General features: G+C 36.3%; 11 protein-coding genes across 28 annotated transcripts; 5 read left to right on the forward strand and 6 right to left on the reverse strand.

The window, feature by feature from the left end:
- Positions 1-1,840: 1,840 nt before the first annotated feature.
- On the forward strand, positions 1,841-14,465 carry LOC106053752 (homeotic protein proboscipedia-like). The gene is made up of 4 exons (XM_013209364.2): positions 1,841-2,084; positions 3,187-3,390; positions 11,582-11,742; positions 12,671-14,465. Exons 1-4 carry the CDS (start codon positions 2,039-2,041, stop codon positions 14,096-14,098), a joined length of 1,839 nt encoding a protein of 612 aa, XP_013064818.2. The 5' UTR covers positions 1,841-2,038; the 3' UTR covers positions 14,099-14,465.
- Positions 14,466-15,593: 1,128 nt separating this feature from the next.
- Positions 15,594-23,082, reverse strand: LOC106053754 (cancer-related nucleoside-triphosphatase homolog). 4 transcript variants are annotated; one of them, XM_013209367.2, is made up of 6 exons: positions 22,821-23,082; positions 18,036-18,198; positions 17,297-17,408; positions 16,323-16,406; positions 16,112-16,234; positions 15,594-15,845 (listed from the first exon to the last, which is right to left on the reverse strand). In XM_013209367.2, the coding sequence occupies exons 1-6, from the start codon at positions 22,885-22,887 to the stop codon at positions 15,765-15,767; spliced, it is 630 nt and encodes a 209-aa protein (XP_013064821.2). In that variant the 5' UTR covers positions 22,888-23,082; the 3' UTR covers positions 15,594-15,764. The 4 variants fall into 4 exon arrangements, with proteins under 4 accessions (XP_013064821.2, XP_055880703.1, XP_055880704.1 ...); XM_056024728.1 differs by lacking the exon at positions 22,821-23,082 and adding an exon at positions 21,347-21,371; XM_056024729.1 differs by lacking the exon at positions 22,821-23,082 and adding an exon at positions 21,307-21,355.
- Positions 23,083-23,106: 24 nt separating this feature from the next.
- On the forward strand, positions 23,107-34,511 carry LOC106053753 (leucine-rich repeat-containing protein 57-like). 2 transcript variants are annotated; one of them, XM_056024727.1, is made up of 7 exons: positions 23,107-23,399; positions 26,831-27,060; positions 28,921-29,076; positions 30,443-30,578; positions 31,453-31,721; positions 32,034-32,219; positions 32,870-34,511. In XM_056024727.1, exons 2-7 carry the CDS (start codon positions 27,049-27,051, stop codon positions 32,909-32,911), a joined length of 801 nt encoding a protein of 266 aa, XP_055880702.1. In that variant the 5' UTR covers positions 23,107-23,399; positions 26,831-27,048; the 3' UTR covers positions 32,912-34,511. The 2 variants fall into 2 exon arrangements, with proteins under 2 accessions (XP_055880702.1, XP_013064819.1); XM_013209365.2 differs by lacking the exon at positions 26,831-27,060 and having other exon boundaries at positions 23,110-23,399.
- LOC106053755 (alpha-mannosidase 2-like) lies at positions 33,754-63,408 on the reverse strand. Of its 3 annotated transcripts, none has more exons than XM_013209369.2 (23): positions 63,025-63,408; positions 61,346-61,523; positions 60,714-60,963; positions 60,388-60,540; positions 60,086-60,230; positions 58,756-58,924; positions 57,941-58,065; positions 57,513-57,686; positions 56,858-57,038; positions 55,915-56,092; positions 55,348-55,538; positions 54,632-54,808; positions 50,195-50,371; positions 49,539-49,701; positions 46,906-47,030; positions 45,723-45,819; positions 44,651-44,785; positions 43,903-44,014; positions 43,591-43,733; positions 43,052-43,196; positions 40,693-40,826; positions 38,730-39,005; positions 33,754-38,116 (listed from the first exon to the last, which is right to left on the reverse strand). In XM_013209369.2, exons 3-23 carry the CDS (start codon positions 60,882-60,884, stop codon positions 37,964-37,966), a joined length of 3,324 nt encoding a protein of 1,107 aa, XP_013064823.2. In that variant the 5' UTR covers positions 60,885-60,963; positions 61,346-61,523; positions 63,025-63,408; the 3' UTR covers positions 33,754-37,963. The 3 variants fall into 3 exon arrangements, with proteins under 3 accessions (XP_013064823.2, XP_055880701.1, XP_055880700.1); XM_056024726.1 differs by having other exon boundaries at positions 63,374-63,391; XM_056024725.1 differs by lacking the exon at positions 63,025-63,408 and adding an exon at positions 62,627-62,866.
- Positions 63,409-68,809: 5,401 nt separating this feature from the next.
- On the reverse strand, positions 68,810-73,699 carry LOC106053758 (NPC intracellular cholesterol transporter 2-like). The gene is made up of 4 exons (XM_013209373.2): positions 73,533-73,699; positions 70,938-71,042; positions 69,539-69,714; positions 68,810-68,995 (listed from the first exon to the last, which is right to left on the reverse strand). Exons 1-4 carry the CDS (start codon positions 73,609-73,611, stop codon positions 68,894-68,896), a joined length of 462 nt encoding a protein of 153 aa, XP_013064827.1. The 5' UTR covers positions 73,612-73,699; the 3' UTR covers positions 68,810-68,893.
- A 13,503-nt stretch (positions 73,700-87,202) lies between these two features.
- LOC106051934 (uncharacterized) lies at positions 87,203-187,295 on the reverse strand. 4 transcript variants are annotated; one of them, XM_056024736.1, is made up of 9 exons: positions 187,104-187,295; positions 162,515-163,018; positions 129,018-129,110; positions 127,063-127,218; positions 125,231-126,107; positions 123,475-123,717; positions 120,352-120,509; positions 117,554-117,745; positions 87,203-90,074 (listed from the first exon to the last, which is right to left on the reverse strand). In XM_056024736.1, exons 2-9 carry the CDS (start codon positions 162,791-162,793, stop codon positions 89,904-89,906), a joined length of 2,169 nt encoding a protein of 722 aa, XP_055880711.1. In that variant the 5' UTR covers positions 162,794-163,018; positions 187,104-187,295; the 3' UTR covers positions 87,203-89,903. The 4 variants fall into 4 exon arrangements, with proteins under 4 accessions (XP_055880711.1, XP_055880712.1, XP_055880713.1 ...); XM_056024737.1 differs by lacking the exon at positions 187,104-187,295 and adding an exon at positions 174,012-174,120; XM_056024738.1 differs by lacking the exon at positions 117,554-117,745.
- Positions 91,664-99,447, forward strand: LOC106059093 (uncharacterized). Its single transcript, XM_013216632.2, has 2 exons — positions 91,664-92,131; positions 97,893-99,447. The coding sequence occupies exons 1-2, from the start codon at positions 91,814-91,816 to the stop codon at positions 98,667-98,669; spliced, it is 1,095 nt and encodes a 364-aa protein (XP_013072086.2). The 5' UTR covers positions 91,664-91,813; the 3' UTR covers positions 98,670-99,447.
- On the forward strand, positions 101,552-114,463 carry LOC106051935 (uncharacterized). The gene is made up of 6 exons (XM_056024745.1): positions 101,552-101,724; positions 105,477-105,557; positions 106,638-106,843; positions 107,540-107,647; positions 108,944-109,401; positions 114,030-114,463. Exons 3-6 carry the CDS (start codon positions 106,640-106,642, stop codon positions 114,400-114,402), a joined length of 1,143 nt encoding a protein of 380 aa, XP_055880720.1. The 5' UTR covers positions 101,552-101,724; positions 105,477-105,557; positions 106,638-106,639; the 3' UTR covers positions 114,403-114,463.
- Positions 187,296-187,428: 133 nt separating the features above from the next.
- Positions 187,429-209,972, reverse strand: LOC106052262 (ribonuclease T2-like). The gene is made up of 10 exons (XM_056024748.1): positions 209,807-209,972; positions 202,698-202,753; positions 202,391-202,499; positions 200,551-200,600; positions 200,372-200,444; positions 199,575-199,642; positions 199,285-199,398; positions 194,296-194,341; positions 192,702-192,776; positions 187,429-189,622 (listed from the first exon to the last, which is right to left on the reverse strand). Exons 2-10 carry the CDS (start codon positions 202,739-202,741, stop codon positions 189,419-189,421), a joined length of 783 nt encoding a protein of 260 aa, XP_055880723.1. The 5' UTR covers positions 202,742-202,753; positions 209,807-209,972; the 3' UTR covers positions 187,429-189,418.
- A 24,086-nt stretch (positions 209,973-234,058) lies between these two features.
- On the reverse strand, positions 234,059-240,374 carry LOC106080035 (uncharacterized). Of its 4 annotated transcripts, XM_056024747.1 has the most exons (5): positions 237,010-237,221; positions 236,706-236,834; positions 236,043-236,192; positions 235,654-235,848; positions 234,059-234,587 (listed from the first exon to the last, which is right to left on the reverse strand). In XM_056024747.1, coding segments are annotated over exons 1-5 (516 nt in total). In that variant the 5' UTR covers positions 237,050-237,221; the 3' UTR covers positions 234,059-234,585. The 4 variants fall into 4 exon arrangements, 3 of the variants coding, with proteins under 3 accessions (XP_055880722.1, XP_055880721.1, XP_013096773.2); XR_008777087.1 differs by lacking the exons at positions 234,059-234,587; positions 237,010-237,221 and adding an exon at positions 240,197-240,374 and having other exon boundaries at positions 234,609-235,848; positions 236,706-236,818; XM_056024746.1 differs by lacking the exons at positions 234,059-234,587; positions 237,010-237,221 and adding an exon at positions 240,197-240,373 and having other exon boundaries at positions 234,609-235,848.
- A 35-nt stretch (positions 240,375-240,409) lies between these two features.
- LOC106080034 (uncharacterized) lies at positions 240,410-262,828 on the forward strand. 6 transcript variants are annotated; one of them, XM_056024741.1, is made up of 14 exons: positions 240,410-240,559; positions 242,318-242,450; positions 242,717-242,768; positions 243,203-243,299; positions 243,529-243,787; positions 245,724-245,873; positions 247,081-247,188; positions 247,927-248,091; positions 248,205-248,235; positions 251,468-251,586; positions 252,268-252,380; positions 258,150-258,221; positions 259,034-259,174; positions 259,736-262,828. In XM_056024741.1, the coding sequence occupies exons 2-14, from the start codon at positions 242,348-242,350 to the stop codon at positions 260,330-260,332; spliced, it is 2,007 nt and encodes a 668-aa protein (XP_055880716.1). In that variant the 5' UTR covers positions 240,410-240,559; positions 242,318-242,347; the 3' UTR covers positions 260,333-262,828. The 6 variants fall into 6 exon arrangements, with proteins under 6 accessions (XP_055880716.1, XP_055880718.1, XP_055880719.1 ...); XM_056024743.1 differs by having other exon boundaries at positions 245,724-245,870; positions 247,924-248,091; XM_056024744.1 differs by having other exon boundaries at positions 245,724-245,870.
- Positions 262,829-278,449: the final 15,621 nt, after the last annotated feature.

Raw genomic sequence — 278,449 nt, forward strand, 5'->3', positions numbered from 1 at the left:
ACTAAAATATTATGATGTCGGATTTTCAGTATCTTTTCTAGTTTACGATATCTAAACGGGACGGATGGACAGACGGACGGACGGACATTTTCCGCAAAACTAATAGCGTCTTTTCCCCTTTCGGGGGCCGCTAAAATTAGATTAGATATGACTAAACATAAATTAGAAGTGTCTTATAAAAGATTAGAAATTAGATTAGATCTGACTAAACATAAATTAGAAGTGCCTTATAAAATATTAGATGTGGCTAAACATAAATTAGAAGTGGCTGATAAAAATATAGATGTGGCTAAACATACATTAGAACTGGCTAATCAAAAATAAGATGTAGCTAAACATGACTTACTAGTGGCTAAAAAATTAGAAGAATCTAAAAATAAATTAAAAGTTGAAGGAATGGGAAAGTGGTACTAGTTTAAATAAACAGTGCTAACAGTTGTCCTTGAGGAGTGTAGGAAAGAACGTTTACACTACACGGAAGCCTCGAGTCAATAACTTCTGGTGGTCAACTTCTTGTTAAAAGGCGACGGTCTTTAGTTCACCTGGCCCCTCCCTTCCCGGTAAGCATTTAAGAAGTACAATACATGGATTGGTCGTGAAAAACAACCAGGGGCTAAAGGGTCACTCTAAAAACTGTCACCTTCGTTTGTTGTCTGGTAGATCAACACAATTCTCTTCACTTCGCTGACATATTCATGTCGCATTCAACTCTGGCTACTGACACAGTTCTCGCCCCTGAAGCAGGTGTAGACCACTCGTACTTTAAGGTGTAGATCTCTACTGACACAATTGATTCAAATATATTTTTTTTAAATTTATATTTGTAGGCCTAGGAAAACAAAGTTGGGCTGGAAGTGAGACACAATCAAATAAAATAAGACTTGGACCAAAAAGTACACAAGGAGCTTTATAATAAAGAAGAAATGAGTTCAATAGTGTGTAGGCCTCCTCTCTCTCTCTTTGTTTCCTCCCTATCGAGTTCAATAGTGTAGGCCTCCTCTCTCTCTTTGTTTCCTCCCTATCGAGTTCAATAGTGTAGGCCTCCTCTCTCTCTTTGTTTCCTCCCTATCGAGTTCAATAGTGTAGGCCTCCTCTCTCTCTTTGTTTCCTCCCTATCGAGTTCAATAGTGTAGGCCTCCTCTCTCTCTTTGTTTCCTCCCTATCGAGTTCAATAGTGTAGGCCTCCTCTCTCTCTCTTTGTTTCCTCCCTATGGAGTTCAATAGTGTAGGCCTCCTCTCTCTCTTTTTGGTTGTTTCCTCCCTCTCGAGTTCAATAGTGTAGGCCTCCTCTCTCTCTCTCTCTATCTTTGTTTGTTTATTTATCGTTTCTTCCAAAGTTATCAAGTATCACGTGCAGACACAAAAGTTTGATATCATGTGAAGACACAAAAGTTTGATATCACGTGCAGACACAAAAGTTTGATATCATATGAAGACACAAAGGTTTGATAACATGTGAAGACACAAAAGTTTGATATCATGTGAAGACACAAAAGTTTGATATCATGTGAAGACACAAAAGTTTGATATCATATGAAGACACAAAGGTTTGATAACATGTGAAGACACAAAAGTTTGATATCATGTGAAGACACAAAAGTTTGATATCATGTGCAGACGTTTGATAGTTCAACTAGGATCTATTACTTCTGTTAAAAAATAAACATTTTAAAACGAAAAGGTTGCATTTCTTTATTATCTCCCCTGCTTTGCAACAGAATTACACGGACAGCGTGCTACCTAACGGCCGGAGATGGAAGCTTGCTTTCCTTTTTAGAACTTAATGAATGGACGGGTCATACGGGACAATCTTACCTTGGTTTGTTTATAACATTCAAGTGACTTCACCAACCGTGACGGAAATAGAGGTCGAGGTGACCAGGGCCCCCCACTTTGCTCCGCCCCCTCCTTTCCACACTGTGTCCACCTGAGATAGGCAAAAGGGATATCGGAAGAGTTGGTTTCTTTCATTTACCAAAAGTGCAATTTAGAAGACGGCCAGGTGAGATGCTGATTGAGCTCCCTAAGTGATGACGTCATGATGCAACTGGACAGTCTGAGTGGTCTCTCGTCAACTACTGCAGGTGAGTAACGCCATGTGGCTGGCTCAGAGGTTGTCTGGGATGTGTGTTCTAAGTTTAGTTTCACCAGGGACTTGTTGTCATCGGACGTGTCCAGCAACAAACTTTTCATTTCTTGTGGTAATGTTACAACAAATTAGTTCATGTTCATTTTGGTGATTTAAAACCTAAAACATAATTCCGAGGGCAGTTGTCCTGTATCATAGCTACCACTATTTGATATAGTTGCGATGTTTTGTAGCTACCATTATTTGATTTAGTTGTGATGATATATTTGTTATGGTCTAATTGCGATTATCTAGATCTAGTTGTTTTTACCTAGTTGTTTTAATTTATAGTTAACCGCTTGTTTCAGTCTAGCTGTGATAATCTAGTTGTATCTAAGAGTGATATTTATTTTAGTTTCTTTGTGAGGATCTAGTTGGTCAAAGTCTACATATCGCGTAATCAGGCACATGGTAGTTCAAACCGTTTAAAAACAAATCTTTCCGATTTCCAAGACTTTCTTCTCCCTTGAGATTGAAAGCAAAGTAGGTGACACATTTTGTTTACAGTCAGAGATTAAAACCAAACAATATTTTCTAATTTATGAACTAGATCCATTGACTTACTCATCATATTTAAAAAGTTCAGTTTTACTTATATAGGCTACATGTTAAGAACTATGTATTATATATTTATGAGATCTTAAAATTAATATTTTCAAATACAGAAGTTTTCATTTAACTTAATTCTTCTACTTTTTGCTGGTACAATGTTGTGGTATCAGATCACTAATCCTACAATTACCATGCTGTTAATTTTAAAAAAAAAAATTAGATTTGTTTTCGAAAAAAAAAAAAAAAGAAACCATTAGAACGAGTCGTCTGCATATACCAGCCAAGATAAGAACTATCTCCAGACGTGAACAAATATGTATTGAACCTCATTCTTTTTGGCAGCACATAGGGGCTTAATTAGGTTAATTATAATAGACATTAAAGACGACTCACTAATTTCTGTTATTTCTTAGAAAGAAAATGTACAAAAAGTTTTAGTTACAGATATTCTTTGAATCAAGGTTGACAGTTTACATTTAACATCAATGTGACCCATTTAATTACAGGAGATGTCTCTAACAGCTCTGGCCCAACACAATCACACAGCAACAGACTGTTGGATCAGCCGAATGCGGCCTCCTTAGATTCACGCCACGCAATCCCTGGATTTACTTCTGTGATTAACTGGAGATCGGATTATCCTGTTCATCAGGCAACAGGAGTAGATGTATGCACAACTTCCGGTGACAAACAAACATCTGACGATGAAGGTAAAGGGTTAATGTATTATTTTGTTAGCTAACAAGCTAGGGACAGCTGCGGAGCTTCTCTTGGACATTAGCTCTACTAAATGTATTATTGTTTCTTTTGCACGAATTCGCGAAATGAATTGATGTCTACAGATGTAGATACGTCATTCTATTGCTCGTTTCGCAACTAGCAATGATTATGTGTGTGCAGATGAATGCTGAATGTATCGTTGGTGGTGTGTCTTCTGTTAGTGTATGTGTGTGCAGATGAATGCTGAATGTATCGTTGGTGGTGTGTGTCTTCTGTTAGTGTATGTGTGTGCAGATGAATGCTGAATGTATCGTTGGTGGTGTGTCTTCTGTTTGTGTGTTGGTGTATGTGTGTGCAGATGAATGCTGATAATCAAACGATTGTATTTCTGCTTGCGTTTCAATTTCTGTGGTTGATTAATGTGATCGTGATATAATTGACTTATCGCCCCTTTTGGTTTCCATTTTGATTTGTGGATCTCGGAAACTTGTAGAACTACAGACTATTAATAACCACAGTTCTTCTACCAAACAAAATGTTTGATTGCCTGACGTCTAACAAATCTTGTTGGTCGCCTTTCTAAATAAGGCAAGCCAGAAAATGGCATCATTTTCTACATATTGAAAAAGAGGTGGACACATTGATGGTAAACAAATGTACTTCACATTAGTGTACAACTATTAAATATCTTGAACCGTTGCCTAATAATTCTTGTTCTTAAATATGTGCATAAATATGTGCATAAAACGTGTATTCTTAGTTGTATTTCTTAAACAAAAATAATGTTTTCTGTAAACCATTAGTAGCTGGTTCACCACAAAACACATAAAAAAATGTAATCGATATACTTGCTATCATTATTTGACAACTAGCAAAGGCTTTATATGTTACTGTCATTAAAAATACAAAATGTTTATTTCCTTTTCTCATTTGTAATGGTGTTATTATACATACAGACTATACATACTACATATCTTTTCAGTATTGTTTTAGAAGTGGTGTTAAAAATGGTTAACCTTTTTTTAATCTTAAAAATAAAGAGTTCTTCATAAGACCAAAAGTAGCCGTTGCACCTGTATTTAGGAAAATAATAATATGAAATATGGGGACATTGAATTTTCAAATCTTCTAGTTTTTGAGATATAGACGTGCCAAAAGAAAGGACGAGACACACAATTAATTTTTACCAATACGGCCGCTAAAATGAATAAGAAATATTTTACAATTAAACTAGACCTATAGGCCTGTGCTTAATTCCTTTCCAAACGTCTTGTCGACAGACACAAAATGAACGTCCTATAGAAAACATTAGAATAGTTTTAAAAACTTAAATTAGATTACTTTATAGTTACAGTCATGGGCGCCCGCAGGATTTTTTGCAGGAAGGGGGGGGGGTGCAAGTTGCCACCTATGGCTCAAAGTCGTAGCTTCAACTTTTATTACAGAGAATATTAAAGAAAAGAATTGGTGCCCCCTCGCATACCTACGTGATATTAAGTTCACTGTCAACACTTGGTTCAGGAAAGTAAAAAAAAAACTAACGTGAATAAACTATTTACTGTTTATCCGTGCGGCTCTTATCAACGGTCGATCAAACAAAAAATGCAAACGCTGCCAAAACTGTCAAATAATTTACTACTGAATTGCTTCTCGTCGCGATGGACAAGCCGGCGATGAACGCTTATCTGGCAGTTCTGATGTTCTGTACGTTGCAATTCTTGGATCGTTTTAGGATGTAGACAAAACAGGTTGAACTGAACATCATTATTGCTTGAAAAGCGAGGCGTTAATGAAGAAACTAACGAATCAAGATACGGAATGTAAAGTAGTGTTCTGGAATAATACCGAATTGCAAACGTGTGGTTTTTGTTCCGTGTATCTGTCGACTGCAAAGTCCCGGCAGCACCAACTCATTACTGCCTGCCAGCAGTGTCACCTTACTCAGGATGGTCAAGTTAGTTTTATGTCGTTATGGTGACTGCTGATGTGCTGTTGAGCGGCCGCCTTAGCTAAGACGGACAGACTGCAACATCACGATACTGGTTCAATAACAGATAAATAATTGACGACAATTAAAAGGCAAATCAGAAACACTTTGAGAAGCAGGCACTGATTACACGTATTTAGATTGTCTGGTTTCACTTACAACCGTTATTTCTGACTTTTCTGTTTTAAAACGTAGTGTTTTCGTCTGGAAAGGGACGTGTTTACCTGCTATTTTATTGAGCTCTAACAATGACCGCAACTCCACAAGACGTAAATACATTTATCAAGATCACTCCTCAATCTTGTTTAAAGAAACTTTCCCATATATCAAATCGAAAGATGGCTGGCAAGGATTCGTCCTCCAAGACAAAAAAAAACAACTTTTATCATATTCTAGGCCTTTACTGAATATAATGATAACTATAATAGTGTGCAAGTGAAAACAAATCGTCACGACTAACATGCTATACAATATTGAATAGCAAGCCTATAATAAAGCGTACATGGTCGGACATGAACTACAGATTAGCCTATTCTAGTTGATTACAATAGTAGCTTATCTTTATTAACTTTATTTCAGTGGAAGCACTACATGTTAAGTTGCTTCCTAGCAGAAGTCAATTGATTTGAAGGTGTAAAAAATTGGCTAAAAGTTGGTTACTCAGAATTCAGAGGGGTGTACGTACATGGTCAGCCATCAGTTCCTGATAAGCCTAGGCTAGTCTACTACAACTGTACTTCAGTCACCAGTGGAAGCACTACTTGTTCAGTTGTTAATTAGATTTTCATTGATCTGATGGTGCAAAATAATGGCTAGAGTTTGGCTACCCAGAATCCAGGGTGGTGCAAGTGCACCCCCTTGTGGGCGCCCATGGTTACAGTCTACAGTTCATATATGTTAAATGTAGTCTCCCCCCCCCCCTTTATATTTCCTCTTGGAGATTTTTACGATAAACAATGTCAAGGGCTATCACATTTTTGTTAACTAAAACAATGTAATTGAGCTATAATGTTAACATTATGTCAATGTGTGGCAGTTGATCTTTGCATCAAATCTCATTTATTTCCGTTAGTTAGTCTTTAAAAAGGTTTTAGTTCATAGAGGTTAAGTCTAATATTTCCTTCCTAATGACATGATTTTGTGCTACACACAAGAGTCTAGAATACTCTAGAACATTTCATTCCGCAGTTAGGCCTTTAGTGCACAAACATTATCACATATTTTCCTTTAAAAAAAAAACTAGCTTATCAACACTTGATATACACCCAAAAAAACTTAGCTTTTTTCCACCATGCATGAAAATTTCTAATAACTAGATAATTACTGTGAAATTTTCAATCCGCAACCACTCTTCCATTGTTTCGTTACCTTTGCGTCATTTTTATTGCGCTCAATTGCAGAGCTCTTGGGGACTCTAGGCCTTCCTTGAAATGACACATTGACAACGTATGTAGAAAAGTCATTTGTGTCCATTCCCGAATAGCTGGACAATTGTGTCCATTGTGTGCAGGCTAACGCGGCTCAGTGCCCCGAGGGTACGTGGGAGCTACTTTCACCAACGACTCGTGGTCCGAGCTTCTAATCATGATGTATACCTGCGACACAACCTTATGCCTCCCCCCCCCCCCTCCCGAGCTAAACAATTCTTACTTTCTATGGGCAGTGTTAAGTCCGGCGTGGTTGAAAATAGCGACTTGATTTTAGTGTCTCTAGGCCACGTGAGTCTTGTGTAACACTTCCTGAGATCATTGTGTCTTTGGAATCCAAGCTTATTATTTATTTGAACTAAACGCGAGGGCCCGAGGTCTGTGTGTTAGAGCCTACCTTGTTCCCATGTGATATTTACTATATACAGGATTATCTCGTATTACACTATTGGGCTACGGGGGGGGGGGGGGGAGAGGGGAGGTCTACACAAAGCTATCTTAGAGTAAGCCTTACACCTTATATATAATACACACGATTATCTAGTTTTACTTACACTGATCAATGCGTAAAATACTAAATACTGGTATCCAAATTTAAACTATTTCAATGCTACCGCCATACTCGGTATTTTGATCCCGATCTATCATTTATTCTTCAGCTGATACTTGCAGAGGATATCCATACTCTCTTACTGTTTGGTTTTTAACATTAGATCAGTTGACTTTACTGTTCACAATGTAGGCTTACTTTAATTAGCTTGAATTTGATCTCGGTTTTATCTCTTCAAGTTGTTCATGCTTACATAAGCTGTGTTTGTTGATAACATTAAATACATTGAGCTCACCTAGAATACTGAAAATAATTTTGTAACAAACAAAACAATCACAAAATATATATAAAAAAGAGAATAACTCCTGTATACATCTTCAACAGAGCGATTATTTTACTCTTCATAACTTATGAATGTTAGATTTATAACCCAGACCGAGACAACAAAAAAATCCTGGTTAAGCGAATGCATAAATCTACTAGACTTAAAAATATTCCAATCTTTGGCCTTTAGAAGAGGGTAAGCAAAACGTTCATGAACATGAATTTATGAAACTCAAAGACGTAGAGTTTGTTCAAGATAAAAGTTTTTCTTGTTCTGAAGCCAAATTTTAATTATTTTCTTTTTATACTTGGACAAATTATAACAGTCAAACTAGAGTTTTACCCAGTCTCTGGCCAACGAGATTAGTAAGTCTTTTCTCAAACGATAAAGGCCTACATCAACTGTCAATTTTCTAGGAAAATCCTAAGAGCCGTTTTTGGAAAATCGCGTCCGTCCGGGTTTTAGGTTTAGCCCATTCCGAATGTGTGACTTGAATAGAGGTATTGTTAAAAGTTTTCAAATGTGAAATTTTACATTTCAAACTTACAAAACAGCTTCTTTTAATTCGTCACTTAATGTGGGTAAAAAAAAAATAAAAATGAAAAAAAACTTACTTGTAAACATGTCACGTGGTACACGAATGAATAATTTTCGAAAGATGTGTAATCTAGAACAAATGTATGACTTGATTGGTATACAAGCAAATAATCAACCACCCTGCCTTTAACAAAAAAAAAAAAAATTCAGTATCTATTTCAATTACAATGACCACAGGCAAACAAGTTCCCCGAAAGTGCCAGGCTGTACAACAAAGGTCATCATGATTGTTCATTGGAATTACGAATGAGTTTGAGTTTTGAGTTTAGGCACATCGGCACAATTTAGGCCATGTCGTGCCCGTAATCCTTTAAGGATAACTTTCCCTTTTCATAACAAGGGCTAAATTCTATATCATTAAAAACAAGGTCTATTCAGAGTTAAAATAGTAAAGATAGTAAAAATTTAATAATGTGATGTGCCAATGGACTTAACGAGATTGTATTGTTCATCAAAAGTTACGAAGTCCTCAGACTTATGAGCACTGATTAGCCATGACACTGATCAGCCGTCAACACTTTTCGGGACACAATACGACACGTGGTTGATTTAAAGTTCGTATATTGTATGCCGGTTAAACGTTTTCTAGAGTCAGTCCCAAAATATTAAGTTATTTACTTGGAAAATGTGTCCATGGATGTCATGTTGTTGCCGAACTGGGTGATTAAACTAGTTTTGTAGTCATGTATGAAGCCATGCAGAATTGAGCGTACAGTACATATAAGCAGATTTATACTGCAAGCATAAACTCTGCCATGAAATGTACTTTGTTAAAAATTCAAGAACAATATTGTTAATATCTATTTATACGTACAATTTTCTTTTAAAAAAGATCCGTGAGTTACAGGGTCACATCAAAACCTGGAAACATGCTCTGAACAGAATCCTGCCTTGGAATCAGTGTGTTGTCTGTTGGACACTAGTTCACTTCATTCTCAACGCCAGTCCGAACACATCCAAGGGACACCACTATAATATACTCAATACAACTTGTGGAGACTTCAAATGATGTTTATTTACAGATGGGGATGATATTCTTGTATATCTATCCATCGTTTTCATTGGCAGTCTATTCAATATTCATCTGTCCACAAGCCCTAGCCTTCTATCACGTACCCGTATTCTGCAAAGCCATTCGACTGTCTCACTGCGTCACTACTTTTACCGTCACTAAAAACAATGCACAATATATTTATTTACAAAACTAACATAATAATAATAATAATAACAACAATATAATAATAATTGTGTTTCCTTTTAACGAAACTCGACCCGGGCAGCACCAGAGAATGAATACTCATTCGTTTCTAACATAACAATAATAAGGCTTGTCTTCCAGTCCGAAGATTAATAAGGAATGCAGTATTGCCCGTGGCTACTCAGCCCCAGCAGCGACCTACATATTTTGCCACTCCAGCGCAAGCATAATCATTGTTCGGCGGTGGTCGATTAAGATTTTCTATGATTGTCTCTGTGTTAACATGTGTATATTGCGTCATTGTTTGTTGTTTATGTTTTGTGCGAAAGCAAAAGGGTTGGACGGAAATAAAAAGGAGAGTCTTCTATGTCTACTTTGAGAAACACAGTCTCCTTTATTATCATTATTATTAATTAATGTCTACAGTATGTGTTTGTTAATATCTGTGACAACAGAACAGTCTACGTCTGTCCTCTGCAGCGGATTTTCTAACATAATCTCTAAATTATACTAGGTCACTACTCTACGACGAGTTACTCTCTTTGTATCATTATACGAGTATGCGAACGACTTTTTATTTATTAACAACTGTTGGTCAAAATGAAACGCAAATTATTATTATTTTTTTTTTGGGGGGGGGGGGTGTCTTGAAAGAAGGGGGCATTATGGCTAAGTGAATTAAGCGCTTGAATTCCTAACCGATGTGTATCGTGCACTGGATTCGCGATTTTTAGACCGTATCCTGCTGTCATGACATTCTCGTTATCCAAACAGCGACAGAAGCTTGAAACGATTTCCCTATCAAGTTCCCCCCAAAAAAGAAGACCTATAAGATGAAACATGTCGGTAAGCCTAAATCATTGGCTAATTTCTCAGACTTTGGACTTGGTACATCATTCGAGCAATATTTTTGGAACTTTTTGGATAATATTTTCTTCACAATGCATTTTTTCGGAGAACAGTAGATCTGACTGAATCAATGGAGAGCTTTAGTTCTGCCTTTTGTCAACTTGTGAACTCGGATGTTGAAAAGTTGACACGTAAGTTTCAAACATTTCTTCAGAAGGCAGGAAAGGTCAAGGTTCGCACTCTGGACAACAATGCCAAGCACGAGCGCAGTCATTTTGTCTATGACAGTATGCTTAAGAATTTAAAAAAAAACACTAGATCTTCAGGAACTTTTACCAACAGGTTTCTTGAATATATAAACACTTGTTCATGAAGATTGTCACAAAACTGTATGTTATTGAGTTTCTGTGTTTAAACCACAAGCGGCTCAACAAGATAAGTTAACTGTAGGACTTTTAATTAGATCAGTTGATAATATGCAGTTGCAGTCAGGGCCGGCCTTAGATAATTGGAGGAGAATTTGGTGGCCCCAAATGAAACAGAAAAATACAAAATAAACAGCGTACAAATTATTTAAAACCTAATAGTTTTGAGTCTTGTGCGAGGTCCTACCAATCGGAGGATCTAGGCGAATGCCTAGTTTGCCCATGCCGGCCCTGTTGTAGTAAGCAGCAAAGTAAAAGTCGGACATTTTCACACTTTAAGCCAATGTCTGTCGTACGGAGGACTACTCAAAACATGTCCTCCTTTTGCCGACGTCTAGTAACCCTACCATCAACTGCAAGTCTCAGTCTAGAGCAGTAGGCCTACCTTGATTTTGATGCAACATAGTAAGAGAATCTTGCTTCGAACAAATACGTAAAACTGAAGCAAAAGAGCAACAACAAAAGAACTTGTTTTCAAATAGTCTGGTGCTCTACAAGAAAAAAAAAAAACTCCACCAGAAATCATCCAATGGTTGATCTTTTATTGTATCTTTGTTTCAAATTAGGGTCAGAATCTACTTCAGTTCAAAGTTCATTGTGATGCAACATACCTTATTTTGTTTTGAGAACTAATACAAACTTTTTTTTTCTGCATTTACTTAGAGATTAATTCACGTGGTGGCCTATTCCAGTAGTTCGTGGAACACCTAGCCAGGCCTAGCGGAACACTAGAGTTCCGAAGAACACAGTTTGGGAAACACTGCTATAAGAAATCAGATTTCATACATGCACGCAGGCTCTATTTTTATTTATCGTTTTTCAGATTACAGACCATTTACACCTCCGCCACCAAGAGAGCGACTGAGCTACACACGCTACCAGTTGGCACTGCTTAATGGAATCTATCAAGAAGTCCGATATCCCAATGGAACACAGAAACAACTGATAGCCAAGCGTGTGGGCATCACAAGAGAACAAGTGAAAGTATGTTTCTAACCTCTGACTAAATACACAGAAAGAAGCTACATTTTCTGAAACACACACACAAATCACGGCTTTTTGGTTAGGCCTATGTCTAGACAATTAAAAACCGCTCAAGTTGTAGACCTACATTTGTATAGTGTTAAAGCCAGTGGCAGTTATGCTAACATATAACTCAATACCAGTCTTTAGGTCCGAAGAAGGGTGCAGTATATCACGTAGCTATGCAGATCCATAGTGTCACATCTAACACATACTGCCAGCTAAGGTTTAATAAAATCCTCATTACGCTGCGTAAGCATGTCTTCAGCGGTACCTTTTCATGAGTCTAAAATGTAGATTCTATGTCTTGCTACGAACTTTTTCGCAACTTAGCTGTTGTCTGGTTTTCTCCATGGCAGTAAGAGCAAGATAACGCAAGATAACAAAGAACAAGGGCCGGCCTTAGGCCACTGCAGCCTATGCGGTCGCAGTGGGTCCAGCACTTTTATAGGCCTAGCGCTAATTCTAGGTGTAAAATATTAAATTAAACCATTCTAACGTTTGTATATATAATAACAGGATTTCCACTGCCTGCTGATTTTCCAGGGCCTCTTGAAAATTTCATGTAATTGCAAAATATACGAAAAAGTCCTGGAAATCTGAAAATATTAAAATCTCCTGAGACTTCATAAAAATCACATCAAAAAATAGACAAATATTTTCAATTTTGGGGTACCAATCCTACGTGCGATAAAAAAAAACGGCAAAGACTAATCCATTTGCTAATACAAAATATTAATTTTGATATAATGCTTATCCCTACCTAGACTGGGCCACTCGCAATCCGTTTCACATAGGGCCCCGCATTTGTTTGTTACTAATAGTTTTACTTTCAGTAGAACAGAAATGTTTCACAATAAACTTTACTTTTTTTTCCCCCCTCTACTAGATTTGGTTTCAAAATAGAAGAAGAAAAGATGTGGTTACAAAGAAGGTCCCCTCTAAAACTGCTAGTTCCAAGTCTGAGGTCAAGGACAATGCCAATGATGTCAAGGACAACTCACCAACTGTGGGCCTTCAATCTCCTGTTAGTGATAACAGTTCTGAGAGTTTCATTAGAACAGATGATGACCCACAGACTCTTGAACATATGGATACACACCTATGTGATACACTCAAATCACACAACACTAGTGATAGCAGAACTGAACTATCCCCTGGTAACAAGGACAACCACTCTCCGCCGAGTTCAACCTCATCAACTTCTTTAATAGTCTCCCCTGTTGTTCTTCGGAGCATGATAGTGGAGCTGAACAAGTTTAACAATGAGTACCTAAAGCTGAAAAAAAGCAAGAAAAAAAGAAAAAAATCCAAAGGGACTAAACCAGCTCTCACAACGTCTGCACCAGCTAAGTTGTCTTCCTTGCCCTCATTTTCATCTTTATCTTCTTGTCAAGCTCCACGCCTCTTTCAGAACTACGACATGCTGGCACCTCCTAATAAACTGACACCAACAGCAAATACAACATTACATGCCAGTGAAACGTCCGCTTTTCGCAATCCACGAAGCCAGTTCAGTAGCAGTCGACCCTGGGAGAATATGTCCACATCTAATTCATCTCACAGTTCTTTTCATACAACAGATTTCATGCAATCATACGGTGGTTTAGAAAACCTTCATTCTCCTTCAGAGATGTCTTCAAGCAGTATTGCTACATCATCAGTGGAGAATACTTTGTCAAAGTCTCTAACCCAAACTCATCAGCAGTTGTACAATAATGCTCAGACATCGAGTGATCTTGACCCCAACTTGAAAATGCAGCCATCTGCTATGATTCTTGATGCAAGAATGTCGTCTGCTGCCAGAAGCATAGATTATCCAACGTCTTCCAGGATGAGCCAACTCTCTACAGCGCAAAGCACTCACCCAAATCCACATTTCTCTCACTTGCTGCAGCGACATGACATTGGGTTTTCCAACATGGATAGTGAGAAATGTTTTCAGCCATCTAGCCCACACCATACTCTTTCACTGCATCCTCACCACAGCGCACACTTTGCAGCAATCAATCGTGTTTATCCTTTCCCCCTTGTGGCTGAGCCTCCGGTCATGCTATCCAACATTCGTCCCACAGAGTCTTACATGCAGCACTCATCCTGGCACCAGCTCTCAACCCCGCCACACCTGCCCTCCTCACAGCAAAGTACAGCTGGCTCACATGAGACGTACAGACCTTTACTCATCTCTTCCATCAATAACCCTTACTTCTCCTCCACTCCACTGACCTACATCTCTTCTCAGTCCTCCACATCGTCCACACCAAGATGGACTTCTCAAACTTCAGACCTGAACAACAATCACTTCACACAGCTGTGAAATATCTTCACTCAAACTGACAATGTAAATAATTGATAAAGGAAATTATATTGTGAATAGAATTTGAGTCTTTTCACACAAAACCTGTTTTAAAGATTAATACAAATTTATTTAAATGAAAAGATTTAAAGTGACTTGTTGTATGAAATAGAGCATCCAAATCTATTACATAATTTATAAGATCTTAAATTAACACTGAAAAGAAATGCATTGAAGATATGATGTCTTGAGTGCTAGACATTAAGTCCCAACTAGATCTAGTTTTTCTAGCAGCACAAGGTCTTTAAGACTTTTTTGTGATTGTACAGATAAATACTGAATGGGAGACAGGCTTTGAGTATTCTCAACACTGGTAGATAAGGGGATAGAGCAGCATCACAAATGCCCCCCCCCCCCCCCCAAACATAACATTGGCCTCCTTCAGTCGTGAAACGACTATGGTTCATCTCGAACACTTTTTCATATGGCTGTGGAGCCCTATTTTGGAGAGACACTCCCGTCCACATATATTGCATGTCAAGGTGGCCTTTGCTTTGGTGGTAGAGGAGCTGGCCATTTTCCGTGTGGCACTCCTTTCTTCAAGAATCGAGGCCCATGTTTTACTTTCTAGGTCACCGTCTCTCTCCAACTAGTGCGGTCTACGGCTATGTCTTCCCAAGGGTCAGTATCAATGTTCATTGATTTTAAATCCCTTTTTATCACATCAACCCCCCCCTCCTCCCCTTAAACAAGAAAATATAAAATAGAGGGAAGGGTTAGTACCCAAAAACATTTACACTTGACCTCCCCATCTACAGTGAACAAATAGAATATTGTGCAGATCAGGTGTATAGAAATGCCACATTTTGAGTATTAAAAAAAAATTAACATAAAAATATGTGCAACTCATTGGTATTTTTAACCTTTTCTATTGATATGTTTACCTCATTAGTGGGGCTAGAGTTTGAATCTTGATTTAGACCAGGACTTTTTAAATTGAGATTTAACTTAAGCCAGGTTGTGCTTGCTGGTCTAAAGGCAACACTAAAACCTTCTCTGAAATACCCCTCCATTGGACCAGAACACACTCAGCATGAAAGATGAGCAATAATTGCAATAATAATATATGGCTGTATAATGTGATGACTATGTTGGTGGAGCAAGGCTGGTAGAATGATCTCTTAAAGATTTTCTGTGGTAAATGATGAAGAATGCCTTATTGTTTGTTTTTGTTTGACATATTTGGAATGTTTATTCAGATTTGAATATAGTTACAACCTTGCCCAAACTTCCTCCTGGATGACAGGGGATGGCAGTGGACAGGGTTTATACTTGACCATTGAGACCAACGAATAACAGCCCAGAGTGCAAACCACATGACTGGGCAGCCATTTTTGCCATAAACAAAACGTAATTGACAAGAAACTTTTACATCTTATGTTTCATTGGAAGATTAAAGCTTTTTATTTATGTCCCTCTTAAAGTTCTGTAAAAACAGATTTTTTTCAAAAGAAACTTCTAAAAAATGTGTCTTTATTACATTTGTTTTAATACATAAAAGCATTTCATATTCAACAAATGTATTGATAAAAGCATTGCACTTCATTAGCACTTAAGTCAATAATTATGATAATACACAAAAACAAGTCCAAGAGAAACACACTATTCATTCCATTCTGTAGACACATCATGTTACTTGGCTAGCAACTACTGAATGGACCAAGGTCATGACTTCTGATAAAATGCTGTTTCGGTTTTGATGAGTAACCTAATGGAAAGGATTTTATTGCACAATCAATGATGTTTTAGAAACTAAATGATGTTTTAGAAACTAAAATACTAAGATTTTTAAACAACACATAATTATCATAAAAAAAAGAAAAAGTTAAAAAAAATATTTTTAGTTTATTTAAACAAATAAAAAAAGATATGAATATTTACAGCATAAAACTATCAGATGCATTGTTAACTTAGGATTTGTTAGCAAAAACACAAAGCTCCATAAAGTTATGTGCCTAACATAAGCTTACCAACCTGAACTACATGTGATAAAGGATTGTTCCTGAGTTCTTCCACCAGAGCTAATGGTCTTCCCTTAGGCACAGGGATTGTAGCAATTAAATACACATTTGTTTGAGACATTAATTTTTTCACAGCCTGGAAAACACAAAGTGCGTAAATAAATAGTACATTGAGAATGATATGCATTTTAAAAATAGTTTAAAAAAAATAAATCCTAACTTACTTGAATAAAACTTTGACTGAATAATTCCATCTTGCCAATTTCATCCACTAAATAGATGAGTTTTCTTTCTTCTTTTGTTTTAGTCTGTGGGTGGAAGGGAATTTTAAGAAAATGAACATTTAAAATTGTGAGCAATTTGAAATATTTTATCAAAAGCTTATTATATGGGCTCATATGAATAAGCATGATTTTTTAATGCTTAAACAAAGTGTATGTTGTTGTTTTTTTGTGGTAAAATAAAAAAAACAACAAACATCTTGAAGATAAAAACAAATGCCTATGGTATGTTAAATTGAAAAGTTATAATAAAAAAAAAACAACAGAAAAAAAAAACACACACAAAAATGCTTATTTTAATTAAAATGAACTAAAAAGTAGAAAAAAAAAAATAAAAAAAGATTTGGGTTTGTTCAGTATGAGTTTAAGAGAAGTTTACACCCAACCCAATTCTTATTGCCTAATTCTCTACACAAGGTTCATCTTCCTTACCTTACTGCATTTTTTGTTCTATATATTCTATCTTAAAAAAAATTAATTAATTACAACTAAATGATTAACTAATTCATTGATTTTTTTTATTAATTCATGTGTTGTCATCAATCATGAGCTTAAATGCAAATTTGATGGCGATTGGAAGTGTAGAAGAGGCTGAAAAATTACTTTAAAAAATCCAAGAAAGATTTTAGACAGAGAGAGTTAATATAAGTATTGTAAAAAGATTATTTAATCAAATACATCTTTATGGAACTGTTGTTTATTAATAATAATAATCTTCTTTATTATCCGTAAGGAAATTTGTTTTACATTACAAAAAACAATACAATGATTTTTTATGCTTAAAATTTTTATAGGTTACTTAGCAATGTTTTTCTCAAATAGGCGTCCAGGATAGAACACTAATTCTCTAAAGGTAACTATACAATAAAAACAAAAACAATAATAGTTCAGATTTATGACAGAGGCATAAGACTTACTGGATAATATAAGCTTGGAAGAGCAGTCAACTCAAATGATGAAATATTGACAGTGTATTGACCAACTTTGAAATTTGTTTGTCTTGAAACTGGAACATCATTGGAATTATCACTAGAAGCACACAGAAAAAAAAATACATTCACAGTCCAAAAATGTCAAGCTCTGCTGCCCTATAAAAACAAGTCATTATTAAAACATTACTGAAGTACCTGTAGTACTGAAAAATTTAAGGACCAAAATTATTGTATATATAAAAAATAGTATAATCATGTAATGCGATAATTATTGTTTTTGACTTCTCTCCCCATACCTATTTATAGAACAGTAGGACACATTAAGGAGCTATTAACAAAGAAATAACTATTATTATTCAAGGTAATATGTATACAATAAAATAATTGTATGTTATAAACTACAGATGTTCTTTAATAGCTGAAAAATATGATATTTAGAAATAAGTACACATGTGTTATTGTAATGATTTGTGTTAATTAGACATTTTGTCAACCAAATTATTGGGTTGTCCTTATTCAGGCAACCTGTCTCATGCTCAACTGAAAAAAATATTAAAAAAAATAATTCTTTGTCCTTGCATTTGAAATAAGCATCTTACAGATTTTTTAATTTTTATTTTTGTAATTGTAAATTGCATTAGAAATTAGCTGATAAAATTAATATGAAAAAGCATTTCAAATTGTACTTAACATAACTAAGCCATAAACTATGATCCACTAATACCTCACTCTGGCCAGCTGCCCTCTGTTTTTATCTGTTGTGATAACATCAAATCCTATTCTGTGACCATTAGATCGAACTTCCTCAGTGAAAAAGCCATTACACTGAAAACCTTCTTTCACCAGATTCTCATGAATCTTTTTAATCAAAGTGGTTTTACCAACACCTGAATATGAAGCAAAAATGTCTATTACATTTCAAAATAAGAACTCATTCGACTTACGTATATAAATTATTTCAAATGAGCTTTAAAGCTTTATGCCTTCATCATCACTACCTATTTCAAATTGCAGTAGTAGTATCGGACAGTTCAAACAGGCAAATATTTTTATCGAATGTTTGACTGTACAAACAAAAAAGTTGGATTTTTTTATCAATATTATAGCTAAAAATTTAACTTTTAAACCAGCTAACCCAACACTAAAACAAATCACCATATATATAATTGTATGAACACTGAACCATAATTTTCAATGACAAAAACAAAACCTAATAAAACACTCAGAAAGACACAAAGATAAAGGCAAATTTCTTGTTCACATGCTAGGACTACTTTGTACAAATACACCTTCTTTCCTACTGCTATTAGAGCATGGAATAGGTTTGCCTGAATCAGCCAGTAAAAAAACAATGACTTAGCGGCGTCACTATTCTGGAACAGGCATGATTATGAAACAGCTAGTTGAAATTAGCTAAATTCTACTTCATTTTGATTTTTTAAAGTTAAACTATTGTAACTATACTATGCATGGTCCATTTTTCTATTTTTCCACGATACATGTTTTCCTTTCACAACAGAAGATTTATTTAAACTCCAGGTTAAAATTGACAGGTGTGGAATCGTCCATTATTTTACATGTTCCAGGAGAAACCGCATATGCATGAGACACATATTTTTTGGTTTATGAATAGATCTGGAGAAACATCATTTCATAGCCATCTGCCAGGAATTGAATAAAAAAAAAAAGCCAGTTTTTTTCTTTTTAAAGATAGTCACATTTACGAAAAACTTGATGCTATTTATTTAACCTGTACTTTTAGTTTATTATTTACATAGTGATTTAGATTATCAGAATTGAAATATGAGTCTATATTAGTACCGGTATATATATAAATTTAAAAACATTTAGAGAATAATATTACATACCGGTACCATAGAATTTATGATAACCAGATGTCCAGCAAAAAGAGGACATGTCCTCTGTCCGGCAGTTATTATATAGACCCTAGTGGTCCAAAATGTAAGTTATTTTTTTTACAGTACATTTTATTTTTAATTGATTACATTTTTACCTATTTTTTTTAATTTTTTTTTTTTAAGTTTACTTTGTCTTTTTTTTTTTCTAAAATATTTTTGTTGTTTTCTTTTAAAAGTATCCTACGTGAAAGGATTTGGCATCCATTTTACCAATTACATGTCTTTTAAACCTAACCTACAATATAAATATTACCAAATGATGTGACTAATGTTTATCATTAGCGTAAAAATTATTTCCATTACGCAGATTGATATAATATGACTTCAGCTTTATCTTCAATAAAAAGATTGTTGGATCTAAGAAACATCATGACCCAGAAATTATAAATGCTGCTTTAAAGGAAATGCAAGTAAAAAGAATTTCACTAAGACATAATAGCCTCCAGAGACCCTACAGCTAAAAGCCATCATAAGACAATCACAAAACAATGGCTTTATGGTTTCTATAAAAGGCACCCTGAACTGGTTTTACGAACCCCTTTGAGTCTGGGCAAGAAGAGCTGTTATTTCAGGTACTGATGTAGAAAACGGTTCCTAGACCTTCAAGGATTAACCCTTGTCAATTAAATGATCCATCCTGCATCATTGCTGATGAAAACAGATTTACATTTGACCCAAAAAATGGAATGTTATTGCATGTAAAGGCCTACATATAACCAAAAAAAAAGAAATAAAGAGCACTGGAAAGTAAAACCTTGTAATGAAAGTCAGGGTAGTGTGACGTAAAGGAAGAAGTTCAAGTATTATACATGACTAGTAAAACAGATGCTCTATCTGATCTTAGTTCCGACATTTTTACCGTGTTGCGCAATTGTGAATTCTTAAAAAATCCTGTTCCATAATTGTGACTGACCCTCTCACAGTCGATAAGAATGTAAAATTTAAATATGCATTGCAAAACTAAAAAAAGTGTTACAAAGCATCTATTTAATTGGAAAATAGATGGGTAGTTTCTAGATATTATATCTTCTGTTAAGGGGCTGTCCATTTATGGTGGTAGACCACTTCACAAATCTAGGAAGTATAGTATCAAATGATGCATCGCTTTCGAGGGAAGTTGATAACTATCTGGCAAGGGCCAATAGTGCATTTGGACGCATCCAGGCAAGAGTTTGGCAGAATAAATTGCTCCACCTGCCTACAAAATCAATGTCTATCCAGCAGTGGTTCTCTCAACCCTACTATATGGATCTGAGATATGGGTATCATACAGAAAACAACTAAGACTACGAACGCTTTCACCAAAATGCTTGTGCTCCAACATGGACATACGACGGCAAGACAGCACTACAAACAGCAATGTCCTTGTGAACGGCGGTAGCGACAGTCTTATGGTCAGAAATTTACGCTGGGTAGGGCACAAATCTTGTATGGGGAACGAACATATACCAAAAGCAGTCTTTTTTGATGAGTTGAAAGGTCATCAACGTAACAGAGGTCTCCCATGGAAACGCTTTAAAGACCGGCTTTGGGGCCAACTTGCCTTAACTGACATGGAAGAGAGCACCTGGTTGCATGCAGCTTGAAAACAAGAAAGCTGGAGGTCACTTACAAAGGCTGCACGATACACATTTGAGACCACCGGCAGACAATGGTTATGCCTGCGCTACATGTGGCAAAATATGTATGATACTAATTTTTTGTATGTCACGGCTGGGGCTAAGTAGCCAAGGAGTTTGCATTCCTCATTAATCTTTGGACTCGAAGACAAGCCTTTTTACTATTATATCTTTCAATACCGGTACTATACTTTCATACAAAGATCTAGTTCTAAATTCTAACCATTACAGAGCTAAAAATAAAATTTAAAACTAGTAAAAAGTAGAACTACATCAGCAGATCTAGATTATTCTAGATTAATCTAGATCTAATATTTATATATATATTTAATATTAGAGTCTATATACTATCTAGTCTAGATCTATCAGCTATAGTCATGATTACCTATTTATACTATAATTTGTATAATAATAATTAAAAATTAATTACTAATAGTAATAAGTTTACTAGATTAACTCATTAAGTCTAAGCCACCCTAAGCCTAACTGAGTCTCACAGGCGGCCATATTGGATCTAAAAACACATTTGACATCAATCCTGTTCAGGTTTTACAAAACTGAAATTAAGCATGTCCTAAGAAAAGACATTGCTTTATAACTGAGTGTTTTTATGACATTTTCTTGAGTTTATTCTAAAGATAAGAGGTTCCTCTAGCGGCCAGTGGGAAAAAATTTTTTTTTTCTATTACTATGTCCTAAATATTTTAATCAGAAAAATTTTAAATTTTCAAATAACAAGGAAAATAAAAAAAGGTTTCCGTACATCTTTAGTTTTAAACCATACACTTAGAAAAGTCATTCAGTTTCCAATGTTACCAAATTTATTATGATTAAACGAGTCAATGATATTTTAAAACTTAGCACACTTTTATCAGGTACTAGAATTTCACTAAGGTCAGGATGACATTTTATCAATACTATCTGTTTTTAAAATGAGAAAAATAAAATTAGTGTACACTAAAACATGTAAAATTGAATGAATCACTTCTTTATACCTATATATCATTGCTTATTAACATAAAATATAATAAAGATATGTATTCTTGGGAGTTCTTTTGGTCAGTCGATGTCGAAGCTAAAATCTGTAAATCTAGGTATCTAAAATATTCTTTAAAATAAATATAATTAAATAGATCTAAATCTTAAATTTAAAGATTCTTTTTCTAATCTACACTATTGTTTTATAACTAGATAGATCTAGATCAAAAGTAAAGTAGCAATAATACATAAAACACTGAACCATAATCTTCAAATACAAAAACAAAATTTAATAAAATACTCTGAAAGACACAAAGATAAAGGCACATTCCTCGTCCCATATGCTAGGACAAATTTGTACAAATACTCCTTCTTCCCTAGTGCTATTAGAGCATGGAATGGGTTGCCTGAGCTAGCCAGGAAAACCAGTGACTTGGCAGAATTTAAGTCATTGGTTAATATGCATGACTAAATGCATGACGCGTAGGACGTAATCATCTTCTTATTTGAAGTAACGTCTGTATTATATAAGATAAGATAAGATCAATTTAGAAGCTTATTGTGTTGAAAACTTGAGAACCAGGAGCATTTTTCTTTTTATAGACTATTTTAAGAAAATTAGAAAAAATTGTATTTTTTTCGTAATTTACTAATGATATTTTATAATTTTAATTTCATTTTGATTTGCCACTTATAAAATGAAAATTCCTCCTTTAAAACTGTACAATTTGATATATACTTTTGTATATGTATTCACAATAGTTTTGGAAATATTCACATTAAACAAAATTTGCTTCACTTTTTTTTTTTATTTCTCTCTATAAAGTCCATAGGATATCAGGACGCCTCGGACAAACTTAAAATCACAATAACTTTTGAACCAATAATGCTAGCATAATAAATTTGGTGTTGTTGGAAAGCATTTTTCATCCTCTTTCATTCTATTACACATCTGTTGGTATAGGATAAATTTAATTTTTTTGGTGCAACTACCTGGCAATCCAGTGATCATAATATATCTAGATTTAATACTAGATCTAGTTAAGTTAGAAGAAGCCATGCCAGAAGTTATTGTTTGTTATAGATTAGATCTAGACTCTAGATCTAGATAGATTCTTGATCTATTTCTATAGATCTAGATCTATAATAAATATAATAATAATAATATAAGACCTAGTCTGATAATGATAATAGACTTATTAAAAACATATCAATATCTAATAATATATTGTTTCAGCAAAAATGAGCTTTCATTTTTATATCTACTAAGATATAAATACAAGGGGGAGTACTCTAAGGATATTATTATCATCAAAATATCGGAAAAATCAGTTTGGATACAATACACAACAGTAGCTTCAACAATTTTGCATTTATATCCTCAGTTTTACTATTACTACTGTGTCAGTGTTTGTAAAAGATAAATATCTAGAATCTATATACTTGAACGTTTGAACAATTTGTAAATGATCTAGTATTCTAGTAAATCTAGATCTCTGAAAATCTTAATGTCAAATGCTGTTATGCTGTTTCAAGACAAACGAAGAGCAACAAGACTCGGACTGGAAAGAGGTAAGCCACCGTAACTCTGGCGTAAGGTTCTTACATTCAATATTGGAGTCATTGACTAGATCTAGAATATAGATTGAAAATTCTAGATCTAGGACTATATATCTAGAATCTAGATTGATTCTAGATCTGCTCTACACTCTAGACCAGTGGTTCCCAAACTTTTTTGTCTGGTGGACCCCTTGCCATGTTTTATGGTTTTCGGTAGACCCCTGCTTAATTTATATTGCATTTTCGCAAATTCATCAACTCCATCATTTAAACAAATTCCAAATGTAGTGAATCGAAGAGTGAGGAGGTAATTAAAAGCTACATATTCGTTATAGAGGTCTATCCTTTTTTATGATAAAATATTTAGATTTAAACCAATTAAAATAGCAATATGTATTACTAGAATCATTAAACAAACTGAAAATTTTAGTATACTTTTTTGTTGTTGTTGCTGTTTCATCATTCATTGCTATGGATATTATGTTTCAATAGGAATTTTTTTGTTCGTGAAAGCTTGAACTTGGCTTGACTACATATGAATGGGGCTTGAGGTTCGACACCCCACTCGAGCAGAGTTGTTTTTACTGTCCCCCACTGGTCCATGAAAGTAGCTGTATATTAAAGCTAAAATTAAAAAAAAATTAATTTGGCTTGAGTAATATTGCAAAAGTTTTCGCATTGAGCAGTTTCTCATGTATTTATTGATCTTTCATGTCAGGCTCAAATTTTGGGTTCGCAGAACTGTTTTCATTTATTGGAGAAGGGGCAAAGGCGAGTAACTGGTGCCTAAACTAGTAAGCTTTGGGCAAGAGGAACTCATTTAGTTTTGGCTTGCAACCCACCTGACAGAAGGTAAACTGAATTCAAACCTCTGCTGCTTTGCAGCTATACCCAAACATGAAAAATAAGGAGCCTGCGACCCTTAGGCAGTATGCAGCACACAGTGCTACACCCTGTCAGAGCGTGTGACGCCGCTGATCCTAATGTGTGTATGTTGTTTGCAAAGAATTCCATAAAAAGCTTTAGCTGTTATAACTTATACCACCGATGTGTCCTTGAATTGTATTGTTGCTTTAAGCAATTCGTTCATAATATCAGATGCAGGTTTGTGTAAAACAGTTTGACAAAGAAGGAATGAATCCAGATTTTAAATAATCAACGCGGTAAAATTTCTTTTTGTTAAACATCAGCTTCATGTAGACAAAATTAAGCCATTAAAATAAGTATTAAAATCAAATACAACAATAATTTATTTAGAATAGCAGAATAAATATTGAAAGGTTTAACTAAGGTAAAATGATAAATCATATATTTGTGTATGAAATAATTACATTTAATGGGATGTGAAAATTTAATTCACGACCTACTTAGGCCTAAGTGAAATCTATTATCGTAGACCGTGGACATCTCATAGACCCCCAATTTATTTTTTCACTTTCGTAGACCCCTTGGAAGTCTTCGTAGACCCCTGGGGGTCTATATAGACCACTTTGGGAATCACTGCTCTAGACTCTAGAGTCTAGAGAGACTGAGAGAGAATCTATTGTTAGTATTATTTATATTTATTATTATACTAGATCTAATCATCTATTATCTATATTATTGATCTAGAATATAGATCTAGATTCTAGATGTCTAAAAAAGATAGACCTCTATTCTCTATTCTATAGTTATAGATCTAAAAGTAGATCTATAGATCTAGTATATATATTCTAGTATAATAGTCTATAGTCTATGTTAAGTATGTTTAGATCTAGATCATTATCATTAGAGTTTTGTTTTCGGTAACGAAAAAAATAATTTTTAAAGCACTACCAGAAAATCCAAGTACTTACATTTAGATGATCTAGATCATGCTAGATGAGGAGATTTAGACTAGATCTAGATTTTCTAAATAGTAAAATCTTGATAAGATGATAAGAATTACTGTTTAATTAAAATTAATGAATTATTCCTAGTCATAGACACAGATTTATTTTTACTGTAAATTATAGTAGGCCTGTAATAATATTAATAAAATAGAATGTTGTAGTATATTATAATTCTAAATCATAATGACATAATAATCATAGATCTATATACCAGACCAGATGATTCAGTATGATTCAGTCACTTATTACTTAGTAAGTTGATCTAGTGACAAGTGTAGAAAATAAAACCTTTAGATCTAGATTCTAGATATCGACATTTTTTCAATAGAAAATTTTCTAGATCTATCTACCCTAGTACTTGTCCTACAGAGATAAATGTGACATTAAATCATAATAATGTGACTCTCTTTATGTCATGTAGGTTTATTATTGAGTATTGTCGTATTTTGAATTTTTATTGTGCCTTTATTTACCAAAATACCATTGATACCATTTATTGATTAAGAGATCTTTTTAATTGTTGCACAGATCCACATGGAATTTCATACACAGGTTCCTTTTACGTCCTAGATGCTAATTAAGAACGATTTTTTGACAGGTTCGCAACCTAAGGACCGCCATTCGTGAAAAATTATCAAAACTTTGACTTTAATTTTCTACATATAAAGCATTTAAAAAAATGTCATGAATTTTTAAAGCAATTTTTCTTTTTCCCTAAGTCTACTTATTTTTAATATATATATGCCTTTTGCATCATTTCCACTTCCTTTTAGACAAAACCAATCCTAATAGCATTAATAAGATAGATCTACAGCCTTTTTCTTTTTTCGAGAGAGAAAGCAAGGAATATGGTACTTAGTAACACTGTCAAAAAAAAAAGGTAATCTTAATCAACACTCTATGTTGTAGAAACAAAATGGGGTTTCGAGAGAGAGAGATATACAGAGAATAAAAGAGAGAGCAGGCCGTAAACTTACACTAATTCACTGGCTAAAAAAGTATGTTAGGTTTATAGTTAAAATATGGCTGGTTTATTAAAATTAAAAAAGAAAAGGAGGTGATCCGGCCATAATAAACAATATAAAGCCTGGGAACATATCAACTGGCATCTAGCCAGTATGTACTGCTAGATACTTTGTAAAATTAAAATGTGTGCTGATTTTAACACTTCATTTCATTGGGAATGAAAGTAAACTTTGAAATACTAAGCTATGCCTAGAGTTTTCTGTTGCCATTGGTTAATGCAGGCAGACATGCCTTTATTCAATTGATTTTCCCTAGTAAATGTCAAGTACTGATTAGAGAAGGATGTACATATGGGCATTGTTGTTTTCATATTATATATAATATGAATATATATATATAATATATATATATATTATATAGATTATATATATATTCAATTTGCAAGATGCAAGACACTATCTATATCAATTAGAGTGCTATAAAATTTGTCTAACCTTAACAAAGTTGCACTTTCATCATTTTGTAATAGATCATTTTAACACACAGCCACGTATTTTATTTTATTTGTGTGAATAGCTTGCATATATCATAAATATTTTTGTGTAGGCTCCATGGGACTCACAAGATGAAGCATAAGAAAAAAAATCACTATAATTGTGTTGTGTCATCTGAGCACAAAGTGAAACAGATTGCTTAAAGTAACTTTTCTTAACAGTGGACAAAGAACTAAACAATGTACAGTTGCTAGTAGTACCCGGTACTTTCCTCTGATTCTTGGTTTCAGCTTTTCTACTGATAACGTATCTGCTGGTTCTATAAACACTATGCCTTATCATGTAAAGTGAACCATTTCTTGAGTTAGCATTTTACCTTTGATTGCAAGTTTTCGTTTCATCATTCTATGTAAATATCTGCACTTATACATAAACTAGGACTAGAGTGCAAACACATATATAGTTTCATTGAATTAAGTCAAGTCATTGAAGTTTAGACTGTTGACTGATACAATTTGACAATTTGTCTGGAAAGATTCTTGAGGCTAATAAATTATGCTTGTTTATTTATTATTTTTTTTTATAGTTTTAATTAATTAGTTTTTGAAACTTTCTTCATTCTGAAAGACATTTATTATTGTTTTTATTTTATTTCAATTTCTTCATGTTAATTCTGTGTTGTTATTATCAGTTGTACAGTAGGCCTTCATAGATTTACTTTGAAAATGAAATATTTTTAATTTGAATCAAAATTCTTTGATCTTGTTTGTTATATAGGTGCAGATAGATACATGTCTGTTGTATAGGTACAGATAGATACATGTCTGTTGTATAGATGCAGATAGATACATGTCTGTTATATAGGTGCAGATAGATACATGTCTGTTGTATAGGTGCAGATAGATACATGTCTGTTGTATAGATGCAGAAAGATACATGTCTGTTGTATAGGCGCAGATAGATACATGTCTGTTGTATAGGTGCAGATAGATACATGTCTGTTGTATAGGTGCAGATAGATACATGTCTGTTGTATAGGTGCAGATAGATACATGTCTGTTATATAGGTGCAGATAGATACATGTCTGTTGTATTGGTGCAGATAGATACATGTCTGTTGTATAGGTGCAGATAGATACATGTCTTTTGTATAGGTGCAGATAGATACATGTCTGTTGTATAGGTGCAGATAGATACATGTCTGTTTTTCAGAGCTGGTTTTTTGAGTTCCTAGAAGTGTGTATGGGAGGGAGGGGTTGCAACAAAGAATTTATCTAGAGTTGTGGGAATGATGCATGAAAGAAGAGTAGAACCTAACTCACAGTATTTGGGCTTATTGCCACCCCTGAAAGTTTTCTTTTTCTTGTTAATAATTACTTTTTACATTTTTTTTTTAAATTTTATTTTGCCAGTTTTATATTTATAAAGAATTAACATTTAAGAAAGTTTTTTTAGAAAAAATATTTTGATAACTGAAAAAGAAAGTTGTCTAAACATTTTTTTTTCATGCAAATGTATACATAATAGATACATAAAAATGTGAATTTGGTGTATTTACAAATGTTTGAAAGAACTTCAGTTACAACTCTCATTCTGATTTTAACTTTAACAGTCAATACACTGATGTTAAATACACAGTTTATAATGTGGTATATTATCACAATAATAATATAATTTTCATTTAGTTCTGATAGTGTTGTGGGCATGGCGGCAAAGTGCTAGGCTTCTGAATGAAGAGGCTCTGGGTTCAAATCTCAGTGAATATTTTTTATTTTGGGATTTTAGGACACCTTTGAGTCCACTAATGGGTGACATTGTTAGGGAAAGTAAAGGTGGTTGGTCATTGTGCTGACCTCATGACAACCTCGTTAACCATTGGCCATAGAAACAGATTACATCATCAGCTCTATAAGTATATAAGTATAAGTATAAAGAGAAGATGAAGCTTGTTTTTTTTTTTATTTTCCAGATCAATTGGGCACATAATTAAATTTTTCATTTTTTATTTTATAATTCACTTTTATCAACCTAAATTTAATTATTTCCTCTTAACTGTTTGTGAAAAAAAAACATTAACAAACAGCGGTGTGCTATTCCTTTGATGTTCCTTGTGATTTTCTATTAATGAAAGCTTCAAAAAGAAATTATTTCAATAAAAAATTATTTTCTCTGAGCACTAAAATTTTTTTCCCCTACATTTAGTCTCCAAACAAGGGACACGGGAGTAGCAGCTTTCAGGACAGTCGGCATAGCTCAGAAAGTTTAAAGAGAATCATGGGAAACTCAAACTTGAAACAGCACATAGAAACAGCTCAGAAAACTGGTGTCTGCCAGTTGCGACACATGACATTGAAAGAAGTATGTGCACTTACTAATTCTTATTATTGTCTAATTTTTTTCTTATGTTGGAAATTGGTCATTTTATGATCCTGTTTTTTTTTCTACTGTTCATTTTCAATTAAAGCCTGGCTTTTAGTTTTATGCTTAAAGTTTTTTCTACACTATTTTACTACCATATTTTGGATTTGGGGGAGGGATTAGCTGGGCTTGTTCTCTGTGTCATCTATATTTCATTTTTTTTCTTGACCTTTTGCCTCAGAATACATCTTGTAGAATAGTTTGTGTATCTCCTTGACTCCTGAAATACTTTGTGTATCTCCTTGACTCCTTAAATAGTTTGTGTATCTCCTTGACTCCTGAAATACTTTGTGTATCTCCTTGACTCCTTAAATACTTTGTGTATCTCCTTGACTCCTTAAATAGTTTGTGTATCTCCTTGACTCCTTAAATAGTTTGTGTATCTCCTTGACTCCTGAAATAGTTTGTGTATCTCCTTGACTCCTTAAATACTTTGTGTATCTCCTTGACTCCTGAAATACTTTGTGTATCTCCTTGACTCCTGAAATACTTTGTGTATCTCCTTGACTCCTGAAATAGTTTGTGTATCTCCTTGACTCCTTAAATACTTGATGTATCTCCTTGACTCCTGAAATACTTTGTGTATCTCCTTGACTCCTGAAATAGTTTGTGTATCTCCTTGACTCCTGAAATAGTTTGTGTATCTCCTTGACTCCTTAAATACTTTGTGTATCTCCTTGACTCCTGAAATACTTTGTGTATCTCCTTGACTCCTGAAATAGTTTGTGTATCTCCTTGACTCCTTAAATACTTTGTGTATCTCCTTGACTCCTGAAATACTTTGTGTATCTCCTTGACTCCTGAAATAGTTTGTGTATCTCCTTGACTCCTGAAATACTTTGTGTATTTCCTTGACTCCTGAAATAGTTTGTGTATCTCCTTGACTCCTTAAATACTTTGTGTATCTCCTTGACTCCTTAAATACTTTGTGTATCTCCTTGACTCCTTAAATCAGATTTGTGAATCTTCACAAGTCATTATTCTAAAGTTGACTTAAATTGATAAATGTATTGACTTCATCTTTTTAACTGTGAAAGCAATGACACAAAAAGTATACAGATATATATAAATAGTATTTTGATTTTTCTGCTTCATATATTTTAACAAATTTGTTCTACTTTGTATTGGACAAATAAAATAAATTGCACAAACTACTTCTAACCAAAACAAACAAATGTTGAGTACTATGATTGCACTTTTGTCTGTCCATGTTACAATAGCAGATAGCAAAAAACCCATTAAATTTAGTTTTTATGAATTGAAGTTTAATCTTGAATTTTTTTTTTCACCCTGCAAATCCTTGAAGGTTCCAGAAGAATTGCAGAAACTCTCTAAAAACTTGCGGACTGTTGACTTGTCAGACAACAAAATCACACACTTACCTCCCTGGTTCACTTCCATGACCACACTGAAAAATTTTACATTAAATAATGGAACTTTAGGTCAGTGCATTGTTATAACTTTATGAAATTCATGTTTGTTTATACTTTACTAGACCTGGATGATGATTGGAAATGAGTTCATTTAAAATTCTTTAGGCTAACGTTAGTTCTAATTGTTGTGTGATTTAATAATCTCTATAGAATTGTATTTTGATTGGAATAATTTTCTGTGCTGATATATTAGACTTCAACATACATACATGGTCTAAATTTTCACTATTAGACTTAATTTTTAGTTTTTTTGTTGTTAAAATATATTTTTTTTACTGCTATTTATGTTTGTATGAATTATTTCAATCCGATTCATTTACTACATAAATTACTAGGGACAGTATTTCAGAAGAAATTCATCTTATGTACTACACAAATTACTAGGGACAGTATTTCAGAAGAAATTCATCTTATGTACTACACAAATTACTAGGGACAGTATTTCAGAAGAAATTCATCTTATGTACTACACAAATTACTAGGGACAGTGTTTTAGAAAAATTAAGGATGTGTTTGTGTTCAAGGGAGATAACTAATTTTTTTTACATAGTTTTCTAGGTTTGGTGCAAGGACTACCTAAATGAAGAGCTTGGTCATTTAGGAAAAGTGCTAGGTTATAAACACCAAAACTTTTGGCTACACAAAATGATACATATTATTTCCTTTGCCATTTCAATGTTTTGGCTTTGACGGAATGCTTGGAACGTTTAGTTGTTTTTTTTAACCTAAATGCTCAAACAATACTCTTGAAGGTTTTTAACCAATAATATGCAGATATTATTCAGAATTTCCTATTGATGACATTCATACTAGATGTCACAATGTAAAGATGTCACAATGTAAAGAGCAGTAAAGTAATTGTGTGATTGTTTTGTCTTCACAGTTTCCCTGCCAGAGGACTTTGGTAAACTGAAGAAATTAGAAGTGCTTTGTTTGAACTCAAATTCATTGAGTTCTCTCCCCTCATCATTTCCCAACTTAACAAATCTGAAAACATTATCACTAAGTGGCAACCATTTGAAACAGTTACCCTCTGAGCTCCTCAGCCTCCCCCAGCTGGATGTGGTAGACCTGTCACAAAACTCCATCACAAAGCTGCCCCAAGACATGTCAGGTTTGCAGGCAGTTGAGCTCAATCTCAATCAGAATCAGGTAATGTTCAGTGATATTTAATAGTTTTATTGTAAGGGTGGGGGTAATGTTCAGTGATGTATGTAATGTTAGTGAGTCACTTTGTTGGATTTCTTTTAAAAACCAACATCTGAACTTTCAGTGTGTTATTTTTGTTCTTATCATTATATTTATTTTCATTGACATTTTGTCATGTACAAATTGAAATTACTTTTAATTTGCATACTGAATGATTTCTTCAGATGTTTAATTGGAGTTCTTTTTAAAATTGTACACAAACTCATGTTTAGGTCTACACCAAATTTGAACATTCAGTATTTAATGTTTCTGCAGATTACCAAGTTGCCAGAATCCATTGCCAAGTGTCCAAGACTCAAAGTTTTAAGACTGGAAGAAAACTGCTTGGAAATTTCAGCATTTACCCCAGAGATCATGAAAACTTCCAAGATCAGTTTGTTTGCTGTGGAAGGCAATATGTTTGACATGAAACTCTTTCATCAACTTGATGGCTATGATGAAGTAAGAAGAGTCTACAATTTCTAGAGATTTGGTTTTACATAGTGCAAACCATTTATTTTTGTTCATTTTGACATGTCTAGGAATCTATAGCTCCAGAGGCTAAAATAAACTCATTTCAGAAATCTTTCTTTAACAAGTATCTTTGTAGCATGAAACCAGTAGTCTGACTCAGCCAGGAAAACCAATGACTTGGTAGAATTTGAATCTGGAATTAACATCAATGACTAGAGATTACATTAGAAAACCAATGACTTGGTAGAATTTGAATCTGTAATTAACATCAATGACTAGAGATTACATTAGAAAACCAATGACTTGGTAGAATTTGAATCTGCAAATTACATTAGTTTTTTTTTTTTTAAAAGAAGTTCCTTTAATGTTGAAATAAGACTTTTTTTTCACCAAAGTTTGAAATGATTTAAAGATTGAAAAGATCTAGACTGAATCAATAGTTTTAAGATTACATTACAGTTCAGTATTTAGTTGTATATTATTAGCTTTTGTCACTGTGATATTTTTTTTCTTTTGTTTCTGGCTTTATCTTCTGATCCCTCCCTTTAGTGAGCCAGGGTTATACATTTAGTTCAGAAATCACTAGATGAGATCTTTTATTATAACATTATAATGAACTCACTCATTCATCTTCACAGTATATGGAGAGATTTACTGCAACCAAGAAAAAATTTAACTGAACTGTGAAAAGAGCTCCTGTCTCAGGAAAGTTGTGCTTCTAAGTGGACAGGTTGCAATTTGAAATAGTGCAATCCATGACACTTCAAGCAGTGTCATCCATTTTGTAAGTGTACATACACACTTGTAAGTGTACATACACCTGTCAAATATTTATTGGTATTTTCCTTGGATTATTGCTTTCTTGTCTACCACGAATTAATTTGTAAAGCTTGCATTGACTTTCAATTTGTGTTGACTCAATATTTTTTTAAAAACATTTTATCACTATACAACTGAATATTATTGTATGAACTTATTCAATTATCAAAAGATTTTTGTGATTCTGTGTAAAAATGCCAACATTTTTTTTTTCAATGCCTTTCATCTGAACATTTGATTTTATTAACTCATTACAGTATTACAAAAGGATGCAGAAGATAAAAATACATTTAATGTACTGTTTTTATCTCCCCTGCCTGTGATAGAGTTCAAAAAGTTTGGTTGTAGAGGAAGTGTCACATAAAACTGTTTTACTATTCACTCACTTTGTGGTGTTAGCCTTTAGCATAAATATATATATACATGACTCATTCCTAGCTCTAGGAAAATAATATTTTACTTATTCAGTGCTTTTAAAAAAAATTCTGAACATTTCAGTTCGATCAGAAAAGTCATACCTATATTTTGATTAAAATTGCTTCATTTACTTTAGGATTGATATTAATGCTAGTACTCCATTACTGAACAGAGATAGAAGTTAACTTACTGACTAACAGTACTAATATTCCGATTTTGTTGTTTATAAGAATGATATGTAATGAAAGTTTTTTGGTATACCAGAAACAATATGAAACAATGCATGGCTGTGAGAAATATATTTTATTAGAAATACTTCTAACAGAGGCTAGTGAGCTAGTGTAAAAAACAATTAAGAAAATGAGTCTGACCAGAAAATGTCCCTTTGGTACAGTGTGTCTACATTAACATTGTTTCATTTTAGAGCCTAGAGAGCTAGGAATTTCTTTAATTTTGGAGTCCTACATGGAAGACTTTGATTAGCAGCAAAGTTCTCAGACGACACCATTCCTGTTGTCTCTCCTTGAATTCAAACAGGGTATCCATAACAGCCTGTAGTACAGAAGCCAATCACTGCACTCTCATTCTAGAATGCAATCATGTCTACACCTCAACGCAATGCACAGTATTTTTATTTTGTAATATGATGTTACTCACTGAATTTATGCACATCTTGATGTATTGCTATTTCATTGATCTGATGTTTTCATGGTAAAACAAAGCTTTAGTTTCTCCACTCACAACTGTTTCCTTCCTACTTAATTGCTCTGATTGCAAGTTGTCATTCCAATTGTTATTTAATCAAGACAGGATTCATCATTTTAGTTGTGTAACCAAAACAATTACATTTCTTGTGGGCAAAATCCTTAAAAAAAACAACCCTCAAATACTGTCATCTGTATTATTTTACTCATGATGTATCACTAGATTTCAAATGTATTTTCACTGTAACTGGTGGAGTTGAGTATACTGAAATTTGTTTATCATCAGACATCTATTGTATTCAAGCTGATTTTTTTCTAAATAAAACATACTCTAATGGGAGTCATCTTTTTGTGTTCATTTGTTTCAACAAAAAAAAAGTTTTAAGCATGTAATGATCAATATATTAACATAAATATACATGACATAGAAATAATTGCCAATGAACAATTGAGCTAAGCACTTACTTAAAGCAGAACAAACACACACATATATTCATTCAAATAAATGTATATATATATATATATATATATATATATATATATATATATATATATATATATATATATATATATATATATATATATATCACCATTTTTATCAAAAGGTATAGAACACTAAAAAGCAAAATATAAAAATACTTTACAAAAAAAACAACTGATCCAAGGGGAAAAACTATATATCTCAATAATATAGAAATTATTTCCCTTTTTCAATAACAAAAAAAAAAAAATTGACTAATTGGTTAATTTTTTAATTGATTAATGTTTTGTTAGGTATAATAGATAATTTTTTTAACATTTCAACTTTATCCATAGAATGGGAGGGAGAAATAACATGTTCAAAATTTGTACCAGACAGACATAGTTGATAAAAACTTTGTAAAAATGGGTTGCTCTATGATCACAAAATCTTCACTGACAACTGACTTACTATAAATACCCAAAACTAATTCTAGCAAACTATAGTATTACTAAAGTAACGTTTCCCTTTCAGACCTTGTGGTCTATAGGGCAGATGATGTAAATGTCATCTGTTTCTGTGGTTAACAAGGGTGTCATGAGGCCAGCACAATGATCAACCGCCTTTACTTTTCCCCAACTAATGTCAGGTACCCATTAGAACTGGGTGGACTCAGAGGTGGCCCAAGAACCCTGAAATAGAAGGATTTGAACCCTGGACCCCGGTTCAGAAGCCAAGTGCTTTACCGCTCAGCCACAGTGCCTCCTCTAACAATCTATATTTATGTCTAATTCCATATTCAAAAGTATGTGAGTAGACACATAAGCACACCTGTTGATTATGATCTCAAATCTTGTTTTTAAATAGTCAACAATGCAAAAAAACATAACACAAACACAATAATAAAGAAGAAGCTATTGATGATCAAATGTTTTCAATCTGTTAATAGACAGAGCTGTTACAAACTGATCACTGGGATACAAAATTAATAATTTAAAATGTAGACAACAAAATGGTTTTGTTTCAATGAACCTTTTTTTATTTATATTTTTGTATGCAAGAAGAAACAAAACCAAGTTTAGTTCAAGGTTGGAGGCAGTGAAAGAGCTGACCACATTGTGCTTTTCTTCTTGAACCAAAGGGAGGCAAGTGAGTGAAAGCAATACAAGAAATAAAGCAGGTAGTATTAAAAATCTAGAGACATTTTAGCTAACATCATCAACAACTAAACAAATCTGATTCATTAAAACATTAACAAAGCTTACACAAATTCTTTTGAAAACATTTCACAAGCCTTTAAATGCATTAAAACAAGACAAAATACTGCAGTAGAAACAACAACTACAACAATGGCTGAATGATAAAAATTTTTTTATCTTGGGTATCATGATTTCTCAGTAACAGAAACAGAATGTCTTGTCACTTTGATCAGATACTTTTATGAGCTGAGAAAATATTGATCAATAAAAGCCATGAAGCATTCTTTCACTTCATAGCTAAACATTGACTAGAAAATGATAACACAATTCTGAAACCTAGTTTTGAGCTTATTAACTGAGACTAAGACTGCTTTATTGATGTATTTCTTTTCAATCAAAAACATCAACATTTTACAAAAAAGGCAGCCATTACTCTATTGCAATACCATTGTCTGACAACTTAAGAAAATGCTTACAGAATGACTCTGTTGTATGAATTATATCCAAAGATAACACCACTTTGTTTGTTGACTGAAGTTTCATCCTTTCAAAACCAACAAGAATAGAAACAAGATTGGTTTAGTTGTACAGATCTGAAAGAAGTGACTATTTCAAACAGGTCACTCCACAGATTGAACTAAACAGATGTGAAAGAAGTGACTATTTCAAACAGGTCACTCCACTGATTGAACTAAACAGATGTGAAAGAAGTGACTATTTCAAACAGGTCACTCCACTGATTGAACTAAACAGATGTGAAAGAAGTGACTATTTCAAACAGGTCACTCCACTGATTGAACTAAACAGATGTGAAAGAAGTGACTATTTCAAACAGGTCACTCCACTGATTGAACTAAACAGATGTGAAAGAAGTGACTATTTCAAACAGGTCACTCCACTGATTGAACTAAACAGATGTGAAAGAAGTGACTATTTCAAACAGGTCACTCCACTGATTGAACTAAACAGATGTGAAAGAAGTGACTATTTCAAATAGGTCACTCCATTGATTGAACTAAACAGATGTGAAAGAAGTGACTATTTCAAACAGGTCACTCCACTGATTGAACTAAACAGATGTGAAAGAAGTGACTATTTCAAACAGGTCACTCCACTGATTGAACTAAACAGATGTGAAAGAAGTGACTATTTCAAACAGGTCACTCCACTGATTGAACTAAACAGATGTGAAAGAAGTGACTATTTCAAACAGGTCACTCCACTGATTGAACTAAACAGATGTGAAAGAAGTGACTATTTCAAACAGGTCACTCCACTGATTGAACTAAACAGATGTGAAAGAAGTGACTATTTCAAACAGGTCACTCCACTGATTGAACTAAACAGATGTGAAAGAAGTGACTATTTCAAACAGGTCACTCCACTGATTGAACTAAACAGATGTGAAAGAAGTGACTATTTCAAACAGGTCACTCCACTGATTGAACTAAACAGATGTGAAAGAAGTGACTATTTCAAACAGTTCACTCTACTGATTGAAGAAAGAGAAGTGTTGTTGTTTTTTAAACCTTGTTAAAAACACACAAACATACACACACAAATATAAACATACACACACAAATGACTTAAAACTGTAGGTCTGTGCCTTTTAGGAGAATGGCTTAAAATAGCAAAATGTCAGGAAAAAAAGAATCTCATCACTGTTAAACAACCAGACATCTTATTATGATTATTCTACATATTTCAGATGTTCCTTCAGAATAGAAGATTTATTACATCCTAACCAAAACAACTTGCAAGAGATGTCGATAGGCAGGTTTTGAACCCCGGACCATCAAGATGACAGTCCTATAGAATTAAAGATTATTACCTCCTAGACCAAACATTCCACAGGACAGCAGGGGATGGCAGTGGGTAGGGTTCGATATACATACCACATGACCAGGCAGGTATCTATATACTCTCAAAGTCAAAATAATAAACTCTTCTCAAAACTCTCATTATCACATATTGCATAGTTTTATCACTTTTTAACTCCACACTAAATGCATGAAATACTCTCAATACCAGAGATTTCACATATAAATATTAAGTTAAGTACTTTCAATAACCACAATTACTACATCCCAAGCTGTCAACCCTGTACACAGAAATGTTAACCCTCTTCTACTGTTATCTAAAGGTTAACTTAATAGTTTTGATTTCCATTTCTGACAGTTTGACTTTCATCTCAGTCACATGGCTCAGTTCTTTCACTCCAGTCAATGAGGTTTCTACTGCTGTACTGACCTTCACCTCATTGAACATATTTAAATAGACTGGTTGCTGGAACAAGAATAAAATTATTGAAAATTAGCAATAATAAGAATCTGTCATGATGGCAAAGCAAAAGATATGAAATGGTTTAGGAATTGCAGGGCTTACCACACTAAACGGATTGCTTGAGGCATAGCATACTGAGACTGAGTTCCTGAAGCTTTAATTGATACCCTGAAGCCTAGCACTTTTGATTCCATGAAATCTAGCACACTTAGACTGAGAGCCTGAAACCTAACATACTTTAATTGATCCCCTGAAACTTAGTATATAATTGATTTCCTTAAAACCTAGCATACTTAAATAGGTTCTCTGAAGCCTGGCTTACTTAGACTGCAATCCTGAAAACCTAGCATACTTAAATAGGTTCTCTGAAGCCTGGCTTACTTAGACTGCAATCCTGAAAACCTAGCATACTTAAATAGGTTCTCTGAAGCCTAGCTTACTTAGACTGCAGTCCTGAAACCTAGCATACTTTAATTGATTCCCTGAAACCTAGCATACTTTAATTGATTCCCTGAAATCTAGCATACTTTAATTGATTCCCTGAAATCTAGCATACTTTAATTGATTCATCTGACAACAGCTATAGTTAGTAAGGGAGACAAATGTTAACAAATACCTGCATACTGCAGTCCATAAATATCTGTGTGAAGGAACAATCTATTCCTGTGTTATGGAGCACCAGGTAAGACTTGACTGATGTTTTGCTAAGTTCCAAAAATCTCAGTTTGACAAGGTCATAGTGACATGGCCATGGCTGACTGATTAGTCTCACAGATGATTTCACTGGTGAAGTGGGCATCATAACAGCATGGGGTGGGTTATGGAGGTGGGTAGCCAGCAGGTGAGCCAATAGTGATGGATAACAAGGAGAGGCTTTCATTGGACCTTTGGACTAAAGAAAGATAGACATAATGATACACAGAAAATAAGGATGCACATACATAATGATACACAGATATAATGATACATAGATATAATGATACACAGATATAATGATACATAGATATCATGATACACAGACAAATGATACACATTTATAATAATACACAGACAAATGATACATAGATATGATACACAGACTTAATGATATACACATAATGATACAGATATAATAATACACAGACAAATGATATACAGATATATATAGTTCGTCCATCGTGGTTCGATGATGACCACTTTGTCATCCAGGGGGCTGAGGGCTTTGCACTGGGGTTTTATGCCTCCTCATGTGGCTGGTGAGACCTATGTGAGCCCGGAATGTTCGGCTGCACACTGGGCAGGTTATTCCAGCTGGAGCTAGTGTCGTTTGTCTTGCTTTTCTTTTCTGGCGTTTTTCTTCTGCCTGCGTTGTTCGTTTTTCCTCAGCAACCTGTGCGCCAGTTTTCACAGCGTGACGCCATGATGGTCTGTCGTGTGCCTCTGTCTCCCAGGTGCCAGGGTCTATGCTGAACGCCTTCAGAGAAGCTTTGAGGGTGTCCCTGAAGCGCTTTCTTTGCCCACCTTGCGAGCGCTTTCCTTTGCTTAGTTGGCCATACAAGAGTCGTTTTGGGATGCGGTGGTCTTCCATTCTGTAGACGTGACCTGCCCATCGCAGCTGGGACTGCATTAGGATTGTGTGGATGCTTTGCAGACACGCTCTTCGAAGGACTTCTGTATCTGGTATTTTGTCTTGCCATTTGCCATTTAGTATTTTTCTCAGACATGTCATGTGGAAGCGGTTTAGTCTCTTTGCATGTTTACTGTACACTGTCCATGTTTCTGAGGCATAGAGCAATGTAGGAAGGATGACGGCTCTGTAGACCCATAGCTTGGTGTTTGTGGTGATACCACGTCTGTTCCAGACATTTGTAGACAGTCTGCCATAGGATGCACTGGCCTTGGCGATACGCAGGTCGATTTCACTATGATACACAAACAAATGATACACATTTATAATAATACACAGACAAATGATACACATTTATAATAATACACAGACAAATGATACATAGATATAATGATACACAGACAAATGATATACAGATATAATGATACAGATATAATGATACACAAACAAATGATACACATTTATAATAATACACAGACAAATGATACACATTTATAATAATACACAGACAAATGATACATAGATATAATGATACACAGACAAATGATACACAGACTTTATGATACAGAAATAATGATACAGATATAATAATACAGATATAAATGATACAGATATAATAATACACAGACAAATGATATACAGATAAAATGATACAGATAAAATGATACACAGAATAATGATACTCAGATGTAATGATATAGGATACATAATACTCAGATATGGTGATACTTAGATGTAATGATTCTCATATACTCTAATATAAAGATATGTAGATATAATGATATGCAACAATGATACACAAATGTATAAGTGAGTTGTGTATAAGTGTAGAAAGCTGATAATGTTCATATAAATATTCATATCAATTGTGAATTGCATGTAAAAAAACAAACAAACAACAGTTTAAATAAAAATTAAAGGTTTGATTTAACTGTGCTATAGACACAATGAAATAGACAAAAGAAAGTCATACCGGTACAACAAAGTCTCTTTTCTCTACCAGTAAAATAAACTTGCTGGGATTTTCTCTGTTATCATTTGGACCTTCATTAAGTCCCCTCCAGTCATCTTGCATCAACCTTCTGTCTAGAATCACTTCTAGAGAATCTAAACAGGTCAACATGGAAAACAATGGAAATGTAGAGACAAAGTGTGGGCATTAGACAAAGTGTGGGCATTAAGATTCAATAACATTCATGAACATTTGTTCAGTTAGTTGCCTTTACAATGATTTGACCAGATAGTGAACTTCTTCTTCCTGGTTCTCATTTTTATGTTGGAGCGTTCAGATGACTAGACCAATATATGAGATGAACTGTGCAGTGGTTTCCTAATCAGCCAGCTCTCCAATTAGTTTTCTTTCTATGTTAGGGGTGTTTTGGGGCCAGTGTCTTGTTTGGGTCTCTTGGTAAAGAATGCAGTTTTAAAGGACATGGTGACATTACACAAGGGAAGATTTCACTAGTTCCAATTTTGAGCTTCTGGAACACATGTTGTGTTGTCTCATTCTGTTGTGTCCAGTTCTGAGGCGAAAGATTAGGCGTTGATCTTGTTGGGATAGCTTATGATAGGCATCATCTTTCTTGTGATTGGAATGAGATCTTGTCAATGTCTCATTTATTCTATTCACCATTAGCTTCTTCATTTCTTCTGGATAGAGTGAAAAGTTCAATTGAGTGTTTGTTCTGCCACTCTTGACTAGTGGATTCTCCTTCTCATTTCCTTCTAGTTCAATATGTGCTGATATCCAATGAATAACAGTTTTTTTCTGTTGTTGGTGACCTTTATAAGTGCTGTCCTGAGTCGTTACACATATGAGGAATCAGAGTTTTTCCAAGCTTTGGAGGACTGTTTGTGCATCAGTTAGGAAGTCAATTTGACTTTGCAGGGTACTTGAGTGATTTACTATCATGGTAGCTGCTAGTGCTCTGTGGCTGTTGGAGAGCTCTTGCAATAGTTGCTGCTTCTTTTTAAGGTTCTGAGATTCCTGAATGAAATAAGTCCCTTTGAGATGGTATTTAGTGCCACTTTGTGGATTTTAGCTTTAAGTGGGTTTCCATTTTTCTCTTCTTTCATCCAGAGAGATCAGGGCAGTGGTTTCCTCCATAGCTCCTATGGGTGTTGTTTTGATTGCTCCTGTCATTATCCTTAGACCAATATTTTGAACCATGTTTATTTTCCTTAGGTTGGTTTGGGTTGCTGAACCCCATGCTGTGGCACCATATTCTAGAGTGGGTCGACTGTAACAGAATGTTGTGATTTGCTCCCCAGTCTGTTTAAATTTTTTCATAAGAGAATTATCTCTGGATGCCTTTATTCTGTGTTTTTTCTATTTGGTTTTTCCAAGTAAATCTCGGGTCATAGGTGACTAACTCCAAGCTATGTAGGACTGTTATTTTTTTTCTAAAGCTTCCGTATCTAATGTTAATTTTAATCAGGAACAATTAAGTTACTTGCAAAGTACTCCCCCCCCCCACCTCACCATTATGTAAAATATAATTTCTATAATAATAATTTTAAAAATCCCTTTTTGTGTTCAATTTTCATTCTAGACTTAAAAAAAAAAAGAAATATTAACTCATTAGTAGCCACAATAATATAGTATGAAAGTTTTATTCCAAATTATTAAGAATTTTAAGAGTTGAATGCAGTGTTTCCAAAACTTTTTCCTTAATGGAAAACTTTGCACATTCTGCGTACTTAGCAGAACACTTTTTTTAAAGAGAGATTAATTCCTTTGGTGGTCTACTAGTTAATTATTCCAGTAGTTTTTGGAACATCAATTCAGGCCTTGGGAATCACTAGGGTTCCGCAGAACAAAGTTTGGGAAACATTGGTTTAAGGAAAAGATCCATTTGACATAATGTGGACAGAAGTGTAGTTATTTTCCTGTTATTAGTTGTTTTTTCTGTTGCAAACCCTAGTGTAAGTTTAACTTCTGCTGGTTTTAACATTTCATCTTCACAATGACTCAAGAACTACAGACATGAAACACAAGATTTGTTTAGGCTAATTTATGTGTTTATGAACTTGTCTGTAACTACCAGTTCAATTTATAGTTGTGTAAATGACCAAATGACTTCTTTTCAATAGATGTCAGGAAGCCATCAGATCAGAGTGGATTCATAAATGTTCTCAAAGCACTGAAGAATAATCTTAAATATTATGTAAAAAAAAAAATGCACAAGAGATCAGGATTATAGCCTTGGATGTGTGTAATGGTTCACAGATTTATATATAAAAGTACCTCAATTTGGCAGTACTGGTGGAATAGCGAAAAAAATGAAATAAAATTGTAAGTAGCTTTTGATTTAAATTCTCATTTAAAATACCTGAAGTAAGAGAGGCAACTCCATGGGGTTCAGATGTTATTAAAGTAACTCGCTCTTGCTTCCTATCTTCTATATATGCCATTGATGTCATTGGATGAAAGTTCCCTTGAATTAAAAACTTAGCTCTGAATTGTTTTCTGTGCATCTGTTACACAAACAACAAAACAAACATCTCAATGATAGTACAATAATGCATCAACACAGCAGTTCTCAATCTTTAGACACCTGAGTGCCACTACTGGCTTAGTGTCTTTTATACACTATATATGAAAATGAATGTAATAGTATGCTAGCAGGAAACCAAGTGATAGTTAAAGACAGAAAAAATTAGCATGCTGGTATATAGGGTAAAACATCTTTCTATTACAAGGAATGTGAGCCTTGAACCATGAAAAGAACAAAATTGTTTCTTCTTTGATTTCATAAGAAATCAGAACTTGTGATTGTCAAAGATCATTTATAAAACATACAACTAATAGAAAAAATATAATCAAACCATCAAATAAAATAATTAATTCTTTTATATTAAACTATTGAACCTGATAGCCATTGAGGTCAACACAAATCGTGGAGTCCAGGTTTGAAATGTCTGTAGTTATTCTCATCATGAGTTCTTTGTTCTCAAACTCCTGAGTTGATATGTCCACCAAGTTATCCAAATGAACACCAGCTCCAACTGGACCTGGGCAAGAAATGTACTTCACAATATTTGTTCACATAGTTACATTGAGTGTACTCCATAGTTTACAAATAAGAGATTCTAATAAAGAATTGGAGATAATATAGGACTTGAACAAATAGCTTAGACATGTAATATAATTAGATCAGAAGAAGACAGTTGAACTTTATACCTGATACATTGTACAGTGAAGCAGAGTGACGCACTCCTGGAAGTTTGGTTAAAACTCTAGATAGCACAGGTCCCTTCACTACAACTATTGTAGGATAGTAAATTTCTAATTCCTTAAACAGAAGGAGCACACATTAACCAGAAATAATAAACCTTCAAAATGTTACAAGCTTAAGTTTATGTAGAACACTGGCTAATATTACAATTCAAATATGCTAGTCAAAAGTTACATTTTGAAACTTTAAATATATCAAACTTCAAGTACTATGTCTGTGGAGACTCAGAGAGATGGTTAAGGAAAGTTTTTTTAGTTTTTCTGATTTAGCTAAAATAATGAATCTCATTGACTTTAACAAGTTTTTGTCAGGTAGAGAGATATCTGAGTGTCAAGATGCTCTTGAAATGACAAAGTCCTAAGCTGCATGTGATCTGAACATATTTGCAAATGAATAGGCAATTAAAACAAAGAAAGAATTTTAAAAGGTATGAGGAAATGGAAATAACCCAAAAAATCCATTACAACTTCAACCAGATACAATAATTGAAATTTATAATGCTCGAAATTAAAAAAAAAACATCAAAAAAGAATTTGTTTAAAACTCAGTTACTAAATTATTAGAAATAAAAAAAAAGCACTGGTGTCTGAACATGAAGTTATTATATTTTAATCTAAAACCTGACATGTTCTCTATTAAAAACAGGTCAAAATCATGTCTGGAAATAAATAATTCAATAAATGTAATATCTACCTGAGCATAACCATCTGGCATAAATATATAAGCACCACTCTTGTCTTTGAATGGATTTATCCAGGAACCTGTACCATAAGTCATCATCTGTACAGATGTCTTGTGCCAGGTTTCATCAGTTTTACGTAAAATGTACTGTAGACACATCAAATATTGTCAATTACAACTGGTGTACAATGTAAAAGAAATGAGTGTACTGTAAGTACAACAAATTGTGTCAGTAACAACTAGTGTACAATGTTCAGACATTTCTTTCAGTTGTGTAATTATCATCGAGGGAATACAATGTGGGGAAACAATGGATAGAAATAGTTCAGTCTCACTATTTAGGTTATTGGTAGGTCTAACTCTCAAACTGTCCTCTCCTCATGTGTTCAAAAATAACTCTGTCCTTTGTGCCCCAGCAACTAAGTATTTGAGCTTCTTCCAGAGTACTTGGTGTGTTATAGAGAAAGCTTTTACTCTTTGTAGTTAATAATTGGATTTGAAAGATGTGTTTGCATATGAGTTGGATGTTTGAGGATGTGACTTTGTAAGATTTGAAAGATGTGTTTGCATATGAGTTGGATGTTTGAGGATGTGACTTTGTAAGATTTGAAAGATGTGTTTGCATATGAGCTGGATGTTTGAGGATGTGACTGTAAGATGTGACTGTAAGATTTGAAAGATGTGTTTGCATATGAGTTGGATGTTTGGATGTGACTTTGTAAGATTTGAAAAATGTGTTTGCATATGAGTTGGATGTTTGGATGTGACTTTGTAAGATGTGTGGTAGTAGGTAAAAAATATGCCCGGCTGATATCTAGCCAATCTTTTATTATTAGAATCAGAACTCTGTATCTTTCTATTCCTATCTTTCTCAGGATCAATAGCAATGCAGGGCCTGATACAATGTAACTTGGGGGATAAGTTCTGATCTAACTAAATGTATTTGTACCAGTCTGTGGCTAGCATTACAATAAACAACTGAGAATACAATTTAAACCAAGTCAATTAGACTTTCAAAAGCAGGTTTCTAATCGGTTATGGTTGATTCTGAGAGAATTATAAATGTAGCCACTAATGAATTTACCTGAAGTGTTCCTGAACAAGCAGAAAATGTGGCTTTAAGTAAAGTACTTTCAATATGAATTAATTCTTTCCCTGAGTGAACAGCATTATAAACAGACCTTCAAATAGACAAGTTCAAGTTTTTTTTATTCATTAAAAAAACAAACAAACAAGGTTACAAAGACAGTTTGTGTGGAAACACAAACTCAAAATCGGCCCCCGAAGTGCTCCAACCAGGCAGGTATCAATATTTTCAGAAAGAACATCAGAATTAAATTCTATCAAAGACAAATGACAAAGAAGAACGGAGAAAGAAGGTTGACAGATCTTGTGTGGTGCCCCACCAGTCCAGCAGACCAAAGGAAAAGTGAAAGTGAATGTGAAGTTAAATGCGAACCTGGCCTACCTGATGTCTTATAATGAATATCTAATTGATCTAATTGTTTTGTAAACAGTCAATCTCTTATTCAAATCCTCAAAAAAGAAAAAAACCTTTCCGTAAAAAAAATTAAAACTTCCTTTAGTTAAGTGTTCTATGGCTGTAGTGCAGGACTGCAGTTCACGCGATAATATGAAAACCTACTTATTAATTGTTGTTTTAAATTATGTCCAACTTATATGCATACTAAATATATTTTTTTCTCTTAAAAAAAAGTAAACATTATTTTTGGCTAAATGTAGTAGTTAGTAGGACAGAACTTATATAACGTAGCAATACAAATTTAAAAAAAAAGATATTTTTAAACAAAAAGTCTAAAACCATTTGCATAAATGTGTTAAAAATATGGTAGATGGTCATCTCCCCTAAAGAGCCTCCTGTGTTTGTTACTATTAATAGTGAATAGTTGTAAAAGTGGTGTATTTTTATGAAAAAACTGCTTGCATAAGTGATTTAAAAAATTAGATTTTTTTGCTTTTAGAAAAGAAAAAAGTACTTTGAATGGACTAAAATATTATGATGTCAGATTTTCAGTATCTTTTCTAGTTTACGAGATCTAAACAGGACGGACGGACAGACATTTCACACAAAACTAATGTCTTTTACCCTTTTGGGGGCCGCAAAAAACTAACAAAAAATTGTGTTTACCTAAAGATGGATGAGCTTGATTTTGTATAATAACATTCCCAAAAAAAAAATAATTCTGTCTCTATCACATAGTACAATGACAAGAGGTTTTCTATTCAGATATTCACACTATACTTACAGAAAAGATTCTATGTGAAGAACATCTCCATAGACTGTAATTGTGGCATATTCAGCTTCCTCTGTCTCCTCATGAAGCTCATACATTTGTAAAGAGAGAGCAGTGATATTGGCAATAAAGACAATCTGTGGGAGATATTGGTAATAAAGACAATCTGTAGGAGATATTGGTAATAAAGACAATCTGTAGGAGTTATTGGTAATAAAGACAATCTGTAGGAGATATTGGTAATAAAGACAATCTGTAGAAGATGGCAATAAAGACAATCTGTAGGAGTTATTGGTAATAAAGACAATCTGTAGGAGATATTGGTAATAAAGACAATCTGTAGGAGATATTGGTAATAAAGACAATCTGTAGAAGATGGCAATAAAGACAATCTGTAGGAGTTATTGGTAATAAAGACAATCTGTAGGAGATATTGGTAATAAAGACAATCTGTAGAAGATGGCAATAAAGACAATCTGTAGGAGTTATTGGTAATAAAGACAATCTGTAGGAGATATTGGTAATAAAGACAATCTGTAGGAGTTATTGGTAATAAAGACAATCTGTAGGAGTTATTGGTAATAAAGACAATCTGTAGGAGTTATTGGTAATAAAGACAATCTGTAGGAGATATTGGTAATAAAGACAATCTGTAGGAGTTATTGGTAATAAAGACAATCTGTAGGAGATATTGGCAATAAAGACAATCTGTAGGAGATATTGTCAATAAAGACAATCTGTAGGAGATGGCAATAAAGACAATCTGTAGGAGTTATTGGTAATAAAGACAATCTGTAGGAGATATTGGTAATAAAGACAATCTGTAGGAGATATTGGTAATAAAGACAATCTGTAGGAGATGGCAATAAAGACAATCTGTAGGAGATATTGATAATAAAGACAATCTGTAGGAGTTATTGGTAATAAAGACAATCTGTAGGAGTTATTGGTAATAAAGACAATCTGTAGGAGTTATTGGTAATAAAGACAATCTGTAGGAGATATTGGTAATAAAGACAATCTGTAGGAGATATTGTCAATAAAGACAATCTGTAGGAGATATTGGTAATAAAGACAATCTGTAGGAGATATTGGTAATAAAGACAATCTGTAGGAGATATTGGTAATAAAGACAATCTGTAGGAGTTATTGGTAATAAAGACAATCTGTAGGAGATATTGGTAATAAAGACAATCTGTAGGAGATATTGTCAATAAAGACAATCTGTAGGAGATATTGGTAATAAAGACAATCTGTAGGAGATATTGGTAATAAAGACAATCTATAGGAGATATTGGTAATAAAGACAATCTGTAGGAGTTATTGGTAATAAAGACAATCTGTAGGAGATATTGGTAATAAAGACAATCTGTAGGAGATATTGGTAATAAAGACAATCTGTAGGAGATATTGGTAATAAAGACAATCTGTAGGAGATATTGGTAATAAAGACAATCTGTAGGAGATATTGGTAATAAAGACAATCTGTAGGAGTTATTGGTAATAAAGACAATCTGTAGGAGATATTGGTAATAAAGACAATCTGTAGGAGTTATTGGTAATAAAGACAATCTGTAGGAGATATTGGTAATAAAGACAATCTGTAGGAGATATTGTCAATAAAGACAATCTGTAGGAGATATTGGTAATAAAGACAATCTGTAGGAGATATTGGTAATAAAGACAATCTGTAGGAGATATTGGTAATAAAGACAATCTGTAGGAGTTATTGGTAATAAAGACAATCTGTAGGAGATATTGGTAATAAAGACAATCTGTAGGAGATATTGTCAATAAAGACAATCTCTAGGAGATATTGGTAATAAAGACAATCTGTAGGAGATATTGGTAATAAAGACAATCTGTAGGAGATATTGGTAATAAAGACAATCTGTAGGAGATATTGGTAATAAAGACAATCTGTAGGAGTTATTGGTAATAAAGACAATCTGTAGGAGATATTGGTAATAAAGACAATCTGTAGGAGATATTGGTAATAAAGACAATCTGTAGGAGTTATTGGTAATAAAGACAATCTGTAGGAGATATTGGTAATAAAGACAATCTGTAGGAGATATTGTCAATAAAGACAATCTGTAGGAGATATTGGTAATAAAGACAATCTGTAGGAGATATTGGTAATAAAGACAATCTGTAGGAGATATTGGTAATAAAGACAATCTGTAGGAGTTATTGGTAATAAAGACAATCTGTAGGAGATATTGGTAATAAAGACAATCTGTAGGAGATATTGTCAATAAAGACAATCTGTAGGAGATATTGGTAATAAAGACAATCTGTAGGAGATATTGGTAATAAAGACAATCTGTAGGAGATATTGGTAATAAAGACAATCTGTAGGAGTTATTGGTAATAAAGACAATCTGTAGGAGATATTGGTAACAAAGACAATCTGTAGGAGTTATTGGTAATAAAGACAATCTGTAGGAGTTATTGGTAATAAAGACAATCTGTAGGAGATATTGGTAATAAAGACAATCTGTAGGAGTTATTGGTAATAAAGACAATCTGTAGGAGATATTGGTAATAAAGACAATACTGAATCTGTAGAAAGTGAACACATAGTAGATCTCAGTTCAAAATAAAGAAGATTTGAAGATAATTATCATAATACAAAATATTACATCAAAAAGTTTAGCTACTGGCTGCAGCTCCAATGAGAAGACTGGATTAATCTGGCTGGGAATTAATGTTCCTTGTTTTGTCTTCACAATGCATGGAGTAGAGGTTCTGATTGTAATAGGAGACACCCACTGTATTGTGAGTGGATTTACAACTAGAACAAACCTGAAACAAAAACATAGGAATATTGTCTTGGTCTTTTTAAATACTAGCTTTATTATATTGTATTTATATTTGATTATTTACAAATACGTATGAAAAGTGAATGTATCCAAGTGCTTTCCAAATTGAAATGATTTGCTTGAACCAACTAAAAAAAATCAATGAATTAAATCAATGGAAACCTATAATTCACAAGACAAACTAGATTGAACAAGTTTAAAGAGATAGTGATGTAAGACAATGATGTAAAATTTGTTTCAGTGAGTAACTGTTCATGAGTGAAGTCATAGAGTCAACTTTACTTTCAACATGAGCTCTAGGGCAAACTGAGGATTTAATTCTAAAATGTCATATAGCATCAATAAATGAATTATAATAACTCTGAATTTATAGAATATCAATTGGTGTTCTGTTCACTTCTACTTGATGAAACGTAATGGTCAACTTTAGTTGATAACACAACAGACGTACAAGTAAATAGTTTACACATTTGTACCATTTCCCTTTAAATTCACTAATCCTTAAAACTGGCACAGATGTAGGAGACTGCCAGTTTTCAACAGACAGGAGAGTGTTGGCTGTAGGAATAGAGACTTTATCCAATTTAGGGAGTAGACTGTTCAACATCAACAAGGCCAAGAGATCCTCCACTTGATTGACTGTGTTGTGTAATCTAAGACAAAAAAGGGAAACATTTTATCCCTGGACTAGTCAACAAAACATAAAACGAGTAAATTGATTAAGAATTTAGGTGTACAAAGTTGAGTTCAATGATCAAGGTTGCACAACTGAAGATCTTTAAAACTTTTAGAAAATGTTTTGATACTCAGCTATTAAAAATATTTGAAATTACATTTCTCTATTTTAATTACTTACTGTTATGAAGATACTCAATAGCCACATGGCATATTACCTTGCTTTCCAAAACAAAAATTGAAATACCAATTTAAAAAAAAACAAAAAAAAAACATTAAAAAATAATTTTAAAAAAAGACAATACCTCCATTATACAACTTTAAATCCAAAAAAATTATTTCATTACACCGCCAGAAGCACGAATGTACAACGTAACCGATTCAGCCAGCTGTCAAAACATACTTATACATTTTTTATTTATTTACTTATTGTTATTGATTATTTATTGGTATTTTCATTATATGGACATCTAGATCCAACACTAGTGCTAGACTTTTATGTTTTAGAACTCTTAAAATCTAGTCTAGATCTAGAATCTAGAAGTAATCTATATTAGATTTATGTAAAAAATATACCGTAAGTAAAGCTTAGATAATCTTTCAATAAACTTGAAGCAACTTTAAATTTACTCAGTTATCTGGAATTTCATTCAAAGCCGTTTTTTTTTTAATTATAGAAAATCAAATACCAACTAAACACTCATCAAACAAAATAAATAAATGCTGGTTTAATAATAAATTTAAGAAACTTTGCAAACAGAAAGAAAATCTATTTAAAAAATTTAAAGAAACTAAGGCAGAAAGAGTCCATAAAAAGTACCTTAAAATGAAACATCTAACCCAAAAAGTTAGCAGACAGCTGCTGAGCCAATACAAATATAAAGTAATATCTGAAGATAACAATAAAAACTTATGTTCATACATTAATTAAAAAAAAACAGAAACAACTGGAGTATCCCCAATAAAAGGCAAAGATAACCTATCACATAATGATAATGAAATTAAAGGTAACATTCTTAATAAATATTTAGCATCAGCATTCTCAGCCCCAGGAGACAGAGACATATTAATAAATTAAACCAAGTAGAAAACATAGGAGCAGAGACCTGGAGAACCACCATCACTACCATGGAAAAAAATCCAGGTATTCATCAATACCTGAGTGAGGACGATTCTTATGATCCGCTGGTCGGACAAGATCTCAAATGAGGAACTGTGGCAAACAACAAAGCAGCAGCCCATTAAAGAAGATATCCTTTAAAGACGCTGAAGATGAATAGGTCACACCCTTTGCAAGCCTGCATCCAACATAACAAGGCAAACTGGAAACCCCCAAGGAAAGAGGAAGAGGGAACGGCCCAAGAATGCATGGCATCGCGATTTGGAGGCAGATGCCAAGCAGATGGGCGAGACGTGGGGACAGTTGGAGAGACGCTGGAGGAAGCTGGTTGGTGGAGGCAGATGCCAAGCAGATGGGCAAGACGTGAGGACAGTTGGAGAGACGCTGGAGGAAGCTGGTTGGTGGAGGCAGATGCCAAGCAGATGGGCAAGACGTGAGGACAGTTGGAGAGACGCTGGAGGAAGCTGGTTGGTGGAGGCAGATGCCAAGCAGATGGGCAAGACGTGAGGACAGTTGGAGAGACGCTGGAGGAAGCTGGTTGGTGGAGGCAGATGCCAAGCAGATGGGCAAGACGTGAGGACAGTTGGAGAGACGCTGGAGGAAGCTGGTTGGTGGAGGCAGATGCCAAGCAGATGGGCAAGACGTGGGGACAGTTGGAGAGACGCTGGAGGAAGCTGGTTGGTGGAGGCAGATGCCAAGCAGATGGGCAAGACGTGGGGACAGTTGGAGAGATGCTGGAGGAAGCTGGTTGGTGGAGGCAGATGCCAAGCAGATGGGCAAGACGTGAGGACAGTTGGAGAGACGCTGGAGGAAGCTGGTTGGTGGAGGCAGATGCCAAGCAGATGGGCAAGACGTGGGGACAGTTGGAGAGACGCTGGAGGAAGCTGGTTGGTGGAGGCAGATGCCAAGCAGATGGGCAAGACGTGAGGACAGTTGGAGAGACGCTGGAGGAAGCTGGTTGGTGGAGGCAGATGCCAAGCAGATGGGCAAGACGTGAGGACAGTTGGAGAGACGCTGGAGGAAGCTGGTTGGTGGAGGCAGATGCCAAGCAGATGGGCAAGACGTGGGGACAGTTGGAGAGACGCTGGAGGAAGCTGGTTGGTGGAGGCAGATGCCAAGCAGATGGGCAAGACGTGGGGACAGTTGGAGAGACGCTGGAGGAAGCTGGTTGGTGGAGGCAGATGCCAAGCAGATGGGCAAGACGTGGGGACAGTTGGAGAGACGCTGGAGGAAGCTGGTTGGTGGAGGCAGATGCCAAGCAGATGGGCAAGACGTGGGGACAGTTGGAGAGATGCTGGAGGAAGCTGGTTGGTGGAGGCAGATGCCAAGCAGATGGGCAAGACGTGGGGACAGTTGGAGAGACGCTGGAGGAAGCTGGTTGGTGGAGGCAGATGCCAAGCAGATGGGCAAGACGTGGGGACAGTTGGAGAGATGCTGGAGGAAGCTGGTTGGTGGAGGCAGATGCCAAGCAGATGGGCAAGACGTGTGGACAGTTGGAGAGATGCTGGAGGAAGCTGGTTGGTGGAGGCAGATGCCAAGCAGATGGACAAGACGTGGGGACAGTTGGAGAGATGCTGGAGGAAGCTGGTTGGTGGAGGCAGAGATGAGATAGGAAATATAAATGTACAAGAAAAAGAGATCCAAAAACTATAAGCTAGCATAAAACCAAATAAAGCATCACTAAATCAGAGCAGGGTACTTAGGACTTGAAGGAAGCTAAAGTCACTCCCCTATAAATAAAGGAGAAAAATCTGATCCACATAACTACAGACTGGTATCACTCACCAGCATTACATGCAAAATACTAGAACACATTACATGCAGCAACATCATAAATCACTTAGATAAACATAATGTCCTCACTCCATACCAACATGGCTTCAGGAAATAAAGATCATGTGAAACTCAACTTGTAGGAATAATTGATGATTTTTCAAATGATTAGATAATAGATACAATTTTATTAGGCATTCTACAAATTTCACCAGCACAGCCTGCTTAAAAAACAACTAAAATACTTAGGCTTAATGGATCATTACATCAATGGATTCAGGGTTTTCTAATAGAAAGGATATCAAACTATAATGATAAATTGCTCCTAATCAACACCAATACTAGTAAACTCAGGTGTTTTGCAAGGAACAGTCTTAGGTCCACTACTATTTCTAATTTACATAAATGATTTACCAAATTGTATTAGTTCAGGAACAAAAGTCAGATTATTTGCAGATGATTGCATAATATATAGAACAATAAAAAAAGCAGAAAGAAGGGTGATAATGCAATGATGCCTGGTGATCACATATGCCCAACTTGCGATTGGCCTCTTTAGTCACACAAGAAGTTGCAAAGAGAAAAGATAGTCTCTCGAGACGTAAAATGCCACAGACAGAATTATCTTCTTTTTAGACGATCTTTTCCCTTTGCAACTTCTTTTTAACATCTGTAATAAATAAAATAGGAAGATAATATGACTGACTAACTACATGTTTTTTTTTTATTATTGAATAATTTCAATGATAAGGAGTTCAAATCTAGACTTAGAAAATGATGCGCACAATTTTCCTTAACATTAATTATAATTATTTAACTCTTGAATCAAATTCTCAAATTTCCGAACACATTAGTCCTTTTAAGAATGTGATAGTCCTTTCAAATCTGATGTTGCCACTAGATCTAAGTCTAGTTCTCAAGCCAAATTTACATTTATTTATATTTCACTTTGAAAAAATATAACGGTCAAACTAGAGTTTTCCCCATGTGGCCCACGAGCTAGTTATTCTTTTCTCAGCGATATACATCAACTGTTAAATTTCTAGGAAAATCATTAGAGCTGTTCTTGAGATCTGTGCATGTCCAGGTTCTATGCATAGAGGTTCCTGAAGGTTCCATGAATATCTTACTTGAATGTAGGTATTGTAAAAAAAAAAGTTAAATTTATTAAATTTTAAAACATTCTGTCATGTGGGCCAACACAATGCTAACTTCATTTAATTTCCCACTAAAAGACAAATCTATCTGGTCCCAGAGACATATTCGCCCAAATAAAATCAAAACAACTTTCACCATGATAGGAGAAGACTATTTGTAAGTGATTAAAATGATGATAAGAACTGACTTGTTGCTGTAGTCCTCCATAACTCTCTTTTTACTTGTGCCTGTGATGGCATCATGATGTTGGAACAGACCCAGAGATCTACGAGCATCAACAATAACCGGCTCCTTGGTGGAGCAAAATGACTTAGAGAATTCTGACAACTGAGCACACAGAAGAGAAAACAAGATTTCTGTTATCCTGTAATATACAAAAAAAAAGCAATGCCACTGATTTAAAATGCCATCTACTGGAAAGACTATAACTAAACTATCACAGGACATCGTGGTAAAATGCTCTGATAGTTTTAACCAAAGAATTCTAGTTGATGAAGGCTGAGATTTGATTGTTGACATTTAATGTCTTTCTTTAATCCATCCAGCACAAATGAATAAACTAGTTTGGTCAAATAGAAGTTGCTGGTCTTAAAACAATGCTAAACTTAATCTGCATCTGGGTCACTCCCCCAAATAATTGACCAAATAATGGACATAATATTTAATTTGTCAGTTGGACAAATTAGCCTTCATCCTACAAGTACAACATTCATATATTTAGGAAATGATTAGAAATTGCTCAAGAATGTTTGTTGAAACAATAAATATGTGTAAAGTAGCCTTAATCAATTTATTTATTATTATTTTTTTATTTGAATCATTATATGTAGTTTGCATGTTTTAAAGATGATCCATAAATTAGCTTATTTCAAAAAGATAAATCATATGTTAAAAAACACATACCTCAACTTTGCTTGCAAGACATATGTCATGTGTTTAAATAAAGGCCTACTAGAGTAATAGCCTGTCCAGTACTGGTCATCTCTATCATTGTAGGGAAAAAAGTCACCAGCAAGTGAAGGGAAAGAGATTCTATTTTTTTGACTTTCAATTTCTACTGCTTGAAAGTAGTCAGATAAAATTCCATACTGAATCTAGATACAATGCAATCACACAAAATTTGAGTATTAAAAAAATGTGGAAAGTCATACACTATTCTCCACCATTATCATCTAGAGTCATTAAATCTGGATGAATACATACACCCTAAAATGGAAAATATAAATCTTGCTCCACATCATTTTAAAACCAAGGCTTAGCAGCTAAAAAAACACTTAATGACTCTAGATCATAATGGTGGATAATAGTAAAGTTGATGGTTTTAAATATTATCCTAAAAAACAGTCAAGGAAAAAGTTAATTTTTAACTTTGCTATATGGAAATCTTTATAGGAAAAAGTTCATATTAACAATTTGAATTTCTAGTTAATTGTTATGTAATGAAAGAAAGCAAAAAATGAGCTGATATACCTGAATGTTCATGTCTTTATTTTTGTTCATATAATCCATCAGTTTCCCCAAGTTTCCAAACTGTTCTGTCCACTCACTCTGAGAGCTGTAACGAAAATCATCTCCATGGGGGACAAGTAGAATGTTGCTTCGATACAATGAGGCCTTTTTTTGAAACTGTTCCCACAAAGCCCATGCTCTGAAATTCAATGGACAAACCAAAAATGAATTAAAACCATAAATTTAATTCAGTGTGAGTTCTAGAAAACAACTAAATTGCATATGCACATTTAGCTACAGCACCCAGAACTATTTTTAACCAAAAAAAAACAACAACTTAACAAGCTACTTCTATCTAAAGCCTGATTACTTATAGTAATATTCCTAAAACAAACAATGCCTAACACCCTCCTACCTATATCTTACCCCCAAAACAATTTCTAACTAGAATCTCACAATAATTTCCAGTTTATTAATTGAAAAAATAAAAAAGAAAAAATATTTTTAGTTTTTATTTTCATTTCATTTAAACATTATCTTTAAAGTGTAAAAAAAAATGTAATGATAACCAGCTATAATATTCCTCCTCCCATTAGTAGTTAGGTAAAAGCAGGTAAAAAGTAAAGTATCAAATAGAACATACAAACAGAAAGCTATAGAGTAAGTAAGTATCAAATAGAACATACAAACAGAAAGCTATAGTGTAAGTACCAAATAGAACATACAAACAGAAAGCTATAGTGTAAGTACCAAATAGAACATACAAACAGAAAGTGTAAACACTATTTTCACATGATTAGTTACATACTTTTTAGTCGTTCTCAAAACTAAGTAAAAGTTAACATCTACATCTACATTCTAACATCTACATTCTTTATATTATTAAAACTCTTATTAAAAACACAGAACAAGATGATTAACTTGAGATGATAGTATTGTTTCCATTCTACTTTTGTCTTCTTACAGTTTCCTGATGTTAGTATCATCCACTGTTATCTTGGGAATAGTTTCTTTCCCTCTGAAACATTTATCTGTGTGAAAGTCAAACTGACAGCAGACATGAGGGTCAGGGCCACAAGAGTAATGAATAGAATATAAAAGAAATGGCATCATGTGACAGAAGACACCAGTGTTATCATCTGAATCTGAAATAACAAAAAATGTTTTATAACTAAAAAAAAAACAACTTAATATGTGATCAACCTACAAAATTAGGTCAACTTATATATATATATAGATATTTTTTAAGGCATGAAATAATGTTTTTCAAGTAGGTCTCTAATTGCTTTGTATTTGTCCATCTGGCACTTATATTAGTTACTAAAACTAAAAGAATGATTGATTTGAAAAGAAAACAACCAAAAGGTCCTTAACACAACAGATCAGCTTGCTGTGCAGTTTCACATTTACATTACCACAAAGTCAAGCAGAGGTGGTAAGAAAACTCGTAGCAATAGAGATGCTTTAAAAAGCTATCAGTCATCACATGGAAAGATGTAAATGAGGATGTACTTAGACAATATCCCAAGATAAGAGTTGAAATGGAATCTGAAAAACCATTGCAAAGAATTGTTTCTAAGGTATAAATAACTAAATAAAATCTAGCTTGATTTACAAACCCCAGGCCTGTCTCCAGTAAAATTCTAAGTTTTTCTGATTGGCAAAATGGCGCTTGATGGCAAAATGTATTCTCTGAATAACCATGTGGTTGATTTCAGCTCTTTTCAATAAGTAGGTCATGGTCGGTGAGTGCCCAAATGGATCCACTGACCAAGATGTATTAGTAGATATACCTACAGGGCAAAAAAGAAATTTTATTAATGAAGACTTTAATACAAAAGTAACCTGAGATTTAAATAAAATAAATAATAGTTATATAAGCCATTTTCTTATGGCATGATTTAATAATTTAATAATAATTTAATAATATATAGTTTGTCCATCGTGGTTCGATGATGACCACTTTTGTCATCCTGGGGGCTGAGGGCTTTTGTGCCTCCTCAGTTTAAAGTTATGAGCTTTGGGCTGGGAAATGTTGAAAACAAACCATGTTTATGAAGCCAAAGATGTCCTTCCATCAGCTGATCCAGCATTGATGTGTAGTGGGCCACAGCTTCATCTGTCATGACCCAACCTCCTGTGACTATCTCCAATTGACCATTGTCTATCAATCTGATCAGAGAACATAAATAATTGGATAAGAGTGAAACAAGTAAACAAGAACATTTTCAAATCAAGTATTTCAAATAAACTTTAACTAGAAATAACTTAAGAAGGACTCTAGAAAAATATAAGCATAAAAATATTGATCACTGGCTCTCTCAGAATTATTAGACAAAGTTACTGATTCATGCTTCACTTGGAAGGACATAGTCAGAATATTTTAATCTTAAATCATTTTTTGTATAATGTATTTCAGTAAAGTCGACAAGAATATCTTCTGCAGATTAACCCTTTAAAAACTAAAGGTGTTTTATGCCAATAATCAGAAATAATTTCTTAAGGTACAGAATTATGTAATCAATGAAGCAAATGAGTAATAGTTGACCAGATTCTCTTGTTACAGAAAATGATAAATTGTATAATATTGACCAAAACACAACCACATTTGGTTTAAGTATTTTTAAAACTAGTGTATTAGAGATGCACCATGACATTGACTCAGATATAACATTACATTGCCCCAAATGATTTTATGTAGCACGTCAAAAGAGTTTATTGACCAAAAAAAAAATGCTAATTAATTTTATAAAGCTTTTACTCATGGTCATCAATCGCAGATTTTACATCTCAGATCATTAGACATCTACTATAAAACAATTCCACTATAATGAAACAGGGTCTTGAGGATGAAAGTTTTACCTTTTCAACTGATCTGTTTTAGAATCTGGTAAAGAAGACCACCTCTCCAAATAAGAAACTTCAGACCAAATAAACTTTAAATCTGGGTTTTCATTCAAATGTTTGATGACATAGTCTAATGTATTCCTAGTGTAACTGTTGAAATAGCCTTCAAATGTTTCACGCCAACCTTTAAACAGACATTAAAAGAACACGAAAAAAGATTTATGTCTCAATTGACAATTTGTACTCCATAGTTACTGTAATAATAATGTTTATTTAATAGCTTAAAAAATAATAACAAACTTTAGAAAGCCATGCCTTGTGTTAAAAACTATTGGATAATAATAATAATTTTTTAAAAATCTGATCTGATCAGCAGATAAAAAAAAAAAAAAAATACTTTTTTAAAAAACAAATCCTATATTAAGCATAGTTGTATCAATCAGTTTGGATCAATCATGTATTTAAATTTGTAACAGACCTACACTAACAATTATAAATTTCTGCAATTACATTTATTTTCACCAATTGTTTTTGTTTAACGCACTTTCACGTTTTTAGCTTTCTCAACATGCTATGATCCCAAATTGAATGTCAGAAAAATGATGTGTAAAAACTTTTGACCAGACAGACATAGTGAGCTGATATAAGCTTTGTAAAAATTATAAATTAGTTCAGCAAAATAGTTCTCAAATGTGTGCAGTTGCAGCTGACATAAACAATGACATCTCAGTAGATCAGTGTGGAGTATACACTTATCATCATTTTCAACAGTCCAGAGCATTTCTTATGGAAAACAAAAGTCTCTGTAATTAAAATGCCATTCTCCAGAGTCAGGTCTTCTCAGTTCCTATCTGCTTTTATTTTATCATGTTCTGTTGAGTTCTTGTGTCTTCAGAGTTCCACTTCACAGCCTGGCCTGCTTCTTTTGTTGGCATCTTTCCTGAGAGTGAAACCAATTCATCCCCTCTTTCTCTCTAAGACTTATACTTTTATATTACATTACCACATATTCCTCAATGTTTGGGTATTTCATTTTGTATTTTTATCCGACTGATATCCTACCAGCACACTTTCATTATAGTTGTTAATCATTACAAACTGTACAAAGTTATACTTCTAGTCAACTAGGCTACTGATTATACATATGTGAAATATTGTCATTATAGTTTTTAATCATTACAAACTGTACAAAGTTATACTTCTACTCAACTAGGCTACTGATTATACATATATGTGAAATATTGTCATTATAGTTTTTAATCATTACAAACTGTACAAAGTTATACTTCTACTCAACTAGGCTTCTGACTACAATTCAAATATTGAAAAAAAAAATAATAATAACCTGGATCTTGATGTGAGTGTGGGATTATAAAAATCTGAAGTGGCTTGGAGTCATAGTTTTCCACATTGATCACTTGTATCCAGCCACTCACTGTATACACATATTGTGGATATCCAACACTGATTGAGCTCCATTCATATTCCATCTGAGGGCATTTAATAAAAATAATTATTTAAATGTTTTATAAACCAGTAACCCTCCCAAATTAATTGACTTATGCATCTGGTCTTCCTTGATTTACTCTGTAATAAATATTTTAATCAAAGTTCTTTTGATGTTAGTCAATTACGTTTACTGGGTACCTGAATATTTGATCTCTTGCGAGGAGGATGAACTTGACACTGACTTGAATTTAAATATAAAAACAAAGGATTAGATGAAGATGTTATAGCCAGGCTTGACCTTGACATATGTACACTTTCACATTCTTTGGCATAAAACTGAATGCTACCATCCTTAACCAAAACAAAAAGAAAAACAGTTTTATTTAGATGTTCAACAGCAATACAATTTATAAAAGTGTGAATTTAAAAAATAGGAAAGAGTCATTTAAATTTTCATGACACTTTATTAAACTCAAATGAAAAACTTCTTTTTGCACACCAAGATATACTATGTAAACACTAACCTTTTTTAGTCTAGGATGAAAAGAATGACCTGATCTGTGCATTTGAGAAATATTTTTCTCTAAGCTCTTGTACCCAAACCAAATTAAAACTAAATAGATGACACCAACAATGAATATCCACTTCAGAGATTTTTGATGTGTGCAACTCCGTGGCAAAATATTAACTGCCATAATTCAGAAATTTTACAGAAATGCAAGTTTATGCTCGCCAAAACACTTGTCTTGCAGAGAAATGTTTATCCTTCATTTCCTGTAAATCAAGGAAGTAATGATTAAGTTATGTGATAAGTTTTGTTTGTTTGTTTTTTGTTTAATGATCACTATAAATAGAGTTGAAAAATAGCAGAATGAAATGTTTCTTTAAAAAGTTTATCTCAACTGAAATCTAAATCATGTACATCAATGAACATCACTCTCATAGAGAAATCTTTACTTTAAAATGTATACCATTATAGTGACAATAAAGTATCCCAGCTAATGTCAGGTAACTATTGAAACTAGATGGATTAAGGAGGTTAAAGTAAAGGTACCCCTTTCAGACCTTGCTATCTACGGGAGCAGATGATGTTTCTATGACCAATAGTTAAAGAAGATGTCATGTGGCCAGCACAATAGCCAATTGCTTTACTTACCCAACAAATGTTAGGTACCCTTTGGAGTTGTGTGAACTCGGGGTTGTCCTGAAAATCGTGAAGTTCAAAATCTCAGTCATCACAAGGATTTCCACTCACTACCACTTGGTTCAGAAGCCAAGTTATTTACCACACTGCCACCATGTCTCAGGTGGATTAAGGGAAGTAACCTAAAATCCTGATTTAAAATTATTCAGTATAGATTTTTTTTATAACAGAAAAGCAAAGCCCTTAACCCACTTTTACATTTTTTATTGTCACCCTGCTTTTACACAATTTGTATACGACTTTATTACTTATGTTAATAATATATACTAATTATTTATATTTCAACCTATTTTTAGATAATTTCGCCCCCCTCCCTCTAGTATGTTGGCCGATTTGGTGGGGTCGGGAGGGAGCCATGGTATCAATCCTGCTCTTTCGAGTGGGGGGGGGGGGGGCGCGATCCAATTTATTTGTAGAAATCACAGCTTGCTAACAGAATCAATTAAATATCTATATGATTAAAACTTGTTATTGATATTTTAACCGATCTTTATATAATGTCGTTCCCCTGTTGGCCGACTGGGGGGGGGGGGAGCGAATACTTCTACTGCCCTTCTCACCTAAACCCTGTGAGTGGGGTGGGGGGGGGGGGGGGCGGTCCTACTTTTATGGAGAAATCATAGTTTGTGAACAAAATTAGTTGAATTAATATTTAATTTTATAGTATGCCGCTCCCCTTCTAGTATATTGGCCCATTTGGTGGAGTAAGGAATTGCATGTACTGTCCTCCCCGCTCTAGCCCTCTGAGTGGGGGTGGTGGGCAGTGCTATTTTTTATGGAGAAATCATAGTTTGTGAACAAAACTAGTTGAATATCTATATAATATAAAATACGTATTGATATGTGAAACCATTGTATGTCGTACCACACTCTAATCTCAAATTTTATGGTTAGTAAATATAAAATGAAAAAGGGTTGGGAGGGGCTTTACATGCAATCGCCTTTCCCCCATCGGACAAACCAATACTTTTGTATTATAGTTAAGAAATTACAAAATAAATAAAAATCTGTCACTAATATAATTTATATATGCTATAAATTAGATTCTTATATCGAGTCGCCCCACCCCTATTCTTAAATGCCAAATTTTTTATGCACTCATTAGCAGAAATTATAAAAAGGAGCGTGGATAATCATTTTCATTCTACCACCCCTCCTCTTTCCAGACAGAGTTTATGTAATTTCACATGACTTTATCATAATTGTATGTAGCATTTTAACATGTTAACTAACCACTCGAAAGTTCTGGATCTGCTAATGATGCATAGACTGACTATGAAGACTATGGTCCATGGTACTATAATGATAATCTAGATAACTCTAGATAATTCTAGATAGAATCTAGACTAGTGACTAGAGATCTAAGTATTTTGATAGAAAATCTAATGTATTGTAATTTTAGTAATGAGTAAATAACCAGTTCTACGACTATATAGTATAATATAATTCCCAATATAGTCTATATAGATATAGACTATAAGTAATCATGAAGATGATCGTCAAAAATTATTGATTCACCGAAAATTCAAAAAAAAATTTTTACTATAGAATCTAAAGTAATCTTAAATCTAGACGTAATAATTATAATAATAGCTACTAATATTCTAGTAACTAGTCTAGAGTCTACTCACTACTGTTGTCAAGACACTTATAACTTATACTATACACTACATCACTACAGTTGAGTGTGAGTGTTACACATCAGTGACATCTACTGTAATATTTTATTTAATATCTCTAGTACTACTAGTAATAACTAGTACTACTAAATTAACTAAACTACTAGTACTAGAAGTTTAGAAGTCTATTAGTATTATAAATGATAGTCTATATGATTTAGTCATTTAGTGACTAGATCTACATAGATCTTAACTCTTAACCCAGCCCCAAAAGTAGTCTAGATCTAGATCTATATCATCATTCTATATCATATATCTAGATCTATATTCTAGTAGATTTCTAGAGTTTAGTCTACGCTACTGATTTGTTTTTATTTATTTTCAATCCATTCAAGAGAATTTTACAAAACTTCAATACAAAAGAGGCTTCTATGCCAACTCTAAAATAAAACCTTAAATAATAATAATTAAAAAATTAAAAAGTAGGTAAACCAATGGTAATGCTGTAGTCTTTATAAATGGAAGCTTGTAACCTATTGGAGTGCTTTTTATCTATATCTTCTCATCGCAGGATAAACAAGACTGTCACCACTCCTGGAAATGGTAACAGTATGTACTGTCTCTCTGTCTTTCGATTATGTTTTGTAAAATGTTTTACATGCTTCGGATGTTCCTTCATAATTGAAGATAATTGACGTTCTAGTCCAAACCTCCCGCAGGCAGGACGACGGGGGATGGGAGCGGGCAGGGTTTGAACTCGGGACCATCGATAAGTCCGAACGACAGTCCAGCGCGCAAACCGAGCGACCAGGCAGCCATATATTCATGTAATTATTTTTTGTAACGTTAGGGAATTGCCGATTAAACTCTATTTTAAAAAAATTCTTATATTAGCAATCTTTTAGATTCGATGTATCTTCTATGCCAGGGGGTTGTCAACCTATGGGTCGCGACCCATTTGAGGGTCGAATGACCATTTGCGAGGAGTCGCCTAAGACCATCGGAAATTATTTTTTTTTTTTTTGGGGGGAAGGGCTATTTTTATTGGAATATATATATATATATATATATATATATATATATATATATATATATATTAGGGGTGCACCGGATAGTACTTTTTGATATCCGGCCGGAGCCGGATATGACCGGATAGTAAAATTTGATATTCGGCCGGGGCCGAGCCGGAGCCGGATACCTAAGTGTCTTGTTAATAGCTTGTGTTGCTGAACATTTTACGAAACTGTTAAATAACATACCTATATTGGTTGTTTTTTTTTTCCTTTTATATACCGTATTGTTTTAAACTCTGTTACTGATTGATTTATTCAAGCTTAACAGTATTTCTAAAAATCGGTATAGCATGAGTGTGTCTGTGTGTATGTACGATGCCACCAACTGTAAAGGATGTGTGTAGGAAGGTCAATGTAAATAATGTTAGTATATAAAAATAGTATATATTTAACTAGTTACTAATGTAAATCTCTCATAAGTAAATTGCAATCTGCCTTGTATAGTGGTCGGATGTATGTGTTCATGAATTTAAGACCAACAACCTGGTCAGATATACCTAGTGAGGTTATACATGTAGTCCTAGTGTAGTGTGTATAGTTGTTTGTGTTAACCATCACGCATTGTTTTTTCCTTGAGCATACGCACGCAATAGAGTTGGGTGTCAGTCAAAAAAGATAACACATTGGCATGGTCAGTCAAGCATGTAGATAAATTATACCCGTCCACTAGTTAGAGGTCAAAGTTGTTTTTTTTTTACGCTCCAGCATATTGTTTCTTTGTTTGCTAGATCTAACTGCGGTATTATTATTCAATTTATTTTATGCGATTTTAAAATGTACTGTAAGGTTTTCCGTTATTTATTAAGCCAAAAGAATTAAACAATGAAATTAGCTTTCTTTCTAAAGGTTTTAATACAAGGCAAAAAAAAAAATACACACACGCAAACATGCACATCTTTGTTTTATTTTATTGTGCAAAGAACGTACGTAAGAAACATTAAATACAAAGAACGTATGTTAGAAACAGCTTCCTTAATTATTACTTATTAATTATTTTATTCGTGGTTTCAGTAACTGTTACAAAAGGGAACGATAGTAAGCCTATGGATGTCAGGTGTGTAAAAGTCGTCCTAGCCTGATACACAGTGGCTAAGTACGCATCTTAAGTAAAAAAAATTAGTAATAACAGGGAGTTAATTGACTGTCACAAATTATAAAGAATATTGATATCAAATCAAGACACTTAACTGCAGGAGTAATATTCAAGTCAAGACGTTAGAAAAATATTTATTGACAGTGTAATATCCTTTGTTAGCACGTTGTGTTTTTTTCATTCTGGCTTAAAAAAATGATCAATGTCTATCAATACATTGGGTGTCAAGGACCAAAGAAATAAAGAGTAGGGGGTGTTTAGCTCTCCATTTCAAGATATAGCTCTGGTCGTGTCTTCTACAAAATAATTAGTTACTGGCTTACTGGGCTATATAATCTCGCGGTTTGTGTTCTGTGTAGCTAAAGGTCACTCGTTTAGGTGCGTGTGATCTTTAGTCCAGCTTACTAATTAAGATTTATGTTCAAGTAACTCGGCACACTTGAAAAGGTGTGGCCTCTAGCCCAACCACGTGATTAAGATTTTTCTCCAAATAAGCAAACTCTTTGTCCGGATACCCGTGTAGATGTTAGGCTTGAAGTCCAGTCCACTCCCCCCCCCCCCAATTAAGATTAGCTATTAAGTAAACAAACATAGTTCCCTCGTGTGACCTCTAGAGAGTGCTTACGTCCATCGTATCTTACTTGTGGTCACCTGTCAATCAATGAACTTAATGGGATGGACTAAACAAATAAAAGGGGGAGGGTGTTGTTCATCTGGAAATATACCTGGTTACCTTGTAGTCCAGCCCCCCCCCCTAATAAAGATGAACTACTAAATAAACAAACTCAGTTCCCTCGAAAGGTGTGACCTCTAGAGAGTGTCAATACGCTGACATTAAACTTACGTCCATCGTATTGAACTTGTGGTCACCTACCTATAAAAAAACTCAATGTGATGGACTAAACAATAAAAGGGGTGGGAGTTGTTCATCTCTACCTCTGGAGATATACCCGCACAGCTAGACAGACGTCTTGTCAGCATGACGTAGTCAAGGAATGTAGCATTTTAACATGTTAACTAACCTACTCAAAGGTCGAGACAAATTGAAAAAAGTGTCAGCCATTGCTGCTCTGTATGTAAAGCGCATTTATGATGTAAAGTTTCATTTCTATTTATAATAAGTTATTAACACGCCTTGTCTTTATAATAAACGATGTTTGGTGCATTATTCATAATGGCTCTATTTTTAAGCACATTATTTTGTTTTAATATAAACATTAATACATTCTACAACAGACATTAATGGAACGAGGTCCACTTTATGCATATTAAATATGTGTATTTTTTACTATCCGGTTTACTATCCGGTAGTGATATCCGACCGGAGCCGAATAGACCCGGATAGTAAAAAACGCCGGATATTCGGCAGAAGCCGGAGCCGGAGCGACTATCCGGTGCACCCCTAATATATATATATATATATATATATATTTGCGTGTCTCTAACGTGTTGTAACAAGCATATTTGTTCTGTAGTCGAAGATAGTAGTTACTTTTTTTTTGTATAATTGTTATTTGAAAATATTTGTTGCGGACCACATCTTCATTGTTGCAGTAAGCCTATACTTTTTCAACAACCGAAATTACTGTTCATTAAATGCGTCGTAACGCTTTTGCGGGATGAAACAAATTTATATAGAAATGATTTAATCACGTAATGAAGTAAAGTTAACACTAGCTAAATCCCATTTGCCTAAGCCGATGTGCGAAAAAGATTTTATGGTTTAGTTTAAAATTGTATTAGGGGTCGCGGGGCTAAAAAGGTTGAGAGCCGCTGCTCTGTGCCATTCTATGGCCTCATTCCTTTGCGAAGCGACTATGGATCATCTAATAGAAATCAATTGATATGAACGTCTGGTCGGAACAAAGTCGCCTACACAAAGTTTCCCAATCTCCACACAGCATATGTATCCAAAGGAACGGCAAGAGCGATATCTGCCTAAGGGTCGCCGGCTCCTAATTTCTCTTAAAGGTTGACACCCGAAACCTTTCCCATGTTTGGGTATAGATGCAAGGCAGCGGAAGTTAAAATTTAGAGTTCTCCTTCTCCTAGGTAGCCAGCCAAGGTAGCCCAGAAAGGTAAGCGAGTTGAGGAGTTCGTCTGTAATGAGTAGTGCGGAGTATAAAAAAAAACTAAAGTTCCCATTTGAGACCTTCCTTCAGGGAACAGTGCCAGGGTAAAGAAGAAGAGGCAGACAGAAAAAGCGATGGGAGGACAACATTAAAGAATGGACGGGCCTGCCATTGAGAGAGGTTCTAAACAAGGCAAAAAAAAGTGAGGAATGGAGAAAGACGGTCGACAAATCTTGCCTGGTGCCCCAACGGTCCAACAGACTAAGCGATAGGTAAAGGTAAAAAAGGTCTAAAGGGCAGATGAAGTTCGGAGTATAGGAGAATATTAATATTAGGAGTAATTTCTGGATAAGTGGAAAACGTTCTTGAAATTTGTGTCGTTGTTTCTGCATCTATTACCGAGACTTTAGTGACACTCTTTGCGAGACTTGCGTGCTAGAGGTGATACACTTTGCCGAGACTTGCGTGTTAGAGGTGATACTCTTTGCTGAGACTTGCGTGCTAGAGGTGATACACTTTGCTGAGACTTGCGTGCTAGAGGTGATACACTTTGCCGAGACTTGCGTGTTAGAGGTGGCACTCTTTGCGAGACTTGTATTTTAAATACACATGATTACCAACTTGATTCAGGAAAGGGGCGGTAAGGACGTCACCTCCATTGTATTGCAATGACAAAGAGAAAGAACAAACTTTGTGCAATTAATTTGTTTAAAAATTGAAACTTTAGATACTTGATTTTTTGAAACTTTAGAGACTATTTATTCATATTTTCAGCCTTTTCTTATAAAGATGTTAGTCCAATTTTCTTAATGTAATATAATAATGGTATAGAAAGTCAATACTTTAGAAATTATTAGTTAACATAAAATGGAAAAAAAAATTGACTCCCCCTTCTCTCTCTCTACCGTAAAGAAAAAAAGGTCTATCAGTGAAAGTGTAGAGGTGATGCGGAGAGACGTAAAAGTGGCAGCGACAGGACTAGATTTAAGTCAGCGACAGTATAGATGCCCAGGAGCAGGACCTAACCCTTAAAGGGAAAGTGGAAGCTCCACAAACTAAATAGAAGTTTGAACAATAATGTGTGATCTCTACAGGGTTTTGGACTTGAGTCCATTATTAGGAGGGTATTTAGCCGTGATTTATGTCATTCATATGATGCAGTCTCTTAGTGGTTTGTTCTCAGACAACCGTTGAAGCATTTTTCTCTGGGCCATCGCTAAATGTTCACTTTTTTTTTGGGGGGGGGGAATTCAGTCTGGTTAATAGGCACCGGTTATTTTCCCAGAAAATACTCTTCAACTATCTACAATTCAAATTGACACATTTTGATCACATTAAACAAATACAGTCACTTGAAAGTAAAAAATAACACAATAATGATCTTGATCCATTGCGTTAAGTGCAAAGTCAAACCAGCTCATCTGTTTCATTTGTCTTATTGTAAGACTACGCACGCATTCAGTATAAACTATGTTATTACGTTTTTAATCGAAGACTTGCCTTTCACAATTTAGTGCAGCCAAATGAACACTATTTGTATTAAAAATAAAACACATAGGTTAATACTTGTATACATTTATTTTTTTCGTCAGTTCTTTTAGGGAAATAATTCAATCAATAACATCTCTTGACATCAGATCTTGTTAACCTACTACTGCTCCGGAGTCAGAAATAGACATTGGGAATGTGAAACACACAAAGTTTCCAGTGGCGCCTTCAAGTTTCCACATGACTACAAGAGTAATCTGAAATAAATAGAACATGAAATTAATGTATTGAAATGTGAGATTAATGCACCAGAATATGAGATGCATTGGAATATGCGATTAATGCACCAGAATATGAGATGCATTGGAATATGCGATTAATGCACTGGAATATGAGATGCATTGGAATATGAGATTAATGCACTGGAATATGAGGCATTGGAATATGAGATTGATGCACTGGAATATGAGATGCATTGGAATATGAGATTAATGCACTGGAATATGAGATGCATTGGAATATGAGATTAATGCAAATGAAATTCAAATCAATGAATTACAATGTGAACTATAAATCTTGGGACTAAAATGTTAATATTGACAAGTAGTTAAATTTAAGATAAAGATTTTGTGTTTTAAATTAAGGAAACATATTTACAGAATATATATATATATATATATATATATATATATATATATTTACATACACATAACTTGTGTATACGAAATTGAGCATATTTGATGTATGTTATATATATATATATATCCGAGGATAATTATTTACTAGATACTTGTATTTACCTGAGGATAAGTTGGGAGAACGTCAAATGACGATGTGTACGTGTATGTTTGACCTTTGGTAATAGGACAGTTAATTCCACTGTCTCGACATCCATCTTGGTTGGGCAGAGGGAAGGGTACTGGGATATCAGCGACAATACCAAATACTTTGGAGTGAAGAATGCTTGTATCATTGGCTGAAAAGAACAGAAGAACACCTCCCATTGTATACATTGGCAGTGAAGTGGCAGTTAGATTTATTTTGGTGGACACTGGGATATTACGGTGTCCTCAAGTGCCTAAAGCTCTGATGACTTGAGAGGACCTACAAGTCATTACGTAAAGTAGAAATACTCAAATAGGGTCAAGCTTTGGTCACCTCCCTACAAAGTCAACTTTACTCCTCAACACATTGCGTTCAAAACTCCTATGTTCATTCATTTTGAAACTCACAACAGTATTGTAGTAAGTCTACGGCAGCCACTCAATGAAAGGAGTTATTAATAGACGGTGTATTAATTTACATCTGTAAACAAACAGACATGGACTTCACCAGCTATTAAGTCCCAGAGCGTCTTATTTTAAGTTCCACCAGTCCTTTTCTATCTAAATACCAGTACAGACCACCAACACACTTCCCAGTGCCGCTTCAGGTCCTCAATACAGTTCACAGATAGCACAAAGGACGGCTTTTGATCCCTGACAGCTCAGACTCCAATAACTAGCAGATCACTTCAGCCGGATCTACAACAGTCCTTCCTCTTGAATCAACTTGTCTTCTACTACTCGAGTTGAACATCAGTGCCGGCGCGGGAGTGAAGTTACAATATTAAAATAAAGCATCAGAAACATTTTAAAAACAATTAAAGACAACAACAACTGATATCTTGAATGACAATAAGTACAATAGGACTTTTAGCTGATAATCTTCTTTTCCTCTTTAAATAACCTTTATCCATTTTTAAAAGTAATTTTCTTATCAATGCTAAAAACCAGGACAATTGTAAGTTGATGAAAAAAAAAAAGTTCAAATCTATGTGCTGTAAACAAAGTTCTTTAACTAAGGCTGTACAAGACAAAACTTGCAGCTAGTTGGCAAAGGATGATACGGAGCTTTGAGTGGGGGCATTTAGATTTTTCAGAGAGAGGTCGGAAGTAATACCCGGACCCCTATCCTTTTAATCGCTCTCTCTCTCTCTCTATCTATCTATCTATCTATGTAGGGGTGGAAGTTCAAGTGAAATACTGCACTACGTAACCTACTCCTCTTTCTAAGACCTTACAGTTACCAATGACTTCTAGAGCCACTCCCCCCTCCCTCACAAACACTTACCAGCACTGAAAGTTACAGTAACAGTGACTTTATCCCCATGTTTAAATGTACAAGGCTGTTGGGGACATAGACTTAGGGAACACTTACCAGCATTGAAAGTTATAGTAACAGTGACTTTATCCCCATGTTTAAATGTACAAGGCTGTTGGGGACACGGACTCAGGGTAACAGCTGTAGCATGTCCAAGGTTATCTGTAAGAATAAAGCGAGATAGATTATGAAATGATGTAGTGTGATCAAGAGGGCACCATGAGAAAACACAATTGTTTGTTTGGGCTACTTCTATTCCCTTTGTGTACTTTAGATTAAAATTAAAATTCGGCATGTGGCCCAATTGTTTGGAACTCAGTCGGTTGTTGGAGGTGAAATAAGGAATTTAAAAACTAGCAACAAAAACAAAAACATTCTTCAAGTGGGAGAATAGTCGCTTGTAAGATAATATTCAACAGAAATTTTAGAAAAAGACCGTGTCCAAATCTTCCTCATAGCTACTATAACCTAAACTGGGTGAGTCGGTAAAGATTTAGTGCAAGTAGACTAGCGGAACTATACAGACAAGTTTCAAAGTAAAAAAAAAATGTCATTAAATTAAAGAACCAGTGTCAAGTGTGTTCGTCACATATAATTTTTTTTTTGCATGATATATATGTGAGCGTGCGACCCCAGGTCTATTTGTTATCTATTTTTATCTGTATTTCGATCTGTTTACTTTATATAGGCCAGGCTAGAATAATTTAATTTAGTGTATATTCTTCTTGCATAGGTCAGTGCTGTGTGTTTGTAGTTTCCGCTATTTATAACTTCTGCTAGTTTTAGTCTTTTTCTGTTATTTGTGTTTTACTCGTAGAGGAAAAGTAGTTTTAAAAATAGTTAACTAGCCTTAGAGTTGTTGGCACTGTTTCCATTTCTTTGTCCCTGATTAGTTCTACGTATTTTTGTCTTTAGCGCTTAGGTTATGTTAGTAATTATTTTCTAACTTCAGTCTAACTGCAAGTCTAGAAGCTGTATAGGGTCCCCATATGAGTTTAGAATAGAAATAACTTTTTATCTTCCTTTTTGTATTTTTGTAAAATTAATTTTTAAGATTCTCTTTTTTATGCTGTTTAATTTGGTATATAATGTTGTGTAGTCCGTGTCTTTAGTAATTTTCTAGATTTTATTATAGCGTACGGCTAGGTACAAATTAGGGAAATCAGTAGTCCAGTTTAGTTTTAGGTAATTAGCGTGACGTCATGCTCTCCGATATGTTCACGCTGACCAGTTATAGCTAGCTCCGGAACCACGTTGAGCCTTCTTTTGTCTTGACCAGTGGTCAGTGCTGACAGTAGTGCCTGTGTAAAGTTAATTGTGCGTAGTGTAATTTCAGCTGGGACCGCCTGCTATAATTCCTGTCGTTACGACGTTACGTCTACTGCCTAACTGTGCGTCTACTGCCTAACTGTGCGGTAGTACTGTCATTATTTCCACTGCCTAGCTGCCTTTATTAGTATATTATTGCCACAGTTAAGCTGTCTGCTGTACTGTTGTGTTTAGTGTTGGTGTTTTTAGGTGTAATCTAGTAAAGATAGTTAGACATTTGGGTTTCTTATTAGTGTTGGTAGTGGTATAGTCAGGTTGATTAGTTACTTATTTCTAAGTTTATTTAGTTGTTTCTGTAAAGTTTATCTTTTTTTTTGTATTCATCTATATTTTTATTGCTTTGTAAGTTTGTTGTGAATAAAGTGTATTTATAATTTGTTTTATAAATTTAGTTTAGTTTGTTCTTTTAGTTAGCTAGATTAGTTTAGTTTAATTTAATTGTGCTGTCTGGTTGCTTAGGCGACTCTAGCCCCTTGGTCGCAGACCGAGGTGCACAGATTGGGCCCACTCAGTAGAGCTACCACCTGCCTACTGTTATAAATGAATAAATGATGAGCAGCAGAAGAGAATAGGCCACCACACTCACGCCTGCCTGACCTGCTCACATATAAAACAAAAAATCGTGTCTTAGTTTGATCTTCCAATAAAAATTGAAACTATAAAACAGCCTCATCCTCCATCTAGTCAAAATGTAAATGTTCACATGCCGTCCAAAAGTTTGGCATAGGAAGTTAACATCTTCATTTTAAAATGAACGTCCGTAATAGATCAACTAAGCTTACCTTGAAAACTGAAACCCTAAGTCTAACCCTAACCTGAGCATATCTAGTTTACAGCTCTTTGGTCCAACGGTAGAGGGAAACATGCAGACAGATTCTCCAGACGAAAGGCAGTATAAGTAACGAGAAAATATAAGCCAGTTTGTCTCTTAATCAACTCAGAGTGAAAGGCTTGTGTCAGCCCGTAGTTGGCAGCTAAATACAAAATCAAATCAAATAAAAGACACTATAAAAGATAAAAAAAAACACATTCCTCGTTCCATATGCTAGGACAAATTAGTACAAAGCTCCTTCTTCCCTGGTGCTATTAGAGCATGGAGTGGTTTGCCTGAGCCAGCCAGGAAAACCAAATGACTTGGTAGAGTTTAAGTCATTGGTTAACATGCATGACTAAATGCATGATGCGTAGGACGTAAAAAAGTCACGTAATCATTTTCATTTTTGAAGTAACGTCTGTATTATATAATATAAGATAATGTTGCGGAAATCATAAGAAAGCTTTCAAGACACAAGCCAAGGGTTAAATGATCATAGAATTCCTTACCTCCAGGGCAGTCTTTATATACTATAGGCTCTGCTGTTGTCAAATAGCAAAACATGAAACACAAAACTAATTTGATCATTTTAATAAGAAACAAAAAAATCTGTAGACAAATCAAAATAAAATTAAAAAAAAATGCTTGTAAAGAAAAAGTGTATAATTAGCAGACAATCTATGTCTTATATACTGTGCTGGAAGTTCACTATCGGACAAGACCACAACCCCAATCATTCTTTTATCTGCCACCTGAGAAAGTGTTTAAAAAAAAAAGAAAAACTCAAGTGTGTTTAAATTTGACTCCATAAGAACTCTTATCTCCATGGAAATAGATTTTGTATTGTTGATATCAGCGTTTTCGTGTCTATTGTGGTTTGAACTGCTGCACTTGAGTGAACATAGTTCTGTTGAGATGAAAGGAGTCGAGAATGTGTGTTTTCGTATGTCTTTTTGTTGTACAATGTGTGAGTAAATGTATGGGTTCATCTTTTGATATATCGAGGGAAACTCTAACAGTCCACAGCAAAGTATTTTGACCTGTTAGCTGAAGATCTAACAGTCGACAGCAAAGTATTTTGACCTGTTAGCTGAAGATCTAACAGTCGACAGCAAAGTATTTTGACCTGTTAGCTGAAGATCTAACAAAAGATTTGTCTAATGAGGCTAATGTGCACCGATCAATTTGTTTTCTAAGTTACAGACAGTACCTCAAAAATCTTGACCCAAACCTCCAGTAGGAGTGAAGATGTCAGCGTGCAACTGGTGACCAATCAGAAGAGAATAACCACACGAAGAGTCAGCTTTACTTTTATAATACTTTTAGAATTCTAGGGGGGAAAAGTCTAGTACTGAAATAGTATACTATATACATTATGTTTGCAGAGCATTATCCCTATTGATTATATAACTGGTCTCTTATTGGTCAATTCGTGTTTATTGTTGATCTAAAGAGGTTGGCTAAAGAGGTTTTAATTCAAAGTTTTCCTTCTCCTGGGTGGGTGGCCAGCCATGACTAACGAGACCCTCCTGCCCGAAGCTTACCAAGGCGCCAGCTTCTCGCCTTCCCCCATTCTCTTGTAAGTGAAAACATCTGCCGGACTCAATATCTGAGCCACACGTGAAGTCTAGGAGTTGGACAGGTTTTAAAGGCTTTTTGAGATGCATGCCACTATGAAGCATTTTATAGGTATTGGAGTACTTATAGTTATTACCACTTCCGGCAATGACTACCTTGCGGAACCTTTTATTGGTCAGCGCATGGTCACTTTTGTGTTGTTCACACTATGAATGTAAAGCAACGTAACATCTGCAGGTTCGGATGTGCCTCTATAATAACACAGCGAAGAAACACAGATTTGAATACAATTCGTTTAAAGTTAAATATATTCAAACGCAATTCAATGAAATAGATCTAAATGCAGTGACAATTCAGATCTGATTCTCGATGCTCGCCAGTTTTGGTAAAAAAGACTCAACAACTGCCATTGAACCCCAGGATGATGGCGTTTACGAAGGAACATTCCCAATGCCACGTAACTTATACAAGAAGTTTCTACACTTTGAAATGTGTACAGAAAAAGCTTCACGACACAAGAACACTTGCATGAATTCATGTTAAAGGCTGTTAATAAAGACGTTCCACAAGAAACGGTTTTGAAGTTAATCATAAAACATGTGCCAGCGAGTATTTTGTTGATGAGAGATCTTCTTCTACCTTGCATGTGATTGTGTTAATGTAGACAGTAGAAAGAACTTTTGTGTGTCTTTTTTACCTCCTTTTCAAACGTCACGCTTCAGTCTTTTAGGAATATCAAATTGTTTCAAAAGAATGTAAAAAATTTTTTTTCAAAGTAATTCTTTTCAAACTAATTAAGGTTCTGTTTGTATTATAGAGATGTCCTATAGCCTTTAAATCTATCTAGACATAAAAGAGTCAGGTAAACCTGCTGTGCATGGATTCAAACTTGCTTTCAGTTGTCGTCGTATTATCAAACTTAGCAGGACAGATACCAACAGATGCACATCATAACATACACATTGTGGTCCCGGATAGTGATGTGACAGTGCCGTGGTAGAGATGTGGCAGTGCTATTGCAGTGTTGTGGTAGTGTTTGGCAGTCTTATTGGATTGTTAAGACAGTGATGTAGCAGTGTTGTGGTAGTGTTTGGCAGTCTTATTGGATTGTTAAGACAGTAATGTTGCAGTGTTGTGGTAGTGTTTGGCAGTCTTATTGGATTGTTAAGACAGTAATGTTGCAGTGTTGTGGTAGTGTTTGGCAGTCTTATTGGATTGTTAAGACAGTGATGTTGCAGTGTTGTGGTAGTGTTTGGCAGTCTTATGGGATTGTTAAGACAGTAATGTTGCAGTGTTGTGGTAGTATTTGGCAGTCTTATTGGATTGTTAAGACAGTAATGTTGCAGTGTTGTGGTAGTGTTTGGCAGTCTTATGGGATTGTTATGACAGTGATGTTGAAGTGTTGTGGTAGTGTTTGGCAGTCTTATGGGATTGTTAAGACAGTAATGTTGCAGTGTTGTGGTAGTGTTTGGCAGTCTTATGGGATTGTTAAGACAGTGATGTTGCAGTGTTGTGGTAGTGTTTGGCAGTCTTATGGGATTGTTATGACAGTGATGCTGCAGTGTTGTGGTAGTGTTTGGCAGTCTTATGGGATTGTTAAGACAGTAATGTTGAAGTGTTGTGGTAGTATTTGGCAGTCTTATTGGATTGTTAAGACAGTAATGTTGCAGTGTTGTGGTAGTGTTTGGCAGTCTTATTGGATTGTTAAGACAGTGATGTAGCAGTGTTGTGGTAGTGTTTGGCAGTCTTATTGGATTGTTAAGACAGTGATGTAGCAGTGTTGTGGTAGTGTTTGGCAGTCTTATTGGATTGTTAAGACAGTAATGTTGCAGTATTGTGGTAGTGTTTGGCAGTCTTATTGGATTGTTAAGACAGTGATGTAGCAGTGTTGTGGTAGTGTTTGGCAGTCTTATTGGATTGTTAAGACAGTAATGTTGCAGTGTTGTGGTAGTGTTTGGCAGTCTTATTGGATTGTTAAGACAGTGATGTTGCAGTGTTGTGGTAGTGTTTGGCAGTCTTATTGGATTGTTAAGACAGTGATGTAGCAGTGTTGTGGTAGTGTTTGGCAGTCTTATTGGATTGTTAAGACAGTAATGTTGCAGTGTTGTGGTAGTGTTTGGCAGTCTTATTGGATTGTTAAGACAGTAATGTTGCAGTGTTGTGGTAGTGTGATATGTTATGGTAGTGTTGTGGAAGGGTATAGCAATTTTGTTTCAGTGTTGTGTCAGAGTTGTTGATGTGTTGTTACAGTGTTTTGAGAGTATTTTGGCAGTGTTGTGGCAGAGTCATCACAGTGTTATGCCACTGTTGTGACTAGAGTTTGGCAGTGTTAGTTAAGTTAAGAATTCGAATTTACCGCTCAAATGCATGTTCACAATTCTATTAGAGACAAATCCAGTGAAGTTTTTTTTTCTTTTTTAGACCTTTTCAACATGCTGTCCAATGATTTTCTTTTTACATTGAGTTATAGGCAGACAGATGCATCAACGCATTTTCAGAACAATCATGTGAGAGAGCAACTCTTTTAGCTGCCTTTAAATGAAATTTAGCGAACTATATCCCTTTGTTATTCTAATAAAATCTGTGTCTTTGGTTTAGGGGTCTATCTTAGGCAAAGGTAAGCATTTTTCCCCCCTGCGAGCTTAAAAAGGACGCTATAAAAGGAAGATAAAATGTATTTATTTGAATCTGTGAAGTGGCTTGATAAGTCATTCAGAGGTTAACAAGCCACATTTTTTTATAACAACGCTACTTGTTTTTTCAAATAATCATGATTTTGTTGTAGGCCAACATATGTAGTTACATTTAGCTACGGTGAACATACAGAAATTAGTCAATTTTATTTTGCACTTTTATCTGTGGGGTGGGGTGGGGGTTATTGAGCGAATATAAACTGCCTGATTCACCCATATTTATTATATAAACCCTAATCGAGAGAGGAGTATTATTAAATTATAATGTGGCAAATGACGTATGGTATATATAGATAGTGTAGATGATTTTTTTTTTGCGTCACGAGATGAAATTGTTGTTGTTGGTATTTGTCAATGTTAGGTAAGTTTTTAACTAAACATAATGTATCCACTTATGTGGTACTTTGTAAAATGAAATCCACATTAAACCATTACATTAAACGCTCTATTGTTGTAACAGCTAGATTTAGATCTCTGCCCAATAATGTCAAGAGATCAATATTGTACAAACTATTTGAAAATATGGAAACTAGTGTTGACGAACAAACTCAACAAAGAAACTTATTTGCATTAAAAAAATAAAGACCAAAGAAAGACTAACTCTTGTTTCAATGAGATTTATACCTTAGCCTTGAATAAAGAGACATATCTAGATACCCTCCTCTTACTAAACAGTGGTAGCCTGCCGTTTTCTTATCGTCAATCGAAATGTCTTTTTTTCCCCTTCATTTGTAAAGTACTTTTAAAAGTGTTCTATTTTATCACAGATGACCTAGTTATGGACCAATTCTACAACCGATAAGAATCTGAAGTATGAAAGTATGTGTGACATAGTGCTGTGTGACAGATTTAGCCTACCCCTTTTTTAATGCATAAAGTACACAGGATAACAATGTGTTAGTTCCATTTAGAAACAATGATAATCAAATACTATATAAGTAAACAAACAAAGTATTAGAATACTTTATAAATATGAGAACATTTTGGTTCTGTCCCAGACTTTGGTTGCTAAGAGAAACACTAGATTTAGACTCCTGTATGTCAAACTCTACCGAATATTTCGTTTTTAATGAAGTTTTAAAAAATTAAAACAAAAATCCCAGGATTCGAACGGGTGGCCCCGGTTCAGATGTCAAGCGCTTTAGCGCTCAGACACCGCGCCTACTCTTTTTAATGAAAGCTATGACAAAATTAAATTTGGTGGGGAAAAAAAAGGGGGATGGGAATGTGTTTGATCCGTAGAGAGAAGAAAACAGTTCAAAGAAAACAGTTCAAAGAAAACAGTTCAAAGAAAACAGTTCAAAGAAAACATTTCAAAGAAAACATTTCAAAGAAAACAGTTCAAACAAAACAGTTCAAACAAAACAGTTCAAACAAAACAGTTCAAACAAAATCGTAAATCGAAGTAAATTGAATGTGGGAAAAATTCTTTAAATTTCTTTTCCAGGATTTTTTTTTCTAATCACCTTCAGAGGTCAAACATGCCAGAGGCGGGTCTTTTTTTTTTTGGCAAGCTTAACAGAGGTAACGAAGTACGATAGTCGCTGACACATTTGAGACCAAAAGCCAGGGGCGGACTGGCTAAATGGGCATTTGGGCAAATGCCCGGTGAGCCGGTACCTAATTGGGCCGGTAGGGCCACCAAAAAAAAAAAGCCGCATGGATGTCACTATTTACTGAATCGTCAAAGGTTGTATAATATTCGCTTATAAAAGCGGCCGTCTGAGCGTCGTGTTTAAAAGAAATCTCTTTGCATTGCTATTCTAATTTGATCTAACAAATTTTCCGAAATAATGTAATAACCTACAACCATAGGCGGCGCTACTCGTATGCTTCATCCTTTTATGGCCTGCACACTCAGCGATGAAAAATCAACAAATGTGTACAGTCATCGATGCTCAAACACAACATACAGATGTTGAGGATAGGTAGGCCTAGAATTGAATGCCCATCATAAGATATGCAATTTATGGGCCTGATTGTGTAGAAATACCTGGGCCGATTTTGACACCCAGTCCGCCCCTGCCAAAAGCTCTGGCAAAAGAGAACTTAAATAGTCCCCAGATATCGACCTTGTCTTCCTAGGTGATCCTACCGGAGCTAAATATCAGCATCGATTTATAAAAATGAATAAAGAATGCATTCCATTGAAATAAAGACAGTAACATGTATGACTAAATGTATTTTGTTATTGTTGTTAGTTAGGTGTAAAGAGTTACATTCATTGTGTATAGAGGGTAAAAAGCAAAAAATTCAAAAACACTTTTAAAAAATAATAAAGCTTATCTAAGGTAAATAGCTTAAGATTTACAACTTTATGTTCCAATTAATGTTAAAGTTATTTCTTTTTTTTTTCGATATCAAAAAAAAAAATTAATTATCAATAATTAATTTTTGTTAGGTACAATAGATAATTGTTTAAAGTTTCAACTTGATCCGAGAATGGGTGTGGGAGAAATAACGTATTCAAAATTTTTACCAGACAGACAGTGTGAGTTGATATAAGCTTTATTTAATTCCATTAAGAAACAATGTTAATCAAAAAATCTAAAAAGAAACAAAAAGTAATAGAAAATAGTTTATAAATGAGAAAATCTTGGTTCTGTCCCAGACTTTCGTTCCGAGTGTAGAGATTTCATATTCTAGTTTTTGTAGCACAGCACGTTGAACTTTGGAAAGACTTCACTGCAAAAACTTAGAGATCATTTTGTTCATGCAGTGAATCGATTTAATCGAATTTAAGTACATCCAGAACAAGAAGTCTAAAGTACACCCAGAACAAGAAGTCTAAAGTACACCCAGAACAAGAAGTCTAAACTACAGCCAGAACAAGAAGTCTAAAGTACATCCAGAACAAGAAGTCTAAACTACAGCCAGAACAAGAAGTCTAAAGTACATCCAGAACAAGAAGTCTAAAGTACATCCAGAACAAGAAGTCTAAAGTACATCCAGAACAAGAAGTCTAAACTACAGCCAGAACAAGAAGTCTAAAGTACAGCCAGAACAAGAAGTCTAAACTACAGCCAGAACAAGAAGTCTAAACTACAGCCAGAACAAGAAGTCTAAAGTACACCCAGAACAAGAAGTCTAAACTACAGCCAGAACAAGAAGTCTAAAGTACATCCAGAACAAGAAGTCTAAAGAACATCCAGAACAAGAAGTCTAAAGTACAGCCAGAACAAGAAGTCTAAACTACAGCCAGAACAAGAAGTCTAAAGTACAGCAAGAACAAGAAGTCTAAACTACAGCCAGAACAAGAAGTCTAAAGTACATCCAGAACAAGAAGTCTAAAGTACATCCAGAACAAGAAGTCTAAAGTACACCCAGAACAAGAAGTCTAAAGTACATCCAGAACAAGAAGTCTAAACTACAGCCAGAACAAGAAGTCTAAAGTACATCCAGAACAAGAAGTCTAAAGTACATCCAGAACAAGAAATCTAAACTACAGCCAGAACAAGAAGTCTAAAGTACATCCAGAACAAGAAGTCTAAAGTACAGCCAGAACAAGAAGTCTAAACTACAGCCAGAACAAGAAGTCTAAAGTACATCCAGAACAAGAAGTCTAAAGTACATCCAGAACAAAAAGTCTAAAGTACATCCAGAACAAGAAGTCTAAACTACAGCCAGAACAAGAAGTCTAAAGTACATCCAGAACAAGAAGTCTAAAGTACAGCCAGAACAAAAAGTCTAAACTACAGCCAGAACAAGAAGTCTAAAGTACATCCAGAACAAGAAGTCTAAAGTACATCCAGAACAAGAAGTCTAAAGTACATCCAGAACAAGAAGTCTAAACTACAGCCAGAACAAGAAGTCTAAAGTACATCCAGAACAAGAAGTCTAAAGTACAGCCAGAACAAGAAGTCTAAAGTACATCCAGAACAAGAAGTCTAAAGTACATCCAGAACAAGAAGTCTAAAGTACATCCAGAACAAGAAGTCTAAAGTACATCCAGAACAAGAAGTCTAAACTACAGCCAGAACAAGAAGTCTAAACTACAGCCAGAACAAGAAGTCTAAAGTACAGCCAGAACAAGAAGTCTAAACTACAGCCAGAACAAGAAGTCTAAAGTACATCCAGAACAAGAAGTCTAAACTACAGCCAGAACAAGAAGTCTAAACTACAGCCAGAACAAGAAGTCTAAACTACAGCCAGAACAAGAAGTCTAAAGTACATCCAGAACAAGAAGTCTAAACTACATCCAGAACAAGAAGTCTAAAGTACAGCCAGAACAAGAAGTCTAAACTACAGCCAGAACAAGAAGTCTAAACTACAGCCAGAACAAGAAGTCTAAAGTACAGCCAGAACAAGAAGTCTAAAGTACATCCAGAACAAGAAGTCTAAAGTACATCCAGAACAAGAAGTCTAAAGTACATCCAGAACAAGAAGTCTAAAGTACATCCAGAACAAGAAGTCTAAAGTACATCCAGAACAAGAAGTCTAAACTACAGCCAGAACAAGAAGTCTAAACTACAGCCAGAACAAGAAGTCTAAACTACAGCCAGAACAAGAAGTCTAAAGTACATCCAGAACAAGAAGTCTAAACTACAGCCAGAACAAGAAGTCTAAACTACAGCCAGAACAAGAAGTCTAAACTACAGCCAGAACAAGAAGTCTAAAGTACATCCAGAACAAGAAGTCTAAACTACAGCCAGAACAAGAAGTCTAAAGTACAGCCAGAACAAGAAGTCTAAACTACAGCCAGAACAAGAAGTCTAAAGTACATCCAGAACAAGAAGTCTAAACTACATCCAGAACAAGAAGTCTAAACTACAGCCAGAACAAGAAGTCTAAAGTACATCCAGAACAAGAAGTCTAAAGTACATCCAGAACAAGAAGTCTAAACTACAGCCAGAACAAGAAGTCTAAACTACAGCCAGAACAAGAAGTCTAAACTACATCCAGAACAAGAAGTCTAAAGTACATCCAGAACAAGAAGTCTAAAGTCTAATTCTTCTAGTTGTCTGTTTCTTTTGCATTGATCGATTGTTTTTTTCTGAATATATACTTGCATCTATTCAACCTAGTTCTTATCAAGGGAGATGCCTGTAGTTTAGTTTTAAGCGACCTTTGAATGGAAATGTCGTTATTGTTTTTGTGCTGTTGGCCTGTCAGTGAAGTTTGACTTCCAAAATACTCAAAGCTATATATATTAAAAATCCTAATCTTTTTTGATAAATAAAATTTTCAAGCTGTATTCACATAAATAAACAATATTTTCTAAACAAGGAATATAGGTTTGCCCGTTTGCGTGGTCCTTCAAAAACCTCGTTTTAAAATTAATTAAGCATCTTTATATAAATTCATATATAACTTTTTCATGGGCGTAGCCAGGATTTTTTTCGAAACCCCCCTCCCCGCCCCCCCCCCGGCGGAAAAAAGAGGGAAAAAAATTATATATATGTGTGTGTGTGTGTGTACATAATTAATCTTTATTACAGTCTGACCCTTTCAGAAGACGTTTATTGTACAATAGAATAGGTTCTTCCTGGAATTAGTGGAAAACTTGTGGACTCCCCGCCCTTGCTAGCAAGGGGGTCTGAGGGAGGTCGCAGCGCTCCCCCAGCGCGGGGCGAAGCCCCGCCGCCGAGCACTATTTCTGGCACTGAAAGCCAACAAAATGCATATTCTGAGGTATCTACAGTGCATTATCTTGCTATTAAAAAGTTTTATTTCAAAAACCTAATGTGCTATTCTTACTAACAGACCCTCTCGCGCCGTTCGGCGCATTTTCCGGCAAGCTGTTTCCGCTACTCTTATTTTGCGTAATTTTGAACATGTCCCGCAAAACCTCATGCTCTGTCACAACCCTATTAAGGGCTCGACTCCCAGTTCGGCATAAGATTTCATTGATTTAGACCCGATCTCTATGACTGACTCCTAAAATCTGTCTTAGCCATCTTTGTTGAGCCACATTTAGTGTTTTTCAATTTCCGCAGAAGACTATTCACACTTTATTAATGGGGCCCAAGCCACTGGTAGAAATTTGTAACCTTTCTTGACTACGCTCCTGGAATAACATGCCTGTATTTCGCTTTAGATTTTATATCGAAAAGGAAAGTTTTTTCGTCAAAATCATCTGTTGAGGGGTTTTAAACTAAAAAATCTCTGGAGTTTTTTTGTTTTTTTAAAATTCAAAACCCCATTTAGCTACAATCATAGAATTGGGTTACTATAGTTTGCTTTAAAATAATATTGAAGAGAGAGGTTTTCAACTCTAAACGCACTGTAGGGGAATTTTAAACTTAAAACCATCTGGAGGGGTTTTAAACTTTAAAGAAAAAGCCATCTGGAGTAGGGGGATTTAAACTCAAAAACCGCTTTGGCTACGCTCATATCATTTTGAGTGCGTAATTTGCTTTTTTTTAAATATTGAAGAGGTAGTTTTCAGCTTCAAACCCCGCTGGCAGGGGGTTTTAAACTCAAAATCCTTTTGGCTACGCTCATAGATTTTATAGTGTGTAATTTGCTTTTTTTTTTATATATTGAATAGGTACTTTTTAGCTACTGGAGGGGGGGGGGAATTTAACTCAAAACCCCTTTGGCTACGCTCATAGAATTTTGAGATTTTGAGTGTGTAATTTGCTTTTTTTTTATATTGAAGAGGGGGGGGGTTATTGTAAATTTTGGAGGAGGTTTTAAAATCAAAATCTTCCTTAACTGTGCTGTTGGAATTTGGGGATTGTTGTTTGCATTTTTTTTTGTTTTGTTTTATAGAAGAGGGGGATTTAACTGCAAAAACCCCTGGTAGAGAGTTTTAAACTCAAAACCCACTCGGCTGTGTTGTGGTAAGTGATGATTTAGTATTAAAATCTCACCTAAAATAAACAAAATGAAAGCAAAAATCAGTCACTTAATTCCGTTCCCCCTCCCCCTGCGGGGGGGGGGGGGGATTTCATTTCGGGGGGGGTCCCCTGGCTACGCCCATGACCTTTTTGAAAGAACCTTATGTTTTATATTGTACTAGTCGACCGGCGGCGTAGCATACGCCGCTATTTTTCAGGGGCGGCCATAGTCCACAGCAACCTATCCGACCGCATTGGGCCCCACACTTTCATAGGACCCCATTTATTCTATGTCTAAATTATTAAATTAAACCGTCTCATAAATTAAAACAGATTTCTCGCGGCCGCCTGATTTATTAGGAGCTCCTGGAAATCTCCAGAAATTGCAAAATATTTGAAAAAGTCATGGAAATCTCCAGAAATTATTAAAAATCTTTTGAAAACTCGTAATACAAATCTCATGAAATATATAGACAAACAAGATTACAAAGACAGTTTGTGTGGAAACACAAACTCAAAATCGGCCCCCGAAGGGGTCCACCCAGGCAGGCTTCCAAATTTTCAGAAAGAACATCCAAATGAAATTATATCAAAGACAAATGAGAGATAAGAATGGAGAAAGAAGGTTGATCTGCGGGACCGTTGGGGCACTACACAAGATCTGTTAACCTTCTTTCTCCATTCTTATCTCTCATTTGTCTTTGATATAATTTCATTTGCATGTTCTTTCTGAAAATATTGAAGCCTGCCTGGGTGGACCTTTTCGGGGGCCGATTTTGAGTTTGTGTTTCCACACAAACTGTCTTTTGTAACATTGTTTGTTTTGTTTTATAGAAGAGGGGAATTTAACTGCGAAAACCCCTGGTAGGGGGTTTTAAACTCAAGCCCCCCTGGTAGGGGGTTTTAAACTCGAACCTCCCTGGTATGGGATTTCAAACTCACCCCCCCCCCTGGTCGGGGTTTTAAACTCAAAAATCCCTTGTAGGGGGGTTTTAAACTCAAAACCTCCTTTGCTGTGCTGGGGCAAGTGATAGTTTAGTATTAAAATCTCACCTAAAATAAACAAAATAAGAGCAAAAAATCAGTCACTAAATTCCGATGCGGGGGGGGGGGGGGATTTCATTTCGGGGGAGATATAAAGATAATACTACACTCGAGAGATACTACCACGTAGGTCATGTCTCTGGTGGACTCAGATATATAGATAATACTACACTCGAGAGATATATAGATAATACTACACTCGAGAGATATATAGATAATACTACACCCGAGAGATATATAGATAATACTACACTCGAGAGATATATAGATAATACTACACTCGAGAGATATATAGATAATACTTCACTCGAGAGATATATAGATAATACTACACTCGAGAGATATATAGATAATACTACACTCGAGAGATATATAGATAATATTACACTCGAGAGATATATAGATAATACTACACTCGAGAGATATATAGATAATACTACACTCGAGAGATATATAGATAATACTACACTCGAGAGATACTACCACGTAGGCCATGTCTCTGGTGGACTCAGATATATAGATAATACTACACTCGATTGATATATGGATAATACTACACTCGAGAGATATATAGATAATACTACACTCGAGAGATATATAGATAATACTACACTCGAGAGATATATAGATAATACTACACTCGAGAGATATATAGATAATACTACACTCGAGAGATATATAGATAATACTACACTCGAGAGATATATAGATAATACTACACTCGAGAGATATATAGATAATACTACACTCGAGAGATATATAGATAATACTACACTCGAGAGATATATAGATAATACTACACTCGAGAGATATATAGATAATACTACACTCGAGAGATATATAGATAATACTACACTCGAGAGATATATAGATAATACTACACTCGAGAGATATATAGATAATACTACACTCGAGAGATGTATAGATAATACTACACTCGAGAGATATATAGATAATACTACACTCGAGAGATATATAGATAATACTACACTCGAGAGATATATAGATAATACTACACACGAGAGATATATAGATAATACTATACTCGAGAGATACTACCACGTAGGCCATGTCTCTGGTTGACTCAGATATATAGATAATACTACACTCGAGAGATATATAGATAATACTACACTCGAGAGATACTACCACGTAGGCCATGTCTCTGGTTGACTCAGATATATAGATAATACTACACTCGAGAGATATATAGATAATACTACACTCGGGAGATATATAGATAATACTACACTCAAGAGATACTACCACGTAGGCCATGTCTCTGGTGGACTCAGATATATAGATAATACTACACTCGGGAGATATATAGATAATACTACACTCAAGAGATACTACCACGTAGGCCATGTCTCTGGTGGACTCAGATATATAGATAATACTACACTCGGGAGATATATAGATAATACTACACTCAAGAGATACTACCACGTAGGCCATGTCTCTGGTTGACTCAGATATATAGATAATACTACACTCGAGAGATATATAGATAATACTACACTCGGGAGATATATAGATAATACTACACTCAAGAGATACTACCACGTAGGCCATGTCTCTGGTGGACCCAATATTTTGTTCAAATCAAAATTGTTCAATGCAACAATGTCCGTTTGTTTTGTTAACACCTAGATCTAGTGTGTATATTTGTGTACACACCACTATCTGGCAAGGAATGTGTGTCACAAAACTTGTTGGCAATTTGTTTGGACTGATTCTTCTCTTTGTATGCTTGTCATAGAACGACATGGACTGACAAGCTAGAAATGATGATATTGTATTAGACTGAATTGATGAAATACAAAACATTCAACCTATATTGAAAATTTCAGAGCTGACTAAGCATTCAAAACAAACACTTCTATTAAACATAATTTGAAAAAAATGTAATACCCACGTTGTCATTATACGGGACAGAATCAGCAAGGGCATCAGTTAAGTTTGGTAAATACTTTCATTATTTACTGGTTTATTATTGATTCTTAAACTATGATATTAGCCACCAAGAACACTAAATAACACACAACGGTTTGATTTTAAAAAAAAACAATTTTGTAGTTTATTGACTTGATCATTGACGTAGTGTAGACAGCGTTGGATGCCGCCAAAATAATAGGTAAAAAAAGCATGTACACTATACACTAGAGTTACAATAAATAAAGAACACATTGGCTAGAATATGTACAATGATTAATACTCCTACATATATTGTTTCAGTCAAGACTTGTGTACATAATCTATTACAGATCTCTTTTCGGTCATAGCCTGTTGGTTTACATACGCCTGAACTTTTAAAAGTCGCAGTGAAAAGGATGGAATGTTTGGACACAATGGTCACTTAGGTATCTTATGATCTCGATTTAGTAATCCACTATCATTATAAAACTATTTCTTTCTCTTGAATGTGACAGAAATGTGAAGTTTTCGTGATCCACCATTTCCGTGGCAGTCCTATGAATGTTTTCCTTACAGTTACTAAAAGCACAAAAGCGTCATTTTTGACAAATTTTGTTGCTGGTATGCTCCCCCGCCCCCTTTAACTGGTTTAAAATCCACTGAATTTGATTTTAAGTTATATTTTCATTAAAGCTTGTCACTCTACTTTGGTGGGGGGGGGGGGGGGAAGTAAAATGTAATGTAACATTTGTTTGCTGAAAATGAAGACAATTTTTGCAACAAAAAATGTTCACACATGCTTTAGGTGAAATGAAAACACACGGTCAAGGTCGGACTGGCTAGATAGGCATTCGGGCAAATGTCGTTGGTCCTGCACAGAATGGGGTCACCGACCCATGGACCACTTTGAATGAAAGTAAGTCTTGTTAAATGATTTCTTACTTTTCCTGTTCCTGTTGATGGCTAGTGAGAAGTACGTTCTAGAAGACATTGCTTTGGACAAGTAGCGCCGCGCACGCCTACTTTGTTGATGTGTACAGTAGATGGAGGTGTTCATGTCGCTCCTTTATTAAGTGTCATGTTGTACTCTTTGAGTCATTTCACAATCATTTCACAATCATTTCACAATCATTTCACAATCATTTCACAATCATGTCATCAAGTTTTCTATTTAGACTAATTAAGATTTCGATTGTACTGTACACGTTTCTTTTTTCTATTACATTTCCTCATGTAGCAGTCAACTGACTCAATCGTGAGTTCAGTGTTCGAGGCTTGATCAAACTTTGCGCATTATATCTAGCGACATGTAGGGATGGAGATTTAACATAGTGCACACAAGATAGGGGCCGATCTCGGCATAGTGCACACAAGATTGGGGCCGATCTCGGCATAGTGCACACAAGAAAGGGGCCGATCTCGGCATAGTGCACACAAGATAGGGGCCGATCTCGGCATAGTGCACACAAGATAGGGGCCGATCTCGACATAGTACACACAAGATAGGGGCCGATCTCGGCATAGTGCACACAAGATAGGGGCCGATCTCGGCATAGTGCACACAAGATAGGGGCCGATCTCGGCACCCAGTCCGCCCCTGTTAAAGTATGCATCATGTAAAAACAACGAATCGAAATGTATTTCAGTTTTTACTGGAGAAATGTGAACAAATAAAAAAGGAATTGGTTTAAATTTAACAAAAACAAGCAAAAAGTCACAAGACCACTATCTTATATTCCTCATTCCTACTTTTGTTTTAAATACAATAAAATACTATCATTGCCTTCCTTAAGCTCCCTTTATTAGATCTACACATATGAACACAGCGACACCGAGTATTCTCGTTTTTTTTTTTTCAAAGGCCAGTCACTCTACAATTGAGGGACAATAGGTAATTGGAGAATGTGACCATTAGTTATGGAACTTTTCCCCCAGCACATTACTTGATTAACTTGTATAATATAGATCTACTACATATGACATGATGAGATTATTTTCTTTAGCAACGTGAGAATGAACAAAGATTTATCAGCATTTTTATTATTAGTTTAAATAAAATGTCAATATTAATTATTTAATTAGGAAAGCACCTAAAGAATTTCTTGGCAATACCAAAATTTGATTGCTACAGAATTCATTTTCAAAGTAATCACAATCTGCTTTACAAAACCTACATGTTGGTATCGATTCTAGAAATAGAAAGTAAAGTAAAGTAAAGTAAAGTATTCCTTTCAGACCTTGCGATCTATGAGGCAGATGATGTTATGGCCAAAGGTTTACGAACACAGTGTCATGTGGCCAGCACAACTATCAACCGCCTTTACTTTTCCCTAACTAAAGTCAGGTGCCCATTAGAGTTGGGTGGACTCAGAGGCGCCCTAAAAATCCCGAAATTCAAAATCCCAGTCTTCACCGAGATTCCAACCCAAGACCACAGGTTCGTAACCACTCAACCACCGCGCCCCCCTAGATTCTAGAAATAAATTGAATAAAATAACAAATAACGTAGATCGATAATTCATCACACTGTTAAATGAGTTTATCGAATCGATAGTTTTGTGTTTTGCAGGATCCATTCAACATGAGCTCAGAGTCAGGTCAGATCGTTTGATACCGATGTCAAGTTTCGTCTTTAACAGGAACAGTTTGAAAACATTTCGATCCTCTATAGATTGTAGCTGGAGGCAGTAGGCAGCATAACAGGCAACATTGTTATCACAAACAAACAGGCGAAAAGCCGTTTCAAATGTCTATTTATTATCAACTTTTTTTTTGTTTGCTTTGCTTTTGTCGGCGATGCGGCACTTGGCAGTGTTTTGTCTTTGTTGCTATGGCAACGCTCTTTTACACAATCTGGCAGAAATGTTTAAAAGTGTTTCCCGTTTGGAAGGTTGGTGGCCGAGTCTTCCATCATGGGCACAACTCTGTTGGGCTTGCTGGGGTAGACACAGATGATGGCCCCCAAGATGGCCACTAAAACTGCCACGACGCTGAATCCCACGAGGCCACCACAAGCCACTGGCATCAGTCGGCTTACCTTTAGAAATAAATTAAAAAGACTGTCAGTTATTGCAGTGGGAGGAATTAAAAATAAAACTTTAGAGAATAAAGTTAGTTATCGAACAGTGGATCAGTAATGACAAGGTTAGTTATCGAAAAGTGGATCAGTAATGACAAGGTATAGTTATCGAACAGTGGATCAGTAATGACAAGGTTAGTTATCGAACAGTGGATCAGTAATGACAAGGTTAGTTATCGAACAGTGGATCAGTAATGACAAGGTTAGTTATCAAACAGTGGATCAGTAATGACAAGGTAAGTTATCGAACAGTGGATCAGTAATGACAAGGTTAGTTATCGAACAGTGGATCAGTAATGACAAGGTTAGTTATCGAATAGTGGATCAGTAATGACAAGGTTAGTTATCGAACAGTGGATCAGTAATGACAAGGTATAGTTATCGAACAGTGGATCAGTAATGACAAGGTTAGTTATCGAACAGTGGATCAGTAATGACAAGGTTAGTTATCGAACAGTGGATCAGTAATGACAAGGTTAGCTTTAGCTATGAGATTGTTAAAACTTGAGGCCTAAAATTATTTCTGGGTATCAATTTAAGAATGCACCGCATGGCTTAAACTTGTAGGTGTTTTAATTGCAACAAAAGTACAAACTTCCCTGTAGTTCAGGTTTGGTTCCCTACCCTGAGACGATAGCTCCGAGCAGGGGCGGACTGTGTGTTAACATAGTTCCGGGCATTTCTATACAATCCGGCCCTCAAATTGTATATCATATGATGGACATCCATTTCTAGGTCTACTGTCCTCAAAATCATTCTATTAAGTTAGATAATGTATACAACACTATCTTTTGAAGAAATATAATAGTTTTAGGTTGCTTTTTAATCGCTAAAAATGGGGGCCCTAAAAAGGATGAAGCCTACTAGCAGCACTGTTGACGGATGTAGACTATTACATTATTTTGGAAAAAAGTGTTAGATTAAATTAGAATTACACTGTCAAGTCTGTACAAGATTTATTTTTTTAACGCGACGCTCGGAGGCCCCCCCCCCCCACTTTTACAAGAGGATATTATAAAACATATAACAATTTAATGCGTTCTATTGCGGCATTCATGAGGCCCTTTAGGTGGTCCATTTGGGTACCGGCCCACCGGGCATTTGCCCGAATGCCCATATATCCAGTCCGACCCTGGCTCCGAGGTATTTAAAATTACTGACACTTGTCAGCTTTTCAATAACCTAGCACTAAACCTAATTCCGACCCCTCGGGGCCCTACCGCTAATCCTCATTCCGGAGCAAATCAATAAATTGGCAGATTAGTTGGACACATGATCTGACTTCAAAGTTAATCAACTGAACATGATAGGCTATATTGTACTCAACATTGAATATCTGGACTCTTCTTCAATTATCTCTGAACATGTTATAATGTATTAAAACTAGCTTATCAATAGCTGGACTCTTTTTCAATTATCTCTGAACAAAGTAATTCAAAACATTCAAAAGCTGAACATTTCTTCACCAATCTCTGAACACGATGAGCTGATCTAAACTATTTTGATGCACAAAATGAACGGAAGTTCAAACTATAAACAAAGCAAATGGCGAGCTGGTAAGCTCTGCCGCTTTTGACTTCAGACAATCTTTGCAGACAAACTATTTAAAAGATCATATAAATAATATAATCTCTTAGAAATCAATAGCACCGTGGAATCTAATTACACACGTTTCAAAGGGAACAGTCTGATGCACCATGAGCCAATCCACCAGTGCGCCTATTGGTCAGTATGGAATTGTTCTCCATCCCATCCTTCAAAACGTTTCTGAAAGTGAGATGACCAAACGCATACACAAACTGCTCAGAGCCGTGAGGATCGCTGCGCAAGACGTCAAGGACGTCATCATCCAGAGAGATTACGCCGAGGTGATAATAGCCAGCAAGGAAGCCGAGGAGCACGCCCTGAAGCTGCTGCAAGATCCGTCCGTGGTGATGGGCTTATACAACCTGAGAAACATTACAGCCAACCCAAAGACCTGGCTTGTAGACAAGATACAGACGTTCGGACGCCAGGTAAGTCTTGCGGGAGATTTAAACTAGATTATTTTCAACTCTGAAGGGACATCTGAAACATGTCAACACTTTGCAAGACTGTTTATATTTAAAAAAAACAACAACATGTTGTCTAGTGTCTGGAAGAAAATGTGTAGTCTAGTGTCTAGAAGAAAAAGTGTAGTCTAGCGTCTGGAATAAAAAGTGTAGTCTACTGTCTAGAAGAAAAAGTGTAGTCTAGTGTCTGGAAGAAAAAGTGTAGTCTACTGTCTGGAAGAAAAAGTGTAGTCTACTGTCTAGAAGAAAAAGTGTAGTCTAGTGTCTGGAAGAAAAAGTGTAATCTACTGTCTGGAAAAAAAAGTGTAGTCTACTGTCTGGAAGGAAAAGTGTAGTGTACTGTCTGGAAGAAAAAATGTAGTGTACTTTCTGGAAGAAAAAGTGTAGTCTAGTGTCTGGAATAAAAAGTGTAGTCTACTGTCTAGAAGAAAAAGTGTAGTCTACTGTCTGGAAGAAAAAGTGTAGTCTAGTGTCTGGAAGGAAAAGTGTAGTGTACGCCTGGAAGGAAAAGTGTAGTCTAGTGTCTAGAAGAAAAAGCGTAGTCTAGTGTCTGGAATAAAAAGTGTAGTCTACTGTCTAGAAGAAAAAGTGTAGTCTAGTGTCTGGAAGAAAAAGTGTAGTCTACTGTCTGGAAGAAAAAGCGTAGTCTACTGTCTGGAAGAAAAAGTGTAGTCTACTGTCTAGAAGAAAAAGTGTAGTCTAGTGTCTGGAAGAAAAAGTGTAGTCTACTGTCTGGAAGAAAAAGTGTAGTCTGGTGTCTGGAAGAAAAAGTGTAGTCTAGTGTCTGGAAGGAAAAGTGTAGTATTCGTCTGGAAGAAAAAGTGTAGTCTAGTGTCTGGAAGGAAAAGTGTAGTGTACTGTCTGGAAGAAAAAGCGTAGTCTACTGTCTGGAAGGAAAAGTGTAGTCTAGTGTCTGGAAGAAAAAGTGTAGTCTAGTGTCTGGAATAAAAAGTGTAGTCTACTGTCTAGAAGAAAAAGTGTAGTCTACTGTCTGGAAGAAAAAGTGTAGTCTAGTGTCTGGAAGAAAAAGTGTAGTGTACGTCTGGAAGGAAAAGTGTAGTCTAGTGTCTAGAAGAAAAAGCGTAGTCTAGTGTCTGGAATAAAAAGTGTAGTCTACTGTCTAGAAGAAAAAGTGTAGTCTAGTGTCTGGAAGAAAAAGTGTAGTCTACTGTCTGGAAGAAAAAGCGTAGTCTACTGTCTGGAAGAAAAAGTGTAGTCTACTGTCTAGAAGAAAAAGTGTAGTCTAGTGTCTGGAAGAAAAAGTGTAGTCTACTGTCTGGAAGAAAAAGTGTAGTCTGGTGTCTGGAAGAAAAAGTGTAGTCTAGTGTCTGGAAGGAAAAGTGTAGTATTCGTCTGGAAGAAAAAGTGTAGTCTAGTGTCTGGAAGGAAAAGTGTAGTGTACTGTCTGGAAGAAAAAGCGTAGTCTACTGTCTGGAAGGAAAAGTGTAGTCTAGTGTCTGGAAGGAAAAGTGTAGTCTAGTGTCTAGAAAATAATTTTTTTATTGTAATGAATTTTTTATTAAGGTTATCTTCTCTAAGAAAGCAAAGAGAACTAAAAAAAAGATCTTTTTTTTTTTAAAGCATTCCAACAAAAGACAGGTGGCTCATATAAAGAATGTCTTTATAAGACTACAGCTTATTAACAAGAGAAATAAAAACTTGTTTAAAAAAAAAAACATTTTCTTCTTCTTCGTTCTCATTTTACATGTCGTAGAGTTCAGACACTGGCGGATCCAGAACTTTGGAGTGGGGGAGGGCGATTTTTTTCCAAACCCTAACCCTAACGCCCAGTAAACCCTAGCCCTATGCATAAACGTGCAGCATATATATATATATATATATATATATATATATATATATATATATATATATATATATATATATATATATATATATATATATATATATATATATATATATATAATATATATGAGAAAAAAAAGCGCAGCATTTCTCAACCTTCGGCGAAAAACAAAACAACTGGGGCAGCGCTATAAGGTTCCATAGTGGGTTTCGGGGCAAAGCCCCGACGCCAAAAGCGTTTTCTTGCTTTTTTCACTGCAGAAACGCATTCTCCTGACATATACAGCTCATTATTCATAAAAAGAATTCGGGGCAAAGCTCCGACGCCAAAAGCGTTTTCTTGCATTCTTCAATGCAGAAACCCATTCTCCTGACATATACAGCTCATTGCTCATAAAAAGAATTCGGGGCGAAGCCCCGACGCCAAAAGAGTTTTCTTGCATTCTTCAATGCAGAAACGCATTCTCCTGACATATACAGCTCATCGTTCATAAAAAGAATTCGGGGCGAAGCCCCGACGCCAAAAGCGTTTTCTTGCATTCTTCAATGCAGAAACCCATTCTCCTGACATCTACAGCTCATTATTTATCAATGGAGTTCGGCAAAAGCGTTTTCTTCACTGCAGAAACGCATTCTCCTGACAACTACAGCTCATTATTCATCAGTGGGTTCCGACGCCAAAATCCTTTTCTTGCATACTTCATAGAAGAAACGCATTCTTCTGACCTAAAGCTAATTTTTCATACTATTAAAAAAGGACCATTGAAATAATGTTGTACTTGAAAAATATTCTAATATGAATTTATAGGCCCTTAATACATTGCAAATAAAACCGATTTGTTCCTTGAGAAGATAAGATACCCCACATATTTAGATTTGGCTTTGAGGATCGCCGCCGAAAAAAGAATTATTCGATAAATAATATTCAATAAAATTGAAGTATAAATTGTGAATTATAGTCTCAAATTTATTTAACTAGAAAAATTTCAGATTGAGTAAAGGTTGGGAAAAGGCGACTATGTTCCGTGTTATTTGAGTTTAGAACTTCTCAATCATGACTCTTATACTAAAAATTTCGTTTGAATTCTAACTTTCTTAAAATAATTATGATAAATTCATGTGAAATGAGAGGGGCGGTAGAGTGAAAACGATTAATCCTCGCTCCTTTAATAATTTCTGCTTAAGATTGCATTTGGCATTAAAGAATAGGGGTGGGGCGACTCAACTAATTTTGTTCACAAACTATGATTCTCCATAAAAATAGGCCCCCCCCCACTCAGAGGGCTAGAGTGGGAGGGCAGTACATGCAATCACTCTCCCCCCAACTCCACCGAATCGGCCAAGATACCAGAAGGGGATTGACATAATATAAAATTTATATATTAATTGAATTAATTTTGTACACAAACTATGATTTCTCCATAAAAGTAGTACCGCCCCTCCCCCCCACTCAAAGGGTTTAGAGGTATTCGCCCCCCTCCCCCAATCGGCAAACAGGGAACAACATAATATAAAGATCGGTTAAAATATTAATAACAAGTTTTAATCATATATATATATTTAATTGTTTCTGTTAGCAAGCTGTGATTTCTAGAAATAAATTGGACCGCCCCCCCCCCACTCGAAAGTGTATGGGTGGGGGGGGGCGGGATTGATACCATCGCCCCCTCCCGACCCCACCAAATCGGCCAACATACTAGAGGGGGGGGGCGAAATAATCTAAAAATAGGTTGAAATATAAATAATTAGTATATATTACTAACATAAGTAATAAATTCGTATACAAATTGTGTGAATTCTATACTAAAATTCGTCCGCCCCCCCTTCGGGGGGGGGGATCGGCCGAATGGGGGGGGGGGGGGCGATCGCCCCTACCGCCCCCCCCCCTGGATCCGCCAGTGAGTTCAGATCAGTAATCCTATATCTGAGATAAACTGCGCAGTGGTTTCCAGATCAGGCAGTTCTCCGTATAGTTTTTGTTCTATAGGAAGATTTTGGGGCCAGAGTCTTGTTCGGGCCTCTTGATATAGTATGCAGCTTTGAAGGACGTGCTCAGTATTCTCTGGTGATGCTCCACAAGTGCAGGTTTCGCTCGTCCCGACTTTCAGTTTCCGGAACATATGTTGTCTCATTCTGTGTGTCCGGTTCTGAGTCGAAAAATTATGCGTTGATCATGACGAGATAGCTTATAATAGGCGTCCTTTTTCTTGTGATTGAGATGTGAGCTGGTCATGTCGAGATAGCTTATAATAGGCGTCTCCTTTTTCTTGTGATTGAGATGTGAGCTGGTCATGTGGAGATAGCTTATAATAGGCGTCCTTTTTCTTGTGATTGAGATGTGAGCTGGTCATGTCGAGATAGCTTATAATAGGCGTCCTTTTTCTTGTGATTGAGATGTGAGCTGGTCCAATTCTCATTTATTCTACTCTCTATCATTTGTTCTGGGTAGAGAGGGATTTTCATTTGTTTGTTCATTCTTCCCTCTTTGGCCAGTATGTCCACTTTTTCATTGCCTTCTAGTTCAATGTGTGCTGGGATCCATCGAAGAACAAAGCATATATTAAGTGTCATTGTATTCATTAATATGGATGAATCATGTACGTACATTTGTAATAGATGTAGACGAGACTAAAGATAAAACTTCTGTACGATTAGAAATAGTTGTACTCCTTGATTTTGTTGAGCACAATTTCATGCTTTTACCTTTCTGAATGCGGAACCAATCAATTTCTGATTCCGCTATGAACCAATCACTTTCTGAATGTGCTATGAACCAATCACTTTCTGATTCCGCTATAAACCAATTACTTTCTGATTCCGCTATGAACCAATTACTTTCTGATTCCGCTATGAACCAATCAAAATTTCTGAATGCGCTATGAACCAATCACTTTCTGAATACGCTATGAACCAATCACTTTCTGAATGCACTATGAACCAATCACTTTCTGAATGCACTATGAACCAATCACTTTCTGAATGCACTATGAACCAATCACTTTCTGAATGCGCTATGAACCAATCACTTTCTGAATGCACTATGAACCAATCACTTTCTGAATGCACTATGAACCAATCACTTTCTGAATGCGCTATGAACCAATCACTTTCTGAATGCACTATGAACCAATCACTTTCTGAATGTGCTATGAACCAATCACTTTCTGAATACGCTATGAACCAATCAATTGTCTGGACCAGTTAGGCCCGGGTACGCTATTCTGCATCAACGTGGCACTCGGGTGGAAACGATTACTTGAGGAAGTGATTAGGCTAAATGAATAGCAAAACAAAACTCCGGTGGGAGTGCGAGAGCTTTCCCATTGCACGGTGTGGAGTTGAAAGAGAGCTTCCACGTCCCTGTCGATAATCCATGCGCCGTTCCTCTAGGGACCGTTACACTAATGGCGAGTCCTGCACGGTTAGCTTAGTACAACATAGGAAAATGGCAGGGGTTCCCGGTGTGCTCGGCCTTCGTCAACTCTTTTGACAATCACACGGACCAATTAGGAAACGTGTGTGGGAGGGATGGTGAAAGGGTGTTGTACGACTGGAACTCGAGCTCGAAGGTTCAAACCTCCTCAAGCCAATACTTTATTAACTTCTGTGCCAGCGAAGTGCTTATAAAAATTTTTAGTTGAGCTGCAACCTAATTCTCTACACAAAGTATAAAGGGGACCAATTCAATTTATATCATCTCATCTGTCAAGTACAAATTCTTTCCCTTGTTCGATACTAAACAAAATAATTGAATTACCAATAGTTAATATAATTAGTCAATTGTTTTGTATTGGTTTTTGTTTTGTCAGCTCCAGGAAATAATTGTGCAAAAGATTTCAACTGGATCCGTGGGTGCTGAAGAACTAACATGTACAAGCTTTTGACCAGATAATAATTTCCAATGTTTGTTTCATCTCCCAAGGTTCAATCTCGTCTGCCAGGGACAAAAAGTTTAACAACTAGCGGCTCAGCCACCAAGCTACAAACAAAATCGACCACAGAAAAATCTCAGCGACCTCAAACAACTGCAGTTGCTACTAGCGGAGCTCACGCTCAGTCCGACAAACCTGACACTTCGAAAGCTGGCTCATCAATGTCCGAATCTCAGGTGGAGAAGTCCCCAAAGCAGTCCTTCCTGATGAAAAAGCGCGCCGAATTGACCAAAGTTCAGGGGACTCCTGTCTTTGTCAGTGTTAAGACATCTACAGCTGAGGTCAAGCCCTGCGGTTGCCCGGAGACGATCTTCTATCATCATCTGCAGAACATCGGCACGGAGACGAGGCACGTCGAGTTCAAGAAAGGCGGGGTCATTAACGAGAGATACTCCTTCCGGGATATGGTTGGCAAGTACATGTGCGGCTTCCTCAACTCCGAAGGTGGCACAATCTTCTTCGGTGTCAACGACAGCGGGGTGGTCCTTGGACTGGACCTAGATCCCCAGTATGAAGCAGCGCTGAAGAGAGATATCACGTGTTCGGCTCGAATGATAGAGCCGCATGTGTCGACCAGTGAATACTCGGTGAACTTTGCCAGGGTCATGGAACGAACGGGAGACATGTCCCCCTACTTGAAGGTCCTTGAAATCTGCGTCAAACCACGTGACCCGCCTGAGAGACTGTATTCTTATAAAGACATTATCTACATGAGGAGAGATGGCAGTTTACAGAACCTTGGACATGTAGATGACTATCAGTGGTAAATCAAATGAACTTCTTACAAGCTTACATCAGACCAGGCACTCAATGGCTTACTACAAGCTTACATCAGACCAGGCAGTCAATGGCTTACTACAAGCTTACATCAGACCAGGCAGTCAATGGCTTACTACAAGCTTACATCAGACCAGGCAGCCAATGGCTTACTACAAGCTTACATCAGACCAGGCAGTAAATGGCTTAATGCAAGCTTACACCAGACCAGGCAGTCAATGGCTTACTACAAGCTTACATCAGACCAGGCACTCAATGGCTTACTACAAGCTTACATCAGACCAGGCAGTCAATGGCTTACTACAAGCTTACATCAGACCAGGCAGTCAATGGCTTACTACAAGCTTACATCAGACCAGGCAGCCAATGGCTTACTACAAGCTTACATCAGACCAGGCAGTAAATGGCTTAATGCAAGCTTACACCAGACCAGGCAGTCAATGGCTTACTACAAGCTTACATCAGACCAGGCAGTAAATGGCTTAATACAAGCTTACATCAGACCAGGCAGTAAATGGCTTAATACAAGCTTACATCAGACCAGGCAGTCAATGGCTTACTACAAGCTTACATCAGACCAGGCAGTAAATGGCTTAATGCAAGCTTACATCAGACCAGGCAGTCAATGGCTTACTACAAGCTTACATCAGACCAGGCAGTAAATGGCTTAATGCAAGCTTAAATCAGACCAGGCAGTAAATGGCTTACTACAAGCTTAAATCAGACCAGGCAGTAAATGGTTTATTACAAGCTTACATCAGACCAGGCTTATTAAACATTTACACTAGACTAAATGTAAATGGCTTAATACATGATAAGGTAATAGATGGTGCATTACAGATTACATCGGAGTGCGCAGTGATAGCTGTAAGCTACATACGTCTTACAGATTTACTCTAGACAGAACAGTTGATGCATTGGAATTTAAAAGTGCACCCAAACTTGTCAATAGAATACATTAAAACATTTTAAACATTTCTACACAAGATTCAAAATAGTTGTATTTGTATTTGGGCCTTTGTTTCACAAACTGACGTGAAGTCTTCACTTGAACTGATTGTATTTAGGGAGTATTCATTGAAAAAGATACGGGGATAGGGAACCTTTAGAAGTGAGCTGCCGACTCTAGACTTCAACAGAACAAAAACACAAAAATGTAAATCCTCATAACATTAATGTTTGGAATTATCTCTTTGATAGATGATAGACACTCAGATAGAAATGTCCATTCAACTCAACAGTAGTTTGTATTCTAAACGTAATGCTTTCTCAAACTTATATATCAACAATAAACTTGTATCTCTACATTACAATCAACTTGTATCTCTACATTACAATCAACATGTATCTCTACATTACAATCAACTTGTATCTCTACATTACAATCAACTTGTGTCTCTACATTACAATCAACTTGTATCTCTACATTACAATCAACATGTCTCTCTACATTACAATCAACATGTATCTCTACATTCAACATTTACGAAGCAGTGCTATATAAGAAAAAGGAATGCCTATTGTATACACATCATTTTGAACTCTGTGTCAATTGTCAAGTTAATTAAAAACTCCATCGCGAGCTAGAACGTAACAATAGTTCATTAATTAGAAGAAAATAAACAGAACAAAAGGGGAGATAATTAGGTTCTCAGCGGCAGGAATGGACATTATTGATTTCATGTTTACCGTTGTTTCTGATTTGTCTCTGAGTTAAAATTCCTAAGATTTTCTTTGCCGGAGTTAAATATCAAATCTATTTTGTTTTTAAAAGCAAGGCTTCTTTCCCTCCAGCTCTCCCCATGCTCTGCCAATGAACTTTTCAGGCCCTGTTTCTGGAGGGCTGTTTGGTCAGAATAATAGAACATGTAGGCGTTTTTTATTCTTATTGCACAGAAATAAACTAATAGTCATTCTCTAGCGGGGGGGGGGGGGGGGGGGTCAATGTCGTCTCCTTGACAGGGTCAAACTTGTTCAGTTGACCTAACCCTAAATAATCAACGCTATAAACATACCATACTGCACACGGTTTAGAAAACTATTGCCATCAACTGTGTCCTCCTCTTGTGGTTAGATACGAGAGACAATTACAAAACGGTAACTGCCAGGTCTGAAATATCAGTCATTTGAAACTCTTGGTATCAGAGAATGATTCACATGAACTTTTTAAATATACTCGTGTGAATACAAATATGGGTCAGTGTGGTGGAAGGGGTTGTTGAGAGTAGAGGGAAGAAAGAATTGATTCAACTTTTTGTTTGCGTCAAGCATGGAGGAATAAGGTTGCAGAGATACGAAACAATTTATAATCCATTTCTAAAGGTATACCATTTAGTATTAAACGGAAAATATACAAACGCCATACATACTTTTTAGTAGACAGAAATCGTCCCAATATATTTTATTCAAACGCCAGACATTTATAGATACTCTATTACCTCTAATGTCTGCGCTGGATGTGGCAAAGTATGTAGATCACAGCTAGGACGGCGTAGTCACGTGACATTCCTCTAGCATTACTCCTTAGTCTTCGGACTCGAGTGCAAGCCTAATTATTACCTCTTAGATTTGATTTAGCGTTAATACAAGTTCCAACAGTGCCATACAGAGACGACGGAAGCAAGTGCGAAGCAAGTGTAAATCAATGATACGTCAAATGTAAGTCAATCTTGTCTGAAGATAAATTAAATGTAAATCAATGGTAAATTAAAGGTTAATCAATGGTAAATTAAAGGTTAATCAAAGGTAAATCACGTCTGGGATAAACCCATGGCAGGGTAAACCCTAGACTATATATAAACTCACAACTAACCGACTCAGCGCTTGCACTTCCAAATGGGAATTTCCGATGTCATACCGGCACGTCTAGAGACTAACAGACAAGAAATGTAGATCTAGACTAGAGACAACAACATGAAATGTGTCAAGAAGAGACAAGCGAGAGAAAGGAAGATTCTTCACTGCCTATGTGACTAGTCACTAGATCTATACGACTACAAAGTAGAAATGAATAATTTGTCACTCTACATAGTCAAGCTTGCTTGGGTAAGACGAGACCTGATAGACAAATGCAAAGGCACATTCCTTGTTCCATAATCCATATGCTAGGACAAATGTGTACAAATACTCCTTCTTCCCTAGCGCTATTAGAGCATGGTTTGGGTTGCCTGAACCAGCCAGGAAAACTAATGACTTGATAGTCATTGGTTAATATGCATGACTAGATGCATGACGCGTAAGACGTAATCATCTTCTTTTTTTAAAGTAACGTCTGTATTATATAAGATAAGATCTAAAAATCTTAACCTTTTCTTATGCGATGTGCCATCTTAATCACTTAATCATCTTTCTAGATACATACATTGCAAAGCTAGTTCTAGATCTAGTGATCTAGATTTTAATAGGGTTAACCCTAACCCTAACCTATTATAGATCTACAAATCAAATAAGAACATAAAACTAAAATTTTATTCAACCTTGGTTAAGAATATCAATACGCATCCTTTGGTTGGGACCCCTCAACAAAAAAAAAAAAAAACAACTTAAGAAACTGGAACAGACAAAAATAGAGCAGTAGAGCAGTGAGATTTATACCAAACGTATATTCACATTTGACTACAGTAACACTTTTAGTAAAATCACCAAATTTAGTAAGTTTTTACTTCAAAGTAAAGTAGCATTTATAGGAACCATAATCCTCAAATACAAAAACAAAACCTAATAAAATACTCAGAAAGACTCAAAGATAAAGGCACATCCCTTGTTCCATATGCTAGGACAAATTTGTACAAATGCTCCTTCTTCACTAGTGCTATTAGAACAAAATGCCTAAGCCAGCCAGGAAAACCAATGAATTGGCACAATTTAAGTTATTGGTTAACATGCATGACAAGATTGACCTAGGCACACGCGCAGGACATAATCATCTTCTTTTTTTTTTTTTTTTTTGAAGTAACGTCTGTATTTTATAAGATAAGATAAGATATATAGGAAGGGCATGGTTTGCACGATGCTAAATATATTGAGTTAAACGAATGTGTAGGCAGGTTAAGGTTTGGGTAGATCTCATCTTTGCCTGTGGTCCCGTCTGGGGCATAAGCCACAAACCATATTCCCTCAAGCGTTTTGGTTCTGGGCGAGTCTCTCCAACTGTCCCCCACGTCTTGCCTATCCGCTTCCAAATCGCGGTGCCATGAATTCCTGGGTCGTCCCCTCTTCCTCTTTCCTTGGAGGTTCCAGTCTTATGTTAAATGTAGGCTTGCTGGGGGTGCTGCCTTTCAGTCTCCAGCGTCTCTTAAGGATATTTACTTCCAGGTCTATATATTCAACAATAAACTGCAAATTTGTGTCTGCAAAAAGTACATTTCATAGCTTCTAGAGCAGTGGTTCCCAAACTTTTTTGTCTTGTAGACCCCTTGGCATGTTTTCTGGTTTTCGGTAGACCCCCTACTCAACTTGCAAATTTTGCAAATTCATCAACATTATTTTTAAACAAATTTCTAACTATAGTGCGTTGAAGAGTGAAATAGTAATTTAAAACTACACATCTACGGATATAATGTTTAATATACGAATCTGTTTTTCTATGAATTAGTTTTTCTAACATTAAATATTAATTAATTAATTAATTAACATGCCTTAAGTATCATTGTAAAAGGTTTCGCAAAGAGCAGTTGCTCGTGTATTTCTTGATCTTTCATGTGTGGCTCAAATATTAAATCTGCGGAACTGTTTTCATAAACAGGAGAGGGGCAAAGGCGAGTAACTGGAGCCTAAACCAGGTCTCGTGGGTCAACCTTAAGGAAATATAAAGAGACGGTGACAATTCGCGCCATGTATCCCTGGGCCGTCCCTTTTTCTTCTTTGCTTGTGGTTTCCAGGCTAGGGCTTGCCTTATTATGCTAGATGCAGGCTGGCGAAGGGTGTGACCTATCCATCTCCAGCGTCTCTGAAGGATATCTACTTCGATAGGCTGCTGCTTTGTTCTTTGCCACAGTTCCTCATTTGAGATCTAGTCTGGCCAGCGGATTATAAGAATCTTCCTCAAGCAGGCATTGATGAATACCTGGATTTTTTCATGGTGGTGATGGTGGTTCTCCAGGTCTCTGCTCCATAAAGTAGTATTGGCTTAATAATGGTGTTAAAGAGCCTAATCTTGGTGGTGGTGCTTTTTTCCCTAGATCCCCAGGTGTTCTTAAGCTGATGGAAGGCTGCTCGAGCTTTACCATGGCACCGCGATTTGGAAGCAGATGCCAAGCAGATGGACAAGACGTGGGGACAGTTGGAAAGTCTCGGCCAGAACCGAGATGCCTGGAGAAAGCTGGTTAGTGGCCTATGCCCAGAAAGGACCACAGGCATAGATGAGATGAGATAAGATGGTGACCATTAGACAGTTTGTAGCACACAGCGCTACACCTTGTCAGACCAAGCTGTATTTCTATCTTTAAAAGAAGCTATAACTCATGCCACCGAAGCGACCTTAAACTGTATTGTCGTTTAAAGAAATTCTTTTAATAGTAACAGATGTAGGTTTTTGTAAAACGGCTGGTACAATAAATGTTTGACTTTTGCTGTTTTCCGTATTTTGCTATAAGTAAAGAAACCTTGAAAGACTCTCACAAACCAAAATCATCTCTATATGATTTCGAACAGAGAATTTGTGGGTCTATTCTGAACTTTGAGTGTTCAAAAGTTGTTCAAATCTTAATTTTTGTCAGGGTGGCATTGTCTCAGATGATCCTTCAGCGTAACTGGTCTCATATCGTCATAAAAGAGTCACTTAGGCAACTGTGTGTTTAACAAGGAAGGAATGAATCCCAATTTTAATTAATTAATGCTGTACTGTCTACATTTCTTTTTTTTTTTTTTTCTAAATATTAGTTACATGTAGACAAAATTAAGCTATTTAAATAAGTATTGAAATTGAATACAACAATGTTTCGTTTCAATAGCAGGATACATATTGAAAGGATTATTTCGGGTACAAATCATAGATTAGTGTAGGAAATAATTACATTAATGGAATGTGAAAATTACGTAACGACCTGCTTAAATGAAATCTATTACCGTAGACCCCCGTGGACATCTCATAGACCCCCAATTTATTTTTTTACTTTCGTAGACCCCTTGGAGGTCTTTGTAGACCCCTGGGGGTCTATATAGACCACTTTGGGAATCACTGCTCTAGAGTGTGCCAAATCATTAAGTCAATGTGCAAACACTTCAGGGATTAGACAGGCAGATAAACTAGGCTACAAACTTCAATACCAGTGTCTACACTAGTACACTATGATACTCTTGTTTTTCTGGGTATTAGTTGTTGTGTTCCCTACATGGGTTGCTAATAGATTGTGAATAGATTCCTTCCATTTTTCCTAATGCTACAAACCAAAATAAAGCGAAAGATGATACATTCTTATTTGCATGGGATTCCCACTTCCCAGATGGTTGATTCACGATACAAATTCTCTCCTTGAAAACAAACAACTCCATTGTCTTAAGGTCAAACTGAAACCAGACTAAAAGGATCTTGATCCTCGGAAATGAAAGAAGAAAGAAGATAAGGTGGATAGATTGAGAGAACTGAGTTGATAAGAGAGACTGTGAAAGAAAGAACGCCAAATAAGAGACGATCGAATAGAGACAACAGAGAGAGAGAGAGAGAGAGAGAGAAAATTAATTATTTTTTTTAAAATTAGCACATACTATAATGTTTCTTGTATAACCCTTTCCTCAACTCTAAAAATTCCAAATCTGGTGTTGAATGTTTCACTCTATGTGCTTTTTGATTTCCCCAGTTTACTTATCAAGTACATCTCTTGGCCAGACATGGCGGCTTGGAGATTTCATTGTGATTAAATACTTGACTCGGCCCAGCAGTAAGTACATCACTAAATATTTTATCTATTTCATAGCGTCAGCAAATACTCAAAGCAACCAATTGATTTCTTTTCATACAACATGAGTCTAGAGATAGGCCAAGAGTTTCAAACACAACACTTGAACAGTGAAGACACACAATCAATGTTTCAAAAATTTGTTTGCGAGAAAGATAAGACAAGATATTCACACAGATATTTACACAAATATTTACGAAGTTATATATATAATCATTTCATGTAAAGATTCAACTTCAAACAAAACAAACAAAAAACAACAACAACAACAAACACTTGCACACTTCTTTGGAGCACGAGAAATGCGATGATGAAATCGAAAATTTCAATAACATTTTTTGGATCTACACTTGGCGGACAGATTAAATACAGTTGTTTTTTTATCGATGGCTGCTGAAAATGAAGGTTTATGTTTAAAGAGATCGTAATAAATATTAAAGTGTAACTAGTATTAAAGTCATTTACATATTTGTGTAACTAGTATTAAAGTCATTTAAATATTTGTGTAACTAATATTAAAGTCATTTACATATTTGTGTAACTAGTATTAAAGTCATTTACATATTTGTGTAACTAATATGAAAGTCATTTACATATTTGTGTAACTAGTATTAAAGTCATTTACATATTTGTGTAACTAATATTAAAGTCATTTACATATTTCTATTTTGCCCCATTTCGTTTATATCACATGCATTTTGTAATCATTCTATATAGGTCATATCATTAATCTATATCATATTTAGTATACATCATCAGCAATACATATCGTACACGTCATATGTATCATAGTTTATGTGCATTACAAGTCATGTCAATCATATGTCATGTCAATCATATGTCATGTCAACCATATGTCATGTCAATCATATGTCATGTCAATCATATGTCAGTTCAATCATATGTCATGTCAATCATATGTCATGTTCATCATATGTCATGTTCATCATATGTCATGACCATCATATGTCATGACCATCATATGTCATGACCATCATATGTCATGTCCATCATATGTCATGACCATCATATGTCATGACCATCATATGTCATGTCCATCAGACATGAGTGAGCAGCACAAATTCGGTGTGATCATTGGTCCTTTACGTCTTGAGCAAAGCCCGGATGAAACCGCCAAAAATATCTTTCGCCTGCTGAATTGTGTAGGCATCAGATGTGTGGACACGGCTAAGATCTCAGTGAATCCTGAAGTGGGTTACGCTGTAGTCGAATTCTACCAGAAGTCTGTGGAGGATTACGCCATGAAGGTGAGCTGCTTGTCTCAACTGTACACGTGAAGCCTTGAAGACGAACATTACAACACGCCACGTCTTCCTCTTTTGTGGCGTCAAATACACATTTGGCTTTTATTTCCCTGCTAATACTTCTCAAATGTAAGTTGAGAAGTATTAGCAGGGAAATGTAAGTTGAGAAGTATTAGCAGGGAAATGTAAGTTGAGAAGTATTAGCAGGGAAATGTAAGTTGAGAAGTATTAGCAGGGAAATGTAAGTTGAGAAGTATTAGCAGGGAAATGTAAGTTGAGAAGTATTAGCAGGGAAATGTAAGTTGAGAAGTATTAGCAGGGAAATGTAAGTTGAGAAAAATTACAAGAGATAACCTCCATACAGTGTAATGTCATTCCTGTTGACCTATTTAAAAATAAAAACAGATTGAATCTAGTGAGCTTTTGAGATTTGATTGTAGAAGGTGTACCCATAAATGAGATTTGATTGGTCGCACTGTCAACAAGAAATGTTTACACATTTGTTTAAGCCCATATATTGAGAACCACTGCAAGTAAATCACTAATTCGTGCAGCTTTTTTTTATCTTTTAATAATGTCAGCACAAAAGCAAAAACTAAGAAAAGTTTAATACTATCAGACACTGGTGAGTGTATTGCCTGACCTCTGGATTTAAACCCATGCTCTTTGGAAAACCTACAGCTCGTTTATTAAATGCAGGTGCTGAAAGAAGTTCAGAGTATAATGAACTTGTACGACCTGCGTCGTCTGACAGACAAGCCACAACACCTGACAGCTGCAAGACTTAGTGGACAAGCCCCAGGCCAGGTGAAGTAGCTAATTTGTTTATGTACAACTCTAGGGACACAGTCATTGAACTAAAAGCAGCTAATTTAATTATGTACAACTCTAGGGACACAGTCATTGAACTAAAAGCAGCTAATTGAATTATGTACAACTCTAGGGACACAGTCATTGAACTAAAAGCAGCTAATTTAATTATGTACAACTCTAGGGACACAGTCATTGAACTAAAAGCAGCTAATTGAATTATGTACAACTCTAGGGACACAGTCATTAGTAAGTCATAACACTACTAGCTATCAGGATTCGATTTCAAGAAAAGTTGTGTAAAAAATGTTCCCAATGACGTAATGACTTAGTAAAGTCTCAATGTTGTTTCTTTTTTATATGAATAATTGATGCCCCACCATTCAATGGAACAAATATCTCTGGCTAAAAAGTCTTCTCTATCTGTAAATTTGAGCATGGATAAAATAACTTTATTTGCTAATCATAAGGAAGTCAGACAGGAAATAACTTCTACAGTGTAGCTTATCTCTAACATGCACGAACTCTTTTGATCCATAAGATAAAGTTAGTCCACGTTTTAAATGTATATTAAAATCAATTCCTACTTTATGTTCAAATAATAGAGTCAACTAAACAGTCAAACTTCATGTTCCAATAGTCAACTAAACAGTCAAACTTCATGTTCCAATAGTCAACTAAACAGTCAATCTTCATGCTCCAATAGTCAACTAAACAGTTTAACTTCATGTTCCAATAGTCAACTAAACAGTCAAACTTCATGTTCCAATAGTCAACTAAACAGTCAAACTTCATGTTCCAATAGTCAACTAAATATTCCTACTTTATTTTTCTTAAAAAAAAAACAGCAAAATAATTTTGCCAGTATGGGGATGGAACCCACGTTTTTTGCGATAGTTAATAGAAACAAATATAATTGCTTTTTAGTATATCAATAAAATATAAAGATATGTGTCTTTAGTACTTTGATAAAAAAAAAAAAGTCATTGATTAACATTCATGACTTGATTGGCACATGACATGCTTAGGACCTAATGATCTACTTTTGTGAAGTCACGTCTGTTATATGTAAGATAAAAGTTCTGTTGAAGACTTCAATGAACAGACTGTAGTAATGTTATAGATCGACGTTAATCTTCATGATTATGTACCTGGTATTAAAAGTATAGTCTTCGAGGCACAATGTATACGTGTGTGCATGTGTGTGTGTGTGTGTGAGTGGTTAATCTCATCTTTCTACCAAAAAAATATAATTTATCTCAGGAACCTTTGAACTAAATGCTTTAATTTCAGGAGCTGAGCTCCATCTCAGAAGCAGTACTTGGTCAGTTGGATCCATCAGCTCATAACGAGTACTCCCCGATAGAAGATGTCACGGTGGCCAAGTTAAAAGAGATCACGGAGCCACAGACCTCGAGTCAGCCCAAGGGTGAGCACGTCTTTCAGTTGCTCAGTGTCTCGGCCGAAGACTCGGACACTCAGATCAGTTTCCAGCGCCTGGAGGAGGACGAAGATGATGTCAGGACCTTGGACTGCGCCCAGACGGCCTGGGCCTGTTTTAGTCCGACGTCGGGACGCCAGGGGGCCACAAACGACGCTCAGCTGATCAAAGTGGACGCCAAGACCTCAACGCCGCAAGTGACGCCATGTTTCAACACTGGAATGAACTTTTATCTCCTTTTCCAGACTCTGTCCACGGACATTAAAAATGTTTACACTGACAGCGGAGACATTTTGACACGTAGTCCGAGGTAACTCTTTTAGATGCACTTTTAAAGATGCCTGTTAGCTAGTTTCTGTTGAGTCCTAACACTACCTCCGTGCGGTTCAGAATGTTAGAAAGCGTAGTGGAAACTAAGCACCATGATTCATGTCACAAGAGATTGATCTATCAAGTGTGATTCATGTCACAAGGGTTTGATCTATCAAGTGTGATTCATGTCACAAGAGATTGATCTATCAAGTGTGATTCATGTCACAAGAGATTGATCTATCAAGTGTGATTCATGTCACAAGAGATTGATCTATCAAGTGTGATTCATGTCACAAGAGATTGATCTATCAAGTGTGATTCATGTCACAAGAGATTGATCTATCAAGTGTGATTCATGTCACAAGAGATTGATCTATCAAGTGTGATTCATGTCACAAGGGATTGATCTATCAAGTGTGATTCATGTCACAAGGGATTGATCTATCAAGTGTGATTCATGTCACAAGAGATTGATCTATCAAGTGTGATTCATGTCACAAGAGATTGATCTATCAAGTGTGATTCATGTCACAAGAGATTGATCTATCAAGTGTGATTCATGTCACAAGAGATTGATCTATCAAGTGTGATTCATGTCACAAGAGATTGATCTATCAAGTGTGATTCATGTCACAAGAGATTGATCTATCAAGTGTGATTCATGTCACAAGAGATTGATCTATCAAGTGTGATTCATGTCACAAGAGATTGATCTATCAAGTGTGATTCATGTCACAAGGGATTGATCTATCAAGTGTGATTCATGTCACAAGAGATTGATCTATCAAGTGTGATTCATGTCACAAGAGATTGATCTATCAAGTGTGATTCATGTCACAAGAGATTGATCTATCAAGTGTGATTCATGTCACAAGAGATTGATCTATCAAGTGTGATTCATGTCACAAGAGATTGATCTATCAAGTGTGATTCATGTCACAAGGGATTGATCTATCAAGTGTGATTCATGTCACAAGGGATTGATCTATCAAGTGTGATTCATGTCACAAGAGATTGATCTATCAAGTGTGATTCATGTCACAAGGGATTGATCTATCAAGTGTGATTCATGTCACAAGGGATTGATCTATCAAGTGTGATTCATGTCACAAGGGATTGATCTATCAAGTGTGATTCATGTCACAAGGGATTGATCTATCAAGTGTGATTCATGTCACAAGAGATTGATCTATCAAGTGTGATTCATGTCACAAGGGATTGATCTATCAAGTGTGATTCATGTCACAAGAGATTGATCTATCAAGTGTGATTCATGTCACAAGAGATTGATCTATCAATTGTCATTCATGTCACAAGGGATTGATCTATCAAGTGTGATTCATGTCACAAGGGATTGATCTATCAAGTGTGATTCATGTCACAAGGGATTGATCTATCAAGTGTGATTCATGTCACAAGGGATTGATCTATCAAGTGTGATTCATGTCACAAGGGATTGATCTATCAAGTGTGATTCATGTCACAAGGGATTGATCTATCAAGTGTGATTCATGTCACAAGGGATTGATCTATCAAGTGTGATTCATGTCACAAGGGATTGATCTATCAAGTGTGATTCATGTCACAAGGGATTGATCTATCAAGTGTGATTCATGTCACAAGAGATTGATCTATCAAGTGTGATTCATGTCACAAGGGATTGATCTATCAAGTGTGATTCATGTCACAAGGGATTGATCTATCAAGTGTGATTCATGTCACAAGGGATTGATCTATCAAGTGTGATTCATGTCACAAGGGATTGATCTATCAAGTGTGATTCATGTCACAAGGGATTGATCTATCAAGTGTGATTCATGTCACAAGGGATTGATCTATCAAGTGTGATTCATGTCACAAGGGATTGATCTATCAAGTGTGATTCATGTCACAAGGGATTGATCTATCAAGTGTGATTCATGTCACAAGGGATTGATCTATCAAGTGTGATTCATGTCACAAGGGATTGATCTATCAAGTGTGATTCATGTCACAAGGGATTGATCTATCAAGTGTGATTCATGTCACAAGGGATTGATCTATCAAGTGTGATTCATGTCACAAGGGATTGATCTATCAAGTGTGATTCATGTCACAAGGGATTGATCTATCAAGTGTGATTCATGTCACAAGGGATTGATCTATCAAGTGTCATTCATGTCACAAGGGATTGATCTATCAAGTGTGATTCATGTCACAAGGGATTGATCTATCAAGTGTGATTCATGTCACAAGAGATTGATCTATCAAGTGTGATTCATGTCACAAGAGATTGATCTATCAAGTGTGATTCATGTCACAAGGGATTGATCTATCAAGTGTCATTCATGTCACAAGAGATTGATCTATCAAGTGTGATTCATGTCACAAGGGATTGATCTATCAAGTGTCATTCATGTCACAAGGGATTGATCTATCAAGTGTGATTCATGTCACAAGAGATTGATCTATCAAGTGTCATTCATGTCACAAGGGATTGATCTATCAAGTGTGATTCATGTCACAAGGGATTGATCTATCAAGTGTGATTCATGTCACAAGGGATTGATCTATCAAGTGTCATTCATGTCACAAGGGATTGATCTATCAAGTGTCATTCATGTCACAAGGGATTGATCTATCAAGTGTGATTCATGTTACAAGGGATTGATCTATCAAGTGTGATTCATGTCACAAGGGATTGATCTATCAAGTGTGATTCATGTCACAAGGGATTGATCTATCAAGTGTGATTCATGTCACAAGGGATTGATCTATCAAGTGTGATTCATGTCACAAGAGATTGATCTATCAAGTGTTACTTCCCAGAAAACCAAATAAAAAAACTGACTGGGCTAGCTTTTCTAGTGATCATGGGAAAAAAAAGTCTTTAAACTTTTCAAACATGCCACCAAACGTTCTCCAGCTTACCCAGGATAGACAAAAATGTGGTAATAAGTCAATCATCTGCAGTACTCCTATTTTTTAGTGAAACCAAAATTTGCAAATCCACTCTGAGTTGTTAGCCTTTTCTCTGCTTGGAGGTGGAAGTCGCGAATTCCATCACTATTTTAAACACAATTTCCATAAGTCAACAAGGAATGCCTAATTCAGTACTCAATTTAGCATAAGTTGCATTATTATATAAGCGGCTAAATACAACATCATTCTAGTTGACTTTTACTTTCAAACTCCATCAATCAATGTATAAGTCATTGAGACCCTAGTTTATCATACATTGTATATCATTCTAGTCACTAGCGGATCCAGAACTTTGGAGTGGGGGGGGGGCGACTTTTTTCCAAACCCTAACCCTAACGCCCAGTAAACCCTAACCCTAACGCCCAGTAAACCCTAACCCTATGCATAAACGTGCGTACAGCATATACCTTCGGCGAAAAACAAAACAACTGGGGCAGCGCTATAAGGTTCCATAGTGGGTTTCGGGGCAAAGCCCCGACGCCAAAAGCGTTTTCTTGCTTTTTTCACTGAAGAAACGCATTCTCCTGACATCTACAGCTCATTATTCAAAAAAGAATTCGGGGCGAAGCCCCAACGCCAAAAGCGTTTTCTTTCATTCTTCAATGCAGAAACGCATTCTCCTGACATATACAGCTCATTATTCATAAAAAGAATTCGGGGCGAAGCCCCGACGCCAAAAGCGTTTTCTTGCATTCTTCAATGCAGAAACCCATTCTCCTGACAACTACAGCTCATTATTCATCAGTGGGGTTCCGACGTCAAAAACCTTTTCTTGCATACTTCATAGAAGAAACGCATTCTTCTGACCTAAAGCTCATTTTTCATACTATTAAAAAAGGACCTTTCGAATAATGTTGTACTTGAAAAATATTCTAATATGAATTTATAGGCCCTTAATACATTGCAAATGAAACCGATTTGTTCCTTGAGAAGATAAGATACCCCACATATTTAGATTTGGCTTTGAGGATCGCCGCCGAAAAAAGAATTATTCGATAAATAACATTCAATAAAATTAAAGTATAAATTGTGAGTTATAGTCCCAAATTTATTTAACTAGAAAAATTTCAGATTGAGTAAAGGTTAGGAAAAGGCGACTATGTTCCTATATATATATTTAATTGTTTCTGTTAGCAAGCTGTGATTTCTACAAATAAATTGGACCGCCCCCCCCCACTCGAAAGTGTATGGGTGGGGGGGGGGGCGGGATTGATACCATCGCCCCCTCCCGACCACACCAAATCAGCCAACATACTAGAGGGGGGGGGCGAAATAATATAAAAATAGGTTGAAATATAAATAATTAGTATATATTATTAACATAAGTAATAAATTCGTATACAAATTGTGTGAATTCTATACTAAAATTCGTTCGCCCCCCCCCTTCGGGGAAGGGGTCGGCCGAGTGGGGGGGGGGGCGATCGCCCCTACCGGCCCCCCCCCGGATCCGCCAGTGATTCTAGTTGACTTTTACTTTCAAACTCCATCAATCAATGTATTAGTCATTGAGACCCTAGTTTATCATACATTGTATATCATTCTCAAATAAATCGTTATGATCAAGTGCCTTTTCAAATAAATTATGACAAACAAAGGCTGCGCGTATTGGCAAAACTCATGTTACAATCAAAGTTAAATTGTATTTTTCTTGGGTTTATTTCACAGGAATTTCCGAATCATGGTTGGAAAATACGTCTGTGCATTTCTCAACTCTGGCGGTGGCGCCATCTTCTTCGGCGTGAACCAAGAAAGGAAAATCCGAGGCCTCCTTCTAGATAACAGAATGGAAGATTATGTCCGCCTGGACATAGACAGTCAGATCAAGTTGATAAAGCCTTTGGTGCCCACGTCTGCTTACAAGGTCAACATAGTCAATATTATGGATGATACGGGTCATCTCATCCCTGACCTGAGGGTGCTGGAAGTGGAGGTACTGCCGCTGAATCCTCCAGAAATGAAATACATGTTTAAGACATCAGTCTTTGTCTGGGAACGAAACGCTATCAAAGAAATTGATCCGGCGGACATTTTCTTCTAGATTGCAAAGTCAACTTTTTTCTTTGTAATGAATAAATGATTATTGAATTACTAGGACTCAAGTTCAAAGATGTTAAGAAGTTGAACTCTTTTTTGTTTAAGATGGACATGTGCATATGTTTAGATCTATAGCTATTAGAAAGACCAATGTTTAGATCTAAAGCTAATAGAAAGACCAATGTTTAGATCTATAGATAATAGAAAGACCAATGTTCAGAGCTATAGCTAATAGAAAGACCAATGTTTAGAACTATAGCTAATAGAAAGACCAATGTTCAGAGCTAAAGCTAATAGAAAGACCAATGTTTAGATCTATAGCTAATAGAAAGACCAATGTTCAGAGCTATAGCTAATAGAAAGACCAATGTTTATATCTATAGCTAATAGATAGACCAATGTTTAGATCTATAGCTAATAGAAAAACCAATGTTCCGAGCTTTAGCTAATAGAAAGACCAATGTTTATAGCTATAGCTAATAGAAAGACCAATGTTTAGATCTATAGCTAATAGAAAAACCAATGTTCCGAGCTTTAGCTAATAGAAAGACTTATGTTTAGAGCTATAGCTAATAGAAAGACCAATGTTTAGAGCTATAGCTAATAGAAAGACCAATGTTTAGAGCTATAGCTAATAGAAAGACCAATGTTTAGATCTATAGCTAATAGAAAAACCGACGTTCCGAGCTTTAGCTAATAGAAAGACCAATGTTTAGAGCTATAGCTAATAGAAAGACCAATGTTTAGATCTATAGCTAATAGAAAGACCAATGTTTAGAGCTATATTTCAATAAAAGTGACATGTCAAGACAGGCCGTCATAGAAAGGAAGAATCTTAGCGGATACAAGGGGGGGGGGCACCTTTAAGGGCTGGGCAAACACTTGATGTGGTCACGCTAGGAAGCAATAGAGCAACAAAAAAAAAGGTTGAGTATCGATCAACAGAACATTTGTTTTTGTACTACTTAACTGACCAGGTCAGGTTGAAACTAAAAGATTGCCGATGTTACAATCACACACTGAAGCCTCCAGAAACTAAAAGATTGCTGATGTTTCAATCACACACTGAAGCCTCCAGAAAATAAAAGATTGCCGATGTTACAATCACACACTGAAGCCTCCAGAAACTAAAAGATTGCTGATGTTTCAATCACACACTGAAGCCTCCAGAAAATAAAAGATTGCCGATGTTACAATCACACACTGAAGCCTCCAGAAACTAAAAGATTGCCGATGTTACAATCACACACTGAAGCCTCCAGAAACTAAAAGATTGCCGATGTTACAATCACACACTGAAGCCTCCAGAAAATAAAAGATTGCCGATGTTACAATCACACACTGAAGCCTCCAGAAACTAAAAGATTGCCGATGTTACAATCACACACTGAAGCCTCCAGAAACTAAAAGATTGCCGATGTTACAATCACACACTGAAGCCTCCAGAAACTAAAAGATTGCCGATGTTACAATCACACACTGAAGCCTCCAGAAAATAAAAGATTGCCGATGTTACAATCACACACTGAAGCCTCCAGAAACTAAAAGATTGCCGATGTTACAATCACACACTGAAGCCTCCAGAAACTAAAAGATTGCCGATGTTACAATCACACACTGAAGCCTCCAGAAACTAAAAGATTGCCGATGTTACAATCACACACTGAAGCCTCCAGAAACTAAAAGATTGCCGATGTTACAATCACACACTGAAGCCTCCAGAAAATAAAAGATTGCCGATGTTACAATCACACACTGAAGCCTCCAGAAACTAAAAGATTGCCGATGTTACAATCACACACTGAAGCCTCCAGAAACTAAAAGATTGCCGATGTTACAATCACACACTGAAGCCTCCAGAAACTAAAAGATTGCCGATGTTACAATCACACACTGAAGCCTCCAGAAACTAAAAGATTGCCGATGTTACAATCACACACTGAAGGCTCCAGAAAATAAAAGATTGCCGATGTTACAATCACACACTGAAGCCTCCAGAAAATAAAAGATTGCCGATGTTACAATCACACACTGAAGCCTCCAGAAAATAAAAGATTGCCGATGTTACAATCACACACTGAAGCCTCCAGAAAATAAAAGATTGCCGATGTTACAATCACACACTGAAGCCTCCAGAAACTAAAAGATTGCCGATGTTACAATCACACACTGAAGCCTCCAGAAACTAAAAGATTGCCGATGTTACAATCACACACTGAAGCCTCCAGAAACTAAAAGATTGCCGATGTTACAATCACACACTGAAGCCTCCAGAAACTAAAAGATTGCCGATGTTACAATCACACACTGAAGCCTCCAGAAACTAAAAGATTGCCGATGTTACAATCACACACTGAAGCCTCCAGAAAATAAAAGATTGCCGATGTTACAATCACACACTGAAGCCTCCAGAAACTAAAAGATTGCCGATGTTACAATCACACACTGAAGCCTCCAGAAAATAAAAGATTGCCGATGTTACAATCACACACTGAAGCCCCCAGAAAACTTGGAGACGTGATTGTAATGTCAAGTTTCTATCCTCCTTTCATTATGACAAACTCTGATCCTGTTCATTGGAACAACCAACTTTGAAATACAATCCATGTCGCATTCGGTTAGCGTCCAACTAACGTTTAAGTAAGGAATATGGCTCTAATCGTGAAAACTTAGAGACAAATACATTTCTTCATCCTTATATGACTTTTTGTTTTCACCCACTGATTATCAACAAGCGCAAACACACACACACAGTTTTATAAAGATTCGGCGCAACTAGGAGGTGGAACGTTAGGGACGATCATAAATATTTGCATTAGGAGCATGCGTACTTTGTTGTGTCATTAGTACAGAAGAGTTCCTAGTACAGAAGAGATCCTTTTACAGAAGAGTTCTTATTACAGAAGAGCTCCTTTTACAGAAGAGTTCTTATTACAGAAGAGCTCCTAGTGTCAAGGGCATCAGCTTCTTAAGAGTAGATGGGCCCTGTAGAAAATTTTAACATTTGGTGCACACAGCTCTTTTTTTTAGCTAAACGCAATACTAGATTTTACTAGTTGTACATATCAAAACATTTGATCTCAGACAATACTAGATGTTCCTAGGTGTAAATAGCAAAGCATTTTATCTTAGCTAAACACAATGCTAGATGTTACCAGATGCTTATAGTAATCCACTTGACTCGAGCTGATCACGGCCGATCTGTGCCACCAGTACACTGGAAGCGGAAGATGAACAGCTGAGACTTTCCTCCCATTAAAGAAAGCACTTTCGTTACTGACAGCGGCGTTCCATTGAAGCTGCGTATGCTTCTCCCAGACCCTCCCAGTGACTGGCTCTACAACAACCTGAAGACAAAGGAAACATCTAGATCTCATTGTTTCGATCAGTAGAATACAGCAGCAACAAGAACAACATTCTCAGTTTGTATTCACTTGATTTCACTCTACAGGACAAATGTGAACAGTATCATAAAACAAACAAAATGAGAATCCTGGCAGTTTTCCCGTGCCGCCATTAGTACGAAGTTTGTTTGAGTGGCATACCATAGAGATTCCTAGAGACTTTAGTGAATATGTAGCAGTGCCTTGTGGACATGTAGCGGTGCCTTGTGGACATGTAGCAGTGGATTGTGGACATGAAGCAGTGGATTGTGTACATGAAGCAGTAGATTGTGTACATGTAACAGTGGATTGTGTACATGAAGCAGTAGATTGTGTACATGAAGCAGTAGATTGAGTACATGTAGCAGTAGATTGTGTACATGTAGCAGTAGATTGTGTACATGTAGCAGTGGATTGTGTACATGAAGCAGTAGATTGTGTACATGAAGCAGTAGATTGTGTACATGTAGCAGTGTATTGTATACATGTAGCAGTAGATTGTGTACATGTACGTTTAGTGTTGAGTTACTTTATATTGATTCCTCAACAAACTTGTAGCGAGTAACAATAGGTGTCTTTATTTTCTTTCAGACTATATGTGGTCTATAGGGCAGATGATATATAGACCATCTGTTTCTGTGGCCCACGGTTAATGAGGGTGTCATGTGACCAGCACTACGACCAACCGCTTTTACTTTTCCCGAAATAATGTCAGGTAGCCATTCGAGCTGGGTTGACTCAGAGAGACCCTAAATATCTCCAAATTAAAAATCACAGTCTTCACCAGGTTTCAAACCAGGGAACTCCTGTTTGGAAGCCAAGCACTTTACTACTCAGCCACCGCTCCTCCTGCTTTACTACTCAGCCACCGCTCCTCCTGCTTTACTACTCAGCCACCGCTCCTCCTACTTTACTACTCAGCCACCGCTCCTCCTGCTTTACTACTCAGCCACCGCTCCTCCTACTTTACTACTCAGCCACCGCTCCTCCTACTTTACTACTCAGCCACCGCTCCTCCTGCTTTACTACTCAGCCACCGCTCCTCCTGCTTTACTACTCAGCCACCGCTCCTCCTACTTTACTACTCAGCCACCGCTCCTCCTGCTTTACTACTCAGCCACCGCTCCTCCTACTTTACTACTCAGCCACCGCTCCTCCTGCTTTACTACTCAGCCACCGCTCCTCCTACTTTACTACTCAGCCACCGCTCCTCCTGCTTTACTACTCAGCCACCGCTCCTCCTGCTTTACTACTCAGCCACCACTCCTCCTGCTTTACTACTCAGCCACCGCTCCTCCTGCTTTACTACTCAGCCACCGCTCCTCCTACTTTACTACTCAGCCACCGCTCCTCCTACTTTACTACTCAGCCACCGCTCCTCCTACTTTACTACTCAGCCACCGCTCCTCCTACTTTACTACTCAGCCACCGCTCCTCCTACTTTACTACTCAGCCACCGCTCCTCCTGCTTTACTACTCAGCCACCGCTCCTCCTGCTTTACTACTCAGCCACCGCTCCTCCTACTTTACTACTCAGCCACCGCTCCTCCTGCTTTACTACTCAGCCACCGCTCCTCCTGCTTTACTACTCAGCCACCGCTCCTCCTACTTTACTACTCAGCCACCGCTCCTCCTGCTTTACTACTCAGCCACCGCTCCTCCTACTTTACTACTCAGCCACCGCTCCTCCTGCTTTACTACTCAGCCACCGCTCCTCCTGCTTTACTACTCAGCCACCGCTCCTCCTGCTTTACTACTCAGCCACCGCTCCTCCTGCTTTACTACTCAGCCACCGCTCCTCCTGCTTTACTACTCAGCCACCGCTCCTCCTGCTTTACTACTCAGCCACCGCTCCTCCTGCTTTACTAATGCTTAAAGATTACTAGCTTCAAGTTACAGATTTTCATCATTCAAGTACTTACTTCAAGTACTTACTTACTTCAAGTACTTACTTCAAGTACTTACTTCAAGTACTTACTTACTTCAAGTACTTACTTGGACTCTCGGGATGCCGTATAGTACCTTCTAAATGTTTATAAAAAGCATTGACCAGAACATAAAATACCCATACACAACATTAGGACACTGCAGACACTGAGCTGGAAGAGTGTGTTGGCCCAATACTGACTTTTAGAAGTCGCTCAGGCATGAGACAAAATGTACTATAGAGATGTGATTGTAAGAGTATGTTACAGACACAAGAGATGTGGTTGTAAGAGTATGTTACAGACACAAGAGATGTGGTTGTAAGAGTATGTTACAGACACAAGAGATGTGGTTGTAAGAGTATGTTACAGACACAAGAGACGTGGTTGTAAGAGTATGTTACAGACACAAGAGGCGTGGTTCTAAGAGTATGTTACAGACACAAGAGACGTGGTTGTAAGAGTATGTTACAGACACAAGAGGCGTGGTTGTGCAAGTGGTTGTTGAACTATGATGAAGAGATCAATATGTTCAGTTATTAGACATGAACACATGACGTTGTTGTTTTCTTAACCAACTAAACATATCTACAAAGTGTTGGCATGAACTGACCACACAGACTTGATCGTATAGCAAAAACTCACAAAGGTGTCGCCAGGTTTCTGTGATTTCTCCATTTTTAGGTGGGCGATTGAGCCTCCTACTGCATGAGGTAGTCCTGCCCATGACGTGTATCCAGTGATGCCTGACATGGCTTGAAGTCCCTGATCCACCAGGTAAAGGTCAGAAGTGAAGAGCACATCTGGACCAGATAGAACAAGATATGTTAGGAGACAAAGTTGTATACACACACAGACACATCAGTTTCTTTTAAACGCGCGTTACATCAAAACAATTTGTTTAATATTTAGGCTTGTCTAGCTAGTCACAAGAACTGGTTGCTTGGTTGGCTCTCTGTTCTGGTCTAGTCACAACATCTGGTTCATTGGTTTGGATAATGGCGCCTCCGGCGCCGATTCCCTACTGGACTTCATCGGAGGTTCATTGGTTGGCTTCATGTTCTGGGAAGGTACTGGGCTTTGTCCGGGAGGTGGGGTTGTCTGCGAAGGTCTGATTTGTGAAATCTTTTACAAAAGAATTTTTGAAAATTATTAAATTTTTACTACCTTTACTATTTTAACTGTGAATGGACCTTGGTTTTAATGGCTTAACTATATAAAATTTAGCTCTTGTGGTATGAAAGGAGAGTAACCCATGAGGGATTAAGGGCACGACATGGCCTAAATTGTGCCGATGTGCCAAAAACTCAAATTCATGTTCTAGTCTAGTGACAACAACTGGTTCATTGGTTGGCTTCATTATCTAGTCTAGTGACAACAACTGGTTCATTGGTTGGCTTCATTATCTAGTCTAGTGACAACAACTGGTTCATTGGTTGGCTTCATTATCTAGTCTAGTGACAACAACTGGTTCATTGGTTGGCTTCATTATCTAGTCTAGTGACAACAACTGGTTCATTGGTTGGCTTCATTATCTAGTCTAGTGACAACAACTGGTTCATTGGTTGGCTTCATTATCTAGTCTAGTGACAACAACTGGTTCATTGGTTGGCTTCATTATCTAGTCTAGTGACAACAACTGGTTCATTGGTTGGCTTCATTATCTAGTCTAGTGACAACAACTGGTTCATTGGTTGGCTTCATTATCTAGTCTAGTGACAACAACTGGTTCATTGGTTGGCTTCATTATCTAGTCTAGTGACAACAACTGGTTCATTGGTTGGCTTCATTATCTAGTCTAGTGACAACAACTGGTTCATTGGTTGGCTTCATTATCTAGTCTAGTGACAACAACTGGTTCATTGGTTGGCTTCATTATCTAGTCTAGTGACAACAACTGGTTCATTGGTTGGCTTCATTATCTAGTCTAGTGACAACAACTGGTTCATTGGTTGGCTTCATTATCTAGTCTAGTGACAACAACTGATTGATATTGTTATGAAGCTCCTCACTTTCCCCACAGTTTATTGATCTGTACACTGATACAAACTACACAAGTCACTAGGTCAAGTGTATTTTAAACTTGGAAAGGAAATGTCGAACAAACGGTAATGACGTCAGAAACAGATCAAGAAATCGCTTTAGAAGAGATCACGTGATAACTTGTCTAGAAGGGTCAAGGTTGTCAGCGTGAACTAGGCAGGCATGGCGTGGGATGTAGATCATCAGATTTTGTCTGTTCGATAAACGACCTACCTCTAATAGCTCAGCGTACTAGAAAACTCTGATTAGATTGTTTTCTGGCGAGAAGCTTGTTAGTATATTGAATTAAGACTGGTGGCCTAATGATGGAATACACTCAAGTGTTGAGGTCCACATCTGTATTTCATATGTTTGACTTTTGCTTTAGATTATTAGTGGCAAAGTGTTTCATTCTCGTCCCTCCTAATCAAATGAAACTAGTGAATGAACTCAGCCTTGTAAAGAGATACAAATGTTTAGATCGAGAGGTCCAGGTGGAAGAAGTCAAGTGAAATGAAAGTGTTTCATTACAGTGAAAATGAATTCGCTTTTTTTTTCTTTTTATCGAAGAGTTAAAAAGTATCAAATCGCTTTACCAAAAAAAAAAAATTATTGCTTCAATGTCAATTTAGATCTGCACGAATGATCGATTCTGAAGTTCACGGCCGTGTTATTAAATGTATTCCGAGAGAAAAGCGTGGAAGAAGAAATCGGAGATCGAACAGATGCAGGTCTTTTCAATCAACACACACACAGGGTAAAGGCAAAGACAAAAGTCAAATGTAAGTGCATTCAAGCATTTCTCTTCTTTGACAGCTGCAATGAAAGCCTCCAATACAGCTAAAATAATGTATAAGACCATATAGTTCTCTTGACCCTGTGCTGGTTGAAATGTTCATGTCCCCAGCCTGCTCATGTCTATTCAGGAAGCACATATCGGTAAATGTTCATCTCGACCACAAGGAAGACGTCCGTGTGTGTACGAGGCATGAACAAGTCTGGTCAATGAACAAGTCTGGTCAATGAACAAGTCTGGTCAATGAACAAGTCTGGTCAATGAACAAGTCTGGTCAATGAACAAGTCTGGTCAATGAACAAGTCTGGTCAATGAACAAGTCTGGTCAATGAACAAGTCTGGTCAATGAATAAGTCTGGTCAGGAAACTCTTTACCTTTTCGTGACACCTTCTTGAAAAGGCCCATAAGAAGTGTGGCGGAGATGCGTAACCCGATTGGCTGTCTATCAAGGGGCTGGAGCTCGAAGTCCAATTCTAGCTGCCGTCGTGTTTGCTGAGCGCCTAAAGAGACCACGGAAACCTTTTCCCAGCTACCCCCCCCCCCCCCCACAGCGCACTGTGCATGCTACACCATGAACTAAACAGAATCAGTTTTCAACAGAAGAAATGGGCGAACAAGAAAAAGGAACCAGAACCTTCAGAGGGCTTCCAAAGTACCGAGTACATTTCACCAGGTGGGAAGAAAAGCTCGTAACCATTGTTCCCGTCCGCTACGCCATTTCTCACGGGGTCGCAAGCTGAGGTGGCAACCTCTCACGATTAATGGCGGTACATTGTAAGAAGAATGGTTCCGTCGTGCGGCCCGGCCTCTTCGCGGCAAGGGAAAACTGATGGTGGGTTAAGGAGCCATGGCCCTACAAACAGATATCATTCAACGATTCTCCGTAGTGCTTCGTATAGTTCTCCATCACAAGAATGCAAGGAATAGTTTGTAACGTTCAGTGCCTTACCTTTGTTCAGAGTGTAGTTATAGACGTCAACGTCACTGAGAGATGAACTAGAGTTGAGATCAAAGGGCACGGGTCTTAGCAAATCTTCCATGAAGATGGTAATGGAAGCTGGCAATGAATAGCAAGTGGCGCATGCGCGAAGTGCAGAACAGGAAGTAGCGAAGTCAGTAAATGAAGTAAGACTGGGTGTTAAGTTTGGATTCCTCAGCAGTTGGGCCGGAGTTGACCACATGTTGTTATATCCTGTAAGGTAATTAACAAAGTTTTAGTGGCGTATTACCCATAATTATGTACGATATAATTATTTAGTAAGTTATGGAAAATGTAATCGCTGTAGATCGATAAGTTTATGTCACAACACAATCGTTTTTTTATTATAGAACTTGATAGTTCTCACACTTGAAGAATCACCTCAGTCAAGTACTCAAGTCACTTGTCTCAGGTGTACTCAAGTCACTTGTCTCAGGTGTACTCAAGTCACTTGTCTCAGATGTACTCAAGTCACTTGTCTCAGGTGTACTCAAGTCACTTGTCTCAGATGTACTCAAGTCACTTGTCTCAGATGTACTCAAGACACTTGTCTCAGGTGTACTCAAGTCACTTGTCTCAGATGTACTCAAGTCACGTCTCAGGTGTACTCAAGTCACTTGTCTCAGATGTACTCAAGACACTTGTCTCAGGTGTACTCAAGTCACTTGTCTCAGATGTACTCAAGTCACTTGTCTCAGGTGTACTCAAGACACTTGTCTCAGATGTACTCAAGACACTTGTCTCAGATGTACTCAAGACACTTGTCTCAGGTGTAGTCAAGTCACTTGTCTCAGGTGTAGTCAAGGAAAACGAAATGAAGTTGAATTCGTTAAAGTTGAAAAGTTGTGTTGTGAGGGCTGATGTCTGTTGTGAGGGCTGATGTCTGTTGTGAGGGCTGATGCCTGTTGTGAGGGCTGATGTCTGTTGTGAGGGCTAATGCCTGTTGTGAGGGCTGATGTCTGTTGTGAGGGCTGATGTCTGTTGTGAGGGCTGATGTCTGTTGTGAGGGCTGATGTCTGTTGTGAGGGCTGATGTCTGTTGTGAGGGCTGATGCCTGTTATGAGGGCTGATGTCTGTTGTGAGGGCTGATGCCTGTTGTGAGGGCTGATGTCTGTTGTGAGGGCTGTTGTCTGTTGTCAGGGCTGTTGTCTGTTGTGAGGGCTGATGCCTGTTGTGAGGGCTGATGCCTGTTGTGAGGGCTGATGTCTGTTGTGAGGGCTGATGTCTGTTGTGAGGGCTGATGCCTGTTGTGAGGGCTGATGTCTGTTGTGAGGGCTGATGCCTGTTATGAGGGCTGATGCCTGTTATGAGGGCTGTTGTCTGTTGTGAGGGCTGATGTCTGTGTGTTTTTATGTTCATCTTTAGAATACACGGAAGGTTTAATGCGCTATTGCTTGCTTTCTGATTGTCTGTTTGTCTATGACTAAGTGTGCTATTGGCAATCAAACTTTAAAATAGCGGAAACTGAAACAAGCCACTTTTGATCTAATGAAAGAGAACCCTTTTGTTTAAAAATAAAATATGCAAATTGTGACACCATTTTTAATACAAGTCTGATATAGTGAGCTGTATTACATGTCTGTACCAGGAAAGTGTGTACTATTTACTTACTACATGCGACTAGTCCAGTTAATCTATTTACTTAGTACCAATCACATGTGACTAGTCCAGTTAATCTATTTACTTAGTACCAATCACATGTGACTAGTCTAGTTCATCTATTTACTTTGTAAGACCATGTTGTTGTTCATATCTCTGTCATCAAGGCACGTCAGGACATTCCACAGCGGGCGAGTTCCATCCTTCCACTTCATCTGCAGAACACCAGGCACACGCAGAACTCCGATGACGCTGTCCACAGTGATATTGTATCCCAGGGCCAGCTCGCTTTGATTCCTTGTAACAACTGGACTCATGTCCCGGGACGACTTGACGCTTTCCAGAACAACCTCAGACAAGAACAGCAGGAAGTCAAATATAACGCTTCTGTACGCAGGGAGCAGATCGTCTGGGGCTCCCGTGAAATTAAGGCAACCATCTTCTCCAGGCGGACAGAATGCCTTTTGAAGGATCTCCCTCGCCTGGGATGTGATGTTCATGTCCTGGCATCTTTTCAGCACGTAGTAGATGCCACATTCTGGGACGCCCACGCCCTTTAGCTTAACGTAGTAGCTGGAACAGATGTTCTCAGCCCAGTGGTCACATATAGCCTGCAACGTCACGTTGGGCAGTGCTAGGGCCTGACCACCCAACAATGTCACATTACTAAACACTTTGTACAAGGCCGTTATCTCCAGGATAGTGAAAGACTGGTCCTTCCTCTCGCTGAGGAGAGTAGATTTAGAAGAGCTGGAGGAGCCGTTCAACCAGCTGCCGAAGAAGAAATGGCTCCAAGGCGGCTGAAACTCAGGCGGTGTCGCTGAAGAAATGCTGCCCAGAATGGAAACATTCGAGTTGTAGATAATAACGTCTTCGTCGGTGTAGATGAAGCCAAAGTGTCTGAGAAACTCAGAAGTATACTTGGGGACGTATGACCAAGCCAGCGAGTTCTCTCCCCCTGCTAGCCCTACCATCTGTAGATACCATGTGTTGATAATGGAAAGCTAGAGAGACAAAGATACAGCTTTTAGTAGACATGTTCGAATGAGCTTTAGTATAACTCAAAAGATATAAAAGGGATCTTATCTTATATTATATTTTTCAGACATCACTTCAAAAAAGAAGATTATTACTTTCTACGCATTTCATGTGTCAATCTAGTCATACGTGTTAATTAATGACTTAAACTCTGTTAAGTCGTTGGTCTTCCTGTCTGATTCAGGCAATCTATTCCATTCATTAATGGCACTAGGGAAGAAAGAGCATTTGTACGAATTTGTTCTAGCGTATGGAATAAGAAATGTGACTCTATGTTTGTGTCTTTGTGAGTATTTCAGTAGGTTTTGTTTTTCTATTTGCAAGTTATGGTTCAGTGTTTATGTATTATAGTTACTTTACTTTTTATTCTGAGGTGTCTCTAAGTTTAGTGATTTTACCAATGGTTTTACTCTAATCAAATTGGAATATTCGTTTGTTTTAAATCTCACTACTCTGTTATGTATTTGTTCCAGTTTCTTAATGTTTTCTTGAGGGATCCCAAACAGAGGATGCATATTCTATTACTGCCCTAACTAAGGTTAAATAGCATTATAGTTTTCTGTTCTTGTTTGTTTTGTAAACATTTCTTTAAATAAACCCTAATGTTTTGCTTGATTTTTAATAATTCTTATTCTAATATTAACTTAACGCAGGATATGCCTAAAACTGAGATTTATTAAAAAGCTAAGTAAAACATCACTTTTCATTTATGCCTTGGCTTTGAAATCTCAACTTCATATTTTGCATGTCACATCCAGGGAGAAAAAAAAGAAGTTTTATAATGCGTGATTGTTAATTAGTACATGTTTTATTTAAATACTCTTCGTGAAAAATAACCAGCTTTTCCGCAATGATGTTATGTCATAAGTTTTCTACTGTTTATGAAATATATTTGTAAAACTTCATTTGGAAGCAGCTCACCTGCTCGTCTGTCTGGCAAACTCTGCACTCACTGATAGTAGACTCCAGGTCAAAAGTGTACTTCCGGTTCAACCTGTAGGTCACTTCTGTCACGGCAAAAGCAACATCTTCCTTGACCTCTTGCTCTATGTAAACATACGGACCTTTCTCTATGAACTGGTCAACAAAAAATATAATACTAACAACTGGTCAGACAAAAGGATAAAACAAATTAATATAAACAAAATACTTACAAAAAAAACCAACTAATCTAAGGGAAAGAAACTCAGCATTTAAAGCTTATTTCTCAATGCTTTTTACAATCAATTTTAAATTGTTCTGTTAACTACAGTGAATAATTGTGTCAAGTTTCAACTTCATCCGAGAATGGGAAGTAGGAGAAAAAGTTTGTACACAAATTGGACCAGACAGACAGAAAGACAGACAGAAAGACAGAGTGAGTTGATAGAAGCTTTGCAAATATAACACTAACTAATGGTGAAATAGATGGGCATTTAAAAGTAAAAGCTTATTAGAAGGAGATATATACTACTAGAAATGATGAATACAAGAATAATCTATAGCTTGATCAGCTGGTCCAAAACAAAACAACAACAAAGAAGTGTGGAACTAGCATACTCTACCGATCAAAAGGATTTTTTTTTTTTGGGCAGGGAGAGTCTCCATGGTCTGCTCACCAGTCCAATCAAAGCCTTTCGTTCTAGTTGGCCTCACCAATGACGTCGCAACCTGTGGGCTGTGGAGACCAATAGCTCGTTGCCATGTTGTACAGGCCTGTGACGTGGCAACACGTTATTGGTCTAAACTGCCCATAGGTAGTGACGTTGCAGATCAACGTTCAGGCCTTCTATAATGAATGGCCTCGGTCCAATCACTGCCAGCGATGTTATAGAGTCAGGACTCGGTCCAATCACTGCCAGCGATGTTATAGAGTCAGGACTAGCCATTATTTTCTTATATTGAATTCTGCATTTTCTATCATGACTATTATATCAACAAGTCGCAGACATCATTCATTGTCTAAACACTTAGCTTCACTTTTGTAGTTTCTGAACCTCCCTCTTTCTCTCTCCATCTTTCCCTCTCTCTTTCTCTCTCTCTCTCCCTGTTTCTTTACCTTCCTACCTCCCTCTCTTTCTCTTCTCTCCCTTTTCTCTCCTCTCTCATTTCCTCTTTCTTTCCCTCTCTCTCTCCTTTCTCTCATTTCCTCTTTCTTTCCCTCTCTTCCTCTGTATCTTCCTCCCACCCTCCCTCTCTCTTTTTCTCCCCTCACTTTCTCCTCTTTCCCACCCTCTTTCTTTCTCTCCTCTTTCTATCCCACTCTCTCATCTCTCTCTCTCTCTCTCTCAATTCCTCTTTCTCTCTCTACCTCTTTATTTCCCTTTCTCTCTCCCTCTTTCTCTCTCTACCTCTTTATTTCCCTTTCTCTCTCCCTCTTTCTCTCTCCCTCTTTCCCACTCCCTCTTTCCTTCTTTCTTTCCCACTTTCTCTCTCTCACTCCCTCTCTCTCCTTTTCTGCAGTCTGAAATCTATTTCTCTGGCGTCTACAATGCTTTTGTATTTCTCCCATTAAGAAGAGCGCTGGTCAAACAAGGTGGACATTTTCATGGTGTACTTCGGGCTAGTATAAATATCAATTGGTCTAATAAGACGGAAGCAGCACTATCCGTATAAAAGAAAATTAATTAGTTACGACTAATCATTAACTCATTGTTTTTATTTATCCATGTGTTGTCCCCGAGGATTGCTCAAAGTTTCAACTTTCTCCTGGAATAAGAAGTGCGCGAAGTGAAAGAACGTGTCCAAACTTTGAAACAGACAGTCCGAGTGGAGTTATATAAGGGAGGTAAATCAATAATATTGACAGAAAACTTTTCTCTTTCTCTCTCTCTCTTTACCTCATTGCAAATGAATCGCGAAACTCAAAGAACGTAATCTTTGTTACATTTACTGACCTCTGGGATCTTTCCTTGATACAGAAATTCATTCACATTGGCCAGTGTCCAGTAATAGAGTTTGACCTTTCTATCCCATTCTGTTCCTGCAACCTAAACATAGTAGAAAAACAAGAATTTAAAAAAATACATTGTAAACAAAAGCTTTTATGAAGTGTAATGATGTAAGGGCGATAATAGACAAGAAAAACATAAAGAAATAGTTTAAAAAACAAAAAACAAAGTGTAGTTGTATCAATGTACTTGTATCAATTGGTTAGATCAGTTATGTATTTAAATGTGCAATAGATCTAGACTAACAAATAATACATCTGTGAGATTACTAATATTTTTACCAATTGTTTCTGTTGAACATATGTTCATGCTTTCAGCTTTCTCACTACACTACGATCCTATCACTTTCTCACTATGCTATGATCCTATTACTTTCTCACTACGATCCTATCACTTTCTCACTACGATCCTATTACTTTCTCACTACACTAGGATCCTATTACTTTCTCACTACGATCCTATCACTTTCTCACTACGATCCTATTACTTTCTCACTACACTAGGATCCTATTACTTTCTCACTACGATCCTATCACTTTCTCATTACACTAGGATCCTATTACTTTCTCACTACGATCCTATCACTTTCTCACTACGATCCTATTACTTTCTCACTACACTAGGATCCTATTACTTTCTCACTACGATCCTATTACTTTCTCACTACACTAGGATCCTATTACTTTCTCACTACACTACGATCCTATTACTTTCTCACTACACTAGGATCCTATTACTTTCTCACTACACTAGGATCCTATTACTTTCTCACTACACTAGGATCCTATTACTTTCTCACTGAGCTATGATCCTATTACTTTCTCACTGAGCTATGATCCTATTACTTTCTCACTACACTACGATCCTATTACTTTCTCACTACACTACGATCCTAATACTTTCTCACTACACTACGATCCTATTACTTTCTAACTACACTAGGATCCTATTACTTTCTCACTGAGCTATGATCATATTACTTTCTCACTACACTACAATCCTATTACTTTCTCACTACACTACGATCCTATCACTTTCTCACTGAGCTATGATCCTATCACTTTCTCACTACGATCCTATTACTTTCTCACTACGATCCTATTACTTTCTCACTACACTACAATCCTATTACTTTCTCACTGAGCTATGATCCTATCACTTTCTCACTGAGCTATGATCCTATCACTTTCTCACTACGATCCTATTACTTTCTCACTACGATCCTATTACTTTCTCACTACACTAGGATCCTATTATTTTCTCACTACGATCCTATTACTTTCTCACTACACTAGGATCCTATTACTTTCTCACTACGATCCTATTACTTTCTCACTACACTAGGACCCTATTACTTTCTCACTACGATCCTATTACTTTCTCACTACACTAGGATCCTATTACTTTCTCACTACGATCCTATTACTTTCTCACTACACTAGGATCCTATTACTTTCTCACTACGATCCTATCACTTTCTCACTGAGCTATGATCCTATCACTTTCTCACTACGATCCTATTAATTCTCACTACGATCCTATCACTTTCTCACTACAATCCTATTACTTTCTCACTACGATCCAATCACTTTCTCACTACGATCCTATTACTTTCTCACTATGCTATGATCCTATTACTTTCTCACTATGATCCTATTACTTTCTCACTATGATCCTATTACTTTCTCACTACGATCCTATTACTTTCTCACTATGCTATGATCCTATTACTTTCTCACTACGATCCTATCATTTTCTCACTACGATCCTATCACTTTCTCACTATGATCCTATTACTTTCTCACTACGATCCTATCACTTTCTCACTATGATCCTATCACTTTCTCACTACGATCCTATCACTTTCTCACTACGATCCTATCACTTTCTCACTACGATCCTATCACTTTCTCACTACGATCCTATCACTTTCTCACTACGATCCTATCACTTTCTCACTAGGACCCTATTACTTTCTCACTACGATCCTATCACTTTCGCACTATGCTATGATCCTATTACTTTCTCACTACGATCCTATCACTTTCTCACTGAGCTATGATCCTATCACTTTCTCACTACGATCCTATCACTTTCTCACTGAGCTATGATCCTATCACTTTCTCACTACGATCCTATCACTTTCTCACTACGATCCTATCACTTTCTCACTACGATCCTATCGCTTTCTCACTACGATCCTATCACTTTCTCACTACGATCCTATCACTTTCTCACTATGATCCTATCACTTTCTCACTATGCTATGATCCTATTACTTTCTCACTACGATCCTATCACTTTCTCACTACGATCCTATCACTTTCTCACTGAGCTATGATCCTATTACTTTCTCACTACGATCCTATCACTTTCTCACTACGATCCTATCACTTTCTAACTATGATCCTATTACTTTCTCACTACGATCCTATCACTTTCTCACTATGATCCTATCACTTTCTCACTACGATCCTATCACTTTCTCACTACGATCCTATCACTTTCTCACTACGATCCTATCACTTTCTCACTACGATCCTATCACTTTCTCACTACGATCCTATCACTTTCTCACTATGATCCTATCACTTTCGCACTACGATCCTATCACTTTCGCACTATGCTATGATCCTATCACTTTCTCACTACGATCCTATCACTTTCTCACTGAGCTATGATCCTATCACTTTCTCACTACGATCCTATCACTTTCTCACTGAGCTATGATCCTATCACTTTCTCACTACGATCCTATCACTTTCTCACTACGATCCTATCACTTTCTCACTACGATCCTATCGCTTTCTCACTACGATCCTATCACTTTTTCACTATGATCCTATCACTTTCTCACTACGATCCTATCACTTTCTCACTGAGCTATGATCCTATCACTTTCTCACTACGATCCTATCATTTTCTCACTATGATCCTATCACTTTCTCACTACGATCCTATCACTTTCTCACTACGATCCTATCACTTTCTCACTACGATCCTATCACTTTCTCACTATGATCCTATCACTTTCTCACTATGATCCTATCACTTTCTCACTACGATCCTATCACTTTCTCACTACGATCCTATCACTTTCTCACTACGATCCTATCACTTTCTCACTACGATCCTATCACTTTCTCACTATGATCCTATTACTTTCTCACTACGATCCTATCACTTTCTCACTACGATCCTATCACTTTCTCACTACGATCCTATCACTTTCTCACTGAGCTATGATCCTATTACTTTTTCACTACACTAGGATCCTATCACTTTCTCACTACGATCCTATCACTTTCTCACTACGATCCTATCACTTTCTCACTGCGCTATGATCCTTTCACTTTCTCACTATGCTATGATCCTATTACTTTCTCACTACACTAGGATCCTATCACTTTCTCACTATGATCCTATCACTTTCTCACTATGATCCTATCATTTTTTCACTATGATCCTATCACTTTCTCACTATGATCCTATCACTTTCTCACTGAGCTATGATCCTATTACTTTTTCACTACACTAGGATCCTATCACTTTCTCACTACGATCCTATCACTTTCTCACTACGATCCTATCACTTTCTCACTACGATCCTATCACTTTCTCACTGAGCTATGATCCTATTACTTTCTCACTACTCTAGGATCCTATCACTTTCTCACTATGTTATGATTTTATCACTTTCTCACTACGATCCTATCACTTTCTCACTATGATCCTATCACTTTCTCACTATGCTATGATCCTATCACTTTCTCACTATGATCCTATCACTTTCTCACTATGCTATGATCCTATCACTTTCTCACTATGATCCTATCACTTTCTCACTATGCTATGATCGTATCACTTTCTCACTATGATCCTATCACTTTCTCACTGAGCTATGATCCTATCACTTTCTCACTACGATCCTATCACTTTCTCACTACGATCCTATCACTTTCTCACTACGATCCTATCACTTTCTCACTATGCTATGATCCTATCACTTTCTCACTATGATCCTATCACTTTCTCACTATGATCCTATCACTTTCTCCATGAGCTATGATCCTATCACTTTCTCACTACGATCCTATCACTTTCTCACTACGATCCTATCACTTTCTCACTATGATCCTATTACTTTCTCACTACGCTAGGATTCTATCACTTTCTCACTACGCTATGATCCTATTACTTTCTCACTACACTACGATCCTATCACTTTCTCACTATGCTATGATCCTATTACTTTCTCACTACGCTAGGATTCTATCACTTTCTCACTACGCTATGAGATCTGGGGAGATCTATGTGTATGATACCGTAATCGTTTTTTAAAAGTATTTTTAACAAAGTGGGGAACGAATAAATGCAAATTCATGCGAACGCTAATAGACTAACCGTTCTGCTAATGAAGTACTTGTGAAAAGGGAAGATTGTATAGTTATTTAATGTAATTTTTAAACTTATTTTAAAGCGGGGACCATATAGAGGTAACTAATTCAGCTTATACTACCACTTCAGTCAAGTAAAATTTCTTTACCTTGCACAAGATACCAAACGAAATAATTTATTACCTATAATAGTTAATGTAATAATTGGTTAAATTGTGTTGTCAAGTAAAAGAAATAATTGTGCAAAATTTCAGTTCGATTGGAACTTAATCAAATGAAAATAAAGGCGTGTAGTCCAATTTTGGCAGACCACGTAGACATGCCTATGGTTGTATTTTTAGTACTCCGTGTAGGCATGTCTATGATTGTATTTTGATGACAGTCCACATAGACATGCCTATGGTTGTATTTTGTTAGCAGTCCACGTAGGCATGCCTATAATTGTATTTTGTTAGCAGTCCATGTAGGCATGCCTATAATTGTATTTTGTTAGCAGTCCATGTAGACATGCCTATAATTGTATTTTGTTAGCAGTCCATGTAGGCATGCCTATAATTGTATTTTGTTAGCAGTCCATGTAGGCATGCCTATAATTGTATTTTGTTAGCAGTCCATGTAGGCATGCCTATAATTGTATTTTGTTAGCAGTCCATGTAGGCATGCCTATAATTGTATTTTGTTAGCAGTCCATGTAGGCATGCCTATAATTGTATTTTGTTAGCAGTCCATGTAGGCATGCCTATAATTGTATTTTTTTAGCAGTGCCTATGGTTTCATGTAATATTTGCATCTGATTTTTGTCATCATTACACATGCTCTTTCCTTTCGTTCACCTTGGACACATCTGTGAACATTTTGATGTTTTCTAGTTAAGCTTTTCATTATCTTATCTTCTTATCTTATATAATACAGACGTTACTTCAAAAAAGTAGATGATTACGTCCTACGCGTCATGCATTTAGTCGTGCATATTAACCAATGACTTAAATTCTGCCAAGTCACTGGTTTTCCTGGCTAGCTCAGACAACTCATTCCATGCTCTAATAGCACTAGGGAAGAAGGAGCATTTGAACAAATTTGTCCTAGCATATGGGACGAGGAATGTGCCTTTATTATTAGAGGCATAGATGGTAAATTCAACATTTTTGAATAACCTATTGGGCTTAAGTCACTCTAAGGAAAAATCAGATGGTCGGACATGTTTGTGGAAGTTAGGTCATGTCCAGGAAATCATCAATTAAATTTTAGTCAACTAGACCGGTCAATGGCTGGAAGAGTTACCGGAACTGTACTCTGGCTTCAAAAAGTTTGTAGATTATCCTTTTCTGGGATATCATTACTCAGGGCCGGTCTTATGCCACTGCAACCTATGTGGCCGCAGTGGGCCCCGCACTTTCATAGGCCCCGCTCGAAATCTAGGTGTAAATTATTAAATTAAACCATTTTAAACTTATTATTAAAGGTTTCCTGGAATTCTCCTGAAATTGCAAAATATACGAAAAAGTCATGAAAATTTCCAGAAATTATTAAAATCTTCTGAAAATTCATGCAAATCTCCTTAAAAACAGACAAATTTGTCATTCCATTTTGCCAATCATAATCGCGATTAAAAAAACGGCAATGTCAGCTTTCATTTAATAAAATTTTAATAATAACGCGAATTTTAACCAAAACAAGAAGTTCAAATACTTAATTTACTTTAATAGTCACTGGCTATAGTTGATAATAAATCTCAAAAGCAGATCTGAATGTTTATCGACTTTTTGTTGGAAGACTACCTTCTACTGTAGATGGATCGTAAAGTTAATTTTACAGTGATGTTGTACTTAGTAAAGAATGAATAAAATGCAAAGATAAATTTATTTTCTAATACAAAATCTTTATTTTCACTTATTATCCTTATCCCTACCCAGACAGGATCCAGGGCAATCCGTTTCGCATAGGGCCCCGGCCATGTCATTACTATATACAACAAGAAGCTATGAGTTGACAGATTTAGAATTTGCTGCATGTTATGGATACCAGTAGCAAAATGTTTACATAAAATTAGGAAAAGAAAGATTAATTAAACATTAGAGAATTATGAGAAAAATTGATTTGTTAGATTCTTAATTGCGAGGTGCATTAATTTTTAAGAAGAAAAGGTCTCAGAAGATTTTGGATCGCACATGAATTTCTAGAAGACACGAAATGAGCTCTTAATATTTACAGATTTGGTTAAAGCAAAGCAAAGCCGAGCGTTTTGCTAAAGCTAGTTATATATTGCTGATTTGCCTCTATGTTAAATTGTTCTTATTTAAACTGCTAACAGTGTTCCTAAATTATTCTAAGTCTATAGGCCAGAAATAAATTAAAATTATAAATGCAAACTCCAAATGTTAACAACGAGTTAATAAGCCAAAGTTTTGTGATGCTTTGTGTTCAATCTCTTCCTCTGCTACACACTATCTATAACTGACCAAATGTGTACAAATGACCAACATTAAAGGGCTGAAACTTGTACAAGTTTTTTAAGTGGAGCTTCTGTATTAGAAGTGAATAAAAAATGGCGCACGTAAGCAAAAAGGTTAGCGACGCCTCTGGGCTAAGCGTTAATGCTGAGTTATAAACTAGACTATTGAATTTCAAACGTTTTCTTGGAGAACTCAACCCAGAGTACATTGCACAAACAAAACTTGACACAGCTTGATGATACGAAACAAACTTGTTTCATTGGGTTTCTATTTGTTACGTAATAGGGTTTGTTGGACTAGTCCGTTTCGTTTCTTTGATTAAAAAGTATTGGGCCGGAAGTGGCATTTTTCCTTATGTATCTTTGCATTTTTCAGTTCTCTCTTTAAATTAAACTGACATTATTATGCTATAATTTTAAGTGTACCTGATAGAGAAAAAAATTATGCACAAAAATACGGGTAGTTGTGATCAAACCCGATAGAGGCTATAAAAAGAAAAGACCTGAAACTAGCTCGTGAAACTACACATTTACAGTACTTTATTTGATGACTATTTTACCCAAGATCTGTGTTGACTAGCTTATTTCAAGTACCCGGCATTTTCCGATACACAATTTCATACACAAAATAATTGTTGAAAAAAATTGTAGTGATTTTAAACTTTAAATGATTACTTAAAAAGGTGTTACTCTAATCAATTTTGAATATTATTTTGTTATGAATGTCAATGTCTATTTTGTGTCTGTTCTAGTTTCTTAAATTTTTCTTGTGTAAAGGGGTCGTTTTTCTCCAAATGGGTATACCTGATTTCTCCAAGCAGCCTTTGTAAAATATTGGTCCTAAATAATTCTATGTTCATAAGCGAAAAATCGCATGGCTGCATTATGATGAATGTACGTCTTAGTTCAATATATTTTATATCACTAGGTAACTAAAAATAACTGTATAAATAGACGTAAGTTTCATTTTTTTCTGTTAGACAAAGTCATATGGCAAATTTTTGTTTATATCCTAATTCTAAATAGGAATAATAATAGAATTATACAGTAAAAATAATCACTAAGTTTTTTTTAATAGTTTTAAAAGTCTAACGGATAAGATTAAAAAGAGAGTTTGTGTTTTTGCAGATGGACACGAGCTACACTATGAGTCAGTCCATCTCTTCTAATTGTTTAGAAATGAGTGTAAAAATGTAGGCTTCGATATTTTTAGCCTGAATTTAAGAAGTTACAAACTTCAAACAACTCTTCCATAAAAATAAATTAATCCAATGCTCGAAATTTTTGTGACGGGAAAAATGATTACATTTCTTCTAATTCAACGTTAATTGTTAATTTATTATTAGTTGAAAGTTAGGCAATCTATCACTGAGTACCGGCACCTATTTTTTATTTTTACAAAAAAAAGCACTTTATATACTTTCAGCCGACATGCCGTATTATTAAAAACACCTCTATGTGAACTTCTCAATCATCTAGAGTCTTAGACAGTCATTATTTTAGACTAGATTTAAGTAGAGTCTAGACCTAGATCTAGTAGGACTATTACTATAAAAAAAAATTAAAATAATCTATTATTATAGACATCATTCGCAATTTTATTATTAGGTCTAGGCATTGAAAAGTAAATCTATTAATAAACTATAATAGATCTAAGTCTAAGTACTAACTTATTAAATAAGTCATTATAAGTAGAAGTATTATAATGAATATTGTAGGCTATAGATCTAGATTGACTAGATTATAGATAGATCTATAGATAGATCTCTAGTCTAGTAGATTAAGTATAGAGTATAGTAAACGTATTACAGTATTATTCAATCTATGTCCTATGTCTATATCTATTCTAATAATCTAATAATTAAAAAACTTAAGTCTTTATTAATATCTAGACTTTTTTCTAATAAAAACTGACTATAGGCATAGCATAGGCTAGACTCGGCAATCTAGTCTCAAGATAGAATCTATACTATTACTAGATCTATTAGATTTTTATATATAGATCTAGACTAAATTAGATTATAGATCTAAATATACTAATGGAGAGATGATATGATGTGTTAGCTAATAGCGTTGCACAAGAAACAAACCTGGGTTTTTCTAAACTCTAATACTTGGTATGTAATAGTAAAACAGCACCTACCTAAATAAATCGTAATTAGCAATCAAAAACCTATATTTATTGTAGTATATATAGGTCTGTGGTTATATTTTATATAGCCTTCGTAACTTCTTCTATAGAGAAATGACTTTTGTAATTTCTTTTACTGAAAATTGGGCTATTCGCGTCTGACACATATATAATTTTTATGTTCAGCAACAAACCCTATTGTACTGAACTCAATTCAATCCACAACTGTGTTCATTCAGACCAAATTGACAGCATGATTGGGTATTTTGTTTAGCATACTGACATTGATTTGTGCCAGTCTGGACTATTGACAGCACCATTGTCATGTCAAGACGATATAATGGTTGTCAAATAAAACTGACATCTCTGAGGTAAGACTCATTGATAAGAAATGTTTGTCACATTACATTATTTCTCTGGGATAAGATCAGCAGACAAACTGATAAGCAGACAAATTGATAAGAAGACAAACTAAAAAGCAGACAAACTGAAAAGCAGACAAACTGAAAAGCAGACAAACTGAAAAGCAGACAGAAACATAACAGACCAGTGGGCGAAGAAAAAAACAGAAAAAAAAACAACAACTAATGTATTTGTAACGGTTAGTTTTTTTTTTTTTTCTCAGCTCTAAATTCTACATTGTCATCTCTTTCTCTATTTGTTTTATTACCGTTCATGCTTTTTATTCTTCCTCTATCTATCTATCTATCTATCTATCTTTCTATCTATCTATCTATCTATCTATCTATCTATCTATCTATCTATCTATCTATCTATCTATCTATCTATCTATCTATCTATCTATCAGCCAGCCTGTCTAAATCTATGTCTGTTTGCCTATCCATATGTCCGTCTATCTATCCATCTATCTATCCATCTCTCTTTCTATTTATCTATCTATCTATCTATCTATCTATCTATCAATCTATCTATCTATCTATCTATCAGCCAGCCTGTCTAAATCTATGTCTGTTTGCCTATCCATATGTCCGTCTATCTATCCATCTATCTATCCATCTCTCTTTCTATTTATCTATCTATCTATCTATCTATCTATCTATCTATCTATCTATCTATCTATCTATCTATCTATCTATCTATCTATCAGCCAGCCTGTCTAAATCTATGTCTGTTTGCCTATCCATATGTCCGTCTATCTATCCATCTATCTATCCATCTCTCTTTCTATCTATCTATCTATCTATCTATCTATCTATCTATCTATCTTTCTATCTATCTATCTATCTATCTATCTATCTATCTATCTATCTATCAGCCAGCCTGTCTAAATCTATGTCTGTTTGCCTATCCATATGTCCGTCTATCTATCTCCTCTTTGTATTCTCTCAAACTTTGACAGTAAAAAACAAAACCCAGATCGATGTTTGGTGTCAATATTTTCAACGATTTGTGTACTAGCTTTTAACCCTAGCCGTGAGAGGAGTTCCAACAGCAGAAGTCAAAGTCAGTTCTTCTAATATTGTGTCCTCGATATATGACCTTAGATCAACATTACGTCCAACTCTGACAATCGTCATATTTCCTGGTGAACTACGTCTGCTAGAGAAATCCATGACAACACAATCAACAGGGCGATATCTCCCTACTCACAGGGAATCGATACTTGGGCGTGGCCGTCAGCGCTATCGATAAATTAGCATACATCATTTCCGTTCGGGAAATGGTGCAGAGTTCAGAGGGTTGACTTCAAAGGATTTGTTCGAAACTCACGCTGTTATTTAGTTGGTGCCTCCCCCCCCCAACTGTGACTTGGATTGTTCGAAACTCCTACCACTCCCCCCCCCCCCATGTGACTTGAATTGACAACAAAGTAGCTTGCCAGATGTCTAGAAATAGAAACAGTTTGACAATAATGTCAATATTGTTTAAAAATGTAAAACTCTTGTGTTGGTCTAGTTTCTTTAGATGTGTACAATGAATGCATAGACCTTGTACTACTTTGACTGTTCTGGTTCACTTCTAATGTTAGACATGAGTTGACATTTAATAATGTGTTTGTTGCTTGCTGAGCGTTTCTCAAATTATGGGGCCTGCCCCGCTTGTTGACAAGGGAAGGGGTGGATTTGGGGTGTCGAAGGAATTCAATATATGTTTTTAAGCGACAAAAAAGTTATATTAAAATTTTAGTTAAACCCATGTGAATCCATATTTGAATATTAATCATGTAAGATGACATATTACCAATTTTTCAGTTTCTAAATAATTTGATTAAGAGCCGCCTTTTCATTTTGTAAGTAGGATCTTTTAGAATCAGCTTCTGGTTTAGTGTCCAGTGTTTGCTGAGCACATCTAAAACACTTTCTACAAAACAAATTAAAAGCAGGATGGTTTGGTGTAGATCTCTTCTAAAATTGAAAATTGTCAGTGAAAGCTAAGGATGGACTTCACATCTCAAACCTTTAAGCGGACGTGACAGAGACATTCAAGTGTAGTGTTAGACACTTAGCATTATTAGTTTGTTTAGAGACGCACCATAATTGATGGACTTTGAACGCGACTAGTGACGTCATGACTCAGTTGGGTTAGAGACTACCTAAAGACATAAAGTTAGTTGGTGACAGGATTCCTTAGGGATAACACGTATTTATAGACAGAGACTCGACTTTCGAGTATCGGAGTACTATCTGAATTGTCTAACGGATTTTGGACTTAGAGCTTCTTCACTTGTTACTTTGTGTGAGTCTATGTTCTTGTTAGTTAGTCGCATTGAATACACCGCACAAGAAACTCAGACATCTCCAGAGTAATCGGTCGAAGTTAGACAGGCATCAATAACTACAAGACAAAAGTCTAATCACAGTAGCTTTAAAAGGACAAGGCTGAGACATTCAAGTGTAGCTTTAACACACGTGGCTGAGACATTCAAGTGTAGCTTTAAAAGGACGTGGCTGAGACATTCAAGTGTAGCTTTAAAAGGACATGGCTGGGACATTCAAGTGTAGCTTTAACACACGTGGCTTAGACATTCAAGTGTAGCTTTAAAAGGACGTGGCTGAGACATCCAAGTGTAGCTTTAAAAGGACGTGGCTGAGACATTCAAGTGTAGCTTTAAAAGGACGTGGCTTAGACATTCAAGTGTAGCTTTAAAAGGACGTGGCCGAGACATCCAAGTGTAGCTTGAAAAGGACGTGGCTTAGACATTCAAGTGTAGCTTTAAAAGGACGTGGCTGGGACATCCAAGTGTAGCTTTAAAAGGACGTGGCTGAGACATTCAAGTGTAGCTTTAAAAGGACGTGGCTGAGACATTCTAGTGTAGCTTTTAAAGGACGTGGCTGAGACATCCAAGTGTAGCTTTAAAAGGACGTGGCTTAGACATCCAAGTGTAGCTTTAAAAGGACGTGGCTGAGACATCCAAGTGTAGCTTTAAAAGGACATGGCTTAGACATTCAAGTGTAGCTTTAAAAGGACGTGGCTTAGACATTCAAGTGTAGCTTTAAAAGGACGTGGCTGAGACATTCAAGTGTAGCTTTAAAAGGACGTGGCTGAGACATTCTAGTGTAGCTTTTAAAGGACGTGGCTGAGACATCCAAGTGTAGCTTTAAAAGGACGTGGCCGAGATATCCAAGTGTAGCTTTAAAAAGACGTGGCCGAGACATTCAAGTGTAGTTTTAAAAGGACGTGGCTGAGACATTCAAGTGTAGTTTTAAAAGGACGTGGCTGAGACATTCAAGTGTAGCTTTAAAAGGACAAGGCTGAGACATCCAAGTGTAGCTTTAAAAGGACGTGGCTGGGACATTCAAGTGTAGCTTTAAAAGGACGTGGCTGAGACATCCAAGTGTAGCTTTAAAAGGACGTTGCTGAGACATCCAAGTGTAGCTTTAAAAGGACGTGGCTTAGACATTCAAGTGTAGCTTTAAAAGGACGTGGCTTAGACATTCAAGTGTAGCTTTAAAAGGACGTGGCTGGGACATTCAAGTGTAGCTTTAAAAGGACAAGGCTGAGACATCCAAGTGTAGCTTTAAAAGGACGTGGCTGAGACATTCAAGTGTAGCTTTAAAAGGACGTGGCTGAGACATTCTAGTGTAGCTTTTAAAGGACGTGGCTGAGACATCCAAGTGTAGCTTTAAAAGGACGTGGCCGAGATATCCAAGTGTAGCTTTAAAAGGACGTGGCCGAGACATTCAAGTGTAGCTTTAAAAGGACGTGGCTGAGACATTCAAGTGTAGCTTTAAAAGGACATGGCTGGGACATTCAAGTGTAGCTTTAACACACGTGGCTTAGACATTCAAGTGTAGCTTTAAAAGGACGTGGCTTAGACATTCAAGTGTAGCTTTAAAAGGACGTGGCTTAGACATCCAAGTGTAGCTTTAAAAGGACGTGGCTTAGACATTCAAGTGTAGCTTTAAAAGGACGTGGCTTAGACATTCAAGTGTAGCTTTAAAAGGACGTGGCTGAGACATTGAAGTGTAGCTTTAAAAGGACGTGGCTGAGACATTCAAGTGTAGCTTTAAAAGGACATGACTGAGACATTCAAGTGTAGCTTTAAAAGGACATGACTGAGACATTCAAGTGTAGCTTTAAAAGGACATGGTTGAGACATCCAAGTGTAGCTTTAAAAGGACGTGGCCGAGACATCCAAGTGTAGCTTTAAAAGGACGTGGCTTAGACATTCAAGTGTAGCTTTAAAAGGACGTGGCTTAGACATTCAAGTGTAGCTTTAAAAGGACGTGGCTGAGACATCCAAGTGTAGCTTTAAAAGGACATGGCTGGGACATCCAAGTGTAGCTTTAAAAGGACGTGGCTGAAACATCCCCAATTGTAGCTTTAAAAGGACGTGGCTGAAACATCCCCAAGTGTAGCTTTAAAAGGACGTGGCTGGGACATTCAAGTGTAGCTTTAAAAGGACGTGGCTGAGACATCCAAGTGTAGCTTTAAAAGGACGTGGCCGAGACATCCAAGTGTAGCTTTAAAAGGACGTGGCCGAGACATCCAAGTGTAGCTTAAAAAGGACGTGGCTTAGACATTCAAGTGTAGCTTTAAAAGGACGTGGCTGGGACATTCAAGTGTAGCTTTAAAAGGACGTGGCTTAGACATTCAAGTGTAGCTTTAAAAGGACGTGGCTTAGACATCCAAGTGTAGCTTTAAAAGGACGTGGCTGAGACATTCAAGTGTAGCTTTAAAAGGACGTGGCTGAGACATCCAAGTGTAGCTTTAAAAGGACATGGCTTAGACATTCAAGTGTAGCTTTAAAAGGACGTGGCTTAGACATCCAAGTGTAGCTTTAAAAGGACGTGGCTTAGACATCCAAGTGTAGCTTTAAAAGGACGTGGCTGAGACATCCAAGTGTAGCTTTAAAAGGACATGGCTTAGACATTCAAGTGTAGCTTTAAAAGGACGTGGCTTAGACATTCAAGTGTAGCTTTAAAAGGACGTGGCTTAGACATTCAAGTGTAGCTTTAAAAGGACGTGGCTGGGACATTCAAGTGTAGCTTTAAAAGGACAAGGCTGAGACATCCAAGTGTAGCTTTAAAAGGACATGGCTGAGACATTCAGGTATAGCATTAAAAGGACGTGGCTGGGACATTCAAGTGTAGCTTTAAAAAGACAAGGCTGAGACATCCAAGTGTAGCTTTAAAAGGACATGGCTGAGACATTAAGGTGTAGCTTTAAAAGGACGTGGCTGAGACATCCCCAAGTGTAGCTTTAAAAGGACATGGCTGAGACATCCAAGTGTAGCTTAAAAAGGACATGGCTGAGACATTCAGGTGTAGCTTTAAAAGGACGTGGCTGGGACATTCAAGTGTAGCTTTAAAAGGACAAGGCTGAGACATCCAAGTGTAGCTTTAAAAGGACATGGCTGAGACATTCAGGTGTAGCTTTAAAAGGACGTGGCTGAGACATCCCCAAGTGTAGCTTTAAAAGGACGTGGCTGAGACATCCAAGTGTAGCTTAAAAAGGACATGGCTTAGACATTCAAGTGTAGCTTTAACACACGTGGCTTAGACATCCAAGTGTAGCTTTAAAAGGACGTGGCTGAGACATTCAAGTGTAGCTTTAAAAGGACGTGGCTTAGACATTCAAGTGTAGCTTTAAAAGGACGTGGCTTAGACATTCAAGTGTAGCTTTAAAAGGACGTGGCTTAGACATCCAAGTGTAGCTTTAAAAGGACGTGGCTTAGACATCCAAGTGTAGCTTTAAAAGGACGTGGCTGAGACATCCAAGTGTAGCTTTAAAAGGACATGGCTTAGACATTCAAGTGTAGCTTTAAAAGGACGTGGCTTAGACATTCAAGTGTAGCTTTAAAAGGACGTGGCTGAGACATTCAAGTGTAGCTTTAAAAGGACGTGGCTGAGACATTCAAGTGTAGCTTTAAAAGGACATGACTGAGACATTCAAGTGTAGCTTTAAAAGGACATGGCTGAGACATCCAAGTGTAGCTTTAAAAGGACGTGGCCGAGACATCCAAGTGTAGCTTTAAAAGGACGTGGCTTAGACATTCAAGTGTAGCTTTAAAAGGACGTGGCTTAGACATTCAAGTGTAGCTTTAAAAGGACGTGGCTGAGACATCCAAGTGTAGCTTTAAAAGGACATGGCTGGGACATCCAAGTGTAGCTTTAAAAGGACGTGGCTGAAACATCCCCAATTGTAGCTTTAAAAGGACGTGGCTGAAACATCCCCAAGTGTAGCTTTAAAAGGACGTGGCTGGGACATTCAAGTGTAGCTTTAAAAGGACGTGGCTGAGACATCCAAGTGTAGCTTTAAAAGGACGTGGCCGAGACATCCAAGTGTAGCTTTAAAAGGACGTGGCCGAGACATCCAAGTGTAGCTTGAAAAGGACGTGGCTTAGACATTCAAGTGTAGCTTTAAAAGGACGTGGCTGGGACATCCAAGTGTAGCTTTAAAAGGACGTGGCTGAGACATTCAAGTGTAGCTTTAAAAGGACGTGGCTGAGACATTCTAGTGTAGCTTTTAAAGGACGTGGCTGAGACATCCAAGTGTAGCTTTAAAAGGACGTGGCCGAGATATCCAAGTGTAGCTTTAAAAGGACGTGGCCGAGACATTCAAGTGTAGCTTTAAAAGGACGTGGCTGAGACATTCAAGTGTAGTTTTAAAAGGACGTGGCTGAGACATTCAAGTTTAACTTTAACACACGTGGCTGAGACATCCAAGTGTAGCTTTAAAAGGACGTGGCTGAGACATTCAAGTGTAGCTTTAAAAGGACGTGGCTGAGACATCCAAGTGTAGCTTTAAAAGGACGTGGCTGAGACATTCAAGTGTAGCTTTAAAAGGACGTGGCTGAGACATTCAAGTGTAGCTTTAAAAGGACGTGGCTGAGACATTCAAGTGTAGCTTTAAAAGGACGTGGCTGAGACATTCAAGTGTAGCTTTAAAAGGACGTGGCTGAGACATCCAAGTGTAGCTTTAAAACGACGTGGCTGAGACATCCAAGTGTAGCTTTAAAAGGACGTGGCTGAGACATCCAAGTGTAGCTTTAAAAGGACGTGGCTGAGACATTCAAGTGTAGCTTTAAAAGGACGTGGCTGAGACATTCAAGTGTAGCTTTAAAAGGACGTGGCTGAGACATTCAAGTGTAGCTTTAACACACGTGGCTGAGACATCCAAGTGTAGCTTTAAAAGGACGTGGCTGAGACATCCAAGTGTAGCTTTAAAAGGACGTGGCTGATACATCCAAGTGTAGCTTTAAAAGGACGTGGCTGAGACATCCAAGTGTAGCTTTAAAAGGACATGGCTGAGACATCCAAGTGTAGCTTTAACACACGTGGCTGAGACATCCAAGTGTAGCTTTAACACACGTGGCTGAGACATCCAAGTGTAGCTTTAAAAGGACGTGACTGAGACATCCAAGTGTAGCTTTAAAAGGACGTGGCTGAGACATCCAAGTGTAGCTTTAAAAGGACGTGGCTGAGACATCCAAGTGTAGCTTTAACACACGTGGCTGAGACATCCAAGTGTAGCTTTAACACACGTGGCTGAGACATCCAAGTGTAGCTTTAACACACGTGGCTGAGACATCCAAGTGTAGCTTTAAAAGGACGTGGCTGAGACATCCAAGTGTAGCTTTAAAAGGACGTGGCTGAGACATCCAAGTGTAGCTTTAAAAGGACGTGGCTGAGACATCCAAGTGTAGCTTTAAAAGGACGTGGCTGAGACATCCAAGTGTAGCTTTAAAAGGACGTTGCTGAGACATCCAAGTGTAGCTTTAAAAGGACGTGGCTGAGACATCCAAGTGTAGCTTTAAAAGGACGTGGCTGAGACATCCAAGTGTAGCTTTAAAAGGACGTGGCTTAGACATTCAAGTGTAGCTTTAAAAGGACGTGGCTGAGACATCCAAGTGTAGCTTTAAAAGGACGTGGCTGAGACATTCAAGTGTAGCTTTAAAAGGACGTGGCTGAGACATTCAAGTGTAGCTTTAAAAGCACGTGGCTGAGACATTCAAGTGAAATTTTAAGCAGATGTGGCTGAGACATTCAAGTGTAGCTTTAAAAGGACATGGCTGAGACATCCAAGTGTAGCTTTAAAAGGACGTGGCTGAGACATTCAGGTTGGCTTTAAAAGGACGTGGCTGAAACATCCCCAAGTGTAGCTTTAAAAGGACGTTGCTGAAACATCCCCAAGTGTAGCTTTAAAAGGACGTGGCTGAGACATCCAAGTGTAGCTTTAAAGGGACGTGGCTGAGACATCCAAGTGTAGCTTTAAAAGGACGTGGCTGAGACATCCAAGTGTAGCTTTAAAAGTACGTGGCTGAGACATCCAAGTGTAGCTTTAAAAGGACGTGGCTGAGACATCCAAGTGTAGCTTTAAAAGGACATGGCTGAGACATTCAGGTGTAGCTTTAAAAGGACGTGGCTGAGACATCCAAGTGTAGCTTTAAAAGGACGTGGCTGAGACATTCAAGTGTAGCTTTAAAAGGACATGGCTTAGACATTCAAGTGTAGCTTTAAAAGGACGTGGCTTAGACATTCAAGTGTAGCTTTAAAAGGACGTGGCTGAGACATCCAAGTGTAGCTTTAAAAGGACGTGGCTGAGACATCCAAGTGTAGCTTTAAAAGGACGTGGCTGAGACATCCAAGTGTAGCTTTAAAAGGACGTGGCTGAAACATCTTCAAGTGTAGCTTTAAAAGGACGTGGCTGGGACATCCAAGTGTAGCTTTAAAAGGACGTGGCTGAGACATTCAAGTGTAGCTTTAGAAGGACGTGGCTGAGACATTCAAGCGAAACTTTAAGCAGATGTGGCTGATACATTCAATTGTAGCTTTGAGCACACGTGGCTGAGACATTCAATTGTAGCTTTAAGCAGATGTGGCTGAGACATTCAAGTGTAGCTTTGAGCACACGTGGCTGAGACATTGAAGTGTAGCTTTGACCAGACGTGGCTGAGACATTCAAGCGATAGCTTTATTTTTAAATCCAATGCTTACTCTTTCATCTTGTGCGCAGGACGGGACAGACCTAGTGGACTAGCCGCGGGCTAAACTTACGGGACAGACCCAGTGGACTAGTCGCGGGCTAAACTTACGGGACAGACCCAGTGGACTAGCTGCGGGCTAAACTTACGGGACAGACCCAGTGGACTAGCCGCGGGCTAAACTTATGGGACAGACCCAGTGGACTAGCCGCGGGCTAAACTAACGGGACAGACCCAGTGGACTAGTCGCGGGCTAAACTTACGGGACAGACCCAGTGGACTAGCCGCGGGCTAAACTTACGGGACAGACCCAGTGGACTAGTCGCGGGCTAAACTTACGGGACAGACCCAGTGGACTAGCCGCGGGCTAAACTTACGGGACAGACCCAGTGGACTAACCGCGGGCTAAACTTACGGGACAGACCCAGTGGACTAACCGCGGGCTAAACTTACGGGACAGACCCAGTGGACTAGCCGCGGGCTAAACTTACGGGACAGACCCAGTGGACTAGCCGCGAGCTAAACTTCCGCCTACCCAATACAAAATTTCATGGCTTTTTCATTGTCAACTTGATCATCATCCTCCTGATCTAACTGCACTCGATGATAGGACTCTAGAGAAGAAGCATGTTGCCCCAAGGACGAACGTTACTTCTACAAGTCGATAGCTAGTCATCTTTAACCGCCATTTTTTTTTCAATTAAATGAATGATTGCCCTTGCCTTGGAAAAATGTTACCCAGCAGCCTGCCCCACTTAGATAAATTGCCAAGACATTGACGTCATTGATACACCTCTTCATGTGACTTCTGGAGACTTACTCTCTAGACCAAATCTCTTCGATGGCTGCGTGGGAAACAAAATGAAGAAATTAATTATTTATCGACCGCTTGGTGTTTTTCATTTTGGTCACGTTCCCATGATCGATAGATTGTTAACGTCACTGAATGGTATCGGCATGTAGGCTGTTGCTAACATATTTAAATAGCTATAAATAGTCTGTGACTTCCATCTACTTGTTCTCTGTCAATCTACACCAAGGGCCTTCAGTTGTGTCTTAGTCCCACCACTTCACGTAATGGATCAGAAACACATCCCTCAATGTAAGCATCAAGGCCAAGGTTATTCAATGTTTAAAATAACTTCATTCAACTTGTAACTTCATGGAACATGGGTGGGTGGGAAAAACCTGGACACGGATCTCGAAAACGACTCTAAATATTTTCCTAGAAATGTGACAGTTGATGAATTACTTGCTCGTTGGCTGCACTGGGAAAACTGGAAGTTTGACTGTTTCAACAAATAGAATCAATTGAATATTGACTAGAGAACCAGAAACTATTTCTCTTGAATGGATTATACGTCTTCGGGTATTTCAGCAGGTCGGCATTATAGAATTCAAGAGTTTAATGTTCAGGAACATTTTGTGTGCATCTTCTTTGAGGTCTAGATCTAAAGGCCTAGCATTAGAAGAGTTAAAAAGGATTTTTTTTCCTCGGGGAGGGAGTAATGTGGCGTGGTAGGAAATGTTCCTTTTTTTAAAATCTATTATTCATTAGTGACTAAGAGAAATCGCTCTATAAGTTGTGTTAAGGAGGTATTGTCTTTTTTGTTTAAATTTTATTTATAGTGTTGTTTAAAAAGAGTTTTAATTTTATTTCGGCTTCAATGATTGGCCATTACAGGAACCAATGAAGAGATCCGTCTCAATGAAAGGATTAGTTTTACTCGAGTGAAACGGTTGGAAAAGATTGACCATATAGAAATGCTTCTTTCGGCGGCGAGGTCACACTGCTACTCATAATGAACTGGGTTTTTTTTTAGTGTGTCCTACAAGCAGGTCAACTTTCAAACTTTCAACTTGAATGCATGTATTTTATCAGAGATATCAGCAAGGCATGCCGTGACTGTGGAGTGCTACCCCTTGGTCGTTATTTCCTTCTAAGCTTGTCGTTCAGTCTGCTAATGTGATGTTCTAAATGGTACAAGGACAGCAGACGACAAGCCTCTTCACTATTGAACCACGTCAAGACTGTTTGTAATCGTTCTCCTTTAGCAATAGAACGATTTTTTGTAACGAGCCTGTGAAAGTAATCATGAGCAATTGACTGTGACAGAGATCGATACTGGGTTTTCCTACAAGATAAGAGACTCCTGTGACGCGATGTATGATCGATACTTTATTTCTACAAGATAAGAGACTTGTGTGACGCGATATAAGATCGCTACTTTTTTCTATAAGATAAGAGACTTATGTAACGCGATATAAGATCGATTTTTTTTCTGTAAGATAAGAGACTCATGTGACGCGATATAAGATCGATTCTTTTTTTTTCTATAAGATAAGAGTTTCGTGTGACGCGATATAAGATCGATACTGCCCCATCCTAGTCAGCTACTAACAGTTTGTTCCTATAAGATTTCAATTCTCGCTGTTTTTCAGCGTGTATCACGTTTCTGAAGATGTAATCGAAGTCAATGAACAGTTTTTCTTACGTCAATACTAGAAACGTCTATTCGATACTCTATTGGAGCGGTGAACTAAAGGGAAACAAACTGAAAGACAATCGAATGGACAGAAAGTTTTGATCATTGGATTGGATAGCAAGTAGAGGAGGAGGTAGGGTGGGGGAGGAGGGGTCAAATTTGAAAATCCCCTCGGGCCTCCTCCAAATGAGTGTCCCAAATTAGTTTTTACATTAAATATTACGCCATTATCTCATGTTACGATGTCCAATGTCCAAAGGCAGTGACCCCTAAAGAGGTCAAGCCCCCTGTGCTCCCAAATCTCCAGCTACGACATTGACAGCAAGTTAACCAATCAGAGAGCAGATAAAGATTTTAAACAATTAATTGATTTTGTTGAGGTTTCCTTCTCGTGAAGGGAGACAATGTCAAGTTAAAGAACCAAAGGACAACTAATGTTTATGTTCATGTTGATTTTGTTCATTAATTTTCTTTCCTACGGTCATCCTACCAGAAGTCATTTGTTGCAGTCAAAAATAGAATCAAAGTAGAGGTGTTACACTTAATAGTCAGTACCATAAGCCCACGTCTATCCTAGCACCATAAGCCCACATCTATCCTAGCACCATAAGCCACATTTATCCTAGCACCATAAGCCCACTTCTATTCTAGCACCATAAGCCCAATTGTATCCTAGCACCATAAGCCCAATTGTATCCCAGCACCATAAGCCCACATCTATCCTAGCACCATAAGACCACTTCTATCCTAGCACCATAATCCCACTTCTATTCTAGCACCATAAGCCCACTTCTATTCTAGCACCATAAGCCCTCTTCTATTCTAGCACCATAAGCCCAATTGTATCCCAGCACCATAAGCCCACTTCTATCCTAGCACCATAAGCCCACTTCTATTCTAGCACCATAAGCCCAATTGTATCCCAGCACCATAAGCCCACTTCTATTTTAGCACCATAAGCCCACTTCTATCCTAGCACCATAAGCCCAATTGTATCCCAGCACCATAAGCCCACATCTATCCTGGCACCATAAGCCCACATCTATCCTAGCACCATAAGCCCACTTCTATCCTAGCACCATAAGCCCACATCTATCCTAGCAACATAAGCCCACTTCTATTCTAGCACCATAAGCCCAATTGTATCCCAGCACCATAAGCCCACATCTATCCTAGCACCATAAGCCCACTTCTATTCTAGCACCATAATCCCACTTCTATTCTAGCACCATAAGCCCACTTCTTTTCTAGCACCATAAGCCCACTTCTATTTTAGCACCATAAGCCCTCTTCTATTCTAGCACCATAAGCCCAATTGTATCCCAGCACCATAAGCCCACTTCTATCCTAGCACCATAAGCCCACTTCTATTCTAGCACCATAAGCCCAATTTTATCCCAGCACCATAAGCCCTCTTCTATCCTAGCACCATAAGCCCACTTCTATCCTAGCACCATAAGCCCACATCTATCCTAGCCCCATAAGCCCACATCTATCCTAGCACCATAAGTCCACATCTATCCTAGCACCATAAGCCCACATCTATCCTAGCACCATAAGCCCACATCTATCCTAGCACCATAAACCCACATCTATCCTAGCACCATAAGCCCACATTTATCCTAGCACCATAAGTCCACATCTATCCTAGCACCATAAGCCCACATCTATCCTAGCACCATAAGCCCACATCTATCCTAGCACCATAAGCCCACATCTATCCTAGCACCATAAGCCCACATCTATCCTAGCACCATAAGCCCACATCTATCCTAGCACCATAAGCCCACATCTATCATAGCACCATAAACGCACCAAAATCCCAGCATCTTGAGCTCATCGCTATCCTAGCATTATAAGCACATCTCTATTCTAGCGCCATAAGTCCACTTCTATCCTAGCACTATAAGCCCCACCACTATGTGTGCACCAAACGTCCACCACTATGTATGCATCATAAGCCCACCACAATGTGTGCACACCAATATGTGAGGGCACGACATAGCCTAAATTGAGCCGATGTGCCAAAAACTATTAAATATCAAATACCCACCACTAAGTGTGGACCATAAGCCCACCACTAAGTGTGGACCATAAGCCCACCACTATGTGTGCACCATAAGCCCAGAATATTTTAGTTTTGCAAGCCAACGGATGAGCAAGTCCTTTTTACGGAAGCAAGTTTTAAAAAAAAAAGAGTTAATCATCTTGACTGTTCAAATATGCAGTCATTTGTCGTGCTTACAAGAATCAATGAATGGAGCTTGTCAATAAATCCTAATGAGTACATCCCCAGGTTTAAACAGACCTGCTCACATCGCGCAGCAGCAGTGACAAGAACTCTTCTGGGCCTGAGCTTTAAGTTTAGCTCTGCCCGATTACAAATTTGTTAAGCGACCAGATATGGTCAACATGGCGTTGGTACTCCACAAACGCATAATGGGGCGGAATTATTTTCCAAGCAAACAAAATCAAGTGGCGATCTAGGAAGAAATTCATTGGACAGCTGGTGCATTGATTTTGCAGCTAATTTCTTGACTAAAAGAGCACGTGATGTCTTGGTGAAACTGTCGTTGGAGTTCTATTGCAAATTTAGATTTCATTTCATTTAGATTTCATTTCATTTAGATTTCATTAATTGTAATAAACAAAACAAGATTGACGGGCGGAAAAGAAATGTGTCACTACACCAGTAAGCACTGAGCGGTGACTAGCCTTGAACTTTGTTCACTTCAATATATTTCAAGAAGAAGGACTACAACTTTATCGGGGCTTTAAAAAAAAATGGAAAAGCTAGCTTATTACGTCACATCTGGTTTCTATAGAAACTAAAACATAGACAGAGGCTTTTTGTGATGTCATAATGTGCACTCAAAAAGTACTGGTATCTAGTAGACATCAGGTCTTGGTATCTAGTAGACATCAGGTCTCGGTATCTAGTTGACATCAGGTCTTGGTATCTAGTAGACATCAGGTCTTGGTATCTAGTAGACATCAGGTCTTGGTATCTAGTAGACATCAGGTCTTGGTATCTAGTAGACATCAGGTCTTGGTATCTAGTAGACATCAGGTCTTGGTATCTAGTAGACATCAGGTCTTGGTATCTAGTAGACATCAGGTCTTGGTATCTAGTAGACATCAGGTCTCGGTATCTAGTTGACATCAGGTCTTGGTATCTAGTAGACATCAGGTCTTGGTATCTAGTAGACATCAGGTCTTGGTATCTAGTAGACATCAGGTCTTGGTATCTAGTAGACATCAGGTCTTGGTATCTAGTAGACATCAGGTCTTGGTATCTAGTAGACATCAGGTCTCGGTATCTAGTAGACATCAGGTCTTGGTATCTAGTAGACATCAGGTCTTGGTATCTAATAGACATCAGGTCTTGGTATCTAGTAGACATCAGGTCTTGGTATCTAGTAGATATCAGGTCTTGGTATCTAGTAGACATCAGGTCTTGGTATCTAGTAGACATCAGGTCTTGGTATCTAGTAGACATCAGGTCTTGGTATCTTGTAGACATCAGGTCTTGGTATCTAATAGACATCAGGTCTTGGTATCTAGTAGACATCAGGTCTTGGTATTTAGTAGACATCAGGTCTTGGTATATAGTAGACATCATGTCGCGTGGAAATCGTAGAAAGAGAAAATCGCATAGAGTATCGAAGTATGATTTATTCGATTGGTTCACAATTATTTCGTTTCAGTTCATAAAACTAGTTTGGCTTGAGAACTGAATTTGTGCCATTTCAATATCGTGATAGAAACGTCTGAGATTATTCTTGTTGAATGTCGATAAAACTTTCTAGATCTACTTGGACATTTCTGTTTTTGGACTTTTCTAGGAGTTGTTCAATTCAAACTAGAGTTGGGTTTGAACTTACTTAGACTTCACGTTCAACGTATTGGGCAGTCTCCACTAGCAACGTCTGCAGCCTCTTCTCAACCTGCTTCTACAGCTCTGAACTCCTCCATAAAGGTCTGGCGCTAAGTTATAATCACGTTTGCGTTTTCCTCGTATCGACCTCCTTGTCATTTTTTACCCTTGGGATGTGCGATTCAATCTGAGGACCCGCCAACCTCATGCGACGCTCAGTCACAACCTCAAGAAGAAGTACCAGTTCGGCATAAGAGTTTTCTTAATCCGTCTTAGCCAATGTTCCTGAGCCACATTTAGCTTTCTCTCGATGTTGCCTGATGATTTCCATGCCTCGCATGCAGACGTCGCCTTTGGGATGTTGACTGTTTAATAGGGGGACTTTGTCTCCAGACCAATAGCTTGGCTTTTGTTATAAGGGGACAAAGAATCATCACAGCTGAAAGTATTTCAATCAAGGAAAACAAAACTTGCCACTATGCAATAACGTGATAGCAATTACATTAGGAAATAGATCAGATTCTCTTGGACTGACAGAAAAGAGCTTCAATGAAAAGAAACAAAAGATGTCATGGAAATAAAAGAAAGTAAAAGTGCGAATAATACAAAAAGACGAGCTGGCTCTAAGGGAGATAAATGTTAAAATAAATGTGATTGTACGTACCCAACAGTCTAACATGCGAGTGTTTTTTATTCTGTGCCAAACCAAAAACTTTAATGTGTCAATGAATGCAATGTGGGTTTGTTGTTGTTTCACTGTTTATTTAGTGTGCAGCTAAGATAATTATTCCTCAAACGCCTGTTCCTGTTCATCTGTTTGCTTAAAAAAAACTGAGTTAAAACTCACTCATACCCCATGACTCGTTTCTTTCGATTATATTGTTAAGACGTGGGATTGAACTAAAGAAAATAACACATTGTTTCTCAGATCGCTGGTATCTCTCTGATTGCAGAAGTACAGTCCAATTATGATCAATCAATATCCCGGGTAAAAAGAAATAATTTTTAATGTCATAATCTCCAAATCAAATTGACATATCCCGATTCACTAACACAATGGAAAACGATCCTCAGTCAAGAAATCCAAACTCATAACTCAAAGTTTCTTTACACATTTACACACTAGTTCAGGTCATTTACACCCAACAGCATCAACACAAATCACCCTACTTTGCACGTGGAAAAATAGTTAGTCAGGGAGGAACAGGGTTACAGCAATATACATAAACAAAATCAACTCCCAACTATTATTGCAAATTAGTTGTCTGACTTCTCTTTCAACTCCACAACTACTGATGTCATCACATTACAGAAAGGGCAGTCATTCTTTGTAAATAAATACCACCACTGTACACTTTGAAAAAGAATGCATGATTTTGTTATAATTTCCAATCATGATGCGCCTGTGAGTGAGTGAAATTTTGACAGGGAATATATTTCAAGAGTCAGTAGTCTAAGTCAGTAAGCTAATTTGTGTGTGTGTATTAATAAGATATATGAACAATAACATAATTATTTCTTCGGATTTAAAAACACTTTAGTTGTACATTTAAGATTGAAACATCTCAGTTTGCGACATCTCAGTTTGCGACATCTCAGTTTGCGACATCTCAGTTTGCGACATCTCAGTTTGCGACATCTTAATTAAGGACCGATCGTTATTCTGTTTTTAAACCAACAATCACACCGAGTTTGTCACTTGTATAAACAGCAGGGAGGACTGGGTTCATGGTGGGCGGAAACATTAAGTTCGCACTGTTAAATTAGGAAGTTCTTGAAACAGTGCCGAATCACGCTAACTGGCGAGATGCTGCCACTGTGGGGTAAAGATACAGCCACTGTGGGGTAAAGATACGTCCACTGTGGGGTAAAGATACGTCCACTGTGGGGTTAAGATACGTACACTGTGGGGTAAAGATACAGCCACTGTGTGGTAAAGATACAGCCACTGTGTGGTAAAGATACAGCCACTGTGGGGTAAAGATAGTGCCACTGTGTGGTAAAGATACAGCCACTGTGTGGTAAAGATACGTCCACTATGGGGTAAAGATACGTCCACTGTGGGGTAAAGATACGTTCACTGTGGGGTAAAGATACAGCCACTGTGGGGTAAAGATACAGCCACTGTGGGGTAAAGATACGTCCACTGTAGGGTAAAGATACAGCCACTGTGGGGTAAAGATACAGCCACTGTGGGGTAAAGATACGTGCACTGTGGGGTAAAGATACGTGCACTGTGGGGTAAAGATACGTGCACTGTGGGGTAAAGATACGTGCACTGTGGGGTAAAGATACGTGCACTGTGGGGTAAAGATACGTGCACTGTGGGGTAAAGATACGTGCACTGTGGGGTAAAGATACGTGCACTGTGGGGTAAAGATACGTGCACTGTGGGGTAAAGATACGTGCACTGTGGGGTAAAGATACGTGCACTGTGGGGTAAAGATACGTCCACTGTGGGGTAAAGATACGTCCACTGTGGGGTAAAGATACGTCAACTGTGGGGTAAAGATACGTCCACTGTGGGGTAAAGATACGTCCACTGTGGGGTAAAGATACGTCCACTGTGGGGTAAAGATACGTCCACTGTGGGGTAAAGATACGTCCACTGTGGGGTAAAGATACGTCCACTGTGGGGTAAAGATACGTGCACTTTGACATCAATATAGATATTGGAAGTGGTTTGGGGTAACAATGACTCGCCCTAAACTCTTCATCATAAGATTAGCAGCGACTTGTATAAACATGGCATACATTCAGTTTGAGAGAGAAAGAGAGAGAGAACTGTGCAATATATTTGACTAGTAAACTCAAAACGAATCAATTAAATTCATTTTCAGGCCTACACAAACTTCCCAGCCCCTGACACTAGAATTTAATGCTCAAATAATCTATAATGATGTGTTTGGGGCGTAGAACACCATCAGGTGTCAGAGGATCAGGTGCTTTGATCAAACTTTCTTTTTTATACAAAACAGTTCATTTCCTTCGACTCTGAATATTCCGTATAAGAAATAACACAAACAAGCATTTATACAAGCATTTATATTTCTTAATTGTATACCAACCCGTAGAGCAAACTGAATACTTATTCTAAAAGCAAATTTTTTTTTTGTGAGATGATTTATTGAACCGTACGTTGTACTACAGTCTAGATCTAAATTTGACCAACTACCCAGAATGCAACGAGAATTTCTTTACTTCCAACTGAAGTCGCGTCTCGGGTAGCCGTGTGGGGAGTCAGTTTTTAGTTTTTTAAAAATGAAACAAAACATTTTGGTTTATGAAAAGAAAAATTGACAAATGAAACAAGAACATAGAAATAAAATGGGCGGCAGTTACTCCACATGCCAATATAAGTATATATATGCGTCCGCAGTTTGGGACCCCTGAACTCAAGAAAACAAAACAAAAATCCTTAAAAAAAAAGCTTATTTTAAGTGTAATTGTATCAATAACTTTGGATCAGTCATGTCATTAAATTTCTAATAGATCTAGACTAACAACTATAAATCAGTAGAAACATATTTTACCAATTTTTTTTTGTTTAGCGCTAGTTCAGTTTGAAGGCAAGCGCTTTACCGCTCAGCCACCGCGCATCCGGCCTAACACACACACATAAAGTGACCTAATAATACGGATAGTTCAAGTCCCCTGGCCAGCTCCTATCGTGTACCGACACACACACGGAACAGTCGGATTTGCGTAAAAAAAAACATACGTCCCTAGATGAAACATTGTGTCAGACTTCAGGTTTGACGAATAGTCAACATTTTATAATCAATCTTGCCACGTGACATTAATGTGGAATCACTTATCAAGATCAAGGCATTAACTGAAGCGATCGCTATATCATTTCTAGTGAAGTTTTCAAAGACTCTAAATGCAAGCAGCAGGTCAATCTACCCGAAGCTGAAATTGAATTTCCTGTTAAAATATGGAGTACATTTAGCAAGAGAACACTCCTTACTATTAGTTAAACCTTTGTGTGTGTGTGTGTGTGTGTGCGTGTGTGCCAAGTCACATTATATAATGGTGTGGATTGATTTTTTTTTTCAAGAAAATAATACAATACCCTAAACATTAAAAGCTTACATTACAGGACCTTACACTATAAGACATTACACAGCAAGACTTTACTATTCAAATACTTACAAGTCCTTACAGAACAAGACTCTATACTACAAGACTTTATTCTTCAAAAACTTATAAGACTGTACACAATAAGACCTTACACAACAAGACTCTATACTACAAGACTTTATTCTTCAAAAACTTATAAGACTGTACACAACAAGACCTTATACAACAAGACTCTATACTACAAGACTTTATTCTACAAAAACTTATAAGACTACACAATAAGACCTTACACAACAAGACTCTATACTACAAGACTTTATTCTACAAAAACTTATAAGACTGTACACAATAAGACCTTACACAACAAGACTCTATACTACAAGACTTTATTCTTCAAAAACTTACTTCACATTACAATACAACACGATGCACTACAAGTCATCTTCTGCAATACCGTATTTGTAATACCATCTTCTACAATATCTTACTCAGTAATACCATCTTTTACATTACCGCATTCTGTAATACCATCTTCTACAATATCTTACTCAGTAATACCATCTTTTACATTACCGCATTCTGTAATACCATCTTCTAAAATACCTTACTCAGTAATACCATCTTTTACATTACCGCATTCTGTAATACCATCTTCTAAAATACCTTACTCAGTAATACCATCTTTTACATTACCGCATTCTGTAATACTCTCTTCTAAAATACCTTTACTCTGTAATACTATTTTCTACAATACATTTACTCTGTAATACTATCTTCTACAATACCTAACTCGATGCTTCCTATACATAATATTTACGTCTACTTTCTATGACTTCATGCCCCTCCCCCCCCCCCCAACTTTCACTTGACTGTGAAAAGATCAGGTACTAATACGATCAGTCATCGATCTAAGACTTAATTCGGTTGTGTGGCTCAATGCGCTGCTGTCCCGGAGATTGAGTGACCTTATTAGTGTAACTCTCTTTCCTACGACATGAGCGGGCCAGCTGGGAGTGGACTCTCTGATGGACAAGTGGCACGGACATAATGATGAACTTGTGCGGCTACTTTGAAAGAGTTTTGATGAGAAGGATAAAATAAACCACTGGGACTGCCATGTATAGTTGTGTTTCTGAACTCTGTGTGTGTGGGATGAGTTTTAGATGCGTGTGTTATGAGCTGAAGATGTGTGTGTTATGAGCTGAAGATGTGTTTGTTATGAGCTGAAAATGTGTGTGTTTAGGAGCTAAAAATGTGTGTGTTTAGGAGCTGAAGATGTATGTGTAGGAGCTGAAAATGTGTGTGTTTAGGAGCTGAAGATGGGCGTGTTTAGGAGCTGGAGATGTGTGGGTTAAAGCTGTAGATGTGTGTGTGTGTTTGGGCTGTTTATGTGTGTTTACAAACCTACCTTTCCTAGCTCCAAGCCGCTGTGTGTTGGGAAGATGTCTAGAGAAGATCTACAAAGTACAAGATGAAAAACAAAACTGGGGAGCACCGTTTCCAAACCCCAAATAATTAGAATGTCAAGTCATGAATGTAATGCATCATCATCACTCTTATGAGTTCCTCATGGAACATAGAGCCTCGACAAAAACACGCCACTCTCCATGGTCTCTTGCTAGTTCCTCATGGAACATAGGCCTCGACAAAAACACGCCACTCTCCATGGTCTCTTGCTAGTTCCTCATGGAACATAGGGCCTCGACAAAAACACGCCACTCTCCATGGTCTCTTGCTAGTTCCTCATGGAACATAGGGCCTCGACAAAAACACGCCACTCTCCATGGTCTCTTGCTAGTTCCTCATGGAACATAGGGCCTCGACAAAAACACGCCACTCTCCACGGTCTCTTGCTATTTTATTGATGGTTTCCCAGCTCTTCCTAGTCTTCTCTGCTTCTTCAAGTACACTGCGTCGCCATGTTCTTTTTGGTCTTCCTCTGCGTCTTGTTCCCTGGGGGTTCCACTCTAAGGCCTGCCTAGCTCTGTTACTGGTATCTTTTCTAAGGGTGTGAAAAATCCATCTCCACTTCCTCTCTAAGATCTGCACTTCTGTCGTTATCTATATTATAAAGTAGAATGTGTGGTGTAGCCTATGTATGGATGTATGTTAGGCCTACTTATAGACATCCAAACCGCTTGACCAATCTTGATAAAACTAGGCAGGAATGTTCCTTGGGTACCAACTTAGACCGTAGTGTATGTATTGTAGCCCTAAAACAAACTTAAGACCCTCAAAAAAAATAAAGTTGTCCGACTCTATTACAGCTATAGTATTTTATGGATCTAGGCCATGTCTACAATGTTGACATGAGAAAAGATAGAAAGGATTTAGACCTAGATCTAATTTTAAGAAATACACTTTGCGCAGGTAGTTTTTTACTTTGACACACGAAAATACAAAAGAAGATCCATTGATTTCATTATATAATAACATTAACCTTCAATTTTGTGTTTCAAAAGCATTTTTTACATTAATTAGTTCCCTATATCTGTGATTACAGATTTCCTGACGAACATTCTTTCATTAGACAATACCGTAATGAATCGCGTACTAAATATTAATTCGTTTAATTGTTTACTTTATAATCCCTTCCCTAGATCTAAAACTCTAATTCAACTCTAAGATGATAGAACTTCTCTTCGCACAGATAGTTTTATACTTTAATACATTAACATATTAATTAAAGTCCATTCATTTCATATTTTGATCATGAATCATATAAACATTCAAATTTGGTTTTCTAAAGCTACATTCGTTTACGAAAGCTGCGAAGCCGAGTTGAGATAGGCCTAGATCTATATTCATTCATGAATCGCGTACAAAAAATTATTTCGTTTAATTGTTACTTTATAATCCCATCCCTAGATCTAAAACTCTAATTCAACACTAAGATGATAAAACTTCTCTTCGCACAGATAGTTTTATACTTTAACACATAAAAATATTAATTAAAGTCCATTCACTTTTTATTTTGATCAAATAAACATTCAAATTTGGTTTTCTAAAGCTACATTCGTTTACGAAAGCTGCGAAGCCGAGTTGAGATAGGCCTAGATCTATATTCATTCATGAATCGCGTACTAAAAATTATTTCGTTTAATTGTTCACTTTATAATCCCATTCATTTAACAAAGCTATCGCTCTTTTCGTTTTTAATAGATAAGAATGTATCGACCTCGGGTAAACCCATTTTCGCAAAACTAATTTTATTTTCGTAACGAAAGAGAAATTACGTGAAAGGATTATTAGCTAAGTTTAACATACATCTAAATCCAATCCACTAGATTATTCAAAAGCATTTTTTACATAAATTAGTTCCTGATATCTGTGACTACAGATTTCCTGGCGAACATTATTTCATTAGACATTACCAATGGTTACACATTAACACATCTCTCTACTGAGTCTATTCCTAGGCCTAGGTCTAAAACTCTTATTGAACTCTAAGATGATAAAACTTCTTTTCGCAAAGATAGTTTTGTGCTTTAACACATAAATATACTAATTATTGTCCATTCATTTCATATTTTAATCAAATTAACATTCAAATTTGTTTTTCTAAAGCATTTTAATACATTCGTTCGCTGTTCGCTAAAGCTGCGTAGCCGTGTTGAGATAGGCCTATATTCATTCATGAAAAAAGGTCACGCATGCACAGCACAGAATGAACTCTATAAAAGCCAATGTTTAACTCTAGATTAGTGTAGATTTAGATCTATGTCTACCTCAATATATACTTTATACTTTATACACATGAACATACAAAATTTAGTCTATTCATCTCAAATTTTAATCAAATATATGTAGGCCTACAAGCAAATGTTTTAATTTGAAAAAAAAAAAAAGATTTAAGCCTATTAGCTATTTTGATTTGATAGCTTCATTCACACTATTTTTATATTGACACATTTGCTTTACTTATTACATTATTATTTCGTTTAATTGTTTACAAAACACTCTCAGTGACTATATCAACAGTAATGCGCAAATAAAGACCTGCGGGTCGCGGGTAACATCTGTCTAGTATATATATATATATATTAAACTTTGTCCGGGGGAGGGAGCGGATAGGTGAAAGTGCTACAAGAATTAACAGGCCCAGAATATGAGTGCGTAAATATGGCGGGGGCACATTAGGATCGTTCAAATGAAGCCCGCTTATTAAAATAAAATAAAATGAGAGAGGAAAGAGAGAGCGGGACCTGAAATTTCATGTAATATGTAATGAAAGTAAAGTAATGAATGTAATGAAAGTAAAGTAATGAATGTAATGAAAGTAAAGTAATGAATGTAATGAAAGTAAAGTAATGAATGTAATGAAAGTAAAGTAATGAATGTAATGAAAGTAAAGTAATGAATGTAATGAAAGTAAAGTAATGAATGTAATGAAAGTAAAGTAATGAATGTAATGAAAGTAAAGTAATGAATGTAATGAAAGTAAAGTAATGAATGTAATGAAAGTAAAGTAATGAATGTAATGAAAGTAAAGTAATGAATGTAATGTAATTTATAATGAATGCAATGTAATGAATGTAACGTGATGATGTAATAAATTAAATGAAGAATTTGTCAAAACTTCTTGTTATATAACAAACTTAAAGGAAATGGAAGAAGTTAGTGACTGACCCATGACGTGTACGAGTCCTTCTCTGTAGTGACCACACACTGGCTCTCCTTGTACTGCTCGTGGACGTACTTGGGAAACTCCAGCCCCATGATCAGACCGATGGCTAGCAGTAAGACGCCAACTAAGACGATCCCTAGTCCCAAGATGTGGGTAGACACAGTCCGTCCCCGGGCCTCAGATCCGTAGTCAGTGTCTGTTCTGTCCTTAAGTGACCAGGCTCCAGGCGCGTGGTGATCGTGAGACCCTCGTACCATGGACACCTGGTAGGATCTCGGCATACTACACTCAAGTACACGGCGAGGGTACAGCGGTCAGTCTGGAGAGGGACATTGTCCATGACTGACGCGTGCATGGTCTCTAAAAGACGCTGGCATTAAAGTTGAAGTTATCAAGTCCAATCACGTCATGACTTTTAAGATTAGAAATAACGCTCAGGGCGATGACTAGACGATACTTAGATGCATAATCTACTTTAACATAACATCCATCAGATAACGCTCAGGCTGTAAAGTAAACAAGAAAAAAAGTGCGTAATAATAATTTAATTAATGTAAACTTACGGTAAATATTCTTGTATTCAAGTCAACAACAAGACTTATAAACACAGATTAGAAGAGCTGCTCGTTATTCATATCCTAATCTATCTTCATCCACTAGCAAAACTACAGTGTTCTATGATTTGTGATGATACAAGAATATTCTATGATCTGTGATGATACAAGAATGTTCTATGATCTGTGATTATACAAGAGTGTTCTATGATGTGTGATGATACAAGAATGTTCTATGATCTGTGATGATACAAGAGTGTTCTATGATCTGTGATGATACAAGAATGTTCTATGATCTGTGATGATACAAGAATATTCTATGATCTGTGATGATACAAGAATGTTCTATGATCTGTGATGATACAAGAGTGTTCTATGATCTGTGATGATGCAAGAGTGTTCTATTATTTGTGATGATACAAGAATGTTCTATGATGTGTGATGATACAAGAATGTTCTATGATGTGTGATGATACAAGAGTGTTCTATGATCTGTGATGATGCAAGAGTGTTCTATTATTTGTGATGATACAAGAATGTTCTATGATGTGTGATGATACAAGAATGTTCTATGATCTGTGATGATACACGAATGTTTCATGATGTATGATAATACAAGAATGTTCCATGATGTGTGATGATACAAGAATGTTCTATGATCTGTGATGACGCAATAATGTTCTATGATCTTTGATGATATAAGATAAGAATATTCTATGATCTGCTATGATTTTCTATGATCTGTGATAATACAAGAATGTTATGTGATCTGTGATGATGAAAGAATGTTCAACTATCTGTGATGATAAAAGAATATCCTGGAATTTTGATGATCTAGAATGTTCTATGATCTGTTATGATGCAAGAATATTCTATGATCTGTGATGATGCAAGAATGTTCTGTGCTATAATGCAAGATTGTTATATGATCTGTGCTGAAGCAAGAATGTTCTATGATCTATGATGATACAAAAATGTTCTATGATTTATAATGATACACAAATGTTTTATGATCTTTAAGGATACAAGAATGATCTATGATCTGTCATGATCTAGAATGTTGAATGATCTGTGAAGATACAATAATATGATATATTAAGTTCGATATATTAAGATTAGCTGATGTAAAATATATATATATATATTGTTACGAATCTCACTATCCAGGCTCTCTGCAAACTGCACCATACACCACCAACTTAAAGAACTTGACAAGTCAGGGCTCCGAAATAACGTAAAGGTTTAATGTCCATAAATAACAGCCAATACTGTACAATTGGCAGCACGTAGAACAGTACAAATAGCTCTGCGATAACAAATATCTCTCCGATAACACCGTTCCGCCGTATCAAGTCTTGCACTGGCCTCTCCGTCTCGTTCCGGGCTTGCACTGGGTTCAACAGTTCGGGACTGACTTCACACACTTGGGCTCGTTGTGTCGGACTCGATCACAGACCAAGATCAAGACGCCGTTCGTCTCAACTGTACTTGACAGTACTCCGCACTGAACCGTCGTAATGCTCCGTACAGGACCACACCGTTGAACTGTGCTGTAGTCGACCGTGTTCTGAACTCCTGTCGTAGACCCGCTTTCTGAACCGTCTTGACTGCGACACCTCCGCTCTTATATAGGGTCCCTACTGGCTTTCTCGAACCGGACAGAACGCCGCTCGACGTTTCTAGGTGGTCAGATGACTGCAATTCTCGTGACGCTTCTGAGCTGTGTTCACGACGCCGATCCTTCCCGAACCGTCATGTTGAAACTCGTCTCGGCTGACCGTCGTAGCTCGTCACGGTTGACCGCTCGTCTAGCGCTGGCCTGGGGCGATTTGCGTCGGCTGACTACACACACCACTATCTCCATCTGTGCCACCACCAGGTTTATAACAATATATATGAATCTTTGATGTTACAAAGATGAAGGATAGTGTATCTCCACTGCATGAAAGAAAACATGCAAAATAAAATATTATTAAAACTTTTTTTTCGCAAAAATCACTGCCTTATATTTCAATCCTGCAGGAATAAACTCTTTTTTTTCTAAATAAAATAAAATTAATTAATTAATTACCACTAATTTGATTAATTAATTGGTTAACCTTTTTTTTATTGATTTTAATGTCATTCACTAGGAATAAATGTGCAAAATTTCAACTTGATCCGAGAATGGGAAAAGAGAGGGAAACTTGTACAAAAGTTAAAAGGAAATAACTCCACATCTACAGCCACATATCTAAATAAGTAGCATTTATTTCTCTTTTTCGATACTAAACACAATAATTAATTACCAGTTTTTATTAACCGATAGGTTAATTTTTATTGAGTTATGTTTTGAAAGGTGCAATAAATAACTGTTTACATTTTCAACTTGCTCCGAGAATGGGCGTGAGAGAAATAGCGTGTTTAAAAATTGTACCGACAGACAAATTGGGTTGATCATGAATTTCTGTAAATATGTCTTCAAATCATAGATCACAGGAATTTCTTGAACATTGTCAAATTTAGACTTGAAAATGCCCTATATTATTTGAGATATGGGGCACTTTACAAGTTCTGATAGGTCAGTGCTAAATATTTCTTTGGGTCACTAAACACTAGCTTATGTTGCCTATGTGTAAATCCGGCCCTGTTCTTGAATCCTCAGAAATTCCTTGAGAGGTTTTCTATTCAAACTGGTTTGTACCACATAACAAATATTTTAGCACGAAATTAAAAGTCATGTATTTCCCTAACTCAAGGTACAATGTAATAAATTGTCCTTTAGTTTGTCGTTTTAATACTTTTGTCGCTGTCTAAATTTTAAAAATTTGATTTAAAAAAAAATAGCTAGTTGAGTTTTGACATGTCTTTCTACAAGTAAATGTCAATTGAAGTCTCATTCAAGTCTCGTCTCGAGTCAATGACTTCTATTTTTGTTGTTTTTGTTGAAGAGTCGGTTGGAAACTTTTAAAAGCTTTCAGATATTTAAAATTTAATGAATCTTGATTGGTGTATGTATTGATTTTCTTTAGCTAGTTGGAGACAGATGAACTCTCCTATCTGTAAGTTTATCTCCCTCTTACAAGCACGTACATCTATGTTTATGTTTGCTATGCTTTGTACGTAGGACTCGGATGGTGAAACACACGGGACTATATATGTTAGAGTGTGTAGCATTCTGGCCTACATAGGAAATGGAAAGACCCTATGTGTTGTACAGTGCAGAGGTTCTCAAACGTGTTTAGTTCAGGGACCCCTTTGCAAGCAATACGGTGTTAGAGGACCCCCGACAGCCTGATTTGTCTGCCCAAATCCTATATTTCTAAAGCTGCAGTGCGGGATGTTACGCTCTGCTCTCTTCACAATGTAATAATAGACGAAGCCTTAAGAACTTTTGTCAGTCACTGTTGTCGCATTGCTGATCATTTTCTGCTGATTTGTTAGAATTGTATTGATGGAAGTTAAAATAAATCTACGGGTTTGTCTTTTAGTTCATTCTGATTTGATACAAAATGAGGCTTCATCTTAGCAGGTTACAAACCTTTGTTCGAGAACACATCGAGACAAGTGACACATTGACACACTGTGGCTGTTGTCTTTCTACGGTACAAATCCGAAGTTTAGATATTCAGAAGCAACTGACGTCATTTTGCCTTACATGGTGCAGTCTCTCTTACAGCATCCTGTGTCAGTTCATTGTCACTATTTTCATCACTCTCCTGCTCTTACAGCATCGTGTGTCAGTTCATTGTCACTATTTTCATCACTCTCCTGCTCTTACAGCATCGTGTGTCAGTTCATTGTCACTATTTCCATCACTCTCCTGCTCTTACAGCATCGTGTGTCAGTTCATCCAGTTTAATAAACTGATCTAGATCAAATCAATACGTGACATTGAATGATATTTTTGTGTGTATGCTTCTTGTCCATGTCCTCGAATTTCTAAATTCGTTTTAATTTACATTTTTTTTTTTCAATAAAGTCATGCTGTTATTTTATAAAATTAAAAATCAAAAGATTTTTAGTACTTTTAATTAAAGGTTGTAAAATGCTCAATAAATGGTCATAATTTTCAAAGCCAGATTGGCTGACAAATTCAGATTGGCTAAGTTCAGATTGGCTGACAAGTTCAGATTGGCTGACAAGTTCAGATTGGCTGACGACAAGTTCAGATTGGCTGACAAGTTCAGATTGACTGACAAGTTCAGATTGGCTGACAAGTTCAGATTGGCTGACGACAAGTTCAGATTGGCTGACGACAAGTTCAGATTGACTGACAAGTTCAGATTGGCTGACAGGTTCAGATTGGCTGACAAGTTCAGATTGGCTGACAAGTTCAGATTGGCTGACGACAAGTTCAGATTGGCTGACAAGTTCAGATTGGCTGACAAGTTCAGATTGGCTGACGACAAGTTCAGATTGGCTGACGACAAGTTCAGATTGGCTGACAAGTTCAGATTGGCTGACAAGTTCAGATTGGCTAAGTTCAGATTGGCTGACAAGTTCAGATTGGCTGACAAGTTCAGATTGGCTGACAAGGCTGACAAGTTCAGATTGGCTGACAAGTTCAGATATGGCTGACAAGTTCAGATTGGCTGACAAGTTCAGATTGGCTAAGTTCAGATTGGCTGACAAGTTCAGATTGGCTAAGTTCAGATATGGCTGACAAGTTCAGATTGGCTGACAAGTTCAGATTGGCTAAGTTCAGATATGGCTGACAAGTTCAGATATGGCTGACAAGTTCAGATTGGCTGACAAGTTCTCCTTCTTCCCTAGTGCTATTAGAGGATGGGAAGTGTTGCATAAATCAGCCAGGAAAAAAGAACAACAATGACTTAGATTTTAAGTCTCAACAAGGAAGACTCGATTGACACGTGGATACGCTTAGGACGTAATTATCTTCTGCTAAGAAGTAACGTATGCAATTGATAAGATAAGATTAAAAACACAAATAAATCCTATAGGATTTGTTAAACCGGAACATTTTTATCTTATTTGATGATTGTATGTACATTTTTTACCCTTTGCGATTTAGTCTGTACTATATACGCGCGCATTGTTTAAGATGTGGTTTATGTCTCTATGCATGTTATTATGTTTTTATGTATGAATGAATGTATGTTGTGCAGCTAATAGTAGAGTATGTAAATTGTTTTCAAATAGTTGACCTCAACTTTACGTCATTTCCTGTTTTCTGAGTTGATTTGTCTCCCTTCACCATGCTGTAGTTCAGTGTTTCCAAAACTGTGTTCCGCGGAACCCTAGTGTTCCCGAAGGCATGAATATGTGTTCCACCAACTACTGGATTAATTAAAAAGTAGGCCACCACGTGAATTGATCTCCCTAAAAGAAAATAAGACAAGTGTTTCGCTACATACTCAGAATCTGCAAAGTGTTCCATTATGGGAAAAGTTTGGAAACGCTGCTTTGGTTATAATTACTGCCTCGTGACATCTAAATATAGACACAAACGATATCTCATCGTCTAGAGTCTAGAGTCTAGACGTAGGTAGCATTCTTTTATAGACATGGGTGCCACCACAGTAATTTAAAGGTGGAAGTTGTGGCAGCATAAAACATTCCGTGAGATCGAAAAAAAAAAAAGGTATCCAAAGGGGAAAAACTCTGTCCTTAAAACTATACCAATAATGTACAAGGTATTTCCCTTATTTGATATCAAACAAAATAATTAATTACCAATAATTAATATGACTAATTGAGTATTTTCTTTATAGATTCGTTTTTTTTAGGTGCAATAAATAATTGTTTAAAGTATCAACTTGATCGGAAAATGCGTGAGGGAGAAATAGCGTTAACAATTATTTAAGGGGAATAAACCCAACAAATTTAGCCATACCTTTGAATACTGAAGGATTAATTTTCCTTGTTGCTATTAAACAAAATTATTAATTACCAGTAAGTAATTGTCCGTCCAATTAGTTACTTTTAAAAATTGATTATGTCTACGTCAATGAATACTTGTGTAAAGTTACAACTTGATCCGAGAATGGGTGTGGGAGAAATAACGTGTACACACTTTTTACCAGACAGACAGACAGCGTGAGTTGATATAAGCTTTGTAAGAAGATAGTGACAGCAAACAGCGGAATATTGAAAAATGTTTCCAGGTGTGTCTTAGGAAGTAGTATTCTATTCTTTAGAGTAAATTAGTTTCCGGACCAAATCTCTTACTGAACCATCAAGTGATTCTCTGTATAAAAGAAACAAAGAATCTACGCTATTTGTTACTTATTTTATATCAAACTTAAGATATATCAGACAATCAATATTTCCCTTGACGAGGTTGCAGGATTTAGTAACAGACATATAGCTTAAGATAACCGAAAACAAGTAGCCTACATAGAGGTTTCGTATTTTTCTTGTCCATCAATAGACTATTTTTCTCTGGAGCTTTTCTTCTTCAACTATTCCCTCAACAGTAAGTCACGTGTCTGGTGAAGTAGCCTCCATTTCGTTTCATTTCTTTTATTGTCGTTTAACATTTGGAAGTTCTTTGGGAAAACGGAAGTCAAATGTCTGCCCCATGGCCTTGTGGGTCTTGACAAGTGCACTAAGACAAAGATAAAACTCGTATAGAAGAGACACAAAGATACACACTAACACAAACTCGTATTGAAGAGACACAAAGATACACACTAACACAAACTCGTATAGAAGAGACACAAAGATACACACTAACACAAACTCGTATAGAAGAGACACAAAGATACACACTAACACAAACTCGTATAGAAGAGACACAAAGATACACACTAACACAAACTCGTATAGAAGAGACACAAAGATACACACTAACACAAACTCGTATAGAAGAGACACAAAGATACACACTAACACAAACTCGTATAGAAGAGACACAAAGATACACACTAACACAAACTCGTATAGAAGAGACACAAAGATACACACTAACACAAACTCGTATTGAAGAGACACAAAGATACACACTAACACAAACTCGTATAGAAGAGACACAAAGATACACACTAAACGTTTTCCTAGCGGAGATTCATAGAAGATAAATATCGTGAACATGGGAGATAATTGGCCTATCGTACGTTCCAAGTAATATAGATATATTGTTACGTATTTCTGAATCTTCTGGCTAGAAGTATTAGTTGGCACACAAATAAAAACACAGCAAAGAACTTGACGACTAAACTTTCAGTTTCATTTAACTTTAATGACTATTAACTCTAACAATTCGTTACTGTAACATGTAGCGTAGAAGACTGAACAATATCTGTCAGTTTACAGTTAGCTATAATTCGTTGCAATTCATCTCTTCACTTCGTTGCAATTCATCTCTTCTCAACTTTCCTCGAGCCGTATTCCACAGAACAGACCAACGACACACTTCCCAGTGTCGCTCCAGGTCTCCCAAAGCTGAACCAAGTCGTACTCAAGTCTACCGAATCAGAGCCGCACACGTCTTACATCGACTGTATCGACTGTAACGGCTCAAGTCCACTGTAGTTCGCTGTATAGACTTTAACGACTGTAGTCCACTCCAGTTAACTCTACCCTAGTTAACTTGCATCGAGTCGTACACATTTCTCTTCCACAGAGCCGCACACGTCTTACATAGTCTGTATCGACTGTAACGGCTCACTCACGACTCCATACGACTGACTTTCACATTAACTCTCTGGCTTATATAGAGTCCCTAATCGCTTCTCCAAAGTTGCACAAACACTCCTAGTATCCTCTGGAATAACATGTCAGGAAACGTCACATCCTGTCTTTATTCATACATGTAGATTCCAGAAAACACTCGCTGCAGTGTCATCAAGTCGGGGTCACACGTAGTGACCTTTATCTGTCACTGTTCATTAGTAACTGTCCCCCTACTTAGATCTGTTCGTCCCCTGGAACAACACGTGAGGACACGTCACATCCTGTCTTTGTTTGTACATGTACATTCCAGGAAACACCCGCTGCTGTGTTATCTCGTCGGGGTCACACGTTAACCTCTTCCTGTCACTGGTCATTTGTAACAATATATATAGGCCTATATACATATTAAAATGAACAATCATTGGAAGAGCGCTCTGTGCATTGAAACACTACTAGAGATTACAGTAGAGTCTAAAATACACTCAATTAAAACATTTAAAATCTTTCAAAAGTCACAGATGGAAGTAGAGATTGAACTTCTTGTTTGCTCACCTGTGAGCTGCCCAGTTTGGATTGAGACTAGTGAACTTCTTGAAAACACCAGAACAAAACACTTTAGAGAACATTCGATACAGTCCATACACATGTTCCAGACAGAGAGACCTCTAAAAGTTCATACACATGTTCCAGACAGAGAGACCTCTAAAAGTTCATACACATGTTCCAGACAGAGAGACCTCTAAAAGTTCATACACATGTTCCAGACAGAGAGATCTCTAAAAGTCCATACACATGTTCCAGACAGAGAGACCTCTAAAAGTTCATACACATGTTCCAGACAGAGAGACCTCTAAAAGTTCATACACATGTTCCAGACAGAGAGATCTCTAAAAGTTCATACACATGTTCCAGACAGAGAGATCTCTAAAAGTTCATACACATGTTCCAGACAGAGAGATCTCTAAAAGTTCATACACATGTTCCAGACAGAGAGATCTCTAAAAGTTCATACACATGTTCCAGACAGAGAGACCTCTAAAAGTTCATACACATGTTCCAGACAGAGAGACCTCTAAAAGTTCATACACATGTTCCAGACAGAGAGATCTCTAAAAGTTCATACACATGTTCCAGACAGAGAGATCTCTAAAAGTTCATACACATGTTCGAGACAGAGAGATCTCTAAAAGTTCATACACATGTTCCAGAGAGATCTCTAAAAGTTCATACACATGTTCCAGACAGAGAGATCTCTAATAAATCTTATGACGTGGTTTCATTTTTCCCATTCTAATTGATTTATGTAAGCTTCAGAATCAAATTTAGGGAATTTATTCTTGATCGAGAGAATTCACTCACTCAGCCTAGTCCAACAAAACTCAAGAATAGTTGAAACTCGCTGTTCAGATGTAGCAAATAGATGTGACGTATTCAATCTTGAAACTAACGGCTAAAGAAAAAAATGTCTTCTCGTGTTATCGTTCTCCGAAATCAATGTCTTCAGAAAGAACTTCCGCCTCCATCTTGACTGCAATCAATATGATGCATCGATCTGAGTCAGGTTTTACTAGCTGCCAATTGTTTTCAGGATGACCAATTGGAGTGGCCAAGTTGCTAGGTTCAAGCAGGTCTCAAGTTCTAGTAGTGTACTGCAATGTCAGCCTATGGTCACACAGAATAGAAATCATGACCAAAATAAACAAAAACAAAATAAGGTCATAACTAGCTGTGTCTCTCAACAAGTTGTCACAACCACTGCCTGCTACTAGACAGAGATAAACAAAGAGACTTTTTCCGCCTCTTTTCAAGGCGATCACCAGCGTTGATAGTTTTAGAATACTTTAAATAGATATTTAGGTTTCTCTCGATGTTATTGAATGCTGTTCTGTCCCTATTTTTATTGGCCAAACGTTAGTTTTATTTCCTTGTTTTTAGAAGACATAGTGTTATAATTTGTTGAGATCAAAGATACTTGTTTTTAGAAGACATTGTGTTATAATTTGTTGAGATCAAAGATACTTATGTTTAGAAGACATAGTGTTATAATTGAGTGAAATCAAAGTTCTGTGTTGCCAAGACACGTTTTGACACAGACAATGCTGACTCTAAACGTGATACTGATTCAGTCTGAACTATGACAATATCCAAATCTCTGTATTTGAAATAGTATGGGCTTGTTGTATCTTATATGCGCTTGAGTGCTTTCAATACACAAAACTCTAAACCACAACAGACAAATACAAAACTTTAAGCTAGTAAAATACTCAGAAAGAGACAATACTAAAAACACATTTCAAGTTGCTGGAACAAACTAATTTAAAAAAAAATAAAAAATAAAGTTCTTTCCATACGGCGGTCCAGCATTGATTGCATTCGAAAGAAACAAAAACACATTTAAATCTATTCTTGACATGAGCGACTGCGTGAGCACATTGAATAGCCGCATCATCGCGTATAGGCTAATGACTACATTACATATTGGCAGTAGAGAGTTTCATTGTAGTGTATATTGACTAATGACTACATTACATATTGGCAGTAGAGAGTTTCATTGTAGTGTATATTGACTAATGACTACATTACATATTGGCCGTAGGGTGTTTCATGGTAGTGTATATTGACTAATGACTACATTACATATTGGCAGTAGAGAGTTTCATTGTAGTGTATATTGAATATTGACTAATGACTACATTACATATTGGCCGTAGGGTGTTTCATTGTAGTGTATATTGACTAATGACTAAATTACATATTGGCCGTAGGGTGTTTCATTGTAGTGTATATTGTTATTGTTTCAACCTTCAAACTTTAAATCTTGATATTTAATTTATATTATAGATTACAGACCTTTACCTGGCCTGATTCAGGCTAACCGTTCCATACTCTAACGCACTAGCGAAGAAGGAGCATTTGTAGTATTTTGTCCTAGACTATGGAATGTGCTTTTATCTCTACGTCTTTCTGAGTGTTTCATTAGGTCTTGTTTTTCTATTTTTAAATTATGGTTCAAAGTTTTATATATTATAGCTAGTTTACTTTGTATTCTTATTTATCCAAAAGTGTCTCTAAGTTTAGGGATTGTACTAAAGGAGTTACTCTAATGAAATGTGAATATAGAACTAGACTAGAAACTGGTTAGGCTTAAGGCAACCATTTAAATAGTATATAATATACATATTACTAACTTTGTAAACACTAATACAATCATGGGCCTGTTTATGTACACCACTATCGTACTAACTGTTGGTGAAATATGTGTAATTAAGTTTTATTGATACAATGTAACTAGACCTAACGTTTAGACTAAACTAACTAATTTACTCACCAGACTAAAAGCCTTCACATATCCAGGATCACCAGGGCAATGCGAGAGTTCGTGTGTTGTCATGTGACGCGGCACTGTTGTCGCAAATCCCACTGCACAACTCCACTTCTGTTACTAGGCAATGCGCTCGGTGGCTAAGGACGCGAAGATTGGCCAGATTTTACGGTCGAACCAGATCAAACCGGAGCATTCAACGCGTCAAGTGTTGTCACGTGTATGCAAGCGAGAGTTAGTGTGTGTGTGTGTGTGTGCAGTTTGCTTCATGCAATTTCCGTAATTACATGTGTGTGTGTGTGTGTGCATTCGTTTATAGTTGTAGGTGGTGAAACTGACAATATTTCCTTTTCTAAATCCATCTGTAAATGTAACTAATCAATGCCTAGTTTTACTTCAGCCTAAGGTTTCAAATTAAACCTACATTTAGCAATAAATACTGGGAAATAAGGCTTATATTTGCTTGTAGTAAATCAGTGGTTCCCAAACTTTTTTGTCTCGTAGACCCCTTGCCATGTTTTCCACTTGTCGGTGGATCCCTGCATTTATTGGAAAACAAACTCATCAAGTTCAGATTTTCTTTTCTTCTGATTTCTAGGCCATTCATTGATGAAATTCAAATTAAAATGAACCAAAATAAAATTGAATATGTATTACATAAATTGACTTAACAACAACAAAAAAAGCATTAGCGAACAGCATTTCAATAGTGTATGTATGAGTTAATTTCATTAATGGACATGTTTAAATGAGATTCACTTACAGGTCATAGACCCCCAATTTATTTTTTCACTTCTGTAGACCCCTTTGAAGTCCTCGTAGACCCCTGGGGGTCTATATAGACCACTTTGGGAATCACTATAAATGCTCAATTGTTTTAAACAGCATAAAAAGAAAAACATATGCAGTGTAATAGTATATATATTGGCAGATGTATTTCAGCTTATACCACCACTTCTGTCAAGTACAATTTTTTGTACTTGTTCGATATACAAATTAAATAATTAATTACCATTAGTTAATAAACTAATTGTTGTTGTTTTTTTTTGTTTTTGTTTTTATTATTCTTCTGTTGTCAAGTAAAAGAAAAAATTGAGCAAATTCAGCTTAATCCGAAATTGGGTGTCGGAGAAATAACGTGTAAAAACTTTTTACCAGACAGACAGACAGACAGACAGAAATAGTTTAACCATGGTTCAGCTAAGCTTTGTAAAAAAAAAATAAACATTGAAAAACAAATATTCCCTTGATTTAAAACCTAGTGTACTCCAGCCATAACGATTGGACAGAAGTTTCGCTATGTTTTCTCTAAACAAATATTACCATGAGTCCTGCTCGAGGCCCTCATCAATCGGAGGCCCTATGAGGCTGCCTAGTTCCCTATGCCTAATGCTGGCCCCGACAATACGCTGCTTAGGGTTTATGAAGAAAGCGTAGTAAAGTTCACCTGTTTATCTTCTTATCTTATAAAATAAAGACGTTACTTAAAAAAAAAAAAGATGACTACGTCCTGCATGTGTCCCTAGGTCAATCTAGTGACATTCTAGTCATACATGTTAATCAGTGACTTAAACTCTGCCAAGTCGTTGGTTTTCCTGGCTGATTCAGGAAACACATTCCATGCTTAATATAACTCAATGTAAGAAAGAGTATTTAAGCTGACCAGACATTCCCTTTAGGCGGGACAGTCCCGCTTTCGACCACTTTTGCTGTAATTTTACACAACATTTCAGCAATAGTCTATCGTCGGACAGAATCTCTGGGAGTCTCTTCATGTCATTGACAAATTGAATGAAAAGCAAAAAGTTTCCTCCCCAACGAAGTAGGCACGCAATGTATCTTCTTGCCAAGACGCCGCGAGCTGGTTAGAAGAAACGTTGAAGCGTCTCTCGTAAAGCTAGACTCTCTCTCTCTCTCTGTGTGTGTGTGTGTGTGCGCGCGCGCGTATCTCATCGAGAGAGAAGCGGCAAGTTTGACAAAGTTAACTCTTAGAGTCTGTAATTCTTTGGGTCAAATCTTGGTCCAATACAGAGAGTTATTTCACGAGATTAACTGCAATCTTAAGTGTGCTTCTTAGGACCAAATTTGGGATTGGAATTTCTACTCCATTTTCAGAAGAATTCTGTGCCCTAAGGAGAAACAGAGAAAAAAAAATGTTGTGTTTGTGTTGTGTCTACTAGAGACTAATGTTGAACGACAGTGAATACAATGACGACCAGTGTGAAGATCTCTGTCTTGTAAGAACTGAAACTTTATAGGGAGATTAATTCATGAAGTACATTTTTTAAAGTGTCAGTGTCCTAAAATGATGCAGGTGCCAACTAACATCGGCATGGCAGAAATTAAGATGGAACCATTTGATATCATTGCTTTTTTTTAAATGACATAAAGACATGGATGAATCATAAAACAGCAACACGAGAGGAGCAGGGGCGTAACTAGAGATTTGGGGGTCCGGGGGGATTGACCTCTTTGGGGGACCCTTGCATTTTGACATTCGACATATGACATGAGATAATGTATAAAATATATAAGCCCAAAATCAAATTGGTTCAGTATATCAGTAAACTTAACAAAAAATAATCATTAAGACTCTTTTAATGAATAATACCGTTGTTTATTAGTTAAATAATGCACAAGTGACAAATCTCAATTGATATCGCTTCACGTCCTGCATTCTGTGCAGCAAAGAAATCTATGAACTTGAGCTTTGAGAATGATCTCTCACATGACGTAATGGAAGTGGCCTGAGTTAGCGGTATTCGGAGGAGGTTGCAAAGTTTGAGCACACGTAATTACCATATGAAGCCTGTTTCCTCAATCTGTTTATTGGTGGTTGTATTACTGGTTTGTTGATGAAAAGTGCTCATGCATCAATGACATCATTGAAAAAGCGATTTGCCATTTATTTCATCATACAATCAGGAAAACTAGCACAGTTTGTCATAAGCGTGTCTTGGTTCAAGAAGAAACCTAAAGGTATTCATTTTCTTTCCAGCCTTTAAATTTGCCCTTCATCTCCATATGAAATCTGTCCAGCACTTCTGTCGCAACACGTTTGAATTGCAGTTCTATTGACAGTCCTACATTAGAACTCAACTTCCCATCAAGTCTTTTCTTTCTTTTGGTTGTTTTGATTACAGGGAATCCATAGTATTCACTACATTCTTTTGCTTTTTCGATGGATTGGGTTTTTGTCAGTTTCTCATCATTTTGCAGAAAGCATGAAAGGGTACTAATTTCTTCAGCAGCTTCCCGTATATGCAGTCCAGACTTTTGTAGTTTCTTCTGAACTATATTAATTGGGCGCAGGAGCTTTGACCAGAATTCCAGATAGGCAAAAAAATTCTTAATTTTCCACTGCATGTGCTAATATTATATGATATTACGTCATTGTTGTTTGTTTATGTTTTGTGCGAAAGCAAAAGTATTCAAAGCATACAAAAGTGGGAAAGATCCATATCTCGCTATGCTCGAGTATAGAAATACTCCGATAAGCGGACTGCCGTATTCACCATCACAACTGCTGACGAGTAGAAGACTCAGGGAATCATTCCAACTGATCCCAAACTATTGAAGCCATTGGTAGCTGAAAATGCAACGAACGACAGATGAAAAGCAAAGTGAAATACGATGCAACAAAGCACGACTACCTAAAGATTATTCCGTCGGAGAGTTCGTATAGGACAAACATGGCAGAAAGCAGTTGTCTTAAAAAAACATTCATCACTCAGACAAACGATGGAAAAACATACAGAAGAAATCAACGCTTTTTGAATAAGAGTTTCGATGAAGACATCTCTGGGTAATATGATACCGATGGAGGCAATGAACTGCAAACTGTTGGAACAAACGAAACAGACAGTTATAGACCAACGTCTAGAGAACTTGTTGTGCCAGTCAAGACAAACAGAAGTGGACGAATTGTTAAAGTTCCAAGTAGATATCAGTCTTAAGAATTTTAAAAGGAAGGATGTGCTAATATTATATGATATTACGTCATTGTTTTTTTGTTTATGTTTTGTGCGAAAGCAAAAGGACTAGATGGAAATAAAAAGAGAGTTTCCATTGGATTGAGGAAAGATGAATATAGGGGGAAATAACTCGAGTGTGAAGTTAAATTCTGAAATTATAGACGCCAAACCCGAATAATGGACTATGCTAGCATTATTAAGAATAACTTTTGGATCTGTTATACTTGATTCTGTAAATTTAGCTTCATGGTTAATTAGTGTAGCCATAAAATACTCGCCATTTAGATCTATTATTAGTAAAAATAACAAGATACCTGCAATTCGCTGCATATCATGCAGTTTTATTCGTGGCAACAAAGTTTAAAATGTAAAACTAACTTTAAAAAAAAACTTTAATCTCTTTGGGAAAAATTTTTTTTTTAATGTCAACAAAGTCAACGTAGGCTACTGATAGACCTATATCTAGTTTAGTCTTTATTATAAATTTAATCCATAAATGTTGAAAAACAAGACACCAGTTGACACTATTTGTCAATCAAATATATAACTTTATGTATTTACAAATAAATTTCGGACACCCATTTGGGGGCTCCCCTAGGTGGGGGCCAGGGGGATCTTAAATTTCTCCCCCCCCTTCCGCCTCCCTTATATACGCCACTGGAGAGGAGAGAGTTTGTCCCGCCCCCCCCCCCCACCACCACCAAAGTCCCGCTTTCTATCCAGAAAAATCTGGTCACCTTAAGTATTTGTACAAATTCTGTGTTGATATGCTTTTATTGAGTAGAAATTGTTGATATTTTGTTTATTTTAGCCAGAAATATCCCTCTTTTATATATATATATATATATATATATATATATATATATATATATATATATATATAAATAAACCGCTTGACCAATCTTGATAAAGCTTGGCAGAAATGTTCCTTGGGTACCAACTTAGACCGTAGTGTATGTATTGTGGCACTAAAACAAACTTAAGACCCTCAAAAAAAAAAAAAAAAAAAAGACCAACTCTATTACAGCTATAGTATTTTATGGATCTAGGCCATGTCTACAATGTTGACATGAGAAAAGATCGAAAGGATTTAGATCTAGATCTAATTTTAAGAAATACACTTTGCACTTATAGTTTGTTTGTTTTTTGATACATGAAAATACAAAATATAGTTTATTGATTTCATTATTCAATAAAATTAGCCTTCAAATTTGTGTTTCAAAACCATTTTTACATAAGTTAGTTCCTTATATCTGTGACTACAGATTTCCTGACGAACATTCTTTCATTAGACAATGCCGTAATGTTTCCATTCCTAGATATAAAACTCTAAGATGATAAAACTTCTCTTCGCACAGATAGTTTTATACTTTAATACGTGAACATACTAATTATCGTCGATTCATTTGATATTTTTATCAAATAAACATTCAAATTAGGTTTTCTAAAGCATTTTAAATACATTCGTTTACGAAAGCTGCGAAGCCGTGTTGAGATCATAGACATAAATAAATATAGACTGGCCGATAAAAGAGTTTAATGAAACGAAAAATTGTGACTTGCAAATTTGTGTACTTTATTATACAGCATTTATGAGCAGTATAAAAGTTAAGTGCTTTTTTAAACTTTGTTTTTAATATACACAATGATACACACCTATATATATTGTAAGTAAGGAGGCAGTGTAGTTTTGTTTAATCTATAAGAATGAAAATCATGCAACTTTTCATAATTCGGAAATCCGAATACAATAGATATACATGTTTTCAAGTTACATGAAGTTACTTCCTTCGGCCAGTCTATATTTATTTATGTCTATGGTTGAGATAGGCCTAAATCTATATTGATTCATGAATCGCGTACTAAAAATTATTTCGTTTAATTGTTTACTTTAACAAATCGGGTAAACCCGTTTTTAATTGTACTATTAATCTATCGTTCTTTTCGTTTTTAATAGATATGTATGTATCGGCTTCGGGTAACCCCATTTTCGCACAACCAATTTTATTTTCGTAGCGAAAGAGAAAAAACTTGAAAGGATCATTAGCTAAGTTTAACATACATCTAAATCCAATCCACTAGATTAGTAAACACAAACTTAGACCCGCAGGCCGCTGGTAATGTCAGGCTTGTGTATATATATATATATATTGTTACGAATCTCACTATCCAGGTTCTCTGCAAACTGCACCATACACCACCAACTTAAAGAACTTGACAAGTCAGGGCTCCAAAATAACGTAAAGGATATTCCCCTTCTTCCACAATGTCTTCTCGGAGGCGTGCTTGTAAGGTTTCCTTCTTTCCGCCATTTTTCAGCCCTCGTTCACGCAGTTCTCTCCTCAGTTCTATAAATTCAAGTTCGTACAGCAGTTTCAGACAAGCCATAGTAGATCCGATCCAATCCGATTCCAATCCGATCCCACTTCTGACACCAGTGTTACGAATCTCACTATCCAGGCTTTCTGCAACTGCACCATACACCACCAACTTAAAGAACTTGACAAGTCAGGGCTCCAAAATAACGTAAAGGTTTAATGTCCATAAATAACAGCCAATACTGTACAATTGGCAGCACGTAGAACAGTACAAATAGCTATGCGATAACAAATATCTCTCCGATAACACCGTTCCGCCGTATCAAGTCTTGCACTGGCCTCTCCGTCTCGTTCCGGGCTTGCACTGGGTTCAACAGTTCGGGACTGACTTCACACACTTGGGCTCGTTGTGTCGGACTCGATCACAGACCAAGATCAAGACGCCGTTCGTCTCAACTGTACTTGACAGTACTCCGCACTGAACCGTCGTAATGCTCCGTACAGAACCACACCGCTGAACTGTGCTGTAGTCGACCGGACTGTAGTGAACCGGGCTCTGAACCCCTGCCGTGAACCCGCTTTCTGAACCGTCTTGACTGCGACACCTCCGCTCTGATATAGGGTCCCTACTGGCCTTCTCGAACCGGTGGTCAGATGACTACAACTCTCGTGACGCTCCTGAGCTCTGTTCACGACGTCGATCCTTCCCGGACCGCCGTCGATCCTTCCCGAACCGCCGTGTTGACACTCGTCTCGGCTGACCGTCGTAGCTCGTCACGGTTGACCGCTCGTCTAGCGCTGGCCTGGGGCGATTGCGTCGGCTGACTACACTCACACCACTACCCCCATCTGTGCCACCACCAGGTTTATAACAATATATATATACATATATATATATATATATACATATATATATATATATATATATATATATATATCCAGTGGAACGGCTTAACGCTTTACCCACACTAATATTAACCTTTTTTTTAAAAAAAAATTAAATGCATGCATGAATGTGTGCCTCTGGGTTAGAGAAAGACTGGATTGCTTTCTGGTCGTGTGGCATGCGCTCTAAACAGGTCCCAGGTTCGAGCCATCCTAAACAATTACAAAACTAGATCTACATCTAGATATAAAACCAAGCTGAAGTGCTGCTGTATTTAGACAAGAGATATTAGACTTCACGGGCCAAAACTAATTATGTGTCTACTGGTGAAGGAAGAGTTATAATGCAGGCCGTTCCATTGGAGGATGCACACAAATAATTGTTTAAACAAGGTTACAAAAGACAGTTTGTGTGGAAACACAAACTCAAAATTGGCCCCCGAAGTGGTCCACCCAGGCAGGCTTCAATATTTTCAGAAAGAACATCCAAATGAAATTATATAAAAAACAAATGAGAAATAAGAATGGAGAAAGAAGGTTAACAGATCTTGTGTAGTGCCCCAACGGTCCCGCAGATCAAAGGATAGGTGAAAGTGAATGTAAAGTTAGATGTGAACCTGGCCTAACTAGTTCCCCTTTTAGACCTTGTGGTCTATAGGGCAGATGATGTAAAGTTCATCTGTTTTGTGTGGCCTACGGTTAACGTGGGTGTCATGTAGCCAGCACAACGACCAACCGCCGTTACTTTTTCCCAACTAATGTCAGGTACCCATTAGAGCTGAGTGGACTCAGAGGCGCCCAAAGATTCCAAAGTTGAAAATCCCAGTCTTCACCAGGATTCGGACCCGGGAACCCCGGTTCGGAAGATAAGCGCTTTACCGCTCAGCCACCGCGCCTCCCCTGGCCTAACTGATGTCTTATAATAGATCTAATTGTTTAGAAAAGGCTCAATCTCTTATTCGAGAAAAAAATTGAAACATTTCCGCAACAAAAATTTTTTTTCAGGAAAATGAAGTTTACAAGATTACTATTCGTTTTTAATTAGGTCTAACTTATAATGCATACTAATTAGCTTTTTCTCTTTAAAAAACTGCTTGCATAACTGATTTTAAAAATTAGATTTTTCTCTTACAGAAAAAAAAAGTAGCCGTTGCATCAGAACTTTGAATGGTCTAAAATATTGTGATGTCGGATTTTCCATATCTTTTCTAGTTTACGAGATCTAAACGGGACGGACGGACAGACATTTCGCACAAAACTAATAGCGTCTTTTCCCCTTTCGGGGGCAGCTAAAAATCATTATAAATACTTATTAAAAAAATAAAGCTTATATTAATTGTAACTGTATTAATTAGTTTCGATCAGTCATACAATTCACATGTAATGTTCAAGAGAAACTGGAGTATGAACGTATATTTTGTGTGCTCTCGTACAAATTGTTGCTCTAATTATGTGTTGTTGTTTTTTTGTAATGCACAATTGTAAAACAAATTTCCTTACGGTTAATAAAGATTATCATTTATTAAATTTGTAATAGATCTAGACCAACAACACTTTTAGCAATAAAAAACACTCTTATAGCAGAAGAAATTACCTTACCTAACTCAAAAAAATATAGAATCAACATTTTGTAAAATTAATACCCTCAACATCCCTAATAATAGGCAGTGTTTACAGACCACCAAATTCTATTTTAGAATACATGCAAGAACTATATAATCAGTTTACTACACTTAAAGAGACAAGTTCACCACCATAGTTTGCTAAAAATAAAAATATTTTGATGGTCCATTACATCAGTGGATTAAAGATTTTCTGATAGGGAGAGAACAAAATGTAATAATAAATGGCTCTAAATCAACACCAATAACAGTAAACTCAGGCGTACCTCAGGGAACAGTCTTAGGTCCACTACTATTTTAAATTTACATAAACGATTTAACCAAATTCCATTAGTTCAGGAACAAAAGTCAGATTATTCGCAGACGATTGCACAATATATAGAACAATAAAAACAATACAAGATACAGACATTTTACAAAGAGAATTAGGTGAATTACAGAAATGGGAATCAAATTGGAGCATGCCTTTCCACCCAGAAAAATGTCAGAGTAACAAAAAAAAACTAAAACAAATTAATTCCACTTATCTTATTCATGGTAAACCAGTAACAGACTAAAAATGAAAAATACCTAGGTGTTATAATAAATGAAAAACTGTCATGGAATCCCCATAATGATGAAAATATCAAACAAAGCAATATGGTTTATTAAAAGCAATTTCTATAAATCAAATAAGAACAAAAATAAAATGTTATTTAACCTTGGTTAGACCAATAATAGAATATACATCTTCTGTTTGGGACTCCTCAACTCAAGAAAACATTAAGAAACTGGAACAGACACAAAATAGAGCAGTGAGATTTATAACATACGAACATTCACATTTGACTCGAGTAACACCTTTAGGACAGAAGACTCAAAAGTAAAGAAGCAATTATACACTGAACCATAATCTTCAAATACAAAAACACAATTTAATAAAATACTCAGAAAGACACAAAGATAAAGGTACATTCCTCGTCCCATATGCTAGGACAAATTTGTACAAATACTTCTTCTTCCCTAGTGCTATTAGAGCATGGAATGGGTTGCCTAAGCTAGCCAGGAAAACCAGTGACTTGGCAGACTTTAAGTCATTGGTTAACATGCATGACTGAATGCATGACGCGTAGGACGTAATCATCTTCTTTTTTGAAGTAACGTCTGTATTATATAAGAAAAGATAAGACACTAAATCTGTATATTTTACCAATTGTTTTTGTTTAGCGCAATTTTATACCTTTAGTTTTCTTAATACCTATGATCCTATCACTTGTCTGGAGCAGTAGGGTGGGGGGATGAAGAAAGGGATATCTGGGTTCATTTTACCGTGATCGCTATTTAAAACCATATATTTAAAAGAAAGGGAGACGACCTGAATTCGAACTTATGGCTCATGCCTCATCAAGCCGATATACTAATCACTCAGCTAGTGAGGTGTTCATGAAAATAGATTATACTAGTCAACCCAAGGCGTAGCATACGCCGCTATTTTGCAGGGCCGGCCTTAAGCAACTGCAACCTATGCGACCGCAGTGGGCCCCGCACTTTCATAGGACCCGCGCTAATTCTAGGTGTACACTACTAAATTAAACCATTTTATAACTTATAACAGATTTCCCGCGGTCGCCTGATTTACCAGGAGCTCCTGGAAATCTCCCGAAATTGCAAAATATTAAAATCTTTTGAAAACTCATACAAAAGTCCTGACATATTTATATAGACAAAAATTGTCAGTTTTGGGTATCATTCAATATGGAAAACGCCAATCCTACGCTGGATTTTAAAAAAAGGCATTATGCAATATCCGTAATTGTGGAATCTGGTGAAAGAAGCTTCTCGCGCCTCAAACTAATGAAGAATTACTTGAGGTCAACAATTCTCGTAGATAGAGTGAAACATTTGGTAACTCTTGCTGTTGAGCGTGATCTATGTAGGAAATAGAATTTTTATGATATACTCTATGACTTCGCTACACGCAAGGCTCGTAAAGTAATTCTGTACGTAGTAAAGAATGAATAAAATGTAAATACGAATTTATTTTCTAATATCCGTGTCCCTACCCAAACTCTGCCGCACGAAATCCGTTCATCATAGGGCCCCACAACGGTGGAGTCCGGCCCTAGTATTTAGTGACGGGGGTGAATACAGAGTAGATTACAGAATCTGGTGTGGCTAATCAAGCCAATTCTAGAGCGGCAGACTTTGCCACAATTCATACATGTGTATGCCTCTGATTCAGGGCTAGCGGACAGGGCAGCTTTCTTTTTTTTCCCTCTTGATTAAGGCCGCTTCAATTCTTTGGTTCTCAGCGAGGGTTGTCCCAGCAGGCACAGTCTGTCTCCATGCACTCCGGTCTTTGGCTATGTTTTCCCACATACTTTCGCTGATGCCTGTGGCTCTCATGTCTCTCTTGCAGACATCTCTATATGTTAGTCTTGGGCGGCCCTTGGGTCTGACTCCTTTCACAAGCTCAGCATATAAGATATCTTTCGGGATTCTACCATCTAGCATGCGGGTGACATGTCCGAGCCAGCGTAATCTTCTTTGTGTCAGGAGAGCATACATGCTTTTCATATTGGCCAATCTCAAAACTTCCTGATTGGAGACATGGTCCCTCCAAGAGATGCCTAAACAAGTTTCAAGCTTACTTTAAAGCGGCGAATAACTTAGCTTATACCACTAAGTACAATTTATTTCCCTTGTTCGAGATACCAAATAAAATAATTAATAACCAATAGTTAAGCAACTAATTGGTTAATTTTTAAAATGATTCTCTCAACATACTCCCAACATTTTTGATTCATCCATTCCAATGGAAAAATACATTTTCATTCTTTCACACTTAATTTACATACAGACTCAAAAAGTTCTGAGTTCGCCCATGAAATGAATAGATGCTTGACATGGTACAACTACCAGGGTTAGTAGCACTTTTCCATGACAAAATTTTAGATTTTAGAAGCACTATGAACCCTGAAATACCTAACAGCTCCCTTCTTCTTTCGTAGTAAACTATCTACATAAATGTGGTGTATTTAGCAAAGTCCAACAACTGTCAAGTCTCTCTGAGTTTTTGTCAGTAGCAGCTCTAAAGCTAATCTAAGTCAGTAGCAGCTGTAAAGCTAATCTAAGTCAGTAGCAGCTGTAAAGCTAATCTAAGTCAGTAGCAGCTGTAAAGCTAATCTAAGTCAGTAGCAGCTCTAAAGCTAATCTAAATCAGTAGCAGCTCTAAAGCTAATCTAAGTCAGTAGCAGCTCTAAAGCTAATCTAAGTCAGTAGCAGCTGTAAAGCTAATCTAAGTCAGTAGCAGCTGTAAAGCTAATCTAAGTCAGTAGCAGCTCTAAAGCTAATCTAAGTCAGTAGCAGCTGTAAAGCTAATCTAAGTCAGTAGCAGCTGTAAAGCTAATCTAAGTCAGTAGCAGCTCTAAAGCTAATCTAAGTCAGTAGCAGCTGTAAAGCTAATCTAAGTCAGTAGCAGCTCTAAAGCTAATCTAAGTCAGTAGCAGCTCTAAAGCTAATCTAAGTCAGTAGCAGCTCTAAAGCTAATCTAAGTCAGTAGCAGCTCTAAAGCTAATCTAAGTCAGTAGCAGCTGTAAAGCTAATCTAAGTCAGAAGCAGCTGTAAAGCTAATCTAAGTCAGTAGCAGCTCTAAAGCTAATCTAAGCCAGTAGCAGCTTTAAAGCTAATCTAAGTCAGTTGCAGCTGTAAAGCTAATCTAAGTCAGTAGCAGCTCTAAAGCTAATCTAAGTCAGTAGCAGCTCTAAAGCTAATCTAAGTCAGTAGCAGCTCTAAAGCTAATCTAAGTCAGTAGCAGCTCTAAAGCTAATCTAAGTCAGTAGCAGCTGTAAAGCTAATCTAAGTCAGTAGCAGCTCTAAAGCTAATCTAAGTCAGTAGCAGCTCTAAAGCTAATCTAAGTCAGTAGCAGCTCTAAAGCTAATCTAAGTCAGTAGCAGCTCTAAAGCTAATCTAAGTCAGTAGCAGATCTAAAGCTAATCTAAGTCAGTAGCAGCTCTAAAGCTAATCTAAGTCAGTAGCAGCTCTAAAGCTAATCTAAGTCAGTAGCAGCTCTAAAGCTAATCTAAGTCAGTAGCAGCTCTAAAGCTAATCTAAGTCAGTAGCAGCTCTAAAGCTAATCTAAGTCAGTAGCAGATCTAAAGCTAATCTAAATCAGTAGGTCATTGAACAAGTGCTAATACATCGTTATCTTCCACGAATTTCTACTTGTGTCACTGACCTGAGAGACATTGTATTGACCTTAAAGTGACTGGGGTCAAAGGTCAACATCACAAAGATAATTGTTTATACAACAAGCTCACCGTAGTCTATTATATAGAAGTAGCGTGAGCTCAGTGGCCTCTGGGTTTTCAAATGAATTTCTCACATGCTATAATAGACTTCACTTGCATGTGGGTTAACTACATCATTGGCAGTCTTCTATCAAGTTGTCACATCACTCACAGCTGTGCTGACACTTAAATCAAGTATGAAGGTAGATACATCTGAATGATCTGTTCCCATTCCCTCTTCTAAAACTCCATGAAGGTATATTTGTCCATTCAGTTCAATCAACTCATCTCTAAGAATGATTAACAACAAGAGCAGATGTCAACTACATTTGAAATAAGACAACAACAAAATGTATCAGTATAAAAATATTGTTTTCCCAGAATTCTTCAAAGCATTTAAAAAAAATGGATCACAAGCACAAAACAAATATATATATTCACTTGTTCCTTTTGTTACTTGTTCCTATTTACTCACATTTAAGTCATAGTCCAAAAAAAAAAGTTTACATTTTTTCTTTATTGCGACAACTTTTTATTCTCCTATCCAGCTGAAATTCTGGAACATGCTGTCAAACACAGTTTATACTAATTTCAGAATGATCACTTCATTCATTATTGAATTAATTTGAAAATATTTACTGTATTAATGTAATGGGACTCTGAGGAACTAACAATTAGGCTATATTGTATTTTTTGTATTACTGAGTATCAATAATATCCTATTTCCACATGTCTGCCCCAATGCAAAGGTAAGAGAAATGATCAAAACTAATATATGAATGTTGAGTTGACCATAGTATTTGAACATCAAGTAAGAATCTATCTGGGTTTTTTTTTTTTAGCTTTTGTCAAATATATGTATAAACATGAATGCAGGGATCTCTGGGAAAACAAGGGAGACAAATGCAATCAAAGTAACAAATGTGATCAGCACAGAGTCATGGCATTGTCTATGTTTACAAGGAACACAATGAAGTTTTGATCTGATTGATAATGGAGTGATTTTTTCTTTATGAAGAGAGAAAGTTTGTAATATGAACCATTAGCCTAATACATTTTTATACTATTACATTACATTAGTAGTTTTGATCTAGAAAACAGATCTGTAACTTTTTGTCTGAAGTCACTACCACAATCACAATGACTTTTTGTGTCTAAATAAATTGATGAAACAAAAAAGCTATTATTATTTTTTAATAAAAATAGTATGATCTCAGCTATAACTCTATTAAAATGTTATAGTACTTTCCTTATTTTATTATATTTGTTCAAAATGAAACTATTCGTAGCAAATAGTATATACCTTGTGTCTCAGAATGTCACCTTTCATTGCACTAGGTCACTGGTGCCTATGGACTAGGTCTATGACCTGGAGATATTCAGACTCAGCCCATAGTGCAAACATTGGCAACTTTAAAAAAACAAAAAGTGGGAATAAAAAAGTATTAAAGTTATGACATGTGCATGACTTCCTAGTCAAAAACCTTTTGCATAGCTGAACTGAGTGATTTGCACAGATAAAGACTCCTACCAGACTGAGTTGGACTTCACTTCATTACTTGACTTAGCAACACAGAAACAAAACAGAAATGGAATGATGGAATATATAAAGAGTACCACAATATCATACCATTATTAAAACACTATTATTTGAAATGAAAAAAAAAAAAAAAAAAAGTCATAGCAATGTAGTGTGTCAGTGTCAAATAATTCTATCAACTTCATACATCAACTCAAGTTGTATTCAGCAGCTAAGTTTAAGATGTGATAAACTAAGTTTAGATGTTCACTTATCTCTATGTATTTTTTTTGTTTTCTTTTGAATTAGATCATAAATTCTAGTCCAAGTTTTGTTTCTTACAAATATCAAACTAATATTTTCTAAACTCTAAGCTCTGAGTTTCATAACTTATTAAAATAGTGAAAGTTTTTAAACAAAGTAGTGTACATCTTAATAAAAAATATTAATTGCATTGAAACAAGAAAACAACACATGTCCAATATCTCATCAATTGAAGTATAACTTTGAAAAATAAGCTCAGCTTCTAGACCAAGTTGAAATGTTATGAAACTTTGTTTATAGCTCCACACTTTCCAACAGTGGTATCAACATTTGTTTTAACTGCACAATTTTTTACAAGGATTGAGGATGAGAATTGGTCACAAACATAATGTAGAATATCAAAAAGCTGATAATATCAAGTAACAAGAAATATAATCATTTCTGATAAAGTAAAATAGAACAAAAATATGTATGGTCTGACAAAATAAAACTACTGTTACTAATAAAAAAAAAATTAACTTGAGTCATAAATGACTTAACATATTATCTGGCTGGTATTTATTTACTTATGTGAAATAGGCAAATAATAAACTTCTCCATCCTTGGGACAATCTTTTATATAGCCTTTGGTTTTCCGAAACAGAGAGTCTGTCTCACTAGTAAACTTGAGAGCAGTCTCAGTGTGAACAGGAATCTCCTCACAATCACGTGCAGTCAAGTCTTTGTTAAAGCATAACCAAATTTCTTCAATGTAATACACATTTTTCTGGACAGAAAGAAAACAAACAAAAAATTACTACTAAGGTCATTACAATTCTTTCTCTCTCTCAAGGGTTAACATTTGAAGTTTTGTTGTCTCACCTAATGCTCAAGACTATTTAACTTGTTTAGGTTTTTGAGGACAGTATTTAGTAAAGCATCGAGCAAAGAGAGATGCACTCGCTACATACAAGGCAAAACCTACCCAATGCAACGCAACCTGTTAAATCTGAAAGAAGCTAGAGCCAATGCACAGAGGACAGCAAGGATCTGTGCCAATGAATACTGGGTAGAGCTCAGTGAGAATATTCAGATCTTCTAAAACAATGCAGAATTACACTAATCCAACCTCTACATGAACTGCTTTGCAAATGTTGGCAAGAAGGTGCTGTGCCACAAGACCTGCGGGATGCTAAAATCGTTACACTGTATAAGAACAAAGGTGACAGAAGCGACTGCAACAATTACAGGGGAAGCTCCCTTCTAAGTATTGTAGGCAAAGTCTCTGCTCGAGTGATACACGCTGATCGGGTCTATCCAGAATCACAATGCAACTTTTGCTCAGGGAGATCCACGATTGACATGATTTTCTCCATCCCCCAACTCCAGGAAAGGTGCAGAGAACAAAGGATGCCTTTGTATATTGCGTTCATTGACCTGACAAAGGCCTTCAATCTAGTCAGCAGATATGGCCTCTTTAAAATTTTACAGATAATAGGCTATCCACCCAAGCTACTAAATGTAATTGTATCTTTCCACCAAAATATGATGGATACTGTACAATTCAACAGTGCCAGCTCCGAAAGTTTCAGCATAAACAGCGGATTTAAACAAGAATGTGTCCTGGCCCCAACCCTCTTTGGAATACTATTTTCACTGCTAATCCACAACGCGTTTGACAAATCCACTGAAGGCATCTATCTCCATTCCAGATTTGATGGCAAACTCCTAAATATTGCCAGACTGAGGGACAAAACTAAAATCAGAACCAACCTCGTAAGAGATATGTTATTCGCGAATGATGCAGCGGTAGTGACACACACGCAAGAGGAACTTCAGTCACTAATGTCCCACTTCTCTCAGGCCAGTAAAGAATATGGCTTAACTATTAGCACAAAGAAAACAAATGTTATGGGACCACCTACTACAGCACCACCCTCCATCCTCTTAGACGATAACAAGCTGGACGCTGTAAATGAATTCTGCTATCTGGGATCCACAATTAAAGATGACCTGTTTCTAGAAGAGGAGATAAAAAAACACATAGCGAAGGGTGCCTCGACCTTTACTAGACTCAGGTCAAGAGTTTGGGAAAACTAGAAGCTAACTACGGTGACCAAAATGGAAGTCTACAAGGCATGCGTTATGAGTACACTGCTGTATGGCAGTGAATCATGGGACCACCTACACAAAGCAAGAGAGAAAACTGAACTCATTCCTATTGAGATGTCTCCGTAGGATCTTGAAAGTCATATGGAAAGAAAAAGTGTGCAATACTGAGATCCTTGCGCGATCATGTATTCCCAGCATCTTTACAGCCCTTAGACAACGCCGTTTGTGATGGCTTGGACATGTTTGCCGGATGGAGGACAAGCGCATCCCGAAAGTCATCCTCTATGGACAACTCGCGACAGGCACAAGAAAAACTGGTCGCCCCCACCTCCATTACATAGATGTAATAAAACGTGACCTCAAATCAGTGAACATCAATACTGACCATTGGGAAGACATAGCTCTAGACCACACCAGATGGAGAGAGACAGTGACCAAGAAAGTTATGGACAGTGAAAGAACATGGGTCTCAGCTCAGGAAGAAAAACATACAATCCGAAAAATGGCCAGCTCCTCTACCACCAAAGCAAAAGCCACCTTAACCTGCACTATTTGTGGGCGGGAGTGTCTCTCCAAAATAGGCTCCACAGCCACATAAGGAAGTGTGCTCTGAGATGAGCCATTTATATTTAGTAAAGCCCAAGCGAGTGTATCTAACAAGAATTTTGTGTGCAATGAAATATGTCCTTTTAATTGTAACTTAAAAGTTGGTAAAAAAAAATTTTATTGATTAAATGGGGTCAAATTAAAAAAAAAAAGAAACTTAATAAAAAATTAATTTCTAAACATTCTTTTTTATAAGCATGACATGAGGAGTTGTGAAAGTGCATTACATAATATGTATACTTTTTTTTTTTGGGCTAATACAGAGTGTCATGGGTTTTTGTCATTACATTTAGCCAAATATATGAACAAATATATGAACATAGGAAATAAATCTGCTGTTCCTTCCAATTTTATGTAAAATCATGGTAATGTTTAGTAGGTCTTTTAAAATGACATCCCAAAATGCTAAGCAAAAGGTACTGGGCCATTGCAGCCACAGTTAGAACCATTTTTCTGCAATTAATCTTTGATCACATTTTTGCAAGTGATTGAATGATATGAATAGCCAAAGAAAACAGAAATAGGAATCACACTGACATAAGATGTATGCCTAATCTAAAAAGCTTTAAAATTGATATTAAAAACTGATGCTTTATTAAAATGTATTATTTGCAAATTAAATGAAAATGTGTAAAAATGTCTTCATTTCTCTCCTCTCCAGAACATTTGTTTTTTAGCCACAACGACCTTTGAACTTTTGTTAAAAAATTTTCACATTTATTTTTATTTATAGCACATTGCTCAGTCCACTATGGTCCAATCTCTTTTGTGGACCTACAAGGGGAGGGGGTATCTAGGAGGTCTCAGTACTGCCTTTAGGCACTCAGCAAATACAACTCAATTCAAGTCAGGATTCCAACTGGAGCCCCCTAGGTAGATAGCGAAGTGATTAGCGCATACCACAACGCCAGGTATCCTGCCTTTTTTATTATTTGAGCCTATAAACAGATGAAAATTTTCCAATACAAATAATACATGCTAATATAAAATGGGAATAATGAGCTTAGAATTTAAATATTTTTATATAAACATTTAGAATAAATGTTCAGTGATGATCCTAGTTATTTACAGAAAAAAAAACACTTAATGTAACTTTAGATTTAAAAAAAACAACAGAAAACTCTACTAGTTCTAAACCATAGTCTTACCTCTGAGTTATGTAAACAAATTATATTTGGCTTAGCTTGAAAATGTTCATTAAGAATATTAAAAATATCTTGGACCTGAAAAGTCAACACAGACAATAATTGACTTACAAAGTATACAAGTTTATCACTTTAAAAGATGTCTACATTGCCATGTTCTGTTGTAGTTTTATATACAGAATGATACATTATATACAGCAGGTTCAAACTTCTTTTAACCCTATCTTTGATCTCCAATCTGAAGTGAATGGGGTACCACTACCCAAATTAATGCAACAAAGATAAAATGAACAAATAATTTTTGATATAAAAAAAAAACATCACACTAAGTAAAAGACCCAAGGTCACAGTAGAAACTTGAGGTTTAAAACAAAACAAAAAAAGCTAATACACATCAAATAAGAAATATATTTAAATTCCCTCTAAGCCTTAAGAGTCGTTGGCCAGGTAGACTTGATTTCACCTGTGATATTAGCTAATAGTGCATGTAGGTGTTGTGTGTCTAGCACAATTAACAAACTTCCTTTACTTTCTTCAAATGATGCCAGGTACTCAAAATGTTTCTGACCCTAGACTTTAGTATCAGTAACCAATTGTTTATCACTTAGTCAACCCATCCCATGCATCAGTAACCAAGTGTTTAGCATTAGTCAACCCATCCCATGCATCAGTAACCAAGTGTTTAGCACTTAGTCAACCCATCCCATGCATCAGTAACCAAGTGTTTAGCACTTAGTCAACCCATCCCATGCATCAGTAACCAAGTGTTTAGCACTTAGTCGACCCATCCCATGCATCAGTAACCAAGTGTTTAGCACTTAGTCGACCCATCCCATGCATCAGTAACCAAGTGTTTAGCACTTAGTCGACCCATCCCATGCATCAGTAACTAAGTGTTTAGCACTTAGTCGACCCATCCCATGCATCAGTAACCAAGTGTTTAGCACTTAGTCGACCCATCCCATGCATCAGTAACCAAGTGTTTAGCACTTAGTCGACCCATCCCATGCATCAGTAACCAAGTGTTTAGCACTTAGTCGACCCATCCCATGCATCAGTAACCAAGTGTTTAGCACTTAGTCGACCCATCCCATGCATCAGTAACCAAGTGTTTAGCACTTAGTCGACCCATCCCATGCATCAGTAACCAAGTGTTTAGCACTTAGTCGACCCATCCCATGCATCAGTAACCAAGTGTTTAGCACTTAGTCAACCCATCCCATGCATCAGTAATCAAGTGTTTAGCACTTAGTCGACCTATCCCATGCATCAGTAACCAAGTGTTTAGCACTTAGTCGACCCATCCCATGCATCAGTAACCAAGTGTTTAGCACTTAGTCGACCCATCCCATGCATCAGTAACCAAGTGTTTAGCACTTAGTCGACCCATCCCATGCATCAGTAACCAAGTGTTTAGCACTTAGTCAACCCATCCCATGCATCAGTAATCAAGTGTTTAGCACTTAGTCAACCCATCCCATGCATCAGTAACCAAGTGTTTAGCACTTAGTCGACCCATCCCATGCACAATCTTTTGTGTGCACTGAACTATATCAAAAAAAAAATGGGTAAACATGAAGTTTTGTTTTTTTCTTACTTGAAATTTTTCTTCTGATGGTTCAATGTCATGAGCTTTCAAAACACTAAAAAAAAAAAAAAAAAAAAAAAAATTTCATAGTCAGAAGTTTGAATATTTAAACATTGGTTACTATTATTAAGGAGAAAATAAACTACCAAGGCTTTCACAATAAAACCTGTCTAGATTTAAACTCGAGCCCCCTTGTTAGGTGACCAAGCCATAGTCAAGCAGTTTTGGCAACTTGACCACACATCCCACATACACTTATAATTTTTTGTTTTCCCAATGCAGAATGTACTTGTGGTTAAACATCAAATCATTGAAGCCATGCCAAGCCTTTTTGTTCAATTTAAATGTTAAGGTTTTGGAAAACATGAAATAACTAGTAAACTAAATCAAATATATTCCAATTAATTATAATGTTATATTGTACCAATAAAATTCAGTGTTAATAAAATGTATAAAATAAAATAAATTGTTTGTAATACATGTCTTCAATGTCCTCAGGCTTCCAACATGAACAGGTGTCTATAGAATCTGTTCAATATCAGGGAAGTGTTGCAGCACCACTAAGATGTCTATAGAATCTGTTCAATATCAGGGAAGTGTTGCAGCACCACTAAGATGTCTATAGAATCTGTTCAATATAAGGGAAGTGTTGCAGCACCACTAAGATGTCTATAGAATCTGTTCAATATAAGGGAAGTGTTGCAGCACCACTAAGATGTCTATAGAATCTGTTCAATATCAGGGAAGTGTTGCAGCACCACTAAGATGTCTATAGAATCTGTTCAATATAAGGGAAGTGTTGCAGCACCACTAAGATGTCTATAGAATCTGTTCAATATAAGGGAAGTGTTGCAGCACCACTAAGATGTCTATAGAATCTGTTCAATATCAGGGAAGTGTTGCAGCACCACTAAGATGTCTATAGAATCTGTTCAATATAAGGGAAGTGTTGCAGCACCACTAAGATGTCTATAGAATCTGTTCAATATAAGGGAAGTGTTGCAGCACCACTAAGATGTCTATAGAATCTGTTCAATATCAGGGAAGTGTTGCAGCACCACTAAGATGTCTATAGAATCTGTTCAATATAAGGGAAGTGTTGCAGCACCACTAAGATGTCTATAGAATCTGTTCAATATCAGGGAAGTGTTGCAGCACCACTAAGATGTCTATAGAATCTGTTCAATATAAGGGAAGTGTTGCAGCACCACTAAGATGTCTATAGAATCTGTTCAATATAAGGGAAGTGTTGCAGCACAACTAAGATGTCTATAGAATCTGTTCAATATAAGGGAAGTGTTGCAGCACCACTAAGATGTCTATAAAATCTGTTCAATATAAGGGAAGTGTTGCAGCACCACTAAGATGTCTATAGAATCTGTTCAATATAAGGGAAGTGTTGCAGCACCACTAAGATGTCTATAGAATCTGTTCAATATAAGGGAAGTGTTGCAGCACCACTAAGATGTCTATAGAATCTGTTCAATATCAGGGAAGTGTTGCAGCACCACTAAGATGTCTATAGAATCTGTTCAATATAAGGGAAGTGTTGCAGCACCACTAAGATGTCTATAGAATCTGTTCAATATAAGGGAAGTGTTGCAGCACCACTAAGATGTCTATAGAATCTGTTCAATATCAGGGAAGTGTTGCAGCACCACTAAGATGTCTATAGAATCTGTTCAATATAAGGGAAGTGTTGCAGCACCACTAAGATGTCTATAGAATCTGTTCAATATAAGGGAAGTGTTGCAGCACCACTAAGATGTCTATAGAATCTGTTCAATATCAGGGAAGTGTTGCAGCACCACTAAGATGTCTATAGAATCTGTTCAATATAAGGGAAGTGTTGCAGCACCACTAAGATGTCTATAGAATCTGTTCAATATAAGGGAAGTGTTGCAGCACCACTAAGATGTCTATAGAATCTGTTCAATATCAGGGAAGTGTTGCAGCACCACTAAGATGTCTATAGAATCTGTTCAATATAAGGGAAGTGTTGCAGCACCACTAAGATGTCTATAGAATCTGTTCAATATAAGGGAAGTGTTGCAGCACCACTAAGATGTCTATAGAATCTGTTCAATATCAGGGAAGTGTTGCAGCACCACTAAGATGTCTATAGAATCTGTTCAATATAAGGGAAGTGTTGCAGCACCACTAAGATGTCTATAGAATCTGTTCAATATAAGGGAAGTGTTGCAGCACCACTAAGATGTCTATAGAATCTGTTCAATATAAGGGAAGTGTTGCAGCACCACTAAGATGTCTATAGAATCTGTTCAATATAAGGGAAGTGTTGCAGCACCACTAAGATGTCTATAGAATCTGTTCAATATAAGGGAAGTGTTGCAGCACCACTAAGATGTCTATAAAATCTGTTCAATATAAGGGAAGTGTTGCAGCACCACTAAGATGTCTATAGAATCTGTTCAATATAAGGGAAGTGTTGCAGCACCACTAAGATGTCTATAGAATCTGTTCAATATAAGGGAAGTGTTGCAGCACCACTAAGATGTCTATAGAATCTGTTCAATATCAGGGAAGTGTTGCAGCACCACTAAGATGTCTATAGAATCTGTTCAATATAAGGGAAGTGTTGCAGCACCACTAAGATGTCTATAGAATCTGTTCAATATAAGGGAAGTGTTGCAGCACCACTAAGATGTCTATAGAATCTGTTCAATATCAGGGAAGTGTTGCAGCACCACTAAGATGTCTATAGAATCTGTTCAATATCAGGGAAGTGTTGCAGCACCACTAAGATGTCTATAGAATCTGTTCAATATAAGGGAAGTGTTGCAGCACCACTAAGATGTCTATAGAATCTGTTCAATATCAGGGAAGTGTTGCAGCACCACTAAGATGTCTATAGAATCTGTTCAATATCAGGGAAGTGTTGCAGCACCACTAAGATGTCTATAGAATCTGTTCAATATCAGGGAAGTGTTGCAGCACCACTAAGATGTCTATAGAATCTGTTCAATATAAGGGAAGTGTTGCAGCACCACTAAGATGTCTATAGAATCTGTTCAATATAAGGGAAGTGTTGCAGCACCACTAAGATGTCTATAGAATCTGTTCAATATCAGGGAAGTGTTGCAGCACCACTAAGATGTCTATAGAATCTGTTCAATATCAGGGAAGTGTTGCAGCACCACTAAGATGTCTATAGAATCTGTTCAATATAAGGGAAGTGTTGCAGCACCACTAAGATGTCTATAGAATCTGTTCAATATCAGGGAAGTGTTGCAGCACCACTAAGATGTCTATAGAATCTGTTCAATATCAGGGAAGTGTTGCAGCACCACTAAGATGTCTATAGAATCTGTTCAATATAAGGGAAGTGTTGCAGCACCACTAAGATGTCTATAGAATCTGTTCAATATAAGGGAAGTGTTGCAGCACCACTAAGATGTCTATAGAATCTGTTCAATATAAGGGAAGTGTTGCAGCACCACTAAGATGTTGCACTTTAAAATAATGTTAGTGTGTGTGTGGTGGATGTACTTCACATTGGGAAAGTTCTGAAGGTTGCAGGGCTCCTAAATTTCCAAGTAGGATCTTTAAGCTGCCCTATAAATAATGAATATGCACTCTAGATTAGAAAATGGTAAAGGAGCTGTGGCCTGTCTCATTTAACTGCCCAGTCATTGTTGCAGAACAGTTGTTGGAATAACATCTTTAGTCTAGGCTCTAAAAACTTCTACTGTGCTTCCCTTATTTTTAGAAGACTCTATCAATAGTGTACTAAGGTATACTTGAGCTAACCCTCCCTCTTTTTAGAGTATAAGACATTATTATTCATTATATTTCACTAAGAACATCTTTAGAAACAAAATAAAAACAAAAACATATTCTTTTCAGAAGCTGATTGCTTCAAAATGATTTACAGTTGAGTGTATATTCTGATATTGCTGCTCAAGGTGATCTATACAATGTGGTGGGGTAATGCTATTGACAGAGTGCTATTTAGTGTTTTTGGAAACTAAATCAAAATAAACAAATTTACTACAAAACTGTGTTAGGCTATGTTATATATATCGTACCATAAAGTGCAAGTGAAACTTTTTAATGAATCTAATTTTTTTTTTATTAAACCTGAGCAGCCTTTTTTTTTCAGAATAGTTATATGTTGTTAAATAAAATAAATCTACAGAATTGTGTCTTTAACAATTGTTTGAAACATGTTTTGGTTATCTTTCTACTTGAGAAGAAAATGTTGGTTCTTTATCATGTAATGCAATGTGCAAAGACTAATGTAATGATAGTGTTGTAACCCTGCCTTGCACCAGTGCTTGAGATGCGCACTAGCGCACTGTTGAATGTAAACAGGAAGACACTAGAATAGAAAGAAGAACAGTGCATCAGGGATTGTGAAGAGTCTGAATGTTTGGAAACTAAGAGGCCAACTTTTGTGCTGCCTAAAGGTTGTAGTAGGGACCTGGAGCAAAGCGGAGAAGGCTGTCGTTGGTTCACATTCGGGTTAAGTAACAAAGGACTGGTATACTTAGTAGTAAGACTCTGAGGAAGCTGAAAGATGTTATGTGTTTGTCCTAGTGAATAAACACAAATAGTGCCTACCCTAGAGTTGCAACAATAGGATCTTGAGTACCTCAGTTTTGTATGTGATCATCTAAAGCAACGGCTTACCAACTAAAGTTTTTTTTCAAGTAGCCATACAATGGTCATGAGAAGCATTTTCTTCAACATTTATTTGTAAGGCCTACTCTGTCAGTATCTTGCCTGTGCACACTACCAAGTCTGTTGCTTCTATTCCTTGCCACCTCATACTTTATTATTGTAACACATTGCAATTAATAAGGAGCAAATAGCAACCATAGCTAGAAGGTTAAAAGTACAAAGCAATCTATGTTACCGATAACTATTTATCAGTCCAGATGTGAAGGTATTATAAAGGTCACATGTGACATCATCTGGTTATACACATGAGATAAGCAGACAGGTCAACAGAGATAGGAAGCATTGTGAACTGACCCAAATAAATTGATGGTCTGGTAAAGATTCATTGCACTGGTAAAATAATTCATTTCTCCTTGCAATGTGGGTAAATTGTAAGCACAGGTTCCATGTTTGTTCCATTCATGTTCCCTGAGGAATGAAGAAACTATTATTTTTACTTCAGACATGACAAATACATTAAAACAATTTGTTATCAATAAATATAATTTCATTTTCACTAAATCATAAATAGTTTTGAAGAGAAATTTAACACATCTATTGTTTTATTATATTTTTCCCCACCAAAAAGATTTATCCAGACCTACCATAGAAATGTTCTAGCACCACTCTTGTTATAATATGGCCACTCCAAATCAAGTCTGTCTCTCAAACTCTGAATAAAACAAAATTAGCATTTCATAACAAGGACCATTCAAAGATCACATCACAAACCAAGAGACTAGAGACATGGTTACTGCAGCGATTGGACCCCATGATGACCTGCTAACTATCGTAAAAATCTATGGCTATATTACAAGATCTTTGGGGCTCGCAAAGACCTTCCTTCAGGGGACAGTACCAGGAAAAAGAAGAGGCAGACAGATAAAGTGATGGGATGACAACATAAAAGAATGAGCAGGCCTGCCATTGAAAGAGGTTCTAACTAAGGCAAAAGATAGAGAGGAATGAAGAAAGACTGTCGACGAATCTTGCATGGTGCCCCAACGGTCCAACAGACTAAGGTAAAAAAAGTTAAACAAGGACCAGGGTTCAGTAAACTACTTAGTTTCATCACTTAATAATATCTAAAACTTTGTATGCTGCTATTTATGTTAAGGCTGATATAAATGCTCCAATGACCAGCAGAATAAAACATAGGCTTGAGTAGGGCAGATTGTGTGTGTTAACAAAACCAACCTTTTATCTTGTTCAAGATCAGCTGTTGAAATGAGACTAATATGCATCATTGAGCTTGCAGTGTATCATTTTAAATCAACAATATATTTCATTGAACCCAAAATGTATTACAGTGAGTGTTATATATTTTGCTATTAATTCACATTAATATTATATGAAGTGACTAAAGGCAAAACTGAATATCATTAAATTCACAATCATCTACCTCAATCTGTGTATAATCAAAAGGCATGGAGCTATTGCAGTTCTCAGGCTGTGGTTCGTTTGCATTAGATGGCCTAAGAAAAAAAAAAGGTCATGAACGTATTAATTTTTCTCTTGTAAGATGAAGAAAAAAATCTATTGACTTTAAAGCTGCATAATAACAAAAAAAAAACAACTTACCACAATCCATGAATGGTCCAATTGTTTACTTTTTCTGGCACAGAACATCCCTAAATTAAAAAAAAAAGATTTACTATTATGAAACTAACAGCATAACATGCTAATGTTTTGTTTTGTTAAGGTAACAGCATTACATGCTTATGTTTTGTTTTGTTAAGGTAACAGCATCACATGCTTTTGTTTTGTTAAGGTAACAGCATTACATGCTTTTGTTTTGTTAAGGTAACAGCATTACATGCTTTTGTTTTGTTAAGGTAACAGCATCACATGCTTTTGTTTTGTTAAGGTTACAGCATTACATGCTTTTGTTTTGTTAAGGTAACAGCATTACATGCTTTTGTTTTGTTAAGGTAACAGCATTACATGCTTTTGTTTTGTTAAGGTAACAGCATTACATGCTTTTGTTTTGTTAAGGTAACAGCATCACATGCTAATGTTTTGTTTTGTTAAGGTAACAGCATTACATGGTCATGTTTTGTTTTGTTAAGGTAACAGCATTACATGCTTTTGTTTTTTAAGGTAACAGCATTACATGCTTTTGTTTTGTTAAGGTAACAGCATTACATGCTTTTGTTTTGTTAAGGTAACAGCATCACATGCTAATGTTTTGTTTTGTTAAGGTAACAGCATTACATGCTAATGTTTTGTTTTGTTAAAGTAACAGCATTACATGCTTTTGTTTTGTAAAGGTAACAGCATTACATGCTTTTGTTTTGTTAAGGTAACAGCATTAATAATAATATAATAATAATAATAATAATAATAATAATCTTTATTATCCGTAAGGAAATTTGTCTTACAATTTGTGCATTACACCAAACAAAAAACATTATAACTATAAGGTAACAGCATTACATGGTCATGTTTTGTTTTGTTAAGGTAACAGCATTACATGCTTTTGTTTTGTTAAGGTAACAGCATTACATGCTTTTGTTTTGTTAAGGTAACAGCATTACATGCTTTTGTTTTGTTTTGTTAAGGTAAAATGTTGCTTAGCAAGAGTTTAGGTAGGATAATATAGTCTATGTAGACATCCTCTATACCACTCACAATGACAATGTCAATGTTGGTCTGTGCATTGAAGTAACACACTAAAAGTCTTTCTGAAAAGAAAGCTATTTTCTTTTGTAAAAACACTCTTCTAAGTTGTCTTGAGGCAATATTTCATAGTGAGTTCATTTGCTAAAGCTTTGGCAAGTTAAAGCTTTGGCATGTGCATCTATCAAAATTCTTTAATTTCTTTGAGTTAAAGTTTTGGCATGTGCATCTATCAAAGTTCTTTAATTTCTGTAAGTTAAAGTTTTGGCATGTGCATCTATCAAAATTCTTTAATTTCTTTGAGTTAAAGTTTTGGCATGTGCATCTATCAAAGCTCTTTAATTTCTTTAATTTTTTGTTCTACAATTCTTTTATGATTTATGTGTAGAGAATTCACAATTTATTACTGAACCATAAGCGTCACTTATTTGATTTACTAAACTGAATGAATTACTTTTGGTGGACAGATCTGAACTCACCAAAAGGCAAAAGGCTGCAGCGGCTAAGCAGGAGGAAAACAAAAATGAATGATAATACTCTTCTCACATGAGTTTACAAACACAAACAAACACCAGGGGTAACAATCAATATAAAACAAACATATTCACAACACTACATGTCAACCAATCAGCAGGAATAGGGTCATTAGTGTGTTAAGCAACAACTCTAGGCCTGGCCTCATAAAAAAAAAAAATAACCAAAGAATTTCATATCAGCCTACCAAACGAGGGGAAAATGGACAATCTATCATCTATCTAAAAACAATTCAGATGGTCAAGAGAGGTAAAAGAAACAAACTTACTGATTCCCTAAAGTAATAGCATGATGTTGTTGGCCAAAACTGTGCCAGCAGCAAAAACTCCCAGTCCTCATTGTTTTGAGCTTTATAAGTTGGTGCAGTGGAACCTTGACTTGAAAAATAATATTGAAATGATTATGAACATGTCTTCATTTTTTTTAAATATAAGTCTTTACACAGGTACACACTCAACACTAACATCATACACGATATATGTGGACCAATTGGAAAATAAATCAACTTATAAAACTATGGATTTGAACATGTCAACTTATAAGGATAACATAAAAAAAATCATTGTTCCTCTTACCTCAACAATGCACCAATAAACACAACAAGCAACTGTTTTAGCATGACTGCAACAATCTGTAATGAGCAAATAGCAGACAATCAAATACAAAAATTTTGATCATGTTCACCGTCCAGAGGCATAATGAGGAGATGCAAGGGGTTTCCACATCAATAGTGAGGAGGTGCAAGGTATCTCTACATCAATAGTGAGGAGGTGCAAGTGGTCTCTACATCAATAGTGAGGAGGTGAAAGGGGTTTCCACATAAATAGTGAGGAGGTGCAAGGTATCTCTACATCAATAGTGAGGAGGTGAAAGGGGTCTCTACATCAATAGTGAGGAGGTGAAAGGGGTCTCTAAATCAATAGTGAGGAAGTGAAAGGGGTTTCCACGTCAATAGTGAGGAGGTGCAAGGAGTTTCCACATCAATAGTGAGGAGGTGCAAGGGGTTTCCACATCAATAGTGAGGAGGTGCAAGGGGTTTTCACATCAATAGTGAGGAGGTGCAAGGTATCTCTACATCAATAGTGAGGAGGTGCAAGGGGTTTTCACATCAATAGTGAGGAGGTGAAATGGGTTTCCACATCAATAGTGAGGAGGTGAAAGGGGTCTCTACATCAATAGTGAGGAGGTGCAAGGGGTTTCCACATCAATAGTGAGGAGGTGAAATGGGTTTCCACATCAATAGTGAGGAGGTGAAAGGGGTCTCTACATCAATAGTGAGGAGGTGCAAGGGGTTTCCACATCAATAGTGAGGAGGTGAAAGGGGTTTCCACATCAATAGTGAGCAGGTGCAAGGGGTTTCCACATCAATAGTGAGGAGATGGAAGGGGTTTCCACATCAATAGTGAGGAGGTGCAAGGTATCTCTACATCAATAGTGAGGAGGTGCAAGGGGTTTAAACATCAATAGTGAGGAGGTGAAAGGGGTTTCCACATCAATAGTGAGGAGGTTAAAGGGGTTTCCACATCAATAGTGAGCAGGTGCAAGGGGTTTCCACATCAATAGTGAGGAGGTGCAAGGGGTTTCCACATCAATAGTGAGGAGATGGAAGGGGTTTCCACATCAATAGTGAGGAGATGGAAGGGGTTTCCACATCAATAGTGAGGAGGTGCAAGGGGTCTCCATATCGATAGTGAGCGGGTGCAAGGGGTGTCCATGTTAAAAAAGATTTGGGTAAATGTTCAATTATTTATTTTAATATATCTGGTAAAACTCCATTTTAAACAACTAATAGACATAGCAACTTCTTGATCAGTCGGATCAAAATTCTGAACTAATACATCTAATACACAATATTTTGGCTGTCATTGGGGTGCTAGCTGTTTTGGGGCCAGAAAATCTGACATTCAGGAAACAAAACATTTTAAAATAAACATTCTGTTTATGATCACTGTTTACATGCCTCAACATGTCTTACCTAGTGATGGACAAGACTTATTACTTGATCTACTACAAGACTCAAACTGTTTAGGTAACCAGCATACCTAGTCCTTCTTGGCCCTCTCCCTCTGTCCCACTCTACTATCATTCATTGACATCCTAGCTCAACTCTATAGGTTGAACATAAAGCTCATTTTAAAATTAATTCCTCTTTATCTCCTACTACTAAAAATAGTAGAGAGTTATAGGGATGTATGCATAAAGCAACCTAACATTACTCCCTGAAAAAGTCATTGACACCATCCTTAGTTGAAATCTAATGGAAATAAGCAAACAGTTATATGCATAAAAAAAATAAATATTGAAAACAAATTGAAAATATCATTTATATATATCTGCTAGTGACAGATCTTTATGGGTACAGCTTGCGGCCCAAAGCGGGAGGATCTAAGTCTAAGTTTTGATTATATATTAACATATATAGATCTATAGACCTATATAGATCTAGATCCAATTATAAACTAGATTCTAGATGTATAGATTGAGATCTAGAATCTATATCTATTTTATAGTATTATATAGATCTAGAATCTATATATATTTTATAGTATTATATTGAGTATAGTTGACACTATTGACTATTGCTAGCAATGCCCGGGTGGTGTGAGTCGTACGGGGCATCACGTGGTGGGGGGCATCAAACTAAGGACAAACTTTCTCAGTAAAACTACACATTGTACTTACATTGTACTTACATTGAAACATTTATTTATTTTGGTAATTTCTTATGTCCTATATTCTTTCTTAAATTAAATTAAATGTAAGCTACAGACGAGCTTGAATCAAATTTTACCAGATTTGTTTAAACCTCTGAAGGCAACACACTTTTACACTTATTTTGAAGCCCATGGTACATGTTGTTACTTCATTGTTCGATGCACTGGTTATGGACAAGGTTATAATGGTGTATTTTTTTACTACTAATTAGTTCATTGTAATACTATAATGTAAAAAGAATCAGTAAAAGGAAAGGTGAAAAAGATTTTAAATGTTTGGTTCTTCCGGCAAATGCCAAATGGCGAGAAAGTTTTGAGAAAGTGAAAGTGTTGCTCACCAAAATAAAACTTTTTTATTTTGCTTCCTCTACATACTCTTCTGAACAAGCAATACAACATCTGCATTTAAACGATGGATTCAATGACTGCTGGAGGTTAGTGATGCTATAGCATGCTCAGTGTGCTATGGTCCAATCTCTTTTGTGGACCAGTAGGGGAGAGGGAATATGGTAGAATGTTTTCCGTGCTGCCTTTAGGCACTAAGCAAACACAACTCTGCTAGATTTAGGATTTGAACTGAACCCCCTTGTAAGGTGGTCAAGCCGTAGCCAAGCCTTTTAGCCCCTAAGCCACACATCGCTTGCTTTGTAAGTGACAAGGCAACAGTATTGCCAGCAAGGCTCAAGATTGAAATGAGGGGAAGATGTGGAGAGATTATCTGTAGAGAATCTTGGACATCATGCGTTTTAAAGCAGAATCTCACTCCACTGGCATTGCTACGAGATGAGAAAAGAATCGGCAGGACAAAAACAAAGAAATATCTTGGAGTGAAATTACTATCCAAGTACAATCCATTCCTGAGAGATAGACTATGTACATCCTCACTAATACAAAACTAATTTATTAGGATATTAGTGATCATGAAAACAAAAATTATACAGAAAGTTTAAAAAGTCAAATATTTTAGGATTATTTTTGACAGTACGCCTAAAATCTAAAAAAGCTGGATCAAAATTTTATGGTACATTGTCATGCAGAACATCAAAGAAAAAGTCTCCAGGCGAAAAAAGATGAAGATAGATTTTATATTAACATACAAGAAAGAGCTACTGATGGAAATATCTTCCTTGGACCATATTGTTTATGAAATAATAGCCCCATAAAATCAACGTCAAGATATGGCAGATAATATGAATTTTAGTCAGCTGTATAGGATCCTCAGATAGAAATCAATCTCAATGGTTCTACTAGCAAAACAGAGAAAAATGTTGATTGAGGGCTTCAATTAATTGTTGCAGTTTCTCAAGAAGTCTCCGAAATTCCAAAACAAGAATCTGTTGAGGGTTTTATAAAAAAAACATTTGTTGGTCCCTGAATATTGCCATCTTGATTCGCATATTGTTTTTACTATTGTGGTAAGTGTGGCTACATGCAAGCAAAGTTTTTCCAACTTACTTTGATAAAGAATTATTCAATTACTTATGATCAATGATGAAGAATTTACAACTCACTAATTTTACAACTTCGTCTACTGAACAAGACCTAGTGGAAAAGGCTGATTTTGATAAAATTATCAATAGTCTGCAAGAAAGCATGTTAGATTCACTTGTATTATCTTTTTGTAAAATCAATTATCTTCTTATCTTATACATGATACAGACATTACTTCAAAAAAAGAAGATGATTATGTCCTAACCGTCATACATTTAGTCATGCATATTAACCAATAACCTAAATTCTGCCAAGTCACTGGTTTTCCTGGCTAGCTCAGGCTCAGGCTCCCCTTCAATGCTCTAATAGCACTAGGGAAGAAAGAACATTTGTACAAATTTGTCCTAGCATATGGATCGAGGAATGTGCCTTTATCTTTGTGTCTTTCTGAGTATTTTATTAAATTTTTTTTGTATTTGAAGATTATGGTTTAGTGTTTTATGTATAATTGCTACTTTACTTTTAAGTCTTCTATCCTGAAGGCAGACCTGCCTACCAAAAAAAGTCCAAATGCGTAACGCTGATGGTCAAAATGCGTATTTTGGCACCACAAGGCGTAACACTTCAGAAGGGTTTCTAAATTTAGTGATTTCTAGTCAAATGTGAATATTCGTTTGTTATGAATCTCACTTCTCTATTTTGTGTCTGTTCCAGTTTCTTAATGTTTTCTTGAGTTGAGGGGTCCCAAACAGAGGATGCATATTCTATTATTGGCCTAACCAAGCTTAAATAACATTTTAGTTTTATGTTCTTATTTGATTTATAGAAATTTCTTTTAATAAACCCTAATGCTTTGTTTGATTTTTTGATAGTTTCATCAATATGGGAATTCCGTGACATTTTTTCATTTATTATAACACCTAGGTATTTCTTATAATACTTATATAGGCCTATATACTTATAAATATATAGCCTACCCATATAGAATATAGGTAGGCCTATAGGGCGTAGCCAGGATTTTTTGAGACCCCCTCATTTCCAAAAAAAATAAATATATATATATATATATATATATATGTTTGTATGGATGGATGTGTTGTGTGTACATAATTAATCTCTATTACATTCTGACCCTTCATTCTTTTGGAAGATGTTTATTGTGCCCTAGAAAAGGTTCTTCCTGGAGTTAGTGAAAAAATTGTAGACTCCTCGCCCTTGTCAGCAAGGGGTCTGGGGAAGTGCTGAGAGCTCCCAAAGCGCGGGGCAAAGCCAAGCACTATTTCTGGTTTTGAAAGCCAACAAAGTGCATATATTCTGAGGTACCTACAGTGCATTATCCTGCTATTAAAAAGTTTTATTTCAAAAACCTAATGTGCTATTCTTACTGACTTAGACTCTCCTGCGCCATTCGGCGCATTTGCTGGCAAGCTGTTTCCCCAAAAATCTGTCACTGGCAATGTCTGAGCCTCTTCCCACCTGCTCTGAAGACCTCCATGAAAGTGTGGCGCCAAGTTATACTAGGATGTCATCGCAACTCTTATGCGTAATTCATTTTGTCGGAGAACATGTTCTGCAAACCTCATGCGACATTCTGTCACAACCTTACTAAGGGGTCAACTCACATTTCGGCATACGATTTCCTTGATTTAGACCCAATCTCTATAACTGACTCCTAAAATTCGTCTTAGCCATCTTTGTAGAGCCACATTTAGTGCTTTTCAATTTCATTGCACTTTATTAATGGTAACTTCTCTTGACTATGATCTTGGAATTAGGTGACTATTTTGCTTTAGATGTTATATTGAAAAGAGAAGTTATATCGAAAAGGGAAGTTTTATCGTTAAAATCATCAGTTGGGGGGATTTAAACTAAAATATAACTGGAGTTGTTTTTTTTTTAATTCAAAACCACATTTAGCTACGGTCATAGAATTTGGTGACAGTAGTTCGCTTAAGAAATAATATTGAAGAGAGAGGCTTTCAACTTTAAAACGCTCTGTGGGGGATTTTAAACTCAAAACTATCTTGAGAGGTTTTAAACTTTTAAAAAAGCCATCTAGAGGAGAGGGGTTGAAACTCAAAACCCCCAATTAGCTTGGCTACGCTCAAAGAATTTTAGTATGTAATTTGCTTTTTTTTTTTTTATATTGAAGAGGTATTTTTTAGCATCAAACCCCTCTGAAGGGAAATTTAAACTCAAAACACCCATATAAGGCTTGGCTACGCTCATAGCATTTTGATTGCGAAATTTATTTTTTTTATTTTGAAGATTTATTTTTTAGCTTCCAACCCAACTGGTGGGGGGGTTTAAACTAAAAACCCCTTTGGCTATGCTCAAAGCATTTTGAGTGCGTAATTTGCTTTTTTTATATTGAAGAGGTATTTTTAACTTCAAACCCAGCTGAAGAGGTGTGGTAAACTCAAAACCCCTTTGGCTTCGCTCATACAATTTTGAGTTTAAAATGTGCTCTTTTATATTGAAGAGGGGTTTATTGTAAATTTTGGAGAGGGGTTTAAAATCGTGCTCTTGAAATTTTGGGATTGTCTTTTGCATTTAAATGCAAAACCCCCTGGTAGGGGGTTTTAAAGTCAAAACCCCTTGGTAGTGGGTTTCAAACTCAAAACCCCATGGTAGGGGGTTTCAAACTCAAAACCCCTTGGTAGGGGGTTTGAAACTCAAAACCCCCTGGTGGGGGGTTTTAAACTCAAAACCCCCTTGGCTGTGCTAAGACAAGTGATGGTTTAGTATTAAAATTTCACCTAAAATAAACAAAATTAAAGCAAAAGATCAGTCACTAAACTCGGACACCTCCCCCTACAGGAGGGGGGAGATTTCATTTCAGGGACCCCCCCCCCCTGGTTATGCCCATGAGGAGTATTCTAATCATGGATCCATCAGAATTCATAATCTATTAAAAAAAAGGAATTCTTTGTGAAATAGCAATGCTTAAATAATGACTACACATTATTTCAAGATCAGAAACTTTTCACTTTTATACGTTTTTTTTTGTTGTTGTTGTTTTTAGGAGGGCATCATGAGGAACTGCCACACAGGGCAACAAATACTCTAGCTACACCACTGAGATAGAGTCTATTCTATTATATTATAGTGAATAGTCTATAGCATGGGCATAGGCTATTGACTATCAGTAGGCCTAGTATAGACAGTGTCACTAGTATAGTAAGAGATTCTATAATAGTTAATAGTCTAGATCTATATTAAATATTCTATAGTAAACTATAGTTACATATTTAGATTTTAGATAGGATATAACTATAACCTTAGGCCTTAGAACTTAGATAGTGTAGCCCTGAGGCTATGTCTATCTATAATAGATATAGAATTAGAATATATTCAATAGTTATTATAGACAGACGAGACTGTCACTATCAATCATGTAATGTAAAGGCTGAGTATGTAAATAATGTAAATGTAGGTAATCATGTGACTATGAGTATGAAATGTAATCTAATTAAATTTAAATAGATATTGTAACAATAATGTTAGACTAGAGTCTAGACTAGCTCTACTTTATTTACCTTTGCCGTGAATTAAAATGTTAATGTACAAGTTATTAATGTTTTAATTAGATCATAGATCTTGTATATGTCCTATTCTTTGTACACTTTTGAGTATTACTAGATCTATATTAATGTAGTCTGGTCTTCTGGATCTATATATAGACATCTTTAGAGATGTACACTAGACCTATCTATATATAGAGAGATCATGACCTAGATCTAATCTAGATCCAAGTTTCTTTCAGTATCCGCGGTATCCGCTAACTAGTTTATAATTTGCATGCATTGACACATATAACGTATATGGGTCTGTGCGTGCTTGCGACACACAACAAAAATACAAACACACATTTATTTTTTGAAAACTATCTTTCACTTATCTTATTGATTGCCTTTTTATACAGATCCAGACGTCTAGATTCGATGTGTGAGTGTGTTTTAATATCGACCAACGATCTAGATCTAAATCTCTAAATTTATCATTTAATGATTTTTAATAGATTATGAATTCTGATGGATCCATGATATAGGCCTATATAAGTATTATAAGACAGCCTTTTAGTGTTGTCAATGTGTTACCAGTGGCGTAGCTAGTGATTTTAGTGTCCGGGGAGGCTTGACTTTGTTAGGGTTCCCTACATTGCCATTTGGTATCATGACATGAGATATTGCAAAGAATATGTCTCTAAACTTAAACAAGCAAAATAAATAATACCTAAAAAAAAATAACAAAAACTAAGCTATAAGAGTTTTACCAGACGTCCAACAAAAGGAGGACATGTCCTTCTTTTTTGGTGCCGTACACTCCGTCCGGCATGTTTGACCTATGTTAAAATGTCCGACTTTCACTCAGTTGTTTATTGCGATTGCGTATTATTCATTAGTCGATCTCTGTTCTTTATATTTTGTGGTTTAAACTTACTCCCTCATAATAAAGAAAAAATGAGATGTTATTTGACGGTACATATTAAATTAGCTGCTTCATGATCAGATGTTTTTATCTCAACGCTGTTCATAAACCTGTCATGCTGAGCTTATGAAGATCTATTAATTTTTTTTTTACATTTTCGGGCCTTACTCGTTGAAAGAGCATTTTCACTGATCCAAAGAAGACAAAAGAGAGAGAACTATAGCGTCCTTTTCAAACAAATCTGAAATGTCGTGCATGGAGCGTTAGGTTTGCATGAACTATTACCAAATTACAAGTTTAAGAAATAGGATTACTAATTATTCAGCCTATGATATGCTGACATGCTTCATCAAATAGGCCTACGTGTACATTATTCAGCCTATGATATGCTGACATGCTTCATCAAATAGGCCTACGTGTACATTATTCAGCCTATGATATGCTGACATGCTTCATCAAATAGGCCTACGTGTACATTATTCAGCCTATGATATGCTGACATGCTTCATCAAATAGGCCTACGTGTACATTATTCAGCCTATGATATGCTGACATGCTTCATCAAATAGGCCTACGTGTACATTATTCAGCCTATGATATGCTGACATGCTTCATCAAATAGGCCTACGTGTACATTATTCAGCCTATGATATGCTGACATGCTTCATCAAATAGGCCTACGTGTACATTATTAAGCCTAGCATTTGTGTGTGTGTGTTTTCGCCTTTGTAAAGCTTCGTCCTCGTTTTTTGTTCTTCTTTGGGTTTGCAGGTGTCTGGTGACCCCAACTAAGCTTAACAAATGGGAAGAACTCCACATTTACAGCCATATATTTTAATGCTGTAAGATTTATTTCCCCTTTTCGATATCAAACACAATTAATTAATTACTATTATTTAATTACCTTATTTGTTAGTGTTTTTATTTATTGATTCATGTTTTGTTAGAAACAATGAATAAGGTGTTCAAAATATTGCACCAGACAGACAGAGTTGATATAAGATTTGTAAAAAGATTACAAAGAGAGTTTCTTTTTTCTCACAGACTCAATGGCGGCCTTAAATAGGCTCGCTGTTTATTAAGCAATACAGTCAAAAAGGCAAGTTTGCATATTTTCATTAAAAGTATCGTACTTCACACTACCAACAACAACAATCATACCTCCCTCCAGACAAAATGTTCATTTAAAACGCGATTGCATAAATTTGCATACGATCACTATACGAAACTCGTCTTAAATAATTATCTAAGAAGAATAAACGATACAGACAAATACTGAATGACATTTGTTTCTAAGTGTCGAGATGATATTCGGCTTCCCAAAGGAAAAGAAAGAAAATGAATATTGTTTCAGTAGTTGGGAATAGCACTGAAAACTTACGTCATTTGTCACTAAGTAAAACTTTCCCCTTATTCCCGAAACAAATTCCTAATCATGTCATAACAACTCCTCCCCCTCCCGCTAAAAAAATTGCCAGTCAATTTTGTATCTACCGTCTTAGTCTTACATTGTGCAATAAGTATATATATAATTACCAACCAACTGAGCCAACCTAACAGCCAAATTACAAAGTTAACTATATGAACATTACACTATCTGAACAGAACTAGAACCCACCTATGCCCTATCTAGTAATGAATACTAGACACGTCAATTTATTACAAATTAAGAATGAAATAATTGAAATAACATATATTTACATAATTATGTACAGATTATAGTCGTATAGCGTTATGTCATATCCGCTATCTGCACGAGCCATGCATTTGTTCTCTCCAACTGGAGTTTACATCTCTTCTTACTCCACTATCAAACTCATATGACCTTCTTCTACCTGTGTAGTCATCTCTTCTTTCATCACTGTCGGACCTAGGCCTGCGCCTCCTATCCGAACTCGCAATCTTCTGTTCATACTGTTCTGCTCTATCCCAGCACTTTCTAGCGACGTGCCCATGTTTATGGCAGTTAAAACAAATTATGTCTCTTCTAGGTTTGTTTCGCCTCTTGTTGCCATACCTACTTCTCCAACTTCTAACCTGCTTGTCAGTAGCGGTTCTGACGCCTTTTACATTCCCAAGTAAAACATCTTTCGATAACCTTGGCATGACTACCCCTTCACAATACCTTGTATACAATGGAGATCTAAGGAATACTTTGCACGCTTCAAACCTCTTGACTTCGCCGTCCGCCAATCTAACTGATTTGGAATAGCCCAAGTAATCCTTATCTTTAATTAATCCTCCTCTAATCGCGAGCGTCGCACTAGCTGTTTCCCGAATCACATTCATCTGTTTATTACTTATAAAGCCCGGGTAGAGTTTAAATTCATTTTCCCCACTGTCGACGTAGTTAATTTCTTCATCTGGTTCACTATCTCCACTATCTCGATCCCTACCTTGGATGCTCCTTACAAAATTAACCTTTTCCGGTGGCCGATTATCCCTCTCTTGTGTACGATCTCCCTGATTACCTCCCCTATCACTAGTGCTACTATTTCCCATGCATTCCTATTGCCAGGTCTATTACCTTGGTGTTTTTTTACACTGGTATGCCATGTGTCCCTTTTCCTGACAGTTAAAACACATCACTTCACTGCGGTTTCTATCACCAGCTTTAGGTCTATCTATTCTCCTATCCAACCTTTCCCTGTTATTGTTTTCATTTTCCCAAGATCTATCATGTATGGCTGTATGCCATCATACCTATCCCCACCATTGTTCCCACGTTCCCTGGACCTGTCATTCCTCCTACCATAAGTTTCCCTATCACTAACATCATTCCCCTTAGCATAACCTACCAGGTCAATGACTTTTCTGTGGTCCCTAACTCTCATTTGTGCTCTCTACATTCTCGAATCCGAGCCACTTGCTGAAAAAATCCTTTCCAAATTGATGGTCGTTTGTGGATCTACTTGGCTGGATGGCGTATTGTCGTAGTACTTCTTTCGGAATGTTGCAGCGTTGTGCCCGTAGGCATTTAGAAGTTCCTTTTTAAGCACCTGATAGCTATTTTGCATCGAGTGGTCGTGGTTTTGGAAGATCGTGAGGGCTTGCCCATACACGAAGTCCAATAAGATTTCGGACCACTCCTTCTCTCGGACAATAAACTTTGCCAGCATGATCTCGAACCGTTTCAAATAGTCGCCGATGTCGTCTTTGTCTTCCGCAAATGGTAGGATTTTCCTTTTAATCCATGCGGCGCTACTCTGGTTTTCTGTGTTGGCGCTATTATTGCTGTTACCTTCAGTGGACACACTTATGCTTATTCTCATTTGCTCCACTTGTATTTCTACTTTCCTGTCCGCCTCTTCTTTTTCTTTTTCTCTGACTCTTTCAGCTTCTCTAACTTTCTCTCTCTCCAAACGTTCTGCTTCTCTAATTCTCTCCTTCTCCAAGCGTTCTGCTTCTGCCGCCACCATCTGCTGCACATAGGCGGCCAGTTCTTTGTCGCGTAGTTCCAGTTCTGTCTTGGCCTCTTGGAGTAACTTATTTCTAAACTCTTCTAGGTTCGTAACCTGGAGCCTTTGCCATGTTGTTTACTTGTTTAAAGCTACTTTACCTAACTTGTTAGCTAAATTATCTTGCACCAAAGCTTAATAGCTTCTATGACCTCTATGTTCTATAGATAGAACCCCGATTTGAGCTTAGCCTCGTTCCGCGGCTTCCTAATATTTCTCAATTCAACCGAATTGAATTCGTCACTCTAGACTCTAGACTCTTGGCGTCTAGACTACCAACTTAGACTTATAATCACTTCTACACTTTCCAAGATACACTTAGTATCCTTGGTACAAGTGTGTACCCTCTGACCCGACTGAATTACACTGTGCGACACACGCACACTTAACAGATTATGTGTTACTCAACACGGGTCGCTAGTAAATAGACCAACCTGTCTATTTACAAACAACAAAAATTACGAATGGGCAATCAGGCTTCACCTCGATTGTCCCTCAGATCTAGTCTAGATTACGCTAGATCTCAATTACCGCTTACCTGCTTTCACAGCCAGAAGTGTATGTAACTAAATTATGAAAATAAATAACTTAAATAAGATAAACACCAAAATATAGATCTAGTTCTAATGAACGAGACTTTCGTCTGACTTATGACGGGAGTATTGAAACAATTAATACACGACGTTACTAAAACAAAACTTAAATAAATGAATCACATTCACATACACGACGACTGAACAGCTAAACGTGTATCTGGACCTCTTGCTAGATTACACCTCATTTCAAGGATATCTCCAATCCACCACGACTCAACCTGGTAGTGATAATCTAGCCAGTTGTCACTTCCCTATAGATTCTAATTATTTTATGGAGAAAGAAGCTAAATACCACTTATCTGTCCTGATTCAGATGTCCTTAAGGTCCGAGAACGTCCTGTTCCCTATTATGGACCTCTTGACCAAGGAAAGGCTTTTATCCATGGCCAGGATGAGGCATCGGCTCTTCACCAATCCCTCTGTCCGAAGTACCACCTTATCCGAAGGGATCATGTATTCACACCCGGTGTGTCGCAGGACACGGTCACCTTGAGCCGGAGGCCGAGCCGCGTGGGGGCCCTTCTTATGCCTATAATGTCCCACCGAACCCGTGCGAGGGTCCATCACAGCGCGTATGGCCCCCGTTAGGGAACGAATCGGTGGGGGGGTTGGACTGATTAGCGAGCCTTTGTTACATCCCTACCACGTGCAATGTACAATCTCGATTTGGGGACCCGGGGAACTTGGTCTTTTTAGGGGCCCCAACATTTTGACATTCGACATGAGATATTGTACTTAATAAATAAATATATATGTCTAAATTCCAATTGGTACAGTGTATAAGTAAAATAAAAAGAAAAATAACCATTAAGACTTTTTTTAAAATGAGTAATACCGTTATTTATTGGCGAGATCATCTCAAACGTGACAAATCTCAATTCATAACGCCTTTAGTTTGTGCATTCTGTGAAGCAAAGGCATCTATAACATTATATATATATCAATGCTCAATGCTGTCTAGTATTTTTGACTCCACGTGAATAGCGAGATTACAAGGCAGTGACGTAATATTTAATATTTAATGCAAAAAAAAAATTAGGACATTAATTTTTCAAATAGGACTCCCCCCCCCCTTTTCAACTAAGCCACTGTGTGTTACCATGCTCACATCTGCAGCATTTTAAGTTTCAACCTCTGAACATTAAAAAAAAACTTTATGACATCCTAAATGCTTGTAGTAAGATGATTAGCAACAAACAAACCTCACTTTGACTCCAATGGATAAAACTTTTACAGAAAGTATTATGAGTTTTAAGAATAAAAAAAAAACCTTCTGGTTCAGGAGTTTAACTTTCGACTATCCCGAAATAGATACAAGACAAGATCACATTAACAAACAGACACAAGAACTCTTGTTCCCTTGGCAATTATATCATTGAATATAATCCAACTTTCTGATGTAACTTTTATAGGTATTGTTGAACAGAAATTGTGATATGGACGAAGGCTTATATTATATACTTCGTTTGCTCTGAATACTCTTATAGTGTACTATTAAGGCACATTTCCTCACGAATGATATTAATAATTAAATCAACCATCTCACATATTGGGTAAGCTACCAATCCTCAGAATATGTACAGTTTAATGATGTGTCGAGAACTGAAGACATATATGCGTGGATATCAGGGGCGGAATGGTTGTCAAAATCGGCACGGGCATTACCATACGATTTGGCCCATAACTTGTTTTTGCATAAAATTGAACGCATGTGTGCAAACGTAGATTTCTATAACGTACTGTATGCCACATTAAACGATCTGCAGGACAGAACGAAAAAAGAATTTGACAAATTAAAACTACAATCGTAAGAAAATCTCGTTTTAAACCTCAAATTATGAACTACTGTAAAAAAAGTCGCTTTCCTATAAATATAATCTACTATATACAAGCGAAAATATCACTGATCACGAAATATCTTAAACTGGCGTAGGCCTATATATATCCACATCGAATTTTGTACACATGTTCCTTTTAACCTACCTCCTAGGTGCTCACGGTTTTTGACAGATTCGCAACCCAAGGTCAGCTATTCACGAAAAACCGCAAGCTTTCTATCAAACCCATAGACATAAATAGATATAGACTGGCCGAAGGAAGTAACTTCATGTAACTTGAAAACATGTATATCTATTGTATTCGGATTTCCGAATTATGAAAAATTGCATGATCTTCATTCTTAGAGATTAAACAAAACTCATAGACATAAAGAAATATAGACTGGCCGATTAAAGAGTTTTATGAAACGAAAATTTGTGACTTGCAATTTTGTGTACTTTATTATACAGCATTTATGAGCAGTATAAAAGTTAAGTATTCATATCTATTTCAGCCACACACCTATCTATATTGTAAATAAGGAGGCAGTGTAGTTTTGTTTAATCTCAAAGACTGAAGATTATGCAATTTTTCATAATTCGGAAATCCGAATACAATAGATATACATGTTTTCAAGTTACATGAAGTTATTTCCTTCGACCAGTCTATATTTATTTATGTCTATGACAAAACTCCTTATTTACAATATATATAGGTGTGTGGCTGAAATAGATATAAATACTTAACTTTTATACTGCTCATTAATGCTGTGTAAGTCAAAAATTTTCGTTTCATAAAACTGTTTAATCGGCCAGTCTATATTTATTTATGTCTATGATCAAACCTTTGTATTTTAGTTTCGGTATTTCCCCCAAAAGGCCGCAATCTTTATATAAAGCATTTGTTTTTAATATCACGAATTCCGTATTTTTCAAGCAATATTTTTCTTTTTCCCTAAGTCTACTTCACAGACCTATAAGAATTTGTTTCCGTTTTTTTCAGTCTAGATATAACATACTTAAATCATTCAAATATATATACTAATCGACCCACGGCGTACCATACGCCGTAATTTTGCAGGGCCGGCCTTAGGCCAATGCAACCAATCGCATGAAAGGAGGAACTCATGTCGGGACCTGGAGGACCGTGCAACATGACAAGCCGGGTGTGATTACATGACCACATAGGCGCCGGGGGACTCCTGACAGAGGAGTTGGTGAAGAGCCAATTTCTCATCCTGGCCACGGAATAAAAGCCTTTCCCGGGTCACATGATTCATAAAAGGGATGCGGTCATCTTCAACAATAAAGGACATCTGATTCAGGTGAAAGAAGCTTCTCGCGCTACAAACTAATGAAGAAGTACTTGAGGTCAACAATTCTCGAAGATAGATTGAAACATTTGGTAATTCTTGCTATTTAGCGTGATCTGTGTAGGAAACAGTAAAGTTAAGTAATTCTGTAGATAGTAAAGAATGAATAAAATGCAAAGACGAATTTATTTTGTAATACAATTCTTAATTTTCACTTATTACCCGTATCCCTACCCAAACTTGGCCTCGCCAAATCCGTTTCGCATAGAGCCCCACAACGGTTGAGTGACGGGTTAATACAGAGTACAGGTTATGTGTTCTCCCCTCCCCTCTTTTTTTTTTTTTTCGCCGCTAAAGTTACGTAGGGTAACTCTAGTCCGACTTGCAGAAATAAGAGTGATCTTTCCATGATTCTAGGTCGCAATGGTTACGTCCGACCCTGCTATTTATTGATGGGTGAATACTACTTGTTCCCCCACTCTTTTTTTTTTTGCCGCTAAAACTGCGTGGGGTAACTCTAGTCCGACATGCAGAAATGAAATAAAAGAGTGATCTTTCCTTTATTTCGTTTTGTCCAAACTGTTGAGCCATGAAGAGAATTATATACGCCGCTATTTTGCAGGGCCGCTCTAGGCCACTGCAACCTATGCGACCGCAGTGGGCCCCACACTTTCATAGGACCCGCGCTAATTCTTGGTGTAAATTATTAAATTAAACCATTTTATAACTTATAACAGATTTCCCGCATCCGCCTGATTTACCAGGAGGCTAGTAAAGTAGTTATGTACGTAGTAAAGAATGAATAAAATGCAAAGACGATTGTATTTTCTAATACAAACTCTTAAATTTCACTTATTATCCGTTTCCCTACCACTGGCGGATCCAGGGAGGGGGGGGGGCGGTAGGGGCGATCGCCCCCCCCCACTCGGCCGACCCCCCCCCCCCTGCGGGGGGTGGGGGTGGGGTGGCGGACGAATTTTAGTATAGAATTCACACAATTTGTATACGAATTTATTACTTATGTTGATAATATATACTAATTATTTATATTTAAACTTATTTTTATATTATTTCGCCCCCCTTCTAGTATTTTGGCCGATTTGGTAAGGTCGGGAGGGGGCGATGGCATCAATCCGCCCCCCCCCCTCCATAAACTTTCGAGTGGGGGGGGCGGTCCTATTTATTTGTAGAAATCACAGCTTGCTAACAGAATCAATTAAATATCTATATGATTATGATTGGTATTTTAACCGGTCTTTATATTATGTCGTTCACCTGTTGGTCGATTGGAAGGGGAGGAGCGAATACCTCTACTGCCCTTACCATTTAAACCCTTTGAGTCCTACTTTTATCATAGTATGTGAACAAAATTAGTCGAATATCTATATAATATAAACAGGTGGAAGTGCGATACATGCAATAACCTTCCCCTCATCGGACAAACCAATACTTTTTCTTTTTGTATTAAGAAATTACAAAATTTAAAAAAATCTGTCACTAATATAATTTATATATGCTATAAATTAAATCTTATCTTATCTTATCTTATCTAATACAGACGTTACTTCAAAAAAGAAGATGATTACGTCCTACGCGTCATGCATTTAGTCATGCATATTAACCAATGACTTAAATTCAGACAAGTCACTGGTTTTCCTGGCTAGCTCAGGCAACCCATTCCATGCTCTAATAGCACTAGGGAAGAAGGAGTGTTTGTACAAATTTGTCCTAGCATATGGGACGAGGAATGTGCCTTTATCTTTGTGTCTTTCAGAGTATTTTATTAAATTTTGTTTTTGTATTTGAAGATTATGGTTCAGTGTTTTATGTATGATTGCTACTTTACTTGAGCCTTCTGTCCTGAAGGCTTTCTAAATTTAGTGATTTTACTAAAGGTCTTACTCTAGTCAAGTGTGAATATTCGTTTGATATGAATTCTTATATCGAGTCGCCCAACCCCTATTCTTTAATACAAAATGCAATTATTTGCAGAAATTATAAAAAGGAGCGAGGATTAATCGTTTTCATTTTACCGCCCTTCCCCTTTCCAGACAGAGTTTGTGTAATTTCACATGAATTAATCATAACTATTTTAAGAAAGACTTTGCTTTGGAAAAGTTATAATTCAAACGAAATTTTTCAATATAAAAGTCACAGTTCAGATGAGTTCTAAAGCCAGATAATCTTTTCCTAGTCGACTTTTTCCAACCTTTACTCTATCTCATATTTTTCTAGTTAAATAAATTTAGGACTATAACTCACAATTTATGCTTGAATTTTATTGAATATTATTAATCGAATTTTTTTTTTGGCGGTGATCCTCAAAGCCTTAATCTAAATATCTGGGGTATATTATTTTTTCAAAGAACAAATCGGTTGTATTTGCAATGTATTAAGGGACAATAAATTCATATTAGAATATTTTTCCACATTATTCAAATCATCATCCCAGTGGCGCTACAGCCCATGGAGGGCTCTGGCCTGCATTAACACATCCTTCCATTCAGATCTCTCCTGGGCCTTTCGTCTCCACGCCCTAACCCCAAGCTGCTTCAGATCTGCTTCCACGTCATCTATCCATCGCATTCGGGGTCTGCCTTTGAGTCGCCTGCCTTTTGGTTTTTGCCTGTATATGATTTTCGCCCCTCTGTTGTCTGACATTCTTTCAAGGTGACCTGCCCAACGTAGTCTGTTCTTTTTTATTTCGTTCACTATTGGTGGGTCTTCATATAATTGATATAACTCATGGTTAGTGCGTGTCCTCCACCCTGTTTCATCCTGTATGGCACCATAGATTTTCCTAAGGATTTTTCTTTCCCAAGTGTTAAGTAAATTTTCAGATGTCTTTGTCAGTGTCCAGGTCTCACTTCCATACATTGCTGCTGGTCTTATTATAGTTTTGTATATTATTTTCTTGGTTTTACTTGAAATCATTTTGCTCTTAAGTAGATGGTGGGTGCTATAAAATGCCCTGTTGCCTGCTGCTATTCTTTCCTTTATTTCTGTTACTAGGTCATTTTTGAAATTAATAGTACTTCCTAGATATTTGAAAGTTTGGACGTTTTCAAATTCGTGGTCTTTGATTTTGATATTTTGTCCCTCTGTTTGATTGTCTCTTGTCATTGTGATGTACTTGGTTTTACTGTCATTGACCTCAAGTCCTGCTGGTCGAGATGCTTCTTCTAGTTGTATGAAGGCTCTAGCGATGTCAGAGGTTTCTTTACCCAATAAGGCAATGTCATCGGCATAAGCAAGGTATTGTAGAGGTTGGCTGTATATCGTCCCTGTTACCTATATGACACACTACAGGATTTTGGAATACCCAATAAGCTGACAAGACTTATACATATGACATTAAACAACTCAAAAAGCAAAGTCATAATACAAGGAGAACACTCACGGGAATTTAGGATTAAACGAGGATTAAGACAAGGAGACGCACTTTCCTGCATGCTTTTCAACTTAACACTGGAGAGGGTTATAAGAAATATACACATAAACACAAGGGGAACTATTACTAACTACTTCAGGAGAGAAAACATGGGTCCACAACCAACCAACAGGGACATTATTCAAAAGGTCCTTTATAATAGAATGATCAATGAATAATGAGCTGTAGGTCAGGAGAATGCGTTACTGCAGTGAAGAACGCCAGAAAACGCTTTTAGCGTCGAGGCTTCGCCCCGAACCTCACTGATGAATAATGAGCTGTAGATGTCAGGAGAATGCGTTTCAGCCGTGAAAAATGCAAAAAAACTTTTGGCGTCGGGTTTCGCCCCGAACCCCACAAATAAATAATGAGCTGTAGATGTCAGGAGAATGCGTTTCTGCAGTGAAAAATGCAAGAAAACGCTTTTGGGTGTCGGGCTTCGCCCCGAACTCCACTGAGGAAGCTTACAGCGCTCTCCCAGATCCCCAAGCTTGCAAGAGAAAGGCCTCAACATGACTTTTTTTTTCTGTTTTTTTTTCGCCGAAGATTGAGAAACAGTCTTATTTTATATATATATGCTGTACGCACGTTTATGCATAGGGTTAGGGTTTACTGGGCGTTAGGATTAGGGTTTGGAAACAAATCGCCCCCCCCCACTCCAAAGTTCTGGATCCGCCAGTGATCCCTACTCAAACTTGGCCCCGCGAAATCCGTTTCGCATAGGGCCCCACAACGGTGGAGTCCGGCCCTGCTATTTAGTGACGAGTGAATACAGAGTAGATTATTTGTTCTTCCCCCCCCCCTCATTTTTTCGCCGCTAAAACTACGTGGGGTAGAAATACTCTTAAGCCATGAAGAGAACTATATATATATAGATATATATAGGTCTGTGGTCTTCTTATTTTTTATTATGCCTTAAGCCAGTGATGCAAAAAGTACGGCCCGTGGGCCAGATCCGGCCCTCAAAGTGCTTCTATCCGGCCCGGCTAAACATCTGCACAAAGTGTAGAAAATCCCTACCCGTTTCCCAAAAAAAAATAAATAGAAAAGGTTGAAAGATGTATCTTATCCACGCCAGAGTCCTCACTTTGTCTCTGATTGATTGGTTACCATGACCTTTAACATTGGTACGTTAATGAAATCAAAGAACTGATAGAATCGGTAAGTACACAGTCACTGGAATCTACCAAGAAAAGTGAATGGATCTTTACTTTTTTGTGCAACATGATAATAAGCCAACATATTTGTTTAATAAAGAGAGTCTGGCTGTTTAAAGAGAAAAAAAAAACGTATAAGTGGCATTATAAAACAAATATGACGTCATTCTTGCTTTTATCCGCGAATAAAAAAATGTTTAAACTACGCCTCGAGATTGGAGGATCAATGGGAATATTTACCAAAAACAGACAAGAAAATGAGTCGTCGGCTAGCTAGCTACCATGATGCTAATGAAGGCATTTTTTGACGCATATTTCCCATTAATTTATGTAAGTACTAGATCTACAGGTTTCTAATAAAATTGTTTCAGGTCAATTTCATTTTTCGGTCATGTGGCCCGCGACACGAGTGTAGGAAATTATTTTGGCCCGCAGGTCGAATTTGGTTGGATATCACTGCCTTAAGCTATTTCCGCTTCCTTTTAGAAGAAGAAATATAAAACAAAACCAATCACACAAACATATAAATCTATTATACCTAGACTGGACATGGAAATCTCTAACACAGTGGCGTAGCATCCATGGCGTGAAGGAGTTCAATGAACCCGGGCCCACGACCAATAGGGGCCCACAGCTTTGGGCCAGCAACCATGGTGCGAAGGAGATCATTACACTTGGGCCCATGATTCTTGGCCAGATGGGGATTGGGGCTCACATTAGAACTTAGGGAGAACATTAGTTCGTTCATTAGAAACACTTTTAAGTCGTTGAACTCTGTTAAGAAGTAAAAACATTGACTTTTAAGACATTATTACTTTTATGCAGTCCTAACCGAATCAAAAGTTATGACATAATTACTGTATCTCTTATCAAATATGCCTTGATCTAAAAATAATATTTACCTGAAGGCAGTAGAGGTTTGAATTCCGAGTTTTCCTTCTCCCTCGGGCAGGAGGAACTCGTTAGCTTTAGGTGGCAACCAACCTTTTGTCTTACACGTTAAGATTCTAAACGTTATCACCGACAGAACCTCGGGGGTGGGATGGGGCTGCGGCGCGTGACAGCGGGTAGATTGGTCATGACGCCATAAGGAGAAAATGTGCAAAATCACTAACTCAGATTTGATTTCAGAAGAGAAAAGAAATAAAATAGATTCTAGAACCAACATTTTAGACACATGCAGATCTAGATATTACAAAAGACTAAAGACTGAATCATTTATTTCATAATAAAATGATGCACATATTTGAAAGACTGGTTGTTGAGCGTCTCGCTAATGACACACAAGTCCTAGGTTCGATCCTTATACCAAACAATTTTTGTCAAGGACAAATAAAATATATATTGTTATGACTCTACATTGCGCACTGCCATTATGTGCGAGACTGTGCACCATGAGACACAGGACAGAAACACGCTAAGAGGAAGTCGAAGATAGTCGATAATTAAATCTAGGATGTAAACAAGAAAGATGTGCTGCTATTATTGGTAACTCTAGTGGTACATTTGTTATCGCATTACCATTGCTCTATTATTAAACTGTAGTTTTGATATATCCCTTCCGTTGAGGTTCTTTGGGCTCGCTGTTGGCTGAGTTACAGCAATATTTTAAATGTTTTCTTGGAGGTTCAGAGTGTGCCGATTTAAATTATTCCGACAGCGGATTCCAGTGATGGTTGATTTTGAAACCAATACGATGCCAATGACCACTCATTCTCATCATATGACCTCAAAACCATCCATTCGAAGTTTGTTTGTTTGTTTCTTTTCTTGAAAAACTGAAACAAGGCTTTGTTTACTAAAGTAGTTCTTATGGTCCGACAGTTACGCTGGGCAGGTCACGTATCCCGTATGAGGGACGAATGTATGCCAAAGGCTGTGTTGTTTTTTTTTTTTTTTTTTTTTTTTGGTGAGCTAAAAGGTGATCAACGTATCAGAGGTGCCCCACGGAAACGCTTCAAAGACTTCAAGCTTAGGCGTCAACTTTCCTTGGCTGACATAGAAGAGAGCACCTGGTTGCATGCGGCCTCAGAAAGAGACAGCTGGAGGTTACTTACCAAGGCCGTGGGATACACACATTTAAGACCAAAAGAAAACCGCAGCCGAGGACAGACGCAGACGGCGAAAAGAAAATCTTAATTGACCACCGGTGGACAATGGTTATGCTTGTCCTGGATGTGGCAAAATATGTAGATCTCAGCTGGGGCTGCGTAGCCACGGGAAATACTGCATTCCTCATTAATATTCGGACTCGAAGCGGTCATATCAAAAATATGACGTAGCCTAATTATCTTTTCTTTTTTGAAGTTACGTCTGTAATCTATAAGAAAAGATATTTAGTAGGCCTACCTGGCATTTGCCCTAATACCATATAGCCAGTCCGAACCTGCTCATACCCAATGAACGAGGCCCTGCATATCACCTATATTGCCCTATACATACGGCTAACGTGACTGTTGTATGATTTTCTACGATACTGGTGAGTCTGTAGTCCTCTATATGACACACACCTCTGACTATTAAATATTGTTTCTGGTTCATTAAAATTGGTGACAATACCTGGAGGGAAAACGTTTATAAATGGAAATAAACCAACAAGGAAAAGTAACCACAGACCTGGTCTTGCAAAACGGGTCTGACTTAATGGTTATCTACAGAGGACTGAGCGGTTGAGATCCTCTCACAAGGATTTTTCAATCGATTATAGTGTGATTTTGACGATGTAAGTTTTTGTAAAGAGATCTTCTCTCTGACTCGATTTGTTAAGCGTACATTTTTTAAACAACAAATACATTCAATAATATAGAAAATGAAGAAAAAGCGATAAGAAATGTCGAGGTGATATAAGGAAACCTAAAGAAAAAGTGAGAAAAAAATCGTTTATACTACAAGAGAAGGAGCTTAATTTTTTATCTTTTCAAATTAAGTTTTTGCCAAATTTCAACTTTCTAAGACATGTCTATCTTGTTCGTGCACTAAAAGGTTAATTTTTGTTAAATTAATTTCATCTTACTGTTCTCTTTGGATGGCAAATCTAATTATGACCAAACGAAACTTCCGTTTAATAACAATAGACTAAAAAACATACAGTTGACTAAGAAATTATCCAGTAGAAATATAGTAATGAAAGACTTGATCTCATTTCAAAAATGTGATGGTGGGCTCCATTTCCCCAAGTTAAGTGTGACAAAATCGAGATTGAGTCATACTTTGAGCATTACTAGCATTTACAAGAAAATGTATCTTTACACTTAATTTAGTTTCAACTTCATACGAGTGCCATGACACATAATCTTGATGGTGATGTCTTGTCCATTTAGCTTGATGTTTGGATCCGTGTAGGCTTTGAGGGAACTGGCAAGTGTAAATCTTTAGACTTTTTTTTGTGCCTATAGTGATGCCCAAGTCAGTCGCGTAGTATCCATTGTGTGAAGGGGTTCAATGAACCCGGGCCCACTCCCATCAGGTGCCCATAGCCTGTGGCTTGGTAACCAAGGCGCAAAGCGATTCATTGCGCTTGGTCCATGACTAACGACAGATTGGGGCCCAAATCAGCCCTAGAAGATGACTCTAACGAAGAAAAAAATGGAACTTTTGTAAAAGTTCCTTCAAATATTCTAAATTTTATACTAAACTTTCTATTAACTTCAAAAACGTTAACTCGTGTTTCTGATGGCTAGCCCTATAACTAATCACATTATGGTTCAACATTAGTTTCTTTCTCTGTACGTTCATAAAACCGTTGACATGTTTTCAGATTTGGCTTAACAAGTAATGACAAATCGTCGTATTCGTTTCATTTAAACAGCAAGGCCACGGCTTTTATGAGTGGAACGTGTGATCAGGCAAACAAAAGCCTGCGCACTATGTTCTCACTATGTTCATCAAAACGTAAACTTGGTCATGAGTTATTCCGTCCGCTGTGTTCCAATAGTTATGGCTCTTGGTTTCAAAATAAAATGCTTATTTGTTTGATGCTCACAGCACATCAAGATGTGCGCTGCTAATAAGGAGATCAACGTTTCTAGAGCACTAAAACAAAATGTGCTGCACACTTAGGGGAACAGTTAAAACAGTCGATACTATTATTCTGCACATTGTCGAGTACACAATTGCAAGCGCAGTCAACGTTGTGTCAAAAATATTGGAAAGCGAGCAGTTAGATCTACATAAAGCTGTGCATCAATTATAGAAGTTCTATAATGAAGTAGGCTAAATCGTTTGAGAAAGTGTAAAAAAAAATTAGGGGAGAGATCATTCAAGAAGCAGAGAAGACTTTCGAAATCAACATTTTACCGAACTATTGATGTCATTGTTTCTCAATACCATGACAGATTTCATGGGCATACATATTGCCAGTCTTACCCAGATGATATTGCCAAAGGATATTGTTCAGAGATGCGATGATTCAAAGAGGCCTAGTTTCTATCGATGTTTAACAGTTTGACACATGAAAGTGTTAACAGAATGTAAATGTATTTAATGGGAAAGAAGAAACTACTAAAACATTTGTTTATTCATTTGAAACACCTTTTAGTCGTTGAATACTGTTAGAATGTACAAACATTGAGTTTTAAATGATGACTTCAAAGGAGCCTTAACTGAATCAAACGTAATGACTTTCATACATGGAAACAGTAACGATACATGCAGGCTACTGGATAGTTTGTGTGGACTCCATCAGTTGTTACACTTGCCATCTGGTTCCAACACAAAGCATTGAACAAATAGTGGCCTGAGTTATAATCTTAAACTGAATTTTTTAAAACATTGCAAATAAAAATAATCTTCGTTTACTTTATGCTTTTTAGAATGACATGTAGAGACAATGTTTCTTTCGCCTCTATATCATAAGTGATAATCAGAAATTGCAATAATTTATATAGATATTTAAAATTAGCTATTTTCAAAATATTTGTAATTTTTTATATGTATAATCTGTGAGCACACCGGATTTCTGCAGGTGACCGCGGTCCGTAATTTGCCCACCCCTGTTCTAGATGATACATGAGCAGATTTCGTTAGGATACGTGCAACAGAAAGAAGAGAGATTTCTCTTTGGTTGTAGCAGATATGGCAGTTTCCTTTGCTCTTGTCAAGATGGACTACTGTGTCATTATTTTAGTCTGTGTTATGCTACATGAGTTCAGTCCCTTTTCACACATTAGTAATAACAGCTCATAAAGTCTTTCAATCAGGGCTTGTCCACCTTTTTTTTAAAAAAAACCCCTCTGCAGCAATGAAGTCAGCTTCTGGGAATTGTCCACTTGAATGGCAAGATCAGTTTCCTTTTAGCGTAAGGAGGGGGGGGGGCAGTTTCTTATTTATTGGTACATGCTGTAGCTTGTTTATGGCCGCATCGTTTAAAATGGATGGTTTATTGAGAACCGTTTCAAAATGCTCGGCCCAGCGTTTCGGGATTGCTTCAGTATCTGTCAACAGTTTTGTCCTATCAAAATTGAGTAGAGAAGAATGAGCCTGACTTTGTGTGCCCTTTGACCTCATTTATAGCATGGAAGTTCTACATGTCGTGCTTGTCAACGAATTCCTGTATTGTTTCCACTTTCTTGCTGAGCGAGACAGTTTTCTATCGCATCTGTAAGCAAATTTTCGTTATCTGGTAGTATTGCCGTGTTTAACCTTTTTTTTTTAAATTTAGATTTCTGCGGAAGCTTTTGTTAAATCAGCATATATAGAGAACAGGTCAGCATTTTGTTCCTGGCATTTTTCTAAAATGGTTGTATCCGAATGTTAAGTTCTGTAATAATAAGCCAATGGTCTGTTCCACACTCTGTACCACAGCAAGATTTGGTAACGCGCATGTCCTGGCGGTCAACTGGTCTGATGATGGCGTAGTTTTTTGGGTGCCAATGTCCTGAGTGGGAATGCTATTTCTCGTTGGGACTCTGAATATTGTGTTCAATACGAGCAGCTTGAGTTCAGCACAAATCTGGAGTAGTAAAAGTCTGTTGCTGTTGCATTGACTGTTGCCTAAAACTCCTTTCCAGACATGATGGTCAGAGTCGTCTCTTGTATTAAAGCCACAGAGAATGAGTACCTTATATGATTTTTGGTATATCACATATGTTGGTGTTTAAATCTTCATAGAACTTTGCTTTTTTTATCAGGTTATAGTGGGTGCGTGACAGCTAACAAGGGAAATGTATTTCTTTCTATTTCGAATCGTGAAATATAGGGTCAGGATTCTGTCGCCTTTTGGAGGCCGATTAGTTTGGTTACCAATAATTTTTTAATAGCCAAAATCGACTCACTTCACGACGTACTTCAGTGCTTCAACCGCTCCAGAAGAAAGTATATCCAGATCCTCTTTCGCCAGAGTTCACCTTGATCTGCAAGCTGAGTCTCACTTAGTGCTGCTATTTTTAACCTTTGGGTTCACAGGCTTCTAATGCAGTTAGTCTTTGTGGTCTTACAGAGGTGGCATTATCAACAAGGGTGTGTACATTCCATGCACCTTTGATGAGAGGAAATATCCTCGTCTTTTCTTTGAGTTTCGATCGCTTGTATAAGGTTCCTGCCAGCTCTGGTAAGGTAGTTTAGCAGTTTTAAGGGCACCTTTTCTAGCCCTGCTCTCATGCAATGGGTGTGAACAATGTACTCCTATATAGGGCTGCTCATGTGACTGCCGGACTCCACTGCTGCTCTGTGTCGGTGGTGATCGACCATATGGCCTGAGCCGAGTGTGCAGGAAAACTGTTAGGCTTCGCCGTTTGCCTGCCGCCATAGGGATTTGATTTTGGCGAGGATGACTAAGTGACTTGAGCTGAGAAATTTGATTCAACTGAAGAGGACTCTCACAACACGTCGACATCCCTCGCCTAAGAGCTCATCCTGTCCCAGAAGCAAGATTGTGTCAAGACGTCCGGGAATGACCGTAGCCTATGTGTCTTGTCCTGCTCTGAAGCGCTCCACAGCGCTGTACTGGTAGTGCCTTTCTGTCCGATTAGTCTCGTTATGATGATGTTTCGCACAGGCCGCCAAGTCCAGACTTCACACGTTTGGTTTGACAATGTTTACTGTGTTTCATGGACACGTCAGATACCTTCTACCTGGTTTAGCCGGCTAGTCAAAGCCGTTTGGGGTGTAGCCGCTGCGCATGTTACATCTATTGGGAGCCACAGGTGAGAGTTGGGTACCGAAAGTGAGCTAAGCTACCTTCAGTACAAGGTACGAATGTCTGACCCCTTCCAGATACCCCATACACTCAACAATATTCTTTGGCAGTGATGCTCAACCTTATTCGGTTGGCGGGCCACTTTAATTTCCGACAATTGTCTCGCGGGCCACATCAACAAAACAGAAAAAAAAAAAAGACAATGAACCAGTTACTCTAGCACTTACGTACTTACAATGATTCATGAAAGTTTCTCCTAAACCAACTTTTCAATATCCGGCTGCATAGATGAGACGCCGAGTTGGAGCCCTGAATCTAGAACTCTGTATGTTCGTCCATGAGAGGAATACGTACTATGTCCATCACGGAAAAGGTTTGTTCTCACAAATAAGTCATTCTTGTTATCAGCGTTCACGCTTGTTTTCAGGGATTTAGAAATGTTTCTGCAAGAAGCTATACAGAGTAGAAATCCATATTCTGAATCACTTGAAATTTGTCAAGCAGGGATATTTAGCTATTTAGCTTTGTAACTTAATCAGCTCCAGCTCTGTCTGGGCACTTGACACATTGGCCGCAGATGAATTTTCGAAACGACGAATTTTGATCAATCTGAACACGACCATCATCACATCGTCCAGACTGAACACCTTGCCACATAGATTTTGTTGGTGAATAATTCAATGAAGCCACAGAGGCCCGGTTGGTGAATAATTCAATGAAGCCACAGAGGCCCGGTTCCATTTGACAAAACAACGTTTCTAATAAGTCTTGCTGTCAACCATACTTGTTGCACCGTCAGTAGTCACTCCCACTTATTTCTCCCAAGCAAGAAAAACATCCTCAGTGTTAGTTGAAACTTCTTTGACAGGACTTTGCTAGTGGTGGTCCCATGCATGCTCCTCATAGCTACTAACTGCTGTTTGTTTTGTTTTTAACGCGAATAAATGGCAAGATTTTGAGCGGTATCAGATATGTATATAGACTCGTCATTTTGAAATCTGGTTTGTCTGTTATATTTGAATGGAGATATCTACCCATATCTTTCTCTCGCCTTGTAGTGTCAAGAGAAGTGCTTACAACATTAACAGGATTCTTTTTTTCAGAGTACTTCCATCATTACTAGAAAACACTTTTTATGCATTCGCCGTCGGAAATATTTTTTTTCGTAAATATTCTTATCAATCCTCCATTCTAGGTGAAATCTAGCAATCGCGTCTGAAACCAAAAAATGCCGCCTTATTTATTTATGTGTTTGATTTCACAAAGCTGTTTATGTCCTTTAAAAGAGCCACTGATCTTTATAAAACAAAATAGTATTATCGGTACCAATCCATTTACCCTAACGTAGAGAAAGAACTTTTTTCCTCAAACTTTTTTTTACGAGAGGATTTTCCACACTTTTTGCCAACGTTTCGGCGGGCTGGTTGTGGCCAGTAGGCCGTATTATGGGCATCACTGTTCTATGGTAATATCATTAGTAGGGAAGATGAACCCAAAAGTATTGTGAATTAATAAATAACTTTTGTCGTTTGCACTTGTAACTAAGCATGAGCGTCTTTTGGAAACTACTGTCTTCCACAGATAGGATAAATTGTATACAACAATGATGCCCAAAATACGGCCCGCGACGTGGTTTCATCCGGCCCGCCGAAATGTCTGCACAAATCGTAGAAAATCAGTCTCCAATAAAAAGGTTGAAAAATGTATCTTTACGGACGTTAGGGCGTCAAATTTTCTCTGACGTATTGGTACCATGACCTTTAAGCTTTTTGCGTTTATTAAATGGGACCCTGGATGCAGAATCTACCAGGAAAATTGAGCGGATCTTTACTTTTTGTAGAACATGATAATGAACCAACATATTTGATTTGTAAAGAAAGTGTGGCTGTTTTAAAAACAAATAATATACAAAAAGTTTATTGAAAACAGCCGTGAATAAAAGATTGTTAAACTATGTTTAGAGATTGGAGGATAGATGGGAATATTCAACAAAGAGAGAAAAGAAAATGAGTCGCTGGTGAAGCATGCTACAATGTTGCTCACATTTTAAGTAGAGAAATCAAGCCACTTTCCGACGCTTAAAAAGATTAACTTCAAATGTCACACTAATTAATGTAGGCTAAGTACTAGAGCCACAAGTTTCTAATCAGTTTCAGGTCAATTTCATTTGATTTGAATACGTTTCGTTCATGTGGCCCGCGACACAAGGATCGGAAATTAGATGGCCCGTAGGTCGAATTAGGTTGGGCATCACTGGTGTAGAATAAGGAAAAAGTATTTTGTCAATATAGATCTAGGAATTATGTTCAATTACTTTAGTTGGAAACATAAGTTATATTAATAACATTAAGATTTATCTCCCTGGTTGCTATGTAACGTTTTGACATTAAGTTCATCAAAATCCTCTTTTGGAACTTCCTGGGAAATAATTTTGGATGCCATTTTATTTTATTTAGTAACGCCCCTTGTTTTGGACTATTGAGAGGATAGAGAGACAATACGGTAAACGAAAATGTAAGAACTAGAGATGTAAAGAAAAATATTTGTCATCGTGACACATAGAGCAGATCAAGTATAGTGAACTTTCCTCTTAAGAGCACTAATGAGCCTTAGATACTTCATCAAATAGCATGATATTAAAAACAGAAAATTAAAAAACACATTTCTCGAGTGTACCCAGTCATCTCAGTGATGTTAGAACTCATGGAGGGGCCTGGCATGCTTACCCTTACATTCAGATCTCTACTGAGATCTTCGTCTCTAAGACCAAATTCCCATTAAATACATCATCAAGCCATCTTATTTGCGATCTGCATTTGGGCACAGCCAACTTGGGTCACGCTTTGGGTCCCCCTACATTATCGTCGCCCCTTGCTTTTGTGAGAGAGGGAGGAGAACAAAACACCAAATGGACCGTCAAGTTAAATAAGTATTATATTGGAAGAATTTAGTTTTAGTAAACAAAATGTTTTTGATTTCCTTTTTTTTTTTCTTTCAAACTAATTGTGGGCCTAGTCGCTATGTTATTTGTAAAAGGCTGTGACTGTGCATTTTCTGTGACATGTTTTAGAATAGACTTGAATGAGTGCACCTCACCTCCCAAATCAGTTTTTGGTACCAAGATGTTCTGTCAACATTTTATTTCAAGTAACTGAACTGGGTGAATATCTATATATATAATTATCTTCATGTCTCAAGAGTATGGACAAGAAGTAAAGGAAAGATCACTCTTTTATTTCTGCAAGTCGGACTAGAGTTACCCTACGAAAAAAAAAAAGAGGGGGGGGGGTGGAGAACAATTAGTATTCACCCGTCACAAAATAGCAGGGCCGGACTTAACCGTTGTGACCAAGAAGTCATGGAAAGATCACACTTTTTTATTTCTACTCCACGCAACTTTAGCGACGAAAAAAAAAAGGGGGGGGGGAGGGAGAACACATAATCTACTCTATGTTCACTGGACTTAACCGTTGTGAAACAGATTTCGCGAGGCCAAGTTTGGGTAGGGATACGGATAATAAGTGAAATTTAAGAGTTTGCATTAGAAAATAAATTCGTCTTTGCATTTTATTTATTCTTTACTACGTACAGAACTACATGCGTGTAGCGAAGTCATACATTATATCTTAAAAATTCTATTTTCTACATAGATCATGCTCAGTAGCAAGAATTACCAAATGTTTCAATCTATCTACCAGAATTGTTGACCTCAAGTAATTCTTCATTAGTTTGAGGCGCCAGAAGCTTCTTTCACCAGATTCCACAATTAAGGGTATTGCATAATACCGTTCTTTTTTTTTTCTTTTGAGCGTAGGATTCCATAATGAATGACACTCCAAAATGACAATTTTCGTCTATATATATTTCAGGAGATTTGTATGAGTTTTCAAAAGATTTAAGTAATTTCCGGAGATTTCCAGGACTTTTTTGTACATTTTACAATTTCCGGAGATTTCCAGGAGTTCCTGGTAAATCAGGCGGACGCGGGAAATCTGTTATAAGTTATAAAATGGTTTAATTTAATAATTAACACCTAGAATTAGCGTAAGTCCTATGAAAGTGGAGGACCCACTGCGGTCGCATAGGTTGCAGTGGCCAAAGGCCGGCCCAGCAAAATACCGGCGTATGCTACTCCGCCGGTCGACTAGTTTTTAAATAAGACACTATAAAACAAGTATGCCTTTCATAATCAGACCCTTGTATCTTTGTATATATGTGTAACACATCAAAACAAAGTGTGCACATCTAGGCACACCATACCTTTGTTAACACAAGTTCATCACAGCAGAGCATAACATAAATTATAAACATTTATCATGGGACATCATTTATCATATCACCCTATAAGCACATTAAAATAGAGTTGAAACATTGTCATCATGGCACAATAAACTTTGACGTGAATACAAACTTAACCCTATGTATAGGCCTACACTTCAGGAAGAAAAACTTGGTCACATGACATCAATATTCTTGTATTTGTGAACTAGGTTATTTTACAATGATAAGAAAAAAATCCTTTTCAGCACTAAACATGTCTTTTTTTTTTTTTCAATAGCGGTCAACACCCAAGTAAATAAACAATATACACAGCAGATCTTAAAACCATGGATTTGATATGACTGGCAGTGGAATGATTTACAAGTTGTGAAATATAATATCGAGTTCTAAGTATTCTCAATGAAAACTGGTGAAAAATGTTGTAACCCTATTCGCGACGCAATAGGGTTAACTGTGTGTGATCAGGTGACATGTGACACAGGCCAGTAATACAGTTTAGTGTGCTATATCGAAGGGCAAGGGACAGTACTGGTATGAACGTTGCACGTGAATATAACCCGTGTTATGGTCATCATAAGCATGCGTGGACCAGAGACAGTGTGTGTAAGGCAGTGCAGTTCAAGACAGGATAGCGAGTAGACCGGGACTGTTAGTCTGCCATGAAGTCGGTCCTGGTGGAGTCCTGAAGTGAATGTACGAGTCCTGTAAGAGATAGAGACAGTAGAGTTTATTAGTTTGGTACGGTGATGTACAGTATAGCATTTTCAGTTGATGTATTGCCAATCGTGTCATATTGGCTGTTTTAATTGACCATTATTAAAGCACCAGATTATTTGGAGCCTTATCGTCAAGTTCTTGATGTGTTAGATGTGCTGTGTTGTGTTTAGCAGTGTTTACAGAAGGCCTGATTAAGAGAGGATCGTAACAATATAGATCAGAAATGACATAATTGTGAAACCATGCATTTTACATCTTAACATTAGTTTCTAAATTAAAAACAAAAAAACAACTTTATTATGTTCAACAATTTGGCTAAATGCTTACATAAAACACACTTTTAGCAATCTTCTATTTTTTATTTAACAAATGTGAAAATTTCTACATTATAATTCAATTTTTCAAAATCAGAAGCAACACCTATATATTCATGTATTTTTCATATTTACCAAACAGGCAACATCAGAAATTTGATTGCTAAAATTTTTTACAAAAACTACAATTTTTTTAAAGAAAAAAATAGAAACAGATGTTTTTTTTTTACAAGAGTATTTGTTATTGTTATAAATATGAGTAATTTTTTCTTAAAGAATATACTCTAATACGACAAAATACCATCAGATTTTTTGAAAGTGTTTTCACAAGAATATATCATCTCCAGAAAAAAGTTGCTCAATAACTTCTTCTTCGTTGATGAATGACTGTAAAACCTGAAAAGCAAATGAGCAACGCCTGGTGTTGGTCAACTCAGATCTGTTTATCACTGTGGACTGTAATTGAGACAAAATTTCTGGTAATGTTGAGGAAGGACTATGCTGGAAAGGTGCAGCAAGTTCGGAGGATAGATCATGATGGGAAGCTGGACCATGTTGGATGGACAAACCAAGCTGAAAACATGAACTTTGTTGAGAAAATGTTACTCCTGAACGTGAAATGTCTGAATGTGACTGTTCTAATGATGTACTGACAAGGGTTGATGAAAATGAACTGTTAAAATCATTTAACTTCGGGATAGTTTTTACGATAGCAGCTCTTCTGCAGGAATTCTTACATTTGTTCAGAAATAATTCACTTTTATTCAGTTTATTTAGAGAACTTTTGTGCATGTCTTGAAAAGGAACTACAGGCATTACATCTTGACTTAATACTGGAGACATATCTTGCTTTTCAGCATCTTCCTTTTGGGTGCAACTTTCAGGTGTTGAAGGTACTAGTTGATCAGCATTGTTATTGATCAAAGTCTTACCTAATTTAATAAAAATGTCAACTTTTAATTAATCATCATGACTGAATGGTATACTTCATAATTATATTATTATTCATTTTAAAAATAAAAATAGTACTTTGTGCAGAGATGATTTAGTTTTTATTTTAAAGGGCAGGGAGTATTCCTAAAACTATTTAAAATTTAATATCAATAAATAAATTATTAAAACTTACTACAATCAATTAAAGTATTACTATTCATCAAAACATCTGTTGCAACATTCGAGACATCCGTTTCTCTTGAGAGTGTTGGAGCTCTGTTTGGCAATCCTATATTGTTAAAAGGTGTGGAAGGAACATTTTGATCAAAGGATCTCTCGTGACCTGCATTAGTATTGATGCATAGAAGTTTTAACAGAATATTATCTGTGGGTTCTTTTCATGTAGGCCTACTACACTGTTACAAAACAAGATATATACAATTTGATATTGTTACATTTTAATCAAATTGCACTGGAAATATAAAATTTTCATATTCTTCAGAAGTGGTGCTGTGATCAACTTTTGTTGATTTTCTTAATTTGTTATAGGTTACTAGATTATCTTGGACAAAAAAACAAAACTGAACTTAAGAACTATGATATTAAATACTATTGAATTTTACATTTCATAAAGCAGTTGGTAGAAACAGAAGTATTAATGTTATTTATTATTGTTTTTTTTTAAATCACTTAAATAAAACAAAGTAAAACATGTATAATTTCTCAACAATTTAAAATTTCTCAGACAAGAGATAATTTACCCCAAAACACACATCAAAAAGTCTATAAGGAAAAAAGACATTTTCATAAACATTTATTTAACAGAATTTATCTTTTTTTTTAATGTATAACTTACATAAATATCTGGGAGTTGCTGGAACTTTTGAGTCATTTTGAGAACAAACGTCATTTTGACTTAATGGTGTAATTAAAGGACTTGGGGTTGGTGTTGATCTGTCAAGACTGGATCTACTAAGCATAACGACTTGATGAATACAAAATGGAAATACATTGAATGTTTTTAAATTGTAGTTCAGACAAAGGCAATTAATTAATGTAAGACTGCTCATTGTAAAGCTAATACTATAATATAGTTAACAGACTGATAATTCTGTCAAGAGAAACCAAATATATAAATGGTCTTTAAAAAAACAACTTACTGGTTTCTGTATTTGGGAAGATAGGGAGAAAAAGGTTCATGCAATTTCTCAAATAGACCTAGAGTTTCAACCCTTTTTTTCAAAGTTTAACCAGCTAAAAATGAATACATGTTCCTGGTTAAACTGGTCATGGTGTGTAAAGCAAAAGTTTAAATTACAATTCTATTGACTTCTTACTAGCATTTTATCTAGATTTATATTAAAATTATATAAATTTATCCAGTGACTGGGGCAATGTTATGTTTAAAATATTATAACAAAAAGGCGTTAATAGACAAAAAAAAAAAAAGTATATATATATACTGTACGTTCTGGTACGAGCCTTGACGAATGCAAAAGAAACGAAGCCGCGTCAGCCAAGAGAAAGAAAAAGAAGCTGCCCTGTCAGCTAGCCCTAGGACAGATGCATATACATACACAAACTGTGGCAAACTCTGCCGCTCCAGAATTGGCTTGATCAGTCACTCCAGATTCTGCCCCATTTCAAGACATAGCCAGAGCCAGTGACTCATCTGGGCGCATCCATTGTCTTCTGAGACAGAATAAGCCATATATATATAATATATATAATAATAAGGCTAGTCTTCGAGTCCGAAGATTAGTGAGAAATGCAGTATTTTCCGTGGCTGTGCAGTCCCAGCTGTGACCTACATATTTTGCCACACCAGTGCAAGCATAACCATTGTCCGCAGGTGGTCGATTTAGATTTTCTTTTCGCCGTCTACGTTTGTCCTCAGCAGCAGATATTCTTTTGGTCTCAAATGTGTATCCCGCTGCCTTTGTGAGTGACCTCCAGCTGTTTTGTTCTGAGGCTGCATGCAACCAGGTGCTCTCTTCTATGTCAGCCAAGGAAAGTTGACGCCTAAGCTGTTCTTTGAAGCGTTTCCGTGGGGCACCTCTGTTACGTCAACCACCTTTTAGCTCACCAAAAAAGACTGCCTTTGGCATATGTTCGTCTCCCATACGGGATACGTGCCCAGCCCAGCGCAACTGTCGGACCAAAAGAAGTTTAAATTTAAATTTAAGTTTAAATTACCATTCTATTGACTTATTAGCACTTTATCTAGATTTATATAGACCTAGAGTTTAAACCCTTTTTTTCAAAGTCTACCCAGCTAAAAATGAATACATGTTCCTGGTTAAACTGGTCATGGTGTTTACAGATGTAGGCTTAGATCAATCTAGATCAAGATCTATCATCTCTAAATCTAGTCTAGCAATCTAATGTAAGGCAGAATAAAAGTCTAGCCAGTATATGACAATGACACCCAAATGACGGTCCTTGATGCGCTGCTAATCTGGCCACATAAAATTGATAACGCCTGCCAACAGACGTCACAGTGCATTATGAAGCCAGAGCAGATAGAGATCCATGTTCCATTGCACTGGGCAATTTTTTAGTGGTGATGCCAAGTGTCAGAAATTCATGTGACAGAAATTCATATAATCACTAGAGTCTAGAGGATTTTGAGATAAGGAGAGAAAAAACTGTAATAATAAATGAATCTAAATCAACATCAAGAACAGTAAACACTGATGTACCCCAAGGAACATTCTTAGGTTCACTACTATTTCTAATTTACATAAATGATCTACCAAGTTGCATTAGTTTAGGAACAAAAGTCAGGTTATTTGCAGATGATTGCATAATATATAGACAGAAATTTTACAAAGAGAATTAGATGAATTACAGAAATTGGAATCAAATTGGAGCATGTCTTTCCACTTATCTTATTCGTGGTTAACAAGTAACACAGACTAAAAAAAAAGCAAAATACCTATGTGTTATATAATAATTGAAAAACTGTCATGGAATCCTAATATAGATGAAACTATTAAAAAATCAAACAAAGCATTGCAATGGGTTTATTGAAAGAAATGTCTATTAATCAAATGAGAACATAAAACTAAAATGCTATTTAACCTTGGTTAGGCCAATAATAGAATATAATGCATCCTCTGTTTGGGACCCCTCAACTCAAAAAAATATTAACTGGAACAGACATAAAATAGAGAGTGAGATTCATAACAAAAGAATATTCACATTTGACTAGAGTAACACCTTTAGTAAAATCACTTAAGACTTAATTTAGAAAGCCTTCAGGATAGAAGACTTAAAAGTAAAGTAGCAGTTATACATAATCATAAAACACAGAACCATAATCTTCAAATACAAAACCTAATAAAATACTCAGAAAGACACATAGAAAAAGGGACATTCCTTCTTTCATATGCTAAGATTAATTTGTAAAAAAAAAAAAACTTCTTCCCTAAAGCTATTACTACTATTAGAGCATGGAATGGGCTACTTGAGTCAGTCAGAAAACCAATGGCTTGAAAGAATCTAAGTCATTAACATGCATAACTTGAATTTGATTGACCTAGGAACTCGCGTAGGAGGTAGGTGCCTATCAATAATCAAGCATCTTTTTTTTTAAAGTAATGACTGTATTTCATAAGATACAGATAAAACTCGTGAAAAAAAAACACATACACATTAGGGAAATCTGATAATTCAAGTAGAATCTAGATCTAGATATTAAATATGAACAGGGGCGGACTGGCTATATGGGCATCCGGGCAAATGCCAGATGGGCCGCTAGGGCCACAGAAAGGGGCGCATTGATGCCACTATGTATTAACTTGTTAAAGGTTGTTTTTTTTTTATATATTCTTTTGCAAACAGGCCCCTCAGAAATCTCTCTAAAGTGCAATAGTAATTTAATTTTAAAAAATTTCCAAAATAATGTTATAGCCTACATCCGTAGACAGTTCTATTAGTAGTAGGCTTCATCCTTTTAGGGGCTACACACTTAGCGCTTACAGAGCAACATAAGGCCTATGTTTTTGTTTGTATAGAAATATAGAGCTCAATGTATGCATGTGAACAGTTACCGGTGCTCAAACTAATATAATGTTGTTAAGGACGGGTAAACCTATAATTATAATAATTGGATGTCCAGCAAATGTCGTATAATTTATGGGCCTGATTGTATAGAAATGCCTGGGCCGATTTTACCACCCAGTCCGCCTCTGAATATGAAGACTCTATTTGGAAGGGAAAAAAAAAAGAAATATATAAATAGAGATGCTCATGATGAATGGGTGGGGGGTAGAGGATGATGGGACAAGTACAAATAAAATAAGTAGTTAAACTAGTTAAAGTAGTATACACAATACAGTATACCATTAGACGATTAGTCCTACTACTTCTAGTCTAGTGACGGTCTAAAATATTCTAGATTAATATAAAAATTTAGCTCAATCTCGTTCAACGACTCGGTAACTAAATTCTGTTGTTGTTGAATTTGAATGTATAGATCTAGACATATGTACTTATACTAGTCATCTAAATACTAGAATAATCTTCTGCAACTTTCGATTTTTTTCTACCGGAAACGAGTTATGATTGCTTTTGATTGGACGGCGTAGTTATGTTGTTGTTGATAATTTGATTGTTTACGTTTGACAAAAAACAGTCACACATGCTGAGAATTCATGCAGCCACTTCACCGAGGAAGTCCTCAACTAGGTCTAGATCTAGAATAAGGTAATTAAATCTAGGTAGAGTCTTTAGACTACTGCAAATCGAGATCTTCACTATCTTTATCTAAAATCTAAACGAAAATGCTAAAATCTGAGTTTAAATTTTAAAAAAAGAGTTTCAGACGATATTTATTATTTATAATTTAATGATTAATGATAATTAATCTAATCACTAATTTGAGACATTTGATTATTTTGAGTAATCTACTAGATCTAGAATAGATCTAGATAATACTATAGTAGATCTAGAAGTCTAGATCTATCCCTGGGTCAGGCTATGTCAAGTTGATCTATGTCCATGAAACATGATGATTGTGCTAATACTAATATGTTTATATTACTATTAGCCTTTATTAGGTCATTGTTTTTTGTGAATGTTTTGTGAGAAAGTAATTAACAGGAAGTGAGGCAATAAAAAAGGAGAGTCTTCTAGATCTATGTCTACATTTATAAACACCAAGTCTCTGTTATTATTATTGTTATTATTAATTAATGTCTACAAGCTACAGTATGTTATTTATTTATCTGTGACAACAGAACAATGATGATCATGCTGTTCCATCTGATCAATCATCATCAGTGGTTCTCATTTTTTTTTTACCCAAGGACCTCTTCTCTTTATTAAGACAAAACCTGCACACATTCTACATGGAAATGCATGGGTTCAATTTAATAGGCCAGACAATACCCTGTTGGGAATATACAAGTAATAAATGTCTTTAAATCTTTGGTTTAGGTTGTCATAGAATAGTAAATAGGCTAATAGACAGTGGTGAAGGGCAGTTGATTATTATTAAAATTTTCTGATTGGATAAACTGGCTTTTAGCTAACAAGGTATTTTAATAAATGTATACAATTTTGATTTTTCTGTGGACCCCCTATGTTCTAGGGGTCTGCTGACGACAGTTTAATAACTACTGATCCAATCTAGATCTGTTATCCAGCTTAGTAATCTAGTAGTCATTAGTAATAGATATATTATATGGCTCTGAGTCTGAGGCTTACCAGAATGGAGAGTGTCAGCATTGACCTAATTTGATAAAATGTCCGGCTTTTGCTCAGTAGCATATTATTCAGGAATCATTCATATCTTCTGGTCTAAACAAACATAATCTATCATACGTTGATTTTTTTTTTTTTACAATGGTCTTTTTTTTTTTAGAGGTGTTTGTATATTCTAGGATGTTAAAAAAACAACTGTTACAATAGTTACTGAAGTTATGTAAATTTTTTCTTTAGCATTTCCTCATGTAATGCTAACTTTGAAAGTGAGCTTTTCATGAGCAACACACAGTGACCAAAAAAAAGATTTATGGACCATCCATCCATCTTTAAGAGGCTCTTTTTTTTTTTCCACAAAATTCTTTTCAAAGAAAATGTCATGCCTCATGAGTTCCACATGTAATTTATTTGCAAATGATGAACTAAAGTAAAAAAGTCATTTTGTCTGATAAATATATTAGCCTATTTAATATTGTAGCTGTAGTTATAAGGATTTTGATTTACTGACATGTTTTATAGAATACATTGTAAACCTAGTTTTTTAAGTTGTCCTCCTTTGGAAGGGTTTGACCTCCTTTTGTCCTTATATGGGCATGTTGGTGCCTGGTGATCCAAAGTATGACTGTATGATGTTATAGATCTACTATATTCTCTATGCTATCTTTCTGATCCAGATCTAGATCTACACAAAATTAGATTTAAAATCTATGTATTGATCATTTATTAGTATCAAATATTTTTTATGTTTCATCTATCCAGATCATTTGCTTATAGTATCCAATAGTAATTATGCATGGACAAAGAACATATTCATTAAGAAAACACAATGAGATTTCTAAGGCTGCTTTAAATCAACAGAAAGATTTGTTATTCAATGAAATAGTGCTGAAAGGTAACCATATTTATGTTGTTATGTTATGTATGTCAGTGAATAGTGCTGACTATGTAGAATTTATTAGATTAAAAAATTAAGAGCAACTTGACAGTTTGATAAAATATTTGCACTTGAAAAATTCTTAATTGCATCATGATGCAATTATTTCAACTAGCTTGGCAAAAATATATTAGTTCTTATTATTAGATTTAGTAAACTAGTTTAGTTTTTTATTTTTAAAATATGTGTTAACTTATTTTCACCAATTTTTTTTTATATTTAAGAAGAATGTTCAGAGAATTCAGCTCTAAAGCCTCAAATACATTCTAAACACAAGTAAGTGTATTTAGTTTACATTATTTCCTTATTTATGTATTCTTTTTTTTTTTTACTTATATTACTTATTTCCTCCTGTACTATTTTATTGAATACATTGTGGACAGGTTGATATCCAGTTGATATCGGCAGTGCATGACCTGGTAAAAGATTAAGTGCTAACCTTTAGTACTGTCATTACATTGTAGACTTTTTAAAAAAAATACATTATTTTTATACCACACTTTAAGGGCTAGTCTGTTCTCACTAAAATAGTTTGCTCTTGGTATGTTTTCTACCTTTGTCTTGCTATTTACTTCTGCTACATTATCTTTTATTTAACTCTTTGTAACTTCACTAAACATTGACAATAATTGCTCTGAAAACATTTTTGTCAAAAATTATTTTAATTTTAAAAATGTTTCAAGCTAATATTTTCTCTCACAAATATTTAGGGACAAAGCGGTTAAAAAACGCCCAACTAAAGGCAATAGGAAAAGAAATCTGCATGATTCCATTCATTTGTTCAAAGACACATTACTGAGAAAGAAGGTAAAATTTATATTTAGACAATTTTGTATAGCTAAGTTTATTGTTTTGTCACCATATTTACCAATAATCTTGACTGGCATGTTACAAACATTTGCATCAAATCATATTATCTACAATGAATAAGTAATCTGCTGATACCGTATCCTACTGTCCCTTTTTTTTAAATCTATTTGTATTTCTAGTGTGTAAACATTTATTGTCTTTTGTGTGTGTATACTTAACATTTTAGAAAGTGAAAGAAAATTTCAACTCAAAAGGAGCAACTAGAAACAAAGAGCAATGTCTAGGAAGTCCAAAGATAATGGATACACTTGTAAGCACTGATGATACTTCTGAATCACTCATCTTGTTGCAAGATCCTGATGATAAATATAAATCAAGAAATTTTGTTTGTCAGCAAAAGTTTAATCTCAAGGGAGACAAATCTGACTTACCCTGTGAAGAATTTGATCTGGAGGAAAGTATTGAGATTCCAAGAGATATCAAAGGTAGGTAATTATTTTCTCAAGTTATTTAGATACATTTTACCTATAGCCCTCTATAACCTATAAGACAATGAACTTCTGGCTGACAGGTCAAGAAAGTTTTAATAAAAATGAGCATTGAAGTCACATGATCCAATGAAAGATTAAAAGTGATAAGAATGAAGAAAACACAGCAGAGAAACCGAATTTAAAGCCTTACTAAGCTAGAACTGCACTGATGAAATAGACAGTAACACACTAAATCAATGTTGGGAACATTCTCATGATGTTACACAAACATAAACAAGTATCAACAATGTCACCACAATATCATTATTATATTTTGAGGTAATCATTATATCTGATGGTAATTAGTCATCTATTGGTCAAGAGAAACACATTTCAAAGTAATAGGATACCATTCACTTTGTTCTTTTTCCTAAAAATCAGCAAGTTAGTTCAAAACAAATGTTATCCCAGGACTGAAACATGAGCATGTAGTTAGAACCTGTATTGGTAACATAGTGAAGTGATCACTTATTGGATTCATTAATGATTGGACTCAATTTTCTGACATTAAATTGGTTTGAATAAATAGCTTTTTATTCATTGTTTCTATTTATATACGTCTTGCAAACCTTTAATGACCACTGATGCTGAGAACATTGTTTTTAAAAATCCTTAATAAAAAAACTTTCACTTTATTATTAATTGATCAACATGATCTAGAATTTAAATAGAATTAATTAAAATGTTTTTATGCAGTTTATGTTTCTTTGTTTGTAGTAGTTAGAAATACATAATGCCCTGTAGGCCTACATGTTTTGTTTTCTATTGTATCACTTCTTCCTCTGGTTAAATTGTCCAATTTTGTATGTATAGTTTTCACTGAACATATTTTTTTAAAAAGGATATTCTAATGTTAATTATTAACTGTGTGTCTTCCATTATCCATCTTATAATAAATAAGAGCATACTCAATTAACAAATAAACATGATTAAATTTAGTTTGTCTTAACACTGTTGCCCTGGCCACTTTTTGAGACAGAATCATACACTTTACTACTGGTCTTTTTCAATCCAGGCTTGTATTAATACAAGTTGTTGTTTTTTTTAACAAAGCTTATATTAACTCACTCTGTCTGTCTGGTACAAAGTTTGTACATGTTATCTCTCCCAGACCCAATTTCGAATCTAGCTGAAATTTTGCACAATCATTTCTTTTACCTGACAAAACAAGAATGCATTTTTAAAATGTAGCCAATTAGATAATCAACTTTTGGTAATTAATTGTTTTGTTTGGTATCTTGAACAAGGGAAAGAAATTGTACTTGGCTGATGTGTTGGTATAAGTTAAATTAGTCCCTTTTATACTTTGTAGAGAGAAAAGTTGGAGACTAACAATAGATAACTATAAAACCTTCTATTTTTGTAAGCACTTCCATGGCACGGTGGTTAGTGAACTAGCTTGAGGAGGCTATAGCCCTCGATTTTGAATTCACATTGTTTCTTTTTTTAGACACCCTTTTCTTCTTACCCCTTTCCAACTAGTCCAGAAAAGTGATTAGAATCCTAGCGTAGTGAGAAAGTGATAGAATCCTAGTGTAGTGAGAAAGTGATAGAATCATAGCATAGTGAGAAAGTGATAGAATCCTAGCATAGTGAGAAAGCTGAAAGCATGAACATGTGTTCAACAAAAACAATTGGTAAAAATATTAGTAATCTCACAGATTTATTATTTTTAGTCTAGATCTGTTGCACATTTAAATACATAACTGATCTAACCAATTGATACAAGTACACTTTGTTTTTTTTTAAACTATTTCTTATGTTTTTCTTGTTTATTATTGCCCTTACAAATAGTTGAGTTTCTGGTCATTGCCTGAAAGCTCATTATTGTTTGATTATTTTATATTGACTTGTATAAAAATACAATTTTTGTTTTTATATTTATCTACAGGGACTTGGAGTGGGCCCTCCAGACTCCTTGGGATTAGTCCTCCTGTAGATCTAGTACCCAGTGATGATGAGTGTCTGATTACTTCTCCACCTCCCAGCACAGCAAAGAAAGAAAAGATATTATCTGATGAGAACTGGGTTACATACAGTTGTTAAGAATTTTTTTTTTTAAATTAATATTATTTTGTACATAATATGTACATTATAAGTTATTTGTTCAATATACAACTTTAATTATATTTTCATTTTAAACCTACCGGTAGCTGCATCTTTTCTGTATCAAATATATTGCAGTAACCTAGCAAACAGCTGAACCACAGAAACTCAACCAAAGGTTGTAAAATAAAACACATTTAATAAGTAGCAGTAAATAGAGCAAAAATGAAACCCTCTAAGCCATACACTAAGTTCTATCACTTGTTTACACTTTCTTGGCCATAAAACTTGTCCTCTTTAGCCAGTTCATAGTACACAATCTCATACCAAATGGCAGTGCACAGTACAGAGTTACAACAATATTATAAGATTTTTTTTTCTATTGCTAACTTTTGATCTGAAAGTTTGTATTTCCTTTCAGTTTCTAAAATCCATTTTTGCTCAACAATTAAGGATCAGCAGAAAAATATTTACATTATATAAATAGATTTGTGAAAAAAATATTTCTTAGCAGTTTACAAAACATTTAGTGGAATGTGAGGTTATAGTTTTATCTGCTTCATAGATTGCACAGTTTTAGTAATGAAGAAGATTATATATATAATATTTTTTTGACATCTAACATTTAAGTGATTATGGATTGCTGCTTGGTCATGTTTTATGCTCTCTGGATTGTTGTCTTGAAAGGCCTGGCTTAGAACAATGCAGGCTGCCATCCTAACAGAAGTTTTGGGCTAGTATGTAATAATCTTCAGTTGTGAAGGAACATTGAAAACTTGTACAGCAAACAAAAACAATGATTTTAACAATTATTTATACAGAAGAGAATCGTCTTTATGTGCATGTAATTAGGTGAATCAAAGAAATGAGAGGAAGTGGCTGGACTTAGAAATACTTTAGGGGATTACTTTTTGAGAACATATTTGAAGGCTTCCTCCTCATTTGGTATATGCTCCAGGCTGTTGTCTTGAGGGTTTGAACCCTGCCATCCTTTGCTGTCTTGCAGGAAGTTTGAGCTAGGACATCATCATTTTCATTAAGGAAAGTGCAAAAACTAAAAAGTCAAACCAAAATGAAACATGAAACAAAGTTTTATCTTAACCAGATTGTCTTTCTTTTTTTTTTCTTTAAATGTAATATATTTGTATTTATCATTGCCTGAAGTGATTGCATATTTATAACATGAGGAATCTATTTGATAGCTGATGTACACGGAGCTAGAAGTGTATCTACTGACACAGGAAGTTGCAGGAAATCAATCTCATCCAAGTTTACATACACATATATATCAACATATACAGAAAATTCCAGTAAGTAGGTTTATAACTTTTGTGTGTGTGTGACATTTACTTCATTTGGTGATAAGAGAAATAGAAGTAAAAGTTCCCCTTTCAGACCTTGTGGTCTAGAGGGCAGATGATGTAAAGGTTGTTTCTGTGGCCCACAGTTAACGAGTTGTCATGTGGCCAACACAATGACCAACTGCCTTTACTTTTCCCCAACTAATGTCAGGTACCCTTTGGAGCTGGGTAGACTCAGAGGCGCCCTAAGATCCTGAAATAAAAAAAAAAACAGTCTTCACCCAGGACCTGGTTAGGAAGCCAAGCGCTTTATCACTCAGCCACTGTGCCTCTTGATAAGATAAATAGTCTAGAAAAATGTAGTTGCAGTAGATATTACTGTCTAGAATTGATGTGTGTTGGTGTAAATAAAAAAAACTTGAAATTGTTGATTCATTTAATTAACTATTTTACTAATTAAGACATGAATCAGAATGAAATGCTTTAGTTTTAATAACATGGATCAATTTTCTCATAATTTTCTCATGCAATACATCATAAAATGATTTTGTCTTGTTATCATATACTGCCACTGTTTTAAATATTGAGTGATACATTTCCCAGTGAAAACATTTTAATCACTACAACATTTAAAGATGCAACAATTTTATTTTCAATTCATTTGCCGACCAATGACAAACAAATTTACTAGAAAAAGTTTGAATTGTTCAATAAAATTTTTATTTTAGTATTTTGTTATTTAAGCAGAGAGCAAAACTTCCTGTGGTGAAAGGTCATCCTCACCTCATGTGATCTTCAAGAAAGCCTGCCCTAACTTAAACTCAACTACTTACTGGAATAAGGAAGATATTGGTGCCATACATTTTCCAGACTCTATATCTCCTATATTCAAAATGCCTGATGTTCCTAAAAGTAAGTGGCACAACTTCAAGTCTTCCTAAACCTTTGCTCTTATTAGATTATAATACTTCTTACACAGTAATTTAAGAGTCATTTCACATAATTTATTCTCTAATTGTTTACAGATGAACTTTTAAAAAAGAATCAAGAAAAGTGGTATGTACATTTGTTCACATACATTTGATGTTTGTTCTAAATGCATACATTCTTATTAATAAAGATCACAATACAAACTTTTAGCTCATGTTGTTGAGAAAACAAAATCATTTTTCTGTTCAATTTATACTGAAGCAGTCCTAGGAGCCACTCCTCTATAGATTTTTTTTACTGGGCTTAGTATCTTCCTTGTTGTCTAGCTAGCATTGTTATAGGGAATTGTTATAGGGCATTGTTGTAGCATGTTTTGTATAGTCTGATCTCAGATTTAGCTACCAAACCAATTGGTCTGGAGTGGCTTTTTATACCAAATTTAACCAAACATTTAGTCTTCTCTACAAACATTGTGCCTAATCAGACATTTAGTCTTCTCTGAAAACATTGTGCCTAATCAGACATTTAGTCTTCTCTGAAAACATTGTGCCTAATCAGACATTTAGTCTTCTCTGAAAACATTGTGCCTAATCAGACATTTAGTTTTCTCTGAAAACATTGTGCCTAATCAGACATTTAGTCTTCTCTGAAAACATTGTGCCTAATCAGACATTTAGTCTTCTCTGAAAACATTGTGCCTAATCAGACATTTAGTCTTCTCTGAAAACGTTTTCTAATCAGACATTTAGTCTTCTCTGAAAACATTGTACCCTCTTACACTAATGTTTACTTTTGTCTTAGTGTAGTTTTATAAGGTAAGACTTGTGGCTCAGAGTTTACACTCTCTTTCATATCTTTTAAAGCACTTTCCTGATTGTCAAATCACAGGGTTAAGAAATAGGGAAAAAAATCTTTCTTTTAAGACAATTACTGAGGTATATATTTGAGGTTTTAGCATCGTAAGGGTTATTTTATGTGGTTTTAGGTTTGTAAGGGTTGCTTAAACTAGCCTGGTAAACCAATTATATGAGCTTCATCCAAATCTAAATAGCATGAATAACTACTTTCTTTCAGGTGTAGGATGTGAGATTTTTATTTTTACAAAGCTTATATCAACTCATTTTGTTGGTGACCCGTCAAAATAACGCCGACAAAATAGCGTGAAATTTCCCGACAAAATAGCGCAAGACAAAATAGCGTGGACTTATATATGATGTGTATAAAAGTGCCGGATTATTAGTAATTTTATATCAAGGGCATCATTTTGTTAATGTCTCTACCTTTTTTAATATTAATAGATCTGAAATTATGCCATATTTGCAGAGAACGAGAGGATGGCTGCCTGGTCGTGCGGTTTGCGCGCTGGATTGTCGTTTGGAGAGTTATTTAAATTTTATATCATTTGTATTTGAATTTGTATGACTATTGGGAGGACAACTTTATTGGTCGCCAGGGACGAAACCGCAGAGTGACTCCAAAATTTCCTATAGCATTATGGAATGTTAGAGATCGTGTGCAGGACAATATACCACAAACAAACAATTCAGTGGAGGGATGGCTCCATGCATTTCAACTGTCTATTGACAATCATCACCCTAATGTGTACAAGTTGATCTCTCACTTGCTCAGAGAATAGGAGAACACTGAGAACAAGATTCTGAGGTACAATGCTGGAGAATGAAGTAAAGCTGCAAATAAGACAAAGTACCTCCAACTTAACAGACGACTTGAAGCTATATTACCATTGTACAGAAACAAGCCAGTGATGGAATTTCTACGTGACATTTTCTACAATTTAACTTTGTGAAATTTTGTGTGTGTGTGTGTGTACATTTGACACATATCTTTGCGTGTTTTCGAAGTATACTTTTGACATGTAAATAAATGTTATATTTTGAAATTATTCATTTTACCTTATTATGATTTTGCTTATTTATGTTTTAAGATATCTAAAGTGTTTCCTGCAAAATGACTGAAATATATTTTTTTCTGCGCTATTTTGTCCAAGCTATTTTGACGGGGTACCCATTTTATCTGTCTGTCTGTTTGGTAAAAAGTGTGTACACGTTATTTCTCCCACACCCATTCTCGGATCCAGTTACAACTTTGCAATAATTATTCATTGGTGTAACCAACAAGGGAAATTAATCCTTCTGTATTAACAGATATGGCTAAATATGTAGTGTTTTACCTTTACCTATCCCTTAGTCTGTTGGACCGTTGGGGCACCAAGCAAGATTTGTTGACCATCTTTCTCCATTCCTCCCTGTCTTTTGCCTTGTTTAAAACCTCTATCAATGGTAGGCCCGTCCAATCTTTTATGTTCTCCCATCACTTTCTCTGTCTGCCTCTTCTTATTTTTCCTGGTACTGTTCCCTGAAGGAAGGTCTTTGCGAGCCCCGTAGATCTTGTAATATGGCCATATATTTTAAGCTTGCGTTTCTTTACAATAGTTAGCAGGTCATCATGGGGTCCGATCGCTGCAGTAACCCTATCTCGTGGTTTGTGATGCAGTCTTTGAAAATGATGCCTAGGATCCTTAATTAGCATTCCATTGCTAGGATCCTCCTCTCTTGCTCTGCAGTCAGCGTCCAAGACTCACAAGCATATAAAAATGTGGCCATGATCAGGGAGCGCATCAGTCTGATTTTGGTGCTGAGGGCCAAGCCCTTGTCTTTCCAAATTATTTTCAGTTTTGAAAGGGCTGCTGTGGACTGTGCTGTTTCATGTTTGGGCCAGTAGTTCGGGTTTTGTTCCCTTAACTGAGACAATAGCTCCGAGGTATTTGAAGCTGTTAACACTAGTCAGCTTTTCACCTCCTATACTGATGCCTCTTTTAAAGCCGTATTGGCAATTGGTCATAATTTGTTGTTTTTTTCGTCATTTATTTGCATGCCATATGTAGTGTTTAGTCTCTTTAAATAATTGCTAATACTATTTCTCCCACAGGCTTTAAACAATTAATTAGTGTAACTAAAAAAACATGAATCAATTAACAAATTACCCAATTAGTCGATTAATAATTGGTAATTATTTTGTTTTGATATTGAATAAGGGAAATAAATGGCTCCTTATATATATATATATAAATATTGCTCCTTCTGTCTTGGAAGACAATGGATGCACCCAGATGAGTCACTGGCTTTGGTTATGTCTTGAGATGGGGCAGAATCTGGAGTGACTGATCAAGCTAATTCTGGAGTTGCAGAGTTTGCCACATTATATATAGTTATATTTTGCTTGTTTTCTAAGTAGTGTCTGTAAATAAGTTTCAGGTAGTCATATAACTTTTTTCCATTATCAGCATTATCAAAGTAATGGCTTATTATATGCCCACTTGTTTGTTTGTTTTTTCAAGGAAAAGCCTCAGGGTGCATGAAAAAGTTGAACAGGAACCTAAATGTTCCACTCAATTATTTGTGTCTATTTCTTCAAGCCAGAACAAAATGTTTAACTCTGTTTCAACAATACCTGAAGGTAATCTGTTACTTTTTGTATTTACTAACTTCAAACAAACAAAAAATATTCAAGCTATAGTTCCATGCTTTCTCAAGAGACAACAGATAGATGAATTACTGGTGTTGATAATTCACCTTGAGACAAATCAGAATTGTCTTTGGCTAACAAGCTGATTCTGGAGAAGCATTTTGACACAGTTTATGCATGATAATGATTTGGTCTTACATTATCCAATAGGTCAGCTTTCTTCTTTTTTTCTTGTCTATGGCTCTCTGCCACCATGCACATCTTTATATCTTGTCTGATCTAGGGCTATTTCTTTCCACCTATCTGCATTCAGAGGTGTGGTCTTGCTTGCACACATCTCTGATGGGTAGTTGGTTATCCATTGAGACTAATTCCCTCTGAAACCTCAAGCCTTTTTCTGTCTGGTTAGAGACCATGCTCTTTCCAAGAGCTACACATGATGTGCCAAAGATCATGTATGAAAGCTGTTAACTTTCATAAAAAAGATCAAACTACACAGGCTTGTTGAAGAGTATTCTGGTCTCTGCAGTCATTTTAACACACTCCCAGGCTTGCTTGGTGAGTTTTCTGCTTAAGTTTGTCTACTTTCACTAACTCCATGCTAAAACATGACCCACATTTCTATCTCTAGTAACAAAGAATAAAGTCATTAATTTCTCTATTGTTTTCCAGACAGTAAGACCCAAGGGCCTCAAGAAACTTTTAATCCAGAGACAACAAAAACAGGATACAATGTGAAAGGTGTTTTTGAAAATTCAGCAGAGCTTGTACCAGTTAGTAATAAGGTGATTCTTCAATGCCTCTAAACCCCTATGAACTTATCTTTGTTGAATCTTTTTTTTTTTATTTTATCGTACATGTCAAGATTATAATTTTCAGTTAAAATGTAATTTCAATTTAAAGAATATGGTCATAAATTTAATTGGTAACTTGGCTTTAACTGTCATTAGCACTTTGATTAATATTTATATACTTTTCACACAGATAGTGTTGACATTATGTCTATTAGATTTACATAGAGGATATTTGTGTGTGTGTGTATATAATTCAAAAGAAAATTTTTAAGATAAGAAAGTGAAATCTATAGATCCATAAAGTGTTAGAAATGGAAGGTGAGACAAGAAAGTGAAATCAATGGATCCATAAAGTGTTAGAAATGGAAGGTGAGATAAGAAAGTGAAATCTATAGATCCATAAGGTGTTAGAAATGGAAGGTGAGATAAGAAAGTGAAATCTATAGATCCATAAGGTGTTAGAAATGGAAGGTGAGACAAGAAAGTGAAATCAATGGATCCATAAAGTGTTAGAAATGGAAGGTGAGATAAGAAAGTGAAATCTATAGGTCCATAAAGTGTTAGAAATGGAAGGTGAGATAAGAAAGTGAAATCTATAGATCCATAAAGTGTTAGAAATGGAAGGTGAGACAAGAAAGTGAAATCAATGGATCCATAAAGTGTTAGAAATGGAAGGTGAGATAAGAAAGTGAAATCTATAGATCCATAAAGTGTTAGAAATGGAAGGTGAGATAAGAAAGTGAAATCTATAGGTCCATAAAGTGTTAGAAATAGAAGGTGAGATAAGAAAGTGAACTCATTGGATCTATAAAGTGTTAGAAATGGAAGGTGAGATAAGAAAGTGAAATCTATAGATTCATAAGGTGTTAGAAATGGAAGGTGAGATAAGAAAGTGAAATCTGTAGATCCATAAAGTGTTAGAAATGGAAGGTGAGATAAGAAAGTGAAATCTATAGGTCCATAAAGTGTTAGAAATGGAAGGTGAGATAAGAAAGTGAAATCTATAGGTCCATAAAGTGTTAGAAATGGAAGGTGAGATAAGAAAGTGAAATCTATAGGTCCATAAAGTGTTAGAAATGGAAGGTGAGATAAGAAAGTGAAATCTATAGATCCATAAAGTGTTAGAAATGGAAGGTGAGATAAGAAAGTGAAATCTATAGATCCATAAAGTGTTAGAAATGGAAGGTGAGACAAGAAAGTGAAATCTGTAGATCCATAAAGTGTTAGAAATGGAAGGTGAGATAAGAAAGTGAAATCTGTAGATCCATAAAGTGTTAGAAATGGAAGGTGAGATAAGAAAGTGAAATCTGTAGATCCATAAAGTGTTAGAAATGGAAGGTGAGATAAGAAAGTGAAATCTATAGATCCATAAGGTGTTAGAAGTGGAAGGTGAGATAAGAAAGTGAAATCTATAGATCCCTAAAGTGTTAGAAATGGAAGGTGAGATAAGAAAGTGAACTCATTGGATCTATAAAGTGTTAGAAATGGAAGGTGAGATAAGAAAGTGAAATCTATAGATCCATAAAGTGTTAGAAATGGAAGGTGAGATAAGAAAGTGAAATCTATAGGTCCATAAAGTGTTAGAAATGGAAGGTGAGATAAGAAAGTGAAATCTATAGATCCATAAAGTGTTAGAAATGGAAGGTGAGACAAGAAAGTGAACTCATTGGATCTATAAAGTGTTAGAAATGGAAGGTGAGATAAGAAAGTGAACTCATTGGATCTATAAAGTGTTAGAAATGGAAGGTGAGATAAGAAAGTGAAATCTATAGATCCATAAAGTGTTAGAAATGGAAGGTGAGACAAGAAAGTGAACTCATTGGATCTATAAAGTGTTAGAAATGGAAGGTGAGATAAGAAAGTGAAATCTATAGATCCATAAAGTGTTAGAAATGGAAGGTGAGATAAGAAAGTGAACTCATTGGATCTATAAAGTGTTAGAAATGGAAGGTGAGATAAGAAAGTGAAATCAATGGATCTATAAAGTGTTAGAAATGGAAGGTGAGATAAGAAAGTGAAATCTATAGATCCATAACGTGTTAGAAATGGAAGGTGAGACAAGAAAGTGAAATCAATGGATCCATAGAGTGTTAGAAATGGAAGGTGAGACAAGAAAGTGAAATCAATGGATCCATAGAGTGTTAGAAATGGAAGGTGAGATAAGAAAGTGAAATCTATAGATCCATAAAGTGTTAGAAATGGAAGGTGAAACAAGAAAGTGAAATCTATAGATCCATAACGTGTTAGAAATGGAAGGTGAGACAAGAAAGTGAAATCAATGGATCCATAGAGTGTTAGAAATGGAAGGTGAGACAAGAAAGTGAAATCAATGGATCCATAAAGTGTTAGAAATGGAAGGTGAGATAAGAAAGTGAAATCTATAGATCCATAAGGTGTTAGAAATGGAAGGTGAGATAAGAAAGTGAAATCTATAGATCCATAAGGTGTTAGAAATGGAAGGTGAGACAAGAAAGTGAAATCAATGGATCCATAAAGTGTTAGAAATGGAAGGTGAGATAAGAAAGTGAAATCTATAGGTCCATAAAGTGTTAGAAATGGAAGGTGAGATAAGAAAGTGAAATCTATAGATCCATAAAGTGTTAGAAATGGAAGGTGAGACAAGAAAGTGAACTCATTGGATCTATAAAGTGTTAGAAATGGAAGGTGAGATAAGAAAGTGAACTCATTGGATCTATAAAGTGTTAGAAATGGAAGGTGAGATAAGAAAGTGAAATCTATAGATCCATAAAGTGTTAGAAATGGAAGGTGAGACAAGAAAGTGAACTCATTGGATCTATAAAGTGTTAGAAATGGAAGTTGAGATAAGAAAGTGAAATCTATAGATCCATAAAGTGTTAGAAATGGAAGGTGAGATAAGAAAGTGAACTCATTGGATCTATAAAGTGTTAGAAATGGAAGGTGAGATAAGAAAGTGAAATCTATAGATCCATAACGTGTTAGAAATGGAAGGTGAGACAAGAAAGTGAAATCAATGGATCCATAGAGTGTTAGAAATGGAAGGTGAGACAAGAAAGTGAAATCAATGGATCCATAGAGTGTTAGAAATGGAAGGTGAGATAAGAAAGTGAAATCTATAGATCCATAAAGTGTTAGAAATGGAAGGTGAAACAAGAAAGTGAAATCTATAGATCCATAAAGTGTTAGAAATGGAAGGTGAGACAAGAAAGTGAAATCAATGGATCTATAAAGTGTTAGAAATGGAAGGTGAGACAAGAAAGTGAAATCTATAGATCCATAAAGTGTTAGAAATGGAAGGTAAGAAAGTGAAATCTATAGATCCATAAAGTGTTAGAAATGGAAGGTGAGATAAGAAAGTGAAATCTATAGATCCATAAAGTGTTAGAAATGGAAGGTAAGAAAGTGAAATCTATAGATCCATAAAGTGTTAGAAATGGAAGGTAAGAAAGTGAAATCTATAGATCCATAAAGTGTTAGAAATGGAAGGTAAGAAAGTGAAATCTATAGATCTATAAAATGTTAGAAATGGAAGGTAAGAAAGTGAAATCAATGGATCTATAAAGTGTTAGAAATGGAAGGTAAGAAAGTGAAATCTATAGGTCCATAAAGTGTTAGAAATGGAAGGTAAGAAAGTGAAATCTATAGGTCCATAAAGTGTTAGAAATGGAAGGTAAGAAAGTGAAATCTATAGATCCATAAAGTGTTAGAAATGGAAGGTAAGAAAGTGAAATCTATAGATCCATAAAGTGTTAGAAATGGAAGGTAAGAAAGTGAAATCTATAGGTCCATAAAGTGTTAGAAATGGAAGGTAAGAAAGTGAAATCTATAGGTCCATAAAGTGTTAGAAATGGAAGGTAAGAAAGTGAAATCTATAGGTCCATAAAGTGTTAGAAATGGAAGGTAAGAAAGTGAAATCTATAGATCCATAAAGTGTTAGAAATGGAAGGTAAGAAAGTGAAATCTATAGGTCCATAAAGTGTTAGAAATGGAAGGTAAGAAAGTGAAATCTATAGGTCCATAAAGTGTTAGAAATGGAAGGTAAGAAAGTGAAATCTATAGATCCATAAAGTGTTAGAAATGGAAGGTAAGAAAGTGAAATCTATAGGTCCATAAAGTGTTAGAAATGGAAGGTAAGAAAGTGAAATCTATAGGTCCATAAAGTGTTAGAAATGGAAGGTAAGAAAGTGAAATCTATAGGTCCATAAAGTGTTAGAAATGGAAGGTAAGAAAGTGAAATCTATAGGTCCATAAAAGTGTTAGAAATGGAAGGTAAGAAAGTGAAATCTATAGATCCATAAAGTGTTAGAAATGGAAGGTAAGAAAGTGAAATCTATAGATCCATAAAGTGTTAGAAATGGAAGGTAAGAAAGTGAAATCTATAGATCCATAAAGTGTTAGAAATGGAAGGTAAGAAAGTGAAATCAATGGATCTATAAAGTGTTAGAAATGGAAGGTAAGAAAGTGAAATCTATAGGTCCATAAAGTGTTAGAAATGGAAGGTAAGAAAGTGAAATCTATAGGTCCATAAAGTGTTAGAAATGGAAGGTAAGAAAGTGAAATCTATAGGTCCATAAAGTGTTAGAAATGGAAGTTGAGATAAGAAAGTGAAATCTATAGATCCATAAAGTGTTAGAAATGGAAGGTAAGAAAGTGAAATCTATAGGTCCATAAAGTGTTAGAAATGGAAGGTAAGAAAGTGAAATCAATGGATCTATAAAGTGTTAGAAATGGAAGGTAAGAAAGTGAAATCTATAGATCTATAAAGTGTTAGAAATGGAAGGTAAGAAAGTGAAATCTATAGATCCATAAAGTGTTAGAAATGGAAGGTAAGAAAGTGAAATCTATAGATCCATAAAGTGTTAGAAATGGAAGGTAAGAAAGTGAAATCTATAGATCAATAAAGTGTTAGAAATGGAAGGTAAGAAAGTGAAATCAATGGATCTATAAAGTGTTAGAAATGGAAGGTAAGAAAGTGAAATCAATGGATCTATAAAGTGTTAGAAATGGAAGGTAAGAAAGTGAAATCTATAGATCCATAAAGTGTTAGAAATGGAAGGTAAGAAAGTGAAATCTATAGATCCATAAAGTGTTAGAAATGGAAGGTAAGAAAGTGAAATCTATAGATCCATAAAGTGTTAGAAATGGAAGGTAAGAAAGTGAAATCTATAGATCCATAAAGTGTTAGAAATGGAAGGTAAGAAAGTGAAATCTATAGATCCATAAAGTGTTAGAAATGGAAGGTAAGAAAGTGAAATCTATAGGTCCATAAAGTGTTAGAAATGGAAGTTGAGATAAGAAAGTGAAATCTATAGATCCATAAAGTGTTAGAAATGGAAGGTGGAGAGAAGGCATAAGGAATGGAAAACAAAATGTATAGAGAGATGGACAGACAGAACAACTAAATTGGAAGTGATCTAAGCACATAATAAAACTGAAACCAGCTTTTGAACAAACATGGATTGAACATCATCCAGCAAGCACCAGTCTGTATTGTATTAGCAATCGTGTATTGTATTCTCTAGAGTATTGGTTGCCTGAGTCAGCCAGGAATACCAATGACTTGGTAGAATTTAAGACTTTAAATTGTGAAGAAATTTGTTTTTTTTAAATGACACCATATTTGATCAATGTCTCTATGTGTATGTGTTTAAAGGCACATCAGGGGCGTAGCTAGGAAATAGCCATCATTTAGGGGGTCGGGGGGATTTTCAAATTCTCTCCCCTCCTCCCCCCACCCTAGCTACGCCACTGAGGCCCATTGCTTTTCTTTTCTAATGTCAGGTTGATGTAGTGGCTCCAAATAAAGAAGTGAAGTCCAGTACACCTCATCATGGCTCCACCAGTGTATTCACTGTAGGTATCAGAGATTTATGGATTTTAGTCAGTTAGATGTATATAAATGTATTCATTAATAATATTGTTTTAGTAACTGATCTAAATAACAAAGTCATTATACATTGTTAGTCATAGAGCTCGATATAAAGATAATTTTTATTTAGCATTGACATGTGCATCCCTATGGGCCATGAAAACATTTCTTTGCTTTACCATAGGGCTCATGGTTCATGTGATTTCAACTAAACCTTTTTTTTTTACTTTGGCAATTATAGTTTAACGACTAACTCAAGTCTTTTTCTAGCAAATATCAGCCAGCAGAGTTGAATGTGGAGGACGTCTATTAATCTCTAATTAAAAAGTCATCCTCTGACAGAATTCAAACTTTTTCACTCAGCCCATATAGTGCAGCTCTTTTATGGGCTAAAATATTTTCATTCCATAGTCTTCATCTAAACATTATTTGGTCAAAGTACATGATGTTTCACACTTCAGTGGGTAAGCCATAAAAGAGAGCTAATGGCAGTGTGTAAGCCATAAGAGAGAGCTAATGGCTGTGTGCAAGCCAAGCAAGATCCTCAAGCCTCTGTGCGCAAGCAGAAGAGGAGACCAAATTATCAAATCACATTGTGTGTATGCAAAAGGGAAAACGTTCTTACTGTTAGACTGAATGATCTCAAAATTTTTGATGACATATTGAAATAATCAAACGTAATTTAGGAATACTTAGAAAGAGATCGAAGGTTAAGAAGCTACAAGAGAAGATGTAAACAATACAGTCAATCTCACTCTTGATGTTGACTGTTCACTTGTCTGATTGTACTTCACAGCTTGACCTGTCACCAATCAAATCTGTTCATGATGAGGATGAACTCTACATACACTCCAGCAAAGATGTCAACTCAGAGGAGATCATTGTCCCCAGCTTGATGCAGCTGTCTGATCTCTCAGAGAAAGTTTCTCTTCCAAAAGTTAGTTGAGCATCTTTCATTGCATCACTATTTTAGGTTCAAATATAAAACAGATTTTTAACTCTTTCTTTCTGTAGTATTTCACTACCCTGTTACGATTAAGCTCCAATAACTTTTTAATTTGTTATCAGAAAATGTTTGGTATGGTATAGAATCAAAGGAGAATACATGCTCTTTTTATATAACACAAAGTAAAAATTATAAAAATGAAAACATTAATTTAATTTAATGAGGTCAAATGAACCATAGTATCGTCAATTAGGAGATAAAATTGTCAACAGGTTATGAATGTATTGTTTGATTTGCGCAGCTTTTAGGGTTATACATTATCTAATTGCAGCTGGATGCCCTGGTCTCCATTTAAAGATTACAAATTAACTCATCTAGCGCTTAATGCCCTGAAGAAGGTCTCCATTTAAAGAAAAAAATGCTTAACTGATTATTTCCTAATCTTTTTCCCACATACCTGACATAGCTTAAGCTGTACAAAAAATAATTTATTGATGAGTGCATTGTGATCTCAGTCTTGTATTTGTTAAATGTTTTTTCCTTCATCTCAAGGTAAATCATGAGGATCAAACTTATCAAGTAAACCAGACTCAGGTGGAACCTGCTGAGACCATGCCAGTTCAGTTAGAGATTATTTCTGAAGAGGATAAACAGAGTGTTGAAGTCTTTCACCAGATTGAATTGATTGAACATCCACACCAGACAACTGCCCACATTACCAGTGACCAGGACACATCATTGTGTAATAGTGATAAAGCCATGGATAGTTTGAAGTCCCATTGTGATAATGTCCAAACTAGGGTGAAACCACATGAGGGCTGTGGTCAACTAATTGCACATCATGACAGTGTCAAAGTAAATGAAAGACAGAATCAACAGAGTTTCAGCAAGAACAAAATTATAGCCTCCCCTATCAGCAGGTCTGTTCAAAACAAGAATGATTCCCTAGATAGCAATGCTTGTCAAAGCACTCTACAAGATCAGGTAACTCATCAGACTGAAGTCATAAAAGTTGAAGACCAAACAATATTCAAGGATTCTGTTTGTGCTACCTGCTTTGGTCATATATGTAGCCAGGGGATTTACAAACTTTGTTTGGTCGGTAAGTTGTGTGCCATCAGTCAGTCCATTCTGAAGCGTGCTCAGTAATATTTACCCTGAAAAAAGTGATAATCTAAGTCACTCAGTACTGAAAAAAGTGATAATCTAATTTAATCAGTACTGAAACAGAGTGATAATCTAAGTCAATCAGTATTGAAACAAAAAGATAATCTAAGTCAATCAGTACTGAAACAAAGTCACTGATAATACAAGTCCACTTAGTTTTGAAACAAAGTCTGTGATAATTTGTTGCAGTCAGTGACATGTAACAGTTTTTTTCAAAAATAACAATGAGTTTTTGTTTGCCAGACATTTTGTTCTCTGTAAAGTTTTTTTTTTTTCTTGAATGTGTGGTTAGGTTCAGTGTGTTTTTTTTTTTCTTGAATGTGTGGTTAGGTTCAGTGTGTAGTTTTTTTTTTCTTGAATGTGTGGTTAGGTTCAGTGTGTTTTTTTTTTCTTGAATGTGTGGTTAGGTTCAGTTTGTTTGAATTGCTTTTTTTTCTTGAATGTGTGGTTAGGTTCAGTGTGTTTTTTTTTTCTTGAATGTGTGGTTAGGTTTAGTGTGTTTGAATTGTTTTTTTTTTTCTTGAATGTGTGGTTAGGTTTAGTGTGTTTGAATTGTTTTTTTTTTCTTGAATGTGTGGTTAGGTTCAGTGTGTTTTAATTGTTTTTTCTTGAATGTGTGGTTAGGTTTAGTGTGTTTTAATTGTTTTGTTTTTTTCTTGAATGTGTGGTTAGGTTCAGTGTGTTTTGTTTAATTGTTGTTTTTTTTTTAATGTGTGGTTAGGGGTCAGTAAGTGTGCTTTGTTTAGTCTAAATGCTTGTTTACTTTGATTCGAATTGATGTTTCCTTTCCTAATACATGATGATATTAACAAAATGTTGATTATTGAATCAGTGAAATCAGTATCACTATGTTTGTGTGTTTGTGCTGATATAATTTAGTATAAAGAAAATAAGATTAATACTTATTGTGATTCAGAACATTGAAACTTATTGGGTAATCTCATGTTATCCATACACACCTGCTGGCACAGTAAAGGGCAGTTTACACTCTTTACATCTTAGCTGGAGCAGATCTTAACAAAGTTGTCTTCCCTTAACCAGAAACTAGATCAATTCTATTGGTTCAGTTTTCTTTATTTGTTCTTTGATTTGCATGCTTTCAGTATAGGAACAGTTGTAAGGTGAGAACTGTCGAGTATTGAACTAGCATGCACATTTTCTACCAATTGTAATTAAAAATAATATTTAATTATTTTCATCATTTTACCTTATTAATCCATTCTGATCTATACAATTGTAAATGTAATGAATTTTCATTCAGAATGAGTTATTAAAATATTTAAATGACTTTGTTATCGACATGTTATATAATTTATTTTCTCTCTCTATGTACTAAAAGAAATGAAATCATGTACGTATCTATTTCTAAGGTTCAATTTGTTCTTAAGATTTAAAATGACAGTTAAAATAATTGCTGTTTATTTTTTTGTTTTGTTTACCTAAAATGAATTTAAAGCTTTAACATATATTTTTTGCTAAAATAAAGGAAATAATTATTACAATTTTTGTTAATGAAATTCTTGTGAAAAACAAAATTGTTTGGCAGACAAATTATTATTCACTTTTAGATTTAAAATTGTGGAAATATACAAATAATGACATGTACATTTGACAAACCTTCATCTACGCATTTTGAATTATGATTCATAATATTTGTCTTTGCCTTAGCATGTTTGCATTCTGGTTTTCATTGAATGAATATGAAATTATGCTTCATGTTATCCTATGTTTTTAATGATATGAAAACTAATTATTTAACTTTGCTTTAGTTTATGTTTCGTTGATTATTGATCAAAGTTTGCATTCTGTTGTACATTTTGTTCAGGACCTACTTTTGCTGATAATTCCTCTATAAACTGGATGTTTGATCAACTGTGTATACTATTTATAGTTGCTAACTGTAATGGCTCTTGTTTTGTTAGTGGTTCATTGCTTTGCAGTAGGGGAAGGAGAAATGCCTTGTGATAGCTTTGTGTGATAAATTTCATTGGATCTGTTCAGATGATTACTCAACAGAATAACCGTCATATGGTATAATAATGTGAATATTGTGACATTAATTTCTTGGCAGAATGTTCAATGAATGTATATAAATATTTGAATATATTTACTGATACATACGCTTATAGAGTAGTCCTTATTTCATGTCTTTTCCACAAAAGTTATCCTTCATTATCTCCCCTGCATCTTACCTTCTTCCTTCTAAAAGATAATAATAGTTCATCACTACTAGTCTCGTATGTAACAGTTGTATTCTGAAGGGCACTCTTATTAATTCCCCTTTAACAATACTTTAGAAGTCACTTTCTAACTCAGGGCTGTTGGAATAGAGTTATCTAACATAGACTCAAGTCATAGTACTAGGGAATCAAATGGCTAGATACACACATTGGAAAAATCTTTTTGCAACCTTTGATAATACTTGTGCAATGTTTACAAATTTTTTGTTTATTAAATAAAAGCATTACTGTTGGGAAATCTGTTTTGGATTTTTATGTATTTTTTTAAATTGAGTTTATAGTCTTACAACTCATAGCACTTTCTATCTCTCCTTTTACCTTTCTCTCTTTCTCTGTCTCTCTCTCACACACACACATACCCTCTCTTTTCTCACACACATCATGACCATAAATATATATTGTTTTAATTCCCCTCCAACATTTTTAACTCTTACAGACAAAGATCTACAATTCAATTGCTATTAAAAGTGAACAAAGCTAGTTAACATTGTGCACGCTAGACGTAGAAGTCAAAGCAGAAATCTTTATCAGATCTACCTCCCTTTGCATGTTCAATGTTTCACGAGTCTTAAAGACGACCCATTAAACCATCTGTTACATCAGATCTGAACGTAGTGGTCGTCTCCTTTCGATTAGGACTCAAACTGAAACATTTTAAAACTCCTTTATCCCACTTTCGGTCAGTGTTACAAGGTCATCTGACGTCATGTAAATCGTATAAAAAAATAATTTTAAACCATGTCCTGTTTTTTCATTCTCGGCTGAAAGATCATAATAATTTGTACACTCTTCACTTACGAAATATATCATTAGAACTTCTATTTTTGTTCCTAAACCCTTTCTCTTTGTGATCCAACAGCTGTAAGCAATCAACAGTTTTTCAAATGTACTTAAATCGTCTCACTAGAACATCCCAAGTGAAACCAAAAGTCTACTATCACGTTCTATCAATGTCCACGACATTTACTATACATCACTGATCTATGTAGAAACAGCTTAGAAAATAAAAGGGTAGCAATAGACTCCGATCAGAAACTTATATATTATGGGAGTCAACTAGTTTCAACTAATTCTAACAAAACTTTTTACTTCTGGTCTAAAAAAAAAATGTCATTACCTTCCGCGCCCCTCCTTCTTTTCTTGTGTACCCAACAAACTTGACACATTTTCGTATAATCTTGACCTGAAGTCAGTTGGTTCAGTTTAGTATTATTGCCGTCGCTATATTTTTAAGCACAAAATAAATGTTATTTTGTTATTGTATATAAACTTTTTCAAGAAAAAAGTCTGGCCTCAGATGTCCAAAAGTCTGGCCTCAGATGTGACACAACTCCATTTCTATTCATTCTAAGGACATTTTGTTTTGAACTACTTCAAATAATTTGATCTATTTAAGCTGGAGCTTGGAACTGAGTGGAGCTGAAACCCAAATGTGTTCAGTGTACGAGAGAGAGGGGGCGAGTATCTGCTGCTAGTTTTTCTCCTTGTTGTTCTCTTAGTTTGAATTAGACTTCAGTTGAATATAAAGCGCAGTCAGAGAAAGATCTTTAGAAGAATTCTGTTTTGTGTTGGACTCGAAAAACTACATCTGGAGTTATCTAACCTAACAAAAGGGAGAGAATATATGGGGAAAAAAGTTGAACCTTCAAAAAAAAAAAAGAAGCGCGAATACACGAGGCAGAGATGTTTTGTTTGTTTAGGAAACATGTGTGTGTGTGTGTGACTTGTTTGTTTAGGAAACATGTGTGTGTGTGTGTGACTTGTTTGTTTAGGAAACATGTGTGACTTGTTTGTTTATGAAACATGTGTGACTTGTTTGTTTAGGAAACATGTTGTGACTTGTTTGTTTATGAAACATGTGTGACTTGTTTGTTTAGGAAACATGTTGTGACTTGTTTGTTTAGGAAACATGTGTGACTTGTTTGTTTAGGAAACATGTTGTGACTTGTTTGTTTAGGAAACATGTGTGGGTGTGTGACTTGTTTGTTTAGGAAACATGTGTGACTTGTTTGTTTAGGAAACATGTGTGACTTGTTTGTTTAGGAAACATGTGTGACTTGTTTGTTTAGGAAACATGTGTGACTTGTTTGTTTAGGAAACATGTGTGACTTGTTTGTTTAGGAAACATGTTGTGACTTGTTTGTTTAGGAAACATGTTGTGACTTGTTTGTTTAGGAAACATGTGTGACTTGTTTGTTTAGGAAACATGTTGTGATTTGTTTGTTTAGGAAACATGTGTGACTTGTTTGTTTATGAAACATGTTGTGATTTGTTTGTTTAGGAAACATGTGTGACTTGTTTGTTTAGGAAACATGTGTGACTTGTTTGTTTAGGAAACATGTTGTGACTTGTTTGTTTAGGAAACATGTTGTGACTTGTTTGTTTAGGAAACATGTGTGACTTGTTTGTTTAGGAAACATGTTGTGACTTGTTTGTTTAGGAAAAATGTTGTGACTTGTTTGTTTAGGAAACATGTTGTGACTTGTTTGTTTAGGAAACATGTGTGACTTGTTTGTTTAGGAAACATGTTGTGACTTGTTTGTTTAGGAAACATGTGTGACTTGTTTGTTTAGGAAACATGTGTGACTTGTTTGTTTAGGAAACATGTGTGACTTGTTTGTTTAGGAAACATGTGTGACTTGTTTGTTTAGGAAACATGTGTGACTTGTTTGTTTAGGAAACATGTGTGACTTGTTTGTTTAGGAAACATGTGTGACTTGTTTGTTTAGGAAACATGTTGTGACTTGTTTGTTTAGGAAACATGTGTGACTTGTTTGTTTAGGAAACATGTGTGGGTGTGTGACTTGTTTGTTTAGGAAACATGTTGTGACTTGTTTGTTTAGGAAACATGTTGTGACTTGTTTGTTTAGGAAACATGTTGTGACTTGTTTGTTTAGGAAACATGTGTGACTTGTTTGTTTAGGAAACATGTGTGACTTGTTTGTTTAGGAAACATGTGTGACTTGTTTGTTTAGGAAACATGTTGTGACTTGTTTGTTTAGGAAACATGTGTGACTTGTTTGTTTAGGAAACATGTTGTGATTTGTTTGTTTAGGAAACATGTTGTGATTTGTTTGTTTAGGAAACATGTGTGACTTGTTTGTTTAGGAAACATGTGTGACTTGTTTGTTTATGAAACATGTGTGACTTGTTTGTTTAGGAAACATGTTGTGATTTGTTTGTTTAGGAAACATGTTGTGATTTGTTTGTTTAGGAAACATGTTGTGACTTGTTTGTTTAGGAAACATGTGTGACTTGTTTGTTTAGGAAACATGTGTGACTTGTTTGTTTAGGAAACATGTGTGACTTGTTTGTTTAGGAAACATGTGTGACTTGTTTGTTTAGGAAACATGTGTGACTTGTTTGTTTAGGAAACATGTGTGACTTGTTTGTTTAGGAAACATGTTGTGATTTGTTTGTTTAGGAAACATGTTGTGACTTGTTTGTTTAGGAAACATGTTGTGACTTGTTTGTTTATGAAACATGTGTGACTTGTTTGTTTAGGAAACATGTGTGACTTGTTTGTTTAGGAAACATGTGTGACTTGTTTGTTTAGGAAACATGTGTGACTTGTTTGTTTAGGAAACATGTGTGTGTGTGTGACTTGTTTGTTTAGGAAACATGTGTGACTTGTTTGTTTAGGAAACATGTGTGACTTGTTTGTTTAGGAAACATGTTGTGACTTGTTTGTTTAGGAAACATGTGTGACTTGTTTGTTTAGGAAACATGTGTGACTTGTTTGTTTAGGAAACATGTGTGACTTGTTTGTTTAGGAAACGTGTGACTTGTTTGTTTAGGAAACATGTGTGACTTGTTTGTTTAGGAAACATGTTGTGACTTGTTTGTTTAGGAAACATGTGTGACTTGTTTGTTTAGGAAACATGTGTGACTTGTTTGTTTAGGAAACATGTGTGACTTGTTTGTTTAGGAAACATGTGTGACTTGTTTGTTTAGGAAACATGTGTGACTTGTTTGTTTAGGAAACATGTGTGACTTGTTTGCTCGGTGGACGCCATCTCAGAAACTAAATAAACAACGCGCTCTACAACTTTGATTTCTTTTGTTATTGTGATGGCCGCAGTAGGAATGAAAGTAGATTTCTCTTCATCCCAGACTTCATTTCATAGAGTCAATAGTTTTGAATATACGCGCAATTAAATGTTGGCAAGGGAAGGGGGTGGGGCAGTCGTAAAACGTGATTGGGGAGAGGGGTACGTTTTCCACTTCACACTCACACACTCACAATCCCACACAGACATAGACCGATGAAAATAAGCGCTTTAAATACTTTGTGTTCTAGAAATATTAAAGCTATTAGAGAATGTGTGTGTGAGAGAGATTATGTGAGTCAGAGATTGTGTGTGTATTTGTGAGAGACATTTTTTGCACGTATATTTAAGTGCGTTTATGTGTGTGTGTGTTCTGAATTCGGCTTTGTCCTTAAGTTTACTTGTTAATATCTTTGCAGTAGTCAAGAAGAGAAAGTTGAAATGTCACTAATGTCATTGTTGTCTCTGAAATGGGGTCAGATCTAGCCACACTCGAGTGTTCATCAAAAACAAAGCGGAATTAATGAAAACTGTGTAAGATTACGTAGTATATCAACAATGGAAAATGTCAATACGTGATCAATGTGTGACCAATATGTGACTAGGACAAACTCACGGGAGCCACCATCGTGCAACATTAACTTCTCTTCTCATCATGTCTTGCATGTCTCTGGTCAACACGGAAGTGTCTCGCATTGAAGTCTTGCATGTCTCTGATCAACACGGAAGTGTCTCGAATTGAAGTCTTGCAGGTCTCTGATCAACACGGAAGTGTCTCGAATTGAAGTCTTGCAGGTCTCTGATAAACACGGAAGTGTCTCGCATTGAAGTCTTGCAGGTCTCTAATCAACACGGAAGTGTCTAGCATTAAAGTCTTGCATGTCTCTGATCAACACGGAAGTGTCTAGCATTGAAGTCTTGCAGGTCTCTGATCAACAAGGAAGTGTCTAGCATTGAAGTCTTGCATGTCTCTGATCAACACGGAAGTGTCTAGCATTGAAGTCTTGCATGTCTCTGATCAACACGGAAGTGTCTCGCATTGAAGTCTTGCATGTCTCTGGTCAACACGGAAGTGTCTCGCATTGAAGTCTTGCATGTCTCTGGTCAACACGGAAGTGTCTCGCTTCAGAGTAGCTTTACGTCTTTAGGAACCAAGACAAGAAAAAAAGATGGCATTAAAACTGGAAGCATGATGAATGGAAAGGATGTTGTCAGATACTGAGGGGGGGGGTGAGAAGTGGGTGGATAGAAAACGTGAAAAAAAATGAAGATGAACATTTCAGGAATGAATGAGGAAAGAAAGCCACAGGAACAGTGAGCAGAAGAAAGAGAGAATAGAAGAAAAAAATGCAGTAAGGAGTCTTAGAGGAAAAGAAAGAAAAAAGAGAGAGCTAGAGATATTAAGATGTGATAGAGTAAAAAAAAAATAAGTATGAGAGAGAGAGAGAGAGAGGAGGAGGATCGAGAAAACGTAAAGGAGCGTAAAGCTTGATACAACATAGTATTTGTCAGTAGAGACATCAGTGTTTTCATTGAGAGCTTGATACAAGTTAGTATTTGTCAGTAGAGACATCCGTGTTTTCATTGAGAGCTTGATACAACATAGTATTTGTCAGTAGAGACATCAGTGTTTTCATTGAGAGCTTGATACAAGTTAGTATTTGTCAGTAGAGACATCAGTGTTTTCATTGAGAGCTTGATACAAGTTAGTATTTGTCAGTAGAGACATCAGTGTTTTCATTGAGAGCTTGATACAAGTTAGTATTTGTCAGTAGAGACATCAGTGTTTTCATTGAGAGCTTGATACAAGTTAGTATTTGTCAGTAGAGACATCAGTGTTTTCATTGAGAGCTTGATACAAGTTAGTATTTGTCAGTAGAGACATCAGTGTTTTCATTGAGAGCTAGAACCGGCCTTAAGTACAGATAGAAGTACAGATAGAAGTACAGATAGAAGTACAGATATAAGTACAGATAGAAGTACAGATAGAAGTACAGATAGAAGTACAGATAGAAGTACAGATAGAAGTACAGATAGAAGTACAGATAGAAGTACATATAGAAGTACAGATATAAGTACAGATAGAAGTACAGATAGAAGTACAGATAGAAGTACAGATATAAGTACAGATATAAGTACAGATAGAAGTACAGATATAAGTACAGATATAAGTACAGATAGAAGTACAGATAGAAGTACAGATAGAAGTACAGATAGAAGTACAGATAGAAGTACAGATAGAAGTACAGATATAAGTATAGACAGAAGTACAGATAGAAGTACAGATAGAAGTACAGATAGAAGTACAGATAGAAGTACAGATAGAAGTACATATGTAAGTACAGATAGAAGTACAGATAGAAGTACAGATATAAGTACAGATATAAGTACAGATAGAAGTACAGATAGAAGTACAGATAGAAGTACATATGTAAGTACAGATAGAAGTACAGATATAAGTATAGATAGAAGTACAGATAGAAGTACAGATAGAAGTACAGATAGAAGTACAGATAGAAGTACAGATAGAAGTACAGATAGAAGTACAGATATAAGTACAGATAGAAGTACAGATAGAAGTACAGATAGAAGTACATATGTAAGTACAGATAGAAGTACAGATAGAAGTACAGATAGAAGTACAGATATAAGTACAGATATAAGTACAGATATAAGTACAGATAGAAGTACAGATAGAAGTACAGATAGAAGTACAGATAGAAGTACATATGTAAGTACAGATAGAAGTACAGATAGAAGTACAGATATAAGTATAGACAGAAGTACAGATAGAAGTACAGATAGAAGTACAGATAGAAGTACAGATAGAAGTACAGATATAAGTACAGATAGAAGTACAGATAGAAGTACAGATAGAAGTACAGATAGAAGTACATATGTAAGTACAGATAGAAGTACAGATAGAAGTACAGATATAAGTACAGATAGAAGTACAGATAGAAGTACAGATAGAAGTACAGATAGGTTTTTTTAACTACTTGCGTGATTTTATTTATTTATTTTTTATTTGTTGTTGTTGGTGGTGGTTTTTTTTTTAATGTTTTATTTGGAGCCACCAAAGTCACTTCGCCAAGGGCTTCCAATTACCTAAGACCGGCACTGTGCGAGCTATTGGAAGAGAGAGGGAAATAATGAAGACAAGAAAGTTCTAAACTAACTTTGGCTTACATACTAACAGGAAGAGAGAGAGAAAAACTTTAAGAAAAGATATAGAAAGGAGAGAGGGAGAAAGAGAGAGAGAGATTGTCTGAGATAGGAAGGAGGGTGTCACGTTGATGGAGGGAGTGAACTACAGAGTGATAGAAGTCTAGAAGTCTTGTATGTTAAAAATGAGAAAGGTAGAAAAATCTCAATAGAGTTTTCATCAGAATAAAATTGGCAAGAAATATGTGTCTTCAATCTATGTGTGTGTGTTTTCATTAACTTGAAGCTGTAGTGGAAGAAAACACAGAAACGGAAAGAGTACAGTGAGTACCATGGGCGTAGCCAGGATTTTTTTTTTCGGGGGGGGGGGGGACTTATTACATTCTGACCTTTCATTCTTTCGGCAGACGTTAATTCTACTCTTGAAAAGGTTCTTCCTGGAGTTAGTGGAAATCGTATACTCCCCGTCATTACCAGCATTGTGAACTCCCCCAGCACGGGGCGGAGCCCCGCAGCCAAGCACTATTTCGGTATTTAAAGCCAACAAAATGCATATTATGAGGTATCTACATTGCATTATCCAGCAATTAAAAAGTTTTATTTCAAAAACCTTATGTGCTATCCTTACTACTTAGATCCTCCCGTGTCGTACGGTGCATTGGGCGGCAAGCTGCTTCCGCAAAAATCTATCACTGGCAATGTCTGAAGCCTCTTCCCACCAGCTCTGAGGACCGACATGAAAGTGTGGCGCCAAGTTGTACTAGGATGTCCCTGTTTGCGCTTTCCTCGTAATGGCCTCCATGTCATCGCAACTTTTATTATGCGTAATTCATTTTGTCGGAGAACATGTCCCGCAAACCCCATCCGACGCTCTGTCACAACCTTACTAAGGGGTCGAATCTTAGTTCAGCATATGATTTCCTTGATTGAGACCCGATCTCTTTAACTGACTTCTAAAATCCGTCTTAGCCATCTTTGTTGAGCCACATTTAGTCTTTTTTTTTATTTCGGCAGATGATCGTCAAAATCATTGGGGGAGGGGGGGGGGTTAAACTAAAAAATCTGTGGAGTTTTTTTGTTTTTTTTTTATTCAAAACCCCTTTAGCTACACTCATAGAATTAGGTAACTGTAGTTTGCTTTAGAATAAAATTGAAGAGAGAAACACTCTGTATGGGGGTATTTAAATTAAAACCTTCAAGAGGGGTTTCAAAGTTTAAAAAAGCCCTCTGGAGGAGGGGGTTTTAAACTCAAAACCCCATTGGCTTGGCTACGCTCATAGAATTTTGAGTGTGTAATTTGCTTTTTTTTTATATTGAAGAGGAATTTTTTAGCATCAAACCCCGCTGAAGGGCGGTTTAAACTCAAACCCCTTGGGCTACGCTAATAGATTTTTGAGTGTGCAATTTGCTTTTTTTTATACTGAAAAGATATTTTTTTACTTCAAATCCCGCTGAAGAGGGTTTTAAACTCAAAACTACTTTGGCTACGCTCATAGAATTTTTTGTGTTTAATTTACTTTTTTTATATTGAAGAGGTGGTTTTTAGCTCTAAACCCCGCTGGAGGGGGATTTTAAACACAAAACCTCTCTTGGCTACGCTCATAGAATATTCTCATGCTGAAGAGGGGGGGGGTATTGTAAATTTCGGAGGGGGTTTTAAAATCAAAATCATCCTTAGCTATGCCCTTGGAATTTGGGAATGGTCGTTAAAAAGCATTCTTTTTTTTTTTTATAGAAGAGAGGGGATTTGGAAGCAAAACCCCCTGGTAGGGGGTTTTAAACTTAAAAGCCCCTTAGCTGCGCTGGAGCAAGTGATGGTTTAGTGTTAAAAAATAACCAAAAATAAACAGAATCAAAGCAAAAAAATCAGTCACTAAATTCCAACCCCCCCCCCCTGCGGGAGGGATTTCATTTCGGGGGGGGGGGGAGTTTGCCCCCATCCCCCGGCTACGCCCATGGTGAGTACAGTCTGTACAGACATGGCCTTTTAAAATGTAATATAGTACAGTCTGTACAGACATGCCATTTTAAATTGTAAGATAGTACAGTCTGTACAGACATGCCATTTTAAATTGTAAGATAGTACAGTCTGTACAAACATGCCATTTTAAATTGTAAGATAGTACAGTCTGTACAGACATGCCATTTTAAATTGTAAGATAGTACAGTCTGTACAAACATGCCATTTTAAATTGTAAGATAGTACAGTCTGTACAGACATGGCCTTTTAAAATTTAAGATTAGAAACAAAAAATATTCGTTTCAATGATGTTGACAAGAATGAGTTTATCCATTGTGCTATGTGGATGTATAGATGTTTAGATTCCACCTTTCAAAACTAACCCACATTTAGAAGAGGAACTAACGTTGTTTATGTTTGATGGAAGAGTTGAAAGAAGCACTTTGTTGACTTCACTTCCAATTAACTCAGATCGTTTCCAATCTATTTTTAAAGTAAAAGAGAGAAATTGTTAAGTGTAGCATTCAAATAAGAAACACAGCAAGGATTTCACCAGTGGGTATTAGATTTAAACATTGTAATCTAGAAATAATGACCCTGTTACGACACAAGACTCTTTGAAATAATAATAGACTCTCAGGTTATTACTCTATAAATACTTTAATATTACAACAAGTTATGTAAATACGAACATTTCATTTCTCTTCCTGTCAATCTCCCCCGGCTTCCCCTTTTCAACATCACTTCCATTCATTACACCAATTCGCACCATTATTCATGCACACCGTGCTGCGCTACGACCGTAACACCCCCCTTGTTTGCCAAGTTCGATGTACATCGAACGTCTTTTAAATATCAAATAAAATTATAAATCACTGTTCAATATAATTATATTATCTTCATTAATTCTCATTCTTTTAAACCAGGTAAAAGCCAACAACAAAAAACAACAACAACCTCCAACAGCAACATTACATATCACCATTCTCTACATTATTATTTTAGGTTCAAAATTACTTACATCCATCCCAATGTATAATGTCCAGACTTCCCCAACGAACCAATCAGAGTAAATCTCATAATTCACAATTATAAACTATAATTAACTATGTAACTGTAATACTATATTTTACATTTCTAACAATGGTTTCATCAAATTCTCAATATAACACCATATATTAATATCTCGACACCTCACACATGTAACAAAGCTTCGTCAGTCCATACAGTCTTCGATTACATATACATGTAGTATGTGTATATTTACAAAATTTTCCAATCTGTTATAGATGTCTATTCATTACACTGCTATTCATTGTGTTCTCACCAAAATGATTTTATTGACATTATTCTTTTGACCAACCAACAGAAACAAAATTGACGTGGCCTAGCTCCTTTCCTTACTTCCATTTCTTTTCCTCCTTAGGTACAACGTGATAATGTGTCAGCTATCACATTGTCTTTCCCTGGTATTGTCCTGACCTCAAAGTTGTAATCCATAATTTGCAATGCCCACCTGGCTATTCTGTTGTTCCCTAGTTTATTTGTATTAATGAAGGCCAAGGGAGCGTGATCCGTCCATAGTTCAAATTTAGCTCCCATTAGGTAGAACCCTAATTTTGTTATACACCATACAATGGCTAGTCCTTCCTTTTCAATGGTGGCATATTTCAACTCAGCTGCGGTCAGTTTTCCACTCACATATAAAACAGGATGTGGGACACCATTCCATTTTTGCATTAGACAGCCTCCTATTGCAATGGCTGATGCATCAGTAGCCAAAATAAATTCCTTAGTATTGTCAGGTAATTTCAAAATCGGTGCCCCAGAAAAGAAAGTTTTAATTATGTCCAGTGCTTCTTGACATTCCTCCGTCCACACTATATTGTTAGGTTTTCCTTTCTTTGTTAAATTTGTTAAGGGTTCAATTATTTCTGAAAAATTTGAGATAAATTTTCTATAAAAGTTGCATAGACCCAAAAGGCTTCTAATTTGCTTCTTTGTCTTTGGTACCTTAATGTCCAATATTTTTGATACAGTTTCTTCTAATGGTGTAATGTACTCATTTTTAATCTTATACCCCAAAAATGAAATTTCACTCCGGCCAATTTTTATTTTTGTTGGTTTCAATGTTAAATTGTTTTCTTTGATAATTTTAAAAACCTCCCCAAGGCTTTGTATATGCTCATCCCATTGCTCACTAAAAATGCATATATCATCTAAATAACAAATTGTGTCTCTTCTATGGCTGAATAATTTGGCCATCATTCTGTTAAACGTAGCTGGAGCATTTACCAAGCCAAAGCTCATCACATTCCATTTATATATGCCCGAAGGTGTCTTAAATGCCGATAATGGTTTAGCTTCTTGTTTTAGAGGTACTTGCCAGTATCCTCTTGACAGATCCAACGTGCTAAAAATCTTTGCATTTTTTAGCTTAATAAACATTTCTTCTGCTTGTGGCATTGGAAATGGGTCAAATTTTGTGACTTTATTCAACTGTCGATAATCCACACACAATCTTAAGTTGCCACACTTTTTTTTAACAAGCACGACTGGTGCAGCCCATGGTGAACTAGATGGTTCTATCACTCCAAGTGTTAGTAGCTCGTCAATTTCCTTCTGTAATGTTTCTCTATGGTGTAATGGGATCGTATATTGTGGCAGTTTATTCGGTACTTTGCCGGTTAACTTGATATCATGTTCTATAATACTTGTTTTTCCAGGTAAATCCGTAAAAATATTCTTATACTCCTCAATTAGTGCCTTGATTTCTTTAGCTCTATCAAGAGAAACTCCATCCACCATGACATCCTTCCATGTTTGCCTACTTTCTGTTGCCACTGTCTCTATTGGTCTAAACCTTTCCTCTGTCTCCATTTCTTTCGTCACACAGGCACTCATTGTCATTGACTCATCCTTACTCCTTTCTTCACTTCTTTGTCTTGGTGTAAATTCTTTTAACAAATCCACGTGAAATATTTTTAACATCGAATCAATGTCTATTTCATAATCCATATCGCTAATTTTCCTTGCTACTTTGTATGGTCCCAGCCAATTTGTGCCCGAAGCATTATTGTTATCCTTATGTAAGACCAAAACATCTTGTCCTACCTCTAATTCCGTCATTTTTCTATGTTCATTCACTCTGGAATGTGTTAATTCATTTCTCTCTAGCATCTGTCTATCCGCTTCTTCACATGCCTTTATAATCTGATTTCTAGTTTCTGTCACAATATCATAACTGTCATTAGTTACTATATGATCATGTGGGATTATCAAATCTTTCAATATTGTCATTGGACCTCGTGGATTTCCTCCATAAATCATTTGAAATGGTGAAAACCCTGTTATTTCATTACGACTCTCCCTGTAAGCAAATAGTATTGACGGTATTGCCATATCCCACTCTTTGGGTTTATCATCCATTACTTTATATAATGATTTCTTTAGATTGACATTAAAACGTTCACAAGTGCTCTGTGGATAATACGAGGTTGTAAACCTTTGCTGGATCCCAAACATGTTCAAGAATGTTGTAGCCAATTGACAGTTGAATTGAGTCCCCCTATCCGACAATATTTCTCTAGGAAATCCAAATCTTGTAAACAACGTATATAATGCTTGTACTATATCTCTGGCTTCAATTTGTTTGAGTGGGATAGCTTCCGGCCATCTGGAGCACACGTCTATCACAGTTAGGATATAACGGTGACCCCTATTTGATACCACTGGCATTGGACCGATTAAATCAATCGCTATTTTACTAAATGGTCTATCTGGTACATCCACCCTTTGTAATGGTGCTTTTATGTTTCTTGCTCCTTTTCTAGAACATAGTTGGCACGAAGTCACATAACTTTTTATGTCCTTATTAATTGATGGCCAATAAAAATTCTGAAATATTCTTAGTTTCGTTTTGTGTAGTCCCAGATGTCTTGTGTGTGCTATATCGTGTCCATTTTCCATTACAAGTTGCCTGAATTCTCTGGGTACCACAAACTGGATTACTTTTTTTCCATGCCATTCAATCTCTCTAACAAGAGTTCCTCTTTCTACATAGAATCTTCCTCCTCTACCTCCTTTCTTTGCTAGTTGGCGTAACTCTGGATCATTTTTTTGTTTTGTGATAAATTTTTCTTTGTTAAATCCTATGTCTTTGATTTCAATTGTTTCTGTGTTTTCATGTTGTTCTTCATCTTGCTCTTTTTCCTTAGTTGATAACTCGAACAACTTTGCCAAATCTCCTTCCTCTACATCTTTACTACAGGATCGAGTAGTGGCCATTCCACAACAATTTTTCCAAACTGCTATCTCATTTTCCGTGCACTTCTTTATGTTTGGTATATTGCCAATAATCAAATCAATTTGATCATGGTCTATAACACATGCCTCTACGATCCCGGTATAATACGGTGTTTTAATGTTCACTCGGGCCACGGGTAATCGAACTGTTTTACCATCAAACATAATACATGCTTTGTTTTTTCCAGTATATTCATGATCTTCAACCAATTTTCTGTTTATTCCAACAATAGTGCTCCCAGTGTCCCTTATCGTTCTTGCAGCCTTATTTCCTACAAATGTTTGAAAACAATCTAGACTTCCCGAACTCGACAATAACGACAAACTTTGATCTCTTCCATTTCTTCTGCCGTCATATCTTCCCTGTCTGTTTCCTTGATATCTTCCTTGATATCTGTAGCTATTATACTGGCCTTGTCTACTATCTATTTGGCTCCTTCCTTGTCCTCTAAACCTATTCTGTCCTTCATATCTAAATCTTCTATTGTTGCTATAACTGTCTTGTGTTTCTCTAGCTCTATTAAATGCTACTATTTCTTCAATATCGCTACCTCTGTTTAACTTTTTTTCAGGATGCGCCACTTTGTAAGCCCTTATTAATTTTACAATCTCATCTACAGATTTTGGCTTTCTCTCCAGCAGGAATATTTTTAGTTCGTCCTGACTCTCATAAATGACTTTATCCAGCATAAGAAATACCTTTAGTCCATCAAACGTCTTCTCTATTTTTGATGACTCTGTCCAATTGTCAAAGTAGCTATTCATCTTGTCTAAAAATGTTTGGGGATCCTCGTTGGTTTCAATGGTGCAATTAACATATTGTTGACGATAAAACGCCTCAGTTTTTCCAAATGTTCGTAGTAATTGCTCCTTTACTATTTGGTAATTATTCTGATTCATGCAGATCTTTGACGGTACCTCCGCTGCAAATGACTTCGATAACAAAAATGTCCATTTATCTTCAGGAAAAGCCAATTCTTTCATTTCAATTTCAAACTTCTTTAAGAAAATATCTATGTCTATTTTATTCTCATCAAACATTGTACCTTTATATTTTGCCAATTTATTTCCAGACACGTCATTTTTCTTTCCAGTACCTTCATCTTTAGCTTTTCCTTTTTTTATTTCCAACTTTTCTTTCTCTATGGCTAACCTTTCTTTCTCCATAGCTAGCTTCTCTTTCTCAATTTCTTTATCCGTAACTAATTTCTCTTTACTGATAGCCAACTTCTCTTTCTCTATTTCTTTATCCATGGCTAACTTCTCTTTCTCTATTTCCTTTTCCATGACTAACTTCTCTTTCTCTCTTTCTTTTTCCATGGCTAACTTCTCTTTCTCTATTTCCTTTTCCTTGACTAGTTTCTCTCTTTCTATTAATCTTTCTTGTACATATTTTCTCAGCTCTGCTCCTTCTAATTCCAATAGTCTCCCTTCTTCTTTCAAAGCAACTATTTCAGCTTTATCCGCCATTTTTAATTTTTCTTTATCGAGTTAGCTGACCATATCCATTAAATATATTTGATTCTCCTATACTTAATGTCTGGAAACAATGTTCCTATCTAAATGTAATGTAATGAAACAAACGTTTAATGTTATTCGAATACAAATATGTATCTACTTCCCGGAATATTCTTCTTCCTGCTGGTATAACTGCCAATGCTAGTGTATATTCTCCGCCGGTGATATGAATCTTTCGTTGTTTGTTTATATGCCGTAGTCAGTGTACATCCGTTGGTCCTAAATAGGCACTGTTCTCCACCGTAGTCAAAATTCACTAGTGTTGCCCACAGCAGTGCTAATAATCGTACAAATTTCCATCAATATTGAATGTTAAAGGTTATTGTTGAGAACTATGACCCGCCAGACCAATGAAGATGTACGTTTTCACATTGGTGAATGTAGAGAATGGGCCGTCATAATAATTATAATTATATAAATCTAGATTTAAATGTTAATCCAATTGATTAATTCAGCAATAATGTTTTTAGTTAAGTTTCAACTAAAGGTTTATGTTTACCAGTGAGTCTAGTACATAGCTTTAGAGATTTAGATGACGCTAACTTTCTCAATCTTAATAGATCTAGAGATCTAGAGATTTTGTTACACTTTGTAGTACTAGTAATACCTCAGTAGACAGGAATTAGATACCGTTATAACGCAGGTCTTGCCTTTTCCGTTGGGCGCCACTTGTTACGACACAAGACTCTTTGAAATAATAATAGACTCTCAGGTTATTACTCTATAAATACTTTAATATTACAACAAGTTATGTAAATACGAACATTTCATTTCTCTTCCTGTCAATCTCCCCCGGCTTCCCCTTTTCAACATCACTTCCATTCATTACACCAATTCGCACCATTATTCATGCACACCGTGC

Source organism: Biomphalaria glabrata, chromosome 3 (assembly GCF_947242115.1).
Source record: "Biomphalaria glabrata chromosome 3, xgBioGlab47.1, whole genome shotgun sequence".
In the NCBI taxonomy this organism is placed as follows: domain Eukaryota; kingdom Metazoa; phylum Mollusca; class Gastropoda; family Planorbidae; genus Biomphalaria; species Biomphalaria glabrata.

Bases quoted from the DNA above. Each gene is read 5' to 3' on its own strand.
- LOC106053752 (XM_013209364.2), top strand. From the start codon at position 2,039: ATGATGCAACTGGACAGTCTGAGTGGTCTCTCGTCAACTACTGCAG. The intron at 2,085-3,186 runs GTGAGTAACGCC...ATTTAATTACAG, and splicing joins TCTCTCGTCAACTACTGCAG to GAGATGTCTCTAACAGCTCT. The intron at 3,391-11,581 runs GTAAAGGGTTAA...ATCGTTTTTCAG, and splicing joins ACAAACATCTGACGATGAAG to ATTACAGACCATTTACACCT.
- LOC106053754 (XM_013209367.2), bottom strand. From the start codon at position 22,887: ATGGCTTCTTCTAACTTAACTAGATCTAGTATTAAATCTAGATATATT. The intron at 17,409-18,035 runs GTATTAGTGGAT...GTGTGCTTCTAG, and splicing joins GGGCAGCTGGCCAGAGTGAG to TGATAATTCCAATGATGTTC. The intron at 16,407-17,296 runs GTAAGTCTTATG...TTCCACCCACAG, and splicing joins TTCCAAGCTTATATTATCCA to ACTAAAACAAAAGAAGAAAG.
- LOC106053753 (XM_013209365.2), top strand. From the start codon at position 23,343: ATGCTGTTATGCTGTTTCAAGACAAACGAAGAGCAACAAGACTCGGAC. The intron at 23,400-28,920 runs GTAAGCCACCGT...CCCTACATTTAG, and splicing joins AAGACTCGGACTGGAAAGAG to TCTCCAAACAAGGGACACGG. The intron at 32,220-32,869 runs GTAAGAAGAGTC...TCATCTTCACAG, and splicing joins AACTTGATGGCTATGATGAA to TATATGGAGAGATTTACTGC.
- LOC106053755 (XM_013209369.2), bottom strand. From the start codon at position 60,884: ATGGCAGTTAATATTTTGCCACGGAGTTGCACACATCAAAAATCTCTG. The intron at 56,093-56,857 runs GTAAGAAGACAA...ATTGAATTTCAG, and splicing joins GATACTAACATCAGGAAACT to AGCATGGGCTTTGTGGGAAC. The intron at 43,734-43,902 runs GTATAAAGTTCA...TTTCTTGCCCAG, and splicing joins TTCACTGTACAATGTATCAG to GTCCAGTTGGAGCTGGTGTT.
- LOC106053758 (XM_013209373.2), bottom strand. From the start codon at position 73,611: ATGATCAAATTAGTTTTGTGTTTCATGTTTTGCTATTTGACAACAGCA. The intron at 71,043-73,532 runs GTAAGGAATTCT...TTATTCTTACAG, and splicing joins ATATAAAGACTGCCCTGGAG to ATAACCTTGGACATGCTACA. The intron at 68,996-69,538 runs GTAAATACAAGT...TATTTATTTCAG, and splicing joins TTCTCCCAACTTATCCTCAG to ATTACTCTTGTAGTCATGTG.
- LOC106059093 (XM_013216632.2), top strand. From the start codon at position 91,814: ATGAGCCAATCCACCAGTGCGCCTATTGGTCAGTATGGAATTGTTCTC. The intron at 92,132-97,892 runs GTAAGTCTTGCG...TCATCTCCCAAG, and splicing joins TACAGACGTTCGGACGCCAG to GTTCAATCTCGTCTGCCAGG.
- LOC106051935 (XM_056024745.1), top strand. From the start codon at position 106,640: ATGAGTGAGCAGCACAAATTCGGTGTGATCATTGGTCCTTTACGTCTT. The intron at 106,844-107,539 runs GTGAGCTGCTTG...TATTAAATGCAG, and splicing joins TGGAGGATTACGCCATGAAG to GTGCTGAAAGAAGTTCAGAG. The intron at 107,648-108,943 runs GTGAAGTAGCTA...CTTTAATTTCAG, and splicing joins GTGGACAAGCCCCAGGCCAG to GAGCTGAGCTCCATCTCAGA.
- LOC106051934 (XM_056024736.1), bottom strand. From the start codon at position 162,793: ATGCCGAGATCCTACCAGGTGTCCATGGTACGAGGGTCTCACGATCAC. The intron at 129,111-162,514 runs GTCAGTCACTAA...TACTATGTTTAG, and splicing joins AGGACTCGTACACGTCATGG to GTTGCAGGAACAGAATGGGA. The intron at 127,219-129,017 runs GTCAGTAAATGT...TTTGTTGACCAG, and splicing joins ATCAAGGAAAGATCCCAGAG to TTCATAGAGAAAGGTCCGTA.
- LOC106052262 (XM_056024748.1), bottom strand. From the start codon at position 202,741: ATGCTAAAACAGTTGCTTGTTGTGTTTATTGGTGCATTGTTGAG. The intron at 200,601-202,390 runs GTAAGTTTGTTT...TTTTTAATTTAG, and splicing joins GCTATTACTTTAGGGAATCA to GGATGTTCTGTGCCAGAAAA. The intron at 192,777-194,295 runs GTAAGAAAAAAA...TTGACTTTTCAG, and splicing joins CATCAGAAGAAAAATTTCAA to GTCCAAGATATTTTTAATAT.
- LOC106080035 (XM_013241319.2), bottom strand. From the start codon at position 237,049: ATGAACCTTTTTCTCCCTATCTTCCCAAATACAGAAACCA. The intron at 236,835-237,009 runs GTAAGTTGTTTT...GTATTCATCAAG, and splicing joins CTTCCCAAATACAGAAACCA to TCGTTATGCTTAGTAGATCC. The intron at 235,849-236,042 runs GTAAGTTTTAAT...TTATTAAATTAG, and splicing joins TAATACTTTAATTGATTGTA to GTAAGACTTTGATCAATAAC.
- LOC106080034 (XM_013241317.2), top strand. From the start codon at position 242,348: ATGCATGGACAAAGAACATATTCATTAAGAAAACACAATGAGATTTCT. The intron at 242,769-243,202 runs GTAAGTGTATTT...ACAAATATTTAG, and splicing joins CAAATACATTCTAAACACAA to GGACAAAGCGGTTAAAAAAC. The intron at 247,189-247,923 runs GTAAGTAGGTTT...TTGTTATTTAAG, and splicing joins AACATATACAGAAAATTCCA to CAGAGAGCAAAACTTCCTGT.